Raw genomic sequence first — 207,830 nt, forward strand, 5'->3', positions numbered from 1 at the left:
AAAGATTAACAGTGTATTAGTTTTGTTCATACCAATGAATCAGACATTCACAATTAACTAAGAAAAATATATTTATAACAAATATAAACAATAGGGCTTTCCGTGAAATTTTTACAAGGTTTGTGGTGCTTCCTGCACTAACTCTTGAAGCAACAGTGTCACCTAGTGGTTGTGAAGTCAATAACAAACAGTTGAGGACACCTGGATCAAGGTTGCTAGATTGTTTGCCCAGGACTTAGCACTGCTGATGAACAGTGATGGTAAGTAGTATTGTCATATTACATCAATTTATCTCACCTTATCTTAGCAAAATGATGCTCATTCTGCCAACATAATGCCTTGGGTACTGCTTCCTTTACCTCCCTTCACCTGATAGTCTAATTCACTGTTGTAGAAAATCACTGCTGCTGCCCAAGAGGTTTTAATTATGAAATTACTCAGTTGGAGTTTGGACATCTCATAGCGTCTCCTAACCCTGTTATTCCCTAAAAACTTTGGCAGAAGGGGAGGGATGTGGGCAGTGCTGGAAATATGAAGCTTGAGGCTTTCTCAATTACCAGCTTCAAATTTTTTTGCCTTCTATTTAGGTTAGAGGTTTCCATTTTCTTTCTCATGCAGTCAAGAGGATCTGTGAATTTCTTTTGGAAAAAAAAGTTTCCTGAAACCCAAATTCAGATATAAACATTCTATTACAAATCTTGTTTCTGTGTTAATTGAGAACCAGTTTCTACTCCTGATAGATTAGGTAGCTTCTGTCTTCAGGTCCTCACAAAGAGCTGAGAGATTTCTAACCCACAGGGTTATGCATGTAAGTAAAATTTTAAAAATGGAACAAATAGGGTATTTTTTTTGTTAACTTACAGAAATGTCAAGAGAAATTAGATGTAGACTCCCAAATAGCTTCTAGGGGAGATTTTACTTTGGCCCTATTTAATATGAAAATATTATAGAGGTCCAAAACTAGAATTCCATGGCCTAGTAGTTACCAGATGGCTAAATTAAGTGAACTTCACATTAAAATGATAATATATCAACTCAGATGTGGCTCAAGATTATCCATCAATGACTATTAGAGGTATTTCCTGAGTTTGTTTGTCAAATATATATATATATATATATATATATATATATATATATATGCACATACACACATATTTCTTAAATATTAGTTAGGAATCATTCCTTTCAAGAACAAATCTTTTTTTAGAGACTTTTTAAATTCCCTAATGATTTTCAATTACCAAATGTTTCTGTGGCTCCCAGACCTTTTACAGTTTTTTCCTCTTCCAGACTACACTTCACCCAAAATCTTTCATAAATATTTCATAGCTGACACTGTTTCACAATGTTCCTGGACTGGTGGGAATTCTTACTTTCTCTGTTTCTCCTGCTAGGAATGAGTAAAGACATGAACCAGAGTCCTTGTCCTAAACATGTGCAGGAATATATCTCCTATAATAGTTCTTTTCATCCCCTCCATCAGCTGCTACTCTCTCAATGCCTAGTTTAGGGATTTAGGGGCCAGAGGTAGACAGTCCAGGAACAAGTGCACCCTGCAGAAACCCCAGACGTTTGATTCCCAAAGGAGCTCCAACTCCTCACTCATGAATTCATGTCACAATGATTTACAGGACATCAGTGATCACGACTCTAGGAAAATCTAACTGTGAAGTGAGAGGAGACACTGTGCAGTCCACTTGAACAGATGAGGAAAAGAATGTCATGTTCCTCCTTGAATGCATTTCTTAGCTGGAAATGTCTGAGAAAATCAAATAGCAACACAAGGACTGTTTAGCAATAATAACATGTCTATTCATTGAATGGAATGATTGCTTTCTGTCATAATCATTTCCAACCTGAAAAAAATATAAGCTTCTCATTCAGATTTGGCTATTTTATTTAAAAATATCAAATAGTTCAATACTTAATTTCTCAATTCCCTCTTGAAGCTCAAGAATAAACCAGGCATTTTATGGAACTGAAAAGAAGCAAAAGACAGCAACCCTTCACTCCCAAGTGTCTTTGTAGCCATTTCATAAAATATGACAGAAAATCTACCCATTTTAATGCATTCAAGAATAATATATATAATACGTGTGTATACATATGCATATATATGTGTGTGTATATATGTATATATAAAATATACCATATAGGAGTGAACATTCAGACTAAGTGCTAAGCTGCCCGTGTCCCATGTTGGAGTACCTGTGTTCAAGTCCTGGGTCACTCCTGACTGCAGCTTCCTGCTAATGCAGATCCTGGGAGGCAGCAATGATGACTGCAGTCATTGGGTTCCTGCCACCCACATGGGGGATCTGCATTGAGTTCCTGACTCCTTACTGTGGCCCCAGCCCAGGCACTTGTGCATTTGAGTAGTGAACCACTGGGTGGGATCTATTTCTTTTTCTCTTTCCCTCTCCCCCCTCACCCACCCTCAGCCTCTCAAATAATTTTTAAATGTATTTACAGGTTTTTATTTTTTTATTTTATTGATATGAGAGACAGACAGCAACAGAGAGAGAGACAGGGAGCTCTTATCTGCTAGCTCACTCCTCAGATGCACACAACAGCCAGGACTGGGCTAAGCAGAAGTCAGGAACTAGGAACCCAATCCAGGTCCCCCACATGGGTAACAGGTATTCAACCACTTCAGACAACAGCTGCTGCCTCCCAGGATGTGCATTAGCAAGAAGTTAGAATCTACAAGAGGGTCAAGACTCAAACCAAGGCATTTTGATAGGAGATGCAGATATATTAACTGCTAGGCCAAATGCTTGTTTCTATACACTGTTTAAGCAATCTCTTAATGGTAAGCAACTGCCCTGCTTCTTAAGAGGCCTAGAAGAATCTTCTAATCCACAAACCAATTAATGAAGTTTTGGGGGTCAGTATAAAAACATAATGGGTTCAAAACTTCAAGCAAAATTTTTTTGCATTTTTAATGCTATTATTTTGGAAATAACATATTTTCAATTTATAAGATAGTCAAAGATTTAATGCACCACTAAATAGTTCACAAACAAAAAGCAGAAAGATAATAGTTCAGGAGGAACACAGGCAAGGGCCATAAACAACAGCAAAATGGAAAGATGCACATTTCACAAATATACAGTAAATATGGCCAACAGATTTTATTGAAACCTGTTAAGTTGGGGCACCCATTGTGGCACAGAGGGTTTAGCCACTCCTTCAGACACTACATGCCATTTTAGAGGGTAGGTCCAAGTCCAAGCTAAGCTACTTCCAACCCAGCATTCTGATAATGTACCAGAGAAGGCAGCAGATGGTGGCGCAAAGGCCTAGGCCCCTGATATTTACTTGGAAGACCTGGATGGACTTTGAGGCTCATGGCTTTGGCCTTGCCCAGCCCTGCCTATTGCAGACATTTGGGAACTGAACTAGTGGATAGAAGATCGACCTCTCTATTTCTCTCTCTCTCTCTCTCTCTCTCTCTCTCTCCTACCTCTCCTGCCCCAGTCCTTCTATCTTTCAAATAAATAAATATTTTTTAAAAATAAAATCAGTTAAGTTACAGAGCTCGTGAATTCCAAAATATAATTCTTACCAACATTCTGCACCCAGAGGGATGTGGTCACACTTGAAGAGCAAGAAAAAAACAAATACCAGAACTTTCAGAGAATTGGGGATTATACTAGTAGAAAACAAATTAAACTAAGTTAAACATGAAAATGAATTCAAGAGTCATGACAATCCAATATTAAATTCATTCTTCTTATTGTCCCAGTCTTTTACATCTGGCATCTGGTCTACTTTGAATGAGCAAATGTTTCTGAAAACGTGAATTTAGAGTATCATCCTTAACAGTTGGACAAAGGCCTGACATTTGACACACCAGTTAAGATGCCAGTTAAAACCTCCACATCTCATATCAGAGTGCCTGGGTGCAAGTCCCCCCTCCAGTTCCTGACTTCCACTTCTGCCAATGCAGATCTCTGGAGGCAGCAGTGATGGCCCAAGCATTGACCCAGTGCAGCTGAGGCCTTTGAGGCCATTTGGAGAATGAACCAGCACATGGATACTTTCTGTTTGTCTGTCTCTCCTCCCCTTTGTCTCTCAAGTAAATAAACATGTTTAAAAAGCATGTTGGGGCAGAGGAGAGCTAAAGGGCAGAGTGCAGGAGAGTGACTGTTTTGGTGTTGTTCTTGGAGGGTTATAAAGCACTCATTGTATATAAGTTTCTAAAGAGTGCAAGTTTGTGTAGCAACTGAGACTTAAAAAGTGGTGTTGCCGGGATTCTGGCTCTCTGAGGACTCTGACAAGGCATAGGCGTATTTGAAATAAAACAGGGGACTGAGAGCTGTGGGCTTTGCTTCTGCCACATTGGGTAATTCTGGACAAGTTGCTTTGCTTTTCAGGTTTCAGGAACACATTTGTCTGAAAACTGAGACGCTGTCAGGCGACGTGTCCCTCTCCCACATTTCCAAAGAGGAAAGCTGCCTACTGTCCTTTCTCACTGTGCCTTCTGCAGCTCACTTCCCACTCCTTTTTCTCCCCGAGTTTCCTCCCCTCTGGTCTCATCCAGCTTCACATTATTACAAGGGCAGATCTGATGCATCTCAGCTGGCTGTTCTGAGGCTTCTTTTCTCACAGGGAGGCCAAACAGCACAATTCAAATTCAATCAGACAAGACAGAAGCATCTTGTAAACCTAGGGCATTCTCTACCAACCGGGAAATATTCTCAGTGTACTTCAGTTTTCCTGAGAAACATTGGGCCTTCGGTTGTCAGTAATTCATCCAGAAATGTGCAACCTTTCTTGGAATAAAAGGAATGAAAGCAAACCCAAGAGATCACCTCATTCAATCATCTGCATTTTCTAAATGTCTTTCCCTAGGAAATCAACATCTTTGTTTAGATTGAAGCTCCATATAGGTATTTTTTCAGCCTTCTAGGCATAGGCAGTGCCTGATTCTTTTGTGCAATGTTTGGGGACCTGAGAATGTTCTGTAAAAACACACTAACACCACAAAACAGGCCAATTTAGGATGCCTGGCAACATCTTCACTAACTCGCCCCTCCTCATCATCCACCTGAGCATTCTGGCACTCTGATTTCCTCAAATCGTTTGTCACTTTGATTTCCTTAACTGCTTCTGGAATTCAGCAAGACATACTTAACCAAAGAAACAGATTATAGCACATGTGCCCTGGGCAGTCTATTGCTACTAAGCAAAGGATAGTATCCTTAATACTGTAAAAAGCATTCTATAGTGGAAAGTATTTTTCTGGTTTTTAATTGACACATAGAGGTGTCGTGTGACATTCAATACATGTGCACAATTTATAACAGTGATCAAATGAGGATAACTGGCCTATCTATCATCTCAGACATACATTGTTTCTTTGCAAGGGGAGCATTCGAAATCCTCTCTAGCATATATTTTGTAATATTCAATTAATTACAATCAACTACAGTTACCCTACTGTGCTATAGCACATTAAAAATTGTTCTTCCTTTTCAGTTTTATCCCTATACTCATTAACCATCCTCTCTCAATTTCTCCTTCCCCCACACCCATCTGAGGCCTTGGCAACCACTAATCCATTCTCTGCTTTTTGAGGTCAACAGAAAAATACTTTTCTAACAATAATCCCTTTCATGAAATGAGAATTTGGAATCAGCAGTAAAATAGCTGGTGTCTATTTCATAACAGATTTAGTTTCTCTAAATACCTCTCTAAATACATAATGTATCAGAATTCCAGTTACAATACAGACCCTCATAGGAAAGAAAATACAGATAATGTATTATGAACAGATTCGTTTGGTTGGAAACAACCCCTGGAAAGGTTTATATTGAAAAAAATTTAGTACAATGAATATTTCTATCACAAAAGTAGCACTTTGTTGCCCATGTACTTTTAAAATATATTCAGAGAAAAATATTAAGCTCAGATAAATTTCATTTTTCTTCCCCAATAATTCTGTTTCTAAAAGGAATTGTCAAGGAGCAGGTGTTTAGCCCTATGATTAAGATGTCCACATGCTACACTGGAGTGCCTAGGTTTCATTCCTGACTCAGGCTCCTGACTTTAGCTTTCTGCTAATGCAGACCTAGGGAGTCTGAAGCGATGGCACAAGTAATTGGGTTTCTGCCACCCACTTGACAGACACTGATTGAGTTCACAGCTCGTATGTCTAAGCAGAGTCCCAGCTCTGGCTGTTGTGGGCATTTGGGGAATGAACCAGTGAATTGGAATTGTGTGTATTGTGTGTGAGTATGTATGTGTCTCTGTGTGTCTTTCTCACTGCCTCTCAAATAAATAAAGGACTTCTCAGCTTGGAAGTATTAGGTCATTTTTGTTACATTATGCACTAACAAAATTCTGCAGCATAACAGGTGAATTTACCTAACTTTCTAAAAGATGACACAAAGCTCCAGCACTGTGACTATAACATTTTAATAGGTCATAGGAGGGCTAATGACAAATGTGTATCTGATTTTCAGTTCCTGCTAACCGTGGAAAAGAATTCAAAACAAGGAAGAAAGACAACAACTGCACATGCATGAAACACACACAGATTTCCCTTTGTCACACAGTACTTGTTCTTGCCAGGAATCCAGGAATTTTATACTACCTACTGTCCCATCTTTTTCTTTACAGTTTTAGGATTTAAAATAATCCACTCTAAACTGCAATTTGGAATGCAGTGATTCAAAGTGCTACAGCCCTAATCCTACAGACAAAAAAAAAAAATAAAAAATAAAAAATAAAAGACACAAGAAAGAAAAAGAAAAGAAAGGTTTCTCATTGCAAATACAGTGAGACCTTACAAAGTGCTCTCTTTCAAACAGTGCCTCCTCTGCCTACAAGGTCCTGTGAATGCCTTTGGCCTTCTCTCCACACTATACTCATCTGGTGTATGTCCCTGTACCTTTGTTTTCCAAGACTACAATGTGTAAGGAAAAGAGTTAATTGTTTACTTGTTAGAATTTCATCCAGGGATAGTTGAAAAGAAGATTCAGATTTGCAGAAGAAAAGCAATTAAATTATCACTTTTTTGTTTCCTTGAAAACACAATCATTGGTGATACAAAGATATAATACACTGCTTATTAGAATCTATTATATTTTCCTTTTCATTGGTCTGCTAGGCATTTCCAGCAATGTCCAGTGAGTTTCCTTAATTTCCCATGTCTAAAGTCAACTCATCATTTCTCACCAAATTCAGCCTTTCTTCCTGAATCTCTTGCCATCTACTTGACACTCAACATTCTTTTTTAAAAATCAACTTTTAATTATTTGAAAGATGGGGAGACAGATATATTCCATCTGCTTATTCACTCTTCTTTTAAGTGTCTATAACATCCAGAACCAGGAGAGCTAAAGACAGGAACTGGGAACTCAATCTAGGTCTCCCATTCACTTTCAGGGACTCAGGTACTTGAGCCAACACCTGCTGCCTCCCAAGTTGTATATTAGCAGGAAGCTGGAATTAAAAGCAGAGCCTGAGCTCAAACCAGGCTCTCCAACATGAGCTAGAGGTGTCCATGAGCTAGAGGTGTTAATATCTGCACCAAACACCATCCCCTGGCACCTACATTCTTAGAGATACTCAACACAGAAATCTCATAAGTACCTGTGTTTCCATCTTCCCTTTTGCTGTTTGATATTCAGTTAGTTCTCTCTATAATAAATATCTTCTGTCTCCCCATGTTTAATTCTTACTGATGTTAACTCTCATTTAATGTGCTCATGTATATTGTGATTGTAAACCTCACTCTGTTCTTTCTCCTCCTTGCTTGCTTGGTGCCCCTAACCTCCACACTGTTGGCATTACCTTCCATCATTCTTGCTCTTTAGTACAAAGTCTATGTAAAGCATAAGGTTCTACAAATTCCAGGTCCTCCACAGCATCAACAACAGCTATTGATTTAGCACTTACTAAGGTGCCAGCCTAAGTGCTTCCCATATATCAATTCTAAGAATGCTCAATATAACCCTCTGAGAAAGGAACTCTTAGACTGTGTTATAGATAGAGAGGTCAAAGGTATAGATAGAAGTGCAGAGAAGTGAGGAAGCTTGCCTATTGTATCATCACACTGTAATAGGGAGAGGGTCATGTTCAAAATGTACCAGGAACCAAAGAAATAGTGTTCCAATTGCAGCAAGATGCAGGTAAAAGGTCCACATGGAAGCTTCAGAGAACTAAAGGAAGATGGCTGTGAGAAGTGAGCTGGAGGAAACAGTGGCAAGAGATGAGATCAGGGGCCAGTGTTGTGGTGCAGCAGGTTAAACCACTACTTAGGACACTTGCATCCTGTATCACAGTGCTGACTTGAGTCTGAGCTTCTGCACTTCCAATTCAGCTTCCTGCTACTGAACCTGGGAAGGCAGAAGATGGCCCAAGTACTTGGGCTCCTGCCAACTATGGGGGAGATCAGGACGGAGTTTCTGGCTCCTGGTTTTGGCCTGGCTCAGTCCTAGTTCTTGCAGCCATTTGGGAAGTTAACCACCAGATGGGTATTTCATTCTCTCTCTCTCTCTCTCTCTCTCTCTCTCTCTCTCTTTCTCTCTCTACTTTCCATATAATATTTTTAACAGGATAGATAAACCAGAGAAGAAGAAAAGTTAAATTAAAATTACAAGGTGTCTATGAGCCTTGTTAAGGAGTTAAGGAGTCTGGACTTTGTCTAGGACTTAATTAGTAGCCACTGAATATTTCCAAGTTGCTTTGGTTCATAGCACCTTGTTCATAATAGACAAAAAATGAGAAAAGCCCAAGATGAAAAGCTACATTACAGTTATACCATGGAACAATATTCAGTAATAAAAAGAACAAAGTCCTGACATATGAAACAAAAAGGGTGAATTCTGCTACCATTACACTGAAAGAAAAAAGCCAATAGTAAAGAACACATATTGATCCCGTTTCTAGGAAGTTCTAAAACAAGCTAAATCTACAGTAGAATAATGTTTGACTCTGGGTGGGGCAGAAGTTTATTGTAAAATAAGGTTGCCAGATAAAATACAGGATTGCTAGCCAAATTTGAATTTCAGATAAATAATACAGAATGTTTTAGTATAAATATGTCCCACAAAATATGAGTACCTGTGTGATATTATACTAAGAACATATTCATTGATTTGCTGAAATTCAAATTTAGCTGGATGTCCTGTATTTCTTATTTGTGAATCCCATCAACCCTATAGGGAAGGGACACTGTCCAGTCTCCCCTCCCTGAGTTTGCAGAGATGTGGACCAGCCCTCTCTGTCTTCTGGATGCTTACACACTTTCCCTTGAATGTGCCACATCCCTCAGCTGCCCTCGGATAGCCCAACTCGATGAGATCATAGATCCTTTGCCTTCTTATACAATGTTCTAAGCTCTTTTAGTTTCTGTAGCTTCTTTGCCTATAGTGCTGCCCTATTAACCATCTTCACTTACTCCAACCCTGTACCGAGAAACAGAGCACCCATCTTGGACTCCTTTCACTTCCAGTAAGGCAACTGGCCACTCAGGACATCCGCTGTAGTAGGACCAAGACTATTTCAAAGGTCTCCCATTAATCCTGTTGTGCCGTGGCTGTTTTGTGAGTACCAAGGACCATTTTGAACTTCAAGTCAGGAGCTTTCACACAATTTGGAGTCCTCTGGCCTAGAGAAGGCACTCAAGTTTCCAGCATTCTATTGGCGGATTAAGCTGCCCTGGGACTTTGCAACAAGAAGCACAATGTGTCAGCAAGAGTTGCAAGAGCAAATGACTTCCAGTCATTTATTTTCTCACAGCTACAGCCTGGATAATAACCTGAACAACATGAAACTTGTAAAGAGGTATTTTATGAGGAAGTAACAATAGGAGTTCTAAGTGTTACTGTGGAGTTTTTAGAAGCTTTGTTAAGTGAGAAAAAAAAGTCTACCTTCACTTAAACAGTCTCATGGCGGGTATTTTAGCACACCAGGTTAAGCTGCCACTTGGGGTGCCTCCATCCCAGGTCAGAGTGCCTGGTTCAAGTCTTGACTATTCCACCTCCAATCCAACTTCCTACTAATGCACTTGTTAGGTAGTAAATGCAGTTCAAGTACTTGAGTCCTTGACACTTATGCGGAAGACCTAGATGAAGCACTTGGCTCCTGGCTTTGACCTGTCCCTTCTTCAGCTGATGTGAGCATCTGGGGAGTAAACCAACAAATGGGAGATCTCTCTCTCTCTCTCTCTTTCTCTCTCTTGCTCTCTCTTTCTCACTCTCTCTCTGTGAGTGTATGTGTGTGTGTCTAGCCCTGCCTTGCAAATAAAAAAAATAAGCAAACATGTTTTACGATATTATCAGTAATTTCCATTAATAAAATGTTAGCATAAATAAAAGAATGTTTTAAACATAAAAGTCCAAATAAAACAAATATCCTTAAGGGTGTATTGATTTGATTATAGAAAAATAATAGCAATACATTAGCCAGATCTAGCACCTCTTTATCCTCTGGATCCAACTAATACCATTCTTAAAAGTTGTTAGAAATATTGAGTAATTAAATGGAGAAAATTTATCTTAGCTTATGTCTATAAAGGACACAGAAACACAAGAATCAGAGAACATACTTGAATTTTTCATAATCATCACAGATATAAATACAATTAATTAGTATTAAAATAATATATATTGTTCTCTTTGAAACTGTCCCACATCACAGACAACAATTTATACCAAATAGTAAAACACATCTGTGTTTCTATTTTTATTTACCTTCTGAGGAAATTCTGAGCAAAAAAGAAAATTTCCAGAAATTACCCATGGAAGAAAGAAAAAAGGAGAAAACCTGGATCTAGATTATTCACAAAAAGTTAATGGTTGTAATTATTAGAAACTAAAAATATTTTTGTAGTGTTTCATGTCCCAACAGTAGCTTTTTAGATAGCAAACAGATTGGCAAGAAGATACCACACACTCACATGCACAAACACACCTACAAATAAGTGAAGTAAGATTAATTCTCGGACTTAATAAACCAATGATTCAGAACACAGAGTGGCCCCATAGAGCAGAAGCAGCTGCCTCCTGCTCCTGTCTGGTTCCAGTGTTGACACTTGATACATGACCATGCATTCAGCAACCTTGAATTTTCTGACATAAAGTCATGATTACTCTTCAGCACATTTTCAGTTATTTGATGCTTTCTAACATCATCCTGAGCTTTTATTGCTTCAAATACACAAATGGTTCCCATTCACTATATCCATCAGACTCACTTGCTTCATGTCTCTGATCAGATATAACTTTATCAAAACTAAACTGCCCTATATAAAACCTTTCTCATTATTCTCTAACTCTTGAATTCTGTTTTACTCTCTTCAGAGTAATTATCACCATTTTAGTTGTCTCTTACTTATGGTTTCATTTTCTCATTAGAAAGCAAGCTAAAGGAGAACAGAGGCCCTTTTTTGGTCATTGTATATCCTTAAACAGAGCGCCTAGAAGATGGTAGCCCTTCAATAAATATTTGTCTAACAAATAAATAAATGTGAAAGGAAAAATTAGTCAAGAAGAGAATACATTCTATTTTAGATATGATAAAATTGGGAATGTTCAAAAAAGGGGGTAAAAATGGAAAAAAAAAAAAAAAAGAAGCTGGCAATGTGGCAATAAGCTGCTGCCTGTGACACCAGCATCCCATATTAGCACTAGTTCAAGTCCCAGCTGTTCCACTTCTGAGCAACCTCCCTGCTAATGTGCCTAGATAAGCAGTAAAATATGGCTGAAGTACTTGAGCCCCTGCCACCCAAAGGGCAGGCTTAGATGAAACTCCTGACTCCTGGCTTCTGTCTAGCCAGATCCCAGCATTTGTGGCCATTTGGAGAGTGACCCATGAGATGGAAAATCTGTCTTCCTCTGTCCCTCTCTCTAACTCTGCCTTTCAAATAAATACAATGAACCTGTTTTTAAAAAATGAGAAAGAAGGTAAGTATTTGTCCTAGTAGTTAAGATGCAAACACCCCATTTTAAAGGATCTGGATGAGATACCTGACTCTAGCTCCTGACTCCAGTTTCTTGATAATACAAACCCTAGGATGCAATGGATGACTCAAGTGATTGGGTTCTTGCCACCCATATGGGAGACTTGTTTTACTTTCCTGGCTCCTAGCATCAGTGCTGTACTCAGAGTCATATGGGTATTTGTGGAGTGAACCAACAGATGACAGATCACTCACTGTCTATCTCTCTGCTACCCAAATAAACAACTTCTTTTTAAAAGATAGGAAAGAGCTTTGCTAGCTACTCTCTCAGGTGTGATAAATGGAGCTAAGTGAATGTGATGGGAGTATCATTCAATAAGGACAGAGAGGAATACAAGATTAAGAACCACACAGCACACTTTTTTTTAACAGAAAAGCATAGAAGAGAATTCAATTGAAGGGATAAGGAAGGATGAACCAAAAGAATATGGTTCAAAATAGTGAGAAGATAATCAGTTGATCTCCATGTGCAGAAGTGTGAAACAAGACTCCTACCATATTCCTTACACAAAACTCCACTCAAAATGGATCAAGGACATAAATCTGTAACCCAGTATCATCAATATTCTAGAGAACATTGGGGAAGCTCTGCAAGAAATTGACATAGAGAAAGAATTCTTGGAAAAGACCCCCAGAAGTACAGGCAATCAAAGCCAAATAGACAAATGAGATTACAGAAAGCTGAGAAGCTTCTGGACTTCAAAAGAAACACTCAGAAAAGTGAAGAGGCAACCGACAAAATGGGAGAAAATATCTTCAAACTATGCAACTGATACAGGATTAATATCCAGAATCTATAAAGAGCTCAAGAAACTCAACAACAAAACAAACAATCCAGTTAAGAAAAGGGCAAAGGACTTGAACAGGCATTTTTCAAGTGAGGACTTTCAAATGGCTAACAAACACATGAAAAAATGCTCAGGTTCACCAGCCATCAAAAAAATGCAAATAATTTGCATTTTTGCATCCCAGTTAGAATGGCTCTCATACAGAAATCAACAACAAATGGTGGTGAGGATGTGGGGGAAAAGGTACCCTAACCCATTGTTGGTAGGAATGTAAACTTGTGCAGCCACTGTATATGGAGATACCTCAGAAATCTCAATGTAGACCTGCCATGTGACACAGCCAGTCCACTCCTGGGAATTTACCCAAACGAAATGAAACCAGCATATGAAAGAGTTATCTGTACCCCCATGTTTATTGCAGCTCAATTCACAGTCACTGAGATATGGAATCAACCCAGATGTCCATCAACTGATGACTGGATAACACTCTGCAGTACTACTCAGCTATGAAAAAAAATGAAATCCCATCTTTTGCAACAAAATGGATGCAACTGGAAACCATTATACTTAGAGAAATAAACCAGTCCCAAAAGTCAAATTCTATATGTTTTCCATGATCTGTGGTAATGACTAGAGTACCCAAAAGGTAATCTATAGGAGTGAAATTGACATTTTGAGATTCAATGACTGTTTATAGCACTTGCCTCAACTGTTGAAGAACAGTGCTTTTTTTCTTCATACTATTTTTTGAACTTTTTACTTAGTGAAGGGTTAATCTTATGAGTATAAAGTCAACAGAAAATAGTTAATTTAAAGAAATTTGCAAAAATTAAGAATGGGACTAGGAGAGGGAGGAAGAAGAAGGGTGGGAGCATGGGTAGGAGAGAGGGTAGGGTGAGGAGTACCACTATGTCCCTTTCATGAAATACATGAAATTTGTATTCCTTAAATAAAATTTAAAAAATAAGTTAACAAAAAATATGATCCATTGAGGCCAGCACCGTGGCTCAACAGGCTAATCCTCCACCTTGCGGCGCCGGCACACTGGGTTCTAGTACCGGTTGGGACGCCGGATTCTATCTTGGTTGCCTCTCTTCTAGGCCAGCTCTCTGCTATGGCCCGGGAGTGCAGTGGAGGATGGCCCAAGTCCTTGGGCCCTGCACCCCATGGGAGACCAGGAGAAGCACCTGGCTCCTGGCTTCGGATCAGCGCGATGCGCCGGCTGCAGTGCGCCGGCCACAGCGGCCATCGGAGGGTGAACCAATGGCAAAAAGGAAGACCTTTCTCTCTCTCTCACTATCCACTCTGCCTGTCAAAAAAAAAAAAAAAAAGATTAAAATATGATCCATTGAGTCCAAACCTAGAGAGTGCCAGCTATGTGAGGAGCAGAGGTATTGGGAGAAAGTCATTGATAACCTATAAGAGATCATTTGTTGTGCAATGGTGGGTCAGAAACTGGGTTGCAGTGCTTTGAAATATGAAGAGGAGAGGAATAGAAAGGCAGAACTAGAAAGTCAAGTCTCTCTTTTGTTTCACCTGAACTTCAAAGAGCTACCTGAAATTCGATGCATAAATGAATATATTAGTGGGTGAATTGATAGAATTTTCTGCCCAAGATCAAGATGGAAAATAAATTGTAGTTGAGGTCATGGAATGAAAATGGTAAATAAAACACTTTTTCATAGCATAGATTATATGAAAACATTTCCCTAATCAAAATTAACTTACTGAGTGGTTTTCCTTCAATAAACCTACATAGTTTATGCCTGAAACTGATTTTAATGAGTTCCTATGTCTTTTATTTGTACTTTGCTTTTGTTTTTGCTTAAAATGCATTCATGGTTAATGAAGCCTTTAAATAGTTACCTTGAGGCCTCATCTCTGTCTCAGTGAGGCTTGAACCTTCTTCTCTGGAACTGAGGGCCTTTCTGCTACACTCCATTGAATTAGCTTCCCAGGTATGCTAGTGGCAACTCTGATACATGAAGCGGTACATCCTGATCTGATGTCATAAACTGCCTAAGTAGGATTTTGTACATAGTAGACTCCACTTTGCTTTCCATCAGAATGACTACCAAATAGTTGTGTAAAATATATATTTCTAGTGGGGTTTAAATATAAAATCATGGTTAAATTTCTTGCTTTAAGAATTCATAGCAACTCTATTTTTATTACTCTGTCCCTGTTGTGCTCAAACTAGAACGTGCAAAGAAATCACCAACAGAGTTTGGGAAATCAGAAATTGTTGGATCATACTCAGAGTTTCCAATGCAGTCCTTCTGTGATAGAGTCAGGTAATTTGCATTTCTAACAAGTTCTAAGGTAATATAGTTGATGCTGACAGAGCTACACTTCCAGGAACCAATACTCTGCAAAATATAACATGTGCTTTCACCATTTCTTTTTCTAGTTTTATGTTGTCATTCAAGAAAAATGAGGCAAATTCTCATTTCAACATTGCCACTTGGGCTCTTGTCAGTTTCTCTTGTGAAAAGTTACAAAGGAATGAAGGAAGGAAAGAACTTTGAAAGCAGTAACAAAATGATGTTAGGAGTTGCCAAATCTGAGTTTCCAGCCTTCACCCATTTTCATGTGGATTGAAGGTTTTATCTTAGTCACTAGATGCTAGTGCCTCAAGTCAAATCACAAAAATGAAATACAACTAGCACTAAAAAGTGGCTCTCTTTCTATTGCAAAATGTTCATAAAGTAATTCTTTCTCCATCAAAGTCTATTAATACTTATCTAGAAAACAAGTGTACTGATTATAAAATAACAAGAAAAAATAACACTCACTTGCCAAAGGTTTATTTTTTCATTTTTTATTTTGTTTTTAAATCAAAAAACAGCATGCCTAAAAATCTAAGCAATCTAAAGGTAGTGCTTAAACCGTGATCTTTATGGCTGAGTTATTTTTCCTTTACTTGATGTATTGATAAAGAGAACAGACACAGCATGGTACCATAAGTAGGTCATAATATGTGTACAGAGCTACAGAGCAATCCAGAGAGGTCCTGAAGAAGCATCTCACCTGTTCTATGCCTGAACAATTCCAAAGAGGTTAGCACCACGCTGAGTAAAACACTTGTAAGAACAAACTAATACTTGGAGAGGTATCAGCTGTAGATTCCTGCTTATCTTCCAGTTCTAAAAATAAAGATTAAAAATTAAATTAAGACAGCACTCAATAAATATTTGATTAAAATAAATATTTTATTTCTTAGGAGTTTCAGAACATTGATTTCTGGAGGACACATTCTTCTATTTATGCTTGATTTGTTCTTTTCCCATACACAAATAAACTTAACTATCTATGAAAGGCATACTCAACACTAAACATAATTCATATGATAAAGGATTACACGTGCTTTTGGCCAAACATTATTATGTAAAGTAACCATAAAATATTTTGGATGAGGGTGAAAAATAGTTCAGTCAGGCTGGTGTTGTGGTGTAACCAGTTAAGCTGCTGCCTGTAGCACCAGCACCCAGCATGGGCACTGGTTTAAGTCCCAGCTGCTCCACTTTCAATCCAGCTCCCTGCCAATGTACGTGGGAAAGCAGCAGAGGATGGCCCAAACCCTTGGGCCTCTGAACCCACATGGGAGATCCAGAGGAATCTCCTGCCTCCTGGCTTCGGCCTGACCGAGCTCTGGCAATTGCAGCCATTTGGGGAGTATACGAGTGTAAAGCATATGGAACTTTCTCTCTCTCTCTCTCTCTCTCTCTCTCTGACTCTCTCTCCCTTTCTAACTCTGTTATTCAAATAAATAAAAATAAATCTTAAAAAAAGTACAATAAATGTGAATCTGACTTCTGCCTATAGGGGTGTTAAATTGTCAATCATCATACATTTCCTGAATGTCCCAATGGGCATCTTGGTCTTGCCTGTTCAGCATTCATTTCCCGTGGAAATTAGTTCTTATGTTCTTTGTTCACTTTTTGCAATGTTCATTAAGAACTTCACTGGTTGAGTCTCAAGCAAGTTGTCCAATACATAACTTAAGTGTTTATATTTCTTTTTTTTTTTTTTTTTTGACAGAGTGGATAGTGAGAGAGACAGAGAGAAAGGTCTTCCTTTTGCCGTTGGTTCACCCTCCAATGGCCGCTGCAGCCAGCGCATCTCGCTGATCCGAAGCCAGGAGCCAGGTGCTTCTCCTGGTCGCCCATGCGGGTGCAGGGCCCAAGGACTTGGGCCATCCTCCACTGCCTTCCCGGGCCATAGCAGAGAGCTGGCCTGGAAGAGGGGCAACTGGGATAGAATCCGGCGCCCCAACCGGGACTAGAACCTGGTGTGCCGGTGCCGCAAGGTGGAGGATTAGCCTGTTAAGCCACGGTGCCGGCCTTAAGTGTTTATATTTCAAATATCTCAGATATTTCTTCTCAGTGCACAACATAGGCAGTCAAAAGTCCTATTAGCTAACATAGCATACATGTCTAGACCACTTATGTTTTAAATAATGACAACCCCAAAATTTTTATCATTGGTATACCTTATAATCAACTTCTATAGTCAATACAGTTCTCAGTAAGACTTTTAAACAGGGCCACACAACTGTTAGGCTAAGTCAGTTGATAGTGCAGCTTAGTTTACCATGGAACCCATTGGCCAACATCATCACAAGCCACAGTGAGAGATGTAACCACAGTTCTGCTTATTTTTCCACTAAAGAACTTTGAGAGATATAATGTATAAGTTTTAACATAGTTGTTAATCCATCCTTGTGGAAATAGCAGCCTTCTAACACTGGTGATTTATCAGTGGTGATCCAAAGTCCTAAACACATCACTTTCACCTGTACCCCCAACAATCATTGTGAAGTGCTTAGAGGACACATAGCACTACCCTAATCATATGCTATTTTAGAGGAAGGTGAAAATGATATAGAATATATGCAAATATAAATTATTTCCTACTAAGATGTTCAGTTGATCAATCAGAAAACAGTTACTTTCCACAATGGGATTTTGGTGTTGTCCACCCAGCAGCCATTTGCCATTCTGCTGCCACAAAAGCCCACTTTTTCCTCTAAGGAAAAGGAAGGAGAACAGTTCCTCCACCAATATCAGTCCATATAATGGGAGAGCAAGAAGACAATTTATCACATGCTTTGGGTCAATATAAAACCATGTAACTTTGGCCCAGGCAACACCTTGACTACTTCCCTGTGACAATTGTGTGACTAGTCTGGGGAAAGCAAATGACTCAAGACTGTCCCCAAAAGCCAGTGAGCCTCTGACCCAGGACTTTCTCTTGTCTATTGAAGAAGGGAAACTCTCTCTCCACTCTAGAAGGTACAATTTAAGGAACTACTGCCTGAAAATGAAGACAAAGGAAAATTGAGACTATAAAAAAGGACATATTCTTCATGATAACGTTGGGAGCCTAACCTGGCCATGACTCACTATTTATTCAACCACACTCACCCCTGGACCTTAATCATAATTTGAGATAGTGTCTGAATTAAATAATTTTGACAAAGAGCACTGACAAATAAAAGTAACTGAGAATCTACATGTCATTAGGCAAAGTGTCAAAGATACAAAGATACATAGCCAAAAAAATCCACGCTTTAAAAACCTTTCCCAGCATCTAGTTGAAAAGACAAAATATAACTAGAAACATATGGCTCAACTTAATGATAAATTCTGTATAAATGCAGAGAATACTAACATAGGCTGATATTAAACAAGATTTCACATTAAAAAAAAAAAAAAACCTGAGCTGAATTTTGCAGTATGACTAGAATGTGACTGCCTGGAGAGGAGGCAAAAGAACATTTTGGGAAGGGTGAACTATTAGAGCAGAAATTCAAGAACATGCATATTGCACTGTGGAAATATACAGTGTAAACAATAAATTGACTATAGCACATTAAACCATGAGACATCAGCAATAAATACATTATTCCAGAAGTAAAAAGAATTCATCTTTATTTCTCTAATGTAGACACATCATGTATATTTAAATCTATTCTAAAGAAGATAATATAGATTACCTAACTATAATGGCTAGGTGTTTAGAGTCTGCTTGGAGAACTAACAAGAATCAAAAGCTAAGCATGGTCTTTTTTATTTTCCACACAAGGGTCAACATTCCCATCCAACTGGCTCTCCCTGCCTTCTTCTGTAAAATAGCTCAGATAGCACTAATGGTTTATTGACAACAAATCAGACTGCACTGCACACATTTGCTCAGCTCTTGTTTTAGAATCCTAAGCAAATGATAGAGTCATGAACCAAGAGAAGGAAGTTAGAGAAAGAAACAAACATAAACCAAAGAAACAAATGGAGCCATGCATTATTCAATTTGCTTTGCCTACTTTCCCCATGAAGTGAAACGTTTATAATCGAAACTATTAAAAGCATTTTCTATTTCCAGTGTGGTTTTAGCCATTCCCCATGTGTCATTAAGAAATTGCATGGGCAGGATTTGGGTTGGCTCTTGTTGCAAGCAGGAATGCAAAGTGACTGTGTCCCTCTTCCCCCCTCTTGAACGGGTTATTGTTTAGTTAATTAGAATAAAATGAATGTTTTGCTTATCTTTTTGTTTGTTTTGCCAAAGGCCATTGTCTATCTTGTATGAATTTGAAACTTCATTGGTGATTATTCCTCAACTTATAATTTCTATTTGTAATATATTTCTCAGGGATATGAGTTGGTTTCTGAAAATTTTGCTGAGAAAAAAGGATCAACATGATTCCTTGCACACGTTTCCATCTATTGTCATCATATTCAGTAATATTTGCATGAAAAAATTGAAATATGTATTTCCATTTGTGGCATCACTGCAACTGTTTCTAATGGCATTACATATAATGGTACTTCAAGAAGGCTGTGGAAATGAGATTAAAAGAAGTTTATCTGGGTACAAGAAGTTTTGAAATCCATGCATAGTAATTTCATACGATGCATTTTCCATAAGCTTTCAGAAGTTCCTTCAAACATCTATTTGAAATGAATGTTACAAAGCACCAATGACACTCTGTCTTGTAAAGAATCTCCACAAACCTCAATTAACAAATTCTCATGGTTCTGTCAAAGATAGTTTCCACTTTGGTTGATGTTTTCAGATAGAAATTAAAACACAGAATTAAATGTCATTTATATCAAGCCAGAGAAGAGGAAAAAGAGTTGACCTATGATTAGAAATGCTTTTATTTTGAAAGGATATCACTTCAGCACAAAGCTTTAAAAAATAAAATGCTATACTTAAGTTTAATTTTCATTCTTTACTATTTACAATGAAATGTATTATTTCCTGAAACAAATAAAACAAACAGTTATATCCTATTTCCATTTAGGGAAAAGTAGTTTTCAACTCTAAATTTAAATGGGTTTGCTAAGTTTTATGTTTGTTGAATGGTAGAATTGAGACATTTTAAAAACCCATTTAACATATGGCTTGGTGACAATCACTGCCATATCTTCAACTTGAGAAATCAAAAATTATCAAAGTAACGTTTGAATAAGGCTTGACTATTATGTGAAACAAAAGGAATAGAAAAAGGGAGAAGGTGATAAGATGGTTTCCATTGCCTCAGGAAAGAATATCATGTAGGCAAAATAATGCTCCTCCAAATGTACCCACACCCTAATTCCTGGAACCTGTGACTATGTCTCACTTTACCTGCCAAATGGACTGTCTTGATGTGATTATGTTAAAGACTTGGACATATGTAGGTTAGCCTGAATGATCCAAGTGAACCCAATGTAAGCACAGATTTGTTCAAAGAGAAGGAGGAAGCAGAAGAGAAGATCCAAGTGATGTGATGTGAGAAGGACTTGATCAGCCCACACTGCTTTGAAGGTGAAGGAAGAGGACCATGAGCCACGCACAAGAAGACAGACTCTGACCAGAACCTCCAGTATGAAACACAGCCTATAACACCTTGATTTTCACAGTGGGGTTTGTGTTAGATTTCTGGACTTTATGTAAGGTAATACATTTTTCTTAAGCCATTAAGTTTATGGCAACTTACTACAACATGAGTAGAAAAGTGATAGAGGTATCTTGTTCTAACAGAAATTGGAAAGCATGACTATTGCAACCACTCCCTCTCCTGGAATTAAGGCCCTTTCAAAACAGAAGGACTTTGGTTTAATCCTTTCATTGTCCACACAGGAAACTAATCCAAATATTTTGAGACGATAGCTGACTTACCGTAGGTCACATGATTCAAGACACTTGAAGTTCACTAAATTCTAAATTATTGTTAGTCATAGTATGTCTCCCAGCCTCTTTCATCAATAAAGGGTTTTATTACAGTTGAATGACTGTTGTATAATAGTTTGAAAGAAAAAACAATTGTTGGAAAGAGTTCTCATATAATGTACAAAAGTACAGAGGCCGGCACTGTGGCGTAGTGGGTAAGGCCACCGCCTGCAGTGCCGGCATCCCATGCGGGCACCAGTTTGAGTCCCTGATGCCCCACTTCCAATCCAGCTCTCTGCCATGGCCTGGGAAAGCAGTGGAAGATAGCCCAAGTTCTTGGGCCCCTGCACCCACGTGGGAGACCCGGAGGAAACTCCTGGATCCTGGCTTTGGATCGGCGTAGCTCCGGCCGTTGCAGCCATCTGGGGAGTGAACCAGCAGATGGAAGACCTCTCTCTCTCTGTCTCTGACTCTGCCTCTCTGTAACTCTTTCAAGTAAACAAATAAAATCTTTAAAATAAAATAAAAGTATATTGCTGTGCTCTTCCCAACCTTCTCTGATTGATGGTTAAACACATCCATTTGAAGTTTCCAGGTATCACCTGAAACTCAACATGTCTCATATGAAATCTGGGGTCTTGCCTTCCAAATTAGCTCCTCATTGGACTCTCTTTTCTCCTCCACAAAGCTCAGTGACTTCCCATACTTAATTCATAAACAAATTTTGCTGCCCTTCCTTCCTCATGTCTCCTCTCCTCACTCCCATCACAAACCCACTTCATGGATGCACAGTCCTGTAAGCATGCTTCATTCTCCTCCATACTAGTCTCTTAAAATGTCTCCCTGCTCCCTTCTCCATGTATCTGAATTCTACCCATTTCAAGGATCTGAATAAGTCCCAGAATCTTTCTGGGCCCTTTTAAAGTCAGAAAACCTTCCCTAATGTAATTGTTAAGTGTGATCGCAGCTTCCACTTTGAAGGCAGAGCAATTAGCTTCCAAGCATTTAGTGCATATTGCTAGTGTCTTTTTATATCTTTAAACTCACATTTTAAGCCGTTTGGGACAGATTATGTCCCTTACTTATTTGCATTGTATTCAGCAGCCAGTTTCCTATTTAAAGTAGGCTCTCAATATTTATGGAGTGACTAGAAATATTTTTTAAAATCCGAGATGAACATTCAGAATGTTTAGTGCCAACAATGAGCACAACTATGAAGTTAATAAGGACTCCTACCCCATTTAGGAAAGGTAGTCATAGATTCAGATTTGCTGAGGAAAGCCCTGGTTTTCTGTTCCTTTTGCAACTATTAATAATGTCCATTTTTTATTCTCAAAAGCATCTTTGCTTATGTGATACACCCTTAGGGCATTTTGGGTTGTGGTAAGGACAGAAACCAGACAGAAAATCCCACTCATGTTCCAGCCAGTTATCTTCAGAGAGGCCTCCCTCTCCAACCTCATTCCCAGTATCATCAATATCCTTTGAATTTCATATGGGTGGTTGGAACATTTTAGTGATGTGCACAGTTTCAGATAAATGAACTGAACTTGAATACAATTTAAAATTCTTTAGAACAAATTCATAGATCCTGAATGTAACTGTAACTCTAACCAGCAGTTTTACAAACAAAAGTTCTCTAAAGAGAAAAGAGGATTTAAGGAGTTCTTATAGAAGTAAAAGTAATCATGACACAGTGTATGAATTCATTTATGATTGTTTTTGTTATTTTCTGGAAAAATAATAAGGGACAAACATACCATTTCAATTTTTCTGAGCAATAAATACATATTACTTTCATGACTGTTTAGAATTAGAAATGTGATGCCTCCTGATCTTCTTAGTGCCTAACATATATTAAGTTGACTAATCAGTGCTCATTTTCACAGTTGACTGATTGAAATGATCAGTTTCATAAATGAATGTCAGTGGTGTCTTAACAGTAATAACTTTTTACTGCAAAGTAAGATTTTCCTTTATAAGTAATGAGTAAAATTATTAAATGTAATCTTATATTATGTTTCATTACTGGCAGCTTGTCATAAAAAAGGAATTAAGGTTACAAATTTTCATTTATTTTCATAAAGTAGATGAGCGTTTTCACTCATTTGTAGAGAGACCTGCTCAGTCTAATCTCTTTTGAGGGTAGTTTTAATTACATTACATCATTCAACACAGGGTTGAAAGTTCATGTTCCAAAACATTCCCTCCCTAAACTCTTCAACTTTAAAGGAATCTGGGGAAATATTAAGTTCAACTAATGAAACTATAAGAGATGAAAACTATCAAATGCACATCTTGGGCACAGGATCACTCAAGTGTTTGGAAGGTATTTTATGAGACTATACAGGTTATTTCTAAGTCACTAGTTCAAATATGACCCAAGTCAGTAGTAACAAAAGAGGATTAATTTTTGTTTCTGTTTCAAAGATTTATATCATTAGTCATTAATACTGAAAAATAAATTACATCAAGATTAATTATCATTTTAAGGAGTAACAACTCAGGGGGCAGGACCACAACATTTACAAAAATTCAAAACCATCTGGATAAATTATGGTCAAAGAAAATATTTGAGTAAAATTTTTCATTGACTATTTTCCAATTTTAATCTCATTATTTCCCAAGGCAAGTATGACATCATTTCACTTCACCTGAATACAAATCATAGTCATTTGATAGTTGGTTGTCTCTGTGTTTCATGTCAACAATAAAGACTCATTTATCATCCAGCATCTCCTTCCTTCGAGCATAAACCTGGTTAGAGGCAGAACATTCTGACACACGTAACAAGGGCAGCCAGACACTGGCATTATTAAGTGTGTTCTCCCTTCAAGATAAATTATTTACTAGAAAGGTCAGCATTCGCCAAGTTTAGTTCCTAAAGAGATAATCAAGAAATTAAAGACTTTTCAATGGAAATGGAGGCTCTCTGGCAAACTAGTTTTATGTTTCCTCTCTGTCTACTTAAGTAAAAAGGCAGCACAATTTTCTAAAGACATATAAAAGCAACTGCTTACCAACTTGGTTATCTGGTTACCATCACAATGTGCTTTATGCATCTTTTCACTCTGGAATCAGGGAACTAAACAACCTCAATAAAAATTTTTATGGGGAGGAAAAAGCCACTGTAATCCAAAAGCTATACTTTGGAAATGTATATTTATTAAATAAAAGTTAAAAAAATTATTTTTCAATTTCTAATCTAATTTTATCAATTTTTTTTCAATTTTAACAAATTTAAATAACCTTAAATTTGTTTAGCATTCTTTATTAATTTATACTATAGACATTCTAATTCAATTGTCAAATACATTTTCACTATCATACACCTACTAAATATTTCTAATTTTTAAATGATTTTAATAAGGTTAGAATGAAAGATTCAGTGATTGCTTCCAAGAAAGACAACTTTCCTTTTCACAATTTTTATTCACACGATTTTCTGATACTGTCATACCTTTGGCCTATAAATATAATTCTAGATTTTTAAGTTTCCTCTACTGTTTTCAGGATATTATCCTTCTGTTTTTTAACCGTCAATGCAAACTTGATTTTCAGCCTAGTATCTTGCTTCATTTTGTAGGTGATCTATCTTGTCTTAACATTTGATCTTTAGCTCTTAATAATTTAGCTTTTGTGGTATGCATTTTTGTCAAAATGTGTCTACATACAGATTTGCTTATTATTTATTCTATTGGGCACTCAATGTACTTTTAAGTTTGAGAGATTGTATCATTCTTTAATATTTGAACATTTTCTGCCATTAGCTAGGACAGCTCTCTAGTTAGTTTCTTCAGTCATTATAATCCATGTTATATCTTTATGCCACGCTTGTTATTTTTATAGTACTCTAAGACATATTTAATTGATAAAAATAAATTATTTCCTTTTTAAGTGTTTTAGTTAATTTATGTAGATACCAAATCTTTTTATTCCTCTATTCACCATATTTATCATTTCTTCAGTGATGACTAATGTTAACCTACAAACTCAGATCATGTAAGACTTTGAACAAACGAACCACTAATAGTGGTTACTCAAGTGTGAGAGTCTGTGTGTATGTGTGTGTGTGTGTATTTAAAATCCTCTACAAAAGCTCTTCCATCTTTCTGTCCAAAATACCAGAGGTTCTGTGTTCCACCCCTCAGTTCAACAGAGAAAAATCCTTATCTTTCTTTCACAGATGACCCTTCAGCTACATAAAGGCAGCTTTTGGGAGCAATTGTATCACCATCAATCAATGAATTTATTAGCACTTTCTCTTTGGGTTAAAAATTAAAATGCGTATACTATGCTGCAGTGAAAAGAAACCTGAAGGTAGTATCAGAAGACAAGCAGAATAAAAGGTAAGAAAACTCTATTTAATGCACATCGTGTTTTACAGATGGAAATCTGCACCCACGCTACCTGGTTTTGCTCCTTGGTCCCTGCTTGTTCTTTCTCATTCTCCCTTCCTGACTCCTACTTTTGCCTTATTATCACTAGTGTTGTCCTCAGGGTTCTGTCCTTCTGGTCATCTGCATCACTGGGCAAGTTTCCCTGAGCAGTGTTCATTCTGATGGCTTCAAATGCCATGGTCATTAAAAAAAAAAAAAAAAAAATCCAAATCTCTAGCTGCAACCTCCCTGTCAACCAAAAGCTTCTTCCTCCGACTGCCATTACCTCCAACAACTGTAGGCAGCTGTTACGGGCTGAATTATGTCACCCAAAGATCCACATGTTACAGTCTTAATAAATCTTCCCTGCCACTACTCAAGGATCTCTGAATACAACTCTGTTTGGAGATAGAATATTTAAAGTGGTAAGTTAACATGAACTCATTGTGGATGGGTTCTAATTCAATATGGCCAGCATCCTTATAAAAGAGAGGAAATTAGGATAGACAGATAAAGTAGGAAGACCATGACAAGACACAGGAAAAAGGCTGTCATCTGCAAGTCCAGGAAAGAGATCTAGAAGCGAACCCTTCTGTCCTCCAGAATAAAAGTAAGTGTCTGCTGCTGAAGTCCTCAGTCTGTGGTGCATCGCTAAGGCAACTCTTGCCAACAAAAGTGGCAGCTTTTGAAATTAAGTTCACACTTCCCATGTTAGAGATCTCCGGATCTCATACTGCTTTTTCTCCAGATTCGTCTCTGATCCCTCATCTTCAGTGAGTTTCCTCTACTCACTGTGTAACTTATTTGCCGAATATTGCCTTTCCATGGGCAATTACTTACCTGATATGTCTGAGTTCTGGTTCTTTATCCTATCCTTCAAAGCACATTTCCAAGAACTGTCTCATAAAATACCCTTAACCTTTATTATGTATTCTCCAAATAGCAAACCAAATTACTAGACTAGGCCCCAGGGATAGACTGGTGGACATCCCATTTAAATGTGATGCCTTCTTATAACACCCGGGACATCCTCACATCTACGTATCACAGGAATGTAAATCATTTTTCCTTGTCTGAAGACCTTGATTTGAAAATAAAAGACTATTAAGTATTTACTATGTGCTCTTTATTAAGCACCTACTATACTAAGCACCATCTGTACATCACTTCACATATCTGTCAACACGACTGTATGTGAGATAGGTACTGTTAATATTGTCATTTGACAGATGATGAAGCTTAGTCTCAAAGAAGAAATTAAAATGACACAGGTTGCAAGTGGTGGGGCTGGTCATCAAGCCCAAGTTTTTAGATTCCAATCACTTTATTGTCCCAATCCTCCTGGGAATATGTGAGTTTCTCAAGGGTCAGAGTTCATGCAAACTGTTGAAATCGTTACCTAATATATACTAAACTGATCTTCTGTATATAAAGAGAATTGAAAATGAATCATGATGTGATTGGAAGGGGAGAGAGAGCAGGGCGGGGGGGAGGGTTGTGGGTGGGAGGGAAGCTTTGGGAGGGGGAAGCCATTCAAGGGTCAGAGTTCTGTATTTTCAGACCCTGGGCAAGGACCTCACACATTGTAGGAAAATAAATAAATAAATGAGTTCCACTGAATAAACGGCCGAAGAAAGTGATTTAACATCAATATTTTAACCTCATTTGAAATGAATGGGTGAATACCTGGGTTGAAAAGCAGAGGAAAGATAGTCCAGCAAATTTGGTTAAGGGCAAGGAATCCCATGCATGGGTTCTCTCCTCACAGCATCTACTTAGCAGCTCTGGGCATTTGGCAAAAATCACTTTACTACTCTGTGCCTCATGCTTCTCAGCAGTGTCCTTGGGGTTATTTGGGACATTAAGTTTTCCAGGTGGTATTCTTAGTACATCAGACACACACTTGGTACCAAGAATATGTGTAGTTACTTTCATTATGTTGTAATTTCTGTAAGACAGACTTAAATGAGACTAGCAGCTCATCAGAGAATTTTGAAAAGGAGTCTTTCAGAGCAAATAAGAGCGCAAAAACTTGTCCAGGGTGTTCAAACTATGGCCATTGAAAAACACAGTGTTTTGGCAAATTTGCCAAGTAATCTGACATGTAGTACTCATTAAATACCTTCTGACTATAGCAGTCTATTCCAGATGATAATGTGGACAGCTTACAGATAGGTCACATTTGTGATCAGAATCACATATGTACTCCATCTTGAGGACAAACATAGATTTCTATTCTCATTCCCCAGTGTTGATCTTTCCTTTTATTGTCGTTTAACGCCCAGCTGGTTTTGACTTCTAAATTTCTTCTCAATCATTATTTCAATGTTCTCTTGGGCTTTAAGACTAGCTCTAAATCCAGTGCTTTCTGAAAAGCTTGACAATAGCCCTCTTTCCTCATTTTGAGTAGGTCTGCCAACTTCTCTCTATGATATATTTGATATAATACATTTATAAGATAACAAAAAGAGGAGCCAATATTCAAATCTAGATCTGATTCATCATTCAGCAGAAATAAAATATGCTCCAAACAGTGATAAGCTGACCCTATTTAAAGTCAAACAAAAATAAAATTATCCTTGAATTCCTTGAGCTTGGGATTCAATGGTAGATAGATATCAAACACCAAATAAACAAATAACCTCAAATTCTGCTAAGTGCCATGAAGACTTCAAAACTTTCTGGTTGGAAAACTGACTTATTTTTGACAAAGACAGTTTCATAGCAAAAGCATTAACACATTAAAGACTGGACAACTGGCTGTTTCTTATTCATTGAGAACTTTACCAGTATGAATACAGCCCAGTAAAAATGTAACTAGGTTGAGGATGTTTTCTCTGATTAAATATTTCCTCTTTTTAAGTATTTTTCCTAAGCACAAGTGGATGTTCTTAGTACAAATGACTAATAGAGAGGAAAAAAAATATTTGGTATTCCTATTAGGCTTCCAATTCCTTAGAAAGTATTTTTGCAAACCTGATGCCATGTTGGATGATGGTGATTGTATGAATTTCTTAGAAATTATATACATGTCCTTTCCTAATTATTTAACATTATTTCTTTGTAATAAATGAAAGCTCATTCACAAAGATGTGACAGCTGGGTTTTCACATGTCACATTTAAAAATACTCAGTGGTATCAAACATTCCGACAAAGGACACTGTGAGAAAAATTTTAGTAGTTCGATACCCCTAGCTGTAGCTGACTTAACATCTCTTAATCACTACTTGTCCTGGCGATCCTGATAGCTAGACACCAATACTGTGAAAATACCTGTTATCAGGTGATGTGAACTCCAGTGACAGCTCCTTGATTTCATTCTGTAGGATTATAAATGACCTACTTAAAGTAGCCTTTTAAATCTCTGCTCTGCTTCCTAGGGGTAAGAAGGACAGTATGGAACTGCCATAGCCTAAGCCTAGGTTAGTATATCTAAAATAACCTACATGTTTTCTGGTCCATAAATATTTGTGTTATCTGTTGTTACTCTTGATAAAAATCTATCTACCTTTTCTGACATCTTACTTTGTTATAAGAACCTATTATTTGATACAAAGTGATACCTTTTCCCTAGGTAGGCTGTTTTCTTGGTTTATCAATATCAAATTCATTTTAGACAGTATGTACACATCAAGGCAAAAAATAACAAGTGTTAAGACCAATAGAAGAAAATAGTAAACATTGGTGACCCCAGGTAAAGGAAATACAAATGTTCCTTGTACTGTTGACTCAAGTGTTGTGTTTCATTTAAAGTTTTTGAAATAAAAAATTGGTGAAAAAATGTTTTTTCTTACTGCACTTGATCATGGACAGCATGTATAGTGAATTTTGTGAAAGGAATTCCCATGATGATAATTTGATAAAGATAACGTAGCTCTGAAATATAAGTAGTGATGATCTCATAGCAGTTAGAAATGTAAACCTATGAAATAACAACTAATGTTGCTGGTGAAAATACATTATCAGCATCCACATGAGCCTTCCCTCTGTCCTTGGGGAAGCCAAGGCTATGACAGGCCTAATCCCAGCTCCATGGATACTCAGGAACACAGTAAACTTGTGTACAGGAGCCTTTGTTCTACTTAGCCAAATAAATTGGAAGCTTCCCAGTACATGGATTCGATGAAGCACATTGATGGACAATAAACTCTACAATGTACCCTTCAGCAGCTTTAGCAAGGATCCACTCAGCCTTCACGATGAGAAGGAAGTATCAAAGTGTTTATCATTTGTCTGTATGCCACAGTGGATTGATCTCTGAGCTAACCCCCACCTTTTCTTTGATACTATTATCCACATCGACATCATCATCACTAAAGATGTTATTAACATGTGTATTAAACCAATGATTTGAGATTCTGTTATATAGAAATCACCAACTAGGACTTGCTTATCAAGTAAGACACAGACATTGCCCTTTAGTTGGGGGACAGCTCTACACATGCAAGGTAAAGACGCCCAGTCCTGACAATGCATGGAAATCAATTGGGGAAATTTATAAAAATTTGAATTCCCAGGGCACTGCTTCCACAGATTCTGATTTAATAGATTTAGTGTGGGATATCATTTTTTAATTTTTCACAGGTAAATTTTGTGAGTGGCTAGTGATAAGATCCAATGAAGACATACATAAGCAGATTAGCAACTCATGCCCTTCATTGGCTCAAAGACTACCTGACTCCAAAGATACCATAAACTGGATCTATAGGATTTATAATTGGAGTCTTTAAAAAAGGAAATTGAAGCACAGATCATACAGCTATCTCCCCAGCAAAATCTACCCCTCAACATAACACTAAATCCTCAATCCCACAACTGGCCTCATAGATTAAATAGGAATCTATGGCTTCTTCTTTTTTTAAATTTTTATTTAATAAATATAAATTTCCAAAGTACAACCTTTGGATTTTAGCGGCTTTTTCCCCACATAACCTGCATATAACCTCCCACCTGCAAGTCATCCCATCTCCTACTCCCTCTTCCCATCCCATTCTTCAATGATTCATTTTTAATTTTCTTTATATACAGAAGATCAACTTAGTATATACTAAGTAAAGATTTCCACGGTTTGCACCCACACAGAAACACAAAGTATAGAGTACTGTTTGAATACTAGTTTTACCGTTAATTCACATAGTACAACACTTTAAGGACAGAGATCCTACATGGGGAGTAAGTGCACAGTGACTCCTGTTGTTGATTTAACATTTGACACTCTTATTCATGACGTCAGTAATCACCCGAGGCTCTTGTCATGAGTTGCCAAGGCTATGGAAGCCTCTTGAGTTCAACGACTTCAATTTTATTTAGACAAGGCCATAGTCAAAGTGGAAGTTCTCTCTTCCCTTTAGAGAAAGGTACCTCCTTTTTTGATAGCCCATTCTTTCCACTGGGATCTCACTCACAGAGATCTTTCATTTAGGTCAGATTTTTGCCACAGTGTCTTGGCTTTCCATGCCTGAGAAACTCTCATGGGCTTTTTATCCAGATCCGAATGCCTTAAGGGCTGATTCTGAGGCCAGAGTGCTGTTTAGGCTATCTGTATGGCTTCTTTTTGATCATCAATCCCTGCCTGCAGAAATCTCATCATTAGCCATGTCCAAAACAGAAGTTTTACCTCTCCCCCACAAAATGCTTCTCTCTTAGTCATCCTAATTTCAGTAAAAAGTATCTGCATCCATGCCATTCTTTAAGCCAAGAAACTGGAAGTCTCATTACTTCTTCCTCCAAAATTTATCTCAAATCTACCCATCTCTTCTAACAGTACCACCATAGTTTCTTGCCTGGTCTAATACAATAATAGCCTCTTTAATCTCCTTATTGCCTGCCCTCTTCTAATGTATTTTCCACTAAGAATATCTTTTCAAAGTAGAAATTTTACCTCAAATCCTTCAATTGTTTCACTAAAATTTTTAAAAGACCTAATTTCTTAGTGAAGACTACTTGATGCTTTGTAATCCAACTGCAGCTTATCTCCGTTTACCTATCAGTTAATGCTATCCAGTCAGACTAAGCTGTCTTTTAGTTCCTAAAACCAGAAAGTGATTTCCCACCTCTTAGTCCTAACACATGCTCTTCCTACTACCTGGAACTTCTGAGTCAGCTCTTCACCTGACCAACTATTTTCAGTGTCAGTTAAAATAACCTTCCTCAATAGGGCTTTCCTTATCTCAGATTTTTTAAAATTTTTATTTAATAAATATAAATTTCCAAAGTACAACCTTTGGATTTTAGTGGCTTTTTCCCCACATAACCTGCATATAACCTCCCACCTGCAAGTCATCCCATCTCCTACTCCCTCTTCCCATCCCATTCTTCAATGATTCATTTTTAATTTTCTTTATACACAGAAGATCAACTTAGTATATACTAAGTAAAGATTTCCACGGTTTGCACCCACACAGAAACACAAAGTATAGAGTACTGTTTGAATACTAGTTTTACCGTTAATTCACATAGTACAACACTTTAAGGACAGAGATCCTACATGGGGAGTAAGTGCACAGTGACTCCTGTTGTTGATTTAACATTTGACACTCTTATTCATGACGTCAGTAATCACCCGAGGCTCTTGTCATGAGTTGCCAAGGCTATGGAAGCCTCTTGAGTTCAACGACTTCAATTTTATTTAGACAAGGCCATAGTCAAAGTGGAAGTTCTCTCTTCCCTTCAGAGAAAGGTACCTCCTTTTTTGATGGCCCATTCTTTCCGCTGGTCATTTTTTTTTTTTTTTTTTTTGCCACAGTGTCTTGGCATTCCACGCATGAAATACTCTCATGGGCTTTTTATCCAGATCCGAATGCCTTAAGGGCTGAATCTGAGGCCAGAGTGCTGTTTAGGACATCTGCCATTCTATGAGTCTGCTGTGTATCCACTTCCCATGTTCTCTCCTTTTTAATTATATCAGTTAGTATTAGCAGACACTAGTCTTGTTTATGTGATCCCCTTGACTCTTAATCCTATCATTATGATCAATTATAAACTGAAACTGATCACTTTGACTAGTGAGATGGCATTGGTACATGCCACCTTGATGTATCCCAGATTTTATTTAAACTTTTTTCTTTATTAAAAGAGAACAAATTTCATGGTTTTTTTTTTTTTTTTTTTTTTTGGACAGGCAGAGTGGACAGTGAGAGAAAGAGACAGAGAGAAAGGTCTTCCTTTGCCGTTGGTTCACCCTCCAATGGCCGCCGCGGCCAGCACACTGCGGCCGGCACACCACGCTGATCCGATGGCAGGAGCCAGGTGCTTCTCCTGGTCTCCCATGGGGTGCAGGGCCCAAGCACTTGGGCCATCCTCCACTGCACTCCCGGGCCACAGCAGAGAGCTGGCCTGGAAGAGGGGCAACCTGGACAGAATCCAGCACCCCCACCGGGACTAGAACACAGTGTGCCAGCGCTGCAAGGTGGAGGATTAGCCTTTTGAGCCACACGCCGGCTATATTTCATATATATTTTAAGAGCACAATGATACTCCCCACCCCATCTTCCCTCCCTCCCTCACTCCCACCTTCCTTCAAGGTTTCTCTGTTCCTCTTGTTTGTGGAACCTATTTGTTATGGATTGAACTGTGTTCCCCACATACACCCAAGTTCATGTGGTAAAATCTTCCTTTCCAGTGCCTCAGAAGGTGACCCTGTTTGGAGATAGGGCTTTTGCAAAGGTGATCAAGTCAAAAGGTAGTCATTTGGGTGGACCTTAATCCAATATGACTGCTGTCTTTCTAAGAAGAAGAAACTTGGAGGCAGACAGACACAGAAGGAAGATGGTATGGATAGACATGGGGAGAAGAGAACCATCTACCAGCCCAGGAGAGAGGCATGGAACAGATTCTTCCTCACAGTCCTCAACAAGAACCAATCCTGCCCATAACCTGATACTGAACTTCTAGCCTCCAGAACTGAGAAAATTAATTTTTCTTGCTAAATCATCTAATTTGTGGTACTTTAATATGGTATCCTTAAATGTACTATTCTTTTTTGTCTCTTTTGTTATCATAATTTCACAGCTTGTAATTACATATATGCTTATTTGCTTAATGTTTGCCCCCATCACCAGATGATAATATTCAGAATGGCAGAAAATACTGTTTTTACTGATTTATTTAGCATTATCACTAGCCAATCCACTGCACTCTGCTGCTCCAAGGGAGGCCAAATGCTCAACAAGAGCAGAATAGACACCCGGATGTAAAGAATACGTGTTCAATGGTCTAGAACAGACAAACTATAGTCAAACTATAGTCTCCATGACAAATCTGGCCCCCATCTTGTCTTCATAAGTCTTACAAGCTAAGAATTATTTTCACATTTTTAAATTATTGAAAAAAATACAAGAAAATATTTATTGCATATGAACATTATATGGAATCCAATTTTCAAAGTTCATAAATAAAATTTTATGGGAACATAACCACCCTCATTTACATATTATCTAGGAATGGTTTCATACTACAAAGAGAGTCAATATGACAGAGACCACATTGTCTAAAACATTTACTATCTGACCATTTACCAAAAAAGTATGTCTAGAATACCGATGTAGAACATATTTTGTGGGCTATGTGAACTGCCTGTCTCCTGAGAGACATTATGTTACGGACATACACTGTGCACATTCAATATACTAGACATCATTGTGATATAAATTAACTGGATTATTCACTTTTTCTCCACCAAAATTCCATAACAGAAGCACATTTCTTCCTGGCAAAGATACTTCTGATTTTATTAGTGATAATGATGAACAAAAGTGATTTACTGATCAAAAATATTCAATTTCTATGTGATTTGAGGGAGTCGATAAATGTCAATGAATGGGTGATCTTTCTCATTATAGACACCCAAATTTGTCTACCCAATGTTAACATTATACAATTCAAGATCTCAATTCTTAGATACAATAGAGTTAGTATTGTTTGACTTATATAAGGATAAAGGGTAGGAGTAGACTTTACGTTAGTATTCACACCAAAAGCATCATTTACCTTCGATGGAGGAGAAAATTGAACACATTCCAGCCAAACAGTTAAAAAGGACTTTCCACATATTGCACATTTTTTCCCCCGAGAGATTATGTTCCTGATCTGTGGGTACAATTCTACAGCTTGTGCTAGCAAAGAATTATCTTCTGACAGTTGATTCATTACAAATCTTGATGCTATTTCCTAAATTAACAAAGAATATGGTTCCTTATAGTTTCAAAATTCTATATTACAATGATTTCCATTTCACTATTTAAAATTTTCGTTTGTTCCTTAGTTTCTGTTAAACTAAGATTCCATAGTATACATAACAGATACATTGTAAATAACCTGCATTGTAAGTAAGTTTGGTTTTTATCAATATAAGCAAAACAAGTTACTTCCATTGTAACATTTATATATAGAAATCCAATTATAATTAATTTATATTACATATTTTATAAAATAAAAAATAGTTTAGGTTCAAATTTGGTATGTTCATATGTCTCATGACAGTTAATAAGAAACATGCATGTACTCAGCTGGAACTCAAAAATTGAGTCTGTCATATTCATTAAAGTCTAAATCCTTACTACCTAAATTGTGGCCCATGGACCAGCAGAATCTGCATCACCTGGGAGCTTATTCACAGACTAGCAGATACACCTGTTGGGGAAGAGCCTGTTGGCACAGAGAAATCCACTCCGAGACTGTTTCAGAGAACGATGTCTGTTTTATTTTTGGTTTTTTGGGAATTATATACATTTTGGAATTATATACAGGCTATAATTCCAGGTTTGCAACTTTGATTTGATTGGAATGTATACATACACGTGGGCAGTATCTAGGCAGGTAGGCAAGCTACAGGTTAGAATGTGGAACAATCTATGTGAGGAAGTGTTTGAAGCTCGAGAATACATAGGCCAGGAAGTGAACTGCACGTACTCCTCCAGCTGTGCCAGATGGAGTTTGTCTGTGTCAGTGTGTTGACCATAACTTCCTCATACAGGCAGTATGCTGCCTGGAGATTACCTCTGGCACAATAGGCCCAGTAGGTTTCCTCCCAACCTGGTCCACTTCCTCCAAGACTCCCAACATACACTCTCAATCTGCTGAATCAAAATCTCATCTTAACAAGGTCCTCAGGTAATCTATATGCACATTCAGTTTAAGACATATGTTTAATTATTTACCATGTTGTGTACCTAACTAGCACTCAGTGAAGAGCAATAACTCCTATGATTTAAATGTCTGAATTCAATTTGTGTTAAACCTAGCCACACAGATATGTTTGGAAATTTACCTTTGTGCAATAATCAAATATTAAATAATTAAAGAGGTGGTGAGGGAGTGGAAGTTGCCTTTCACTAGGGTCATCAACGTCATCGTCTTAAGTAACAATACATTATATAGTACATAAAATTCGATCCTCACTGACCAAGCAAACAAACAAAAAAAGCAATTGTCTTCCTTCCTAAATACCCTTCATTGTTTATGCCACTAGCATGGAAGTCCTGTACAAAAGTTCACAAACATTACTTGAAATTTTAATAGTGTATGGGGATAGATTATTTAGTACATTTTTTTTTCTGGCTGAAGTGAAAGATTTCCCAGTGGTATTAAAATAATCCACATCAGATTAAAATAGGAATCTATGAGTAAATATAACCACCTACCTACTTACATAAATGCTTACATTCATACAAACATAACTCACTCCAATTAAAACCTTTAAAAATGTTAAAAGTAACAACAGAATTCTACCAGTTGTTATGTCCCTACTTCCTGTCACCCTATCCCTTCCAGTTTACAAGGGTCTGAAAAACCTGCCTTTATACAGCAAAGAACCCGGAGCATGTGTTCCTTAAATGTCTGATCATCCGGTAGCCCAACATCCCACCCACTTCAGCTCATTCTCCTGACAGCTGCAGGACTGAGGTAGTCTGAAAACATGAAGCCGAAAGCACTGATCTCACCAGGACTCCTAATCCTAAATGTTTACTGTCACCCTTCCTTCCTCTACGGACTTAAGCAGGCAGCTTTTAGCTGTAGGAATTCAATGACTAGGTCTCACTAGAAAGCTACAGAAAACTCATATTCAAGGACACAACTCTTCAAATAGATGGTCAAGAATGCTAAACTCTTGGAACCTATAAGTGGGTTCTTATAGATCACTTTTTCCACATATCATATCTAGACGTAATATATTTATTATACTCAGTGTATCTTTTGACAATTCTTACATCACCCCTATTATTTATATTTTTCTCCTACTTGCTGCCAATGTGTTGCTTTGAAAGAATAAACATATACCATTAAAATATAAAGTAAAATTATCATTTGGAAATGTGAGTGTATATATAGTTAACTACTGCTGGCAAGACCAATATTTATCATTTAGTACACCTCTTAAAGATACATTCAATGTACCTTTGGATAACATACAAATTAATGAAGGCCAATTCATTGTTACTTAAAAATCAAACAATCTTTTTATGGGGTTGGCATGGCACAGCGGGTTAAGCTATTGCTTATGATTCCAACATACCATGTTGGAGAGTCCATACAAATCCCAGCTGCTCCACTTCTGATTCAGTGCCTTGATAATGTGCCTGGGAAAGCACTGGAAGATGGACCAAGCACTTGGGACCCTGCCACTATGTGGCAGACCAGGATGAAATTTCTGGCTCCTGGCTCCAGCCTGGCTCAGCCCCAGCTATTGTGGCCATCTGGAGAGTAAAGCAGCAGACAGAAGACAGATCTCCCTCTCTCTCTCTCTCTCTCTCTCTCTCTCTCTCTCTCTCCCTCTCTTTGTCACTCTGCCTTTCAAATAATAAACAGTTTTTAAAATTTTTATGAATAAATAATTTCTTTTGAATAGCATACATGCTATTTTTCTGGAATATTAACTATACGTAGTTCAGAGATAATTTGTATTTCTTATCCATTGCAAATAGAAATTAGTTCCTTATATTGAATTATGAGATTATGCATATAAGTTATATTTATACAAGCATAAAAATTAAAAATATAAAAAATATAAATCCTTGCAAGAAGTAATAAATTTTGGATCTATTATATAGTCAATGGTTACTATGTGTCCGATAGACACTAAATACAGCATTATGAGCAAAGATTCTGAGATTCAGTTATACATAAGCTCACATCCTAGCTGTATGATTTATTAGCTGTGTGATTCCATTTGAGTAAGTCCTTAACCTTTGATATTGGATACCTTATCTGCAAAATAGGAGTTTTTACAATGTTATCACGTGGAATTTGGGGAATTAAATTACATAACATTGGTAAAGCATTTAGCTTGGAGCTGATGCTCTGGTGCAGCAGGTAAAGCCACCGTCTGCAGTGCTGTCATCCTATATGGGCGCTGGTTCTAGTCCCAGCTGCTCCTCTTCCAATTCAGCTCTCTGCTATGGCCTGGGAAAGCAGTAGAAGATGGCCAAGTGCTCGGGCCCTTGTATCCATATAGGAGACCTGGAAGAAGCTGCTGGTTTCTGGCTTTGGATAGGCGCAGCTCCAGCAGTTGTGGACAACTGAGGAGTGAACCAGTAGATGGGAGATCTCTCTCTCTCTCTCTCTCTCTCTCTCTCTCTCTCTGCCTCTCCCTTTCTCTCTGTGTAACTCTGACTTTCAAATAAATAAATAAATCTTTAAAAATAAATAAACAAGGGCCCGGCACTGTGGCGTTGCAGGTAAAAGCTGCCACCTAAAGTGCCGACATCCCATATGGGCACTGGTTTGAGTCCTGGCTGCTCCACTTCAAATCCAGCTCTCTGCCATGGCCTGGGAAAGCAGTGGAAGATGGCCCAAGTCCTTGGGCCCCTGTACCTGTGTGGAATATCCGAAGAAGATCCTGGCTCCTGATTTCGGATTGGTGCATCTCCGGCCGTTGTGGCCATCTGGGGAGTGAACCAGCGGATGGAAGACCTCTCTGTCTTCTCTGCCTCTCCTTCTCTCTCTAACTCTGCTTTCAAGTAAAATAAATAAATATTTAAAAATAATAATAAATAAATAAGTAAATAAAAAGCATTTAGCCTGGCCTCCACTAATGCAGTAAAGTCTGCTGCTTTCTGAGACATTAGCATCGGAAGTGGAGCAGCCTGGAATTGAACCTATGCTTATAAGGAATGCCGGCATCGAAGGTGGTGACTTAACCCACCACATCGCAATGATGGCCCCTAATTATACATTTCATGTTTTAAAAGTAATAGTAATTTTTATTATACATTTGGTTAATATTGTTGATTAAATCACATGGGTTTCAGGGATTTATAAGGCTTGGATATAGGCTATTCCTTGGTAAAGATTTTTAAAACTGCTTTTTAACCTCAAAGATCTATTAATTAAAATTTATTGTCTAATATAACAAAATATTAGACATACTTTACTGCATTTAACCATTCTATAAATCAGATGTGATTACTTGGATACTGTAAGCAAATCAAAGATTATGGGTAGGATCCACATTGCCAATGGACTAGGGTTACATTAATCATTTGGTAACTTGGCTAGAATGCTTTAAAAGCAAATTATTTAAAACTTAAATTATGACTTTAGTTTGAAGATGTATGTGAATGAACTAAGCCTTCACCTGTAGGCTCCAGACATCTTCCTGTTGTACAGTGACAATCGGTTTCTTTAGGAACAGTGGATTTTCCTCACAGTAGAATTCACTCAGCTTTAGATTCTGAAACTTGTAAAACAAAATAAAAACCATATAGCACCAAAAAAATAGCCAAATTCACCTCTAAAACTACATAGTCAATAAAATTAGACTAGAGTGGGGCAATTGGCCTAATGGTTAAGACACCTGTTAAGATACCTAGTTCCCATATAGAATGCCTGGGTTTGATGCATGGGGTCAAGTCCCTGCTTCTGCTCCTGACTCCAGTTCCCTACCAATGAGTGCCCCAGGATGCAGTGGCAATTACTCAATGACCTGTACTGAGTTCCTGGTTCTCAGCTTTGGCCCCCAGCCTAGCTTTGAGGTCATTGCAGGTGTTGTAGATGTTTGGGGAGTGAACTAGAGAATTCTCTCTCTCTCCCCACCCCTCTCTCTCAAAAAAAAAATAATAATAATTTTTAAAATGCTTTAATAAAATTAGGTGAAAATTAACTTTATTTACAATTTATTACACATTAGTATTATCTTAAAGATTTTATTTATTTATTTGAGAAGTAGAGTTACAGACACAGAGAGAGACAAAGATCTTCCATCTGCGGGTTCACTCCCCAAATGGCCACAACAGCAAGAGCTGGGCCAACCGGAAGCCAGGAGTCAGAAGCTTCTTCTGGGTCTCCCATGTGGTTGCAAGGGCCCAAACACTTCCACCATCTTCCAGTGCTTTCCCAGGCCATAAGCAGAGAGTTGAAACAGAAGTGGAGCAGCCAGGACACAAACCAGCACTCATATGGAATGCCAGCGTCACAGGCAGAGGCTTAGCCTAATACACCACAGCACTGGACCCCACAACGGTATTTTAAGAATGTGATATACTCTTTTTTTTTTTTTTTTTTTTTTTTGACAGGCAGAGTGGACAGTGAGAGAGAAACACAGAGAGAAAGGTCTTCCTTTGCCATTGGTTCACCACGGCCGGTGTGCTGTGGCCAGCGCACCGCGCTGATCTGATGGCAGGAGCCAGGTGCTTCTCCTGGTCTCCCATGGGTGCAGGGCCCAAGCACTTGGGCCATCCTCCACTGTACTCCCGGGCCACAGCAGAGAGCTGGCCTGGAAGAGGGGCAACTGGGACAGAATCCGGCGCCCCGACCGGGACTAGAACCCGGTGTGCCAGCGCTGCAGGCGGAGGATTAGCCTGTTGAGCCGTGGCACTGGCGTGATATACTCTTGTTTTTAGAAGCATAAAATTTTAATACTGGCATAAATGACCATGGCCTTATTGACCATTGATACTATCTTCCATATTGTGCAGCTGAGAAAACTTGTTTATGGTAATAGAAATGGTTAGTAATAGAATAATTCAAATGATTAGAACATTTTGAAAATATTATATTTGTTACAAAGCCAAATGTGATGACAAATAATATTCCAAAACACACCAAACTCCAGGTCTCAGTGACTGTCTTATGATTGATTTGTCCTCAATGAGGATGTCACAGGAAACACAGGAATATTAAAGTATTTGCACTATACTCCACCGTGCACAGAGAAAACAAAAACAAGAAGGAAAACATACAATTCACAAGGATATTTAAACTTCTATGGACAAAAATCTAAATCCAGTTGGAATCTACCACTTCAGTACAAAAATAACAAATTTCCCTATATTAATATCATTCCTTGCCTCCCAAGAATCCATATTACTCTCTAAGCTCAACTAATTTTGGATTTCTCTGAACCTAAATTTCAGCTATAAGATGGGGACAGATTCATCCTCAATGGTCTATTGGTAAAAGAGGTCTCTGGAAAGAAAAAAGAGGCCTTATTTGTGGTGTCTGTTGATCCCTTTGTGTAAATATTCCAACCACGACTCAAGTCACTGAATGCAGAATGGGAAGGAGCGGTGCAAAATCGGTTCTTCCAAACCAGGTGAACTGGTACCATCACACTATTGTGTTGTGCAAAATATATGGGGGAAGAGGCAATATTTCTTGGATTTCAACCCAGGATTGGAAACAGATCAAGCACTCGAAAATTAAAAATACCTTATTTAAAACAATTTTGGGGCATCATGTCACTAGATTTCAAGTTATAGGAAAATATGGGCACTGGTTTGAGTTTCAACTGCTCCACGTCTGATCCAGCTCTCTACTATGACCTGGGAAAGCAATGGAAGATGGACCAAGCCTTTGGGCCCTGTACCTGAATGTGATACCTGGATGAAGCTCTAGGCTCCTGGTTTTGGATTGGCACAGCTCTGGCCATTGCAGCCATCTGGGGAGTGAACCAGAAGATGAAAGACCTCTCTCTCACTCTCTCACTCTCTCTCTCTCTCTCTTTGTATGTGTGTGAGTGTGTGTGTGTCTGTGTGTCTGTCTGTCTGTCTCTCTGCCTCTCTGTAGCTCTTTCAAATAAATTAATAAATCTTGTTTTTAAAAAGTTATAGGAAAGCTTGTACAACATAGCCAAGATTTTTAAATACAGACGTCAAGCCCACAATGGTGTCACCTTGAGTTCTGGTCTCACAACAGACCCGTCAGCTTTCCTAATTCAGTTTCCTACATTATCTATCACAAGGGAACAACTTGGTGTGTTGAATCCAGTGCTGCCCTAAGTCAGTACTAAATGCACTGTAACAAAAAGTGACATTTTTTGTGTTCAATGTTCATATTTTCCTTTCTGTCCTATAGAATGTCACTCACAAAAATCTAGCATAAATTTTGTGACTAAATAGAAGAACAGATTATCAATCCTTCAATTATAAAGTACTGTCAAAGAGGAAATTTTGAGACCCAGTGTTGTAGCATAATGGTTAAAGCCTCTGTCTACAAAGCTGGTATCCCATATGAGTACCAGTTCGTGTAACAGCTACTCCACTTCTGATTCAGCTCCCTGCTAATGGCCTGGGGAAAGCAGCAGAGGATGGCCCAAGAGCTTGGGCTCCTGCCACCAGGATAAAGCTCTTGGCTTCAACCCTAGCCATCATGTCATCTCAGGAATGAATCAGACAGTGGAAAATATCTCTCTCTCTCTCTCTCTCCCTCTCTCTCTCTCTCTTTCTGGCTCTCCTCCTTTCACTGTCACTCTTTCAAATAAATAAATAAATCTTAAAAAAAAAAAAGATCAGGGCTGGCACTGTGGCATACTGAATAAAGCCACCTAGGCACGATTCTAGTTACAGCTGCACCACTTCCAATCCAGTTCCCTGATAATGTATCTGGGAAGCAGAGGAAGATAGTTCAAGTGCTTGGGCCCCTGTACCCACATGGGAGACCTGGAAGAAGCTCCTGGCTCTTGGTTTTGGATTGGCCCAATTCCAGTCGTCACTGCCAACTGGGGAATGAACCAGCAGATGGAAGACCCCTCACCTCTCTCTCTGTAACTCTGCCTTTCAAATAAAAAAAAAAAAAACTTAAAAAAAAAGGATGAAATATTGATTACCTTAATTTGTTCAGTAAGCATCGTATACATGTATGTTACTGGAACCCATATATATATGCACAATTATTAAAGTTTTTAAATTAAATTATAATAAAGAATTGATACAAAAATATCATTCCATAATCTATATCTAAACTCACAGCCCATTTGTTAAAAAGCTGAGGATGGGCATTTGATGTTGCAGTTAAGATGCCACGTGGGACAGCTGCCTCCCATGTTGGAGTGTCTGGGTTTCACTCTGGCACTGCTCTGAATTCCAAAAGCCTGCTAATGTGCACCCGGAAGGCAGCAAGTGATGGCTCAAGTAACTCTGTCTCTGCCATCATCTTGAGTAAACCAAATTGAGTTCCTGGCTCCTGGCTTCGGGTTGGCTCAGTTCCATCTTTTGTGGACATTTTAGAGATTGAACCACTGGATGGAATATCTCTTTTCTCTCTCTTTTTCAAATAAAATAAATAAAATTTATTTTTAAAATGTTAAGGTTTGATTTAAATTTGAATTTAAATATGCAAAATATTTATCTACATGAATCGCATTTTAAATTTGACTTTAGTTCCAAAGGAATGACTTTCTCTCTTTAGGGTTATGTTTCTCTAACTTCAAGTTCTGTTGGCATTCCCCCATCAAACCAGAAAGAAGTTATCTTAATTGAAGGAAAATTCAACAGCCTATTATTTGTAGCAGGTTAATTTCCAATAACATAAAGTGTCACAATCTCTCAATGTGCACTCTGAGTATTCCCCAGAGTGACATCTTTCATATCCACAACTGGGTTTCTCATTACTCCGGCTTCTTCAGAAACTACATTCTTTGCTATCACTCTGGCAGCAAATAATCTACATTATCCCCCAGTAACAAAATGTTGTTGAGGCATTTCAGTCTTTATACATACATCCAGATAATCAGTGTTAGGAGTCAAACCTTGACCGGTCAGTGTTGTTCCCCTACCACAGGGGTCAGTGGACATTTTTGGTTGTTACCACTGGTGGGAGCAACACGGCTGTCTTCTACTGGGGAAAGACCAAGGATGCTGCTAACCACCTGACAGGACAGCGCCAACAACATAAACTGTCAGGCCCAAAAAATGTCCACACTGCCAAAGTGTAGATGCACAGTTTAAAGGCATTGGAGAATAAAAAGTCACTGATCCTTCATGAACTGGAGAGGGAACTGGCAGCTGAAGGAAGATGAAGTTTCAGGTGAGAGTTTTCATTTGTTTTTAAGGCTTTTGAGCAAGCAGAAGATATATGGCGATGAAAAGAGATTAATATAGAGGATAAAGAGGGAATAATTGAAAGATAAGTGGCCAGGTGAAGAACTAGAATTATCTTTGAATACTAACATCTAATTGTCTTCTCCTCTGTGGTCAGAGGAAAGGAGGATTAATAACAACCAAGAACAAGTTTAAAGGTGCAGCGTTGAATGGTGGAAGGCATCAGGCAGGATTCCTTTGATTTTGTCTATAAATAGATTATCTGCAAATTGGATTTATTAAAAAACAAAAAAATACTTATTTATTTTTAAATCTTTGAAAGACAGAGTGATAGAGGGAGAGAGAGACAGAGAGAAAAAGACATCTTCCATCCACTCGTTCATTCTCCAAATGGTTGGGGCTATGCCAAGCCAAATCCAGGAGCCTTGAACTCCATCGAGGTCTCCCATGTAGGTGGCATGGGTGCAAGTACTTAAGCCATCATCCTCTGCCTTGCCAGGTGCATTAGCAGGAAGTTGTATAGGAAGTGGAAGAGCCAGGATTGAAATAGCACTGTGATATAGGATGCAGGCTTCCCAAGCCAAAGCCTAACCTACTGCATTAAGATGCCCACCCCGAATACATGATTCATAAATAAACAAGCATTTCAGGACATACAGCTGTCCCTGGGCATTCAGGATTTGCAAAGGCCTTCTTCTCTCTAGACTTTGTAACTTTTTATAACTATTCCTATAAAACTTCAAGCTTTGAAAATAATATATAAATTCAGTAAGTTTTTTTCTTACTTCACTAGGCTAAAGTAAGCAGATATCAGAGGGGCAAGCTTAGAAAGAGCATTTTTAATGTGAACAGGAAAAAAGGAAGTTGAGATCCCACACAGACTCAAAAATAGAACTGATAAGTAGGCTATATCAAATTCCCATGTACTCTTCAGAACATCTCAGAGCTAACACAGGGACACTTTAGACACAACTGAGATTTCTAAATAAACTAAAGGTAAGTTTACAAGAGGATGAGATTTAAGTGTGGGGGCTCTGAGTTACAAAAATAATTTTTTTCCAGTGTTCTTTTTTTTAAAAGTTTTTTTTACTTTTATTATTTAGTAAATATAAATTTCCAAAGTACAGTTTATGAATTACAATGGTTCCCCCCCCATAATTTCCCTCCCACTCACACCCCTCCCATCTCCCGCTCCCTCTCCCATTCCATTCACATCAAGATTCATTTTCAATTATCTTTATATACAGAAGATCGATTTAGTATATATTAAGTAAAGATTTCATCAGTTTGCACCCACACAGAAACACAAAGTGTAAAATACTGTTTCAGTACTAGTTATAGCATTACTTCACATTGGACAATACATTAAGGACAAATACCACATGAGAAGTAAGTACACAGTGACTCCTGTTGTTGATTTAACAATTTGACACTCTTGTTTATGACGTCAGTAATCTCCCTAGGCTCTACTCATGAGTTGCCAAGGCTATGGAAGCCTTTTGAGTTGGCCGACTTCGATCTTATTTCGACAGGGTCATAGTCAAAGTGGAAGTTCTCTCCTCCCTTCAGAAAAAGGTTCCTCCTTCTTTGATGGCCCCGTTCTTTCCACTGGGATCTCACTCACAGAGATCTTTCATTTAGGTCTTCTTCTTTTTTTCTTTTCCATGGTATCTTGGCTTTCCATGCCTACAATACTCTCATGGGCTCTTCAGCCAGATCTGAATGCCTTAAGGGCTGATTCTGAGGCCAGAGTGTTGTTTAGGACGTCTGCCATTCTATGAGTCTGCTGTGTATCCCACTTCCCATGTTGGATCGTTCTCTCCCTTTTTGATTCTATCAGTTAGTATCAGCAGACACTAGTCCTGTTTGTGTGATCCCTTTGACTCTTAGACCTATCAGAGCCATCAATTGTGAGCTGAAATTGATCACTTGGACTAGTGAGATGGCATTGGTACATGCCACCTTGATGGGATTGTATTGGAATCCCCTGGCATGTTTCTAACTCCACCATTTGGGGCAAGTCCGATTGAGCATGTCCCAAATTGTACATCTCCTCCCTCTCTTTTTCCCACTCTTATATTTAACAGGGATCACTTTTGAGTTAAAATTTAAACACCTAAAAATAATTGTGTGTTAATTACAGAGTTCAACCAATAGTACTAGTACAAAACAAAAAAAAAATACTAAAATGGATAAAGTATTACATGGTAGATCAACAGTCAGGACAAGAGCTGATCAAGTCAGTGTTTCTCCTACTGTCCATTTCACTTCAACAGGTTTCCCCTTTGGTGCTCAGTTAGTTGTCGCCGATCACAGAGAACATATGATATTCATCCCATTGGGACTGGCTTAATTCACTCAGCATAATGTTTTCCAGATTCCTCCATCTTGTTGCAAATGACTGGATTTCATTGTTTTTGACTGCTGTATAGTATTCTATAGAGTACATGTCCCATAATTTCTTTATCCAGTCAACTGTTGATGGGCATTTGGGTTGGTTCCAGGTCTTAGCTACTGTGTATTGAGCTGCATAAATATTAATGTGCAGACTGCTTTTTTGTTTGCCAATTTAATTTCCTTTGGGTAAATTCCAAGGAGTGGGATGGCTGGGTTGTATGGTAGGGTTATATTCACGTTTCTGAGGAACCTCCAGACTGACTTCCATAGTGACTTTACCAGTTTGCATTCCCACCAACAGTGGGTTAGTGTCCCTATCTCCCCATATCCTCTACAGCATGTATTGTTGGTAGATTTCTGAATGTGAGCCATTCTAACCGGGGTGAGGTGAAACCTCATTGTGGTTTTGATTTGCATTTCCCTGATTGCTAGTAATCCTGAACATATTTTCATGTGTCTGTTTGCCATTTGGATTTCCTCTTTTGAAAAATGTCTATTGAGGTCCTTGGCCCATCTCTTAAGTGGGTTGTTTGTTGTGATGTTGTGGAGTTTCTTGATTTCTTTGTAGATTCTGGTTATCAACCCTTTATCTGTTGCATAGTTTGCAAATATTTTTTCCCATTCTGTTGGTTGCCTCTTCACTCTCCTGACTGTTTCTTTTGCAGTACAGAAACTTCTCAATTTGATGCAATCCTAATAGTTAATTGTTGCTTTGACTGCCTGTGCCTCCAGGGTCTTTTCTAGGAAGTCTTTGCCAGTACCTATATCTTGCAGAGTTTCTCCAATGCTCTCTAATAATTTGATGCTGTTGGGTCATAGATTTAAGTCTTTAATCCATGTTGAGTGAATTTTTGTATAAGGTGAAATGTAGGGGTCTTGCTTCATGATTCTGCATGTGGAAATCCAATTTTCCCAGCACCATTTATTGAATAGACTGTCTTTACTCCATTTATTAAATAGACTGTCCTTAGATTGGTTGTAGATCCCTGATCAAATATAAGTTGGCTGTAGATGTTTGGATTGATTTCTGGTGTTTCTATTCTGTTCCATTGGTCTATCCATCTGTTTCTGTACCAGTACCATGCTGTTTTGATAACAACTGCCCTGTAGTATGTCCTGAAATCTGGTCTTGTGATGCCTCTGGCTTTGTTATTGTTGTACAAGATTGCTTTAGCTATTCGAGGTCTCCTGTGTCTCCATATGAATTTCAGCATCATTTTTTTCCAGATCTGAAAAGAATGTCTTCAGTATCTTGATTGGTATTGCATTGAATCTGTAAATTGCTTTTGGGAGAATGGACATTTTGATGATGTTGATTCTTCTAATCCATGAACATGGGAGATTTTTCCATTTTTTGGTATCTTCTTCTATTTCTTTCTTTAAGGTTTTGTAATTTTCATTGTAGAGATTTTTAACATCCTTGGTTAAGTTTATTCCAAGGTATTTGATTGTTTTTGTAGCTATTGTGAATGGAATTGATCTTAGAAGTTCTTCCTCAGCCATGGCATTGCCTGTGTATACAAAGGCTGTTGATTTTTGTGCATTGATTTTATATCCTGCTACTTTTCCAAACTGTTCTATGAGTTCCAATAGTCTCTTAGTAGAGTTCTTTGGGTCCCCTAAATAAAGAATCATATCATCTGCAAAGAGGGATAGTTTGAGTTCTTCCTTCCCAATTTGTATCCCTTTAATTTCTATTTCTTGCCTAATAGCTCTGGCCAAAACTTCCAGAACTATATTGAATAGCAGTGGTGAGAGTGGGCATCCCTGTCTGGTACCAGATCTCAGCGGAAATGCTTCCAATTTTTCCCCTTTCAATAGGATGTTGGCCGTGGGTTTTTCATAAATTGCTTTGATTGTATTGAGGAATGTTCCTTCTATACCAAATTTGCTTAGAGTTTTCATCATGAAAAGGTGTTGTATTTTATCAAATGCTTTCTCTGCATCTATTGAGATAATCATATGGTTTTTTTTTCTGCAGTCTGTTAATGTGGTGTATCACGTTGATTGTTTTGCGAATGTTGAACCATCCCTGCATACCAGGGATAAATCCCACTTGGTCTGGGTGGATGATCATTCTGATGTGTTGTTGCATTCTATTGGCCAGAATTTTATTGAGGATTTTTACATCTATGTTCATCAGGGATATAGGTCTGTAATTCTCTTTCAATGTTGCATCTTTTTCCGGCTTAGGAATTAAGGTGATGCTGGCTTCATAAAAGAATTTGGGAGGATTCTCTCTTTTTTGATTGCTCTGAATAGTTTGAGAAGAATTGGAGTTAGTTCTTCTTTAAATGTCTGGTAGAATTCAGCAGTGAATCCATCTGGTCCTGGGCTTTTCTTTGTTGGGAGGGCCTTTATTACTTTTTCAATATCTGTCTCAGTTATGGGTCTGTTTAGGTTTTCTTTTTTTTTTAAACTTTTATATAATGAATATAAATTTCCGAAGTACAGATCATGGATTACAGTGGCTTTCCCCTCCATAACTTCCCTCCCACCCGCTACCCTCCCCTCTCCCGCTCCCTCTCCCCTTCCATTCACATCAAGATTCATTTTCCATTCTCTTTATATACAGAAGATCAATTTAGTATATATTAAGTAAAGTTTTCAACAGTTTGCACCCACACAGAAACACAAAGTGAAACATACTGTTTGAGTACTAGTTATAGCATTAAATCACAATGTATAGCACATTAAGGACAGAGATCCCACATAAGGAGCAAGTGCACAGTGACTCCTGTTATTGACCCAACAAATTGACACTCTAGTTTATGGCACCAGTAACCACCCTAGGCTCCCGTCATGAGTTGCCAAGGCTATGTCGACTCTGATCATATTTAGACAAGGTCGTAGTCAAAGTGGAAGTTCTCTCCTCCCTTCAGAGAAAGGCAACTTTAAGGGAAAGGGTTTATTGGGGAACACCCAACTGACCAGAAAGCTGATTCCAGCCAAGACTGGGAGAAAAGTCACTCATCTTTTGTAGGTAGAGGGGTTTGTCTGTAGAGAAATTTTGAACAATTATACAGCATTAAGGGGGAAGAGGACCATCAGTACACACAGGTTGGGAGTAGAGCCATTGGTGGTAGAGGAGAGGTTATGATTACAAAGGAATGAGGTCCAAGTGCAGTAGACAGGGTCTAGAACAAAGGACAGAGTCATTATTAGAGGAGCTAAGAAAGGTGCTGTCTAAGCTACAATTAAGTTTTCTGATTGAGAGGCAAATAGAACCTGATAGAAGGGGCTTGATAATAATCTGTTGGGCTTTAGACCTTGTGAGTTAAGAGGCCCAGACCTATCTATCTCTTCACATGGGGTACATCCTAAGGGAGGTGTGAACATCCTAGGCGAAGGCACTCTGTTGACTTTCATTACTTGGCTGGCCTGGGAGGAGAGCTGGCCAGGTAAAGGCAGGTGGCATCTCTAACAAGAAATTTACAGTTCTGCCTGCAATATTGCTGACCCTACCTACTTGGCCGTCCCCTCAGCTGCAGTGGTCACTTTGGAAGCTGGGCTGAGTGAAGGGCTTTTCAGCTTAGAGCCAATAAGATCTGTGGCTCTGACCTGGGCATCCTTCGACTCCAGGGCAGGTCCATTTCCAGTGATCCAACTCTTGGCATAGCTGCCAGGGCTCTTCACAAGCTGACTTCTGCTGAAGCCCAGGCTTACCACATTGAAAGCCACCGCAGTGGACTGGCCTGTTGGGTCTGCTTGAGGGCAGATCACTGTACAGATCAGCCATTAATAGGCCTGCCACCCATTGCTTCTGATGCCTACCTTTCTTTTCCTCCTGGTTTGTGTTAAAGCAGACCAGAGGATGCAAGTCAAGGGAGTGCCCAAGTTCCATCTCTAATCTTCGGTGGCCTGAACTACAAGTCTATAGTCACAGGCATGTGCTGTAGTAGTTTTTCTAAGGGAGACAATGCCCATGAGGAAAATTATATTCTCACTTTAAAACTTTCTTTCCCTTTGGTCTGAAAGGGAAGTTTTTTCTACTTACTGTTTACTTCACTGATGGCGAAGTAAATCTAGCTATGAAATTATAATTTAAGCTCTTATTTTGGCTATGCTATTACAGAAAAATGTTAGCCATCTCTTTTATAAGGTCTAAAGATTAAATTGTGCGTCCTACAGATTCCTTCATAATAGAATTAGTTTCCTACCTTGAGGAGAATAGAGAAATGAAAGAACAAGTTGGGCTTAGAATAGAGAAATGAGGGAGCAAGTCCTAGATCGCTTGCTGACAATAGCAATATCACATGAAAACATAGCAAACAGTTTCAACCATTAGATAACAACTTAAGAAAACATTTACCAGAAGGTCCAATGCCTTCTATAAATTTTAAGAATCATGTATTTGGAAACACCTCTTAAATATCTAACATGGTGTAGTTTGTTTAACCAGTAAGCTTAAGCACAAACATATAAAATGTTTTTAGTTTCTTTCTACCAACAAGTAAAAAACATATGATGCAGAGATTCAGGTCACACGAATTAAGATGTATCTTTGATTAATTTTAGCAGCTTAAATTTATGGACAATCTTATCTATAAGCCAATTAAAATAAAACTCAATAAATTTTTCCCATGTGGACATACAATATGTACACACATATAACATAATAGACCAATATAGCAATTTTAATAATAGCTTTTAAAATCTTTAACTCTTTTTGTAGATTTCCAATTGATTTGAATTGCTCTTTGTTTTTAGTAACCTCAGTTAACCATACTTTCTCTCAGTTGGTACTGTTAATACATTATTGGCTTCATCTGTTTACAGAGCCATCCCAAAGTACCGAATACAATAGAAGTGGCTGGAAAAAGTCCATAGGAACCTATAGGAGGACAGCTAAGCACAGAACCAACAACGCTTTAGTTTTATGAGTTATGGGTCTGTTTAGGTTTTCTACAAAAATAATTTTAATTAACAGTTCATAAAAAGGATATGAATAAGATTTGCCATCAATAGGAAATTGAAGAAACTATATGATAAACTTGTTATCTAATCAGAATTATAAATAATTAGACTGATGATATCAATTGAACATAAGAAAGCCCCAAACTCTGTAGTGGGAATCCCTCTCTCACACACCCTGTGTAAATGGGAGGGAAAACAGGCAGGAGGTGACTTGGCAGAATATTCCATCAGTATCTGCTGGAAACTAGTCCCCAGAGAAGATTCTTGGAGGGAGTTGAAGATAGGAGGCTAAAAGCCAAGGCTGGAGGGAACGAGATGACTGAATTCCCAGGCTGTAAACAAACACACACACACGCACACACACACGCACACACACACACACACTCCTTCATTTGTGCCAGCATGCCAGAGAGAAGCAGCTGAAAGCCCAATTCCAGCCCCTTCCCTGCTTTTTAATATCCTGGTCCTTAAAGCTGAAGGGATCGTCTCCAGCACCCTCTCCATCCTTTCCTGATTTCAACTCCACTGTAGAAAGAACTGCTCTAGGAGGATTTATTTGTATCACTTCACAACCCCCTTCCATACTTGCTGTAGATCTTGCTTCTGCAATGGAACCAGTAGCCTGAAGAGGCCTCAGGTTCCATCCCCAATGATGTGAGCTCTTTACAATGCATATCAGACCACTTGGCTCCCTCTGACACTGGAGAACCATCCAGAGGTTTCTCATCTCACAGTGAAATGCAAATTCTTCACCCTGGCTTAGAAGACTGTCATGACTTGGGCCCTGCACTATATCTTTGACCTCATCTCCTGGTTCTCATTCTCTCCCTTGGTAACACTGGCTTTGCTCCCGAGCTTTCTCCACTTCAGGACCTTTGTATTCCCCTCTTGGGACGCTTTGGTGCCAGAACTGTCCATACATTTAAAGTCTGAATAAAATGGAATAAAATATTTAGTGATTAGGAAAGGGACAGGACTTGATAACCAAAGACTCGATAACCAGAAAGTTTTCATTAATGTACAAAAGCAACTGAAAGACCTTCCCATAGGTGCATGAGATGAGTCTCTTCACCAAAGAAAATTACTCAAGACAAGCGGCTTTAAGAGGATAACAAAAAATAAGAATTAGGCTAGCACCGCGGCTCACTAGGCTAATCCTCCACCTGCGGCACTGGTACCCCAGGTTCTAGTCCCGGTTGGGCACCAGATTCTGTCCTGGTTGCTCCTCTTCCAGTCCAGCTCTCTGCTGTGGCCCGGGAGGGCAGTGGAGGATGGCCCAAGTGCTTGGGCCCTGCACCCCCATGGGAGACCAGGAGGAAATACTTGGACCCTGGCTTCAGATCAGCGCAGTGTGCAGGCTGTAGTGGCCATTTGGGGGTGAACCAATGGAAGGAAGACCTTTCTCTCTGTCTTTCTCTCTCACTGTCTAACTCTGCCTGTCAAAAAAAAAATAGGAATTAAGAAGATACATTATTTTACCCTGTCAAAATGCAAGTAAAACAACACCTACTGTCACAGAGCAAATAATATTGGAGCAATTTCTATGGAAATGAATTGGTAATATTGTTAAAAAGCCTGCAAGATTCTCTACCTCTCTGAGTAATTCTACTTATAGGAATTTATCCAAAAGAAATATTTGAAATGAGAACAATATTTAGGTATAAAATTTATGCATACTATTTTACATCTCAGAATTCTTTAAAAATTTAAAAAGCTTATTTCCCACTTAAAACTTGCATGGTATGGGAGACTAGGAGGAAGCACCTGGCTCCTGGCTTCAGATCGGTGCAGTGTGCCAGCCGTTGCGGCTATCTGGGGGGTGAACCAATGGAAGGAAGACCTTTCTCTCCGTCTCTCTCTCATTGTCTAACTCTGCCTGTAAAAAAGAAACACACACACACACACACACCAAAAAAAAAAAACCCAGAAGACTCTTCATCACTTTCTTAAAAAAAACTTGTATAAGTTGGCACCGCGGCTCAATAGGCTAATCCTCCGCCTAGCGGCGCCAGCATACCAGGTTCTAGTCCCGGTTGGGGCACCAGATTCTGTCCCGGTTGCCCCTCTTCCAGGCCAGCTCTCTGCTATGGCCCGGAGAAGGCAGCGGAAGATGGCCCAAGTGCTTGGGCCCTGCACCCCATGGGAGACCAGGAGAAGCACCTGGCTCCTGCCATCGGATCAGCGCGGCACGCCGGCCACAGCGCGCCAGCCGCGGCGGCCATTGGAAGGTGAACCGACGGCAAAGGAAGACCTTTCTCTCTGTCTCTCTCTCTCACTGTCCACTCTGCCTGTCAAAAAAAAAAAAAAAAAACTTGTATGGTAAATTATGTTATATACTGAATCCTCCAGCCCTCTACCTGTTATTATATGTGCCTTATAAAACCTAATCTTTGGGGCCGTCACTGTGTCGCAGCAAGTTAACACCCTAGCCTTAAGTGCCAGCATCAGTTCAAGACCCGGCTGTTCCACTTCCAATCCAGCTCTCTGCTATGGCCTGGGAAAGCAGCAGTAGAAGATGGCCCAAGTCCTTGGGTCCCTGCATTCGTGTGGGAGACCCACAAGAAGCTCCTGGCTCCTGGCTTTGGGTTGGCGCAGCTCTGGCTGTTGCAGCCAATTGAGGAGTGAACCATCAGATGGAAGACCTCTCTCTATCTCTCTCTCTCTCTCTCTGCCTCTCCTCTCTCTGTGTAACTCTGACTTTCAAATAATATTGCTATTGTCAGCAAGTGATGTAGGACTTGCTCCCTCATTTCTCTATTCTAAGCCCAACTTGTTCTTTCAATTCTCTATTCTCTTCAAGGTAGGAAACTAATTCTATTATGAAGGAATCTGTAGGACGCACAATTTAATCTTTAGACCTTATAAAAGAGATGGCTAACATTTTTCTGTAATAGCATAGCCAAAATAAGAGCTTAAATTATAATTTCATAGCTAGATTTACTTCGCCATCAGTGAAGTAAACAGTAAGTAGAAAAAACTTCCCTTTCAGACCAAAGGGAAAGAAAGTTTTAAAGTGAGAATATAATTTTCCTCATGGGCATTGTCTCCCTTAGAAAAACTACTACAGCACATGCCTGTGACTATAGACTTGTAGTTCAGGCCACCGAAGATTAGAGATGGAACTTGGGCACTCCCTTGACTTGCATCCTCTGGTCTGCTTTAACACAAACCAGGAGGAAAAGAAAGGTAGGCATCAGAAGCAATGGGTGGCAGGCCTATTAATGGCTGATCTGTACAGTGATCTGCCCTCAAGCAGACCCAACAGGCCAGTCCACTGCGGTGGCTTTCAATGTGGTAAGCCTGGGCTTCAGCAGAAGTCAGCTTGTGAAGAGCCCTGGCAGCTATGCCAAGAGTTGGATCACTGGAAATGGACCTGCCCTGGAGTCGAAGGATGCCCAGGTCAGAGCCACAGATCTTATTGGCTCTAAGCTGAAAAGCCCTTCACTCAGCCCAGCTTCCAAAGTGACCACTGCAGCTGAGGGGACGGCCAAGTAGGTAGGGTCAGCAATATTGCAGGCAGAACTGTAAATTTCTTGTTAGAGATGCCACCTGCCTTTACCTGGCCAGCTCTCCTCCCAGGCCAGCCAAGTAATGAAAGTCAACAGAGTGCCTTCGCCTAGGATGTTCACACCTCCCTTAGGATGTACCCCATGTGAAGAGATAGATAGGTCTGGGCCTCTTAACTCACAAGGTCTAAAGCCCAACAGATTATTATCAAGCCCCTTCTATCAGGTTCTATTTGCCTCTCAATCAGAAAACTTAATTGTAGCTTAGACAGCACCTTTCTTAGCTCCTCTAATAATGACTCTGTCCTTTGTTCTAGACCCTGTCTACTGCACTTGGACCTCATTCCTTTGTAATCATAACCTCTCCTCTACCACCAATGGCTCTACTCCCAACCTGTGTGTACTGATGGTCCTCTTCCCCACTTCATGCTGTGTAATTGTTCAGACCTGGTAAATGCCACTCTTAGGATCATTGGTTACTATCCTCACTCTGTCTTTTATGACCTTGTCTAAATATGATCAGAGTCGGCAAACTTGGAAGGCTTCCATAGCCTTGGTCACTCGTGACGAGGGCCTAGGGTGGTTACTGGCACCATAAACTAGAGTGTCAATTTGTTAGGTCAACAACAAGAGCCACTGTGCACTTGCTCCTCATGTGGGATCTCTGTCCTTAATGTGCTGTACATTTTGATTTAATGCTATAACTAGTACTCAAACAGTATGTTTCACTTCGTGTTTCTATGTGGGTGCAAACTGTTGAAATCTTTATACTAAATTGATCTTCTGTATATAAAGAGAATGGAAAATGAATCTTGATGTGAATGGAAGGCGAGAGGGAGCGGGAGAGGGGAGGGTTGCGGATGGGAGGGAAGTTATGGGAGGGGGAAGCCATTGTAATCTATAAGCTGTACACTGGAAATTTATATTCATTAAATAAAAGTTTAAAAAAAAAAGAAAATACTTTGTTTTTCCCAAAAAAAAATAAATAAATAAAATCTTAAAAAAAAAAAGCTAATCCTGAGTCATTACTGCCATTGGCTTTTTGGCTTTTCCGGCTTTGATTCCCAAGCAAACATGTTCTGTTTATAGAGTCACGCCTCTGCCATCAATACAAATTCATCATCACTAACTTCCATTATGCCTCAGTGGTTGCTGGTAATTCCACTCTGTTTTATGTCCAAACTTGAACTCATGATGTGCCCATTTAAATTTTGATCTTGTTCTGGTGTTTTCTGTTTCAGCCCATAGGAAGTTTACCAAATCATCACCCTTTCTGAATTTATCTCTTAAATATCTTTGAAAATGTTCAGGTCTTTCCATCCCCATTGCCACCACCTTCAACCAAATTTTCATCACTTTTTTGACTTGGTTTCAGCAAAAGTCTACTAGAATTCTACCTTACATTCCCTCTGGCCTCCCTCCAGTCTATCTGCCACATTTCAGAGGAAAAACTCTTCCAAAATACAGATCTAATTATGTCACCCCCAAACTAAAACCCTTTGATATTTTTATTGTCCTTAAAATAAAAATCAAATTCCCTAGCATATCCTACACATTCCTTGGAAAAGATTCCCTTCCACCCACTCTGAGTTTTCGTTGAACTGCATTCCTGATGATTCACATGCTGTTCACTCTATCTAGAATGTTTTTTCCCTAATTGTTATTCATTCTTTAGATGTCAACTTCTTTTTTAAAAAAATAGTTGCTTATTTACTTGAAAGTCAGAGCTATAGAGAGGGAGGGAAAGAGAAAGAGAGGTCTTTCATCCATTGATTCACTCCCCAGATGCCTGCAAGAGCAGGGCTGAGCCAGGTAGAAATCAGGAGCCAGGAGCTGATTAGCAGGGAGCTGCATCCGAATTGAAGCAACCAGGAAACAAACTAGTGCCCATATGGGATTCAGGTGTCACAGGCAATGGCTTTCTCTGCTGTGCCACAATGCTGGCCCCAGATCTCAACTTCTGTTACCACCTCCAGGAAATCTTCCTGAGAGCTCTTTTTGTCTCTCATGTCTCTTTCTTTTAGTGTACTAATGTCAGTTTGTAATTATGTATTCATAACGAGAATTATTTAACTTCTGTTTCCCCACTACACTATAGGCCAGAGAGAGCAGAGACCCCCTCCAGTTTCCTCACCACCATATCCCCAGTTCCTGCTTTAGAGTTAGCATGTAATACGAAATTATGGATTGAGGAAAATGAACTTGCAAGTTGAATTTGTTTCAAGTCTAGTTTGCACTATTACCTGTGAAAATTTGAGCCACATTACCAGAATTCTCTAAGTAAAATAACAATAATAATTATAGATTCCTCTTCTGGTTAGTATGATTATTAAATGATACAATCTAAGTAAATTACACAGAAAATTTGCAATGGAGTAAATACTATCAGCTATTATAATAGTAGTCAACTAATAGTTTATAATGCATGATTTAAATCTGTTATTTATATTTCATAGATTACATTAAATACTAAGATTAGATTTCATATACCACTTAAATTTATCCAAACTTTAATAATTTTTTTTAAGATTTTATTTATTTATTCGAGAGGTAGAGCTACAGTGAGAGGGAGAAACAGAGAGAAAGGTCTTCCTTCCATTAGCTCACTCCCCAAATGACCGCAATGGCCGGAAATGCACCGATCCAAAGCCAGGAGCCAGGTGCTTCCTCCCAGTCTCCCATATGGGTGCAGGAGCCCAAGGACTTGGGCCATCTTCTACTGCTTTCCCAGGCCATAGCAGAGAGCTAGATTGGAAGAGGAGCAGCCAGGACTACAACCGGTGCCTATGGGATGCCAGCGCCGCAGGCGGAGGATTAACCTACTGCGCCATGGTGCCAGCCCCAAAGTTAATAAGTTTAATGACATTGTCAAAATATGTCTAATGACAAAAAAAAAATTCATGATAAAATAGAGTAAATTAAACATTATGCAAATTTATGTTTTAAAAAGGTATCTTTTAAATCATGAATGTTGGATTTTGGCCAGGGAAAGAGAGCCAAAGAAAAGCGGAGAAAGTGCATTCCCAGGGGATTTGGAGGGAAGTTTGCAGGGGAAATTCCACAGAAAGAAGAGGGATAATCTGGAGCAGCAGCATGTGGGGACACCACCCATGGCACCAACAGCTGGCGACCAAAGGAGACATGAACATACCCTTCCCTTTTAACAACAGAAGAGATCTATCAAGCCCAACCTGGTGTCACCCTCGGTACTCACCCCTCCATTGAATGCTGACCAAAGATTCCTGGCCCCATCCAGCATACGCCTCTGGGTATTCACAGAAAAAGCAGACCCTCCACTAAATCACAGAGGCATATCTCAGAGATAAAAGCCATCAGAGAAGAAAATCAACAAGCATTTCCACAAATGCCAAAAATAAACACAGAAATACAAGAAGAAAAATAAGGACAACATGACTTCCCAAAGGAACACAACAACTATCTAATATCAGAATATGAAGACAAAGTGATTGAAGAAGTACCTGAAAATTAATTCAAAAGAATGATCATAAAATTATTTAGAAACACTGAGAAACAAATTCATGAAATAGAGAATGGATTAGAAGGCCAATTCAGTGAAATAATAGCAAAAAACTTCCATTTTGACCAATGGAATAGACTGGAGACAAAAGAAATCAATCCACACATCTGCAACTAACTAATCTTCGACAAACAAGCTAAAATCACTCCCTGGAGGAAGGACAGTCTCTTCAACAAATGGTCTTGGGAAATTGGATCTCTGCATGCAGAAGTATGAAGAACCCTATCTCATACCCTATTCAAAAATCAACTCACAATGGATTAAGGATCTGAACCTAAACCATCAAATTACCAGAGGAAAACATAGTAGAAACACTGCAAGACATTGGCATAGGCAAGACTTCTTGGCTAAGACCCCAGAAACACAGGCAATAAAGGCAAATGGGATTATATCAAGCTAAGAAGTTTCTGTGCTGCAAAGGAAACACTCAACAAAGTAAAGAGACAACAAACAGAATGGGAGAAAATATTTGCAAGTTATATATCTGATAAAGGATTAATACTCAGGATATATAAAGAGCTCAAGAAACTCAACAATGAAAAAGCAATGCAGTTAAGAAATTAGTAAGAATATGAACAGGCATTTTTTTTCTTTTTTAAAAGATTTATTTGAAAGGCACTTACAGACAAATATAGAGACAGAGAGAGAGAGCTCTTCCATCCATTGTTTTACTACCCAAATGGCCACAATTGATGCAACTGGGCCAGTTCAAAGCCAGGATCCAGGAGCTTCTTCTGGATCCCTCACATGGGTGGCAGGGGGCCAAGCAATTGGGCTGTCCTCTGCTGCCTTCTCAGGAACATTAGTAGGGAGCTGGATAGAAGTGAAGCAGCCAGAACTTAAACCAGTATGCATAAAGGATGCTGGCAACACAAGTGGTGGCCTTACCGGCTACACCACAATGCTGACTCCTGAACAGGCATTTCTCAAAGGATGAAATTCAAGTGACCAACAGACACATGAAAAGATGCTCAGTAGTACTAACCATCAGGGAAATGCAAATTAAAACCACAATTAGGTTCCACCTCTCCCCAGTAAGAATGGCTATCATCCAAAAATAAAAAAGTAACAAAGTCTGGCTTGGATGTGGGGGAAAAGGTACCCTAATATACAATTGGTGGTAATGTAAACTAGTGCAAACATTATGGAAGACAGTATGGGGATTTTTTTTTTTTTTTTTTGACAGGCAGAGTTAGACAGTGAGAGAGAAAGACAGAGAGAAAGGTCTTCCTTCAGTTGGTTCACTCCCACCCCCATATGGCTGCTACGGCCGGCATGCTGCGCCGATCCAAAGCCAGGAGCCAGGACTTCCTCCTGGCCTCCCATGCGGATGCAGGGCCCAAGCACCTGGGCCATCCTCCACTGCCTTCCCGGGCCACAGCAGAGCAACCGGGACTAGAACCCGGAGTACCAGCGCCACAGGCGAAGGATTAGCTTAGTGAGCCGCGGCACCGGCCAGTATGGGGATTCTTTAGAAATCTGAAAATAGATCTGCCAAAGGACTCAGCCATTCTACTCCTGGTAATTTACCCAAAAGAGATGAAATCAGCCTATGAGACCGTACCCCATGTTTATAGCAGCTCCATTCACAATAGCTAAGACAGGGACTCAATCCACATGTCCATCAACTGATGACTGGATAAAGAAATTGTGGAATATATACATGATGAAATACTACTCAGCCATAAAAGAGTTAAATACTGTCTTTTGCACAAAATGGATGCAACTGAAAGCTGTTATGCTTCGTGAAATAAACCAGTCCCCCCCCCCAAAAAAAAACAAACATCATGGTTTTTGCTGATTTGTGGTAACTAATATACAGAGTACAAAAAATATTATGCATATGAATGAAATGGACATTTTGAAATTTGATTTGTGTTTACAGTCTTTGTCTATACTCTTGAGGAACAATGGTTTTTCTACCTGCTACTTGTTGAATTCTTTATTTATTGGAAGGTTAAGCTTGTGATTATAAAGCAAAGTGAAAGTATGCCATTTCAAAAATTAAAAGAAAATAAGGAGTAGGGAGAGTAGGGGGTAGGGTGGGGAGTATCATTATTCTCTTAAAACTGTATATATGAAATACAAAAAATTTGTTCCATTTATATAGATTCTAAAGTAAAATAAAAAAGAAAACTTTTTATATCCAAAAGAAATATTGAGTCTTCATTTAAGCATTAGAACCAAAAATGTATCTCCTTATATGAAAAAAACTGTCAGTTTCAACACTGATAACTTTTTAATTTTTCAACATTTATGATAAAAAATCATTACCATTCTTGCCTCTTCTGTGAACTAAAGCTTAAGAGAAAGAAAAAAAAATCTCCATTTTTGTCCTCCATTTACTCTCCTTAAAGTCTATACTCTTCCTAGTTATGTCTTGTAAGCTTCTTCAATTTTAAATACTCATTTCTTGGTGTGGGTATGTGGCCCAGTGGGTTAACTCCCAGCTTTAAATGCCCACATCTCATATAAGAGTGCCTGGTGTTAAGTCCCAACTACTCTGCACATCTGATCCCACTTCCTGCTAAAACTTCTGGGAGGCAGTACATCCTGATTCAAGTCCCTAGGCCCTTCCCACCCACATAGGAGACCTGGATGAAATTCTTGACTTCTGGTTTCAGCTTGGCCCAACCCTGCTGCTGCAGGCATCTGGAGAGTGAACCAGCAGATAGAAAACCTCTCTCTCTCTCTCTCTCTCTCTCCCTATCCTTCTCTCTCTCTCTCTCTCTCTCTCTCTCTCTCTCTCTCTCTCTTCACACTGCCTTTTAAGTAAATAAATAAATTTTTTTAAAAAATTCTCCTTTCTCTTGAAAACCATTGCTGCCATTTTAAATTATATACCTAATTCCACTCAACTACTTCTTTCTCCTAGTGTTGTTTCAAAGGCATGTTTCTTCCTATTTACTCTTTGCCTAATCTAAAATCTATAATACCTTTCTACATACTTAAGTGACAGTCTTGCCACTTTATGACTTTTATCTCTTTTTCTTCTGAATAATATCATATTTAACATATATTGTCTTTCCTTGTATAACTGTTCTGATCTATGAAACAAAAACTATGTATCAATCTTACTGCTTAACTTACATGTGTATTATATTAGGTCCATCTATTGCTGTACCTCTGATTTGTAAACATGATATGAGACTACAATGAAAGTTCTCAAAGTCTGTATTTCAGAAAAGTGAATGATTTCAATAGTCACTCTTTCCACATTGAGAAACTCATAGGAGAGAGAGAGAGAGAAGAGCATTGCCACCCTGGCTTACCTTTGGCTACTTTATCCCCATCACATATTTTTTTTTATTTAAAAGATTCTACTTATCTGAGAAGCAGAGTTATAGAGAGAAGGAGTGACAGAACAAAGGTTTTCCATCCACCGGTTCACTCCCCAAATGACCACAATGGCCAGGGATGGGCCAGGCTAAAGCCAGAGCTTCATCTGGGTCTCCCACACGGGTTCAGGGGCCCAAGCACTTGGGCTATCTTCTGCTGTCTTCTCAGACCATTAGCAGAGAGCTGGATCAGAAGAGGAGCAGCTAGGGCACGCACGAACCGGTCCCCATATGTGATGTTGTCACCGCAGGTGGAGACTTAGCCGACTATACCACAGTGCCAGTGCCTAGATTTCTTCAAGGGCTGCTTAAGTGTCCACAAAATTTCATCTTAACATATAGTCCATCACATATTTATATTCTACTTTTCATAGTCTAAATCTGCTCATGCTTTGCCACTAATGACTTTTTTCCTGACACAATTATTTTGTTTGATAAACATTTTGCTTTTAAATAATTTAGACAAAGTACAGCAATTCTTTTTTATGCACATTATTTCCTTTAAAAGAATCATAAATTGCTCTACATTTAAATCAATCCATTCTGTTCAGCAGTGCGGCCTGGGTCACTGCAAAAGTGTCTCACATCATTTATGTAGATATTACACAATAAACATTTGCCCCGTGGGCTCTTCAGATGTTCTTATTTGATTTTTATCTGGGCAACAAACTTTGGTTTTAGAAGTTTCTCCTCAGCGGCACAGACTTCCCTTCGTATCTATGGAGAACTGTTCCCAGAACCCTTACTGATACCACATCCGAGAATGCTCAAGGCCCTTATATGATAGGGTAGCACTTGCTTATAATCTATGCACATCCTCCCATGTACTTTAATTCATCTTTATATTGCTTAGAAGACCTAATACAACATAAATGCTATGTAAATACTTTATACTGTATGGGCTAAGAATAATGATACCAAAATTATTTCAACTTAGACCTCCTTTTTTGTACTGAATACTTTCCACCCATAGTTGGTTAAATCTTTGGATGAGCAACCATGATAAGGAGGATTGAGTCTATTGTATTTTATTTTATTCTGTTTTATTTCATTTTATTTTCTTGCCCTTCTACATTTTACACAATTACCCGAAGAATAGATTGCTTTTTCCTCAAACTATTCTCCTTCCTTGTTCTTTCCCCACTACCATGCCCAATTGTGATTCTCTTTGCCTCCTTCTTAGGAATACCTAAAACATTAGAACATGACTCTTGTAGCTGGGACAGTCGTTGACCTATGCCAGACCCTAGCTCCTTCTGAACTCTTGGCATTTGCCCACTTCCTCTATCTTCGTGTCCCTGCCTTATGCTTTCTACATCCTGACATTGTGCCCTCAATCCTCAGAGTTCCAGGAGGGAAACATGATAGAACACATTCTGTGCTGCTATCATATTACGATGATTTTAAGATATGCATAAATTACATGACACGTCTCCTCTGATAAGAAGGAGAGCCCAATTCCCTCCCTCCTCAACTGTGCTCTGGACTTAGCGACTCACTTCCAAAAGAGTGGAATAAGAAGCGATGTGTGTAACTTCAGAGAGTAGGTTATAAAGCACATTGCGATCCCTGCCTGTACTCTCGTCTTGGATCGCTTGCTCAGGGGAAGCCAGCTGCTGTGATGTAAAGACACATGGTAAGAAAATGAGACTTTCTGCCAAAAACCGTGTGAGTGAGCCATCTTGGAAGCATATCCCACAGCCCCAGTTGAGCCCTCAGATGGCTACAGTCCCAGATGACATCTTGACTGTAACTCCTGGGAGACCCTAAGCCAGAACCACACAGTTAAAACACTTTCAGATTCTGAATGCTCAGAACTTGTGTGAAAAAATAAAAGCGTGTTTTAAGCAACTAACTATTGGAGTAACTTGCTATGCTTTAAAAGATAACTAAAGTAAATAGCTTGTATTCTATTAAAGCAAGTCAGGAAATATGTTGATAAATCCCAGCAACTACTAAGAGCTTTATTCTATGATGAAAGGAATAGAAAGTAGAATGAAGTAGATGACCTACCACTCCTTTGAACCAAAAAAAAAAAAAAATGCCTGGTTTCAAGCTCTAGAATTGTACTTATCATGCTGCACTGTAATGTCCAAACTTACATTTAATGCCTCGTGGTAAGAATTATTTCATTACAACAAAATTCTAATCCCAAGGATTCTCAAAAAATATTACAAATGACAGCATGACAAATAAATCTTGCACAGTAATTCAAAGTCCAGCTCCACAATTTACCCTTAAACTGGCAGAATACTGGTTTTCTTAAAATCACAAATTCCCCAGTAAAGACCATTACAAACAGCTATGTATTCTAAATAGCAATCACATAAGGAACTTATTACCTAAGAAAAGGTAAATTTCCTTGAAACTTACCAGTTTCCATACTAATTAATCAATCCTTGCCCAGGGTCAGATTAGCTGATATTTTCAAAAATTTCTCATCTAGTTTAGTGGCGTAACCTTTAGTTTTACTTGCTGGCTTAAGATCACAGCAGCTTTTAAAGGCTGCTTGTTCATCTATAACTGTGTATTGTATGCCAGTTATGAAAAAAAAAAGTACATCTTCGTTCAATTTTGCCATATTGTTTCTACGATTTTAAAACACTACACTTTCACTGGGCAGGATTTAAAGGTTATCAGACTATGTAAGATTAAAGTTCCTAGTAAATTCAATCTTGCGTAAGGGGACATTCTAAAGTAACAATTCTTGGTTTTGCATGCTTCATATGATTCATTTCAAACTGTGGAGAATTATATCTTTCTGAGTGTCAGTGCTCCAACAAATTTAACAACTAAAACATCTTCAAAATGCACCAAGCTTAGGAAGTCTCAAATAAAACTTGAATTTTCTGAAACTACTTGATGAACCCATATCACAAAAATAGGAAATGATGAGACCTTTAATGTTAGAAGATGATAAAACACAGTAAAACTAGAAAGAGACAGAGATGGAAAGAGAAAGCAGTACAGGTTTTAAACCTACAATTTTAGTGCTGGAAACTATGAATCCTTTGTTCCTCAAAAGTAACAGATAATATTCATCTCCCTTTGTCCTTGATCTCTTACTTTCTGCTTTTGAAAGATAATTTTCCACATTCAAACTGGAAGGTTTATCTTTTGTAGAATACAAAGTCCCGTGGTATTTCCAGAAAGTGATTATACATATGTATACAGGGCCTACTGTTGGTTTCAAAGGAGTTTTATTATATAAAAAGGAGCTTAAATAATGATTATATCCTTAAATAACTTTCTTGAACTATAATTCTTAGCAAAGGTAATTAAGCAAATGCAAGTAGCCCCTATCTTCTTTGATCCTAATGAAATAGAATATGCAATAAAATAATTGCCTGAGGTCCTAAGAATCAGATGAGATGGAAAAAGTAATCGATTATTAGGTATTTCATTTAATACCCTCACAAATAACCTAAAACAGAACACAAAAATCTTCCTTTAAAGAATTTACCAAAGTTTGCAGCTTATACCTCAGCAGAACAGGGCTACATTGATATTTTTAGAATTAAAGCTATTCCTTAATGACTGTATGTTTCTATAATACATAAACATGCTCAACATCAGTTTTGATAGCAACCATTCAAAATTACTATCTATGATACTTGACAGTAGTACTTTGTGTGCTAGCTAATCAATCCTTGATTAAAAGATATAACAATTGAAAATGAAGTAACTCAGACCTAATCTTCAAAAAACCAAGTCTACAACAACCAATTTTCAATAAAATGGCCAGAGTTAACTAATCAAAACATAAATTAATCAATTTAGTAGACCACATAATAGTAACCCTAATATAATATCCATAGTATATATATATTTATAATTATATAATTCACATATGCTATATATAATAACTAGACTTCTTTCCTTCCTTCCTGTCTCTTCTCCCTCCCTCCCTTCCTTCCTTTGAATAGTAAAGATTTCTTAGAACCAGACATTGTTTTCTCTTCTTTTTTCTTTATCATTTTTCTTGTACAGTTGACTCTCCTCCCCATCAAAATCTATTTATTGAAACTTAATCTCAGTGTGACAATATTAAGATATGGGAACTTTAGAAAGTGGTTAGTTCCTAAGGACTCTGACTCCATGAGTGAGATTAGTGCTGTTGTTTAAGGCATCTGCAAAGTGTTCGTGGAAAATACTTATTATAAAATAATAGTGAATGGATGTTAAATTTTTTTGCATCAAATTAAATTCCAACTAACTTGTTAACACATGTCTTGACAGGGCCTAGTTTGAAGAACTAAGAATAAGACATCAGGTTTGAAAACAGCCTCTATAAGTGAAAAATGAATTCTATTAAAATTAAAGTAAGAATAAACATCAGATTGGAGATGAAGCTTGGGTGGAAAAATGGTAAAGTCATTAATGCTTTATGAAATGTTTATAGGGACTTCTCCAAAAAAAAAAATCAGCAGTGTACAAATGGATAATTCATTTTAAGAAGGGACTGAAACTCCCAGTGGTAGACTATCCAGATCAACTTCTCAGAAAAAAAATAATAATTTTGTTCATGCCATAAATTGGAGAGAATCAACAATTACCAGCAAAAGTAATAGCCAACACCATACACATCTCAACTGGTTCAGCCTACATAATTCTGGCTGGAAAAACTAAAGTGGGCCAAATTTTCTGCTCATAGGTTGCTAAAACATGTGCCCCAATCAGCTGCAGACAAAAGCAAAATTTTCATTGGAAATTTTAGACAAGGAGGATCAAGATCCTGAAGGATTTCTTCTAAGAATTATAACAGGAGATGAAATCCAGCTTTCCCCATAGAATCCTAAAGACAAGGCACAATCAAAGCAATGGCTACTATGGGGTAGAAGAGGCCTAATCACAGCAAACAAAAGCAAAGGTCCAGGCAACACTTTCTGGGGATACTCAAAGCATTTCACTTGCAGATTTTCTATAAAGCCAAAGAGCAATGATATCTGCCTATTAGGAGGCTGTTTTGAGAAAGTTAGCCAAAACCCGAGCAGAGAAACACCCAAGACAGTTTCACCAGAGTTCTTTTTCCACCTCAATAGTGCTGTGCTCATTACTCTCATCAAACAATGACAATCTTGCAAGAGGTTTGATGATAAACCATTAGGCAACTGCCTTACAGTTCTTACTTTGCTCCTCTAGATTCGTTTTGTTTCCTAATCTTAACAAGTCTTTAAAGGGTACCCATTTTTCTTCAGTTAGTAATGTAAGAAAGACTGTATTGACATGAATAAATTCCCAGTACCTCAGCTCTTTAGGGCTCTTCAGACAGCTCTTCAGACCAAACAGCGGGTATTATTGTGAGGAGTCACACTGGCTAACAGGCAGTCAGGTTGGTTCCAGTGGGAATCAAGGGTGCAAATGCTTGCTTTCCCCAAAAGCTATCTTTAGCAAGGTCAAGATGCCTGCCCCACTCCTTGGGAGCTTCCAGTTCTATCATGAGAATAGCAGGGAGTGGTGATTCCATCCTTCTGAGCTCACAGCTTACTGCAAAAACAAGTTACCTATCCCACCCCTCTCGGTAAATAAGATTACAGATCAGGTCTTCTGATGGGTTTTGTCCTTGCCTTGTAACTGAATGTCAAGCTGACTGTCAAGTTTTTTTCTTCTCCAAAATTGTGTTAAAAACTCCTGCTACCACCAGCCCCTGGCCCCTTTGGGTTTTGCCTCTCTTGGAGCCTCCTCTAGGCCACTCTGGCTAGAGGTTTCTGATTTAAATAAATCTTGCTTTTCTCTCTGCTTTGTCTGCTTGGAAATTCTTCCACACGAGACAAAGAATGGAAGTGATCTTTTCTCCACTGCTGTGTCGCCCATAACATTTTGGTGCTATAACTCAGATAGCAACACCAGGGATCACGCTCGAGTTTGAATCCAGCCAGCATTGGATCATCTCACCAGATGGGTAAGCATGCCGACTGCTCTTGCTTCTGTTTTTCAGAGTTTCACTCTCCTCCATAGCAACTCTCATTTTCTCAAAAACACCGGGTCCCTGTCAGCCAGTTAAAAGCGATGAACTTGGCTGCTGGCCTCAAGACTCAGGGGCTAGGCTTGCTGATTAGGCTACAGCAATCCCCTGGAGCTGAGACTCAATTCTAACTGCTCTCTCTGGTATGGATTGGCCCTTCATAAGGGACTGGGAAAAGGCCTTGTGATGACTGAGGAACTCTGGCTGGGCACTCCCCGGTGTGTTCTGAAAACCTCTTGGCTGGAACCCAGTCCCTGACAAATCTGCGTGAGTGTTGGGCTGTGAAACACCTCCCCTCCCTCTTGCATGGATCACCCCTTCGCATGTGACCGGGAGAAGGCCTTGAGACATCTACACGCCAGTGCTTCCAGAAGGTCTCTTGGCCAGGCTCCAGACCCCAACAGCCGAAATGGTATTGGTCCGGGAAACACACATTTCTGCAGGGGCGAGTCCCCTGCTCTTTCGGAATCCTTATGAACTGTAAAGCCAGAGGCTCCACTCTTCGTATTTCTCGTCTCAGCTCTGGGACTGCCTAGTCACCAACCTAAGTGGTAACCAGGACTGGTACTCTCTCTAAACTCTAGCTTAAAAACACCTTTGCTAAGGCTCTGGCCACGGAGGCACATTGTCAAAATCAGGCCCATTAGATAAGACTCAAAGTTAAGGGACATAGAACAACTATTTTTCTTCATGTAAGGAAACAAAGCAACAGTATATATTTGACAAGGCAGAGACCGAGTCTAGCACAGCACCAGTAAGGGAACTGATTACTCCCAGCACCTGCTATTCTAACAAATATATACCCTAGGTTACAGGCATGGAAGGCTGAGTGGGTAATCCATGCTAATCCCACCCTCACCTTCCTCGCTTCTCTGTGGGCTTCAGTGCATGTCTGGACTACACAACAGCAAAGAGAGTTTTGAGAATGCCAGCCCCTCCACCCTGGCGACCTGTCTCAGAACTCTGTCTTCTTACTAGGCTCTTGCCTCCATTTCCCTGCATAGGCTTTGATATGCATTAAATTCTTTTCCAGAGTGTCACAGGGTCCTTGAGTCTATTCTTGAGTGAGCCACCAGGGTCCCTCTGCTATCTATGGTTGAGGATTTTAATCTCTGGTGGAGGACAGTTTTTATCAGGTCACATTGTCCCCATTATTGTAACTTTGCTCAGGGGTTTCAAGACAAGAATCCAGGCCCAGTAGGCTCAGATGCTGTTGAATACATATAGATAAATCCATATGGTGAAGTCTTGGACTTCTTGAGATACACCTCCTGACCTGATTCCTCATCCCTGAGTCTGGTTTGACTGACAGCCTCATGGATTAGATACTTTCAGTATTGGCTTTTGGTCTGGGGTAGAAGGTTATTTTATCTTTGCTGGACCTCCAGTTTTTCTCTCTTGCCTTCCTATTTGCAGGGTTTTATAGGAGCCTTTCGGCCCCAAACCCCTAAATTAATCTATGGGGACCTCCTGTCACATAATTTCCTTCCCTTAGCATTTGGACACCAAAAAGGGCTCCCTCCAAAGGCAACATAACCCTAGGAGGTATCACCCCGAGCTACTGGCCCTTCAAAGCAGCAGGCTCACTGGGTTATCTCTTTCTTCATAATTGCCCTTTAACAATCTCCACTGGACTTCTTGTCCCTGACATATCAGCTCCTAGCCCACAGTCACCCTTGGAACCTGTCTTGCAGCTACCTGAACATGTGTTTGTTTCAGAGGCTGTCCCAAGTAGCTGACTGTTAGCTAGGCATCATTGCCCTAAGGTGCTTTTTGGGTAAAAAGAAAACTAGACTCAAATTCAGTTAAAATCTAAAGAGATGTCTTAGGTAAATAATAATCTCATGCATAGAATTTGGATCAACTGTAACTAGACATCGGATTTAAAGGAATTTCTCTCTTTTGAATCTAGGAAGATCGCTGCCTTAAAAAAATTGCCTTGTAACTTGACAAACTTGTTTTATAACTTGGTTTAACAGATCTGGTAAATAGCTTGTTATTTTGCAATCTCCGGCTTATGTCACTGATTTCCAGCTAGAATTTTTACAAACAGGAGTAGAATTCCATGCAAATGTTATTTTGACCTTAATTCAGATAAAGATTTGATAAAATATCAGCATCTTAAGTTGCCTAGGTGTAATTACTAAATGTAAATTGAGTAAATGGAAATGAGATAAATGTGTCTAAATGTAAACTTTGGTACTTTTAGCATCTTACATTCTATTGAAAAACTGGATTTGTTAATAAATAATATTTTGATAAACTGTCCATATGAAAAATAATTCAAAACTGCTTGAAAATAACTAAAGTTGAAATTTGATATATTATCTCATCTAGAAAATGTTGTCTTAATTTGGATAATTTTAAAGGGGCTATTTCAAAATTTAAATCAAGGAGATCAGCAGAAATATTTGGAAACAGTCCTAATTCTGTTTTTGAAATCTGTTTAAATATTGCAGCAGATCCTTTTAATAGTCTTTGTTTAATTGGGACTCTCTGTCAGTTTTCTAGCCAGCTCCAGTAAGCCATTTTCTCTTCCCTAGTTCTGACTGTTAAAATTGTTCCAAGTTATGGGATAATTCCATGTGCTAACTCTTATACTTAAGATTTTTTTTTCCAATTTTTGGGATAACCAAGAAGACATAGATTCTGTGTTCTGTTGAAGTAATCTATTGAGTGTTCTCTACTGTCTCTGTTAAGTTCTGATTATTCAAGAACAACTGGGTTTTAAAAGAGTTATGGTTTGTTTAAATAAATATACTGATTCTAAAGTATTTGGGTGATTGCTTTATAACAATGATAAAATCTGGTCTATATTATGTGACGAAACAAAGACATAAGCCTCAGCCATTCTCGCTCATTGCCCAAAAGATAGATAAAAATTTTTCCTTTGTCCCTGAATCCCAATTTGATCTCACATCCTATTGTCTTTACACCTCACCCCCACATTCTTCCCCAGGTTCAGAAACCAACCTCTGTGGATTTGTTTTCTCTGAATAAATCCAATCTGGCTGTAAATTCGTACCCTGCCTTCTCTCTGTTCTGCACCTCTTTTCCTTAGATTTTGGTGCCCCATGTGAGGAGGCCCCAACCAACATTCTTTTCCTTACATTATATGTCATGATGTTAAGGGATCCTGTTTCTACCCAATATTTTAAACCTTTTTGGTATCTTTGACAGGAACTCAAAAAAATCAAAATTCCAATTCTTTGGACATTATTATTTCTGGATGGGCCCATGGAAATGTCCAAAGATTTGACATATATCTCTCATCTTGTAGAGACACTAACTAATAAGGCTACTTGGATTCCATTAAAGATACAGTCAAGATGTGAAGCAGTGCTAAATTTTAAGTTATGATAATATAAAATGCTACTGATACAAATGTCAAAAATTTACAAAAGTCTAATGATCTTGTTGTGTTGTTATCAGACATGATGGTTATCTTAATGAAAAAGATCTAGAGGCCTGAGAGGGATAAATGTTTTATAAAATCTTACATGTGCTTTCAAAATACTGTGTGGAGTAAGCAAGTGCCTCTTTTTGTTGGTTAGTAAGTTTATAATTTTAAACATGGCTATTTAAAGTCTTTTGTCATTCACAATTCTGTATTCTCCAAACACTAAAAGTCAGATTTACTGCTCATGGAAGTTAAAACATTGTTGGTTCTGTGTTAAATGTGTCCTCTGGAAGAAATTCTAATCAATTGATGGTAATTTAAAAAAATTAAAGATTTTAAGAAGTTATTACTGAAACTGTTTTATTGTTCTGTGTGATGTTACACATGTATACATACTGTATGTCTACATGGGAAAATTTATAAAGAGCTCTGTTTCAGTTGGCTTATAGGTAAAAGACTGCTCAAATTTAAACTGCTAAATTAACGGAAGATACCTTTCTTGGTTCATGTGACCGAAGTAAATCTCTGTATCTAAGATGTATTAAGTTTGTTGGTAGAAAGAAACTAAAAAATGTTTTAAGTCATTGACATGCTTGTGCTTGGGCTTGCTAGTCAAACAAGTTATACTTGTGTTAGATATTTAATCGATGTTTCCAAATACATGTACTCTTGTCTTGAAATTTCTAGAAGTCATTGGACCGTTTGGTAAATGTTTTTTAAGTTGTTATTTAACAGTTAAATTTATTTGCTAAGTTTTCACTTGATATTAAGTTACTAAGAATAAGCAATCTGGGAAGCTTGACTTGTTCCCTCATTTCTCCTCTATTCTCTTCAAAGATGGGAAAACTGACTCTGTTCTAAAGGACTCTCCAGGATGTACAGTTTAATCTTTAGACCTTATAAAAGGGATGGCTAACATTTTTCTGTAATAATAGCCTGCCACATAGAAGACCAAATAGCATAGCCAAAATGAGAGCTTAAGTTATGATTTCACAGCTAGATTTACTTTGCCATGGGCACAGTAAAAAAGCAAAACCTTCCTTTTCAAGCCAAACTATGGGAGAGAAAGTGTTACTAATTACTTCAAAATTTATAAGACAATTTGAATAAGATAATCTTAATGTTTGATCTTATGTAGAAGGGCTCCTGGGCATCATCTTAGCTCACAGGAAAACACTGTCATAACATGCCTGTGACCATAGATTTCTAGCTTAGACCATTAAAGATTAGAGATGGGATTGAGCACCCTCTTGGCTGACATTCCTAAAGGCTGCCTCTGGGGTCTACTTTTATAGAGGCCAGGAGGAAGAGAAGTGAGATAGGCAGCAGGAACAATGTAAAGATTGGTGGCAGGCCAATTAATGACTGCTTTACACAGTGATCTGTTATCAAGAAGACCCAACAAGGCTAATCCACTCCCCCAAATGGCACCTGTTTTCTATATGAGGCATAGCTATCATGACAGAAACCAGCTTCTGAAGAGCCCTACCAGCTCTGCCAAGAGCCAGGCCACTGGAAACAGAGTCAAAGGACTCCCAGGTCAGAGCTGCACACCCTGTTGGCTCTAAGCTGAAAAGCCCTTCACTCTGCCCGCCTTCCAAAGTAACCACCACTGTTGAGGGGATGGCCTAGGGTCAATAACACTGCAGGCAGAACTGTAAATTTGCTTTTAGAGATGCTACCTGCCTTCTATTCAGACCAGCTGTCCTCCCAGGCCAGCTTAGTGATGGAAGTCAACAGGGTGCCTCCCCTAAGGAGGTTCTTACCTCCACCGTGACTCCTCTTCCAGCACCCCAGGTAAAGAGCTAGTAGGTCTGGCCTCATACCTGACCATGCCTTAATGCCCACCTAATTATTATCAAGTGTCTCCTGTTAGTTTCTATTTGCCTCTCAATGAGAAAACTTCCTCTTTGTTTAGGCAGCACCTTTCTTAGGTCCTCTAATAATGACTCTGTCCTTGGATTTAGAACCTGTGGGTTTAATCTGCTTGTTAGATTCATTTTCTTCAGATTTGAAACAGCGAAATTCTAGATGGCCATTGCACGGGAAACCTCAGATGGAACCAGTTTCCGCAAGCTGGTATTGTGTTCTGCTTGAGAGAGAAAACATCCTGCTGGAATCCTGTCTTGACTGCTTTTACCTACTCTGCCCCTACTCAGCTTGAAGAAGCAAGAGCAGTCATTGTCCCACACACTGTAACACAAGTTAGGGTCTGTTCTTCCGGGAGAGGAAACGTGAGGAGTCAGACTGGTTAACAGGCAGTCAGGTTGGTTCCAGTGGGAATCAAGGGTGCAAAATGCTTGCTTTCCCCAAAAGCTATCTTTAGCAAGGTCAAGATGCCTGCCCCACTCCTTGGGAGCTTCCAGTTCTATCATGAGAATAGCAGGGAGTGGTGATTCCATCCTTCTGAGCTCACAGCTTACTGCAAAAACAAGTTACCTATCCCACCCCTCTCGGTAAATAAGATTACAGATCAGGTCTTCTGATGGGTTTTGTCCTTGCCTTGTAACTGAAAGTCAAGCTGACTGTCAAGTTTTTTTCTTCCCCAAAATTGTGTTTAAAACCCCTGCTAACACCAGCCCCTTGGGTTTTGCCTCTCTTGGAGCCCCCTCTAGGCCTCTCTGGCTTTTCTCTCTGCTTTATCTACTTGGAAATTCTTCTTTCATGTGAGACTAAGAATGGAGGTAATCCTTTCTTCACCGCCATTTCACCCCTAACATTATCACATACAAAAGTGTCTTGAACTTGATGGAGTTCATGTTGAGAAATAACATTTTTATTTTTAATTTTTATTTTAACTCCACTTTCTATGGACTTTTTGAAGACTCTTCATAAAAGGGAGTTTTTTCACCCTTCCTCCCTATGAAAACTCAACCAAAGAGTACCTTCTTTAAAGCAAAACAATCCTTACAAGATACCAAATCTGCTCATGCCTCAATCTTAGACTTATCAAATTTATAGAAATTTCTGTTGTTTATAATTCACTCATTATAAGGCCTTTTGTTATGGTATCCTGACAATTACTTTGCTTCAGTTTATCTCTACCAGACAAAGATGAAGGGTTTTTAATATACTGTAGGTGTATTAGAAAACTGAGAAAGTATTTCCAGTTTCAAGATGTTAAAACTAAGCACATTTAATAGTTTTCTCCTATGCAAGTCCTAGAAATGACAGATGCCTTAAAAATAATACATGAATAGGCACTTGACAACAGGAAGAAAAATTTTCACAGAAACCATATGTGAGTAACGTTAAGTGATAGAGGAAGCACTAGCCCAGGATGAATATGGAGACCCAGGGAAGAACTCCCACCAAAAAAACTATTGAGAGAATTCAATTCAGCTATAGATGTTGTCAGGGAATAACGCAACTGCATTACTGGGCACATAACAGTCAACATTCTACCCCTACAGCTACACTCCACCTTCCTACCTCCACACTTTTTTCTCTGAATTCCACACACCTATAGCCTGGTAGAATCAGTGCTTCGAAAAGGAAGAAATAAGATGGGGTACTGAGTGGCTGGCAACATCAGAAAGGAATCCAAATACATCACACCTGCTAGCATATTTCAACCATTAGCACACTCTCACTGACAAAGTTCCCTATGAGAACTTTATCCTCTGCTATAAAGTGAACTGTTTCCAAGCTTTCAGGGAATCTCAAGTGTTGCAAATTAAAAAACAAGCTGAAAGTTTAAAAGTGGAATTACCTGATAATCATTAAGTACCATCACCTATACAGGTAATAGATGGAAAGATTTATACAAGAAATAAACCTCATGGGACAATAACCTAAAATAATTAGCATAATTAATATCTTCAGTGAAGCATATGATGTATTGCTTAGGTAAAACAAAAATGTTATTTTTTTTTTTTAAATAGCAAAATGGGGTCAGCCTTGTGGCATAGCAGGTTAAGCCACTTCCTACAATGCTGGGTGCCAGAACAAATCCCAGATGCTCCACTTCCAATCCAGCTCCTTGCTAACGTGCCTAGGAAAGCACTAAAGATGACCCAAGTCATTAGGCTTCCACACCCACATGGGAGACCCAGATGAGGCTCCTGGCTCCTGGCTTTAGCCTGGCCCAGCCCCAGCCATTGCAGCCATTTGGAGGGTGAACCAGCAGATGGAATATCACCTCTAACTCTGCCTTTCAGATAATCTTTAAAAAAAAATAGCAAAGGGAGTTTTTAATGTTTTTATTATTTATTTATTTATTTTGGACAGGCTGAGTGGACAGTGAGAGAAACAGAGAGAAAGGTCTTCCTTTTGCCGTTGGTTCACCCTCCAATGGCTGCCATGGCTGGCACACTGAAGCCGGCGCACGGTGCTGATCCAAAGGTAGGAGCCAGGTGCTTGTCCTTGTCTCCCATGGGGTGCAGGGTCCAAGCACTTGGGACAAACTCCACTGCACTCCCGGGCCACAGCAGAGAGCTGGCCTGGAAGAGGGGCAACTGAGACAGAATCCGGCGCCCCGACCGGGACTAGAACCCGGTGCGCCGCTAGGCAGAAGATTAGCCTATTGAGCCACGGCACCGGCCATGTTTTTATTATTATTTTAATGCAGAGAAAAAGAGAGAAATTCCATCTGCTGGATCACTCCCCAGATGTCCGTAACAGCCAGGGCTGGACCCGACTGAAGCCAGGAGCCAGAACTCCATTTGAGTCTCCTACATGGGTGGCAAGGACTCAAGTAGATAAACCTGCATCTGCTGCCTCTCCTGACCTGCATGAAGCTAGATCAGAAGCAGAGGAGTCTACACCTGAGCCAGGCGATTGGCTATGGGATGCAAGTGTCCCAAACAATGAAATGCTTTACTCACCACAAAAGACCTGCCCCTAATGTGATTTAACAACAACAAAAACAAAAACAAAGTGTGGAAATGTTCATTTAAACATTCTTAAAACAAGACTTGGCAACATTGATCAGTAAAAATGAGAATAATTTTTGATCCACCAATTACATATCTAGAAATCTTTCCTAAGTCATACTGGCATTCACAGAAACATTTTTATTATGATGAGTCTAAAAAACTACCTCTGAAAATGGGGGTGGGAGCTGTCATGGTACATGTCTCAATGCTGTACAACCATTAGAAATAGTGGATATGGGGCGCAATGTGGCCCACTGTGTTAAGTTGCTGCCTGTGATGCCAGCATTTCATATGAGCACTGTTGGAAGTCCCAGCTGCTCCACTTCTGATCCAGGTCCCTGCTAATGTGCCAAGGAAATCAGCAGAAGATGGCCAAGTGTTGAGCCTTTGCCACTCCATCTGGATGGAAGTCTTGGTTTCAGCCTGATCAAGCCCTGGCCATTGGGGCCTTTTGGGTAGTGAATCAGTAGATATCAGGCAGCAACTCTATTGTCTCTCACTCCATCTCTGCAATTCTTTCAAATACATAAATCTTTAAAATAGTGAATATTAAAAAATACTTTAAACCCTGGAGAACTCTTAAAATAAAAATTGAAAAGGCATATCATAAAAGATGTACGTATGACATTAACAGGTATGAAGAATACTACTAACATATGTAAAACTTGTTTTTTGGTTTTTTTTACAGGCAGAGTGGACAGTGAGAGAGAGAGAGACAGAGAGAAAGGTTTTCCTTTTTTACCGTTGGTTCACCCTCCAATGGCTGCTGCAGCCGGCACACTGCAGCCGGTGCACCATGCTGATCCAAAGCCAGGAGCCAGGTTCCTCTCCCAGTCTCCCATGCGGGTGCAGGGCCCAAGCACTTGGGCCATCCTCCACTGCCTTCCCGGGCCATAGCAGAGAGCTGGCCTGGAAGAGGGGCAACTGAGACAGAATCCGGCGCCCCGACCGGGACTAGAACCCAGTGTGCCGGCGCTGCAGGCAGAGGATTAGCCCGTTGAGCCATGGCACTGGCCAAAATTCTGGTTTTTTAAATATGTGTGCAAGTATACATGCACTCACACTCACCCAGAGAAGGCATCTCCAAAAAGTATATAGAAAATGCATTTCATGAAAAAAACTATGCGTGGATTTCAAAATGTCTTATATCTATTAATTTCATTTCCAGGCCGGCGCCGTGGCTCAACAGGCTAATCCTCTGCCTAGCGGCGCACCGGGTTCTAGTCCCGGTTGGGGCGCCGGATTCTGTCCCGGTTGCCCCCTCTTCCAGGCCAGCTCTCTGCTGTGGCCCGGGAGTGCAGTGGAGGATGGCCCAAGTCCTTGGGCCCTGCACCCCATGGGAGACCAGGATAAGTAACTGGCTCCTGCCATCGGATCAGCGCGGTATGCCGGCCGCAGCACGCCGGCCGCGGCGGCCATTGGAGGGTGAACCAATGGCAAAAGGAAGACCTTTCTCTCTGTCTCTCTCTCTCACTGTCCACTCTGCCTGTCAAAAAAAAAAAAAAAATTTTCATTTCCATCAATTTTTTGAAATAGCCTCATACTTAGAATAAAGCTGAAAGAACAGTAAAAAACAAAACACCTTTATGTTGATCATGAGGTTCCTGCCCCCAATCCTGGTCAGATTATGGGTAATTTTGTTTTTGTTTTTGACTTATCTATATTTTCCAAATAATTCCCCAAGAAAATATAATGTTTTAAGTTTTTCCAGAAATAATTAAATTTACATCATCCTGATTCTGATGACCAGTTTGGCAATGAGAGCAATGGGAGAGAGTCTCCTCCTGTACTGTGTTAAAGGATTGAAAATACAGCTTCCCAAAGTGAACAAAATTTTCACAGGGCTAAGAATATTGCTAGAGTTTCAAGAAAGCTATATCAACATCTGCACTGATTCTAAGATTTTCTCAGAAGCTTGAAAACTCTCCCACATATCTAGCTCATGAGGTAAAAAACTAAGAAATATTTTTCAAGTTCTTTGCTGGTTCTGTGCAATTGAATAGAAAAGTTGGGGTGGGGATGATATCATTCCCAAAGAGAGGAATATTAGCAGAAAAGTGAAAAAAAATAGATATTACAATGGTTTATGGCCCTCCATAGCTCAATCCTATCTGGATTGCTAATATTAAAATTTCATGGGGGGGTGGGAGATATTATTAGAGTAAAATATGTTTTAAAAGGCTGCTGGGTGGGTTGGGGAGGATAATAATGCAAACAAGGTTAGGAAAAATTGGCTCGGCTATAGGAACATAAAACCCAGTTTCTTTTTTTCATACGTTGTCTCTTTGGGTTAATTGCTTAGACAGTTGGCATTGACTACATTATCTTTCTAATTATACAAACACACAGATACATGAATATATATTCTTTTCTACCAGGAAACTCTACTCTTTGACTTTCCAATAACTCACTTCTAATATTGAAATTTCTGTAGAAAAAAGGATAAGATTTGATGAAGAGTTGGATTATATTTCTAAGCATTGCTTTGTTTCCTGCTTTCTAACATGAGTGCTTGGAGTTTTGATGAAGTATGCACTTGACACCTTTAATATTGGTCCCAAGATTTTAGACTCACAGTTTGGTGTATTTTTTTATTTGAATCACTTACATTATTATGATTCTTGTTGTAAAGCACAGATTAGAGGCTCAAAAATATATAGTCATTCTTTAGTTCATGTGTTCTTCATAATTTTTAAGAGCAACATTTTTTGTTTTGTTTTGTTTTTTTGTTTTTTTGACAAATAGAGTTAGACAGTGACAGAGAGAGAGAGAGAGAAAGGTCTTCCTTCCATTGGTTCACCCCCCAAATGGCCGCTATGGGCCATCGCCATCCTCCACTGCCCTTCTGGGCCACAGCAGAGAGCTGGACTGGAAGAGGAGCAGCCAGGACTAGAACCAGCGCCCATATGGGATGCCAGCACCACAGGCAGAGGATTAACCAAGTGAGCCACAGCACCGGCCCCAAGAGCAACATTTTTAAGGTACTATTTCTTAAATTCTGCCATGTTTTACATGATTTGACTTACTTAATCCTCATGGCTATTCCTTAAATGTTATGGTTTATTTTATTTTGACCTGCCTTTCTGTATTAATTGCAAAGGAATAGAAAACATTTGGAGTGAATTTATGCTTATAGCAAGTATCCACAGAGAAGCAGTCCAGGAGTGGTATCGTCATGTAGTGATGCTCCCAGACATTCAGTTTTCAGTGCACCGTGTTTAGCGAATTGTGTCTTCATGCCTGTCACTTTACAGTCTCAAAGGCTGCTCCTTCTCAATCAAGTCCAGGTAACAAAAAGGAGGAAAGGCCAAGGAGCAAGAGGTAAATAAAATCTGTCCAGTTTTATTGGAAGAACAAATGTTTTCCCAGAAATCCCACTCAAAAGATTTATTTTATTCTGTCTTGAACATCTAACATAAACACTCCTAGTGGAGGTAGTTCAGAGAGGAAGGCTGGGAATGGGACCTTCAGCCAGCAACCCAACAGCACCTGCCACATGTGTGCTTGCATACCACTGAAGTCCCTAGAATTACAAGTCAGGTCTTCACAGAGTCCTCCTTGGAAAAGTAGATCCCTCATTTATCCCTGGTTTGCTCTTGCAATGTCCATAATGATTGAGGACAGAGAAGTGCCCCAAACAGACAAAATCCCTCTATGTGTTTTATGCCTCATACTTCCTAAATCTTTTTCTTTGTTTATCTGCTTATTATTCATCTTCCCTAGCATAATATAAGCTCCAAGAGGGTAAGGAGTTCGTTTTATTCACCTATATATCCAGAATGCCTAGAACAGATTATGACATATGACAGACATTCAAGAGTACTTCACAAATTTCATGAAATAAATGAAATTAAAAGGTAAGTTTATTTTGGTGAACAAAAAATTTGAAATCCTTCCTAATTTTTTCATAATACACATTTTATTTGAACTTACTGAAAATATCATATTGAATAAGTGGAATAATGAATAAGGAAATGAGACTTGGAGAATTTGAGATTCTCTATGCAAAGTCATTCAACTAGTAAGTGGCAAAGGTAATATGATAAGAATCTCTGACTCTAAAAAAGGACATATTCTTTCTTAAAATTCTGTTCTAGATCTTCTCAATCTGAGTCAGTGGTGCCAGGGTTACCCACTGGCATGCTGACTGGTACCAGTCCAGAGTCACTTCTGAACATTAACTGCCAACTTGGCTTTCAGTGGCATCACATTAGAAATATAACTGCCATATGATCTATAAATATATATCCAAAGACACGAAGTCATTGTATCAGAGACAGCTCTTTCACACTGTTTATTGGAGCACTATTCACAATAGCCAATATATGGACTCAATCAAGGTGTCCATCATCAGATAAATGAATAAAGAATGTGTGGTATCAGAATCAGCCCTTAAGGCATTCGAATCTGGCTGAAAAGCCCATGAGAGCATTTCAGGCATGGAATGCCAAGACACTGTGGCAAAAAATTATCTACATGAAGGATCTCTGTGAGTGAGATTCCAGTGGAAAGGAGGGGCCATCAAAAAAGGAGGTACCTTTCTCCGAAGTGAGGAGAGAACTTCCGCTTTGCTTATGGCCTTGTCTAAATACTGACAGAGACTAGGTATTCAAAGGGCTTCCATAACCTAGGCAGCTCATGTCAAGAACCTTGGGTGATCACTGACATCATACATAAGAGTGTCAACTGTTAAATCAACAACAGGAGTCCGTGTAGGACCTCTGTCCTTAATGAGTTGTACTAAGAGAATTAACTGTAAAACTTGTCTTCAAACAGTACTTTATACTTTGTGTGTCTGTGTGGGTGCAAACTGTTGAAATCTTTACTTAGTATAGATTTGGGGGCCGGCGCTATGGCGCAGCGGGTTAAGGCCCTGGGCTGAAACACCGGCATCCCATATGGGCACAGGTTCTAGTCTTGGCTGCTCCTCTTCCAATCCAGCTCTCTGCTATGGCCTGGGAAAGCAGTACAGGATGGCCCAGGTCTTTGGGTCCCTGCACCTACGTGGGAGACCTGGAAGAAACTCCTGGCTTTGGATCGGCCCAGCTCCTGCCGAAGTGGCCATCTGGGGAGTGAACCAGTGGATGGAAGACCTCTCTCTCTCTGTCTCTTCCTCTCTATGTAACACTCTTTCAAATAAATAAAATAAATCTTTTAAAAAAAGTATAGATTAGGTCTTCTGTATTAAAGATAATTAAAAATGAATCTTAATGAAGAATGGGTTGGGAGAGGGAGTAGGAAGTGAGATGGGAATAGGGGTGGGAGGGCGTATATGAAGCGAAGAACCACTTTATTCCTAAAGCTGTACCTATGAAATTTGTATTTATTAAATAAAAGCTTTCTAAAAAAAAAGAAAAGAAAGGATGTGTGGTATATCCACACAATAGGATACTAGTCGGCCGTGAAGAAGAATGAAATCCTTACATGTAAGCAAAATGGATAGAACTGGAGGACATAATGTTAAGTGAAATTAGTCAGACACAGAAACATACATGTTCTTCCTTATATGTGAAACCCAAGAAACATCAGCCTGAAAACAGAATGCTGAATTACTAGTGGCTGAGAGGAGTGGAGAGCTAGAGGGAGTTTGAATCAAATATATGGGAAGCGGGGTGTGAATCATTAATTGAGATAGATTAACTAAACTAATATGAAATATTATAGATTAACTAAACTAATAGGGGAATATGGATGCAATGTATAGATAGTGACAACTATACCATGCTAATATAAGATTTTAACAATAAGGGAAGCTGGGTGTGGGGCATATCGGTACTCTGCACTCATTCACAATTGCTGTTTTGTAAATTTAAAACTTCTAAAATAAGTTTTTAAAAAATGACTTTCATATCATGAAGGTAATTGAAAATGAAACTCGATAAAGGGCGGGATTGGAGAGGGAGAGGGCGAGGGGAGGGCCACGGGAAGGAGGGAGGTTGGGGGGGGGGAGCCACAACAATACAAAAGTTGCACTTTGTAAATTCACATTTATGAAATAAAAAAATAAATAAAAATAAAATTAAATTAAAAAACACACTCTTAAGAGGAGGAGGTATAAAATAACAATCTGCATACACAGCAGCTTGGCAATGTGTATTAAAATTTATAAGACTTTGTATTTCCCTTTAACTGTGAAAGTATACTCCTAACAATGTATTTTACAGAAATAATCATGAATGTTGCAGATGATTTTCTCCAAGATTATTATAAAATTGCCTATAGTGATGAAAAATAAAAGTTCCAAAATTAAGCTACCAAAAAATAAATGCCTAGAATAGTAACTAGCATTTTAAGGACAATGAATGCTATTGGTTATTTTTGTTATTGAAATATTTTCCAACAGCAAAAAAAAAAAAAATCTCTACAACAATGACCAAAATTAATTCTAGATGGCTTGCCATTTATCACCTGTATCAAAAATTGTTAAAAAAAAAAAGCAAATATTAGTTCTAGTTATATTTGTAGTAAATATGTAAAACATAAGTAAATTCATGACCACATCTGCCTGTGCAGAGGAAGTGATATGGTATTGGGAAAGATGTGTAATCTGCAGTGTTCTGATTGTGTAAAAACAGTGGCAGGTGTTTGGCAGACTGCTTAAGATGACATTGGGGCCGGCGCCGCAGCTCAATAGGCTAATCCTCCGCCTGTGGTGCCGGCACAGCGGGTTCTAGTCCCAGTCGGGGCACCAAATTCTGTCGGGTTGCCCCTCTTCCAGGCCAGCTCTCTGCTGCGGCCTGGGAGTGCAGTGGAGGATGGCCCAAGTGCTTGGGCCCTGTACCCCATGGGAGACCAGGATAAGCACCTGGCTCCTGCCTTCTGATCAGCGCGATGCACCAGCCATGGCGGCCATTGGAGGGTGAACCAACGGTAAAGGAAGACCTTTCTCTCTGTCTCTCTCTCTCACTGTCCACTCTGCCTGTCAAAAAAAAAAAAAAAAAAGGCTTGACTGATCTGGTCCAAAATGTCAGTGTGAAGGTTGGGAACTCCTGATTTAGGAGATTACTATTTATTCTTTTGTGTTTTTCAGGGCTTATCTTCATAAAATATAACCTTATCAAACAGCTTTTAAAGTACTTAAAAAGCAGCAGTGGTGATGGTTACAGTTTTGGTGTCTTGGCCTCATGCTTATATATTCTGAATTATTACTAATGATATTTTTGCTTTAAAGTTTAATTTTTCTTATATTAATATAGCTATCTTAGCTCTGTTTGATTCATGTTAGAATGATATATATATATATATTTTTCATCTCAACATTCTGTCTTCGCATTCTAGATACATTTTATAAATACCATATGACTATTCATTTTTATGATAATTTTTGTCTTTAAATTACAGCAGTTAGAGAGCAGACATTTAGCTAGTCATTAAGACACCTGCAGCCCACATCAGTATGCCTGGGTTCTACTGCCAGCACTGGCTCTTGACCCCAGCTTCCGGCCAATGCAAGCCCCGAGAGACAGTGGTGATGGCTCAAGTAATTGGATTCCTGCCACCCCTGTGGCATACCTGAGTTGTGTTCCTTTTTTTTTTTTTTTTCAAGATTTATTTTTTTATTTGAAAGTCAGAGTTATAGAGAGGCAGAGACAGAGAGAGAGAGAGAGAAGGCTTCTATCCGCTGGTTCATTCTCCAAATGGCTGGAAGGGCTAGAGATAGGCCAAACCAAAGTCAGGAGCCAGGAGATTCTTCTGGGTCTCTCACACAGGTGCAGGGGCCCAAGCACTTGGCCATCTTCCACTGCTTTCCCAGGCCATAGCAGAGAACTGGGTTGGAATGGAGCAGCCAGGACTACAACCGTTGGCCATATGGGATGCTGGCACTGCAGGCAGAGGCTTTATCCATTATGCCACAGCACCAGCCCCCTGGGTTGTGTTTCTAATGCTGCTCTCTAGCTCTGGCCCTGCCTTGGCTGTTGCAGGCATTTGAAGAGTAAACTAGCAGCAGAAGCTCTGTCTCTTTCTTTATGACTTTCAACTGAATAAATTTAAGAAATTTTTTAAAAAATGCTGCTTTATTTGGGGCTAAATCAATACCTTGCTATGTAATTTTGATTTCTTCTGCACTCATTGTGCAAATTCATTCACTGAATAAGTCAAAGTTCTTCAGAGAAATCCTATTCAATCCAGTATACCATCTTCTTAGATAGTTGATAATCTTAGATTATGTCTTGAACATGGTATTTGAAAAATTACTGCTGAAAACAGCTGAAGCCTCAGATGAGGTACACTTCTAGAGATGCTTTTGTTTGCTTTTTCTATGAAAAATATGCCATCACTTTAATTCAGTGCAGATATTAATTCTTTAATTCAAATTTTTAAAAAGATTTATTTATTTATTTGGAAGCCAGAATTGCAGAGAGGCAGAGGAAGAGAGAGAAAGAGGTCTTCTGTCCGCCAGTTCACTCTCCAAATGGTTGGAGCTGGGCTGATCCGAAGTCAGGAGCCAGGAACCTCCCCCGTGTCTCCCACACAGGTGCAGGGGCCTAAGGACCTGGGCCATCTATCCTCTACTGCCATAGCAGAGAGCTGGATTGGAAGTGGAGCAGCCAGGACTTGAACCAGCGCACACATGGGATGCTGGCACCTTAGGCGGCGGCCCTTTTATTTCAGTTTTGATGCTTAAGGATCACCTAGTAAATTCAAAGTGTGGCTGTTTTCCGTATTGTGTTGGTTCCTTCTGATTTATACTTACTCCTGATGAAAATATGTCTCTGGATAGCCGCCAGTTCCTGGATCTTGTTTTATTACTGATGTTCTTTTAAGCTATGTGATGCTTTTATGAAGATTTTTATGCATTTGTTACTTATTTTAATTTGCTAAATGACCTTTTTTCATTATTAGAATTGGAATTTTTAAAATAACTTGGATTCAGACACTGAGAAAACATGAGTGACTTTATTCTAAAAAACCCATTTACCTCCCTCAACAGCTAATACCTTTCTTTTCCTTAATGAAAATTCGTTTCTGATCATTTCTAGGACTCTTTTGACTGGTGTCAAAACTTGAATTAGCAAAACATTTTGACTTATTTTTCTTGCTGATGTGTAGGTGCTCAACCTCAGTTAAAACTTTTCCTTGCTGATGTGTGGGTATTTGATTTGGCTCTCTAAATGGCATGGTAGTCTCCTTATTTCTTTCTTTCTGGAGGCGTGGGCCATACTCTGATCTATGTAGACAGCTCTAGTGTGTAATGTAGGTCTCTGCTCAGATAGCTACTCCTTAGAACAGCCTTTCCTAACCACCCCCCCCCAAAAAAAAAAAAAAAAAAACAAACTCATTACTCTATGATATCAAAATTTAACATTTTCTCTATGGCTCTTAACACTACTATAAATCCATGTTTGTTTTTTTGTTTACTTGGTTTTGTTGCTATATATCCACCTTCCATTCTTTTACCCCCAATAAATTGCAAGATCTTATGAGAAGAGCATATTTATTTATTTATTTATTCATTCATTCATTACTATATTCTTCAATTTTTTTTATTTACGTGAAAGGCAGAAAGAAAGAGATAGAGAAAGACAGAGATATTCCATCTACTGGTTCACTCCTTAAATGTCTGCAACAGCCAAGACAGGGCCAGGCTAAACCCCGGGAGCTCACAACTCCATCTGGGTCTCCCACAAGGATGGTAAGGATCCAGCTACTTCAACCATCACTTGCTCCCTTCTTAGGTGTGCATTAGTAGAACTGTGGAGTAGGAAGCAGAGCAGAGACTCATACCTAGGTACTCTGATAATGGATGTGGGTATCCAAGTGGCACCTTAAACACTGTGCCAAAGGTCTACCCCAAATGCTGTCATCTCATCAGCTAGAGAAGTGTTTGACAAGCAGTAAGCATACATCATATGTTTGATGGTTGAGTGAATGACTCAATGGCCTGATCACACCCTTGCCTTATTTCCTTACTCTTCCCCTTATGCACACAACATGCTTGCACTGGGAAGGTCTCAAGAATCTTTGATCTTGATGTGAGAACTTATTTTCTCCTTAACCCTGCCTCCACAACTTGCACTTTATTGACTTATTTGTATACTGCTTGCTTGCTCCATTTGTCCTTGGGAGGATACCGTGCTGTTAGTGTAGTCTGTCACTACCACGCTAGCCTAAATTGCTGTTGAATAGTGGCATTACACTTCTGTAATGGTTATATTTATATTTTCCTTTAAATTTTTTCAAATAATTAAAATTATATTTGCCCTGTAATACTGCCTTTGCCTTGGCTGCCAAGAATTCAGCAAAAATTAAGATTACAGGTTTAGAGTTATCATCTTTTTCTCTATTTTGATCTAGAATTTTGTTGGCCCAATTTATATTTCTTTTTTTTTTCATTTATTAAACTTTTATTTAATGAATATAAATTTCCAAAGTACAGCTTATGGATTACAATGGCTTCCCCCCTCCCATAACTTCCCTCCCACCCGCAACCCTCCCCTTTCCCGCTCCCTCTCCCCTTCCATTCACATCAAGATTCATTTTCAATTCTCTTTATATACAGAAGATCAGTTTAGTATATATTAAGTAAAGATTTCAACAGTTTGCCCCCATATAGCAACACAAAGTGAAAAAAAATACTGTTAGAGTACTAATTATAGCATTAAATAACAGTATACAGCACATTAAAGACAGAGATCCTACATGACTTTTTTTAAAAATTAATTAATTTTCTATGCCATTTCCAACTTAACACCAGGTTTCTTTTTTCATTTCCAATTATCTTTATATACAGAAGATCGATTCAGTATATAATTAGTAAAGATTTCATCATTTTGCACCCACACAGAAACACAAAGTGTAAAAATACTGTTTCAGTACTAGTTATAGCATCACTTCACATTAGACAACACATTAAGGACAGATCCCACATGAGATGTAAGTACACAGTGACTCCTGTTGCTGACTTAACAATTTGACACTCCTGTTTATGGCGTCAGTAATCTCCCTAGGCTCTAGTCATGAGTTGCCAAGGCTATGGAAGCCTTTAGAGTTCGCTGACTTTGATCTTATTCCAATAGGGTCATAGTCAAAGTGGAAGTTCTCTCCTCCCTTCAGAGAAAGGTACCTCCTTCTTTGATGGCCCCATTCTTTCCACTGGGATCTCACTCGCAGAGATCTTTCATTTAGGTTGTCTTCTTTATTTTCTTTTCCATGGTATCTTGGCTTTCCATGCCTACAATACTCTCATGGGCTCTTCCGCCAGATCTGAATGCCTTATGGGCTGATTCTGAGGCCAGAGTGTTGTTTAGGGCATCTGCCATTCTATGAGTCTGCTGTGCATCCCGCTTCCCATTTTGGATCCTTCTCTCCCTTTTTGATTCTATCAGTTAGTACTAACAGACACTTGTCTTGTTTGTGTGATCCCTTTGATTCCTAGACCTATCAGAGCCATCGGTTGTGAACTGAAATTGATCACTTGGACTAGTAGATGGCATTGGTACATACCACCTTGGTGGGATTGTATTGGAATCCCCTGGCACATTAAGATTACAGGTTTAGAGTTATCATCTTTTTCTCTATTTTGATCTAGAATTTTGTTGGCCCAATTTATATTTCATCTATCATAAACCACCTGACTTTCTTGGCAGGTAATAGAATATATATTAACATACAAACTGAGCCAAAAATAAAAACCCAGCTCCTGACTGAGAAGATATTCCAAGATACTTCTAAAGCTTCCCATATTAAATTTCAGGGTATTTAAAATATTTGTTTTGTTGAGGCGGAGCCAAGATGGCGGATAGTGAGGACGTGTGCCGTAGTTTGGGAAAATAAAGTTTCATAAAAGTGGAATTACTGTAGCCTCAGGAAAAGACTCAAGAAAAAAACTGCAGAGGAAACACTTCCGGATCTAGTGGATGTGACACAGAGGACCTACAGGGAGCCCACCGCGTGGAAACTCAACCGCGGGAGAGGAGCCGCAGAATCTCACCAGTGCGGGAACGGGAGGGAGGTAAGACAAAGACAGCAGAAACCCGAGACATTGGGGGGGGAAAAGCAGAGGCCTCTCTTGTCACTCAACGAGCAAAACAAAGAGCAGGAGCCATTTTACATATCTAAAGCGCAGCCACAAACTCAGTAACTTCGGAATTTGGTGAATCTTGAGAACACATTGAGGGCTGCATAAACTCTTTGTGTGGTCCCAGGGGTAGATCAAACGAATACTCACAGAGGCCAGATTTCAACTACCCTCAATTTCACTCAGCCATTCGGGATTACCTCCCAACTGAGTCAAAAAAAAAAAAAAGAGAGAGAGAGAGAGAGAGAGAGAAAGAGCAATCCAGTAAGGAGCAAGGGAGTGAACAATCTGGGTGAGTCGCTTTTTGCACAGCCTTAAACCTAAAGAATCAAGCAGAGCTCTCTGGCCACACCCATCACAGCCCCTAAGGATCCATCAAAGCAGACAGCCCACTTAGAGGCATAGTATAACAAGAAAAAAAACCACAGCAAAAAAAAAAAAAAAAAAAAAAAAACCATAAATTATCTCCAACATGCCAAACAACAAACGTAGAAGCCGAGGTAACAAGAGCAAGGAAGACACTATGATGCCTCCAAATGAACAAGACACGCCAATGCAAGATTATGAAGATGAAGAGATAGAGGAATTGCAAGAAGCAGATCTCAAAAAATTGATAAGAACATTAAGAAGTTCTCAAAAACAAATTCTTGAACTACAGAAATCCTTAGTGGACAAGATAGAAAATCTCTCTCATGAAAATGAAATATTAAGGAGGAATCAAAATGAAATGAAACAACTAGTAGAACATGAAACTGTGATAGTGACAAAAAACCACAATGAAATGAAGAACTCAATAGATCAAATGACAAACGCATTAGAAAGCCTTAAAAACAGAATGGGTGAAGCAGAAGAGAGAATATCGGAATTAGAAGACAGAAAACAGGAAAGGAAACAGTCAAATCAAAGAAAAGAAGAAGAAATCAGAAATCTAAAAAATACTGTCAGTAATCTACAGGATAGTATTTAAAAACCCAACATTCGGGTTCTAGGAGTTCCTGAAGGCATGGAGAGGGAGAAAGGATTAGAAGGCCTTTTTAGTGAGATACTAGCAGAAAATTTCCCAGGCTTGGAGAAGGACAGAGGCATCCTAGTACAGGAAGCTCATAGAACCCCTAATAAACATGATCAAAAGAGATCCTCACCACGACACGTCATAATCAAACTCACCACAGTGAAACACAAAGAAAAGATCCTAAAATGTGCAAGAGAGAAACGCCAGATTACTCTCAGAGGATCTCCAATTAGACTCACAGCTGACTTCTCATCAGAAACCCGACAAGCTAGGAGAGAATGGCGAGATATAGCCCAGGTACTAAGAGAGAAAAACTGCCAGCCCAGAATATTATATCCTGCAAAGCTCTCATTTGTGAATGAAGGTGAAATAAAGACCTTTCACAGCAAACAGAAACTGAAAGAATTTGTCGCCACTCGTCCAGCCCTGCAAAAGATGCTTAAAGATGTCTTACATACAGAAACACAGAAACACAGTAACCAATATGAAAGAAGATAAAGGAAGGAAACCTCACAGCAAAAGACCACAGGAGTCTCAAACCATATATTAGAAAAAATCTTTGGCAAATGACAGGGCAAAGTTACTCCTTCTCAATAGTCACATTGAATGTTAATGGCTTGAACTGTCCAGTTAAAAGACACCGATTGGCTGATTGGGTTAAAGAACAAAAACCATCTATTTGCTGCGTACAAGAAACTCATCTTTCCAACAATGATGCATACAGACTGAAAGTGAAAGGCTGGAAAAAGATATACCATGCCAACAGAAATGAAAAAAGAGCAAGCGTAGCCATCTTAATATCGGACAACATAAACTTTACCACAAAAACTGTCAGGAGAGACAAAGAGGGGCACTATATAATGATTAAGGGATCCATTCAACAGGAAGATATAACGATTATCAATGTATATGCACCGAATCACAGGGCACCAGCTTATTTAAAAGACTTGTTAAGGGACTTAAAGGGAGACTTAGACCCCAATACAATAGTACTGGGGGACTTCAATACTCCACTCTCAGAGATAGACAGATCAACAGGACAGAAGATCAACAAGGAGACAGCAGATTTAAATGACACTATAGCCCAAATGGATCTAACAGATATCTACAGAACATTTCATCCTACATCTAAGGACTTTACATTCTTCTCAGCAGTACATGGAACCCTCTCTAGGATTGACCACATACTAGGCCATAAAGCAAGTCTCAGCAAATTCAAAAGAATTAGAATCATACCATGCAGCTTCTCAGACCACAAAGGAATGAAATTGGAAATTAGCAACTCGAGAATCCCTAGAACACGTGCAAACACATGGAGGTTGAACAACATGCTCCTGAATGAACAATGGGTCATAGAAGAAATTAAAAGAGAAATCAAAAATTTTCTGGAAGTAAATGAGGATAAAAGCACAACATACCAAAACCTCTGGGATACAACAAAAGCAGTGTTAAGAGGAAAGTTTATATCAATAGGTGCCTACATTAAGAAATTGGAAAGGCACCAAATAGATGAGCTTTCAAGTCATCTCAAGGATCTAGAAAATCTGCAGCAAACCAAACCCAAACCCAGTAGGAGAAGAGAAATAATTAAAATCAAAGAAGAAATCAACAGGATTGAATCCAAAAAAAATTACAAAAAATCAGCCAAACAAGGAGCTGGTTTTTTGAAAAAATAAACAAAATTGACACCCCATTGGCCCAACTAACTAAAAAAAGAAGAGAAAAGACCCAAATCAATAGGATCAGAGATGAAAAGGGAAACGTAACAACAGACATCACAGAAATAAAAAGAATCATCAGAAATTACTACAAGGACTTGTATGCCAGCAAACAGGGAAATCTATCAGAAATGGACAGATACTTGGACACATACAACCTACCTAAATTGAACCAGGAAGACATAGAAAACCTAAACAGACCCATAACTGACACAGAAATTGAAACAGTAATAAAGGCCCTCCCAACAAAGAAAAGCCCAGGACCAGATGGATTCACTGCTGAGTTCTACCAGACATTTAGAGAAGAACTAACTCCAATTCTTCTCAAACTATTCAAAACAATCGAAAAAGAGGGAATCCTCCCAAATTCTTTCTATGAAGCCAGCATCACCTTAATTCCTAAGCCGGAAAAAGATGCAGCATTGAAAGAGAATTACAGACCAATATCCCTGATGAACATAGATGCAAAAATACTCAATAAAATTCTGGCCAATAGAATGCAACAACACATCAGAATGATCATCCACCCAGACCAAGTGGGATTTATCCCTGGTATGCAGGGATGGTTCAACATTCGCAAAACAATCAACGTGATACACCACATTAACAGACTGCAGAAGAAAAACCATATGATTATCTCAATAGATGCAGAGAAAGCATTTGATAAAATACAACACCCTTTCATGATGAAAACTCTAAGCAAACTGGGTATGGAAGGAACATTCCTCAATACAATCAAAGCAATTTATGAAAAACCCACGGCCAACATCCTATTGAAAGGGGAAAAGTTGGAAGCATTTCCTCTGAGATCTGGTACCAGACAGGGATGCCCACTCTCACCACTGCTCTTCAATATAGTTCTGGAAGTTCTAGCCAGAGCTATTAGGCAAGAAAAAGAAATTAAAGGGATACAAATTGGGAAGGAAGAACTCAAACTATCCGTCTTTGAAGATGATATGATTCTTTATTTAGGGGACCCAAAGAACTCTACTAAGAGACTACTGGAACTCATAGAACAGTTTGGAAAAGTAGCAGGATATAAAATCAATGCACAAAAATCAACAGCCTTTGTATACACAGGCAATGCCACAGCTGAGGAAGAACTTCTAAGATCAATCCCATTCACAATAGCTACAAAAACAATCAAATACCTTGGAATAAACTTAACCAAAGACGTTAAAGATCTCTATGATGAAAACTACAAAACCTTACAGAAAGAAATAGAAGAGGATACCAAAAAATGGAGAAATCTTCCATGCTCATGGATTGGAAGAATCAATATCATCAAAATGTCTATTCTCCCCAAAGCAATTTATACATTCAATGCAATACCAATCAAGATACCAAAGACCTTCTTCTCAGATCTGGAAAAAATGATGCTGAAATTCATATGGAGACACAGAAGACCTCGAATAGCCAAAGCAATCTTGTACAACAAAAACAAAGCCGGAGTCATCACAATACCAGATTTCAGGACATACTACAGGGCAGTTGTTATCAAAACAGCAGGGTACGGGTACAGAAACAGAAGGATAGACCAATGGAACAGAATAGAAACACCAGAAATCAATCCAAACATCTACAGCCAACTTATATTTGATCAAAGATTCAAAACTAATCCCTGGAATAAGGACAGCCTATTCAATAAATGGTGCTGGGAAAATTGGATTTCCACGTGCAGAAGCTTGAAGCAAGACCCCTACCTTTCACCTTACACAAAAATTCACTCAACATGGATTAAAGACTTAAATCAAATTATTAGAGAGCATTGGAGAAACCCTGCAAGATATAGGTACAGGCAAAGACTTCTTGGAAAAGACCCCAGGAGCACAGGCAGTAAAAACCAAAATTAATATTTGGGATTGCATCAAATTGAGAAGTTTCTGTACTTCAAAAGAAACAGTCAGGAAAGTGAAGAGGCAACCAAGAGAATGGGAAAAAATATTTGCAAACTATACTACAGATAAAGGATTGATAACCAGAATCTACAAAGAAATCAAGAAAATCCACAACAACAAAACAAACAACCCACTTAAGAGATGGGCCAAGGACCTCAATAGACATTTTTCCAAAGAGGAAATCCAAATGGCCAACAGACACATGAAAAAATGTTCAAGATCACTAGCCATCAGAGAAATGCAAATCAAAACCACAATGAGGTTTCACCTCACCCCGGTGAGAATGGCTCACATTCAGAAATCTACCAACAACAGATGCTGGAAAGGATGTGGGGAAAAAGGGACACTAACCCACTATTGGTGGGAATGCAAACTGGTTAAGCCACTCTGGAAGTCAGTCTGGAGATTCCTCAGAAACCTGAACATAACCCTACCATACAACACAGCCATCCCACTCCTTGGAATTTACCCAAAGGAAATTAATTTGGCTAATAAAAAAGCCATCTGCACATTAATGTTTATTGCAGCTCAATTCACAATAGCTAAGACCTGGAACCAACCCAAATGCCCATCAACAGTAGACTGGATAAAGAAATTATGGGACATGTACTCTATAGAATACTATACAGCAGTAAGAAACAATGAAATCTGGTCATTTGCAACAAGATGGAGGAATCTGGAAAACATCATGCTGAGTGAATTAAGCCAGTCCCAAAGAGACAAATATCATCTGTTTTCCCTGATCGGCGACAACTGAGCACCAAAGGGGAAACCTGTGGAAGTTAAATGGACACTATAAGAAACTATGACATGATCAGCTCTTGTCCTGGCTCTAGATGTAAATGTAATACTTTATCCTTTTTAGTATTTGTTGTTGTTGTTGTTCTTGTTCTTGTTTTTCTAGTACTAGTGGTTGAACTCTGTAATTAACACACAATTATTCTTAGGTGTTTAAATTTTAACTGAAAAGTGATCCCTGTTAAATATAAGTGTGGGAATAAGAGAGGGAGGAGATGTACAATTTGGGACATGCACAATCAGACTTGCCCCAAATGATGGAGTTAGAAATGTACCAGTGGATTCCAATACAATCCCATCAAGGTGGCATGTACCAATACCATCTCACTAGTCCAAGTGATCAATTTCAGTTCACAACCGATGGCTCTGATAGGTCTAGGAATCAAAGGGATCACACAAACAAGACAAGTGTCTGCTAATACTAACTGATAGAATCAAAAAGGGAGAGAAAGATCCAACATGGGAAATGGGATACACAGCAGACTCATAGAATGGCAGGCGTCCTAAACAACACTCTGGCCTCAGAATCAGCCCTTACGGCAGTCGGATCTGGCGGAAGAGCCCATGAGAGTATTGTAGGCATGGAAAGCCAAGATACCATGGAAAAGAAAAAAAAAGAAGAAGACCTAAATGAAAGATCTCTGTGAGTGAGATCACAGTGGAAAGAATGGGGCCATCAAAGAAGGAGGTACCTTTCTCTGAAGGGAGGAGAGAACTTCCACTTTGACTGTGACCCTATCGGAATAAGATCAAAGTCAGCGAACTCTAAAGGCTTCCATAGCCCTGGCAACTCATGACTAGAGCCTAGGGAGATTACTGACGCCATGAACAGGAGTGTCAAATTGTTAAGTCAGCAACAGGAGTCACTGTGTACTTACATCTCATGTGGGATCTGTCCTTAATGTGTTATCTAATGTGCAGTGATGCTATAACTAGTACTGAAACAGTATTTTTACACTTTGTGTTTCTGCGTGGGTACAAACTGATGTGATCTTTACTAATTATATACTGAATTGATCTTCTGTATATAAAGATAATTGGAAATGAAAAAAAAAAAAAACCCTGGTGTTAAATTGGAAATGGCATAGAAAATTAATTAATTTTTTAAAAAAATATTATGTAGGATCTCTGTCTTTAATGTGCTGTACACTCTTATTTAATGCTATAACTAGTACTCCAACAGTATTTTTTTTTTCAATATGTGTTGCTATATGGCGGCAAACTGTTGAAATCATTACCTAATATATACTAAACTGATCTTCTGTATATAAAGAGAATTGAAAATGAATCTTGATGTGATTGGAAGGGGAGAGGGAGCGGGAAAGGGGAGGGTTGTGGGTGGGAGGGAAGTTTTGAGATTGGGAAGCCATTGTAACCCATAAGCTGTACTTTGGAAATTTATATTCATTAAATAAAAGTTTAATTAAAAAAATAATAAAAAAATAAAATAAAATATTTGTTTTGTTGTCAGCTAAGGATAGGAAGCAAGAGGATAAATTTTCTAATTATTTCCTGAATTTTTATGAGGTAAGGATCAAATAAACGTATAAAAAACTTCCTGTTACTTCATCGATGTTAGCTTTCTTTTGCTTTTTCCTCTAAGTGTCCACATGCAGAAAATCACACTGTAGACTGCAGAGAAGGTGTGGTGGTAAGATATGGTCTGTGGCTAGTGATAGTGAAGATGGAAGGTTCTAGAACACACTGAGGGGAAACTATCATGTCTGTGTCAAGAAGACAGCTGCTTAGAAGTGTCAGGGTACTAGGCCTAGAAAAAGTCTCTTCTTTTGTTTGAACCAGGACAGCTTCTCTTTATGACAAGAACATCCAAGAGTCCGGTGATTAAAGGCAAAATCATCAAAGATGGTCAAGGCTAGTGTAGGAAGAATATTCTCCAGTCTGTGATATGCTTGGTATGGTTAGTGATGGTTTCATCTTCCTGGGTTGCAGTTGCTTGTTGGAAATAGAAATATGCCAAGGGAGGGGCTGGCGCTGTGGCGCAGTGGGTTAAAGCCCTGGCCAGAAGTGCCTGCATCGCATATGGGTGCTGGTTCTAGTCCCAGCTGCTACTCTTCCGATCCAGCTCTCTGCTATGGCCTGGGAAAGCAGTAAAAGATGGCCCAAGTCCTTGGGCCTCTGCACACATGTGGGAGACCTGGAAGAAGCTCCTGGTTCCTGGCTCCTGGCTTTGGATTGGGGCAGCTCTGGCTATTGCAGCCATCTGGGGAGTGAACCAGTGGATGGAAACCTCTCTCTCTGTCTCTACCTCTCTCTGTAACTTTGTCTTTGTAAAAAAAAAAAATATATGCCAAGGGAAATGTATAAAATTGCTATATGACATCAAACAATGGTAAACAATATGTTATTAAAACTATGTGTTTGGCTTTGTACTAAGCACTTTAGAAGTGTCATTCCATTTAAACCTTATTATAGCTCCATGAGCTAGGTACTATTACTACTATCCCCAATTTACAGATGAGACAACTGAAACTTTGAGAAGAGGTTATAGTGCTTTGCCCAGCATTGTGCAGCAGAGCTGAAATTCAAACCTCGGTTGCTTTAAAGCAAAAGTACTCTAATTCTAATACTCCAGTTGTAATTTAGATAAATGTACTATGCCTGATTATTATACATTGTTCATTTTTCAAGTTTGTATTTTTTTAAAACAATATTTGAAAGGCAGAGATGCAGAGAGAGAGAGAGAGTGAGAGATCTTCCATCACTGGTTCACTCCCCAAATAGGTGCAATTGGCCAGGCTGAAGCCAGCAGCCAGGAGCTTCTTCCAGGTCTCCCATGTGGGTGCAGGGGCCCAAATCCTTGGGCCATCTTCTGCTGCTTTTCCCAGGTGCATTAGCAGGGAACTGGATTGGAAGTGGAACAACTGTGACTTGACCAGTGCCCATATGGGATGACAGTACCACAGGCAGAGAATTGATATCTCAGCTGGTGCGTGGAAGGAAGGATGCTGGGGGCTGGCGAGTATTTTCACACATGATATCTTAGAGTCTTCTGCTGACATTCCTGACGTCCAGGATAAAGGGAGAATGTTAAAGAAATTTCAAGTGTGGCTTTCGAAGAAGATAAACTACAGACAGAGCAGAGCTGGAAATCAAGGAAATAATTCCAAAAGAAGACTCTGCATTAGTGGAAGGCCTAGGTGACCAGGCTGTGCAGGGGGCATCATGGAACCTGCTCACAGTGGAGGCACTGTTCGGTAACACTGAGGAAAGCTGATTGTGTCACTGTGGAGAGAAGGTGGGGTTTGTAATATTTTTGTTGCTTCAGAATATAAGAATTTTGCTTAAATCTCCCTGTTTAATGCTTGCAAGAGGAAGTTGTTGCTAAGGAAGATTTTCCCAGGTATTTTGAGTGCTTCCTTGGCTCTGAGACTTTTTCCCACTTGCATGTCTATCACAAGAATCACGGCTGCATCAACTCACACGCACAAATCTAAAATCACGTAATTAATGAATTTTCCATTTTATGTAATAGTGGATATATTTTGATCTTTTTTTATTCATTAATGGAAGAAGTATAAAGTGGAGAAACAGTCTGGACCAGACAAATCTGAGTTTAAATTCTGGTTCTGATACTTTTATGATTCCTGAAGATAAAAGATCTTGATATGGGATCCTTTAATTGACTATAGGAAAGCACAGGTTTTGGTTGCTGAATGTATAAATTAGCTTTCCAAGGGAAACCTGTGACTCAGTTTTACAGAGACACATTAGGCATAATGGACTGAGTTGCAGCCAGTATGCTATCTTCACTAGAGGCAGCAAAATACATCCACCATTGCATACAAATGGAATCTTCCGTGGAAGGCCTGGATGGAGTTCCTGGCTCCTGGCTTTGGCCTGGCCCATATCTGGTTTTTGTATTTGGGTGAGTGAATCAGCAGCTGGAAGATTCCTCTGGCTGTCTCTTTGCATCTGCCTTTCAAATAAAATGAACATAAAGTTATTTTAAAAATAAGAGTGGCAGAGGCCACTTAATAAAGTTATTTTACAGCACCCATGTATTTGTATTCAATTACTATTTTAGAGGGCAAATTCTACTGACTGTTCCCTGGGTAAAGTCACTGTGGTGCTACTTATTCTCACATGAAAAGAACAATAGGATTTATGGCATTGTGGAGGGAGCCCAGGACTGCCAACCAAGCATTGCCCTTCATTTTCATAGACACAGATGCTGGTTATACATTCAGATGCTGGTTATACTTTTCTTTGCTCACCTATGTGCTAGGAATGTTGCCTGATTTGCTTGCTAATAAGTCACATTTTTAAGTTACTGTTTTGTCCAACCCCTTAGTGTGTGGTGACACTTGTTCAATAGAGATTTGAAGAATAACAAAATCTGGAAAAGGGCACCAAGCTGAAACCTCAGTGAGTACCACAGAAGCAGCATAATCATGGCTGTTTCCAGGGAGAGGAGGAAACTGGGAAGCCCATATTTGTACTTTCTGCAATAATATGGACAAGGAGGGAATAGAAGCATCTTGGGGTTTGCTGGTGAATGGAAAGCCCTCGTTTGTAGTGGCTGCTGATTTACATGGGTATAATTACTCCCACTATGGAACTTTTATATTAAAAATTCTCTGTATTATTTTGAAATATTAAAACAAAATATAGGAGAGTATGAAAGATCAAGCTAACTTTTATTTATCCAAAATTAACAAATGTAAACATTTTGGCATATTTGCTTTAGATACAGATTTATATTTTTAAAAGTTTTTATTTATTTGAAAGGCAGAGAGACAGAGACACACAGAAAGAGATCTCCCATTTGCTGGTTCACTCCCTAAATCCTGCAAAAGCTGTGGCTAGGACAGGCTGACACCAACAACTAGGAACTCAATCCAGGTCTCCTATGTGGGTGACAGGGATCCTGCCACTGGACTCATCGTCTGCTGCCTCCTAGGGTGAGCATTAGCAGGAAAGTAGAGTCAAGAACAGAGCTGGGACTCTACTCCAGGCATTCTGATGTGGAATGTGGGTATCCCAATGCCCAATGTCATCTTTTTTTTTTTTTTTTTTGACAGGCAGAGTCAAAGGCAGGAGCCAGGTCAAAGGCAGGAGCCAGGTGCTTGTCCTGGTCTCCCATGGGGTGCAGGGCCCAAGGACTGGGGCCATCCTCCACTGCACTCCCGGGCCACAGCAGAGAGCTGGCCTGGAAGAGGGGCAACTGGGACAGAATCCAGCGCCCTGACCGGGACTAGAACCCCCTGTGCCGGCACCGCAAGGTGGAGGATTAGCCTGTTAAGCCACGGCGCCGGCCTTTTTTTTTTTTTTTTTTTAAGATTTATTTATTTTTTACTTGAGGGTCAGAGTTACACATAGAGAGGAGAGGCAGAGACAGAGAGGTCTTCCATCCGTTGGTTTACTCCCCAACTGGCCGCAACGGCCAGAGCTATGCCAATCTGAAGCCAGGTGCCAGGAGCTTCTTCCGGGTCTCCAACGTGGGTGCAGGGGCCCAAGGACTTGGGCCATCTTCTACTGCTTTCCCAGACCATAGCAGAGAGCTGGGTTGGAAGAGGAGCAGCTGGGACTAGAACCGGCACCCATGTGGGATGCCAGGCCTCAGGCCAGGGTGTTAGCCCAATGTGCCACAGTGTAGGCCCCATTCAAGTCTTTTGTTATGAGGACTATCCTGTGTATTACCAAATGTTCAGTAGGATCCCTGGACTCTGCTCATCAAAGATATTGGTATCACTTCTCAATTTTAACTCTTCCAGATATTACCAAATATCCCAGAGAAGCAAACTCTTCACTGGTTGAAAACCATTGCTTTAGATCAACTGCTTCATAACTTCCATATTTCGGTTTCAACTTTTCAGACATAGCAAAGCAGTCCTGCTTGTTATATAAAATAAATATTTAACCATGCATTCATCTACCTGTGCACCCATTCAGCACATATTTATTAGGCATCTACTCTATGCCAGGACCTGTTTCAGGTGTTTGGAACATGAGTAAAAACACAAAATCCCTTCTTTCACAAAGTTACATTGAGAAGTTTAAAGGGACAGAGAGAAAATTAATCATCTAAATGGAAATTTAAATGGGCTTCATGGAGCTGGCACAGTGGCATGGTAGGTTTAGCCTCCACCTGAGGTGCCAGCATCCCATATGCATGCCGGTTTGTGTCCCAGCTGCTTCTCTTCCAATCCAGCTCTCTGCTGTGGCCTGAGAAAGCAGTAGAAGATGGGCCAAGTTCTTGGGCCCTGAACCCGTGTGGGAGACCCAAAAGAAGCTCTGGCTCCTGACTTTGGATTGGCCCAGCTCTGGCTGTTGTGGCCATTTGGGGAGTGAACCAGTGGATGGAAGACATCGCTCTGTCTCCCCTTTTCTCTGTCTGTAACTTTGCCTATCAAATAAAGAAATACATCTTTTTTAAAAAATAGGCTTCACAGGAGCACATTGATAGATTTCAATCAGATCCTCCCTCAAAAATATTTCTCATTTTTATTGGGCTTATTATCTGAAAAATAACTGATTTTGAAATCAACTTTCATCACAAGACAGAAAAGAAAAAAAGCTTGCTCTGATTTTATGAGTAGGTAAGCCTGACCTTCCTACTTTTTGAACAAATTAGGTGATGTTACTTAAGTTTTGGAATCTCTATATTGAAGATAAGCAAGGCATCCCTTTTCTCCCCTGAATCACTTTCATTATTTTATCATTTTTATTATTTTTTCATTGGCTAGCAGAATAAACTTTCCAAGTTTGACTAGTAACAGAAAATACTGTTCCCCAATCACCATACCATGTAGAACAGTACTATTTTGTAGCACCAAATATTGTGGGCATCTAGCACCAACCTGCCTTTAATTAATAAGATCACATTTAGAAGTATAAAGTCAAAACTCAGATAATTTTATTTAGCAAAGTAGAAAAAACCCATTAGTTTTACTCCTACCTTAATTGGGCTCTCAATGTTTAAACTAGATTTTAAACAAAATCATCATTGTATCAAGGGTAATAGTTTATATATTTTCTCTATAATTTTTTTTTCAAAAAGTCATATGAAATTTAGATTTAGAAGGGTGTAAAACATGATAGTGTATAATTCAACACCCCTCTCTTTACCCACCCCCAAATAAGAAACAGCAGAAAACATGATCTCATTCTCATAAAACAAGTGACAGGGAAAGCATTTAGTAAAGTTTTGGAACTCACTAATTCTATATTAGCTAAGCTTACATCACTTACATAAAACCACAGAGCCCACAAGGGGTTTCCATTAGGAAAGTATTGGCTTAATTCCCATTTTTTTAAGGTCACTGAATGCTATTTTAAATGTATATCTTCTAATAAACGGAGCTGATGATGGTGGTACTGACATCCAAAGAAAAATACACTATTTTCAAATCAAGGTCAAATGTTATAACGCCATTTAATGAGCTTCAAGGATGGGCTATATTTTTCCTTCATAGTTAACAGAAACAGAAAATGAACTATTAATACAAAAACAAGAATAAATTATATCTCCAATGATGTTACTCAAAGAGGGCAGAATAGCAATGAAGATGAAACAGATAAGAGCAATTTCTCATGGCTAGTTGAGCCAAGTGGATACTTCAAACCAACTCATTAGACTGGGGAGATATGTCCTGACTTTGGTTTTATAGACATTTCCTGGTGTATCATTTTTAAACTTTAAGGCTGTTTTTCTAACCATCTTTGTAGAAAGAGTTTTGAAAGTTTTGATAGAAGTTTTGATATAACTAGAAACATAAAATATAAAAAAGACATCAAAATTTCACTTTCCCAAGGAATTCCTTTCCCACAATTGTATTGCACTTTCTAGACCACTTAAGGATATTTTTGATCATGGATATGTTGAAATTTGTAATAGTCATGCTTCAAGTATTTGATTTCACAGAAATATTTCTCTTAAGCTCAAACTAAATGGTGTCCCTGGGAACACTGGTATATATGTCCATGTATTTGTGTATAACTATTCATATATGAAAATAATTCTGTATCGTGAAAGCAGGTGAATTCATTTGGAAATGATGAACACCATTCAAAAGTAAAATAACTTTCATCACTTGATTTTGTATAAGCACAAAAAGGTAAAATAAGTTAGTGAAAACCTGTGTGAGTTATTCTTAAGTGTTGAAACTTAACTGAAAAGTGATCCCTGTTAAATATAAGAGTGGGAATAAGAGAGGGAAGAGATGTATAATTTGGGACATGCTCAAGCTGACTTGCCCCAAATGGTAGAGTTAGAAACATACCAGGGGATTCTAATTCAATCCCATCAAGGTGGCATATACCAATGCCATCTCACTAGTCCAAGTGATCAATTTCAGCTCACAATTGATGGCTCTGATAGGTCTAAGAGTCAAAGGGATCACACGAGCAAGACTAGTGTCTGCTAATACTAACTGATAGAATCAAAAAGGGAGAGAAGGATCCAACATGGGAAGCGGGATGCACAGCAGACTCATAGAATGGCAGATGTCCTAAACAGCACTTTGGCCTCAGAATCAGCCCATAAGGCATTCAGATCTGGCTGAAGAGCCCATGAGAGTATTTCAAGCATGGAAAGCCAGGACACTCTGGCAAAAAAAAAAAAAAAAAAAAAAACACCTAAATGAAGAATCTCCGCGAGTGAGATCCCAGTGGAAGGAACGGGTCATCAAAGAAGGAGGTACCTTTCTCTGAAGGGAGGAGAGAACTTCCACTTTGACTACGACCTTGTCTAAATATGATTGGAGTCTATGAACTCAAAAGGCTTCCATAGCCTTGGCATCTCATGACAAGAGCCTAGGGTGATTACTGATGCCATAAACAAGAGTGTCAATTTGTTAAGTCAAAAACAGGAGTCACTGTGCACTTGCTCCTCATGTGGGATCTCTGTCCTTAATGTGCTGTACATTGTGATTTAATGCTCTAACTAGTACTCAAACAGTATTTTTCACTTTGTGTTTCTATGTGGGTGCAAACTGTTGAAATCTTTACTCAATATATACTAAACTGATCTTCTGTATATAAAGAGAATTGAAAATGAATCTTGATGTGAATGGGAGGAGAGAGGGAGTGGGAAAGGGGAGGGTTGTGGGTGGGAGGGAAGTTATTGGGGGGGACGCCATTGTAATCCATATGCTGTACTTTGGAAATGTATGTTCATTAAATAAATGTTAAAAAGAAAAAAAGAAAACCTGTGTGAAATATTTAGGCTTTAGAAATTAGAGAAACATTCAGCAGAGAATAAAAGCAACAGAGAGTCTGCACCATGACAGACCTAAGGTATGTGCCTGGAGGAGAGGACATCATCGCAAGACATGGTTAAGAATGGTGTGGATCAAAATCAGTCAGCACTGGCTATAAATAGAGAAGTCATTTAACTACAAATATCTAAGAAAAGGAGGGACATTAGAATGAGTAGCAGGTGACAAGTTGTGTAAAATTTCTAAAAATAAGGAAGTTGTACAATGAAAGTTTCTATTTTGAGAGGAATCCAATCTGGCAATCAGAAACCAAGTGAGCCATGTGGTGGGGGTAGGGGTTGAGGAGGTAGATGAAGCAGAAATACACAGAGGGGCCGGCATTGTGGCACAGTGGGTTACACCACCCCTGGAGTGCTGGTGTTCTATATGGGTGCTACTTTCAGTCCTGGCTACTCCTTTTCCAATCTAGTTCTCTGTTAATGCACCTGGGAAAGCAGTGGAAGATGGCCCAAATGTGTGGTCCTTGCACCCATGTGGGAGACACGGATGAAGCTGCTTGCTATGTCTCTGTCTCTTCCTTTCTCTCTCTGTAATTCTACCTTTAAAATAAACACAATAAATATTTAAATAAATAAATAAACAAACAAACAGAAAATCAAAGTTGAAGATCCAAGAAAAGCAGACCTAATTCAGGGAAAAAAAATTCGTTCAGTTTTGTTGCCTAACCAAGGTAGCCCAGTAGAAGGTAAATGAGTCTGCAGAGAAAAAACATAAAACAGAGATTTTCAGGCAAAGAGAATGTGGAGAACAAGAAGCAATGTGCATTGATGAGATCTGAGACCATTCCTCCCTTGTACATCCTTGGCTACAGATCAGTGGTTACTCTGACAGTTGCAAGCTAGAATCACTAAGGTAATATCATGATATGTAAGCTGCAGACATCACTACCGTTACGACTGAACAGGAAGCAGTAGCTCAGACCAAACCTTAAAACAAAAGGTAGTAACATGAACTATCATGCGTCAAGCATAGTAAATGGTTTGTATACATTATTTCACTTTATCATTCATTAATACTATCTTTGCTATCTACCAACTGTTGTGTCAGATATTTTCTCAACAGTTATGTGTTATTGATATCCCCAACTTAGAGAAGAAAAAAAATGAGATAGAGTAAATGAGTTAAGTGTCCAGCTCACACAACTAAAAACTTTTCAAGCTAGGCAAATTTAAATTTCTTTGGAGAAATGGATTCAAGTCTCTTCTTTGCTGTTCAAGGGATTTGTGTTTCTAGGAAAGATGTTCCTCCTGTGTTCTTTTTCCCTCATGAGCTTCTCATACTATAAAAGGGAAACTGCAAAAATTTGTTTTATTCTCAAATTTGATTTATAATAACTCCAAGGAATTTCTGAAGGAAAATGAGGGCATTGATGAAATGTGATAGGTGCTGTAACTATTAACCCCATAAATAGTCCAAGCAAAATTTTTCTCTTGGCAGCACCATTGTTTGAGGCTTTTCCTCTTGGTATACTTTTTATTATAAAATATTATATATCTACAAACTTTAGAGATACACAAATACCTAAGATTCTTTACGTTAACACAGAATTTGATTATGGAATCTACAGATTCAAATGAATTTTAATATGTCTTTGAAACAGAAAGCAAGCAGCAACTATGGAAAAATGTAGCTTTGACTCAGATCTACAACTTTTTATTTCCTGAGTGTCTGCTCTCAGCGAAGTCCTTTCTCATAAGCTGTTATATTCATCTGAGTCCTTTTAATGTTTTACTTAAACCTGGGTTTCATTTCCAAACTACAACCACCCTAGGTCAATGGGGAACTTTATAAAAACCAAAACTCAGAAACAATTAAATGTAATATGGTAAACATACAGGCTTCCCAAAATTTCTCCAAAACAAAATTTAGTATTAGAGTCACATGCTAAACACCTCTCCAATTTTTAGATTGGCTAATGAATAAATGTTTAAGAAGTATTGTCAGTGGCATATATGTACCAAGTATGTGGCTAAAGAGGAGTGAGGCTAACTCAGGCAACAAATAGTCTCCAACTGTTAGGCATTCCTTGGATTCCATCCCAAAATTCTAGTTTCTATGGGAAGTATTTTTCAGACAGTACAAGAATTCTATTGTTCAAGGAATGTTCCTTGAGTATCATTTTAGTTAAGGACATAGTGAAATTCTCAGAACCCAAATCCCAGTTAGATAAAAAAAAAAAAATGTCATCTTTATTTGTGCAGTTTAACAGAGAATACCCTTTCCAGTCACTCCTGAAACAAAGAATAGATTCTCAAGAGGCAGTGTGCTAATAATATGGGAGGAATCTTGAGCTTGCAGTTTGAACTACTGAGTTCAAGGTCAAGCTCAAGCACTGGTTTATGATTTGGGCCAGTGGTTCTCCAACTGTGGTCTCCAAACTTGCAACATCAGAATCACTTAAGAACGTAAGTAGAAAGGCAAATTGTAGGGCTCTCCAGCCTATTGACTCATAAACTCGGGGAGTGGGGTCCAACATTTTGGGTTCTAAGAACCAAGAGATTCTGGTGCATACTCAAGTTTGCAGGAAACTATTTCAGTCAAGTTACTTCCCTGGAGGCTCAATTCCCTCATCTTTTCTCTTCTTTTCTTTTCTTTTCTTTTCTTTTCTTTTCTTTTCTTTTCTTTTCTTTTCTTTTCGACAGGCAGAGTGGACAGTGAGAGAGAGACAGAGAGAAAGGTCTTCCTTTACCGTTGGTTCACCCTCCAATGGCCACCACAGCTGGCACGCTGATCCGGAGGCAGGAGCCAGGTGCTTCTCCTGGTCTCCCATGGGGTGCAGGGCCCAAGCACTAGGGCCATCCTCCACTGCACTCCCAGGCCATAGCAGAGAGCTGGCCTGGAAGAGGGGCAACCAGATCCAGCGCCCAGACTGGGACTAGAACCCGGTGTGCCAGCGCTGCAGGCGGAGGATTAGCCTATTGAGCCACGGTGCCGGCCACAATTCCCTCATTTTCAAACAGGAAGAATGATACCAAATCTGTCTTTTTAAAGAATCATAAAATACCAAATAGACATATAAAATTGCTTCTCAAAAAGCAAATTACTAACAATTGCAAAGTGCTGATCCAGAAAGATAACATTTAATGCCATTTATCAATATGAAATGTTCAGATTAATATTCAGGTGATTAAAGTACTAAAGAAGATCCTGAGCAAGAATGCTACTGAAAAGTGAAGTTTTCTCTTAGGTCTGCAATGTTCTGTATGTGGTATTTTAGTATAAACTGCACATCAAAGACAAACCTTTTGATGCTCCTGGTGATGATCATTAAAACTTTTTTCTCACTTTTGTCAGGTCTACTTTTTCTTCAAATGATTGCACTTTGAAAAGTAACTGGACTCCTCAGAGAAAGAGGAGACAGAAAAATCTGTGCTTAAAAGATTAAAAAAAATTCAAAGGAATGAAAAACAGTAAATTGCTTTTCTCCCTGTCAAAGGGACTGAATCACAACTGCTTCAGAAATTAAGTTTTCTACACTTTCTTTTAGAATCTAGAGAGAGATTGGTAGCACTTCCCTCCCAGAAATCCCACTCTGATATCCTATCAATACAAAGCCTTTCAGCAGCAAATAACAAGAGATTTTCCCCTCTTGTCAAAAATTATGAAAATAGGGGCTGGTGTTGTGACCTAGCAGGTACCTCCATGACCTGCAACACCAGTTCATATCTCAGCTAATGGCCTGGCAAAAGCAGCAGAAGATGGCTCAAGTGTTTGGACCCCTGCCAGCCATGTGGGAGACACAGAAGAGGCTTCTGGCTCCTAGCTTCAGCCATGCCAGGCCACTGTGGCCATCTAGGGAGTGAACCAGTGGTTGGAAGAGCTCCATTTGTCTCTGTAACTCTGCCTTTCATATAAAACAAATCTTTAAAAAAAAGTGAAAATAATTGGTCACTTTCCTCCTTCACATTTTTAACCCAACAATAAAATTACTGCCTATCTGCCTCTCTTCATTTTCCAAGATAATTAATATTGTTTTCTTTAATTTTTCTTTTTTTTTCAGGTGTTAAAACTTTATTTACATATTTAAAAATTGTTCATTCCAAAAATTAAAAATATTTGAACAAAAAATGCACTCTGATTAAACTCTATTTTACAGCCTGCTGGACATCTTGGGTCATCTTGGTTTTCCCTCTAGATTTCAACATAGTCCCACCCAGCTTCTTCCTTCACCAACATGCACATTCTTTTCCTTCCCTGCAAGACAGAAGGGAGGTGGATGAGGCAGGCGTAGCCTTGACATTAGTCCTTCTCCATTCTTTGATGTGAAAGGGGCAGCACAGTCATTTAAACTTGATCCAACCTCTTTGCATCTTACAAAGTTAAACAGCTCAGAGAAGTAAAACAAGAAGGCAATGCTTGTGGAATGTAGTGCATATTGACAGCCTACACCTCATTATGATTCACCTGCTCGATTCTCCTCTTCAATCTTCTTTTGAATGCAGTGGATTTTTTTTCTTGTGTTTCTGTCTTCTTCAGTTTCTACTTATTGAACTGTTCATCTCAGCCACATCAGGTTTGTCAGACATGGCTGCAGAGGAGGCCAAGGGAGACCACTGAACAAGCTAAATCCAACCTAGGCAATGGCCACCACTGAGCCCTTTAATTTTTCTAATTTTAAATTGCTATATTTACCTTTTCCCTGTGATCTCTCCAGGACCCACTTTAATTTCTAGAGATTTCTTCAAACATAAATTCCGAAGTTCTTATAGGCAACATCCATATTTATTCACTTACCTTTTGAGAACTCCCTGAGAGTAGCAATTCTTCAAATCTTAAACAGAGTACTAAAACTCAATGTTATAACAGAGAATAATGGGCCAGCATCCTATTGAATAGAGAAAAGCTGGAAACATCCCCACTGAGATCCAGACCCAGACAAGGATGCCCACTCTCACCATTGCTATTCAATATATTCCTGGAAGGGTTAGTCAGAGCTATTAGGCAAGAAAAAGAAATCAAAGGGATACAAACAGGAAAGGAGGAAATCAAACTATCCCCATTTGCAGATGACATGATCCTATGTATAGGGGATCCAAAAGACTCCGCTGAGAGACTGTTGGAACTCATTGAAGAGTTTGGTAAAGTGGTAGGTTATAAAATTAACACACAAAAATCAACAGCCTTTGTAAACACAGACAATGCCATGGCTAAGAAAGAACTTCTAATATCAATATCATTCACAATAGCTATAAAAACATTGAATACTTTGGAATAACCAAGGATGTCAAAAACCCCTATGATGAGAATTACAAAACATTAAGGAAAGAAACAGAAGATAAAAAAAAATGGAAAAATGTTCCATGTTCACGAATTGGAAGAATCAAGATCATCAAAATACCAATGACATTCTTCTCAGATCTGTAAAAAACAATGCTAAAATTCATATGGTAACACAATAGACCCTGAATAGCTACAGCAATCATCTACAAGAAAAACAAAGCCAGAGGCATCACAATATCAGATTTCAAGACATACTACGGGCAGTTATCATCAAAATGCCCAGTACTAGAGAAAAAAGAGACATGCAGAGCTATGGGACAGAATAGGAACTCCAGAAATTAGTCCATGCACCTACAACCAATGTATCTTTGACAAAGGAGCTAAAATCAATCCCTGGAGCAAGGACAGTCTCTTCAACAAATGGTGCTGAGAAAACTGGATCTACGTGTGCAGAAGTATGACAAGACCCTTACCCTACACCTTCCATAGAAGTCCACTCAAAATTCATCAGAGACCTAAATATATGACCCAATATCATATAACTAGAGAACACTGGGGAAACTCCACAAGACATTGGTATAGGTAAAACGTCTTTGAAAAGACCCTAGAATCACAGGCAATCAAAGCCAAAATTGACAAATGGTATTACATCAAGCTGAGAAGCTTCTGTACTGCAAAAGGAACTCAGAAAAGTGAAGGGAAATGCAAATTAAAACCACAATGAGGTTTCACCTCACCCCAGTTAGAAAGGCTCTCACACAGAAACAATAAAAACACAACAAAACCAACAAATGCTGTCAATGATATTGGGGAAAAGATATTATAATCCAGTTTGTGGGATGTAAACTTGTATAGCCACTGTGGAAGACAGTATGTAGATACTTCAGAAATCTGAATAGACCTACCATATGACCCAACCATCCTACTCCTGGGGATTTACCCAAACAAAAAAGAAATAAACATATGAAAAGTTATGTCTGCCCCATGTTCATTGCAGGACAATTCACACTAACTAAGATATTGAATTAACCCAGATGTCCATTGACTGTTGACTGCATAAAGAAATTATGATATATACACATTATGGAGTACATTCAGCTATTAAAAAAATAAATTTTGGCCAGCGCCGTGGCTTAACAGGCTAATCCTCCACCTTGCGGCGCTGGCACACCGGGTTCTAGTCCCAGCTGGGGCGCCGGATTCTATCCTGGTTGCCCCTCTTCCAGGCCAGCTCTCTGCTGTGGCCCGGGAAGGCAGTGGAGGATGGCCCAAGTGCTTGGGCCCTGCACCCGCATGGGAGACCAGGAGAAGTACCTGGCTCCAGGCTTCGGATCAGCACGATGCGCCAGCCGCAGCGGCCATTGGAGGGTGAACCAACGGCAAAAAGGAAGACCTTTCTCTCTGTCTCTCTCTCACTATCCACTCTGCCTGTCAAAAAAATAGATAAATAAATAAATAAAAATAAATTTTGTCTTTTGCAACAAAATGGACACAACTGGAAACCATTATACTTATTTAAATAAGCCAGTCCCAGGCCCGTGCCATGGCTCACTAGGCTAATCCTCCGCCAGAGGCACTGGCACCCCGGGATTCTAGTCCCGGTCGAGAGTGCAGTGGAGGATGGCCCAGGTCTTTGGGCCCTGCACCTGCATTGGAGACTAGAAGGAAGCACTGGCTCCTGGCTTCGGATCAGCGCAGCACGCCAGCCACAACGCGCCGGCCGTAGCAGTCACCTGTGGGGTGAACCAACAGAAAAAGGAAGACCTTTCTCTCTGTCTCTCTCTCTTTCACTGTCTAACTCTGCCTGTTAAAAAAAAAAAAAATAAGCCAGTCCTAAAAAGACAGATATCATATGTTTTCACTGATCCAAGGTAACAGATAGGATACCTAAAATGTAATGTATTGGAGTGAAATGGACATTTTGAGATTCAATGATTGCTTACAGTCTTTGTCATTTCCATTGAGGAACAGTGGGGATTTTTTTTTCATACTATTTGTTGAATCCTTCACATAGTGTAGGGTTAAGTTCACTATCATTAAGTAAATTGAAAATACATCCTTGTAAGAATCAAGAGTGGGAATGGGAGAGGGAGGATGAAGAGGGTTGGAACATGGGCAGCAGGGAGAGTAGCATGAGAGATATCACTGTGTTCCTAAATCTGTACATGTGAAATACATGAAACTTGTATTAATTAGATAAAATTAAAAAAAAAAAAAAACTCCAAAGTCATGTTCTTTATTTATACACTGGTCTGCCTCCCTAAAGGCATAACATAATTAATTTTGGTGTTCACTATCATTATATTGAAAATTATTCTTTTGCTGATCATGACAGCACCATCTGGTGTCATTCATTTCCTCTGTTTGTCATTTGTCCCACCAGCTGCCCCTTCTTCAAATGTGTAGAACTAATCTTGAACCAGTTGGACCAAAGTTCAGTTGAATTTGGAGTTTTCTTATTTTAAGGAATTTACAGAAATTTCTGACAAAGGGGCTACAAAAGTAAAACAACTCAGATCCTGTCAAAATTACTTTAAATTACTGGGATCTGGGTAATTCTGTGTCATCAAAATTATGAGTACAGAATTACTTTGTCAAAGAAACAGTGAATTAACAGCACTACTAAGTTGCATACTGGTAGTTTAAGAACATTATTTAGGTTTACTCACGTAACAAATACTTATTAAGTTGATGACATTCAAGATATTATAGGTATAGAGGTGGGAAAAAAGTATTTCTTCTCGTGGGAAGTTTATAGTCAAATATAAAGGCATACTTGAATTACTCTATTTTGTTTTCCCTGTTACAATGGCATCATGGAAGAAGAAACAACAGAAGGTAAATTTTATTTTACATATATATTTCACCACAATAAAAACACTGCATATAGTCTTTTAAACATAGATTTTACACTGATTTTTTTATAATTGAACCACCTTTAGTATAAAATACATCTCTAGGGAGCAAAAAGGACTGAAACCTCAACCTGCTGTGTATCAACCCAAAAAAACAATTAATAGATAAACAACTATTTATGGAGTGCTTTCTGGATTGATGGATTTCTAACTGTTACTTTGCATGTTTAAGCATGTTCTCTTGTAAATAAAAATGCAATATTAAAAAATCTAGATTTCTTTCCCCAAAGTTAGAAGTTACCAAGTGTTTCCCAGTTATTTGAAACAAAATGAAACCAAAATTCATTTAAAAATGGAAAAAAATGTTCATTTTTACTGTCTATGCCATAAAAACAACAAATGTGTCACCATTAAGTTAATTATTAGGGATAAAAATTCATGATCTATAAATTCATATTTTCAAGAAGTCTGAGATGATGAAAAGCAGCTATCTGCTAACCAAAAAACTAATCATCACTGATATATTAAAATATTTATTATAACAATCAAGCTCATTTAGGTCAACAAGTTCATTGCAGAACACAAAGAAAGGAGTGGGAGAGAAATCTTTGAGACTCTAGAGCGAGGCAAGGTTTTGAGTCATTTGTATAATTCAAGGTTCCAATTACTACAGGTATCACTGGCTGCCCCTATTTTTCTACTTCCAAGAGCATAAACAGTATTTTTTTCTATGATAATAGAAGTTGACTCTACTTACTTTTGATGGAAATACCTGAATAATATTTCCAGCTACATCTAGGATTCTTAGTTTTTTAAGATCACAAAGTCCCTGTGTCAGAAAACAAAAGAAATGTTTTTAAAAATCTAATATCTAAAATCATAAGTGTTTCTTTTGAGTTCAGACTTGATGGAGGCTACCATCTTTCCTACCTGATGAATTTTTCAATATATCTGCCCCAAGAAGATTCTATGGCCCAAGGTGCCAGACATCTTTGAGTTCTCTATTTCTTCTAACCACTCCAGGGCAACATAACACAGTAGCTATGAGTTAGAGCACTTCTAGCGACAAATCTTATCTCTGGCAACTACTATTTAACTATGAGCCAATTTCTTTGTGTCTTTGTACTTCAATTTCTTCATTGGTATAATGGAAATGCTAATAGAAAACCCCACTCCATGTAGTTTGTTGAATAAATTAAATGAGTCACTAAGTTGTAAATGCTTACTAAAGTGTTTAATATGCGGTAAATACTAAATAGATATTATATGTAATTAAAATACAAAGAACAGATGTAATCCTGAAATTTTGAATTTTGTGATAATTCAGCCAAGATTTGTTACACATCTACTTCTTGCTTAGCACAGCATTACCACAACCCTTTCCTTATAAAGGGATGTGTCTACCTGCATACTCAGATGACATACCCAAAATCATTCCTTCTCAAAGAATGGCAAGATAGGTACTAGCAGATCTAGGATGATAGTCTTCTGATTTAGTAATTCCAGCATAAAAAATTTATTTCTCATAAATCTAGCAAATTTCCATCTCACTGGCCTAGCTAAAATCTTCTACCAATCCTTGAAGAAATCATTGTGTCCAAGGTGATGAAATATTTGATTGGCCAAGTCTGGCCTGACTCTAAACAAACCTCACAGATTGGTTTGGGAAGGAGATATTACAAAGCCAAATAATAATGCCATTATGGAAAGTAGCAGCGCTGGATACTAGTTAGACAAAAACAACAGATGAATGCTATGCCTTGTTAAAGAGTATATTTTTTATATAAGCAATCACCTATTTAGTGCCAACCACATTCTAGGCACTGAGTGGGAGGCTAATATTCATTATGATTAACAAAAACATAAGAATTTCATTTTTAAAATTTTAATTTTAATGACTCCAACATTCTCAAGGTACAATCCATGTAACATTAATAGATATTAAATGCAAAAAGAGAGTTCTAAGTTAAAATTCAGGAAACTAATTTAATGAAGTTAAGCATCTTTACTGCAGAACTATTCACTATTTTTAATACACTAATTTATTCTGTGAATCTACAAGAGGAGGTCATTAGCACCTGCTTTATTCAGTTCAGGCTGCTTGTATAACAAAGTACCACACATTGGCTAGCTTATAAACAGAAATTTACTTCCCATGATTTCAGGATTTCAACATGGTCAGGTTCTGGTGAGGGCTCTCTTCTTGGTTGCAAACTGCCAACTTCTCATTGTATCCCCACATGTGGAAACAGCTAGATAGCTCTCTGAGGTCTGCTTTACACATCTCTTAATCCTACACTCACAAGAGCTTGACCCTCATGAACTAACAAACTTAAAAGGCTTCACTTCCTAATACCATCACATTGACGACTAGTATTTTAATAAATGAATTTTGGAGGGACACCAACATTCAGTCTATGACAGCCTTTCTAATCATATATTGTTCCAGAGGAATACTCAGGACTTGTGTCTTTGAAGAATACTTCAGGAAATGATACATTAGGCCCTATGTTGAACACTCATATTTTGGTTCCTAATATTCTATCTTTGTTTAGGAACTCTGAATTTCTTTGTTGGAGTTTTCAGATATTGCTGCCATTATGACCAAACTATAGATATGGAAACCTTACTTTTATAGCAGCAGAAGTCTACATAACTTTACACTTAAGTAATGGAATTCAGATGTGTGTTTGAATTATAATTTTTAGCACCACTTTCATGTATTGCATGAAGTTTTGTAAAGGTCAACTATTTTAATTAAAAGGAACCTTTATTTCTAAAAGTTAAAGTATATTTCGTATTTTATACGTTTTCTCTCTCTGCTTATTAATATACAAACTCAAATCCAAAGAGATTAACCTTTCATGACCTCAACTATCATAAAAGCCATCTTAGGAACACATTTTTAGCTCCTAAGTCTATTTGTTCTCAACAGATTATTTGACTGTCCCTCAGACCACTTTAGAGAAAGAAAATTAAATTCTTGATCTATCATGATTGGGGCATAAACATAAATAGAAAACATATATTTGTAAATACATACAAATATATACACAATTTATGAAATATACTAGAGGGGCCGGTACTGTGGCATAGTGGGTAAAGCTGCCGCCCGTAGTGCCAGCTTCCCATATTGATGCTAGTTCAAGTCCCAGCTGCTTCATTACCGATCCAGCTTTCTGTTATTGCCTGGGAAAGCAGTAGAAGATATCCCAAGTCCTTGGGTCCCTGCACCTGCATTGGAGACCTGGAAGAAACTCTTGGCTCCTGGCTTCAGATTGGCCCAGCTCCAGCCATTGTGACCATTTGAGGAGTGAACCAGCATGGAAGAAATCTCTCTTTCTCTCTCTCCCTCAGCCTCTCTGTAACCCTGTCCTTCAAATAAATAATAAATAAATCCTAAAAAAATTTTCTAGAAGATGAATCATAACCAAAGCAAGTTAGTTTTTTTCTGTAATGCATAAAAATCATTGATAACAGAACAAAATTTACAATGATCAATTTAATCATAGTAAATGCCCAGGAGTATAAATTTAATCATGGGTATTCTTCACAAGAAAGTGTAGTGTAGGACTCATTTGGCCAGGCTTAAGGATGCTGAAGTTCCCTAAACCAAGAAAAATGATTTAATAAACGCACAAAGGTAATAAAAGCTAGCAGCATGGGGGGGGGGGGTTCCTTTACCACCCTAATCTTCAGAGAGCCAAAAGGAAGCAGTAACTGTTTCTAAGTGGACTACCTGGAACTAATGGTGGCCTTTCAGAGAGGCATGCGGTCAACCAACAACACTCTGCCAGAAAGGATACTGTAAGAATACCATCTGTTACTCACTCTCCTTGCACCCTTTCACTTCCTGCTTGTGTCTCTGACAGGCCCTATCCAATAGGAAGCCAGAGGACAAAGAATCTCACTGATGCCTACGCACAACAGTCTCCCAGGCATAAGACATGTGAGAGAAAAGCATAATGGACATAGATGAAAAATGGAAGACATCCAGCACATATTCAAAAGCCAAAATGAATTTGTGTTTTGATCTTTATATAGGATTACCAGGTAAAATACATAGTGCTCACATAAATCTCAGACCATGAATATTTTTTAGTTTATGTGTCAACAATATTGGTAGCATACTATTACTAAAATATAAACATGTGTTGCTTGCCTGAAATTCAAATTCAAGTGGGTATCTTGTAATTTATTTACTACATCTGAGAGCTGTGTGGAGTAACCCAAATTAGCACCTTCTTCTGTTATAGGGATGTGGAAACCGACTACATCTAATTTGAGTGAAAGAAAGGTATGTTTCATACTCAGATACGCAGAAAAAAATCTATAGCTATCTCCCATCATGCTGAAATGAGTTTCTCTACAAAAACAACAACAACAATAAATGTGGCTCCGTGTTTTGCTTACCTCTGGGAAAGCTTCAATGTTGTTCCTCACCAGAAAAAGTTTCTGGAGCTTCTTCAAGAACTTAATCTCTTCAGGTATACAAATGAGCTTATTGTAGTTAAGTTGCAGTTCAGAAAGATTTTCAAGGAAACAAAGTTCTGCAGGAATGGTGGATAGCTGGTTATGATTTATACTCATATACTTAAGGCTCTTTAGTCTACAAAAGAAAAAAAATATGAATAAGAATGTCCTTTGTCTCAAAATGGCTTATCAGAAGTCATTTGTCTATTTTTAGTAGCTCATCTGAGCCTTACGTCAAGTGTTTACATGTACTCTGAATCTTTGAGCCTTAAGAAGTCTTTGCTGAAATTTAATATTTAAATGCATTTTATAATCAGATGACTATGTCAAAAGTATTTTATGTAATCAATTACAAGATATACTAATCAGCTTTTCATGACCATGAGGAAATACCTGCGAAGGCTAACTTTATAAAGAGAAAAGATTTATTTAGCTCACACATTTGGAGGTTCAAGGCCAAGCTCAGTTGACCCCATCAATTTGGCTATCTGGTGACACAAGAGGATGACAATATGGAGTAGGAGCAGAGGAAGAATCACATGGTGAGTCAGAAAGCAGAGAATGACCTGGCAGGTTGTTGGCTTTTATAGCCAGCTATTTCATGAAACCAACCTTTCTTAGGCATATTCCCATGACCTAAGAACTTCCCACAAGGTTCATCTCCTGAACATTGTATTTGGATTAAGTCTCCACCCTCTTAGTACCATCAACTGATGACTTTAGAGTTTAAAGTCTATCATGAGTTCAGAAGCTATATCCCCAAACACGGTACTAGATGTAAGAAAAAGAAAATTCTGCTTTCATCATTTACATGTACATATTGGCCACATCAAAGATGAAACTGGAAAACATACATATCTAGATAGACAGATACAGATAGACAAAGGCATAGGTATAAATACAGATATAGGCATAAGTATAGATAAATGTAGACATAAATATATCTGATACCAAAGAGAAATTAGTATCTCTTAATTGCTGTAGAATATTCAAAAGTGGATTGGCCACAAATTCTGCAGTTTTGGATATTATGGTTTAGAGGAAGATATCAGGTAAGGGCATAAAAGGAGGATAGGAATGTCACTAGATTTAAAAAGAAAAAGATTAAGGAAATTAGAGTCTATCATGGCAGATATGGCTTCACAAGTTTCTTGGAATAACACAAGAGCACATGTGAGGATACAGTGTTAAGGTGATAGTCTATGAAGCAGGAAGGGGGCTCTGACCACACTGAATCTATCATCCCCTTGATCTTAACTTCCCAGCTTTCAGAAACAGTGTTATTTATAAATTATTTGGTTTCTGATATTTTGTTATGGGAGCCCTAATGGATAAGACAGAAGAATAGATCAGTGGAACAGAATAGAGTCCAAATGATACCTGAATGACCAATTTATTTTTGACAAAGGTGCCAAGGCAGTCCAACTAAGAAAAGATAGTCTTTCAACAAATGATGCTAGAACAACTGGATAATCTATGGGAGAGAAGTGAAATTTTACTATTGACTCACACAATGCATAGGTATTATTTCTAGAAGGATCATAGATCCAAACATAAAAAATAAAACTATAATGTCTGTAGAAGGAAATATAGCATTTTATTATAAAAATTTGAAGTCAGTAACGATTGCCTTAAAAGGCAAATGAAAGTACTATTCATAAAAGAGAATACATATATAGGCCATCAAAGTTAGAAACGCCTATTCCTCAAAGTGAGCATTAAGAAAACAAAAAGGCAAGCCACAGAAGAAAAATCTATAATACAAATAGTTATCAAAGCACTTCTTTCCAGAATAACAGAGTATATAATGAATTCCCATAACTCAATTCTAAGAAAGATATGACACAATTCTTTTTTTTAAAACTTTTACTTAGTAAATATAATTTTCCAAAGTACAGTTTATGGATTACAATGGCTTTTCTCCCCCCATAACTTCCCTCCCACCCGCACCCCTCCCATCTCCCGCTCCCTCTCCCATTCCATTCACATCAAGATTCATTTTCAATTCTCTTTATATACAGAAGATCAGTTTAGTATATATTAAGTAAAGATTTCATCAGTTTGCACCCACACAGAACATAAAGTGTAAAATACTGTTTGAGTACTAGTTATAGCATTAATTCACATTGGACAACACATTAAGGACAGAGACCTTAAAAAAAGAACAAAACACTAGAAAGAGACACTTTATAAAAGAAGATATACTCACACAAATGGCAAACAAAAAACTGAGAAGGAGTTTAACATCTTTAGGCAGCAGGAAAATGTAAACAAAATCTACCATGAGATTTGACTTTATACCCACTAAAAAAAATTTTAAAACTGCTTACTAGAATCTAAAAAGGTACAATCAGTAAGCAACCAAGATGGCAAGATAGGAAAAGAGACTGCCAGAACTCATAAAGGAGTTTGATAAAGTGACAGGATATAAAATTAACACACAAAAATCAATAGCCTTTGTATACACAAACAATGCTGTGGCTGAGAAAGACCTTCTAAGACCAATCCCATTCACAATAGTTACAAAAAAATTAAATACATTGAAATAAATTTAACCAAGAATGTCAATGATCTCTACTATGAAAATTATAAAACATTAAAGAAAGAAATAGAAGGAGGCACAAAAAAATGGGAAATCTCCCATTTTCATGGATTGAAAGAATCAAAATCATTAAAATGTCCATACTACTGAAAGCAATTTACAGATTCAATGTGATCTCAATCAAAATACCAAAGACATTCTTCTCAAATATAGAAAAAACAGGGCTAAAATCCATATGGAAACACAGGAGACCACAAATAGCTAAAGCAGTCTTGTATAACAAAAACAAAGACAAAAACAAAAAACAAATTGCAATTAGCATATGAAAGAGTGATCTGTACCCCCATATTTATTGCAGTATAATTGACAACAGCTAAGAAACTGACATTATGAGATAATCCTTTACAGTCCTTGTCTCAACTGTTGAAGAATAGCGTTTTTTTTCTTACTATTTGTTGAACTCTTTACTTAGTGTAGGGTTAATCATATGAGTATAAAGTTTACTGAAAATATATCTTTGTGGGGCCAGCGCTGTGGCACAGAGGGTTAACACCTTGGCCTGAAGCGCTGGCATCCCATATGGGTGCTGGTTCAAGACCCAGCTGCTCCATATCCCATCCAGCTCTCTGCTATGGCCTGGGAAAGCAGTGGAGGATGGCCCAAGTCCTTGGGCCCCTGCACCCACGTGGGAGACCCAGAGGAAGCTCCTGGCTTCTGGCTTTGGATCGGCGCATTTCCTGCCATTGCAGCCAATTGGGGAGTGAACCATTGGATGGAAGACCTCTCTCCCTCTCTCTGCCTCTCCTTTCTCTGTGTATCTCTGACTTTCAAGTAAAATAAAATTTAAAAAAAAATCTAAAAAAAAGAAAATATATCTTTGTAAAAATTAAGAATTAAGAATGGGAATAGGAGAGAGAGGAGGAAGAAGGGTGGGAATGTGAGCAGGAGGGAGGGTAGCGTGGGAAGTATCACTATGTTCCTAAATCTGTATACATGAAATACATGAAATTTGTACACCTTAAATAAAATGTAAAAAAAAAATAAAAGGTACAATTACTTTGCAAAAAAATGTTGGCAATCCCTTCAAAAGTAACATATATGCCTACCCTCCTACCTTATGATTGTACAATTCCACTGCTTGAAATTGAAATAAAAAATTAAACATACATCCCAAAAAAGACTTAACACAAGAATATGACATATAAACTCATAATAGCATCAAATCGGAAGTAACAGCTCTACATAAATAGGAAAAAAGACTGATATTTTATGGCATATCCAATGCAATGAAATGACAATCATGGTAAACAAAAAACAACTACTGATGAATATAACAAGATAAATCACCCAAAAAATGCCAAGAAAATAAAGATAGAAAAGGGGCAGGCATTATGGCATGGCAGGTAAAGTTACTGCCTGCAGTGCCAGCATCCCATTTAGGCTCCACTTCTGAGCAGCTCCCTGCTAATGCACCTGGGAAAGCAGCAGAAGATGGTCCAAGTGCTTGGGCTTCTACACTCATGTGAGAGACCCACAAGAAGCCCCTGGCTCCTGGCTTTGGTCTGGCCCAGCCCTGGTCATTGCAGCCATTTGGGGAGCAAACCAGTTTATGGAAAACCTCTCTCTCTCTCTCTCTCTCTCTCTCTCTCTGTAACCCTACCTTTCAAATAAATAAGATAAATCTTAAAAAAAAGAAGAAGATAGACACAAAAGAGTATATGCTTTGATTCATTTATTTAGTTGTAGGACAAGTAAAGCTAATTTGTAGAGACAGAAATCAAAACATTAGTTTCCCATGAAAGGCAAACAATAGAACTTAATTCGCTTGAAGAGTTTAAAAGGAAATGTCTGAGTTTAAGGAAATGCTGTATACATTATTGGTGTACGTATATTTGTCAAAACTCAGCAAATTATACACTCATGAGCTTTATGAAGTTTTTAGTCAGCAGAGAGAAAAATCATTAGATTTGGCTAAAGGACACTAATGACCTTCAGAAATGATCTACAACAGAATGGGAGAGGCTAAAGAGACTATACAGAGGATCAAGCAGGAAGCAAGGGCAATAGACAACGGGTACTTTAGGAAGGAGTTGAGGGAGAGGAGAGTAGATCAGTGGTAATAAAGAGGCTAAAAGAAGGAACTTAGGGAAATCAAATTTTTCAGTAATGTAGGGAGCAAAATCATTTGCAAAGAATACAGAGGGTCAAAGCAAGACAACTGAGAATTGAAAGGGAGTGAAAATGTGTGGGTAGGTCCAGGAAGAAAGGAAGGGGAATCAACCATGCTACAATCATAATTTTTATCAATTCTACTCTGGATTACTATATTATATGAGTGTCTTTCCTTCTCTTTTCTATTTTTGTTGTTGTTGTTATTTCAACGCACTAAACTGAGTTCAGAGTCTATTGTAAATGTGTTCATTATTCATTTGGGTGAGTAGAAAGGAGAGGAGACACACAAGTATCTGGCACTGTTCTGGTTTCCAGAGAGTGGGGAGAACCAGTTTTTGAAAGAAAAACTGCTTGCCCTTCTCTTTGCTCTGTCTCCTCCCTAGTGAGCTGATGAACAACCTCACAGGACAGCTTCACTGATTCGTGAAATTTAAGAAACAATGCAGTCTGTTGGCCTAGGCCCTTCCTATTTCCTTCTCTGTCTCTTACAGAGATCCTGCCCCCAAGATACCCAACTTCTCCTTCTCTTCTGGAATTGTGCAGCTCTGTCCATGACAGTCATTTAGTGGTAAAACTCTCACCAGTCCAGGCTTGACTGCAAAGTCATGAATAAATATTCTGTAGTTTAAGCAAGTCAAAATCAAAACTCCTCTCTCCCACTCCTGAGTTGTGAACAAACTGAAAAGTAGGATTCAGAAAAAAGGAGATCAAACATCAGCATAAAACTGACATAACCACTCAGTCTCCCTACGAGCCCTCCCCTAAATTAAACACATCACCCTGTCAGTCACAGCCTTTCCTGCTCAGGCTACTGCTTACTTCTTGACAGGGCAAGAAGAGCCATTGTGTGTTCAATGCTTTTCCCAACTTCACTGGTAAATCACTCTTTTTCCCTGCAAAGGAGTGAAGGAGGGAGACAGATACAATCTAGAAATAAAATAACAATCAGTGATAATAAATGCTAATATCCAGTTAAGCATTTACTCAGTCCTAAAAGCCTATTATATTCTAAGCTCAACCTTAAACACATTTTCTAGATTAGCTTACTTGAACTTCAAAACAACCCTATGAAGTAGGTAGTATTACCATTTTTACTTATGCAGATGGAAGCACTAATATATAAGGTTGGAAGAAAAAAAAAACTTGCCCAGAGCCAGAAAATGAATGGAATTCTGCTTGAGGAGATGACCCCCATTTTATATTCGACATCTTGGTCACAGCCAGAATACAGACAAACCAAAATTAGCTATAAAACAGCATGAACCTATAGCAGTCCTACATTTTTCAGTGAATACTTCCATTCACATTTCTAACATAGCACCTTCATTTTTACGATTCCTCTAATATTGTACTTCGTACTCCAAACAAATTTAAATTTATTAAATTATGAAATCATAAAATTTTATAACTGTAAGACTTTAAGTTCATTTACTCAAAATTATTCCTTTAGAGATGAGAAAGTTGAGGTATAGGGCAGTTAAACTACCTGTCCAAGGTCATTAAGGCCTATTACACAGAAATATGGCACAAACCTAACTCACCAGATCATGCAAGGTGTCTTTTTTTTGTTATACCATTATCACTAAGCAAATCAAGTGATACAGTGAACAAGTTAAAACCAAGAAAATAACTACTAGCATTTTTGTTACTATAAATACTTCCTTTCTATGGAAATTAGATCAATTCTATTTTTTTTCTAGTTCATGGGACTTAAAATAATACTTTTCCTGTAAAAATCTATTTGGGAAGGAGAATACTTTGGCTAAAGGAACAGATAAGTGAATGAGGATAGACTTTAGGTGCTGCAGAAAGCCTTGTGTTGAGGACTGTTCATAGATTTGTATCCTCCTATAAAACTCGGGATGTTCTTACTTTATAACACATCTGTTTCTGCTCAACAAGCAATAAAGAGAGCCTCCAGAGTAAACCAGAGTGAGGTTCTCGCTCCATCTGTCAGAGAAAAAGCCCAAGAGGGTGTTTTGCCTGCAGAAGAACAAGGCCCTCAGCTGGCTCCAGACAGGCATCGTCATGGCAGCTCGTCTGTGCAGATGTGCTGGAGACAGGAAAAATGGCATTTTGTTGTTAATGATAGCAAAATGTGGGGGATATTTTTATGAAAATGACATCTAGTTTTAAATCCTTTGCTTTTATATTACCTTTTCTATCAAGCTCAAAATGGTTTACAACACTCATGTGAAATAAAATTTAATGTCCCTAATTCTGGAGCTAAGTAAGCTCCAAGAACCCTAGAGTTGGAAAACCAATAACACCGTCAGGTCTTAAGTTAGGACTTAAGGCTTCAAACCCCCAGTTTTACACTTAGACTACCAAGTCCTGCTGTGTCTCATTTCTCTGAAGTGCTTAAGGTCATCTGCTTAAAATTAGTGGTTTGCCTCAGTCCTTCATATCCCTCTGTGTTGTGTATAAGCATACAGGGAATTGCGGCAAGGTATAATGCTTTCAGATGACCAGGGCAGGGGCCAGAGGCAGGGGCAGAGGGTGGTGGGTGGAGAGGCATGGGTCTCACCAAGTCTCACTATCAACAACATTACCTGCTGATTTCTTCAGGAAGCCATGTCAGCTGGTTGTTGTTCAGGTTAAGCAGGATCAAATTTTGTAAGCCATCTGTTAGAAAATAATTATAGTCACTCCAGCCATCTGTTAGAAACTAATTTTTAGTGATTTTTCTATACACCTTTATTTTCCTTATGGTTTCTTGTCTTGGCCAAAACTCTTTTGGTTGCTGGCAATAGAGAAGCTCTTAAACTAGCTAAAGCAAAAAGGGAGAATTTATCATGAAGTTACAAAGCTCAGTCACAGAGAATGAGGACAGAGGGCACAATCAGGCTCACCACAAACTAGGACCAGAAACTAAGCAGCACTCAGAACCAGGAATAATGTACTCTAGGCATCCCTTTAAAGCGTCTCTCAACTTCATATTTACATTCATATTCTCTCTCTTCTACACCCTCACTTCCCTCCAGTCTTTCTCTTTTGAACAGATTTGTTCCATTTTTCTATGTATTCATAGCCATCCTACAACTCTTGAGTTTGAATGTTCACAGACAGGACAAGCAGAGTCCTCAAACTCAAATATGTATAAGAATCAAAAAGGTACCCATTCCTTGTCAAATAGGGACACCATCGCTCAGCCAGCTCCTGGCAATTGCCATATGGGAATGTGATTACAGCATTGCTTAATCCTTCTTTTATAAAAGATCCTATAAAACAGGGGGAAAAAAGAACCAGAGATCCTGACCTTTAAATGAACTCTCCTACTTGAAAATATGGGCATCTAATCCAAAGTTTTAAAAAGGTTGACAAAATAGAACCAATTTTATGAAGCAGATTCAATCCCTGGGCCATCAGTTTGCAATCTCAGCCTCATGCCATATGATGATCTCAAACCAATTAAACAGCTTGAGACTCAATCATAATCCCTTAGAAAGAAAGTATAGGACTGACTCAGCTTGAGACCTATGTCTAGTCCTCCTCAGTCTGGTCAAAAGAACAAGGTCATATAATACAAAAAGGTATCCAGACCCATGGTAGATAGCACTCAACTTCTTGCCTCCAAACCACAGCCTTGGATAACCAGGACTTGACACAGGACGTAAATTATGTCAGTCACATGGGACTTCCAAAATACAACAACCAAAAATCAAGAAATATAGAACTTAAAGACATTCAAGAGCACTATGGGGTTGGTGTTATGGTGCAGCTGGTCAGGCCACCACTTAGGACGCCCACATCCCATGTCAGAGTGCTAGTTGGAATCTTGGCTACTCTGATTCCAGTCCAGCTTCCTGCTATTGTACACCCTGGGAGGTAGCAGATAAGAGCTCAAACTCTTGAACTCTCAAACACTCAAACTCTTGAGTTCTAGTCTCCTGGCTTTGGCCTGGCCTAGCTCTGGTTGTTGTGGTCAATTGGAGAGTGGAACAGCAGATGGTTTTTCCTCTCTTTCTCTTTCTTTCTCTCTCTCTCTCACTCCCTCCCTCCTTCCCTCCAGCTGTCTTTCTGTATCACTGTACCTTTCAAATGAATAAATTTGACTATATATATGATTTATGTACATACATATATCATACATATACATATATATACAGTAAAGTAGCTTACATGAGTTAGCAAACTATAAAGATCAACTTGGTCACTTTGCCTACTTAAGCCCACTATATTAAATGAGAAGAATGTCATACTAAATGAAGAATTTATTGGTTTAAGGGAAATACAAAGAAAAAAGTTCTACTTATTGAATCTCATATCTTTTCTTTAAACTTCTCCCCAAATAGATTTTCCCAATGAATCTTCATTGTTGTTTTTTTCAATTTTTATTTATTTTACTTATTTGTGCTCCTAGAAGAATCTTTAAAATTTATTTTAAGATTTAACATTTTTAACATTTTGCCATATTCACTTCATATGTAGAAACACTATACAAATACACATATATATTGTTTTCCTTAAAAATAGAGATATTACTATCACATAATATGAGACTCATCACAGTGATCATCAAGTGAGGAAAGAAGGGCATAGTTATGTAGATAGTATAATTCAAAGAAGATAGTATTTATAACCATCTATATACCAAATAGTATTTGAATTTAGTATCTTCATCAGAAATTTTAACATAAGATCTGAGACAATAACAATGAAAAGAGGGGCCGGCACTGTGGTGTAGTGGGGAAAGCCACTGCCTGTAGTTCCGGCATCCCATATGGGCACTGGTTCAAGTCTCAGCTGCTCCACTTCTGATCAAGCTCTCTGCTATGGCCTTGGAAAGCAGTAGAAGATGGTCCAAGTCCTTGAGCCCCTGAACCTATGTGGAAGACCTGGAAAAAGCTCCTGGCTCCTGGCTTCAGATCAGCCCAGCTCCAGCTGTTGCGGTCACCTGGGGAGTGCACCATCAGATGGAAGACCTCTCTCATTCTCTCTGTAACTCTCCATTTCAAATAAATAAATAAATATTTTTAAAAACAATGAAAAGAGCAAGGAAGAACTCTCTTCTATGACTAACTTACCACATGCTCCAGATGCAAATCTACAAATCCTGTTTCCAAATAAATGGAGTTTCTTTAGGGATGTAAGGTATTTCATCTCTTCTGGAACTTCTTCTAAAAGGTTGTTCCCCAAATTTAGTGCTGTCAACTGAAAACATATAGAGATTTAATGGACTCATACATTAGATAACTTCAAATAAGCCAAAGATATAATGTAAGCCCATTTGTTCAGATTTATGTAACCTAATTTCAAGACAATAATCTTGATTGAATTGCTTAAATCATTAAATTGCATTATAAACCTTCCAACTGTGTTTAAAAACATAGTTAGTGATATATTCATAACTCATTTAAGCAACCAAAGAGTATCCTAACATTGTGACCCATAGAATCAACCATTAAAGATTCAGCAAAGGGTCTGATTTCCTAAAATCTGAAACAGAGCCAAAGATTCGAGATCCTTCTAACTTACTACTCCCAAATGAGCTATTTGATTTAGGCCAACAAGGCTGCTCCATAACAAGGATTTGGCTGGAGGAATCGGTCTTTAATTTAGATGTTAGCATGTGATCACAAACTTTATGAAGTCAGCTACTAAAATGATATAGAGTTGAGAGGATCTGCACTATATGTATCTGTCCTACTAATGATGGATTGGTCAGACACGGGAAGAACAACACAAAAGAAGAATGAAAAGATTCCTCCTTGATACCCTACAATAAACCAATGATTCAGAGTTTTTCCCTAAAACATGATAATTTTCTTGGATATAGAATTTATTTGTACCTTCCAAAGTAATAATTTACCATTTGGATTTAATTACCAAGTCTATCCATTAGATTTTTTTTTATTTTTTTTTTTGACAGGCAGAGTTAGACAGTGAGACAGAGAGAAAGGTCTTCCTTCCCTTGGTTCACTCCCCAAAATTGCTGCTGCAGCCGGCACTGCGCTGATCTGAAGCCAGGAGCCAAGTGCTTCCTCCTGGTCTCCCATGCGGGTGCAAGGCTCAAGCACTTGGGCCAAAACTGCCTTCCCGAGCCACAGCAGAGCTGGACTGGAAGAGGAGAAACTGGGACAGAATCCGGTGCCCCACCACAGGCGGAGGATTAGCCTAGTGAGCCAAGGCGCTGGCCTCCATTAAAATTTTAATATTAAAGATAAAATAAAAGGAATCATAGCAGTTTTAACAAACTAATGAATTTAAATAAGACAAAAAATTTTAAGAGAAAGTTCAGGGCCGGTGCCGTGGCTCACTTGGTTAATCCTCTGCCTGCAGCGCTGGCATCCCATACGGGTGCTGGGTTCTAATCCCGGTTGCTCCTCTTCCAGTCTAGCTCTCTGCCATGACCCAGGAGGGCAGTGGAGGACCCTGCACCCGCATGGGAGACCAGGAGGAAGCACCTGGCTCCTGGCTTCAGATCAGCGCAACTCCGGCCGTAGCGGCCATTTGGGGGTTGAACCAATGGAAAGAGGACCTTTGTCTCTGTCTCTCTCTCTCTGTCTATAACTCTACCTGTCAAATAAATTTAAAAAAATTTTTTTTAAAATACCATATGTCTTCCCTGATCTGTGGTAACTAATAGAGTATCAAAAATGTAATGTATAGAAGTGAAATTGACATTTTGAGATTTAATGACTGTTTACAGCCTTCATCTCTACTGTTGAGGAACAGTGATTTTTTTCTTCTTAGTATTTGTTGAACTCCATACTTAGTGTAGGGTTCATCTTATGAGTATAAAGTAAAGTGAAAATAGATCATTGTAAAAATTAAGAGAGGGAGGAGAAAGGATGGGACTGTGGGCAGGAGGGAGGGTAGAGTGGGAAGTATCACTATGTTCCTAAATCTGTATATATGAAGTACATGAAATTTGTATACCATACATAAATTTTTTCTTGATGAAAAATATAATAAGCCTGTTCTATCCCTACTATTATTTTGAATGCTAGAGGTACCTCTCTGAACATAAGATCTCTCTCTTACATTTTAGGGAGTTAAACAAGAAATAAGCCAACAAATAATTTAGTCTGTTTAGTGTGAAGTTCTAGATAAGAAGGAGAGAAAGCAGGATAATGGGATAGAAAACAACTCAGGCTAGACTGGATAGTTCGGGAAGATCTCTCTGAGGAAGTGACATTTGAGGTGAACAATGTGAGGTTCCTTGACAAAGTTGTTCCAAATGGTGTTTTACTAAACGAAGGGTTTCAGAAATAGTAGCCACCCAGAAAGAACATACTCAGTGTGTGGTTAGTAACAATCTATGGTTATGAGTAATTCCTAAAGGAAGGTTTTAGTCACAGAGAGCTACTTCATAAGTGTGAAAGCTTGGATGGCTTTAGTAATTATGTATAGATCCAAGTTCTGTTGATGTTCAGAGAGAGGAACTTTTCTGTCCTCTGTAAACTAGTATGTTGCCTTAGATCAAAAGACACAATCACCCCCAACTGATTTCTTATGAACCCATGATCCAGAAATTAAAGCATCTTACAATTAGGAGCAAATTTCTAAGTAAGCTAATGACATAAAGTTTGGGTGAACATTATATACCTTTCTTATGAACACACCCAGGAACAGGTAGCTCTATTATCTTATTGGGGAGATATTTGGCATCTAACTATTTATGTATATCTATCATCTCGCTCGATCTTTTATGTTTAGACTCTTCCCAATTCTTCCCATAGCAATCATAAACATTTTTTTAATCAAAAATTGTCCTTTTTTCTTTCTCTCATGTGCTCATCTTTTAAATCTTCAAAGATTACTATCATATTCCCCCTAAATTACCCCATTTTTCCTTAAGCATTTTCCTCAAGACATAATTCCCAGGCCTCTGACCATCCTTGCCACTCTCTAATTTTTGTGAATATTTCTCTCTGAAATTGGAATGCCTAGGGTGAGACAGGAAATGAGTCTCATAGCACAGATGCTGATGGGACCACTGGGTTTCCCTCGGGCCAATGACTGCGCTTTCATGAACGCAGCATAACATGGCATGCACTCTTTCAGCAACAGGGCATGTTGGTGGTGCATAATTAATTTTGTCTGTGGCCAACAAAAACCCCTAAGTTAGCTGTCAAGCAGATAACCCACATCCTGAGCTTGTGCAACTGAATTCTTTTCTCAACCTAAATGCAGGAATTTACATTTAGCTTTGTAAAAAAAAATGTATCTTATTGGTTTTGGCTCCAGTGCATCACTCCAAATCAATGCCCCTAAACAAAGCAGATCTGTTTTTCGCATTCCCATTTTGTTTAATACACCTACTGTTCTAATAATACTATGGTGGCCAAACTTTGGAGTCACCTAGAACTTCTTTCTTTTACACTCCCTAAATTCAATAAGTCACTAAATCCTATCTCAACGTTCCTTTTAGGTTCATGTTCTTCAGCTCTGGCCCATAATAATCATATTAGTACTATACTCATTAGGGCTTGCCCACAGCATTACACAGCAAAAGAACACAAAGAATGAGCTGTGTCATCATTTAAATTCCCTTTATTCAATCCTACTAAGCTGTATCTAAACAGTTACCTAAATAAATCAGTCCATTTACAATTTCCCTACCCAATACATCCTCAATGTTTTCAGTTTCTCAGTACCCTTTTTAATTCCTTGTTACAATAGTCTGTCTTCTCTTCTTAAATTTGATTTTTATTTATTTGATTGAATTGACCCACTCATACCACCAAGCTATAAGCTATCTGTGGCCTGCCTTGAAAAGTTGTCTGCATTTCTTCTTACAAATTGGACACAAGGTAAACATCTCAGTATCCACTGAAACCTTTGGATTATGTACTCTAGGTTCAATGTATAGTCTTTGCATGAATGGGAAAGAAAAGAACACAAAATTTGAGAAGAAAAACTACTTATCAATTTATTTTGACAATACTAATGGCTAACATATAAATGGAATTTAACATGTGCCACACACCATGCCATGTATTCTTGAATATTGCCTAATGTGGACCTCACAATACGCCTGATTTTACAGAAACAAATCTGAAATGTAGACCATGATTTATGGTAAAGTAACAGCTTCACTCTATGGTCTACACTCCTAACTTCTTTTTTTTTAACTTTTTTTAAAAAAAATATTTATTTATTTATTAAGGAATACAAATTTCATTAAGTACAAATTTGAACTATTGCTATTCTTCAATTTTTTAAAAAATACGTCAAATAATACAGAAAAATATAAAGAAGAGATCAAAAGCATACTTAGATATAACAATGTTTAGTATTTTGCTTCTTATGTAAATATTTTATATATGTACATATAAACACTATTTTTCATGAAAACAGAGCTGGCTATATTAATATTACATAATATGATTAAAGACAAAAATTATAAAGTGAGAAAAAAGGCTATATTATTATATAAGTGATATTATTCAGTGAAGACAACATTTATAAATAAATATATAACATATTATATGGTGCCCACATATCTTAATAATCTATTTATGTATACTACATATATTAACTGCTATATATGAGAGAAACATGTGGTATTTGTCTTTAGCTTATTTCACTTAATATAATGATCTCCAATTCTATCCATTTTGTTTATATCAGAAGTTATAATTTCATTTCATTTTATGGCTGAGTATTATTCCATTAGGTACACATACCACATTTTCTTTATCTATTCATCTATTGATGGACATCTAAGTTGATCCCATATCTTTGCAACTGTGAATAGCACTGCAATAAATATGGGACACACTCCTAATTTCTAAGCTACACTACAGTAATACTCAATACCATTATTTAAATATCATATGCACATGATGCACACACATATGCACATGCACACACATGATGCACACACACATTGTATATGGAATTCTCACTTTAAATATTCTTGTTCTTTTTGTGTGCTCATTGTTTAGACATATTACACAGTGAGCAAACATAGGCTTTGGAGACTCCCTGTTATACAATGTCCTAGCTATGTGATCTCATTCAAATTGTGAAATCTCCATTTATTTTTTTAAAAATGGGGATACCAGCATCTACTTATTAAACCTATTTAAAGGATTAGCAACAGTATGATAAGGTACCTAGCAAGCATAAGATATTATTAAATGCTTCCTATAAACCAAGCAGATAATGTGGAAGAAAATGTTAGACACACATAGTGCTATATAAATGCAGTAGGTATTTTATATTTATATATATATATATATAAATTACTTCCTATTCATTTGTTCAAGTATATCTATAGTCATGACAACTTTTTTTTTTTTTTTGACAGAGTTAGTGAGAGAGAGAGACAGAGAGAAAGGTCTTCCTTCCGTTGGTTCACCCCCCAAATGGCTGCTACGGCCAGCACGCTGCACCAATTTGAAGCCAGGAGCCAGGTGCTTCCTCCTGGTCTCCCATGTGGGTGCAGGGCCCAAGCACCTGGGCCATCCTCCACTACCCTCCCAGGCCACAGCAGAGAGCTGGACGACTGGAAGAGGAGCAACCGGAACTAGAACCTGGCGCCCATATGGGATGCTAGCGCCGCAGGCGGAGGATTAACCAAGTGAGCCATGGCGCCAGCCCGACCACTTTTTTTTTAAGATTTATTTATTAATTTGAAAGTCAGAGTTACACAGAGAGAGGAGAGGCAGAGAGAGAGAGGTCTTCCATTCACTCCCCAATTGGCCACACTGGCAGGAGCCAGGAGTTTCTTCCAGATCTCCTACGTGGGTGCAGGGGCCCAAGGACTTGTGCCATCTTCTACTGCCTTCCCAGGCCATAGAAGAGAGCTGGATCAGAAGTGGAGCAAGCTGGCTCTCGAATCAGCGGCCATTTGGAATGCCGACACTTCAGGCCAGGGCGTTAACCCACTGCGCCACAGCACCAGCACCAATCATGACCACTTTTTAAAATGAAGTATTCGGGGGCCATAAGTGTAGCTTAGCGGGTAACCTATAGTGTCAGCAGATCATATTGACGCCAGTTTGAGTCCCAGCTGCTCTACTTCTGATCCAGCTCTCTACTATGGCTTGGGAAAGCAACAAAGGATGGCCCAAGTCATTGGGCTCCTGCACCCAAGGGAAGAAGTTCCTGGCTTTGGATTGACTCAACTCTGTCCATTGTGGCCATTTGGGGAGTGAACCTGTGCATGGAAGACCTCTCTCTCTCTCTCTGTCTTTCTCTCTCTCTCTCTCTGTAACTATGCCTTTCAAATAAATAAATAAATTTTAAAACAAAATAAAATGAAGTATTCAGCATTAAATTTCATAGATTAAAAAGCATGATTAACTTATAAACATACTCATTCCACAATTCAAAGTGAAGAGCAGTTGGCTTAACTCAAGGAGTGGTTCTGATACCCAGTGGGATCAAAAGGATCCCCCTGTGCAGGGACAGCCATGAGCACTGGGATTTGAAGCAGCCCTGCTGGGAATCTACAGAGCAACTTTACATTCTGTCTTGTTCTGCCCTCAGAACTCTCTGACTAGAGTTTGGAGGGCACCGTTACTTACAGAGATCTTATTTCCCTTCTTATTTATTATTGCAGTTGGAAAATAGCATGGTGTGACAAATTCCCACAAAGAAAATAGCTGATAGAAACTAAGGGACTGATATGTCTTATGCCTGCAGTGGCCAGGGGGCTGCAGCCAAGAACTGGAAACTCAGTTCATGTCTCCCATGTAGGCAACAGGGACCTAGCCACTCGAGCCATCACCAGTGCCTCTCAGGGTCCACAACAGTAGAAGATGGAATCGAGAGCATGAACTAGGGACTGAACATAGGTACTCCAGTGTAAGATGTGAGCATTCTAACCAGTGGCTTAACTACTAAGCCAAATGCTCATCCCAGTGTTTTCCCTTTCATCACACAAGCTTTTCACCTCTTTGGTTAAGTTTATTTCTAGGTATTTTATTCCTTTTTGTGGTGATTGAGAATGGGATTATTTGGTTAGTTTTCTTTCCAGATAGTTTTCGTGAGTTGCTTCCCAGCACTCAGCTGACAAGTGAAAGGGCTGGGTCTCTTCTAGATGCCATCCTGCTAAGCAGAGGAAGAAGCTGAAGTGTCAATAGGGACGCAGGAGGCCTAAGCAGACACATAGAAGAAATCATCAACAGAGCTTGGAGAGAAGGAACTCAGCAGGTTCTCCTAGTTACATCATAAAGCAGAATCAGGAATCCCTGTTTTGATAGTTTGGTTTAGAAAATAAAAGGTTTTACCTACCTGATGGAAGACAGAGAGATTTCCAGGGAATAAGATAGGAAAAGGAAAAGCCTGATGTTGACAAACAATATAAATGACATCAGATCCATTCTGTTCTGCTAGGATTGGAGTGAGACACAGGTGGGAATGCTCATGGAGGTGAAGATAGTCTTTACATACCATCATCTCTCTCTTATTCCTTTGCACAACTCTCTTCCTTTTGATCACCTTCTGTGAATTCTCTGACTAGAGATTCACACCACAATACAGAACTCCTTCCCTGCACTTTTCACAATTGCAATTTTCATTTGCTCATATGCCTGATTACCTCTCCCTCCTAAATCAGAGATAAGGGATAGATAAATGTTTTGTTCCTGTTTGTATTGCTACCACCTAGCAGAATGCCTAATCGCTGCAAGCAGAAAAAACTAGTTGTCTAACTCATAAAAAGGAAGGAAGTAAGCAAGCTATCTAGCTGGCTGGTTAGTTGATTGATCTGGGGTCATCATAGATAGTAAATGCGGAAAAAGGAAAGGCTAGGGACACAGTAGCACATTTATAAACTATCCAAGTCTGCTTAAAGTTGGCCTTATTTACTGTCAGTTGTTTGTGGTCAAGTACAAAACTCTGAAAGACCATATCTTTGCCCTGGGCAGCCACACATAGAAGCAGCTTAAGGGGAACATTGCCACACTGTTACTGAACTTTGTCATGCCTGTCAACAACATTACAAACAACTGGAAATCATAACTATTGGTTTCCTTGAGGAATTTAAAACTATGGCTGCCTTACCTTTAAGTAACTTTAGATGATTCCCTAAGCATGACAATACTGTATTTGGTTAAGCCTGGCTTGGAAAAATGCTTCCATTCTATTTTCACTCAAGATGACATTAAGTAGCTATCTTGCTGCCAGCAACTAGGGAAAGGACAAGATGTTTGCCCTCAAAATTTATACGGTGCTTCTTTGAAAATTGTTGCTATCTCAGCACTTCAATAGTCACCATAAATACATTCATCATAAATTATAGACTATTAACTCACATTTTCTTGTCATTAGAAGTGAATGAAATTTCCCATACAGTCACTAATCAAATTAAGCAAGGAAGAAAAGATATGATCTGTATTTTCTGAGGAAACAACTCATACATTTTATCTGTTGTTAGTTCTACCATAATGGTAATACTAATGATAATAACAATTAAAATGTATTGAAAAGTTCCTACATGCCAGCCATGAAATTTTTTTCCATTCACATTTAATTTAATCCCCAAACAGAAAAGCAGGAACCACATTTAATTCACACCTATATCCTCAGAACCAGCACAAATGTAAGAAAATGAATGGTTAATATTTGCTAAAAGAATGGATATGCAAACAAATGGGAGATGGGGACAACCCATGTTCAAATCAGCCATCATCAGGAAATCCAGATTTTTTTCTAACTATAATTTGAACACCATATCCTAGTAAATTTCATGTTAAATATAAGTATATAGAATAACACAGCAAAGGAGCTGAAAGATACTTTGAAAGAGTCCTCATCCTATAGATATATTCACTCATTGGGACACTTGACAAGTGACATAATCTCCTATAAATTTTATTGACAATATGAGGGGAATAACTTCCTTGCAAGGTTGGAGAAAATGAATGAGGAGCCTCAAGTCCTATGCCCAGTTCTCAGTAGACAGTGCTGTTATTCTATGTGACACCATTTTGTGAGTATAGAAATTTATAAAAGCAATATTTTGATTATTGGAACTTTAAAAAATTTCTAGACTACCTTAATATTTTTAATTCTGTGAAAGATACGAGTAAAAATCAGTATATTGAGAGTCTCTATGATGGTCAAAGAAAGCTTAGTCCAAAAGAGAAGCATGGTAGGGCAAAATGAAGCAGAACAAAAGTAGTAGGTTGATAAATAATGTTAATCAGTATTGATAAAAGCAGATAACACGTCAGTCTTGGGCACTGCTTTTAGTCCTATCTCCACACATTTAAATTTTCTGGAAATATTGTGTAAATAACACAACATTTTGAGATTTGATTATTGTTTACAGCCCTTGTCTCTACTGTTGAGGAACAGCATTACTTTCTTCTTACTATTTGTTGAATTCTTCACTTAGTGGAGGATTAATCTTACAATCATAAAATAAAAGTATGTAATTGTAAAAATTAAAAGGAAGGATAATAAAGGGAGGGAGAAGGAAGGTGGGAGACTGGGTGGGAGTGAGGGGAGAGTGGGAAGCATCACTATGTTCCTAAATCTGTATATATGAAATACATGAAATGTGCTCACCTTATATAAATAAAAAATTTTAAAATATATAACAGGTGGTATTTTATACAACATTTCTTTTACTCAACATGTTTTTTAAGGCTCATTCTTGTAGCATGTATCAGCGGTATGTTCATTTTTATTGTTGAAAAATATTTCCTGTACTATATTTCTTATTACTATAGTTTTTTTTTATAAACAGACTAGATTTTGTTTATTCATTCATGAGTTGATGGAAATTTAGATTATTTCTAGGGTAGGAATATCATGTATAATGCTGTTATGAATAGTCACATACAAGTATTTGTGTCCACATGTTTTATTACTCTTCCGTAGATACCTAAGACAAAAATTGCTGAAGTGTATGGTGAATTTATGTTTGTTTTTTTTTTTTTTTGAAGCTGCTTTTCCATTTTGCATGCCCACCAGTAGTGTGCAAAGGTTTAAATTTTAAAACATACTCACCAGTACTTGGTAGAGACAATATTTTTATTAGAGTCATTCTAGTATATTTATAGTAGTATCACATTGTGGTTATAATTTTCAGTTCCCTAATGACTAACAATGTTATGAGTCTTTTCACATACTTATTGGCCACTCACAGATCTGTTTGGAGAAACATCCATCCAAATCTGTTGTTATATCAGTTATCAATTGATCCATCTGAAGCACACTATCCCAAACTTAGTGATTTAGAACAAAAATAAGTATTTCTAAGAGTCAAGAATCCAGTTGTGGGACCAGCAGTGTGACACAGCATGTTAAGCCATCTCCTGAAAATGCCAGCTTCCTATGTGAGTCCTGGGTTGCTCCATGCAGCTCACTGCTGTGCTTTGGAAAGCAGCAGAAGATAGCTCAAGTACTTGGGCCCCTGACACCCACATGGGAGACCAAATGGAGCTGCAAGTTATAAAAGGCCACAGGACACTAGGCAACACAGATAACTCAACATTTCAACAGAATGCCACAACATGCCCTGCCCCTTTTCCTTGCTGTTTCTCCTTTGCATTAATCAACATTATGCATCCTATTTTACTTAATTTTTTTCTTATTCTCTGACTAGAATGTAAACTTTCTGAAGGCAGGGATTTCCATGTGTTATGCTTACTGCTAAATCACCAGTCCCTAGCTCCTGAGCCATGGACTATATTCAATACTTTTTTTGTGTGAATTGAATAAATGAAGGCAGAAATTGAGGCCAAGGAAGATTGGGGGCTTTATATTTACCCAGTAAGTGGTTAAACCAATTAAGTTATTCCAGAACTTTGAAACTCTTATCCAGGCTCCTTTCAACTCTCTAAGCTCTCTGACTCTCCACTTTCTCTCTCTCTCTCTTTCTCTCTCTCTATCTCTTTCCTTCTCTGAAATCATCATCCACCCTTTCAATAGCAACCACAAGAATGACTTACCAGAATTTCTGAACTGTACAATAATGTATATCCATTATTTGAGGGTTTCTAGCACATTATAACTCACATTATAAAGGAGAAATGATTTTTTTTTAATCTCACAATTTTGGAGACCTTATACAAAGAAAAGTGCTAGTTGATAAACAGCTAAAAAGAATAATGCTGTTAATATGAATCTGAATTATAAAATATTTTAAAGACCACAAAAAACATAGATTCAACCAGCTGAATTCTTAGAGGGCAGAAGGGAGTGAAGTATCATTATGTTCTTAAAACTCTCTATTTGAAATACATGAAATCCTGTTCCCTTTATATAATCAAAAAAATTGCTTAGCCCTATCCCTATTGAAGGAAACTAAGTTTGTGCAAACAGAAACCAGACTTTAGAGTTACTCCTAAATAGTAGAAGAATAAAAAGAAAGCAACAAGAGAAGCTATAAGAACAACACAAGTAACGATAATGATAAAGGTAGTTATAACCAGACTTGGTATTCTTTTTACTGAAGAAGCATTTTTTAAATCTGAACTTTTTTTTTTTTTTACCAAAGCAACTATTAATCAAACATGAGAGGAGAACACAGATATTTTCAGACATGCAGAGTCAAAAAATATTTGTACAGGCCGGCGCTGTGGCTTTAATGCCCCAGCCTGCAGTGCCGGCATCCCATATGGGCGCCAGTTCGAGTCCCAGCTGCTCCTCTTCCGATCCAGCTTTCTGCTATGGACTAGGAAAGCAGAAGAAGATGGTCCAAGTCCTTGGGCCCCTGCAACTGTGTGGGAGACCTGGAAGAAGCTCCTGGCTTCGGATCAGCTCAGCTCTGGCCATTGCAGTCATTTGGGGAGTGAACCAGTGGAATGAAAAACCTCTCTCTCTCTGGCTCTACCTCTCTCTCTTTTAAAAAAATTGCAATTATTTAATTTATTTGAAAGAGCTACAGAAAGAGAGAGAGACAGAGACACACACACACACAGAGAGAGAGAGAGAGAGAGGCAAAGACAGAGAAAGAGAGAGATCTTCCATCTACTGGTTCACTCTTCAAATGGCCAGGGCTGGGCCAGGCCAAAGCCAGAAGCCAGGAGCCTCTTCCAGGTCTCCTATGTGAGTGCGGGGCCCAAGCACTTGGACCATTTCCACTGCTTTTTCGGGCACATTAGCAGGGCATTGGATTGAAAGTGAAGGAGCTGGGCTGTAAGCGGGCTCTCATATATGATGCCGGCTTACCCGCTATGCCACACTGGCCCCAAGAATCAAAAAAAAAATTAACTACCACATACTCAAATTAGGATGGTAGCTGGAGACTCATTCCTGAAAAAATAAGACGGTAAACCAAGAAAAAGAGATACAGAAAATAGTGGGGGCAGTTCAGGAGAGCAGCAAAAGGATGTTTTGTGGGCTGACAATATCCCATGAACCCAGAGCCAGCAGCTCATTGGGCCAGGCTCCTGAGGAAAGGCTCTTCAGGAGAAAGCACATCTGATAGACTAGGTAATATGACTGAATCTGAAATAAAAGGAGACCATAATAAAGCAAGAGCACAAAATAAAGGAGAGGGAATTAGAGACTCCAAAGGAACAAAAACGGTACCCAAAGAAAGAAACTACAGCTACATGAGATTGATTGACTCCATCTGAATTACATTTACTTATTATATTAACAATATACATTTTAGAAGTTTAGAATTCACCAAGAGACAAAATAAAGTGATCATGGTTAGAACTGAATAGTGTGTACATTCTATAAATTTTACAGAAGTGAGGAGGAAGAGGGAGAGCTTTACAGGGATTGCAGACTTGGATGTTGTAGTTTTACCAAGTGAGGAGTAAAAGGAAATTGTGGGTGATGAAGGAAGAAACAAAGGTGTAATAGTAAGTTTATAAGATAACTATGGATAAATAAATATATAAATAGAACTGCATTTGGAAGATGAAGAGTAATGTCCAAAATCAAGGAAAAAATGATGAGTTAAAACTTACTATATAAGGAGATCAGAGTTGGAGATGAGGGGAATTTGGACAGAGATCATACTTTATTATGAACTTGTTTTAGTAATTAATTTTCTTAGAAACAATCTGCAATATTACTTTAATGAAAATAAATTCAAGCAGTCAGGAAGAACTGTTTCATGGTTTGGTCAAGTTCCAAACTCTTTTTCCTAGAAACCCCTCCTTCCATTACAAAAGTCCACGTCCTGTAGGCTTGTAACTACGAGTACTCTTTCTGAGGTCATTGCTGAAGGGAGAAATGTGTGGCTGTCTAGCTATTTCCTTATTTCTTGCGAAAACCCGGCCATGGATTACACACTGAAATTTCTTTTTTAAATCTAAAAGGAAACCAGGCAAAGTGACAGTAAAACAGAGATTTATTTATTTGCTTATTTATTTTTTGTAACTCTGAACTCAAAATCAGTGAGCTACAATGACTTAGCTGCTTGAAGGTTCTTTCCCTGCTAATGAGCATTTAAAAACAAACAAAAGGAAAAATCACAAAGTTAATATCCCTTGCCTTCTCCTCAACCTCAAGATTTTCAGCAGCTGGAATTTTACACTGTTAGGCAGAAAAGTTTAACCCAAGCATCTGGGATTCATTTATGTCAACTGTTGCCCTCTAAGAAGGGCATTCTTCATTTAAAATATTAACCTGCTTTTAAAGACTGTTTCAGAAGAAATGAACATCCCCTCCTTCCTATTCCCTGCCAACATGCCATTTCGAAGTTTTAGTCTGCTCTAGGAAATTGAAAAGGAACTCCCTTCCCACATCCTAAACTTTCTTCATTCCATATGCAAAGGCTTCAGGACAATCCCCAGGGAGAACAGCATCTCCCAGATTCTCAACCTACTTCCAGATGTGAGCCCCCAAGGTAGACAAACAGACCCCAGCTTCCAACCTCTTTCCAGATGACAGCCTCCAGAAAGATGAGCGCAGCAAGGACCTAATCCCCTGATCCCAGATGTGGGCCAAAGAGCACACCAATAAATTGAAACATCTTCTCTCCCTACCACACGTAATTCCCTAGAGAGAAAGCCTTCTTCAGCCTTTCCAACAATGTTCTACAGATATCCAGAGAGCTTTGCCTCCAAAGAGCAAAGGTTTATTGTTCTCTCTCTCACTGCTTTTATCAAGCTAACACAATATGCTGTTCCTCACCTGGGTTAAGGTGCTTATCTCTGGGCATACTTTTGGGATTCGGTTGTTCTGAAGGTTCAGAGTATTCAAGCCAGGCAGTTTTTCTAATGTTGAGGGCATCTTTGTCATCTTCTTCCCATTCAACGTAATGATCTTAGTGTTTTTGCCACCCTTTAATGCACTTATTAACAATCTCTCAGCCATGATCTTGGAAGAGAAAAGGAAAAAGAAGGTAAGAACTAGGAATTAGAGTTCTTTAGAGCCTCTAATAGCAGAAGTAGTGTGTCATGGAAACAACGACATTCTAAGATCTGCCATGTTGAAGGTGGAACATTAGATGATATTCTGTGTGGAAGGTAGGCCGGAGAAACAACTGGTCCAGGCTGGGGGCAGGAAATGTGGACGGTAAGCCTGGGGCGTCTTAAGCCAGAGGCATGGAAGTTATCAAAGACCAGTGTGTCCACATCAAAAGGACACAGAAGCCAATTTCTGGAAGCTCCCATTGAAGATCAGAAAAATAACCTCGAGTGGACTGAAACACAACGAAACATAGTAAAGTCTGTGTTTATAATCACACTTTTAAAACAGAAAGTCATTAATGAAAGTAGGGGGTTACTAAGGCACCAAGGCTGAAAATTGATGAAGAAAAAAATAAGCATTTATTCTGCTCACCCAGTACAAATTGCATTTCAGTATAACCTAACAGTTAAGGAAGTTCTTATTTGTACAGCAATTAGGTTAACAAATGAGGAAGAAAAAACTTGCTTTAGAAAAGTTACCATTTTTGCAAATTATGCTGAAATAAAAGATCTATGCAAAAATCATAATTGGATGCTAAAATTAGGTGAAAAGTTGATTAGGAACTTCATAAGGAAGGGATCAGAGCTTAACCCACTAGTCAATCTTGGAAGCATTAAAACTGAGACTATCACATTATAAGCCTTAAGATATGAAGCAATAAAAAATGTACACAACACCATCTGTGAAATGTTCTTGACTAAAAATTGAACCTGAATCTAGTCACAGCTTTGATATCTACCATTTACAGAAAATATGAGGACAAAAGTACAAGTCAAGTTCATATTAAGGAAGCGGTGAGTCAAATTCTGATCTTGGAAAATCTACAGGGCAAATAATAAAAGTTTTCATCAACAATTATTCGTTCTTAACAAAAATGAGGGAAAATTTGTTACAGAGGAAGTGAAACTTAATACAAATAACAGCAAATACTATTCCTGAACCTTGTTTTAATTCCTGAACCTTTTTTTTTTTTTTTTTGACAGGCAGAGTGAACAGTGAGAGAGGTAGAGACAGAGAGAAAGGTCTTCCTTTGCCGTTGGTTCACCCTCCAATGGCCTCTGCGGCCTGCGCGCTGCGGCCGGCGCACCGCGCTGATCCGAAGCCAGGAGCCAGGTGCTTTTCCTGGTCTCCCATGCGGGTGCAGGGACCCAAGCACTTGGGCCATCCTCCACTGCACTCCTGGGCCACAGCAGAGAGCTGGACTGGAAGAGGAGTGACTGGGACAGAATCCGGCGCCGAGACCGGGACTAGAACCCAGTGTGCCAGCGCTGCAAGCTGAGGATTAGCCTAGTGAGCCACGGTGCCGGCCCTGAACCTTGTTTTAATTCACATTTGAATAAAAGTGTATTGGAATCAATCAGGGAAATTTGTTTATGGATTCATATTAGATGATGGGAATTATTCTGTCATATATGATAATACGATGGTGGTAGTGCTTGTTTTAAATGTTCTTAACATTTGGAAATACTCAAATTTTCAGGTGAAATAATATGATGTCTTGGGTGGAAAAAACATATCAAACAAGATTGACCAATGCTGATAGCTATAAATGCTGAATAATAACTACACAGGGGTTCACTATACCAGTTTTGCTATTCTTACGCTTGAATATTTCCAAACAAAAGATTAAAACAAAAGAAGATGGGGAAGATATATTCAGTGATACCTGATTATTGTCAGAACCTCATTTGTACCCAGATATAATGAGAATTCGAGGCATTTGGGTTACATTCTCATACAAATATGCCACATTTAAATTGACTTTCAAAAACAAGGTTTCATTGAACATTTACTAAATGCTCAACACTATTGCAGTTACTGAGGTAAAAGGATGATAAAGACAAAAATCCCTGCTCTCGAGGAAATTACATTCTACCAGAAGACAATTAGGATAAACAAATAAAATGTATACTAAATGATGATGGATGCTACAGGAAAAGAGTAAAGCTGGAAAGGAAATGGGGAGTATAGGGAAAGAGAAGCTCACAGTTTCAAACAGGACCACCAGGAAGACATCCCTGAGAGAGGAGAGCTATTAGAGATAAGATTTTTTCCAATAATAGAGTAAGAGCCTAAGTACTAAAAAAGGAACATCAAATTTAGAAAGATGTTACAATGAACCTCAGTACTACCATAACAGAAAAACAAGAGGTGCTGATTAACAGTAGCTTCCAGAGCAGTTCCGAGAGTGATGAAACAACTTTTTAGCTGCTTAATCACTGCATTTTGCCTTACCACTTCCAAATCTATCTTTCAACTGCTTCATTGCTATTATTTTAGCCATAATAATATTCAAACTGTTACTATCTAAACAAACTGATCTTAAGGCTTAAAAAAAAAAAAAAGACTTTCATCACTTATAGTAACTTCTGTAGTCAGCACCCCAGCTGACACTAGGGAAACACTGGCAATTGGTTAGCTACCTAACGTGGGTAAGAAGGTCATTACAATCTGATATTGCTTCTTGTTAATTTTCTGAACCTACAAAACCTGGTAAACCTTGATTCCTTCTCCTTTACTTTCAACAATCAAACTGGCAATACAGTCATTACCACCTGTTCCAGCTATCTATCGCTATGAAACAAACCACTACATAACCTAGGGACTTGAAATGATAGTTACTTTATTCACAGAGCAAATTTTGGACAGAGGTTGTCCATGCTCTTTCTAACAGTCATGACAGCTCAAAAGCTGGAACAGAAATCGTCTAAGGGCTCCTTTACCCATATCTAGTAGTAGAAGTGTTTTCCATGCTGGTGGCTGGCAGTTCAATTTTTAAAAAGATCAAAGTAGCCACTGGTTCATAGCAGTTCTAAAACCTGACAAGGTACATAATGTCAGTTCCTTGATTGGAATTAGCTTTTGGTTCCCCCTCTTTAAGCTCTTGATCCGTCCTGTGCATACAAGTTCAAGAGTCGAAGGAACTCTTCATTTTTTTATTTTGTGGTAACAACTTTATTAAGATATAATCCACATATCACACAATTCACCCATTTAAAATACACAATTCAATGTGTGTTCGTATATTCACCAAGATGTATAACCATCAATTTTGGAGCACTTTCATTACTCCGAAAACTAAACCTGGAGGTTTTAGTAATTACTTCCTAATCTTCTATCTACTACGATGCCGGCCAATCACCGATCTACTTTGTATTTCTATAGATTTGCCTATTCTGATCATTTTATGTAGATGGACTCCTCCAATATGTGTTATTATGTGGCTGGCTTCTTTGACTTAGCATGATGTTTCACAGGTTTATCCATGTCTTAGTAAGAGTACTAAAGTACCAGTACTTTATTTATTTTGTCAAATAACACCCACTGCATGATAAGCCACATTTTATAGAATTTCCACTCATTAGTGGATGGACTTTTTTTTCTATTTTTCAGCTATTAAAAATAATGTTGATATGAGAATCTGAGCATATCTTTTGTGCATGAACATTTTTCAGTTCTCTTGGGTATATACTCACGGGTGGAGATCTTGGTCATATGGCACCACTACGTTTACCTTTTTGAGGCAATGCCACAGTGTTTTCCATGGCAACTAGCTGTACCATTTTACATTTGTGCTTTGTGCTGTTCCTTTTTATCCAAAATTATACAAACCCTTTAATGCTTTTGCGGTGTTTCTTTTCAGTTTAGAATTCACCCCATCAGACAAAAGCAACACCTACAAATATCTTTGGGATGGCCTTTCTCTATCTTGGGTTCTCATGTGAAACTACTGTGGGACCATACTCTTAAGATTTGTAGAAACACTGTCATTTGTTGATGACATAGCATTCTTAATCTTCATGAGATCTTGAAAAAGGCTTTCCTAGTCATGCCTTTGACTTCTCCTTTAGACGTCATTTTTCTGAGAGTTCCCTGGATTTTCTGTCTGGAATCTATTTCTTAATTTTAGCATCATTTACTGTCTGGAGAGGCTAGTAATGAGAAATGGTTGTATTTTTCAAAGCCAAAAATGTGTGGCTTCTTTGTATTTCATAAGTCTTCCTCTTGCTTGCCTTACTCGTTCTTTTAATATAGGCAGCTAAAATAATACTTATAGGAATTTCAATGCTCTACCTAGGAATCTTAACTTAATCACCCTGTTGGTAATCTATATTTTACTTCCCATGCGTTATTGTTGCCAACATTGCTAAACATTACTGTGTAATAGCAGTAATCTTTCTTCTAGCATCCAAGAATATTTTTCTTGCTTTCTTTAAATTCACACCAGCAGCCTCCTAGAATGACATAAGGCTCCTGTCAATAGTCTCTTCAAGACCCTTATAACTTCCACTCAAGGCCCAGTCCCAGTGCTCCTGGTACACAGCTTAGGTATTTTGTTATAGCAAAAAAAATGGTATCAAGGTTCAAACACAAGAAAAAGTAGAAGTTAAATAGAATATGGAGTTCACTGTAAAGAGTTGACTTTATCTATTTGTGTAAGCTGGGTAGGACAACTATGCACAGCTGTTGCTTTTTTGTCTACTGCTATGCTTAAATATAAATATAAATCTGCGGCCGGCACCCTGGGTTCTAGTCCCGGTTGGGGAGCCGGATTCTGTCCTGGTTGCTCTTTTTCCAGTGCAGCTCTCTGCTGTGGCCCGGGAGGGCAGTGGAGGATAGTCCAAATGCTTGGGGCCCTGAACCCGCATGGGAGACCAGGAGAAGCACCTGGCTCCTGGCTTCCGATCAGCGCAGTGCGCCAGCCACAGCACACTGGCCGCAGAGGCCATTGCGGGGTGAACCAACGGAAAAGGAAGACCTTTCTCTCTGTCTCTCTCTCTCTCACTGTCCACTCTGCCTGTCAAAGAAAGAAAGAAAGAAAGAATATAAATCCACCACACAGTGAATCAACCTATTTGTCTTCTTCTCCTTCCACTAGTAATATCATAGCTCAGATTCCAGTCACTCTTACCTGCACTACTTTCTGCTTCCATTATACACTCTCCCACTGCACTGTCACAGACATCCATCATCTTTCCATAGTAAACCTGTACTTCTAACATACACACTTTTCATAGCATCATTGCTTAAAAATTAAAAGCTCAACTATTGAGACTCAAACCTTATCAATCTAACCCCAGATATATCACCTATCTTCCTTTCACAAAATACTATTAATTATTCTTCAATAGCATCAAGTACTTTCACCCCTTCGCTCATGCTGTTAATTTTTCCTAAATGCCTTTCTTCCCATTTACCTAACTCTTCCTAATCCTTTGAGAAGCCGGATCAAACATTTCCAGTATTCTTTTCCTTTAACTATGATCTTTGCCTCAGTCAGAATTAATTTGCTTCCTTATCTGTGTTTAAAGAACACTTTAAACATACTCCAGTTTAGCACTATGTATTTATGGACTATTCACATTTGTCCTTTGTTATAGTAGGCCATGTTTGAATAGCAAATGCCAGCTTTTGGCATACAGCAGACAATCAATAAATATTAATTAAATTGATTTGACAGAGCCAATGCTGTGGCATTGTGGGCTAAGCCTCCACCTGAGGCATCAGCATCCCATATGGGCACCAGTTCTAGTCCAGGCTTCTCCTCTTATGATCCAGCTTTCTGTTATGACCTGGAAAAGCAGTAGAAGATGGCCCAAGTGCTTGGGCCCCTGCACCCACGTGGGAGACCCGGAAGAAGCTCCTGGCTCCTGGCTTCAGATTGGCTCAGGCCTGGCTATTGAAGCCATATGTGGAATGAACCAGAAGATGGAAGACCTTTCTCTCTGTCTCTCCCTGTCTCTCTGTGTAGCTAGAAAATGTTCCCTAGAAATCATAATAGCATAGAATTCACTTCTTGTGTTGTGGCAGGCTATTAAAAGAAAAAAAAATCTGAAAGCACATGTTATACAATGCCCATCAATTCCATAGCATAAACTTCATAAAAATATACAAAATTAATAATATTTAGTGACTACCATTTTTTAGGCACTGTCCAAGAAATACTGTATACAAATAAAACAGTTACTGTCTTCAAGGAGCTTAAAGTCTAAATGGAAGTTATAAAGGTAAACATATCTTTCATTCATCAAATATTTATTAAGTATCTATTACTTGATAGGTTATCTCTGAGGTCCTGGAAATATAGTACTGAACAAGACAGATTATTGGCTTACATTCACACAGTAAAGTAAATGCTAATTTAATAAGTGCATAAAGTAGAAAAGAGCCTGAGCAGTTGGTTCAAAGACTTCCTGCTGTTGAATGTTGTGCATTGTCATAATAGACTAATAAAAGAACTAACCAGTTAATATAAGTATGATGGAGGAAATCATTTAAATAAAATGAACATAAAGAAAATGTTCAGAGATATGAAATACACAGGACCATAGAAATATAAATAATTAGCTCTAGTATCACAAGTCTAAAGAAAGGAGCAATGGGAGGTGACACTGGAGAGATAGGTAAGACCAGTCGAAAGACCTACCATAAATTCATAAGGAGAGTGGACACCATCCTATGGGAATGGAGAACACCTTGAAATTTATGTTAGGAAGCATATTAAAACAAAGCACTTAGTTCAGAGGCTAAAACACTTAAAATGCCTGTGTCCCTTATCAGAGTACCTGGGTTCAATATTTGGTTCTAGATCTTGACTCCAGCTTCGCTAACGCATCCTGGAAAGCAGCAGTGATGACTCCAGTACTTGAGTTCCTATCACCCACCTGGGAGACCTGGATTGAGTTTTCAGCTCTTGGCTTTGGCTAGGGAGTGAACCAGCAGATAGGAGCACTCTCGTTTTCTCTCTCCCTCTCTCTGTACGTGTGGATATGTGCACGTGTATGCTGTATATCTCAAATGTAAAAAAAAAAAAAAAAGTGCCCATGATCTGATTTTGTTTTTATTTTTTTAAATATCTATCTATTTACTTATTTATTTGAAAGGCAGAGTTACAAAGGGAGAGAGAGAGGTCTTTCATCCTCTGGATCACTCCCCAAGTGAAGTGGCCTCAATGGCCGGAGTTGGGCAGATCTGATGCCAGGAGCCAGAAGCTTGTTCCTGTCTCCCACATGAGTACAGGGGACCAAGCACTGGAGCCATCTTCCACTGCTTTCTCATGCACATCAGCAGGGAGCTGGATCAGAAGTGGAGCAGCCAGAACTCAAACAGGTGCCCATTTGGGATGCCAGCACCACAGGAGGTGGCTTAACTCACTAACCCACAGCGAAGCCCCACCCTATGAATTTGTTTTAATAAGATATGGTAACAAACACTAACATGTGTGAGACTGTTGTGAAGGAAATATTTACTCAGATCCTTAGAAACAGGAGGGATGGTAGGCCACTCTGAGCCCAGTGGGAAAGGAGTGGGACTGGTCCAGAGGTAGAAGAGGACAGTGAGGATAATGTCTTGGCCTTTACTGGAATTTCCAGAGAAACAAAAAAGCAGGGCAGGTAAACAATTTGAATAATTTAGGCAGAGTTTTGATTCCAGGGGTGGTCCCTGGTTGTCTAGTACCTGGCATTGGAATGATTATGGCAAAAAAAAAAAAATTGAACCCTGGCTTATGGGACAGATGGAGAAGGTAGGAGACAAGACATGATTTGCATGTCAAAGGCATGCTCCTGGATGGGCCCTTGGCTATCTCCAATACTTAGCCAACCCCAAAAGGGGTAGTCTCCCCAGCCAGAAAAATTTTTTAAGATGTAAAACTTAAGAATAGACAGCATATTTGAAAAATATAAAAACTACAGGACAGCAGTAGTAAAAATTGCATTTCTTGAAGTTGATTTTAGGAGCATGAAGAAAGGGAAAGTTTAGGGAAGCTAAGACCAGAAGCAGGGACAGCAATTATGAGGCTTCTCCACTATTCTAGGTGACAGAGAAAATGGAATAGAGATGGATTAAGAGGTTACAATGTGAGTGACCTGGGACTAAAACCTGTTTTCTTCACTGCTTCATTATGGCATGAATAATTTTGGATGTAAAGGGGGGAGATGAGAGTTGGCTAACATTTGGCAGGTAGAATTGTAGAACAGTCCAGGCTTATTAAGACATTAAAAACCTAGGAAGAGAGATGCACAAGAGGGGATGGGAGTTTGCTACTTCAGAGTTTCAGAGTTCTGACCTGCATCTTAAACACACTCCATATTGATGGGCATCTGAAAACAAAAGAGTTACTGAACTTCTCTGCTGTAAAGATTAGCGTCATAGAACGTCTAAATCCAGAGTTTTCCCAGCAGTCAATCCTTTTGGCAGAAAAATTGAAAACTTGCCAGTTTCTTTGAGATAGTGCAGGACTAGAACCTAAAGTTGGATGTTAATCCAAAAAGAGTTAAAGACTTATTATGTCAACTTAAGCAAGTCAGTCAAACTGGCTATATCTCTCTTCTCATCAGTAAAACAACAAGAAAGAATACCAATCTATTCCACTGAGATTATGTGGGAAATAGCTAGCTAATAGTCATATACCACTTTGGAAATATAAAGTACTGTGAGAATGCTAAAATATATAGCATCCAAAAACCACAAGGACCGTAAAGTAATCATTAATTTTATTGACATAGACAGGCTTCTTCCACTTATTAACACTCTATAATACAAAAGGACCTGGCTAATTCTTACTATGACAGAGGCCTCTGCAAAAAATTTCATAATTTTTTTAAGCAACAAAAATAAAGAGTTCATAAATGCAGATTATCACAGAAACCAATGAACTTATTTGTTTTGGCAAACTTATTTTGTAATTTAAGCATGTTCTGAGACTTCAAGTAAAATCTTCAACAGGAACAGATGCTTCATATACTCAAAAAAACTACAGAAATTCTCTGTCCTATTGTGAAGAATATTGAGTTTCTCAGTTCATTTTCTTTTTAAATATGGAAATTTAGGTTGATTTAAAAGGCTTTGGACTCCCAAAGGCCTACATTCAAGAGTCAACATCACTTCATAGCCCCATGGCTTGAGCAAGTTATTCATTCTCAGCCCCTTTCAGTCTCCTTTTCATTGTTTCGAAAATAGGGATGAATATATCAAGCCCTGCTTTCTATTAGTAGTAAATATGACCACATGCCTGGCACATCGAGTGCTCAGCAATGATAGTTGTACCGCACATAAACATGTAGATTGAGGTCTCCACTTTTTAAAAAATAATCTAAGAAGGTTTTAAGTGTTTTAATATTTATTTATTTTCCTTTTATTTACAAGGAAGAAGGAATATTCCCCAAATGCCCACAACAGTCAGTCAGGGCTGGGCCAAGCAAAAGCCAAGAGGCTGGAACTCAATGTGGGTCTACCGAATGGGTGTTAGGGACCTAAGTACTTGCTGCCTCCCAGGGTGCACATTAGCAGGAAGCTGAACTTGAACGAAATGGCAACTTGAACCCTAAATGGCAACTTAATCACTGTGACAAATGCCTGCCCAAAGATCTCCACATTTTTATTAACAATCTCATATGCAAACACTACCCTTTGGGTTGATACAAGGTGCTGCCATACTCACTACAGCAAGGACTTGTCTTCTTACCACAGGTATGCCACTATCCTCTTCTTTATCCATTACTACGTCAACTTGTTACTTCAATAAGTGCGTGTACGCTTTAGAGGGGTTCAAATCAAAGGCTAGGTGGGAATCTGTGGAAAATGTTATATAAAAAATCCTTATATTGATTATAAGACTGGAGACACATCAACAAGTGTTTTGTAAGAAAGTTATCCACTCTTAATTTTGCCAAGTGAGATTAAACCATATTTATTCTCAACTAGTACTACTATAAAAAAAGGACAGCATAAACCCTTCTGCTAAAAGAACATAACCCATAAATAAATTTCTCTAAGATGAATAAATTTGCTTTAGGAAAGGCCTACTATCATATACTAAATATTATTTTGCCAATGGGATCTCCTTACAGATTAGCATTTACTTCATAGGCCAGATGGACCTCTCAATATTCTACTAAAAAATGCACACACAAATACATATATGTATTTTTTAAAAATTTATTTTATTTATTTGAAAGACAATTCCAGAGAGGTAGAGACAGAGAGAGGTCTTCCATCTACTGGTTCACTCCCCAAACAGCCACACTCCTCAGCCAGAGCTGAGCTGATCCAAAGCCAAGAGCCAGGAGCTTCTTCTGGGTCTCCCACATGGGTACAAGGAATTGGGTCATCCTCCATTGCTCCCCAGGTGCATTGGCAGGGAGTCGGATTGGAAGTGGGGCAGCTGAGACTCGAACCGGTGCCCATATGGGATGCTGGCACTGCAGGCCAGGGCTTTAACCTGCTGTGCCACGATAACAGCCCCTATATATGTATTTTATTTCTTGGAAGCTTCTACCAAATAGTAAATACATAAAAATCAGAAGAAATCTTTTGCATCCAAAGGTTCTGCTTTATGAAACAACCACCGTGATAGCTCCACTCTTCCAAAAGATGAATGACCTCTCATGGTCCTGCCCCGTTTCCAGGTGACAAATAGGCCAAATACATATCCATATAAAACCATTATTTGGGACAGGCATTTGGAACAGCACCTAAGACACTGCTTGGGATGCATACACTCCATATCGAAGTGCCTGGTTTGAATCCCAGCTCTTCCACTTCCAACCCGGCTTCCTGCTAATGCACACCCTGGGAGGCAGCAAGTGATGGCTCAAGAACTTCGGTCGCTAGCCTTATAAGGTAGATCTGATGGTAGTTCAGGCTCTTGGCTTTGGCCTGGTCTAGCCTCAGCTATTGCAGATATTTGGGGAGTGAAACAGTGGATGAAACATCTCTCTACTTTTCAAATAAGGTGAAAGTAACTTTTTAAAAATAACCATTGCTCTCTAAATATCATAAAATATATAGAATATGTCAAAATGGTTCATGTATTACCTAAATATCCTTACTAGAGGCAATCATTGTGGCATAGTGGGTGTAGTTGCCACCTGTAGTGCCGGCATCTCATACGGGTGCTGGTTCATATCCTAGCTGCTCCACTTCCTATCCAGCTCTCTGCTCATGGCCTGGGAAAGCAGTGGGGGATGCCTCAAGTCTTGGGTCCCTCCACCCACATAGAAGACCTGAATGAAGCAGAAGTCTCCTAGCTTCAGCCCTGCTCAGCCCAGCAGTGGCCAGTGCAGCCACGTGGGGAGTGAACCAGCAGATGGCGCTCTCTGTGTCACTCCCTCTCTTTCAGATAAATAAATAAATCCTTAGAGTATACAGATAAATATTGCTCTTTATCTTCATAGTTTTCCTATCAGATAAATATTACTTTATAAATAGCAAACTGGAGTTCTGAAAGGTTAAGGGCCACCATCAGGATTTAAATATATGACCACAACTGCCACAATTTCCAGTACATGTGATACTGCTTCACAACATTCACCAAATACTCCAGCTGCAAATGCAAAACTGCACTTCAAGGATAAGTGAGGACATTTGACTATTTTGAGCCAAAGACTAGAAATGAGATGTACTTTTTCTCAGCCACAGAATTCATTAGAGGGAGACCCTCCAGAATGCTCTCCCCACTGGCAAAATTTAAGACTAAGACAAATCCAACAGCTTGGGCTTCAAGTACAGAAACATGGAGCAGAACCTCAGACAACTTGCAAAATGTGTCATAAAAGTACTCTTTTGCTGGTACAAAACAAGATTTTTTGAGCTGCTACAATATAACCTAGTTTATCCTGACTTCTACCAGTGATCTGAAAAGTCAAACACCACTTAGTGGGTAAGGAAAAGAAATTAAGACCCACTAAGCCTTTCCACGGGGGCTCATGTAAAGTCTGGCATTACAGTATTTGCCAAAACTATGTAAAGCAAATGAGTAACTGTGCCCAGCTTCTGTTTTAAAAGGTTTTCCTGGGGTCGGTGCCGTGGCTCACTTGGTTAATCTTTTGCCTGCAGCACCAGCATCCCATATGGGCACTGGGTTCTAGTCCTGGTTACTCCTCTTCCAGTCCAGCTCTCTACTGTGGCCCAGGAGGGCAGTAGAGGATGGCCCAAGTGCTTGGGCCCCTGCACCCACATGGGAGACCAGGAAGAAGCACCTGGCTCCTGGCTTTGGATTAGCGCAGTGCCGGCCATGGTGGCCATTTGGGGGGTGAACCAACGGAAGGAAGACCTTTCTCTCTCTCTCTAACTCTGCCTGTCAAAAAAAAAAAGTTTTCCTTAGAACTTTCCAATCTGATTAGCAATAATACTTAAGATTTAATAAGTGGTTCTCGACTGGGGATGATTGCCTCCAACGAGGCAGTGCTACAGGAACTTGGTAGAGGCCAGGGATCCACAAGACAGGTTGCACAACAAAGAAACAGTCAGCTCAAAACATCAAGAGTGCCAGTACTGAGAAATTCTATTCTAGGTGTATAAAACCTTTCCAATTCCCCTCTTACTGCTTCATTCTTTTTTTGTTTTTAAAGATTTATTTATTTGAAAGTCCAAGTTACACAGAGAGAGGAGAGGCAGAGAGAGTGAGAGAAAGAGAGAAAGAAAGTTTTCCATCTGCTGGTTCACTCCCCAATTCGCTGCAACAGCCGGAGCTGCACTGACCGAAGCCAGGAGCCAGGAGCTTCTTCCAGGTCTCCCATATGGGTGCAGGGGCCTACGGACTTGGACCATCTGTTACTGCCTTCCCAGGCCATAGCAGAGAGCTGGATTGGAAGTGGAGCAGCTGGGACTCCAACTGGCACCCATTTGGGATGCCGGTACTGTATGCGGCGGCTTTACCTGCTATGACACAGCACCGACCCCTAACTTATTTCTAAGAGTCACGGCTTATCCTATTATCTCCCTCTATTCTGTCACATAATTCTTCCAAACCAAATCCCTTAAACCCAAGAATTGGTGATAGTACTGTTCTCAATTACATGTGAAATCAAAATAAAAGCTGAACAAAATTCTGAAGCAAAATGAGTACTCTTTTCTGAATTGTAAAATTGTTAAAGAATGACAATAAGAAGAACAAACAAATGTTGATTTAACTCATTTATCTTTTATTCTTTTGGCAAACATCAGATAATATGAGCAAAACTATATTGCTCACTAAAGATATACACATTCTTTTTTGCTTTATACAGTTGTAAACATATTTAAGTGGATAAAATTCTTGGCTAAAGACATATTCCAGAACTCTTGACATATACTCTTCTTAGTTAAGACAAAAGAAAGCTTATGTAACTTCCATTAGACCATCATCATACAGCAAAACTGAATTAGTATACGCTGCTTTTGAATTAACATCTGCCATTTTTTAAGACTTTTTGGTTATTTTTAAAATGATATTTACCTGAAGTTTTATGGATCAGAAGCTGGTCACACAAACAGTTCATAACCATACTGGTCATTTAAAAATTTGTTAAAATAATAAAATGCAAAAATAAATAAATAATTAAGAAAATTCCAACTTTCCTTGTTAGAGAAAAAAAAGCTACCAGTAAGTTTTCTTTCAAATATTTTAGATAAAGGTGAAATTTACAAGTAGGCTACATTATACTTTCACTGTTTTAATGCTGATATTTTCTGTAAAGTAAAAATATCAGCATTAAAACAGTATTTTCATTTTACAGAAATATATTCATTTTACAGAAAATACAGCATTAAAACAGTAAAAGTATAATTATTATTTCAAAATAAACCCAAAGCATTTAGCATGCTACAATTTAATTCTTTTACAAATCTCAGACCCCCAAAAGCTGAGATCAAGTGTCACAAAACAGGCAACTCTCAGAATATATTTTGTTTGGCAGGCAGAATGACTTTTTCTTCTCCTAAATTGTAGTGCCTTCAGGAAGTACTTGCTTGCTCTAGTTGACTGCAGTCCCTACCAAGTTTCCACATTGTCAATGTGATAGGCATGTGAGACTGACACCCCATTTTCATATTATAAACCCAATGCTTACTTACAAAAAAATTGGTTGTGTTCATGGAGCAAATGTCTTATGTTACAAGCATGATGATAAATCTTACTGTTGTATTTCTAATTTGGAGAAAATTCGTCAAACAGAAAATGTCTCAATTTCTTACTACTTTAACATAACAAATTATCAGACACAAGTATGTATGGGTAATATAGAATGGATACTGTTATGAGTACCTGAAATCTGAGCTACACAAATCATTCCTATAGAAAACTATTGTATACCAACGTTACTGGAGAGGTCACGGCTCCTGACAGTGCTGTCAACATAAAAACTCTTAAATTTTTGAGTTGATGGAAAGGTGACATTAACAAGGCTAATAAAATAACAAGTAACAAAGGTTTTCATCTAATCTTAAAGTATAAAGCATAAAGTGAAATCCTATAAGATAAATTGGAAAAAAAAATAATGAAATAAATGTGGCCTTGGACCCTTTTTCCTGCACCAGGTACAGAATAAGAGAGGTTACAAAATGTTTCTTGGTGGAAAAGGCTACAGACAGCAATGCAAGGAAACATACACAGACACACACACACACACAAATACAAAAATCTGTAGTTACAAAAAGAAGCAAGAAATGATGGTACTAGCTCCAATCTGAAGTTTAAAAAACAACAAAGAACAACAAATGAATTAGAAAAACAGTAATCTGTTAGGTCTTTCTGAAGTCATACACAAATAAAAAACTGATCTCTCATTGTTTAGGTTTAAATCTGACAGGGAACACCTATTTGCCTTTGAATTTCCTCTTTGAAGTTAATGACTGATTCTCATCTGAATAAATATTTTTAAGTTTTTAATTATTAAGGTAAGTAAGCTTCTTAACGGCACTCAAATAGGTTTATATCAAAAGCTTCATTGCATTAATCCCCTCAATACCAAGGTTACTACAATCAAATTCATTTTATAAGCATTAATTACATTTGCTATCACCATACTACAATATTATAATGATAAATGACTGAGTCACTTCACTTCTTCAAGAAAAATTACATTGAAATTGTCACTTTGAAAGCTTTCAGTAATGAGGAAAAAAATGAAAAACATTTAAAATGCACACAAGGCAGGATGTCCAGGATCCTAAATAAATAAAAGTATCAGCAAACAGGGTACCATCTTGGTCTGTTAATGATGTTCTCCACAATGGACTTACCAATTTTCAGAGTAACACTAAGAAGACAGTGGTGAAAGCTGATCTCTGACATATTTCTCAAAAGCCTGTTAGTAGCTTTAGCATAAAACTGGTTTAAGGTAGTTGTGTTTTTCAGTAGCATTTAGAACAAACCCAGCATTTGACAGGAATACTCAGCTTGGCACACTGTGCTAAAACACAGTTGTATAGCATTTTGTACACTAGCTGCAATTTTCAGTAGCTGCGTTCACCAACTGTGTAACAGAATTGTAATGTTCTCCTAAGCCATATGCATGTCTCATATATCTGAAATGAAAAAAAGAAGAAATAAGCAGATTTGATCAAAGTAATTTATTATATATAAATGCTTATTGTGTAAATAAAACAAAGCACTTTAAGTTACTTAGTCCATGGGAGAATCACTCAGTAGACTACATGAACATATTTATTAAGAGTTCATAGGGTGGGTATTGTGACACAGTGGGCTCAGCCGCTGCTTGGGGCTACCACATCCCATGTCGAGTGCTAGATCAAGTTCCAGCTACTCCCTGCTTCCAATCCAGTTTCCCCCACTAATCTGCCAGGAGACAGTGGATGATGGCTCAAGCACTTGAGCCCCTGCTACTCATGTGGGAGACCAGGATGGAGTTCCCAGCTCCTAGCTTTGGCCTCTCACGGCCCCAGTTGTTTTAGACAGTTGGGGAATGAACCAGCAGAAGGAAGATCTCTCTTTTTCTCTCTGTCCCTTCCTGTCTGTCACTCTGCTTTTCAAATAAAATAAATAAATCTTTAAAACCAAAAAAATAATTCAATACCATTTGAAAAGTATCAGCGTCAGGAAGATCTGGTTCAATCATCACAGGGAAAATGGAAAAGCTGAGATGCCGAGTGCTCAATAAGCTTCAGTTTTTACCTAAACCCAAGCCATTAATGACTATCTTAATAGGACTAGCTAATAAACATTAAAAGCAATAGCAAACATTTTATGCTATATTGCAGAGATTTCTCAATTATGTAAAATATCTTTACAATATGAAAGAAAACCTCTAAACAAGAAACTTGATATATTTCAGTTTTACACTTGTAAAATTTTAGCATTGCTTATGTCAAACTAGAATACACAAACTAATCCTAAAACTTCAAAGCTTTTAAAAATTACCTTATTCTTAACTCATTACACAAGAATAAATCACTAGCTTGAAACATTTCTAAATCATAAATCTTAACAATGCTTTCTAGTTTTGTAATAGCGTTACCATAAAATAAGCAGAATTAAGTTAGCTAAAGATATTGTTTTTGATTGATCAACATATAAAACCTAAATTTTTTAATATTCCTTTTTGTCTTAATTATGAAAACCAAACATCAAACATTTCTAGGTACTTACACAAGTATTAATGGTTTTTTTTTATATTCTTCACCAACTACAATAGGAAGAGAATCCGCCTGTATTATTTCTATTGGAGTTTGCAAAATGTGAGATAGAGCTCTTAGCTACAGGGGGAAAAAAGTATATTAGCAAGGAAAATAAAAACATAAATTTTATTCAAGTCATAAACTAGTGAAATGCATATGAACAGGGCAAATGAGGAGGAATGTACTCTGTTTATCACTGTACACCAAGACCCTGGCACAGTCAGCATTTTATAATTATTTATTGAATAAATAAATCTAATGCTTATTAAATAAAATACAGAGGTTCCTAAGCCCTAACCAACAGCTTTTTAAAATATCAATAAAATTAATGAAGTGGGTGATAAGTAAATTGAGTTTAATTTTTTTAATACTTTTTATTTATTTATTTGAGAGGCAGAGTTAGAGAAAGGGAGAGACAGGGAGAACCATCCGCTAGTTCACTCCTCAAATAGCTGCAATGGCCAGAGCTGGGCCTATCCAAAGCCACAAGTCAGGAGCTTCTTCTGGGCTTCCACGTGGGTGCAGGGGCCCAAGCACGTAGGCCACCTTTGACTGCTTTCCCAGGACATATGCAGAGAGCTGGATCAGAAGAGGAACAGTTGGGACCCATATGGAATGCTGGTGCCACAGGCAGAGGCTTAGCCAACTAAACCATAGCACCAGCCCCGACTGGCCTTATTAAACTAGTCTTATCTGCTTTTGAGTAAGCTTGAAAATTTCTATAAAAAAATTTTTAAATGCTCAAGCATCAGACCAAATCAACTACAATGGTGGGGGGCAAACCAAGATTTTTTTTAAAAAAAGCTTTTTTATGATTCTAACATATAACCCACCAGTGCTGAGAACTTCTGTAACTGTCAGGGCAAAACTAGGGTGAGGTATAAATGAACTGTACTTCCTTTTAAGGAATTTCCAAATGATAAATATACAACTTTAAGTAATTTTATACCATACCAGATACAACTAGAACCCATACATATGAATAATGGTTAATAACAAATATTAATGCTAATATTTTTTAGACTTACTATGATCAAGTACTCTTAAATACTATATGTGTATTAATTCAATCTTCACAACAGCTTTAAGAAATAGGTATTATTGTTAAAGATTTAGAGTCTGAGGGAAAAAAAGAGACTTATCAAAGTCAAGTTTTAGGAAATGAACTGACTTGTGTTGAAATAAGGAAATCTGTCTCTGGAGTCTGAGTTTAGAAACAAATCAATCGTTAACAGTCTTCAATCATAATACCTTGGCTTATGTATTTGGCCCAGTATAAATAAGGACACCCTATCAACAACCTTATAAGAGGTTTTGAAAGAACATAATAAACTACTTCAGGAATCTGCAAGGTAGTAAATCTAATCCCATATTCTACCTTCTAAAATATTGCTTTGAGGCACATTTTCAAAATTTAAAATGACATTTTTAAAAAACTAGTACAGAATGGAGGGTGAAAAACAAGTTCTGGGAATCTTAACATCCCTGCTAACTCTCTAGAAATCACATAGATTTTTCTCTTTAATACTTCAAATTTACTCCATTGTGATAACAGCAACTCTTATTTCAAATGAATTCATAAATGAATGGCTTATGGGTAAATGTCCTGCAAAGAATGTTTTGAAAAGTTCTTCTTGATTTAAAAAGAGTTGATGAGGTCTCTAATACTCAAAAATTTGTGATACTTGTAGGAAAATTCAACCATCGTTATTCCTAATTCAGTCACAAAGCTATTATGGAAACTTCCCAAGTTTCAGAGGCGCAGGAGAAGCATACAAAACTAGTGGACATAGTACCCTCTAGTGGAGAGGTACAAAAATAGCACTACTAGCAACAAGATGTGAGAAACACTCATGTCACATCTTCAAGCAATAGCTTCTGGAACTGAAATATTCAAATCTGCAGACTACTCAAGATGACTGATCATCATTACATACTACTAAATATGACAGTGCCAGATTCACTACTTTAGCTTATAAACTTTAATGCATGTACTCCCCTTATTTAACCCATAAAGCATCAAATTTTCAATTCTGTGAATATTTCACATATTTATTACAAAGTTACTGTTAAGTGGGATATATATTTTCAACTTAAGTAGTTAGAGGATCCTACAAACATTAGACTATGGAACATAACGGGTTAATGTTCATAAATGCTTGACTGCATACATCTACAGGAGTTTTACTATCCATTCAATAGTTAAGAAATGAGTTTGGGGCCAGTGCTGTGGCGTAGTGGGTAAAAGCACCAGTTCGAGGACTGGCTGCTCCACTTGCGATCCAGATCCCTGCTGTGGCCTGGGAAAGCAGTAGAAGATAGTCCAAGTCCTTGGGCCCCTGCACCCATGTGAGAGACCTGGAAGAAGCTCCTGGCTCCTGCCTTTGGATTGGCACAGCTCCAGCTATTGTGGCCAGCTGGCTAGTGAACCAGCGGATGGAAGCTCTCTCTCTCTCTCTCTCTCTCTCTCTCTGCCTCCCCTTCGCTCTGTGTGTAACTCTGACTTTCAAATAAATAAATAAAATCTTAAAAGAAAAAAAGAAAAAGAAATGAGTTCAGGAATTTGGCTAACTCCTCCAATCTCACAAAACCAAAACACAGGGAAAAGCAAACACCTGAACCTGGGAGTTTTCACCTTCAGTCTTTCTAGTATCATAGGCTGCTTTACCACAAGTTGGCTCACTTTTCTATTTTGTGTATTTAGTTTTAATGAAACAAAAGTAAGATTTAAATTAAAAAAAAAGTACAGCTAAAACAAAATCCTAACTCCCTACAAATGATTTGTTTTATTATTTTATTACATATGAATTAATGCATCCACTACTGCATTCAAGTGGGCCAGTGTTCTGGCGTAGTGGGTTAAGTCGCTATCTACGTGGCTGGCATACAATATGGGCACCAGTTCAAATTCCATGTACTCCACTTCTAATCCAGCTCCCTGCTAATGCACGTAGGAAAGCAGAGAAAAGTCCGTGGGCCCCTGCACCCATGTAGAAGACCCTGAAGCTCCTGGCTTCTGGCTTTGGATGGCCCAGCACCAGCCATTTGGGGAATAAACCAGCAAATGGAAGACTTCTCTGTCTCTCTGCGTAACTCTGCCTTTCAAATAAATAAAATAAATCAGATACTATGAAGTGGGAATTTAAAACATAATTGTGGGGCTGGCCCTGTGGCGCAGTGGGTTAAAGCCCTGGCCTAAAGCGCTGGCATTCCATATGGGTGCCGGTTCTAGTCCCGCTGCTCCTCTTCTGATCCAGCTCTCTCTGCTGTGGCCTGGAATAGCAGTAGAAAGGCGGCCCAAGTCCTTGGGCCCCTGCACCCAAGTGGGAGACCCGGAAGAAGCTCCTGGCTTCAGATCAGCACAGCTCCGGCCGTTGCGGCCATCTGGGGAGTGAACCAGCGGATGGAAGCCTCTCTTTCTGTCTCCCTCTCTCTGTAACTCTTTCAAATAAATAAAAAATAAATCTTTTTAAAAAAGAAAAAGCCATAATTTTAATAGATGTGTTACGATAAGATTTGATTTATAATTTCACATTAAAAATATTATTGACTATTTCTGATGTAAAGGAGAAGTTACTTTTCCAAAAGTGATTTTCATCAGCTTAGCTACTAGGGTAAATTTAAATCTTCAGTTTCAAAAGTCCAGAAAATCAAATATATTGCCAGTAGCAGAATCATAAATGAAAATAACAAACATCAAATTTACATAGATGAAATACTAGCTTCTCCAACACACAGATCTAATACTGAGCTATTCAAAATAAAATAGTGCTTCACTTCCTTAAGGTACCTCTTTTAATCAAAAAACCTAAGAATGTTAATTCCGTATTTCTTTGTCAGTAGGAAAGGAGCAAATATAAAAATAAAAGGAGTCTTCAAAGAGAAACTGGGATCAACTTAAAAACATCTGAAACCACAGAAGGGATTTAGAAATAATTTAAGGACCCACAGTCACTCTGAATAATTACAAACTTACCTCAAGTTGACCTCCCCATGCAGCTGTGTTTACAATATCATCACAGTACTTTCCAAACTCTTCTGTTAAGAACAGAGCAGAATTTGCACTTAATAATTTTCCTAACTCATGTTACAATATCCCTTTTATGGTTCCCACAATTCTTGGTGAAATGTCCAAATTACAAACATCCTCCTTTCTCTACCAGAACCCTCCAGAATTTAATCAATTTCTCAGATCCAACTTACTTCACCCCAAATTTCTGCTACCTTTCCACCCAAGAACAAAGCAATCCACTTCAGTTTCTCTCCCTCAGCCTGAAGCCCAGAGACTCACCTCTATAAGAAACCTATTTCTCTTTGTTTCAAGCAATGACCCACAAAATTGCTATCCTGGTCATTATCTTGATATGAATTTTGAAATTCAAATACCACAAAAACTAAAATATTCAGCCTCTATATAATTAGGATTGTTCTAAGACCCTACAAGAAATGTAAGAAGGAAATCAGGGCAGACATACAAATGAGTTGAAACTCTCACCAGAGATACAGCATCAAATAGTGCTGCCCTTGTTATTTTGGAAGCACTTACATGATTTGTATCAGTACCACTTCTACCAAAGAAAGGCTTCTGGGAGGAAAAATAAAAGACCTAATCAGAGTTTACAATAGATATAGCTTGTATACACATCTTTTATATAGCATGTTAAGTTTAAAATTGGCCACAAACATCCTTCCTGTTCAGAGATGGGGGAGGATATATGGGCAATCTAGAAGAAAAGTATGTCCTAACTATGTCTCACATACTCAGTGTCTAGGCCACCATGACCTTCAGTAAACATTATCTGAATGAATAAAGATAAGTAAGTCTTTTGTGTTTTCTCTGACTCACCATAAATGCCCTACAACTAGCAGCACTGAGAAGTTTTAATGATTTAATAATCATTCTGAAAATACATTATAAAAGAGCCATTTATTATGTTAAGAGATACAGAAAAATGTTTCATGGGCCCTAGCAAATTCTGGCAATTTGAAACATAGCAATGGGCCCGGCACTGTGGCATAGTAAGCATCCCATATGGGCACTCGTTCATGTTCTGACTGCTCCTCTTATGATCCAGCTCCCTGATGATGGCCTGGAAAAGCAGTGGAAGATGGCCTAAGTGCTTGGGCCTCTGCACCCATGTTGGAGACCCAGAAGAAGCTCCTGGCTCCTGGTTTCAGATTGGCTCAACACCAGCTGTTGTAGCCATTTGGGGAGTGAACCAGTGGATGAAAGACCTTTGTCTCTCCCTCTTTCTGTCTCTTCCTCTCAAATAAATAAATCTTAAAAAAAAAAAAAAAAAAAAAAAAAGGAAAAAACAGCAATGATCTAAAACAGCAGATGTATTAGATATATTAACATTTATAACATGACACCTATGGAAAATAAATTGTCTATAGAATTAGTTACGTCTGTAGTTAATACTCGATATCTTTCAACAGATACCTTAGGCCATACACACTAAAGGAGACCTGACAATTAGCGCTCACTCTTACCTATTTTGTATCATGCTGTACCTTCCTTTCATGAGGACAGCCTCCATCAAAGGAAAGTCAACCTTAACCTTCCCCTCCCCAATCTGTCCTGGCCTTATGACTTGTTCCCAGTGGATAGTGCCAACCCTGCTATATTCTCCCAAAGATGAACTTTCCTCTATTCTATTCTTGACTGCCTGGAAGTCCTTTTGGAATTTTACTTGCTTTCTCCTCAATTGCTAGGTATGCATTTTGTCATAACTGTCAAAAGTACTAGAGAGAATAAAGCAGGTTTCTGGTCTTAAAATCATACTTTATGCCAATACAATCTTTATAATTATGCTCTAGAGAGAATAAAATTAAATCTCCTAAAGTAAAATATTAAAGGAGGAATTAGTTTTCCTAAGCATTCTCTGCTTATGGTTTTCAGACCCATCATATAAGGTTACTTCAAAAAGCTCATGGAAAGTGGAAGTAAAAGATAAGTTTTTTGGTGCAAATTTTTTTTTTTAAATTCATGCAGTTTTTCATAATATATATTTTCCATGAACTTTCTGAAGACCTCTTGTATACTTCCAGAGACTGGCCAAAGTTTACCTTCCTATATGCTTAATTTGTTAAATATGAATTTATACTATTCTTTTTTTAATAATAATGATTAATACTATTACTATTTTATCTTATAAAACCAATTAATATATTTTAACCACAAAGTGGTTACATACTTAAGGGATGTCAATGAAACAAAATGTATCAGCACCTATTAAAATTACAGAAAATAATTCTGCCTCAATTTTGTGATTTTTTTCTTGTAATGACTATATAGGCTTTTCTTATGCTCAATCCCAGGAAGCACTTTATTAAAAACAACCACAGCCACAACCACCAACAGCAACATGACAAAGAAAAATATATCACCTGAAGTATACATATTTCCTGTATTAGGGTTTGTTAGAAATGGCAGGAAGTCTTCCACATGGCTCTGCATATATTCAGCGGTTTGACTTCTTAATGCAGCCACAGTCACAGCACAATCCTGTTCTTTCAGTTGATCTTCAATAGCTCTATACATACAGTGGCCATCTGACGGAATCTGTTTAATTTCCAACTGTCTAGCTGCCAATATTTGAGCAAGTTTTTCACTTTCTATATGTCTGGCCCCAGATAAGTTTTCAATTTCAGCTTCTGCTATCCTTTCTTCTCGCTCCTTCTCCAGTGCAGCTTTTTTGTCCTAGGAGACAATGTAGAAATATTAATTCATATAGTGAGTAGGCTCATTCTAAGGAGACTGAAATGTAATATTCTCAAAACTTTTTGGCATTTTTCTCCCTTCTCCCACAAGCATGATCATATTGATCATCTCATCACTTGTATAATTTTCTACACTATGGGGTTTGGCATTGTGGTCTAATGGATTAAACCACCACCTGCAATGCCAGTATGCCATATGGGGCCAGTTCAAGTCCATGCTGCTTCACTTCCAATCCAGCTCCCTGTTGATGTCCTGGAAAAAGCAGTGGAAGAGGCCCCAAACGCTTGGGCCCCTGCTACCCACGGGAGAGACCCAAGAGCTTGCTTCGGCCTGGCCCAGCCATCTGGGGAGTGAACCAAAGGATGAGAAGCTCTCTCTCTGTCTGTCCCTCTCTCTGTATAACTCTTTCAAATAATTAAATGAATCTTAAAGAAAGAAAAGTCTACGCTATGAACTACTTTAAGAGACAACTGTCTTATTCATCTGTGTATTTCTTATACCTTGCCCTGTACTAGTACTTAAGAAAGCCTTCGAATCCTTCTTTGAAAACTACGTAAAAATTATAGGTCAATTTCTAAAGTTTGTATTTACTGACTTCAGAGTAATATCTCAAGACTGAAAGACTAAGTTAGCCTAGACGTTAAAGCAGAATATTATCATATTTAAGCACTGGATAAACCAAGCTTCTGGGTAAACCAAGTGAGACATTAGTATTCTCAAGCCTTTAGAAGGTCACAAGAAAGGGGCCATTTGGGGAGTGAACCAGCAGATGGAAGATCTCTCTCCCTCTCTCTCTGTAACTCTTTCAAATAAAAACAAATCTTTAAAAAAAAAAAAAAAGGGAAGGGGTATAGGCAGGCACACGTTTTATCTAGTTTTAAATAAACTGTATATTTACACTCACATATATTTAATAAAAGGATAAAAACATTCATCTTTATAAAAAATTATATTACAGATAGAAGAAAGCTCCCCTTAAGGATCAGCACCCAGTCCAGAGGTTTGCTATAGATCTTTCTAGACTATTCTTCCATGTATTTTTTTATTATATTTTATTTTATTTTATTTTATTTTTTATTTTTGACAGGCAGAGTGGACAGTGACAGAGAGAGACAGAGAGAAAGGTCTTCCTTTGCCATTAGTTCACCCTTCAATGGCCGCTGCGGCTGGTGCGCTGCGGCCGGCGCACCGCGCTGATCTGATGGCAGGAGCCAGGTGCTTCTCCTGGTCTCCCATGGGGTGCAGGGCCCAAGCACTTGGGCCATCCTCCACTGCACTCCCGGGCCACAGCAGAGAGCTGGCCTGGAAGAGGGGCAACTGGGACTAGAACCCGGTGTGCCGGCGCCACAAGGCACAGGATTAGCCTGTTGAGCCACGGCGCCGGCTCTTCCATGTATTTTAATAAATACATACTGTAGTAAATCTCACAGAAAATGTTTTGTAGTAAAAATGGTATATATTACATCCTGCAATTTGCTTTTGTTATTCAAGTGTCTTACGAGATCTTTCCATAGTAGCATATGCAAGGATGAGGTGGGGTGAAGTCAGTGAGAAATTTGTGACAGGAAGGATGACAGGAGATGGGATGGGAAGGTTGGGGAAGAAGAAAGATTCCCGACAACTCAACTAGTAAGGATTAAAAACCAGAAAACAGCCGGCGCCGTGGCTTAACAGGCTAATCCTCCGCCTTGCGGCGCCAGCACACCGGGTTCTAGTCCCGGTCGGGGCGCCGGATTCTATCCCAGTTGCCTCCCTTCCAGGCCAGCTCTCTGCTGTGGCCCAGGAAGGCAGTGGAGGATGGCCCAAGTCCTTGGGCCCTGCACCCACATGGGAGACCAGGAGAAGCACCTGGCTCCTGGCTTCGGATTGGCGAGATGCGCCGGCCGCAGCAGCCATTGGAGGGTGAACCAACGGCAAAAAGGAAGGCCTTTCACTCTGTCTCTATCACTATCCACTCTGCCTGTCAAAAAAAAATAAAATAAAAATAAAAACCAGAAAGCAATGTAGCTAGGATACCAGAGAAAAGTGCCAAAGACATAATGTTGGGGGCAAAACAAGATAGTTATACAGTTAATATATATTAAATCCATGCATATACAGCAGACACACAGAAATACATACAAAAAATATTTGTGCTTTTCTCTGGATGAGAGAATTATAAAATACATTGTTTTATTTTGGTGTGTGTGTCTGTGCTTTTCTGCTTCTTTCTAGAAAATTGTCTACCATGAGTAAGTTTTACTTGTACACTTGGGGGGAACTGCTCTTCAATTATGAGAATAAAAACAGTTAATTAGTAGTGAAGTACAGTGAAGGATTTCACAAACAAGAGTAGGGAAAAAATAGACTTTCATAACCCTATCTCTAATTCCTCCTTGAAGTAGATGCAAATAGGTAGGTAGGCAAACTTCAATTTATTGCCAAATATGCGTACTACCTGCATGTTATGTGTCATGCTAGGCTTCACCTTGAGTGATTTATAAGTTTCCTGAGTCCAAAGCAGTAATAGCTTCCTAATAAAACCTAAGTCTCTTTAGGTAATTTTTTCTCTCCCAACTCTAACCATGACAGAGGTTAACAAATTTATTTCACTGCATACCTACAACTGTGAATTACAGAGACCTAAACTTTTAAAACACAAGATGGCACTATTACTTTACGAAACACTAAATAAAAAGCAGTTTTAGAGGGGAGAGGAAGAATAAGCACCTTAGAAATCATCTAATCCAAACCCCCTCATTTTCCTCTTCTGAGGAAACAGCACGCAGAAAGATTTCCAAAGGCCACACAGCTGGTTACAGCAGAGCAGGGACCAAGGGTAACACTTCTATGCAGGCACCTGAATCAGAATAAAAGTCAGAGCACATGGGAGCTGCAGTTAATGGTTATTTACGGGAAAAGGGACCTGCAAAACCGTGTAAGCCTCTAAAATACTAATTCTACTCATTCCATTTTTTCCTAGCAATGTATAGTTTCCCAGTAGCACTAGGCACTTTGGTTTTTACAACCACAGTACTGGAGATAAAATGGTACCAATAAAATCTAAAGAAAATATAAAGAAGATTAAAATAGCATGTAATTAAAAATATACCATTGGTGAAACTAGAGTTGTATTGATATAACGGAAAAACTCAGAGGGATCTTAAACCTGGGTTTGTATGGAATTCTCAATATATCTTTGAAACTACCTGTGTCTAATCTTTCCGTAACACAAAGTGAACTAGATCTCTTTCTAGCTCTCCAATTCCAGTTTTGAAGCTCAGTTCTTCTAAGTTCTACTTTGGGCTCTTTGTATCACACCGAAAAGCTTCTTTGAATTACATAAAATACACCAATATTTTTCTAGATTAAAAATAAGAGATATGCTCAACAATGCTCCACAATGCTCTCACAATAATCTATATAAGGTTCTGTCATTTTATTCTTCCAGAGCTGTATGTATCTCTCCTAAAGATAAACACTTCTACTTAATGGACCTTTATGCCTTGTGCCTTTGGCAAAAAGATAAGTTCCAAATAATGAAATACCCAGTTGTTCACCCTATTTTCAGACATATTATATCTTACAATTTTATTATATATTAAAACCTTTTTGTTTCTAATATAAACAAAGTATGTTTTATATTGTAGTATATTTTTAAGTGTATGTGTTCTGTTCCAGAATCCCATTAATCTAACAAAATAATAAGAAATTTAGGGCATTATTTCTAGTGTATTTTCTCTGCCAACTATTAGGGCAGTTCACTATAAAAAAGATACCAAATTTTTGAGCATCACTGGAAAAGGCATTAGTTTCATTTAGGAAAAAAGTAACAATTTTTGAGTAAGGACAAGGAGTTTTGTTTTTGTTTTGTTCCCCAAGGGTCCAAGTGGGGATAACCAACTTTGAATAAAGACAAGAGAGAATTGCATCCCCATACATTTTCAAGAATTAAATATGCCAGCGCTGTGGTGTAGTGGGTAAAGCTGTCACCTGTGGTGCAGGCATCCCATATGGGCGCCAATTTGAGACCCGGATGCTCCATTTCCAATTCAGCTCTCTGCTATGGCCTGGGAAAGCAGTGGAAGATGACCCAAGTCCTTGGGCCCCTGCCCCGAAGTGGGAGACCTGGAAGAAGGTCCTGGCTCCTGGCTTCAGATCAGCACAGCTCCGGCATTTGCAGCCATCTGGGGAGTGAACCAGCAGATGGAAGACCTCTCTCCCTCTTTCTCTCCCTCTCTCTCTCTCTCTTTTTCTCTGACTCTCCTCTCTCTGTGTAACTGTGACTTTCAAGAAAAATAAATAAATCTTAAAAAAAAAAAAAAGAATTAAATACCCTACTATAAGATATTACTAAGTAATTCCAAAAATTATCTTATTATGCTACTGCCACACAAAAAGTCTATCTTTCAGTTTCTTTTTGTTTTTTTGACAGGCAGAGTTAGACAGTAAGAGAGAGGGATACAGACAGTGAGAGAGAGTCAGAGAGAAAGGTCTTCCTTCCGTTGGTTCACTCCCCTAATGGCTGCCACAGCCAGTGCTGCGCCGATCTGAAGCCAGGAGCTGGGTGCTTTCTCCCGGTCTCCCATGTGGGTGCAGGGACCCAAGCACTTGGGCTATCCTCCACTGCCCTCCTGGGCCACAGCAGAGAGCTGGACTGGAAGAGGAGCAACTGGGACTAGTACCTGGTGCCCCAATGGGACTAGAACCCGGAGTGCCGGCACCGCAGGTGGAGGATTAGCCAAGTGAGCCACGGCGCCAGCCATATCTTTCACTGTTGATCTATGGAAGCTAGATGACAATTTTTGTAGGGCCAAAAAAAAAGAATGAGTATCAAAAGTAGAGAGTTGAACTAGACAATCTGCAAGATACTGTATAATCTAAATTTCATGATTCCAGGAAATTCACATAATATTTAATTAAAAATAACATTTTATACAAGCACCAAAAATGTTTGACTATTTGCAACTTAACCAAATTTCAAATAATAAAAGATGCTGCTCTTAGGTTTAATTCTTTTAGAGACATACTGCAGTATTTAACACAGTAAAAAACACTGGCATTTACTGACCCATTAGTTTTCCAGGGCTTATGTCAGAAACTCTGGCAATAGTATATTATTTAATATTCATAACTATGAAGTAGGTATTATTTTCCCCCTTTGTATATATGTGAAACTGATGCTTAAAGACGGTAAGCATTTTATTCAAAGTCAAAACAGTAAGTAAAATTAAAACCTCAACTGACACCAAACTCCATACTCAACTACATTATGTACTACTAAATGATAAGATACAAAGCTAATTTAAAAATATGCATTCAATTCCTTGAAAATATCAAATACTAGTAAAGTAATACCTGGGACTAAAAAGAATTAAATTGAATCTTTTTTTCTCTTGCAAACTGAAAGGGCCTTACTTATATAACCTCATTCCCATAATATTAAATTGATGAATTTGCTAACTTCCAACAAATTAGTTTCCTTATAAAGCTACATAATTCTCTGAGAATTTTATATATACATATGTATCTTGTTTAACTTCCAGTCCATTTCTATCACTTGAAACTATGGTTTTTAACCAGGCTTGTACATCAGAATCACTTGGATGCATATTCTGAAGATTCAGAACTAAGTCTGGAATAATATATTTGTAAATAGAAAAGAAAAAAATCCTTTGCATTATCACTTTCTATGTAAACTTCAAGCTAGACATGCTATTTTATATTGTCTCAGTCATATTTTCCTCTATAAAATGAAGATTAAAAAATATCATTCTTTGCAGGATTATTGTCCAGACAAAATGATAAAAGCAACCTAGTATAGCATCTGGCACACAGCAAGTGCTTAATAAATGTCAGTTCAGATTTTTGACAAGAAACTCCATTCTTTTTTTTCCCTATTCCCTCTCTATACAACACCTAGGATACGGAGCACATAGCACAAACTTATATACTGGTGACATGACTTTCATACCCGTCTCTTTTGTGCTTTTGATATCCGTGGTGGCTGATTCTCAAGTACCAAGCTGGAAATGTTAACAGCAACAGAATCTATCTGAAGGAAACAAAAAGCATTAACATGTCAATGGAAAGTACTTTTATTAATGAAAGTATTAGATTACTAAATTACTACTGAAAATCACAAATATATCCAATCCTATATTTGAAAGTTCAGTAACAGCACCAGACATGGTATTAGACAACATGGTTTTGTCTGTTTTCTCATTTTTACATGAGACTTTGTCAGATACTCGAGAAGTTTCCCTGTAGTTCTTCAAAGGTGATACTCATTCTGTAGGTTTTTCTCCCTTTTACTGCAATAATCTAAATATTGTACTTCCTGTAAGTGCCAACTCATTCAGTTCTTCACTGTTCTGTTTTCTGAATGTTGACATTATAGGCTGACTATCTCTTATCTAAAATGCTTAAAACTGGAAGTGTTTTGGATTTCAGGTTTTAGAAATATTTATACATACATATTGAGATATATTAGGGACAGGGCTCCAATTTAAACAAAATCCCTTCATGAGTCATATACACCTTATACATGGAGTCTTCACACAATATTTTTAGTGCACCTGTGTTTTAACTGTGAACTCCCCTTCATCTGAGGTCACATGTTGAATCTTCTACTTGTGGCAAATTAAAAAGTTTTATAATTTGGAGGATTTCAGATTGAGGATCAGGGATATTTAATCTGTATAACATATAGATCCTGTGCTGCTTCAGTCCACTACACTACTAATTTCATAACTTCAAATGTGGCAGCAGAGGCCTTTCTCTTCCTTAATTAGCTAGAGATGATGAGCAATCATTCGAGACCCTTGTAACAAGCTGAGCTTTTCCCATCCTTTCCTATATACAAACTGGTAACTACAGAAAATACAGTTAACGTATAACATCATTAGATACTACAATGAATTCTAACACTCAAGTAGCTATTACCTGTTTGCTGAAATAAGATAAAAGATGCTGGACTACTACCAGGATGAGTAGCTAGTATTTATTAGAACTTTAATTTAAGCTAAATATTTTTTAAATATTTATTTGAGAGGCAGAGAGAGAGACAAAGATAGAGAGCTCCCATTCATTGGTTAGCTTTCTAAATGCCCACCAAGCCAAGCCTAGTTCAAGATGAAGCCTAGAGCTGGAAACTCAATCCAGGTCTCCGACATGGGAAGCAGGGACCCAGCTACTACAGCCATCGCCTACTGCCTCCCAGGGTGTGCGTTAGGAGGAATGTGAGCTGAGCCAGGACTAGGACCCAAGCACTCCACTTTGGGATACAGGCATCCCAAAGGCATCTTAAACACAAGGCCAAATGTCTGCTGCATGTTAAGCTTGTTTTCAGTATGACACATACATAAAATGAATCAAGGCCTCCAATACACTAAGACAGAGCTCTCAAAGTTATGTCCCAAACAATCAAAATAACAATCAGAAAAAGACTTCAAAGCATTGTAATTAACTTTAATGAAATAAGGCATCTTAAGATTTTTTGAAGTAGGACCAACACTGTGGCACATCGCAGGTTAATAAGCTCCTACTTGTAATGCCTACATCCCATAACAGCATGCTCATTCAGGTCCCAGCTGTTCTGCTTCTGATCCAGCTTCCTCCTAATGTGCCTGAGAATAGCAGGCAATTGTCCAAGTGCTTTTGTCCCTATCACTCATGTTGGAGACCTGGATGGAATTTCTGGCCACTGGTTTCAGCATGGTCCAGAAACTATTGTAGCCATTTGGGGAAGTGAACCAACAGATGGTAGATCTATCTATCTCCCTCTCCCCTTCTCCCACCCCACCCCTTCTCTGAGAGTTTGTCTTTCAAATAAACAATTTTTTTTAAAAAAAAATTGTTCAGAGGAATCAGTTAAAATTCACAAACTGCCATAATGACAACAGGCAAGATACAACAGAGAAGCAACTGAAAACAAAAGCAATGACATGGAATTTAGGCAGTACTCTGAAAGAAAACCAATTTAAGTTAATGAAAAGATTATAGTTCTAAGTAGAATGAGAGTTTATATTTTAACAGTTGGCAAATACATATCTTAGGAATCAAATATTTTCGTAGTTGAAGGACCTAAGAAAAATATCTGAAAACTGAAAGGCCTGAAAAAGCGAACAAAACAATCTTACGATCAGAAAAGAGAAGCAATTAGCAATACCACAATCATGACAACAAAATTAAACACCTATAGCATCATGTCATGTTACAAGAAGATTAAGTACAATAAAAGCAAGGAAAGCCAAGGAGCTTGATGACAGGCTAACAGTTAAAGAAAAAGACTAACATACAGGACCAGTGTAAATCAGTACAGACAGGCTGATCTCCCTGACAACAGTAGACCAAAAATGAACCAAACAAAATGGAATTTTGCCAGATATGACTTAGCATAGACCTAAGGATTTTCTATCAAATGTGGAATGAGGTTGTAGAGGTTATCATCCTTCATATCCAAACCCATGCCATAAAATACTTCACTATATAAAGTATTACACAACTCAGTATTCACGCCCTGATCGTTCTGATTTTTAACTATGCCTTTGGCACTGCAGAGCTGTTATGGCTTCAAGACAAAATTCTTAATCTCTCTAAGCCTGTTACCACTTGGAAAATGGGATCATCTACACTCACTTCTTAGGAAATGCCTCAATGTTACTGAGGATTAAATAAAATAATGCATGTAATATGCTAAACAAAGTACTCAGTGCATGCACACACACAACATACATATATATACAAGCAACAATGAAAAAATATTAGTTAAAATGATGAGAGTTGGCATACTTTCATTATACCAAGAAACATCAATAAAATCTCATTCAGTATAACTTGTTCATAAAGTACTTTTATAATTTAAAAATGATCTCGGGGTGGGCCTTTGGCCCAGCAGTTAAGATGCCAGCATCCCTTATCTGAGTGCCAGGGTTCAAGTACTGGCTCTGCTTCAAATTCCGGCTTCCTGCTAATGCACATCCTGGGAGGCAGCAGGTGATGGCTCCAACAGTTGGGTCACACCTCCAAGAAGGAGACTAAGAATGATTTCCTAGCTCCCAGCTTGGGCCATCCCAGCACGGTCTACTGGTGGCATTTGGGTAGTGAACCATCTCTGTTTCTCTGCCTTTCACATAAAATAAATAAACAAATTAATAATTTTGGTCTGATATGATGCAGATTAATTAAGCTGCTACCTTCCATTCCAGCATCTCATACTGAAGCGCAGTTTGAGACCTGGAGGCTCCACTTCCAATCCAGCTAGCTCCCTGCTAATGCTCCTGGAAAGCTATAAAAGATGTCCCAAGTATCTGGGCCCATACCATCCATGCAGGCGATCAAAATGAAATTCCTGGCTCCTGGTCCAGACCTCACTGATCCAATTTGGGGAATGAACCAGGGAATAGAAGATCTCTGTCTCTCCCTCTCTGCTGCTCTGCCTTTGAAATAAAATCTTTAAAAAAAAAATGGTTCCCACAATTACTGTTGAATTTAAGAATCTGTGGATCAGATGGCAGAGGTATGCATATTGTCATACTATATGTGATGAAAGGTGAACTAATGAAAGATTAGGTAACTTTGTCCAAGTTAGTTGCACTGGCAATTTTTCAAATAGAAGTCTTATCTTCCAACTTCCATTTGGTGAAGCTTCCTCTAGATCTTATATCAATCTGCTGGTTTTTCAGTAAGTAAACAGGTTAAAAAAAAAAAAAAAGTGTACTCCCTTCACTGATCCCTCATACAAAAACACTACCAGGTAAACCTGGTCACAAACATATTCATGAAAGGTGATATTCTTTTCTCTACCAATTATATAATTTTATACATCAATAGTTTAACAGAGGAAGACGATGTTTTCAAATGCTACAGGCAAAGACGAACATTTTTCACATACCTTGTTCTTAGAAGTCAGCTTCAATTGCTCTAGTTCCTCTCTGTGTTTCTGTTCCAGTTCTTTTTCCAACTTAGCAACATCTTCAGTGAGTTGCTTCCTTCTCTTTTTGTCATTCTTGGGAACAGCATTTTTCATACCCTGAATTTTGGCTGCAAAGTCACCCAAATCATTATGTCAGAAACTCAAGAGTAAGGAAATGGTGAACAGGAACCAATAAGGGAATGATAAGGGGAGGGAGCATCTAAAAGAATAAATTATGGAAGCAAAAGGAGCCATCACAGTTAAAAAAAAAAAGGGGGGGGGGAAGGGCTCAGATGAAGCTGAGGAAAAAAAATATGTTCTGTAACATAACCTTGAATTTATGTGCGACACAGGAGAAAAAACAAACTGGCTGACGGTCCAAGTCTTTAAGTATCCCTTCTGAGCCCTCCAAACCGAGGTGAGGACATTCAAAACGCACCCTCTGGGGAGGAGCGCTGATAACCGGGGCAGGAACGGTAAAGGGAGGCGGCGAGGGTCGGGAAGGGGCCGGCGTCGGCCCAAATCCCTGGCTCCGGGGTCTTCTCAGACACCGGTCCCGGGCGGCGAGGAGTAAGCGGCAGCCTCTGAAGAAGCTTAGGCTGAGGAATTACGAGGCAGCCGAAGCAGGAGGGGAAGCAGGAAGAGACACGGCCACCTGCTGCTCTGGGGGCAGTCTTGGGGGTCCAGGTCTGCACACGCTCCCGAATCCGCAGGACCCACCCGCCACGCGCCCTGCCCAGGGCCCGGGAGACGTCTAGACTCCCACTTCCTCCGCCATCACCTTGCAACTCCTTCTTCTCTTTACGATGCCTTCTCACCAGCTGCTCCTCTTCATCAAGTTCTTCTGTCGAGACAGCCTCCATGACGCCCAGGTAGCCCAGCACACGCGAGAGACGAAAGCTGCAGTACCAGCGAGCAGGCACCTTCAACCCTCAACCTTCACCCGGGGCGCCATTGGCTACGGCTGGACGTCAGCCCCGCCTTCAGGGCGGCACCAGACTTAAACCGAGCCATTGGGATGAGGAGTAACCGGAATGGAATTCTGCGCGTGCGCACGACCGTGGCGCGGCGCTGAGGGGAGGCGTGGCAGGGGAGGAGCGTGAGGGCGCACGGAGGTGTGGCTGGAGTTTGCAGCCTGGTGATTGACTGAAGCGCTGGGCGCCCTGCTGCAATCAAGCTACGCACTAGGCTATTGGCTCCTGGCGTGAGGCGCGCAGAGATGACGTCGAGGAAATCATTTTGGTAGTTTATTTTGTGTGGTGCTTAGTGTCCTTTATTTAATCTTTGTTTTTGGCCCCCATCGGTAAGGACAGCTATTGAAAAGGTAAGAAAGGAACGTAAAACATTTTTTTTTAATCGTGGGTAATTATCAGTAGAAATCATTGGGATGCATTAATCAAGGTACAGGGAACTAAGTTCTGTTTATTATTTTCAAGGTCAAAAAACTGCCATTCAGAAGAAAGGAACAGAGCTAAGTAATCGACAAAGTGAAGTAGGCAGGCATACAGGTTGGATTTGTGAACTGGAAGACCACGCCCCTGTGTGACCTCATGCTCCTACCTGATGCCTTGGCCACGCCCTTGTGTGGCTTCATTCCCCTACCTGGCCTTACCGGGGTGCCCACCAGCCAATCAGGTTAATTGACCACTCCCCTTTGGAGTGGGTTAAAAGCCTGGGGCACACTGTGCCCAGCCTGCTCTTTTTCCCTGGCGTCTTGCTAGGAAGGGGCTTGCTGTAGCCCCACGCCTCCAGGGCGCATGGCCTTCGGGCCATGTGTTCTGGGCTTCCTGGCCTAGATGCTCTTCCACGTGGCTGGTTCCTGGTGCTCGGTATGAACCACTAATTACCTCTTTTTCTTAAATAAAGCTCTTACTCTCCTGTGCATCTTTCTTACTAAATAAAAGCTTAAAATGTACCATGCTGCCTCGTTTATCTGTGCCGGTATTTAGAATTCTTCTCTAAATATTAGGCAAGAACCCTCTTGGGCTTATTAATATTGGGGATTTAGTAATAAGCCTGTGGTAAAATTGTAAGGCACCCCAAATTCTGGTAGTACATGTGGCACCCCGGCTAGCATTTCTGTGGAACTTTAAGGGGCCACGTTTTAGTGTGAATTTTAGGGGGTCTTGTCCGATATCAAAAGTGCCTTCTCTCAAAATGGATCAAGTGGTGGAAATAGAAAATATTGAAAGGATTGGGTATAATATCATGCAGGAGCTTAATGACTTATGTTCAGTGGTAAAACAGGTAATGTCAGGGAGTTGAGAGAGTTAACAGATATGCAAACCGGATTGGCCATCAAATGGAATTACTGCAGTCAAGTCACAACAAGAGAAGGCCTCACGGAATGCAAAGCAGAGGGGACAAGACATCAAGATAAGACAACAGAAGAAAGGCCTAGAGGGTCTGTCCAGGAGATGCAATCTTCGAGGAATAGGAGTACCTGAAACAGGACAAAGCAGACGGCACTGAAACAATAATTAAAGAGCTAATTGAAAAAAAATTTTCTGGAGTTGAAAAACCAACTAGAGCTACAAGCTCACAGGATACCTTTAAAATTTAACAAAAATAAAGCGACACAAGTATCCAGACAGAAAGCAGATTACCTATAAAGGGACAAAATCAGGCTGACTTCAGAATTTCCTCTTGCAACTCTAAATGCCAGAAAACAACGGAACAATATCTACAGAGTTTTAAGGGAAAAAAATTTTGAGCCAAGAATTATATACCCTGCTAAGTTGTTATTTCTGTAAAAAGGGAATTGGAAGACATTCTCAGATAGGCAGGGCTTAACAAAGTATGTCAACCAAGAGCCTTCCCTCAAAATTTTGCTGGATGATTTACCACAACCAACATCGAACAGCAATTAAAGTGAGTAGAGAGGCAATTTTATAGAAGAGTTAATGGTGACCATTAAAACTAATCAGAGCATTAAATATAAATTATGCTTTGTTAGGGCCGTAAAACTAAATATAAAAATAGACTTGGGTACTATGTCAAAAATTTCAGTTGATAGAATTTTAAAATGAAAAAGCATGCCAAATGTTCAATATATTGAACAAATACATACTGTTTTATGATGTAGTGTTGTACATAAAGATATGCATGTTCTTAATAAAAGTAAAAGAGCTTTGTCACTAGACAGGACAGGTATAGTCAAGGCATTCTAAATAGTAATCTGACAGAGTTGGAAAGCGCATGTTCTGTTATTTTTTTCTTATAAAAGGGGAGAGGTACCAAATTTTCCATAATGTTTATACTGGAAGTATAAAAAGAAAACTAGTTGGAGATGAGTTGGGTAAAATTTTGTTCTGTGTACATTTTCTTGGGGAAAAACAATAGCTACTTCCTTATATAATGTTCATCTAAGTCAATATAACATCAATGTGTTAGACAAAAATAGAATATACACTGCAACTTTTTGATTGAAGAAGAAATGGTAAAAGACCAAGAAAATACAGCAAAAGGAAAATGGCAGATAGCATTTAAATTGGTATAAAATACATTGAGGTTCAGATAAGTTCTAAACTGGTTATAAATATCTCAATTATCAGATATTAGCAGATAGGGTCAAAAGTCAGATTAACTATGCATACTTAAATTGTATAAAACCACGAATAAAAGTAAGGATTGTGGGAACTAAGCCACAGAAATAGAGAGCAACATTTGTGTTAATTCAAGCATGTGACAAGATCTGTTAGTACAATTCAGGATATAACATTAAGGAGATTATGTGGTAAATGTGGCATCCATCTAAAGCAAATGTTCGACAGCTTGACATGGGTGATAGTTTTACCGATGTAAACCAATAGATTTCATTAACACTGTACACTGAAAATTACATTTATGAACTAAAAATTCATTGAATATCCTGCAAAGAAGAGAATACCCAGCAAAAACTGTTGGACTCTAACTTCAACATTTATTTGATAATTAAATGGAAGGCTAAATGGGTAGTTAAATAATGAAGAGAGAGAGAGTGTGTGGAGGTGTAATGTATATTATTTCATTAGCTTAATTGCATTTTTTCATTTAGCCTGGAGAAATTCTAAGTTATTGTATGCTAGATTGCAAAGAATACTTGAGTAATGTTCTAGACCACATTACTAGAAACTAAGAAGTTTTTACACAGGAAAAAAAATGCATACTTGGAATTTTTTTTAAGATTTTATTTTATTTATTTGAAAGAGTTACAGAGAGAGGTAGAGACAGAGAGAGAGGTCTTCCATCCACTGGTTTACTCCCCAGATGGCTGCAACAGATGGCTGCAACAGCCGGAGCTATGGTGATCCAAAGCCAGGAGCCAAGAGCTTCTTCTGGGTCTCCCATGTGGGTGCAGGGGCCCAAGGACTTGGGCCATCTTCTACTGCTATCCCAGGCCATAGCAAAGATTTGGATTGGAAGAGGAGCAGCCAGGGACTAGAACTGGTGTCCATATGGGATGCCGGTACTTCAGGCCAGGGCTTTAACCTGCTGAGCCACAGTGCTGGCCCCCCCATACTTGGAATTTTTTAGTGCTCTTAAGTAATCTTTGGGTTAAAAAGAAAAGTACTAATGATTTAGCAAGTGCAATCATGAGGGCATTCTATTTTACATGTCATGAGATAGTTGATATAAACTATCTCTACCCTGGAATCTTCAGTAATATTCCGTTTTACTATGTTTTTGTGAATAGAATTTTTTTGGAGAACTTGAGACATTTTGCATTTCATGTCTAGGTAAAAGTGATGGAACATAATAAACCATACTCTGAATTAGAAATTGGAGACAGAGAAGGAAAGCCCTGAGGAAAAAATACGATTAAAAAAAAAAAAAACAGATTGGTTGATTTCTTTGAAAGTGAGAGACAGCAATGTCTTTCTTCAGCTGGTATATCCTCTGGATGATTGTAACAGCCAGAGTTGGGCCAGGCCAAAGCCAGGAACTTCATCGGGGTCTCCCACATGGGTGGAAGGGGCACAAACACATGAGCCATCTTCCACTGCTTTTCCTAGGCCATTAGCAAGAAGCTGGCTTGGAAGTGGAGCAGCCCAGACAGGAACCACCAACCATAGGCGATGCCGACAGCAGCAGTGGCAGCTTTACCTACTACACCACAACACTGGCCCCAAAGACTGGATTTGGATGAAAACCCAATGAAAAACTGAAACTTTCAGAGGCATTTGATGTACCACAGTGTACATTTTGAAGTTTCATGTAGGCAATCTCCCTCTCTAGCAAATAAAATGAAAATAAACAACCAAAAATTGAAAAATTAAGTTTTATAAAGACTGGACCTCTCCAGAATAAAAGGGAATTCCTCCTACCTAACTTCCTTTTAATTGTTTCGTTGTTTTATTTTCCTGCTTTTGTACTTGAACTAATAACATCGGTTCATTCTGGCTGTGGAATCTGATGGCCTTCAGACTGGAACTCACTGTTGGCCCTCCCAACTCTCTGGCTTACTGTTTATAGATCTGGGGATTTCTCAGTCTCTCACACACAGACATGCATGAGGGAGTCTTCCAAAGAACTCATGTGAAACATGTATTATGAAAATAAAAGATGAGCTTATTTTGGTACAAAAATATTTTGAGGGACTGGGGTTGTGGCACAGTGAGTTAAGCTACCACTTGCAACACTGGCATCCCATATGGTCACCGGTTCCAATCCTGGCTGCTGTACTTCCCTGCTACCTGGGAAAGCAGTAGAAGATGGCCCAGGCTCTTGGGCCAGCTACACATGTGGGAGACACAGATGGAGTACAAGGCCCCTGGCTTTGGCCTGACCCAGCAAATGGAAGATATTTGTTTCTCCCTCTCTCTCTTACTCTGCCTTTCAAATAAATAAATCTTTTAAAAAACATTTTGAAATGTACGCATAGTCTTTTCATAATATACATTTTACATGAACTTTTTGAAGTCCTGATGTGTGTAGGGATTTCAAGAGTTTTTGCACCAAAATAAACTTATGTTTTAATTCCATTTCCACAAACACTGAAATATAATGATGTGCAAACTTGTTATATTGGATGTTGTCTGGCTGGCTTCTTTGACACACCTCCTTCCTGCCTTTCCTCCCTTGTGTTTGCTGTTCTTAATCTTATCTCTCTGAAATTTGCTGAGCCCCTTAGTGCTCTATGCCATACCCATTTTTCACTCTATACACTTTCTACCAACTTCAACTCCCATGGCTTCAATTACTGCATCTCTGTGACAATTAGATCTTTCTCCCAAGTTTCACAGTATATTAGAATTTTCTAGAGAAACAGAACCAATATATAAATAGACATATAAGGGACTTATGGGAATTGGCTCACACAATTATGGAGAAGCCCCACAATATGCAATCTGCAAGCTGGAAAACCAGTGGAATTCAGTCCCAGTCCAAATGCCTGAAAACCCGGAACTGCAACATTTGAGGACAGGGGAAGACAGATGTCCCAGCTCAGGAAGAGTGAGCTTTCCTTCCTCTACCTTTTAGGTTTGGATTATGCCAACCCAGCTTTCTGCTTATGGCTGGGGAAAGAAGTGGAAGATGGCCTAGAGAGCTGGAGCAGAATAGGAGCCGCCAGGAATGAACTGGCGGCCAGGTGGGATGCTGGTGCTGGTGCCGCAGGTGAGGACTTAGCCTACTACGCCACAGCACTGGCCCCACTGTACTTCTTACAGTGCAGAATTCCCTAAGGCCCTACTCAATGCATACACATGCTATAATCTTTCAATCTTTAGCATTTCTGGATTTTAATGCCTTGAATTCCCCGACTCTCTTTTCCTCGGGAATAGGGTGCTTTTGGGAAAAGTATCTCACCACTGGAAGAATCTCATCTGCTGTCATTCTGTGCCAGCCTTATCTACAGTCATTCACCATTAATCCATTTATTCTTATTAGAAACATCCTACTTTGCTTTATTGTACCTGCACTGTCTTCTATTTCATGCGTTTGAATATAATGAAGCATAATCCAATTGGACCTGTCTTCCTCATCTTTCAGTCTGTCTTCATTATTTAATGTAGTACTTAGCACATAGAAGTCATTTAATAAACATTTTAATGAATCAAGCAGATAAAGGAACATTTATAGTTATTTACATACTTTAAATTATGCAATTGTGGAGATATTGACTAACATTTTGTCCTTGATATTCCACAGACATAACATACCAGATTTCAGTGGTTATTAGGAGACTAAAAGACCTGAACTTGTCCCTGTGATAAGCTTTTAGCCAATGGCTACTGTTGTACCAATAGAATATCAGTGAATGAAGAGAACATTTTATAGAACTCTCTCTCTCTTGGTCTTAAATTTCTAGTCTGCCTCTTCATTTTTGTTTTCACATACTTCAAATATTTTTAGTTACATTTTAAAATCTGTCATTTTTTTCCCTCTGTGCCCTTTGTCAGATCCTTTTTCCTGAATTGTTTCTCTTCTTCCTTTGTAATAAGTATGCATTTTTCCCTTTCCTAACTCTAAAAAATTATTGGCATTAAAAAGAATACTAAAGTGGTGGAAACGGATGTGGTGACTATAGTAAATTCATACTCAGTATCCCTTCCCCCTCTCTCCCTCCCCCTCCCTCTCCCTCTCTCTAGCATTTTCTCCCTAGCATTGAAAGAGGTTTCAGAGGGGTAGGAATTTGGCACAGCAGTTGAGATGCTACTTGGAATGTCCCCATCCCATATTATAGTGCATGGGTCCTGTCCTAACTCTGCTTCTGAGTCCAGCTTCCTGCTAATGCCTACCCTGGAAGGCAGCAAGTGATGGCTCAAGTCCTTGGGTCCCTGCCACTCATGTGGAGACCTGGATTGATTTCCAGGCTCCTGGCTGTGACTTGGCCCAGCCCTGCCTATTGGGATTTGGAGAGTAAGCCAGTTGATGTTCTCTCTCTCTTTCTCTCTCCCTCTCTCACTTTTAAATACATTTTATAATTCTCTTACAGTTCCAAAGACATAGATATTTCATTTCTTATATTCTTTTGTAGGATTCTGGTTACAATTTGTTTCCATCAGTTAGAGAAAAAAAAAATCCCCAACCTTAATTGATATATTGAGATGAACTCTTTTTTTCTGTTATTTCAGATGGCAATACTGATTAGGACACTTATAAAGATCTAGTGGCACTGCAGCAGCATTCCTGTGTCCAATGCCTGAAGTCTCATCTTTAAGGATTTTCATGCTCTCTGATGAATGTTACATCAGTATATTCTTAAAGTCATCAAGTTTCTGTAATCACCTCTTTATGCCATGGCTTCCTATTTTAAATCAAAATGAATGTAAATATTTAAAAACATCTTTTTAAAATTATTTTTAATACAAAATAATTTACAAATAAGATCCTATACAGAAGTCTGATATATTATACACATTTTTTTTTGAAAAATAGACCAATGAGGCTGGTGCTTTGGCTCACTTGGCTAATCCTCCACCTGCGGCGCCGGGACCCCAGTTCTAGTCCCGGTTGGGGTGCCGGATTCTGTCCCAGTTGCTCCTCTTCCAGTCCAGCTCTCTGCTGTGGCCTGGGAAGGCAGTGGAGGATGGCCCAGGTCCTGGGAGACCAAGAGGAAGCACCCGGCTCCTGGCTTCAGATCGGCGCAGCGTGCCGGCCGTAGTAGCCATTTGGGGGGTGAACCAACAGAAGCAAGACCTTTCTCTGTCTCTCTCTCTGTCTAACTCTGCCTGTCAAAAAAAAAAAAAAAAGAAAAAAGAAAAGAAAAGAAAAATGGACCAATGAGACTGAGGGAATGATTCACATGGATTCCTACCAATTCTTTGGAGTACTGGAGTCACCTTTGCAGAACCTTCAGGAGATTGGCTTGAATATCACCAGATAATCTAAGGTAGAAATATTAATCTGGCTGAATATTAGAATTATCTAGAGTTTTGTTTTGATTAGTTTTGCTTCTAATACTAATGTCCTGATGTTTCTCCTATCCAAAAAGTCTGCTATTAGGACCAAGCAGGTTAATTTCTAAAATAATGCAGCTCTAATAATAATAATAATAAACTGCTAATAAGAATAATAATAATAAACTGCTATAATAGCCTTTTTCATGATTCTGAGCATGCAGCTGTTCACTGGTTTCCCTTGAGGCCTTAAAATGAGTCCCTCATATCATTTTGGGTGCCTTTGTTTGTTTGTTTGTTTATTTTTAATCAATCTACACTTTTCAAAATGTTTCATATTGCATTATAACTATTTTTTATGTTACCTAACTGGTGCAAAACCAGGGCCGCTTTCAAAAAAAAATTATTTATTCTTGTTCTTTCTTATGAGTTTGTTATTCTCCAATACAAGTTTATGTAGAATAATAATTTAATGTTTAACAGATGGGCCTTGGTATCAGAATTGCGTTATTTTGTAACTCTTGCCCTTACTAACTCTGCATCTTACTAACTTCTTGGACAAGCTAGGGGACAATGTTAGTATTAATGCAGAGAAAAATCATAAAGATTTGGTGGGGTGATTATTATAAAGTGTTTACATAGTGCCTAGCTCAGAGAAAGTGCCCAAAATTGTTAAGCATGTGGTTACAAAATATGTAAATGATTATTGTTCAATTTTTCTCTCCACATAAATAACTAACTTTTGAACCTTAGTAACCAAGTGTAGATGGTTTTTTATTCAGTCTATTTGCGTATGTATTAAGTACATTTATTATGAAAGAAACTAGAGAGACAGTCATTATTCCTAATATTCCCCAAGTGTTAGTGCTCTAAGATGCTATCAGTTGAAAATGAAAACTATCCACTACAATGGAAACAGACATCTTCAGGACTGACTGCGGTCCAATATTTGTTTGACCTATCAAAACAGTGTGGCTAGTGCCAGTGCTGTGGAGTAGCAGGTAAAGCTGCCACCTGCAGTGCCGGCATCCATATGGGTATTGGTTCGAGTCCCAGCTGCTGCACTTCTGATCAGCTCTCTGCTATGGACTGGGAAAACAATAGAGGATGGCCCAAGTCTTTGGGCCCCCTCACCCACATGGGAGACCTGGAAGAAGCTCCTAGCTCCTAGCTTCAGATTGGCCCAACTCTGGCTAATGCCACCATCTGGGGAATGCACCATCAGATGGAAGACCTCTCTTGCTCTCTGCCTCTGCCTGTCTGTAACTCTGCCTTTCAAATAAATAATAAATAAATCTTAAAGTAAAAAATAGTGTTGCTATGTACAAGTATATTTGGTTGTTTTTTTTTTTCCATTAGCCTCCAAACATTTTCAAAATCAGAAAAAATTTCACATAAGGAAAGAACTTGTACCTTCTCTTTGAACCTGAGATCTGGTAAAGGTGTTGTTCATTTGGGGCATGTTTTCTGCAGTTACCTACATCCTGCTGTCCTCTTCTGTCTCATCGCTGAGGCCAATTCAGTTGCTGCTTACAGGGAACTCACACAGTTGGTTTTCTTTTAGTGCAATTGAAGTGAATTGTTTTCATATCCACTGATTTCAAAGATAGGAAAATTAATGTGGGTCAAGGACACACATGGCAAGAAAAATAGGAGAAAGCATAATTAAGAAAATAAAGCACACTCTTTGTATTTACATCTGTGTAAAATAAATATAATGTATAGTACCACACAACAAAACTCCAAGTCAGAATTTACTAATATATTTTCAGTTTTAGGAAAGAATTAGGTTTGTCGTGCATCTTGTTAGATCATCTTCACCCTGTGTATTTTTTTTAAGATTTTCAAAAAATATTTGTCCCTTTGGGACTGGCTTATTTCACTAAGTATGATGTTTTCCAGATTCATGCATTTTTGTTGCAAATGACTGGATTTTTTTTTACCACTGTGTACTATTCCATAGTGTACATATCTCATAATGTCTTTATCCATTCTTTGGTTGTCAGGCATTTAGGTTGATTTCATGTGTTATTTATTGTGAATTGTGCTGCAATAAACATGGGGGTGCAGATAACTGTTTTCTTAACTGATTTCATTTCCCTTGGGTAAATTCCCAGGAGTGGGATGGCTGGGTCATATGGGAGTCTATATTTAGGTTTCTGAGGTATCTCCATACTGTCTTTTATAGTGGCTTTACCAGTTTACATTCCCACCAATAGTGGATTAGGGTACCTTTTACCACACATCCTGGCCAGCATTTGTTGTTTGTTGATTTCTCTATGAAAGCCATCCTAACTGGGGTGAGGTGAAACCTCACTGTGGTTTTGATTTGCATTTCCCTGAGAGCTAGGGATCCTGAACATTTTTTATGCGTCTGTTGGACATTTGGATTTCCTCTTTTGAAAAATGTCTGTTTAAGTCCTTGTCCCATGCCTTAACTGAGTTGTTTGTTTTGTTGTTGTGGGGTTTCTTGATCTCATTGTATATTCTGGTTAAAATACTTTATCAGTTGCATAGTTTTCAAATAATTTCTCCCATTCTGTCAGTTGTCTCTTCACCTTCCTGAGTGTTTCTTTTGCAGTTCAGAAACTTCTCAATTTGATGTAATCCCATTTGTCAATTTTGGCTTTGGTTACCTGTGCCTCTGGGGTCTTTTCCAAAAACTCTTTGTGCCAAAGTCTTGCAAGGTTTCCCCAATGTTCTCTAATAATTTTGATGTTGCCTGGCTGTAGATTTAGATCTTTAATCCATGTTGAATGGATTTTTGTGTAAGATGTAAGGTAGGGGTCTTGCTTCATACTTCTGCATGTGGAAACACAGTTTTCCCAGCACCATTTGTTGAAGAGACTGTTCTTGCTCCAGGGATTGGTTTTAGCTCTTTAATCAAATATAAGTTGGTTGTAGATGCTTGGATTGATTTCTGGTGTTTTCATTTCTGTTCCATTGGTCTATCCATCTGTTTTTGTACCAGACCAGGCTGTTTTGATTATAACTGCCTTGTAGTATATCTTGAAATCTGGTATTATGATGGCTATGGCTTTGTTTTTGTTGTATAAGATTACTTTATCCATTTGAGTTCTTCTTGGTTACCATATGAATTTCAGCATCATTTTTTTTCTATATCTTAGAAGAAGGTCTTGACTATTTTGATTGGTATTGCTTTGAATCTGTAAATTGTTCTTGGAAGAATGGACATTTTGATGATATTAATTTTTCCAATCCATGAACATGGAAGATTTTTTTTTTTGTATCTTCCATTTCTTTCTCATCATGGAGATCTTTGAAATCTTTGGTTAAGTTTATTCCAAGTTATTTGATTTTTTTTGTAGCTATTTTGAATGAAATTGATCTTAGAAGTTCTTTCTCAACCATGGCATTGTCTGTGTAATCAAAGGCTGTTGATTTTTGTGTATTGATTTTATATCCTGCTACTTCCTCAAACTCTTTTATGAGTTCTAATAGTCTCTTAGTGGAGTTCTTTGGATTCCTTAAATAAAGAATCATGTTGTCTGCAAATAGGGATAGTTTGATTTCTTCCTTCCCAATTTGTATCCCTTTGATTTCTTTTTCTTGCTTAATTGCTCTGGCTAAAACTATATTGAATAGCAATGGTGAGAGTGGTCATCCCTGTCTGGCACCAGATCTGAGTGGGAATGCTTCCAACTTTTCCCCATTCAATAGGACACTGTCCATAGGTTTGTCATAAATTGCCTTGATTGTGCTTGAAGAATGTCTCTTCTATACCAAATTTGCTTGGAGTTTTCATCATGGAAGGGTGTTGTGTTTTATCAGATGCTTTCTCTGCATCTATTGAGATAATCATGTGATTTTTGTTGTTCAGTTTGTTAATGTGATGTATTAAATTGATTGATTTCTTACATTTCTTTTTTCATCTCTAATTTTATTGATTTGGGTCTTCTCTCTCCTTTTTTGGTTAGTTGGGCCAATGGTGTGTCAATTTTTTTTTTCAAACATCCAGCTCTTGGGGCCAGTGTTGTGGCTCACTTGGTTAATCCTCCACCTGTGGTGCCGGCATCCCATATGGGCGCTGGGTTCTAGTCCCGGTGCTCTTCTTCCGGTCAGCTCTCTGCTGTGTCCCAGGAGGGCAGTGGAGGATGGCCCAAGTGTTTGGGCCCCTGTGCCCACGTGGGAGACCAGGAGGAAGCACCTGGCTCCTGGCTTCGGATTGGAGCATCACCTGCCATAGGGGCCATTTGGGGATGAACCAATGGAAGGAAGACCTTTCTCTCTGTCTCTCTTTCTCACTGTCTAACTCTATCTGTCAAATAAAAAATAATAATAATAAAATCCAGCTCTTCATTTAGCTTATCTTTTATTTTTTTTCAATTTTGTTGATTTTTTTCTTTAATTTTAATTATTTCTTTTCTCCTATTAGTTTTACGTTTGGTTTGCTTTTCCTTTTTTTAGATCATTGACATACATTGATAGCTTATTTATTTGATGCCTAATTTCTTGATGTAGGCACCAACTGTTGTAAATTTTCCTCTTAACACTGCTTTTGCTATATCCTATAGGTTCTGATATGTTATGTTGTCATCTTCATTTGTTTACAGAAATTTTTTGAGTTCTCTTTTGATTTCTTCCAAGACTCGCTGTTCTTCAGGAGCATGTTGTTCAGTCTCCGTGTGTTTGCATATGCTTAGAGACTCCTGAGTTGCTGATGTCTAACTTCATTCCACTGTTATCAGAGAAGATGCATGGTATTATTTTGATTTTTTGAATTTTCTTTGATTTGCTTTGTGGCCTAGTATGTTGTCAATCCTAGAGAAAGTTCCATGCACTGAAGAGAAGTTCCATGCACTGTAGGATGAAAAATTCTGTGGATGTCTGTTAGGTCCATTTGGTCTTTAGAGTCAATTAATTCTGCTGTTTCCTTGCTGATATTCTGTCTGGTTAAACTGTCCATTGCTGAAAGTGGGGTGAGTACTGAAGTCCCCCATTATTATTGTATGGGAGTCCATGTCTCCCTGTATATCCCTTAACATTTCTTTTAAATATCCAGGTGCCCTGTAATGAGGTGCATATACATTTATAATAGTGACATCTTCCTGTTGTATTGATCCCTTAATCATTACATAGTGCCCTCATTTGTCTCTTTTAATAATTTTTTGTTGAAGTCTATTTTGCCTGATATTAGGATGGCTGCACCAGCTCTTTTTATGGTTTCTGTTAGCATGGAAGATCTTTTTCCATCCTTTCTCTTTCAGTGTGTGTGCATCTTTTTTGGTGAGATGTGTTTCTTGTAGCAGAAAATACATGGGTTTTGATTTTTAATCCATTCAGTCTGTGTCTTTTAACTGAAATGTTGAGGCCATTTACATTCAAGGTGACAATTGATAAATAATGACGTTGTTCTGCCATTTTTCCAAAAATATTCCTATTTTTTACTTTGGATTCCTTTGTACTTTTAGTGGCAGATTTTCTTCCTTTACTTTCTTTTGTAGTGATGATCATGTTTCTTTGTTTCTGTGTGCAGCACATCCTTAAGCATATTTTGCAGGGCTTGATGGATAGTGACAAATTCTTTCAATTTCTGTTTGTTATGGAAGGTCTTCATTTCACCTTCATTCATAAATGAGAGCTTTCCAGGGTATAGTATTCTGCAGTGACAGTTTTTTTGGCTTATGACTTGGACTATATCTTGCCATTCTTTCCTAGCTTCTAGGGTTACTGTGGCATTTCTCTTGTGCACATTTTAGAATCTTCTCTTTATGTTTTACTGTGGAGAGTTTGATTACAATCTGTTGTGGTGAAGATCTTTTCTGGTCATTTCTATTAGGAGTTCTATGTGCTTTCTGTACTTGGATGTCCCTTTCTTTCTCAAAATTAGAGAAGTTTTCTGTTACTATTTCACTAAAAACCCTTCTAATCCTGTTTCTCTTTCCCTGCCTTCAATACCTCCTAGAACCTATATGTTGGGTTGTTTGATAGTATCCTGTGGATTCCCAATAGTATATTTTAGTTTTCAATTTCCTCTTCTTGTTTTTGGTCTGATTGTATAATTTCCTGTGCTTTGTCTTCTAAGTTAGATATCACTGATTCTGTTGTCAAGGCTTTCCACTGCATTTTTCATTTGTTCTTTTGAATACTTTTTTCAATTTGATTTCTCTTTAAAAAATCTCAATTTCTTGGGAGAAGTTTTCTTTCATGTCATATATGGATTTCAGTAGTTTGTGCATGTGCTTCTGATTACTTCTATGTAATCTTATGATCAATTTTTTTATTCCATTTCTTGCATTTCTTCAGTATCATCATCTTCACAATCTAGTAATGAAGTTGTTGTGTTCTTTTGGGGGCATCATGTTGTCTTCCTTATTCTTGTTTCTTGAATTGGTGCATTTGTGGAGATACTGTTGGTTTCTTTGTGGTTTTTTTTTCCTGTGGTAGCTTTTATCTTTGCACTATTCCTCTGTAGATTAGTGGAGTAACTGCTTTCAGTGAATATATAGAGGTTTATAGTGGGTGTAGCCATAGAGCTCTCTTCAGTTCTCCAGGGTGAAGGATGTGACTAAGCTGACATACCCAGATTTGGCATGGTCAATCTCCTACTTTTTTTTAATCAGAGGGGAAGTTTATTTTGTTCAGCTGAGCTCCTCTCATCAAAGGAGACCAGTGCATAAGCGCTAGCCTCAGTGGGTATAATATTCATCTGCTGTGCCACAAGGACCACACAAAGGATCTGTGCAGTATTCAGTGTAAGCTCAGATTCCCCAGCAGTGTCCCTTACAAGGTAACCAGGGATCCCTGAGTATGTGGATTTTCCCCACAGTGACTGCCCAAAGTCCCAGCCACACCATGAGCCCTCCCACACAGCCTCAGTTTTTTCAGTTACAGCACACAAGCCTCCCACAGTCATGAGCACCCAGTTGCCTGTTAGTTCTCCCCACCACAGTCAGGAGTCTCTACTTGGCTGGTTGTTGCGCATAGGCATGACACTAATCTTTTTTATACTGGTATTTATTAATTCCTATGGTCCAGGAACTACAATAAACATTGAGTAAACATTTGAGAGCTAAAAAGATATATTCTCATTTTTAAAAATATTTTATTTATTTATTCGTGAGATAGAGTTACAGACAGAGAGAGGGAGAGACAGAGAAAGAGGTCTCCTATCCACTGCTCCACTCTCCAAATGGCTGCAACAAAGGGAGTTGGGCTGATCTGAAGCCAGGAGCCAGGAGCTTCTTCTGGGTCTCCCAAGTGGGTGCAGGGGCACTTGAACCATCTTCCATTGCTTTCCAAGGCCATTAGCAGGGAGCTGGATCAGAAGAGGAGCAACTGGGACTAGAACCAGCACTTGTATGGGATGCTGGTGCTGCAGGCAGAGGCTTAGCCTGCTATGCCACAATGCTGGCATCAGATCTATTCTTACTAAAAGAGACTATTAAAGCAAACAAGTAAATAAATATATTGGTTAATATGCAAGTAAACACAAGTAGACAAGTACAAACTGTATTAAGTACTATGAAACAAAATAAGTAATGTGCTGTCCTACAGAATAACTGGTTAAGTATGTTGGGGGTGGAAATCTCTTCAGAATGCTCAGGGATCCTCTATTTGAGAAGATAACAAAGACACAGATTTCTGAATTAAACATGAGGAGCCAATATTCTGGAAGAGGTAGCAGTATTTCCAAAATAAACAGAATATTCCTGGATATTTGCTTATTGATGCTATCTTGAACCAAAAACAATGTGCTACCTGTGCCTCAGATGCTACGTGCCACCTCCATGTCTCTTTTACTACCATGAGACTCAGTGTGATGCACAATTTGAAGCAGAGGCTAGTCCTGGTTCCCCATGTGTAGAAGAAACTTCAGTGTCAAGTAAAAACTCAGATAGAGTCTGCTGAAGATGATAATTCCGTGTCAGGATATGATTATTCCGCTGGGCAAAACCACAGAAGAGGGATTTATCTCCAGTGCCTTCCCAAGCTTCCCTTCCATGTCTATTCCAGTTTTCCATCTGACCCTCTTTTTCATAAACCGTAGGCTAATAAAGCATGTATACATGCTCTGTAAATCAAGAGTTCTAATTGTATATGCCTATCCTTCCTCCCCAACCTTCAAAAAGGAGACTGGAATAAAAGGAAGAAGTAAAGCTAAGACAAACAGAAAATGATGCCCCTGGGTATCTGAAAATCCATCAGGAGTTGGAAACTCATTCATTAAATGTGTTTAAGACAGAATGAATGTTTATATTCAATACATGTTCCTTAAGCTTTACTAGAGCCTTTATATTTTAAGAATGACTCTTATGTAATGTATTTCAATTGAGCAGAATTTTAGAAGTTCATATAAATGAATTTCACAAAGGGTAAACTCATGTTTCTTCTCATTTTTCTCACATCTCTTGGTCAGAGTGAAAAATGTCATTTCTTGACTCATGACTGATGCCTTCTCACTTCCTAATTCAGTGCCCAAAAAGCTTCACTCACTGTTAACACACTTATTGGAATATAATTTCCCAAACAACTGATTTCTGCCATTTAGAAATTCTCTGTATATTCCCTATTATATTCAACAAGGTAGTTTTGCCAGGGGAAGTGTATGACAAAATTTACAATTATTTGAACCGAGACTGCAGTAACAGAAAGCTGTGATACTTTTCCTCTTCCATCATAAGAGTCACAGCTGATATGCCTACAACAAAAGGTTGATTAAGAAGAGAAAAGCACGCAAATTAATAAAGTTTTACTACTCAGAGGAGACATCAATAATGAAGACACTAAAACCTAGAGAAAACTGTTTTTATACTGAGGTTCAATGAAGCATGGCCAGCATGCAGAAATGTGATGGGCAGGAGGGTGTGACCTAATGGCAGAACACTGGGTGGGGAAACACATCAAGGCTGGCTGTTGAGATTCATCTTGGCCTGTCTGTGAAGCATTCCTTGCTCCAGAATATGGGAGCAGGACTCCTCTGGGTGAGGGTCTCCAAGGGAGAAGGCAGAGAATGACCTCTCTAGGTTTCATTGCTTGCTTTGGGAGAATTTCTAATTTCTGTGACCTACCTTGGGGAAGAGGAATTCTGATTTCTGTTACTTGCTTCAGAGGAAAAAAAAGAGGTGAGGAAATGGGAGGTCAGGAGATCAGAGAATTTGCTTCTAAGGCGGCTTGTGAAACCTTCCTATGACCTTTAATTCAAAATACTCAGCCCACCAGAGCACTGTACTTTGGGGTACCATTTTCTAAGCCCCAATAACTTTAGTTATTAAAAGTATTAAATAACATTCATACTACCAAATTAAAAACCTATAAAGCAATAGTAGCTGAAATTTTCAAGTCTACTGTAACTTCTATCATAGTAGTCCTTGACATCCTTAGACTGGAATGATTAGCTTCCTTTTTAAACTTAAAATTCAGTGAAATTTTGTATTGTTTAAAAATAAGTGATTGAGGCCCGGCGGGTTAATGCCCTGGCCTGAAAGCGCTGGCATCCCATATGGATGCCGGTTCGAGGCCCGGCTGCTCCACTTCCCATCCAGCTCTCTGCTGGGGCCTGGGAAAGCAGTAGAAGATGGCCCATGTCCTTGGGCCCCTGCACCCACGTGGGAAACAAAGGAAGAAGCTCCTGGCTCCTGGCTTCGGATCGGTGCAGCTCCGGCCCTTGCATCCAATTGGGGAGTGAACCATCGGATGGAAGACTTCTCTCTCTCTCTCTCTCTCTCTCTCTCTGTGTGTGTAACTCTGACTTTTAGATAAATAAATAAATCTTTGAAAAAAAAAGAATATTATATTAATGTGCCATGTGGAGACACTGGAATAAGTGATTTAAATAATAGGTATAAACCTTTAGGAGAAGAGAATAAAGAAAGGGAAGGCAGCTGAAATATATGACAGAGTGCAAACAACCTTAGGTGAGAGAAGGGGTAGAAACACATAACTGAAGTAGATAGTCACAGTGAGCAGTGTACTTTTCAGATTCAAGAACAGATCATCCTGATAGAGTTGAAAAAGACTGACTTTGGCAGACTATTACTAAAAATAAAACTATGATAATAAAATGCAATAGAACCACATTTAAGATTGTAATGGCCACTCCCATGGGTATGGGCAGGTGGCTTCATATTTCCCAGCATATGCAGTCTCTATCTGTATTAGAGCAGCAGTTATGTTTAATAACAAAGACTTCAGGAGCAGCTGACTAGCTGAGATTCCAGTTCCAACACTTAAGGCTGGTAATATGATGAGCAAGAAACCTGACCTCTTAGAGTTTCAATTTCCACCTCAATAAAATGTCTATAATGGTGGAACCTGCTTTAAGAGTTGTTTGCAGAATAAATTGAGATAATTCACATAAATTAGTAAACTCTCCTTTTAAAATGCTAGCTACTATGGTTATCAAATATAAGCTAGTTTATTGTCACAATCTGTCATTTGAGATAGAAATAAACCACAATAATCCTTGGCTTCCTGTATTGGCTCAGAACTGCATCTCTACCATTTCTGACTGGGGCAAGAAATTGATCAAAACCTCATTTCCACCAAAGCCATGGTTAGTAAAGCATGTGGCCTCTGCTCATATACTTGTAGCAAATAAACCCATGTCCTCCTAGCTATATCCCTCCCCTGTATTTGCACTGTCCATATAAGTGAGTGTTTGGTCCCACTTATTCCTGATTAGCCTTCAGATTGCTGCTGGTGGTGCTGCCACCTTTTCTTGAATTTACTTCCTTGGTGCCCAACAACCTATGGAATGCTTTCTCCCCAGGGGTTAGACCTTTGCCTCTGATTATTGGCTCCTAACTCCTTGTCACTTAGATCACTGCTCTTCTCATACTGTAACTTCAGTTCTTCCTGGAGTCCCTTGCTGCTGTATCTCAACAGACAGATTATATTGATAGGATCTGGGACAAGTTTCAGCTTTCCCTGAACATTTGAACAGCACTGATGTATCCCTGTAGCAGCCTACTCTAGGCTCATATTCAATCTTGCTTGGTTCTGATGTGCTACCTTTCCTTTCAGAAATAGTGTATCTCAGGGTCCTCAAAGCAGAGCCCATCTGACCTGCAGAGTAGAAAACATGAAGATGTTTCATAAGGTAAGAAATCTGGGTTGGATGTCATATGGCCCCAGATCCTACTCATTTATTGTACAGGTTACCATGAAGTGAGAGTGTATGTACAAAGCATGCATTAACCTATAAATTATAAAATTATAATGATAATGAACAGAAGTTCCTTTACTTCTCCACTCTCCTTTCCTCCATTTTTCTAATCATGTCTTTGTCTCCCTGACTTGGCCACATCATTTTATTGTCTCTTACTGTGTAATTCCTTTCTCTTCTTCCTGTCTTCTCTCTCTACCTCTCATTCACCTTGCCTTTTATCCATTGTTCTTTCCATCCTACAGACTCAGATTTCTCCCTGGGAGGTCAGTGCCTCTCTCAGACCAGTCTCACATTAGCTCCCTTCCTTTGCCTGGGAGATGGAAAGGGATGGCACATAGTAGGTATATCCATACAGTGGGTTAAGTACAAATATGATAATGATTACATTGATCTTTATATGTTGATAGAGAATGATCTCCAAACTAGGTTATTAAATAAAAATAAGGTACAAAAAATTCAATTATCCAATTTATCAAAATAAAAGGCTACAAATGCCTCAGGCATTATATTTGCTTTGTGGAAGGTCAACAGTAATGAATAAATATATTTTTAAATACTTTTACAAGAGTCTATGTGTTTTGACCAAGCAATTCTACTTTTATTAATAGAAATATAAATGTTGAATCAATAAATTTTGTATAATTATTGTGATATAGTCATTGCAACATTTTAATAACAGACAATTTGGAAATAATTCTAGTGTTAATATTAAGACATTATGCAAATAAATCACAGAATATCCATAAAGAGTTTTGGAGTATAATTAGCAGAGTTATATTTTGAAAATCTATTTAGTGATATGAAAAACATGAATTTTTAAATAAAAGGAAATCAAAGTTTGCAGAATGATCTTAATTTTGCTTATGTACAAAATATATCTACATAGACAAATTAGACAAATTTTAGAGTTAATGACATTAAGGTGGTTTCTATTGTCTTCTCTGTCCTTTCTCCATTTTCCAAATGTTAAGATAGGGAAACATGTTCTTCTGAAATAATACAGTAGAAAATTTTATTAAATTAACAAGACATTTTTCCAAAATTTGTGGGTTCAATTGAGCTGTATTATTTTTAAACAAGAACTTTCATCTATTCTATTTTTAACATGTGGCTGGTTTCTATGTCCTGTAATAAATAGGGCATTTTCTTAAATTAACTCCCTGTCTGGCTATTAACTCTCTTTATCCTCCTCAGCTGAGCTTTCTGAAGAGGCTTGTTCTGTGTTTTATTCAGTTGATAGCTCTTAAGGTAATAAATGGGCTGATTCCAGGTTTATTTAGTAGACCTGGTGTTCTTCATGGAGAGGACAAACATAATTTTTCATTACTATGATTCCTTATATCTTCATACTGGATTTTGCTTTTATATACAACCGCTTCCTATATTTAAAAAGTACATTTAGCGGGCTGGTGCCATGGCTCACTAGGTAATCTTCCGCCTGTGGTGCCGGCACCCCAGGTTCTAGTCCCGGTTGGGGCGCCAGATTCTAACCTGGTTGCCCCTCTTCCAGTCCAGCTCTCTGCTGTGGCCCGGGAAGGCAGTGGAGGATGGCCCAAGTGCTTGGGCCCTGCACCCGCATGGGAGTCCAGGAGGAAGCACCTGGCTCCTGGCTTCGGATTGGAGCATCACCGGCTGTAGCGGCCATTTGGGGGGTGAACCAACGGAAGGAAGACCTTTCTCTCTCTCTCTCTCTCTCTCTCTCTCTCTCTGTCTAACTCTGCCTGTCAAAAAAAAAAAAAAAAGTACATTTAGCGGATGAATACCTGAGTCCCATATAAAAGAACCTGGGTTTGATACCCAGCTCCAGCTCCTGATTCCAGTTTCCTGGGAGGCAGCAGTGATGGCTCACCTAATTGGGTTCCTACCATCCACATGGGAGACCTGAACTGAGTTCCCAGATCCAGGCTTTGGCCTGGCTGAGCCCCAGTCATTGTAGGCATTTGGGGAGTAAGCCAGCACATGGAAGCATTCTCTTTCTCTTTCTCCCAAATAAATAAATAATACATTTTCTAAGATTTATTTATTTATTTGAAAGGCAGAGTTACAGAGAGGCAGAGAGAGAGAGAGAGAGAGAGAGAATCTCCCATCCATTGGTTTGCTCCCTAGGTGGTGGCAATGGCCGGAGCTGGGTTGATCCGAAGCCAGGAGCCAGGAGCTTCTTCAAGGTCTCTGACATAGGTGCAGGGGCCCAAACACTTGGGCCATCTTCTACTGCTTTCCCAGGCCATAGCAGAGAGCTGGATTGGAAGTGAAGCAGCCAGGACTTGAACTGGCACCCAAATGGGATGCTGGCTCTGTAAGTGGCATTTTTACCCACTACACCACAGTGCCGGCTCCAAAATAACACTTTCGTTTAAAAGGCTAAATATGTTTAGTCTCAAAACTCCACAGAAAATTTGCAAATGTATTTATCTCAAAGGACTATTTCTCATGAAATAAAGTCTCACTTATCTTTGTGAATATCTTACCTTCTTCAATATATTTTCAACTTTATATTAGCTACCTCATATTTATTAAGAAAAAAACACTAAAAAATCAAGAGTTGTCTTTTTGTCTGATAAAAATTCTGCACTGAGTAGCCTATTACTAGATAAAATTTAAGAGTCAGGAAAGGAGCCTTTGTGCTTGGGAGAGGGAATCCTGCTGTGGAAGGTAGGGTAGTGATCTGCCACAGAGGTCCGTGTGCTACATCCCAGAACTTGTGAATATGTTACCTTACATGGCAAAAGGCATGTTACAGGGCAAGTATAGAAATTGAGATGGAAAAGTTGTCTTGGATCCCCCATGTAAGTAATCACAAGGGTCCTTATAAGTGAAACAAGAAGGTAGTAGAGTCAGAGTCAGAGTCAGAGATTTGAAAGTATTGCCCTGCTATCTCAAAGGAGGAGGCAGGGGTAGGCAAGCAACAAGAAATGCTACAAAGGTATGAAAATAGATTTCCTACAGTTTCCATGGGGAATCCAGAATTGCTGACAGCTTGATTTTAGCCTGGTGGAAACCATTTTGATCTTCTGGACTCTAGAACTGTAAACTAATAAATTTGAATTATTTTAAGTATGTGGTAATTTGTTATAGTAGCAATAAGAAATTAATATATCTTCCTCTTTCTATTATATTTAAACCATATTATTGGCAACTACAAAGCCCTTCTTATCATTGCAGTCCTGTGTTAGAGAGCTGGGCCAATCCAAAGCCAGAAGCAAGCAGTGCCTTCTGGGTCTCCCACGTGTGTGTAGGGACCCAAGTACTGCCACTTTCTGCTGCTTTCCCAAGAGCCTTAGCAGGGAGCTGGATCAGAAGTGGAGCAGTTGGCTGGCGCCGCGGCTCATGAGGTAATCTTCCGCCTGCAGCGCCGGCACCCCTATTCTAGTCCCGGTTGGGGCACCGGATTTTGTCCCGGTTGCTCCTCTTCAGGTCCAGCTCTCTGCTGTAGCCCAGGAAGGCAGTGGAGGATGGCCCAAGTGCTTGGGCTCTGCACCTGTGTGGGAGACCAGGAGGAAGCACCTGGCTTCGTAGTGGCCCTTTGGGGGGTGAACCAACAGAAGTAAGACCTTTCTCTCTCTCTCACTGTCTAACTCTGCCTGTCCAAAAAAAAAAAAAAAAAAGAAGAAGAAGAAGAAGTGGAACAGTCAGGACTTGAACCATATAGGAGGCTGGCACTGCAGGTGGTGGCTTTACCTACTAAGACACAGTGCCAGTCCCCTGAATCTTTCCTTCTACTTCCACTTCTTTCTTATCTATCTTCCAGTTTTAATTCTAGAACCATTGTAATCTTTTTAAAATTTAAGTCATATCAGGTAACTCCTCAAAACCTCCAAGAATTCCATTATTAACTTGGAAAAATGTCAAACTGGCTCCATAAGATCTACCCACCCCATCCATACCAAATGTCTCAAATCTCATCGCTGGCTTCCCAACTTTACTCCCCAATTCCTTTTTCTTAGAAAAGGCTTCCTTGCTGTTCCTACTGATGCCCACCATGCTTCTCCCTCAGGGTTCCGCTGTTCACTGTCCACATTTACACTGAAATATCAGACCCCACTCTCTCCTTGTAAAAAACCAGTAGCTCCCTTCACCCATCTTTCCGATTTCTTTTCAAAACATTCATCACCATCTTATATAATATATATACATGAAGAGTCTTAAAAATGTCCATTGATAGTGAAACCAAAAGATAAGTTTATTTTGGTGAGAAGAATTTTTGAAACCAATACACACAAGGAGTGTTCAAAAAGGTCATGCAAAATGTGTATTCTAAAACTTTGTATAAATACAAAGGAGAAAGAGAATACAGCATACATGCAGACACAAGAGAGTACTTTGAAAAGTTGATGGACAATGGAATTGAAAATAAGTTTGTTTGTACAAAAATTTAAAACTCATGGATAATTTTATAAAACACATTTCCATGAGCTTTCGAGTGCTCCCTCATATGTATGAATTCCAAAAATTTTTATACCAAAATAAACTTATGTAGAGACTGGCACTGTAGTATAGCAGGTAAAGCTGCTGTCTGCAGCACCAGTATCCCACATGAGCAGCTGTTCAAGTCCTGGCTGCTCCACTTCCAATGCAGCTCCCTGCTAATGTTCTGGGAAACCAGTGGAGGATGGCTCAAGTGTTTGGGGCCCTGCACCCACTTGAGAGACCTAGAAAAAGCCTCTTCTGGCTCCTGGCTTCAGCCTGGCTCAGCCTTGGCCATTGTGACCAGTTGGGGAATGAACCAGCTGATGGAAGATTTATTTCTTGCTCTCTTCTCTCTCTCTCTCTCTCTCTCTCTCTCTCTCCCCCTCAGTCTCTCTTTCATATAAATAAATCTTTAAAAAATTATAATTAAAAATGAACATAATTTCATTTCAATTTTCCATATTTTTTAAAGATTTATTTAGTTATTTGAAAGTCAGAGTTACACAGAGAGAAGAGAGGCAGAGAGAGAGAGAGGTCTTCCATCTGATGGTTCACTCCCCAATTGGCCGCAATGGCTGGAGCTGCACTGATCCGAAGCCAGGAGCTTCCTCCAGGTCTCCCACGTGGGTGCAGGGGCCCAAGGACTTGGTCCATCTTCTACTGCTTTCCCAGGCCATAGCAGAGCTGAACTGGAAGTGGAGCAGCCGGGTCTCAAACAGGCACTCATATGGGATGCTGGCACTTCAGGCCAGGGCGTTAACCTGCTGTGCCACAGCGCCGGCCCCAATTTTCCATATTTTTGAAGTATCATTTTATATACATTGTTGTTAAACTGTATGTTTCCCTTCTTCTTCCATTACAATGTATTGCATTTGTTGAATGAATGAATAAGTGGTAAAATACCGCACAATTTTTGAAACATTGAAAACTAGGGAACTGATTAAACAAACTGGAATGATGCACTTTAAGGGTCAGACAGCTGGACAAGATGTACTCAAAACCACAAAATAAAAACAGAATGTCGTTCTGCATTTTACAGGAAGAAGTGTCAGGAATGCCGATTTCGAAGGAGATAACAGTAATTGTTTTTACCCAATTGGTTTCTGAAACCATAGGAAAAGGAAGTTTCTCATTCTAAAATATATGTTTTAAATCAACCAGCCACTTCTATGGTCTCTGATAGGTTTCTCCGTGAAATATGTGTGTCTATCCAAGAGCCAAAAGACTTTTTAAGAAATGATCCTGTTCTTTGCAGTTTCTATCAGGGTTTTTGGGTTGCCATAACAAAATACCTTACACTGCAAAAGTTGAAACAACAGAAGTCTATTTCCTCCCAGCTCTGGAGGCTGGAAGTCCACAGTCAAGGTCCAGCAGGATTAATTCCTGAGAAGGCCTCGTCACCTGACTTGCTGGTGACCACCTTCTCATTGTGTCTACATACGACCTTTCCTTGGTACAGGCTTGTGGAGTAAGAAAGAGAGCAAGCTTTCTGGTGTCTCTTCTTATAATGACCTTAATGCTATCAGATCAGGGCCTCCCTCACCTTTATGACTTCACTAAGTTTAATTACTTCCTAAATGTCCCATCTCCAAATATAGTCACACTGAGGGTTTGGCTTCAAAATGTGAATTTGCAGGGGACATGGAGAGACATAATTCCATCCTAGGTGTATTTGCTTTTTATAATAATAATAAAACAGCGTAACTAAATCTTTTTTTCATCATCTTATCTAATGTCGCATACTTCTAGGCTTTTTTCTTAAATTGTTTCTAAAGATCTGGGAATATACTGAGTTAAATATACTAAATTTCTATATGCTGAGTTAATAACTTAGAGGAACATTATTGTAATTTAGATCATTTATCTGGAAACAATAATAATGAGACTAAGTTGTAAAAATAATATGTTAAAACCAAATTTTGTTAGTAGGAAAAGTGTACTGTGAAGAAGGCTAAATGCTCCCATAAAGAATAAAATTACTTAAAAAAAAATCTCATAACATTAAGACACACAGCACACACAAATTTCTCAGAGAAACTTGAGACAGTGAAATGTACCTGATAAGACATCCTTCAGGACGGAGGTTACAATACTTACAACACACCAGACCTAGCAGTGTAGTGACTTGAAATATCATAATAATATATTAAGATGCCGGGCCCAGTGCTGTGGCACAGTAGGTTAAAGCCCTGGCCTGAAGCACCGGCATCCCATATGGGCACCGGTTCTAGTCCCGGCTGCTCCTCTTCCGATCCAGCTCTCTGCTGTGGCCTGGGAAAGCAACAGTAGAAGATGGCCCAAGTCCTTGGGCCCCTGCACCCGCGTGGGAGACCTGGAGGAACCTCCTGGCTCCTGGCTTCGGATCAGCGCAGCTCCGGCTGTTGCGGCCATCTGGGGAGTGAACTATCGGATGGAAGACCTCTCTCTCTCTCTCTCTCTCTCTCTCTCTGCCTCTCCTCTCTCTGTGTAACTCTTTCGAATAAATAAATAAATCTTTAAAAATATATATTAAGATGACTTTCCTCATACATAGGTAAACTCTTTTTCTACCAAAATTATTTGTTATGATGATGACTAAGTAATAAGTGATCACATTTTCAATACAAATTGACAGTCTTCCCAACCTCTTGGATTTGTGTTTACCTTCATCACAGGAAGGAATGGTTTATTTATTTTTTTATTTTATTTTTAGATTTATTTATTTATTTGACAGTCAGAGTCACACAGAGAGAGAAGAGGCAGAGAGAGAGAGAGAGAGGTCATCCATTCAATGGTTCACTCCCCAATTGGCCGCAACGGCCGGAGCTGCACTGTTCCGAAGCCAGGAGCCAGGAGCTTCTTCTGGGTCTCCCACGTGGGTGCAGGGGTCCAAGGATTTGGGCCATCCTGTACTGCTTTCCCAGGCCACAGCAGAGAGCTGGATTGGAAGTGGAGCAGCTGGGACTAGAACCGGCACCCATATAGGTTGCTGGGCTTCAGGCCTGGGCGTTAACCCGCTGTGCCACAGCACCGGCCTCCAGGAATGGTTTATTTCAATATGACATCATCTTTGTAGCCCCAGCACAGAATTTCTGGAGGTACAAATTAGAAGTGTTAATAGTTTTCTCCAAATTCTGCTACTAACTGGGTCATTTTGAATTCTCCTTTGCCTCCTGTAGCAGATATCACAACAGCACATTTTGACTAAATACTATGATTTCCTGAAAATTTCAGTAATTAAAAATCCACCCAGTGCATAGGCATTGAGTGTAGGAGTTAAGACACTGGGACAACCTCACATCAGATTGCCCAGGTTCTGGTCCTGGCTCTGCTTCTGATCCAGCTTCCTGCTAATGCACATCCTGTGAGGTAGCAGATGGTGGTTCAAGTATTTTGGTTCCTGCTACCCATGTGAGAGACCCAGACTGAGTCTGGGGCTCCTGGCTTTGGCCTGGCCTAGCCCTAGCTCTAGCCCTAGCTGTTGTGGAAATGATCCAGAGGATGGATGATCTCTTCATCTCAATCTCTCTCTTCCCCCTCTGCCTTTCAAATAGAATAAAAAATTGTAAAGACTAACTCAACTGGAGCTGGTGCTATGGCGTAGCAACTAAAGCTGCCGCCTGTGGTGCTGCCATCACATATGGGCACTGCCAGGTCAAGTCCCTACTGCTCCACTTCTAATCCAGCTCCCTGCTAAAGTACCTGGGGAGACACAGGAGGAAGCTCCTGGCTCTTGGCTTCAGCCTGGCTCAGCCCTGGAAGTTGCAGCCATTTGGAAAATGAACTAGTGGATGGAAGATTCTCTCTCTCTCTCTTTGTAACTCAACCTTTCAAATAAATAATCATTTTTTGTAATCAACTCAGCTAAAAATTCAACTCCTCATCAGAATTAAGTATTTCTTCCTTATAGTCACCTGCAAGCATTGTGGTATCAGGGACCCAAGATGAGGAGAAGATACTGTCTTTTTTAAACATATTCCCATTTCTTACCTTGGGGACATAAGTATCATTTGCCACTGGGCCTTAGCTTCTTCCTCCTTCTGGATTCAAGCTTCTCCAGTGAGTGGACGCAAGGAGGAGTGAAATGGAGTCATTGGACAACTATTGCAGTTTTTCTTCTGCTATTTGACACTAATTCTTGGGCCAACATTGACTGCCATTGACAATGCCCTATCCATGGAAGTTACCCAATACTGGATTTCCAGAGTGTACACTAAAATGAGTTATCTCAAGAGGTCCCCCCTCCTTTTTTTTTTTTTTTTGACAGGCAGAGTGGACAGTGAGAGAGAGAGAAAAAGGTCTTCCTTTACTGTTGTTGATTCACCCTCCAATGGCTGCCGTACCACAGCAGAGAGCTGGCCTGGAAGAGGGGTAACCGGGACAGAATACAGCACCCTGACTGGGACTAGAACCCGGTGTGCCAGCGCCACAGGCGGAGGATTAGCCTATTGAGCCACAGAGCCAGCCAAGAGCTCCCCTGTTCTATAGAGTCATGCTTCACTTCTTCCAAGCCTCCATGGCCCCTGCATTAGCTGGTATACCACATGAGCTCTTATTATTCTTTTGTTTTGTTTTTCTCATTAGCTTTCTTTTTTAAAAAAGATTTATTTATTTGAAAGTCAGAGTTACACAGAGAGAGGAGAGGCAGAGAGAGAGAGAGAGAGAGAGGGAGAGGTCTTCCATTAATGGTTCACTCCCCAGATGGTTGCAATGTCTGGAGCTGTGTCGATCCAAAGCCAGGAGGTTCCTCCAGGTCTCCCACGTGGGTGCAGGGGCCCAAGGACTTGGGCCATCTTCTACTGTTGCTTTCCCAGGCCACAGCAGAGAGCTGGATCGGAAGAGGAGCTGCCAGGACTAGAACCGGTGCCCATATGGGATGCCGGCGCTTCAGGCCAGGGTGTTAACCCGCTGAGGCACAGCACCAGCCACTCCCATTATCTTTTTGTGTTGGTGTCACCAGGATGGCACAAGTCCCGCTCTATTTTGTGGTGCTCACTTGGCCTAACGGAAATTCACATGATCTCATCAAAGCAGAAGGATAGCTGTTACACTGCCAATCCCTTCTGTTCCTTGCCATCATTCTCCAGGTTTTTCTCTTTTTCCTACCTGTTCACAGTGACTTTCAGAAGATCAAATAGCCATATCCTAACCAGATGAACAACTAGAAAATGAAGTTCTAGTTTTCCTTTTTTTCAGACACCCTCAGAATTTCCAAGCAACTTTCTTAGAGACTTTTCACTTGGCTTTTTGGAGAAGGACAAGAGAACACCATGGAATTACCTACTAAGCTGAAAAAACATGAACCCAATAATTCTCCTTTTTCTTGATCCCATTCTCCACTTATGAGTGTATCAGTTGTGATAATTATGGTCATTGGGGTCCAGTGCTGCTTATTTAGTATGCGACAGATGTACTTATTGCTTCTTTGTCCACATCTTTGGACTCTACCTTTGTATTGGGTCAACAGGGAAAGTTAACCACAACTTTAAGTTACTTATCCTCTACAGAATTTTGCAATTCACTCTTGCAATTTGATTTCTTTATTTGGAGGGTGATAGAACTTTGATATTATTTTACTCTTATTAGCATCCTGAGACATAGGACAGTGGCCCATTTTACTGGTGAAACAAAGACAATAGCTTGAGAAAGAAAAAAAAAAGACAATAAGAGGCAATCTATGATAAATTAGTTGAAAAAATCTTTATGGAGCCCAACCTATATAGTTGGCACAACCCTAAATGTTGGAAAGGAAGTAAGTAATCTTTGTCCACAGTAATATGAGGGTACTTCAAAAAGTTTTAGAAAAATGGAATTAAAAAACAACTTGATTTGTGCTGTATAAAGATCAAGGTTTACTAATTTGATGGAAAGGATGAAACATGATATCTTGAGAACCATGAGCACCTACTCCTGCATATGTATAGGCAGAGAATCTGTATGTATGCATATCATAACACATATTTTCCATGTACTTTTTGAAGTACCCTCATATGTCAAACAGAATGAAAATTATTTTTAAGTGATGTGATCAAAAGTGTCTTGTTAAGTATAGTGGAGAAAAAAATGAACGCCAACTACGGTGTTTGAAAAGTGCTTTGAAGGTTTGGCAAGAACACATATGTTGGAACTCTGGGTCAAGATCAGGGATTTAAACTCTCTAAGAAATTTTCTGCAACACTAATGCCAACAAAACTCCTATAATGCCCCTCTGGAAACAACTGCTCAGTTGGGAGAGAACTAGGTGGTCTAGCCCTTTCCCATAAGTGTTTGAAGGTAGTACAGGGAAACAGGATTCCTTGTGATTGCTACTGTTACACACCTGTTCCTTAGCCTTCCTGCTTGTCCCTCTAGGCTACTCTGTTGCTTCTCTGGATGCTGACTTACTCTAGTTCTCTGTCTATCTTCCTGGTACCTTCTGTGACTACGGACAAGCCTTCAACTCTCTCTCTCCAACTCCTTATTCTGTCAAGATTATAACTCGGCCTACTGGAGGAGTGAATGAAGTTTCTTGGAGCTTGAAGGTAAAGGTGTTTACCCTGGGCTTGGTAGAAGACTCATCCTTCAAGTTTCCCTAACCTCAGAACCAGTTTCCTCCCTTTCCTGGGTATGAACTGAATAAAGGAACATTCAGATGCTATTCTAAAACACTGTTTTCTTGTACCTGACTATGTCCCTTTAGGATTCTTAGTAGGTATTTCCAAAAGACCTATTTAAATACAGCCCTCTCAGGCTGGCTAAGACATCCTGGACTTTTCACATAGACTGCATACTGAGATCCTACCATACATATATAAGGTAAATGAAAATGGATTAATCAGTCAGAATTATAAATACGTGGGCAGGCATTTAACGTAGATGTTAAGAACTCTCCATCGCACATTGAAGTGATTGAGTTCAATACCCAACTCTGGCTCCTGACTCCTGCTTCCTGATAATGCAGAACCCCTGGGAAGCAGCAGTGATGGCTCAGGTACTTGGGTTCCTACCACCATTGTGGGAGACAGTGATTGAGTTACTGGCTTCCATCTTTGGCCTGGCACAGTCCTGGTCATTGTGGGTAATCAGGGAGTAAACCAGCAGATGGATGTACTGTGTGTGTGTGTGTGTGTGTTTGAGAGAGCAAGAGAGAGGGGGAGAGAAACTGTCATTCTCCATCAAATAAGTAAAAATAAAAGTAAATACAAATATATTCTGACTCATTGAACTTCCAGTTTAGTTTAATGATACCTATTCCATGGTTTTCCTTCAAACAGAATTTAAAAGGCAGATTGAAAAACGAGCATATATATATTTATGCCATATTTATGGTCCAAACATTAATGACACAGTTCACCAATTTTCTCATTTTATTATCATAAGTACCCCCATGAGGGAAGGATAATGTTGTCTCTGTTTTATAAAATAATTAAGCAAATGAGGTGTAGAGGTTAAACTAGGTTAAGCTAAAATCACCACTCAGAGGTGATTTTACCTATAATTCTGATTTCCAAACCCAGGCTCCCTCTACCACAGAGGAGAAAGACACAAAAGTTAGGATTAAAGAGTGGAAGTCACTTTTTGATAAGCACTGAGGAACTTATAAAGTACTTATAAACTTTATAAAATCACAATTAATATATTTTATATTGCCTTGATATTCATGAAAAATACACTGTGAGATAGATTTTAGAATTTCAAATTAAACTCCATCCCAAAAGTCTAGTGTCCCATGAAGAACTCTCCTTTGCCTTTCTCTATCATTTTCCTACACTAAATACTGTTTGCAGCTGTGATACATAGAAAGCCCCAGTGAATCAGATCTCCCTGCACACATGCTACTCTGCATGTGACATTGCCACATCTTCTGTCAAGAGATTGAATTTGTCCGTCTATCCACTTGAATATGAGGTGGCCTTGTATATTGCTCTGACCAATAGAATGTAACAGATGTAACCTTGAACCTGTTCCAAAACTGGACTTATGAGAACTTGCAGCAACTGCCTTTGCCCCACAAAGATCCTATCCTGAGACTGTCATGAATGAAGAAGCCTGGCATGAAAGTGCATTTGGAGAGAGGTTTAGCCAGTCAGCTTTCTCAGCTTAGCCCAGTCTTCAGCTGAACGCCTGTCTAGGTGGGTACAGGCCAGATCTGGTGGAAAACTATCTGGTCAACCCTTAACACTGTGGAAAATAATAAATACGTTGTTATTTTAGTCCACTATATTTTACCATGGTAGATTCTTACAAAGCAATAGATAAATGAAACAGAATGAGGTACTAAAAGTACAAAACAACAGTAAGTTCAATAGGAAAAGTTACAGAAAGTACGAAGCAATAGATACATGTAATAGAGATTGGCATTGCCCTAAAAAATCCAAAACACATGTATTGAATTCAGGGCCAGGCAGGCAGCATGCAGTGCTGAAGAGGTGGAGAGAAATCTGCTGATGAAGCTGGGCAATCAGGTTGGAAACTGCTGTTGGATTCCAGAGAAGAGATGGACCAATTAACAATTTTCTGTGGTAACTTAGAAGGTAAAAAATATATCTAATCAACATGTTGATTTCACTAAAATAATTTCCATGGAAACTACAAAAGTGAAAAGTAGTTTCTTTGAGTGTTTGGTGAGGTATGTTAGGAGAAAGGATATGTGTTCTATTGATGCCATAAAAAATGACCAGGGCTGGTGTTAAGACACCTGTTGGGGCACTCTGGCCTCAGAATCAGCCCTTAAGGCATTCGGATTGGCTGAAAAGCCCATGAGAGTATTTCAGGCATGGAAAGCCAAGATACTCTGTCAAAAAAAAAAAAATGACCTAAATGAAAGATCTCTGTGAGTGAGATCCCAGTGGAAAGAACAGGTCATCAAAGAAAGAGGTACCTTTCTCTGAGGGAGGAGAGAACTTCCACTTTTGACTATGACCTTGTATAAATATGATAAGAGTCGGTGAACTCAAAAGGCTTCCATAGCTTTGGCAACTCATGACAAGAGCCTAGGGTGATTACTGATGCCATAAACAAGAGTGTCAATTTGTTAAGTCAACAACAGAAGTCACTATGCACTTACTCCTCATGTAGGATCTCTGTCCTTAATGTGCTGTACATTGTGATTTAATGCTATAACTAGTACTCAAACAGTATTTTTCACTTTGTGTTTCTGTGTGGGTGCAAACTGTTGAAATCTTTACTTAATATATGCTAAATTGATCTTCTGTATATAAAGAGAATTGAAAATGAATCTTGATGTGAATGGAAGGGGAGAGGGAGTGGGAAAGGGGAGGGTTGTGGGTGGGAGGGAAGTTATGGGGGGGAAGCCATTGTAATCCATAAGCTGTATTTTGGAAATTTATATGCATTAAATAAAAGTTAAAAAAAGACACCTGTTGGGACACCTGTATCCCACGTTGGAGTGCCTGTGTTCAAGTCTGGCTCTACTCCCAACTAATTCCAGTTACCTGCTAATTTATGTACTGACGGGTAACACATCTAGTGTAGATTTTCAGTATAAGAAACGACCTCAGGATAAAATTCCAACAAAAGGTATGACTGTAAAAGCTCTCTTTAACTTTCTGTCTGATTCAGGACAGTGATTTGGATACCTCCTTGAAGAGAACTAAGAATCTGAAGGGCCTCAAATGTGGCCCACCATATTGTCAGAACCTGTCTCGAAAAGAATCGTGCTTGTGGCTTTTGGGGCATGATATTAACTTCACTCAGATTGGCTAGGAGCACACAAGTTATTAAGGATGTTATATCAGTTTGAATTAAAAGTGAAAAAGACATCAAAAAGAAGCCTTTGGAATTTCAACTTTCTCTGAGCAGGAGGCAGGCTAAGATAGCTACTCAGCTGCAAGAACAGGCATTACTTGTGGAGAAGGATGGACTCAATGGGCAGGACTAAGAGTCAAGTAGACACTAGAGTAAATGCAGCAGCAAGGGGAGCAGAACTGTATAAGGGAGCATTTCCTGCTTCTGGGGTAAAGGGTACCAGTGATACATCCAACTGGATTTCAGAATTCTGCTGTACCCAAGGATCTGAACTTGGATTAGACTTATGTGACAAGATAAGTGAAAAGTTGAATTTGATCATCATAATCCATTTAATGTTACTATAAGAAAATACCTAGGACTGGGTAATATTAAAAAAGAGAGGTTTAATTTGGATCATGGTTCTGAAGGCTGGGAGGTTCAAAGCAAAGGAAATATATCAGTGAGGGTCTTCTTGCTGGTAGGACTCTCTGTAAAGTCCCAGGACAGCACAAATCATCATATAGCAAAATAAGAAGCAGAAAACTGGCTATATAACAGACATACACTGGATATAACTGATTAACCCATCAATCCATTAGTCTATGAATAGACTAATCCCATCATGAGGCAGAACCCCCTCATGACCTAAAGATCTCCTAAAGATACCACCTGGTCCCATCTCTTAATACTTCACAACATGGTTTTTTTTTTTTTTAATTTAGTTATTTATTTTGAAATTCAGAGAGAGAGGGAGATATGGAGAGAGAAATCTTTCACCACTGGTTCACTCCCCAGATGGCCACAACAGCCAGCACTGGGCCAGACTGAAGTCAGGAGCCCAGGAGATTCATCTGGATCTCCCATATGCTTGGCAGAGACTCAAACAATGGACCATCTTCCACTACTGGATTGGAAGTGGAGCAGCCAGGACATGAACTGGTGCCCATATGGGATGCCAGCATCGCAGGCAATGGCTCAACCCATTATGCCACAATGATAGCCCCTCAACATGATTTTTCATGGGGACATTTGAACTATAGTATAAGTATAGCAAAATTTCAAATATGAGACTTTTGGGTGTTGGGAGTTGGTAAGTATAGTTTGCCTGTGAGAGAGATGTGAATAACTGTGACCAGAGAGCAGATTCTGGTAGATGGTTATGTAATAGTCTCCCATGAATCGTACTTTCCTGTGTTACACGTCCCTTTGCAATGTGACATTGTTGCTCCTCTGTGAAGAGGTAGAATCTATTTCTCTGCTGGCCTTGTAACTTCCTTTTTCCATGAAAATGGGCCCCTGGATACCCAGTTTTGGGCAGGTGACAGGCTGAGAAGGCTACCAAGGATGGAAGAATGTGATACATGTGAGATTGTTAAAGAGTCAGAGTCTAGATCTTAAGGAAACCCCTGGCTTCCCCCTTATCCCTCTTAGAACACTGCTTAGACTAAGCATGTGAAGAAGCCTGAAAAGACGACTCCAGGGAGATACACAGACCAGCCACCCCAGATGTCCCAGCTGAGCTCAGCCCCCCGCAGAATCCTGCTGCCTGAGCAATCACAGATAAATCTGAAGAGAGTAGTTACCCAGTCAACCTGTACAGAATCATGAAAAACAAGCAGTCGTGTTACTTTTAGCCACTGGGCTTTTGTAAGGTTTGTTCCTCAGTGGTAGATAACTGAAACAGCAGCTTGACCACATGACATTTCATATATTACTGGTTTATATGGAACTTTTACTCCAATAGATGAGAGGTGGCAAAGCATTATGGTCTGATCTGATCAAAATAACTTGGATTGGCAATTATTTAATATTGATTGAGTAACCATAAATCATGGTATAATCTTTAAACTAGAATGAAGTGAAACTTACATAATAAATTTTTTTTTTTGCTTTTGTGAAACAATATTGCTGCAAATACTTGTATAATGGGGAACATTTTGTAGTGTAAGAATAACTGTCATTAGCTTTAATGAGTTCTGCAATGAATAGAAAAGAAATATAAAGAAGTATTTAAAAAAAAACCCCAA

At 38.8% G+C, this 207,830-nt stretch overlaps 2 protein-coding genes across 3 annotated transcripts; both read right to left on the reverse strand.

Annotated features, from left to right (window-relative positions):
• Nucleotides 1-15,797: 15,797 nt before the first annotated feature.
• Nucleotides 15,798-148,223, reverse strand: LRRC69 (leucine rich repeat containing 69). The gene is made up of 9 exons (XM_062189867.1): nt 148,161-148,223; nt 138,440-138,625; nt 124,462-124,588; nt 121,987-122,059; nt 114,661-114,856; nt 111,005-111,076; nt 38,870-38,971; nt 34,285-34,464; nt 15,798-15,908 (listed from the first exon to the last, which is right to left on the reverse strand). Exons 1-9 carry the CDS (start codon nt 148,215-148,217, stop codon nt 15,798-15,800), a joined length of 1,104 nt encoding a protein of 367 aa, XP_062045851.1. The 5' UTR covers nt 148,218-148,223.
• Nucleotides 148,224-151,621: 3,398 nt separating this feature from the next.
• Nucleotides 151,622-172,709, reverse strand: OTUD6B (OTU deubiquitinase 6B). Of its 2 annotated transcripts, XM_062188273.1 has the most exons (7): nt 172,517-172,709; nt 171,715-171,863; nt 167,794-167,874; nt 161,507-161,819; nt 159,093-159,154; nt 155,088-155,194; nt 151,622-154,006 (listed from the first exon to the last, which is right to left on the reverse strand). In XM_062188273.1, the coding sequence occupies exons 1-7, from the start codon at nt 172,596-172,598 to the stop codon at nt 153,922-153,924; spliced, it is 879 nt and encodes a 292-aa protein (XP_062044257.1). In that variant the 5' UTR covers nt 172,599-172,709; the 3' UTR covers nt 151,622-153,921. The 2 variants fall into 2 exon arrangements, with proteins under 2 accessions (XP_062044257.1, XP_062044258.1); XM_062188274.1 differs by lacking the exon at nt 155,088-155,194.
• Nucleotides 172,710-207,830: the final 35,121 nt, after the last annotated feature.

Source organism: Lepus europaeus, chromosome 4, assembly GCF_033115175.1.
Source record: "Lepus europaeus isolate LE1 chromosome 4, mLepTim1.pri, whole genome shotgun sequence".
Classification (NCBI taxonomy): Eukaryota; Metazoa; Chordata; class Mammalia; order Lagomorpha; family Leporidae; genus Lepus; species Lepus europaeus.

What these genes read in the sequence shown, in the direction of transcription:
- LRRC69 (XM_062189867.1), bottom strand. Translation starts at nt 148,217, where the DNA reads ATGGATAAAGAAGAGGATAGTGGCATACCTGTGGTAAGAAGACAAGTC. An exon ending in ATTTGCATCTGGAGCATGTG is followed by an intron (nt 122,060 to 124,461) that starts GTAAGTTAGTCA and finishes ATTTTCTAACAG; the next exon opens with ATGGCTTACAAAATTTGATC. An exon ending in CTTCCTGAAGAAATCAGCAG is followed by an intron (nt 114,857 to 121,986) that starts GTAATGTTGTTG and finishes TTTCTTTTGTAG; the next exon opens with ACTAAAGAGCCTTAAGTATA.
- OTUD6B (XM_062188273.1), bottom strand. Translation starts at nt 172,598, where the DNA reads ATGGAGGCTGTCTCGACAGAAGAACTTGATGAAGAGGAGCAGCTGGTG. An exon ending in CAAAAGCACAAAAGAGACGG is followed by an intron (nt 161,820 to 167,793) that starts GTATGAAAGTCA and finishes ATTGTCTCCTAG; the next exon opens with GACAAAAAAGCTGCACTGGA. An exon ending in AGGAAATATGTATACTTCAG is followed by an intron (nt 159,155 to 161,506) that starts GTGATATATTTT and finishes TGTTCTTAACAG; the next exon opens with AAGAGTTTGGAAAGTACTGT.